The sequence below is a fragment of the Oreochromis niloticus genome, linkage group LG16, assembly GCF_001858045.2.
Source record: "Oreochromis niloticus isolate F11D_XX linkage group LG16, O_niloticus_UMD_NMBU, whole genome shotgun sequence".
In the NCBI taxonomy this organism is placed as follows: Eukaryota; Metazoa; Chordata; class Actinopteri; order Cichliformes; family Cichlidae; genus Oreochromis; species Oreochromis niloticus.
Genome location: NC_031987.2, coordinates 17917222 through 18167661, shown reverse-complemented (window position 1 = coordinate 18167661; position 250440 = coordinate 17917222). Strand labels below are relative to the sequence as shown.

At 39.3% G+C, this 250440-nt stretch overlaps 15 protein-coding genes and 2 long non-coding RNA genes across 45 annotated transcripts; 7 read left to right on the top strand and 10 right to left on the bottom strand.

Moving 5' to 3' along the window:
• The first annotated feature begins 10849 nt into the window (after window positions 1-10849).
• gpm6bb (glycoprotein M6Bb) lies at window positions 10850-41427 on the top strand. Of its 3 annotated transcripts, none has more exons than XM_003455469.5 (7): window positions 10850-11001; window positions 35422-35608; window positions 36297-36453; window positions 36546-36714; window positions 37027-37100; window positions 37214-37279; window positions 39526-41427. In XM_003455469.5, the coding sequence occupies exons 1-7, from the start codon at window positions 10998-11000 to the stop codon at window positions 39673-39675; spliced, it is 807 nt and encodes a 268-aa protein (XP_003455517.1). In that variant the 5' UTR covers window positions 10850-10997; the 3' UTR covers window positions 39676-41427. The 3 variants fall into 3 exon arrangements, with proteins under 3 accessions (XP_003455517.1, XP_003455519.1, XP_003455516.1); XM_003455471.5 differs by lacking the exon at window positions 10850-11001 and adding an exon at window positions 27752-27893; XM_003455468.5 differs by lacking the exons at window positions 10850-11001; window positions 39526-41427 and adding exons at window positions 27756-27893; window positions 37693-39139.
• A 266-nt stretch (window positions 41428-41693) lies between these two features.
• On the bottom strand, window positions 41694-51430 carry ofd1 (OFD1 centriole and centriolar satellite protein). Of its 3 annotated transcripts, none has more exons than XM_025903946.1 (24): window positions 51279-51430; window positions 50930-51040; window positions 50653-50768; window positions 49433-49636; window positions 49278-49346; window positions 49153-49180; window positions 48958-49065; window positions 48729-48865; window positions 48455-48628; window positions 47964-48070; window positions 47741-47860; window positions 47138-47211; window positions 46962-47053; window positions 46602-46791; window positions 45745-45875; window positions 45492-45603; window positions 44385-45095; window positions 44034-44190; window positions 43847-43938; window positions 42991-43110; window positions 42643-42797; window positions 42354-42521; window positions 42190-42260; window positions 41694-41940 (listed from the first exon to the last, which is right to left on the bottom strand). In XM_025903946.1, exons 3-24 carry the CDS (start codon window positions 50746-50748, stop codon window positions 41895-41897), a joined length of 3162 nt encoding a protein of 1053 aa, XP_025759731.1. In that variant the 5' UTR covers window positions 50749-50768; window positions 50930-51040; window positions 51279-51430; the 3' UTR covers window positions 41694-41894. The 3 variants fall into 3 exon arrangements, with proteins under 3 accessions (XP_025759731.1, XP_019208378.1, XP_019208377.1); XM_019352833.2 differs by having other exon boundaries at window positions 41783-41940; window positions 48958-49062; XM_019352832.2 differs by lacking the exon at window positions 51279-51430 and having other exon boundaries at window positions 41783-41940; window positions 50930-51070.
• On the top strand, window positions 51090-53933 carry trappc2 (trafficking protein particle complex subunit 2). 2 transcript variants are annotated; one of them, XM_003455474.4, is made up of 5 exons: window positions 51090-51230; window positions 51457-51593; window positions 51876-52020; window positions 52527-52612; window positions 52710-53933. In XM_003455474.4, exons 2-5 carry the CDS (start codon window positions 51501-51503, stop codon window positions 52806-52808), a joined length of 423 nt encoding a protein of 140 aa, XP_003455522.1. In that variant the 5' UTR covers window positions 51090-51230; window positions 51457-51500; the 3' UTR covers window positions 52809-53933. The 2 variants fall into 2 exon arrangements, with proteins under 2 accessions (XP_003455522.1, XP_025759733.1); XM_025903948.1 differs by having other exon boundaries at window positions 51099-51230; window positions 51452-51593.
• On the bottom strand, window positions 53139-55518 carry rab9a (RAB9A, member RAS oncogene family). Its single transcript, XM_003455472.5, has 3 exons — window positions 55345-55518; window positions 54885-55005; window positions 53139-54758 (listed from the first exon to the last, which is right to left on the bottom strand). The coding sequence occupies exon 3, from the start codon at window positions 54715-54717 to the stop codon at window positions 54109-54111; it is 609 nt and encodes a 202-aa protein (XP_003455520.1). The 5' UTR covers window positions 54718-54758; window positions 54885-55005; window positions 55345-55518; the 3' UTR covers window positions 53139-54108.
• On the top strand, window positions 55447-87344 carry LOC102076810 (uncharacterized). 5 transcript variants are annotated; one of them, XR_002058638.2, is made up of 7 exons: window positions 55447-55571; window positions 57065-57310; window positions 63417-63519; window positions 64598-64626; window positions 64704-64828; window positions 65122-65182; window positions 66150-66701. It is a non-coding gene; the product is annotated as an uncharacterized LOC102076810 (long non-coding RNA). The 5 variants fall into 5 exon arrangements; XR_003216811.1 differs by lacking the exons at window positions 64598-64626; window positions 66150-66701 and adding an exon at window positions 87220-87344; XR_002058635.2 differs by lacking the exons at window positions 64598-64626; window positions 66150-66701 and adding an exon at window positions 72867-74466.
• On the bottom strand, window positions 56253-65164 carry egfl6 (EGF-like-domain, multiple 6). Of its 4 annotated transcripts, XM_005460033.3 has the most exons (14): window positions 65052-65161; window positions 64769-64946; window positions 63385-63491; window positions 62948-63040; window positions 62683-62802; window positions 62441-62560; window positions 60615-60749; window positions 60411-60533; window positions 59894-59956; window positions 59168-59416; window positions 57746-57820; window positions 57397-57492; window positions 57040-57302; window positions 56253-56852 (listed from the first exon to the last, which is right to left on the bottom strand). In XM_005460033.3, the coding sequence occupies exons 2-14, from the start codon at window positions 64840-64842 to the stop codon at window positions 56751-56753; spliced, it is 1620 nt and encodes a 539-aa protein (XP_005460090.1). In that variant the 5' UTR covers window positions 64843-64946; window positions 65052-65161; the 3' UTR covers window positions 56253-56750. The 4 variants fall into 4 exon arrangements, with proteins under 4 accessions (XP_005460090.1, XP_013119685.1, XP_005460091.1 ...); XM_013264231.3 differs by having other exon boundaries at window positions 64769-65164; XM_005460034.4 differs by lacking the exon at window positions 59894-59956 and having other exon boundaries at window positions 64769-65164.
• Window positions 78332-88552, bottom strand: LOC100710704 (toll-like receptor 8). Of its 2 annotated transcripts, none has more exons than XM_013264230.3 (2): window positions 88206-88552; window positions 78332-81819 (listed from the first exon to the last, which is right to left on the bottom strand). In XM_013264230.3, exons 1-2 carry the CDS (start codon window positions 88206-88208, stop codon window positions 78715-78717), a joined length of 3108 nt encoding a protein of 1035 aa, XP_013119684.2. In that variant the 5' UTR covers window positions 88209-88552; the 3' UTR covers window positions 78332-78714. The 2 variants fall into 2 exon arrangements, with proteins under 2 accessions (XP_013119684.2, XP_019208376.1); XM_019352831.2 differs by lacking the exon at window positions 78332-81819 and adding an exon at window positions 83858-87372 and having other exon boundaries at window positions 88206-88530.
• Window positions 88553-89145: 593 nt separating this feature from the next.
• On the bottom strand, window positions 89146-94607 carry LOC100696480 (toll-like receptor 8). The gene is made up of 2 exons (XM_019352835.2): window positions 94149-94607; window positions 89146-92449 (listed from the first exon to the last, which is right to left on the bottom strand). Exons 1-2 carry the CDS (start codon window positions 94149-94151, stop codon window positions 89342-89344), a joined length of 3111 nt encoding a protein of 1036 aa, XP_019208380.1. The 5' UTR covers window positions 94152-94607; the 3' UTR covers window positions 89146-89341.
• Window positions 93910-99440, bottom strand: LOC109194414 (toll-like receptor 7). Its single transcript, XM_019352834.2, has 2 exons — window positions 98131-99440; window positions 93910-97855 (listed from the first exon to the last, which is right to left on the bottom strand). Exons 1-2 carry the CDS (start codon window positions 98143-98145, stop codon window positions 94709-94711), a joined length of 3162 nt encoding a protein of 1053 aa, XP_019208379.1. The 5' UTR covers window positions 98146-99440; the 3' UTR covers window positions 93910-94708.
• A 107-nt stretch (window positions 99441-99547) lies between these two features.
• On the bottom strand, window positions 99548-133776 carry frmpd4 (FERM and PDZ domain containing 4). Of its 5 annotated transcripts, none has more exons than XM_025903944.1 (17): window positions 133647-133776; window positions 117872-117988; window positions 113175-113335; window positions 112780-112882; window positions 112073-112118; window positions 111079-111183; window positions 110012-110119; window positions 109515-109646; window positions 108548-108667; window positions 108265-108401; window positions 107816-107942; window positions 107488-107577; window positions 107197-107379; window positions 106892-107024; window positions 105843-106805; window positions 102776-103981; window positions 99548-101323 (listed from the first exon to the last, which is right to left on the bottom strand). In XM_025903944.1, exons 2-17 carry the CDS (start codon window positions 117907-117909, stop codon window positions 100068-100070), a joined length of 4908 nt encoding a protein of 1635 aa, XP_025759729.1. In that variant the 5' UTR covers window positions 117910-117988; window positions 133647-133776; the 3' UTR covers window positions 99548-100067. The 5 variants fall into 5 exon arrangements, with proteins under 5 accessions (XP_025759729.1, XP_005460093.1, XP_013119700.1 ...); XM_005460036.4 differs by lacking the exon at window positions 133647-133776 and adding an exon at window positions 130163-130386; XM_013264246.3 differs by lacking the exon at window positions 133647-133776 and adding an exon at window positions 124835-125303.
• Window positions 133777-136527: 2751 nt separating this feature from the next.
• LOC100711237 (rho GTPase-activating protein 6) lies at window positions 136528-156409 on the top strand. 2 transcript variants are annotated; one of them, XM_005460038.4, is made up of 13 exons: window positions 136528-136854; window positions 147927-148086; window positions 148668-148739; window positions 149534-149796; window positions 149995-150190; window positions 150700-150755; window positions 150845-150995; window positions 151102-151250; window positions 153378-153557; window positions 154051-154148; window positions 154318-154568; window positions 155073-155141; window positions 155226-156409. In XM_005460038.4, the coding sequence occupies exons 1-13, from the start codon at window positions 136708-136710 to the stop codon at window positions 155789-155791; spliced, it is 2358 nt and encodes a 785-aa protein (XP_005460095.1). In that variant the 5' UTR covers window positions 136528-136707; the 3' UTR covers window positions 155792-156409. The 2 variants fall into 2 exon arrangements, with proteins under 2 accessions (XP_005460095.1, XP_005460096.1); XM_005460039.3 differs by lacking the exon at window positions 136528-136854 and adding an exon at window positions 142850-143160.
• An 8791-nt stretch (window positions 156410-165200) lies between these two features.
• mid1 (midline 1) lies at window positions 165201-191683 on the top strand. Of its 9 annotated transcripts, none has more exons than XM_005460040.4 (11): window positions 165201-165299; window positions 179372-180093; window positions 181307-181366; window positions 185311-185406; window positions 185852-185959; window positions 188244-188392; window positions 188489-188616; window positions 189242-189385; window positions 189946-190107; window positions 190198-190405; window positions 190652-191683. In XM_005460040.4, the coding sequence occupies exons 2-11, from the start codon at window positions 179428-179430 to the stop codon at window positions 190998-191000; spliced, it is 2070 nt and encodes a 689-aa protein (XP_005460097.1). In that variant the 5' UTR covers window positions 165201-165299; window positions 179372-179427; the 3' UTR covers window positions 191001-191683. The 9 variants fall into 9 exon arrangements, with proteins under 9 accessions (XP_005460097.1, XP_005460102.1, XP_005460099.1 ...); XM_005460045.3 differs by lacking the exon at window positions 165201-165299 and adding an exon at window positions 168954-169103; XM_005460042.4 differs by lacking the exon at window positions 165201-165299 and adding an exon at window positions 171765-172055.
• Window positions 182016-194352, bottom strand: LOC102077958 (uncharacterized). Its single transcript, XR_267204.4, has 3 exons — window positions 194293-194352; window positions 190233-190385; window positions 182016-183100 (listed from the first exon to the last, which is right to left on the bottom strand). It is a non-coding gene; the product is annotated as an uncharacterized LOC102077958 (long non-coding RNA).
• Window positions 194353-210311, top strand: cog3 (component of oligomeric golgi complex 3). Its single transcript, XM_003455446.5, has 23 exons — window positions 194353-194572; window positions 194816-194962; window positions 195063-195124; window positions 197292-197457; window positions 198486-198560; window positions 198887-198979; window positions 199988-200113; window positions 200215-200295; window positions 200382-200425; window positions 200549-200675; window positions 201308-201399; window positions 201671-201810; window positions 204144-204304; window positions 206192-206300; window positions 206393-206511; window positions 206628-206717; window positions 207328-207448; window positions 207745-207833; window positions 207959-208093; window positions 208532-208607; window positions 208718-208845; window positions 209330-209428; window positions 209595-210311. The coding sequence occupies exons 1-23, from the start codon at window positions 194405-194407 to the stop codon at window positions 209622-209624; spliced, it is 2478 nt and encodes an 825-aa protein (XP_003455494.2). The 5' UTR covers window positions 194353-194404; the 3' UTR covers window positions 209625-210311.
• A 2558-nt stretch (window positions 210312-212869) lies between these two features.
• On the top strand, window positions 212870-229198 carry LOC100712046 (endothelin receptor type B). Of its 2 annotated transcripts, XM_025903782.1 has the most exons (9): window positions 212870-212967; window positions 224572-224654; window positions 225454-225905; window positions 226037-226149; window positions 226336-226540; window positions 226748-226888; window positions 226977-227110; window positions 227230-227338; window positions 228055-229198. In XM_025903782.1, the coding sequence occupies exons 1-9, from the start codon at window positions 212915-212917 to the stop codon at window positions 228220-228222; spliced, it is 1458 nt and encodes a 485-aa protein (XP_025759567.1). In that variant the 5' UTR covers window positions 212870-212914; the 3' UTR covers window positions 228223-229198. The 2 variants fall into 2 exon arrangements, with proteins under 2 accessions (XP_025759567.1, XP_003455495.2); XM_003455447.5 differs by lacking the exons at window positions 212870-212967; window positions 224572-224654 and adding an exon at window positions 225132-225301.
• A 7805-nt stretch (window positions 229199-237003) lies between these two features.
• On the bottom strand, window positions 237004-241358 carry LOC100712314 (leukocyte cell-derived chemotaxin 1-like). Of its 2 annotated transcripts, none has more exons than XM_025903975.1 (5): window positions 241246-241358; window positions 241019-241132; window positions 240734-240887; window positions 240132-240322; window positions 237004-239573 (listed from the first exon to the last, which is right to left on the bottom strand). In XM_025903975.1, the coding sequence occupies exons 2-5, from the start codon at window positions 241055-241057 to the stop codon at window positions 239346-239348; spliced, it is 612 nt and encodes a 203-aa protein (XP_025759760.1). In that variant the 5' UTR covers window positions 241058-241132; window positions 241246-241358; the 3' UTR covers window positions 237004-239345. The 2 variants fall into 2 exon arrangements, with proteins under 2 accessions (XP_025759760.1, XP_025759759.1); XM_025903974.1 differs by having other exon boundaries at window positions 241250-241355.
• A 2604-nt stretch (window positions 241359-243962) lies between these two features.
• Window positions 243963-247949, bottom strand: LOC100689962 (protocadherin 8). Its single transcript, XM_005460047.3, has 3 exons — window positions 245315-247949; window positions 245010-245208; window positions 243963-244686 (listed from the first exon to the last, which is right to left on the bottom strand). The coding sequence occupies exons 1-3, from the start codon at window positions 247778-247780 to the stop codon at window positions 244373-244375; spliced, it is 2979 nt and encodes a 992-aa protein (XP_005460104.1). The 5' UTR covers window positions 247781-247949; the 3' UTR covers window positions 243963-244372.
• Between the last annotated feature and the right edge of the window lie 2491 nt (window positions 247950-250440).

Below are 250440 nucleotides of genomic sequence, written 5' to 3'. Positions count from 1 at the left end.
CATCAGCCGGTGAGAGAAGATGCATAATATGGTCTGAAATTTATCAGTGCCATCTTTACCTACACTTTAATTCATTCCCAACCATTAATCATATGTGACACATAAACCCAGAGTTAAATTCTTCCAGATTCTGCTTTAAATAACAAATTAAATGTTATCAGTTCTGTTCATGGTTTAAAAAAATGAAAAGTGAAAATGGATCTTATGAAGCAGAAGTTTGATGATAACCAGTGCGATGGAAATCAGAAGAAATATGAAAGGGAACAGACAAATTTTAAGAAAAAAATGAAATCATAAAGCTTTGCAGAAAGTCAGCTTCTCTCCAGTTTTTCAGAAAAAAAAGAAAAAAAATACTTTAAACTTGATGAATGCAAAGTTATTTCCTCTAAACCCATTGCCATGGGAACAGTGCTCCAACTGTCTCTTCTATCTACAACACATGACTATTGTCTTCTTCAAAAGCAATCTTACAGCATTCACAGTGTTTGTGCGTGCATGTGGGGGAAACCGCTACGGTGATGTTTTATAGAAAATTAGATTCAAACGATTACGAGGTCGTTTGTTTGATTTTCTTTTTTTATATATTTACATTGCACTACATTTTGAAAAGGCAAAAGCTTGGAAAATTGTAGTCATGTCAGTCACTGGTGGAGAATAATCATTAGGCTGATATGAGAGCCACAGCTGCAGAAACCAAAGCATAATCTAGCTCACAAAAGATCAGGTTTTTGGTAACGTGCCAGAAAAAAATCCATATTATTATTAGAAGAAAGGGAAAATAATGACATTAGTTAGGCTCTTTAATTCCCCTATTTGGACTTCACACTCGGTTTGGACTGCCACAAGGTCAAACTCAATTTCAACTTGTAATTTGTATGTCTAAATTGTACTCATTGGCTGAGATATTTAGCACCTCCACAGAGCTGCCAGTGAGATTTGTGGAGAGAAAAAGGGAGACATAGTGGTGAAGAGGAAGAAAGGAAGAAAGATATTTTTGCATTTTCCCATTTTATCAAATCTTCAAATAATCAGTAGGATTAAAATTGGCAGACGAGACATTTTTGAAATTCAGAACACGATAGAAGAGGATTTTTCCGTAATCGTGTTTAAACAATAAACAATGGCTTACACGTATACATTTATAATGCCACAACGTCTATGACTGTCATTGTTCATAACGTCTTTACACCGCTTTCACTACTCTGGCACCGTTATCACTTTGGAACCATTTTTAGCACACTGTGAGGCAGTAAACACAGTTTCCATGGAAACATCAGTGAGACACACATTGATAAGCGGATTGGAGCAGCTGTATTTCTCTGATGACGAATGAAACCTCAAAAGCTGAGAGGGTTTCAGCTGGCAAACACAATTAAACAGTAGCCCGTATACTGGGGAAGAGGGAACCACATAAGCAGAGGAATCTGTTTGATTTCTCGTTATGAGGAAGATAACAAATGACTCTTATCTGGTTTTGCCAAAAGCACCCTCTGGCTCTTCCTGCCTCATCTCGCCAAAATCCAGCCAGTGGGTCTGTTTTCTGTGTCTCGGAGCAAATGGGCAACAATTTCCAATTAGATTTTACTTTACAAATGATATATTGATCTGCTGTAGCCGCACTCATTAAGCTGGGGAGAGACAATGAAGCACAGTTTAATTTGGCATCAGTCAATGGTCTTTACCAGATGGAGGAGAAGACGGAAAGGTCAGGCATGTTTTTAAAATAATAACCTCCCCAGAAATCACATTATGAATTGTTTTAAGCGAGTACTGAGTACAATGATCGTGCAAATGTTAGCAGGAATAATTTGACTATATTGCCCACTTTGTGGGAGGATGAGCCACAGAATTAAACATACATATTGTTTACTGTCACCCTACAATGTTTGACCTTCACTTTGCAAAATGAGAGTTTAATCTTTATCTTGAAGACATCTTGTGCTGAGTTGAACAGTATTTGAATATTGTACTTTTTTTCCCAGGAGAAAACTTTTCAACCCTTTTTAATAATGTATAAATATATAATTTTAATGAAACAATAAAGAGTATTTTACATTTTAGGAGAAGCTCTATGGAGGATCAAAACTGCCCATCAAAAATAACTAATATCTTGTAGTGAATACATAAATATGCCATAAAAACCTAAAAAATTATTCTAAATATCATGTTTAGGCACTTATGACATTGATATTTATGTTTTCATTTGCACATTTATTTATTTATATGTCATTTATTTTATCTGAGTGATTACTTTGTTAACAATCTCTTGACTGGAGGCAGTCGATTTCAATTCATGTTATAAAATTTTAAAAGTTGACCTCATGAGAGCCTCCTCATTTGCATACTAGAATAAAAGTCTATAAACATTAAAATAAAATATAAAAATAAATACATTTAATGAAGTGAGTAGGGTGAAAATGCGATAAATAAATACATACTTTGGGTTATTTGACAAAGTAAAATAAACACAGGCAATTAATGATAGATATTTAAAAAAATATATTCATGCATAAATCTATATAAATATTAAAATGGTATTTATTAAATTATTTGTTTTACTTATATATTTTTTGTAATTATTGACCATATTTATATTTTGACCAGTACTCTTCTCCATATATTTAATATTGTACACACATAAAATTTTATATGAAGAATTTACAATTACATTCTGTGTTATGTCTTCTAAGGTAATAACCTGAGTCTCAGCTGTTAAGAGGACATATGGAGAGAACCTCCTGATAACAGTGCGACTGATGGTGTCACGAGAGCCGCTTTGCCTGACAGCAGCACATCTTCCCCTCTGTGGCTGTTGTCCTAAAAGTGTTGCACAGAAAGTACAAGAGCACTGACCCCAAAACATCTTTTTTTTTTTCGTCCTACAAAGCTCGGAGAATGCCACAGCTTCATCAACAGCATGCAGATTAAGGTGTACAGATGTAGAGGTGAGCCGGATGGTGAAATGAAACAGAAACAACGACAAACTGTTCTGAATGTTCATCAGTGAAATAAAATAAATTAGAGCACAGATAAAGTATGACACTTTTTCCCCAACACGTTGTCTAAAAAGGTTTGACACATCTTAGAAGCGTACATTTCTCATTCTGTGGCCGTATTGAGTGTGGATCAATGTGGGAGAGGCTCAGTGATGAACTCGTTCCCCGCTGGCAGTCTGATGGGTCTGTTTTCTAATGAAACAGGGCCTCCAGGGAAAGTAATGACACTCTACTGGCCTCTGTCACTGAGCAGAGGCTCGCTATGTTCCCTCTCTAGAGTAGTTATATAATATTTAATGATTCAGGGGCGCAAACATCCTGAAAAAAAGCCCTTTAGGCAGCAAAACAAATGCATGTATTAGGCGTGATAAGTAAGATTAGATCATTTACTCTTTACACTTCCTATAATAAATTACCATATTTAAATAAAAGGAATTTGGGTCAAAATGCTCAAGCATGCCAGATAGCTACATTTAAAAGCTTCAGTTCCTTACTAATAATAAGTCAGATACACAATCTTCTGTGTTATTGTGTCCAGTATATAAAGCCTGAAGTTTCCATGGTAAAGACAAGCTGCTGGAAAGAATACAAAAAAACAGAAACACCAACATAAACAACAACTGTGGCAAATTTGCAGAGTATGCAAATCAAATTCATGCAAACACTGACATATTGATTTACTGTAATAATAAAGGAGAAGAAGTATTTTCTAATGTAATAGATTATTGATTGATTTCCCCAACCAGACCAAAGAATAAGCGCTGTGGTAACGTCACGGAAACCTTTCAGATGAAAATCTGTTCGGCAAAGAAGTAATCACAGCACTAATGGCTTTTCTGAGAATCGTGTCCCGTTTGTTGAGGTAAATACAAAACCACAGTGACACATTGCCATTTGAAGGTCACCAAACCTGCAGATGAATAACATATGAGAAAATGTAGGCCTATTTATCTCTAATTAGGAGTGGCATTGTGATTGGGAAAAACAGCAGGGTGTTGTGTCTGGAGGGTAATATGAGGCATTATTTTAATATAAATCTCGAAAGACGCTGCAATTGAGTTCTGGCGTGATTGCCTTTGGGAACAGCAATAGTTTCAAAGATAACAAATGTTTACAGAACAAGTGTTGAAGGTTATAAATTCAATATATTGATTTGGTAATGCACTGTATTGTACACCAAGAACACCGCGGGCCGTTTATTCGAATGGGGAAGGAGGAAAGTTGTATAGAAATAATCTGCAGTGATCATAAAAGATGCAAATGTAATCACAAAAGCTATCAATTATTTAAAAAGAAAGAAGTTGAAACAATTTGGCAGCAGATGGGCTTTGATCAAATGTAGCAGCTGACACTGTTTGAATCATCCAAGTGTGGGAAAAATGATCACATCCAATACCCATTTTTTATTCTTCCTTTATTTATTGATTACATTTTACACATTTGGTTAGCTATAACTTTCTTTTGAATATTCTATCACCTGTTATTTTCCTGTGTATTTTTGTATCTTTGGGTATTTTCTTTACATATAAATTAATATTTAAAGTCAAACTAAAAGCTGGCATTTCACACTCCAGTTTCATCTTCTTGTTCCATGGATTTGTATTATTATTGCTATTATTATTCTTAATCTATTTTGGAAGAGTTCAAGAACAGGACAGAGATGTGAAGCACGCACTCTTGCCCGCACAAAACTACATGCTTTCATTCCAGACTCAGGGGAGTCAACAGGAGAGCGGCTGCTTGGAGGTGATACAATTCAAGTAGCATAAGGCGCCTGTTATCCAATGAGTTGATAATTTCCCTCAGGTAAACCCGAGCACTCAACTTAATCTGTCAAGTAACATAACAGGAGTCCTCTGGAGAAATTTCACTTTCAATATTTGTGATGGGAAAAAGAAATCTTATTAATGTAATGTGTTAATTGAAAATGCCTCATAAACGGATGATAAATGGCTAGTAGGGCTGTATGTGTGTGATTTCTAAAGGCAGCTGTCTGCTTCTATTATACAATCAAACTAATGAGGAACACTGTTGGAGTTAAACACTGAAATTAATGAGGTTTAACTCTTATTAACTCTTATTTGTCTGTGCTTTATTATTTTTTTTAATAAGTGACATCTAACGCCACGTTGTTATCAAGATAAAGTCCTGCTTGTCAAGCAGCCTTGACTTCGGTGTATAAAACATGCACTCCAACAACATCAGCTCAGACACTGAGCACTGACACAGTTAAACGGTGAACCAGACTATTTATTTACTTATCCCGGTGGGAAACTGCAGCATAAAATTCACCAGACATTTTTGACCGTGTAACAGAAATAAAAGCACTTTCCTCTCTGCAGGAAATCAGTGTGACAGCGACAAGCACGCACAGTACCAGGACCCCGAAACTCAAGCTCACTGTGAGAGACTTTCACAGTAAATGAGTCAGCAGAGAGGGGACAGATTTGCTGTCAAGTGTGACATTTTTGTAAACAACAGACTTTAATGTGAAACTTAAGAAATCGTATGTCTTCTCTGTGGTTCTTGCCTTTTTTGAAGCAGTTATAATAAATAAATAAAAGGGGCAGCCGTAAACTGCTGAGTTTATACAAGTGAGGATTTTTATCACAACAAGGAGACATGGACATGTCAAGATTTAGGAGAAATTTTACATTATGTTTGGCTGATTCTTCTGTACTTTGTGTCTTTGAGTCACCATAAAATAACCCACTAGATGGCAGCATTGTATAGTCTTGGGTTAAGCTGTGGCCATCAACTCAGCTACCAAGAAATCCAAAGGTTTACCCATACAAATCTTCTTTTTTTAAAGAGCTTCATATAGCATGTAACATGTGGTCTAATGCTCACTTTTGCTAGAACAAAAATATGCTGTGACATTGCTCCTGCCCATGGCCGTTACTCACAACAAAGGATGGGAGTGGTGGAGGAATTCAGCAACAGTTTTCATTAGTATTAAGGTTCTGTTTGCAGGTCAGAATAAATAGGTCTGATATTTTATGCTTGTCTGTGCTTCTTACCTGCCGTAATTATGCAATCTGTATTTTATATGTGCAGCAATCTTTTTTTAAAAAAAAAAAAAAAAAGAAGAAGCTTTGAACATCAGAAAATACAGCTGGTAGTTTATTTATGAGGAATGCTGTTGAGTCACAGTGACCCAATTATCTCTGGAGGCAGAGCCACAAGGGTGTGTGTATTGCTTTGGTTTTTCCAGTCCCTGAGTTAAAGCTGTCTACTAAATCTAGCCACTCCTCTCACCCTCTAACACCACAACAAATCAAGGGCAGCAGATGCAACACAGTTTGTCCTGCCTGTTTCTTAATTCTCTCCTTCCACACACAGGCTTAGAGCGAAACTAGCCTGGGTTTAACTTCCTGCTCTACTCCCAGCTGTTTTTGTGGCTGCCCTCAGGCTTGGGGCCTCGGGAGCGATAAATTACATGAGCTCACTGCTGCTTACATGTTCTCCACTCCCGTCGGCCTGCTGGGGTCGGTCACCGCCATTGTCTACTTTGAGTCATAAGCACTGGTGATGCATTGTGTTTGCAGAGCCTCCTGCAGAGACTGATATGCTTAGAAAACACTCCCAAGACAAGACCTTTATTTTGTTAAACTAGATCAAGATATAATCAGAAAGTGTGGTTTAAAATAAAAACACTGGATAAAAATCCATCAAACATTCACCCCTCAGGGCCCATGTGGGATCACTGTGGGCTCCATTGAAGCTACTTCTGGCTGCCCTCTTATTCTCAAGGGGTCACCACAGCAGGTAGCTCAGCATATTTCATATGGCAGATTTTTTATATTGGATGTCCATCTTGAAAAGGATTTGTAACTCCTCCCACAATTGAACTAGGGATGTTTTCGTTGTTAGCCAAATGTGTAAACCAATACACCAAGTGAGCCCAAATACTGGCATAAAATGTCAGCAACCTCGAGGCGTAGGCTGCCCTACTTGATCTGACGGATTTTTATAACACATACTCTTCCTGACAACCCAAGAGATTTGTGTCTCCTCCCAGGCCTAAAACAGGGATATGTTTTTGTCAGGGAAATGTGAAAACCAATAGACTATGGAATCACTTGCTCAAAACAAACAAACAAACAAAAAAAGTTAAAAACCTGTCAAGCAAGTTAATCTCGGGAGATATAATATAGCTTGATAACTTAGTTCTTGAGTACTTTTGTAGTGTATCAATAACTGTGGGGCTGTGTGGACAGGGAAAACCCAGGCTGATCACCCATACAAGGCCCACAGACATTTGCCTTTTAGGTCCCTTATATGGCTTTTTTGTGGGCAAGCCTATAATGAAAACACTCATGAGGACCCAAAAGAGCAAAATTCTTATGGGTCCCACATGGGCTAGCCTACATGAGTACCAAACTGCTCCACCTGCAGGCCCCACAGTAGTTTTACCCACTGGGACACTTGAAAAGCAAAACAAACAAACCTGATTGTCCCCACTGTGGGCCCGCATGGGCATATTTGCTGGAACCATGCTTTCTCTCTAAGTGCACATGCTTCCAACTTGCAAGTGGGATTTAGTTTTATAGGCAAGCTGAATAGATTAGATTCTCTTGAAAGCATTTTGCGAGTAGAGGTAAACAACATTCTTCCTCCGTATTTTCCCTCAGATGGCAATGGAACATTATTTTCCACTGCTTTCCAAATACTAAACCAGATGTTGACTCCACACTAAAACCTCATGTTGTTCACTACAGTTCCAGGTTAAAGTCTGAGGAACAGCACTAGGGTTTGTGAGTATCTACTTTCTAAAATGAACAGAGCTTTAACATCATTCACACAGCTGGAGGGAGAATCTTTGGATTTCTCACCAGAGCAACAAATCCTTCAGTTTATTTCCAAGTGCACAGCTACATAGAGTACACAAGAGAGAGACAGTTCAGTCGATATTATCAACAGTTGAAACAGTCTTTATTTTAAGGCTCAAAGACACTTTGTGTCAAGTGCCAAGTCTCCGCTTCAGTCTGTGTCAGCACTGAAAGGACTGTGTATGACACACAGCAGCACAGTGCCCAAATTTCAAAGGTTACAAAGTAACAGGACAACAATGCTGTTGGTCTCTGTGTCCAGTTTAGTCTTCAGCATGTGATATCCAAACCCTTCACTGTCTTTTATACATGAACTAACAGTAAAACATTTAGTGTGTTAAACAGATTATGTCCCACACACAGTTCTTTCAGCACTGACATAAACCAATTCAAATTGGAGTTGATACTTTGCACTTTAATGGTGCAGACATTAAAACCATTTTAAAGTGAACATGCTGAAAAACAGATCCTGTGTAACTTTCAAAATACTTAAATTTCATCTGCTCGCTGAAGCGTGACTATTCTGGGAAAAGACTCAGGTGTGTCCATATACTGCAGATTAGTCCACAAAACTCTGCAGCTGGAACAGGTTTTTGTGCACTAATGTTATTGAACCTTCTTTTTTTTTTAAGTGTGTGCAGGAATTGAATGTTTAAAGCTTACTCACCAGCTGAATAACTTCAGAAAAGAATTTGGAAAAACTGACGTAATCAATTAAACTGTCTTAAGCAAACATTCATTACTGGACTGTCTTTCTCCACAGAGGGGAAACTTTGTAATCCTTTGAAAATTTGAGCAGGGAGTTTTGCCATTCAAGTTGTGCTATTCAGCACATTAAGGAAGGCCTTGCAGACCCAGATTGTTCAATCAAGTCATGTAACCGGCGATCTGATGCCAGCTTCACTCTCGGAGCACTTTAAACCGCCTCTCATTTTGAGCTCATTCACAGTGTCTGCCATTTTATCTGTGGTTTGTAACCATGGTGGCTGTTGTGTTTGGTACAGCGCTTCAGCAGCTTTTCTTTATTTGCAATTAGACGCTCAAGGATTACCTCAATTTGCCTCTGCTGACTGCTATCAGCCCTGTTTCACTGTGCTTATCCTTAATTTGGAACATAACATAAATTAGAGCAGAGAAAATTGCTTCAAGATTTAAGAAATGTTTGGGTTTTGCGCTGTAATTCCTTACATTGCCTTGCTGGTTAGAAAAACCTCAATGTTTTGTCTGTAACATATATCTGAGGTATTGTTGCACCAGTCACACATCCAGGTCATTGGTGCTGAACAGCAAAACCTACTTCATGTCCAAATTACCTTTTAAAGTATTTTCAGAATGTAACTTAAATTAACATGTGCTTAGCCCAAGTCAGTATTCACGAAACAACCCCCCAGAAATAGGAGATGTTAAACAACCCAATAAACAGTAAGGGTTTCTGAAGATTACAGCATCCACCTACAAAGTCAAATTTCATATGGTGTGTGGATCACTTTGTTAGTGGCTCGGCTGTATGTGCTGTAATGTCAAATAAAAGGGCATTGTCTGTGTGCTTTGTTTTTATACAGTCAGCCCTAATAACAGTTGCAGGCATGCTGTCTGCCAGCTGCTGTGCCTGCTGTAACAGCCAGCACAGTGCTGGAAGTTTCCCATGCAGATCACCTATTCACTGACGTGCAGCCCATGTACACACAGATAAACACACACACACCACCCATACACACACAAAGTGATCGGGGCACTTTAGGTGTATATGATGATGCAGATTTATGACAATAAACTCATGTCATATCAGCCAAAACATGTTTTGTGTAGAGCTGAAGAACTACTCACCATAAATGTGCACGCATAAAGAAAAAAGATTTAAAGGTTAGTGGAGCTTTTCGGTAAATGTGCACTTTAGAAAAGAAAGTGGATGGTGGATTGAATATAAATTATATTAAGTGAGAAAAGGAGGATGATATTTTCTTTGTAGATGTGAAGCTGACCAGTTAAATATTTGCCTTTCGGCTACTCTTGTGTTTGCCATGTTGGGAAGATGCCCTGTTTGACCATGAAACAAACCATTGAGAATTGCCCACTTGGCCACCAATGAAAAGACTGGATTGGATTAGGGGCTGCTCAGACCTCCTTGGAAACCGGATGCCAGTCCGCTGGAGTGATGGTGATGGTTTTGTTTCTTTTAAAGGCCCTGTCTTTTTGAGAGGCCACCGTTTATCTCCATCCACCGAATTGATGTTGAGCCGACCCTGTGTCTTTAAAAGCAGAAGTCTCACGCACGACGCACCCAAGCGTGGTTGCAAAATAAATACAAAGTTTAATTCTTCATGTAGGCTTTTTATCCATTTGGCCATGGATGAACTAAATTAGGGTGTTTCTTATCTTTTAGTAGAGGTGTTGGGGTAAGCCGGAAATGTTTTTGTGTCACAGGGCTGGATTGAAGGATGCACAAAACATTCATTTAGAACAATATTATTTACGTCAGTGAGGTAAAAATCTTTTTTATCTTCTCCCCGAAATAAAGAAATAAATAACTCCCCCGTTAGCTTTAAAGACACCATAAGTTCTCTAAATTTCGGGGGGGGGCATACTTCAACAACATTACAAGTGCCCTTGTCTGTAAAGCAAGCGATTAGCCGTGTAACAGGGTACGTGAGACGCAGAAAGTAGTTTAAAAATCACTCCCCTCTGGTGTGACCTCTGGCCTCTCAGTTTGACTCATCCGACCTAATAGCTCGTTATTCTGTATTTTGTGGCTCAAGAGTTAATTTTGCGCTTGAGTTTTTAGGTTGTTATCATGATTGAATGATTTATTTCATCAGTTAATCGACAGCGTTCGCGTTAACCCATCCACATCCACTATATGCGCAATATGGGGATTTGTGCGCACAAATACATCAAGATAAAATAGCTCACCATGAGTAAAAAGCTAACTTTTTTAAATGCTCTGCACTGAGGAGAGATGAGGGTGGGGGCAGGCTGAGCGAACTCCGTCCTCCCATCAGTAATCCCCTCTGTGGTGACGTAAGCCGGGCTGTCTCCAGAGAGACTCAGCGTTGCGTTTTGGAGCAGCCAGGCGGTCAGTGTGTGCATCCCAGGACGCAACATCAGTGTAGCTGGGGCTCAACTTTCAGCTAATAGCGAAACTTCGGACAACTAAGGAAAACTTGGAAAAATGGGTAAGTTTTCCCAACAGATGTTCCGGTGTCGCGACGGATGTAATGAACGCCTGTTTTTTGGGGGGTTTTTCTGTGATGACAGCATAGATCATACTTGGCTCTAATTTTCGAGGTGCACGGATTGTTTAAAAGTACGCATAAGTGAACTTTTACTATTGCTACTAGTGCCACAGAAGGACGTTGTTTACCTGACCCGGTTGCATGAGAATCGGCATTAGAGCAGCCTGCTGAAGCAACTTGTGGAAAGCGATTAGAGAGATTAGGACTGTCAGGATTCCTGCAGTCAACTCTGAGCGAGTCTGCGGAGGTGTTAAGTCCAGTTCAGTTTGCTGCCTTCACTGTCTCTTTTTTAACTTTAAAAAAGGGCCACAGAGGCAGAACTATTTGGGAAAACGTTTGATTAAAAGTTTTCACTTCGCCACGCCCTTCATTATCAGTCCTCGATGATCATATTGGTCAGCAGTGATTGATCATGTGGCGCTGGTTGAGGTGAAAGGTTGTCATTGTTGTCCCGTCTCCCATCCAAACAGCTCAGCGTGTTTTACTGGCAAAGCTTGATTAAAATGTACTGGAAGCACCATATTGCATTTGTCAGACGCTCCATGATCGGCTGTTGTGTTGTGCCAGCGCTTGTAATTGCTATCTGAAGGGCTGAGCTGAGACAGTACCAAGTGTTTGCCATCTGTGCTCGCAACCTGGGGGTGCGGGGCTCCTGGGAGGAATGAGGGGCTCATGCCATGGCTGTTTAGTAACGTTAAAACTGTGATAAATTGGCAACACATCCAAAACAATTAAGTGTTAGTTATGAAATGTTCTCACCTTGCACTGCGCTGGATATTAAACAGCTAAATAACTGTGGCCATTAATGCCATTTTGAGCCCCTGGATTGGGTCTGTGCAACATTTAATACCATGTGTTGTTTGCCACAGTGCAGCTGAGGCCAGGGAAGGACACTGTGTGAGAATGTGTATCAGTGCTCATTAATTTGCTCTGAAGCTATCACAGAAGCGCCTTTGTGCTCCTAATTTGGAGCTGCTCCTTTGTGCGACTTCAGTGGCTCTTAATGTAGAGAGAGAAGTTCACTGAATTGCAAGTTGCCTAGCGGATGCCCTGTGAACTAATTCCCCACAGACCCTTATTCAGTGTCTCACAGAGGATATTACTCTGCATGGCAATCAACCTTTATGCATTGTCCACTAGCTAAAGCTCTCATTTTATATTCAAATATGCTCTGTGGCCCTTTCAGAAAATACACGACAGCCTGTTGTGCGCATGAGGAGATTGATTTGGAGACTTGTTAGATGCTGTAAAAAGTCCCCTTTGGTTGAATCAGAGAAGTGCTTTGTGCTCCTCTGCAGTGATTTGCTTTGTTTCGTGTCAAGAAGAATTGCAAACACAGAAAGGATCACCTGTAAAAAGCCTCGAATAGATATCATGAACCGAATATGTGCAAGACTACGGAGTGTAGCGGTCATACAGTGGTTGTGTAACTAAATGTCTTAATTTGATTTTGATGGTGACCTCCACCTGACATGTTTTTCAGAGAGATCCTCCTCTGTCCTTGCCCCCGAATGATTTTAACAGTGAACTGGGTTGTGTGAAGTCTGTGGGAGGATGACTTGGCTTTCCTCCAGCTCTATTCAGAGGAAGACAGGAAGACATTTTCCGCAAATAACTTGTTAAGTTCTTGGTGTTAGTTCTGTGACTATTACCCCAGCGAGCAGTATTTGGCTGCTATTAGCTCCCTTGATAACTAAACAGGAAGAAACTGTAGTGTTGGCTCTGCTGATTATTTATCATTGAGCCAAACATCTGAAAGAAGAGTGCTGGCATGAAGATGATAGACTTCTATCACGCATGTGATGAACACGCACTTGTTTTTAGCAAGAAAAGCATGTCGTGCATAAATGTCTGGTAATCTTTCTTTAATGCAGATTGTAATGAGCTATTGTGAACAAGTATGTCAAGCAAAGATTATTTTTACTTTTCACTAAACTTACTGGCCGGATTTAAGACATGTTTGGAAAAACATTTTCGCTTTTGCAGTTTATTTGATTAACATAACACAGTGTCTGTTCTTCTTGGAGCCTGACCGCGATAGCAAAAAAGAAAGAAAGAAGAAAGCAACTTTTTTTTTTTCTTCTTGTGGAAACTTATGAAGCTTCTAGTCCCCGTGTCCTGTTTTCACTGTGGAGGCCTTGTGGAAAAGTTCATCAAGGCTGGTCGCTAAACAGATCCAAATGTTACGTCATTGTTATTGAGAAATTCAAGAAAAGAAGAGATAATCATAGCAGACAGTTTTAAATGTGTCTTTAGTTAAATTCTTTGCTGTACTTTCATTGCTCAGTTTGCACTGACTCACATGAACAGTTAACACTTTCAGGTAGTTTTCAGGCTTAAACAGAATCGATCCTGTGTTTTGATGACCCAAAAACACGGGAGCTGGGTGTGACTTGTGTGTGCTCTGTCTACATCAGACCTAGGATGCTGTCTGGAAAGTGTCTAATTACACATCAGCAGTGTCACACATCACTGTCACGAACCCATGTGGTGAACTGTGTGCGCTGTGACCTTGCATCCGGAGTCTGAGGAGGGGAAAGACCCTTAAACTACTAATCCTGTGCCAGCGAAGATGTTTTTTTGCACTTTCTGAACCAAAAACTTGTCAGCTGATGGTTGAGCAATAACAGAAAGTCAGATTTCTATTTTTTTCCCCCCCTAATTTTAGTTGAGTCACGGTCGTTGTGGTGGTCATATACACATCCTTCTGTTCCCAAGATATGCAGAGAGAAAACAACAAAAAAACAGAGGACTGTGAGAATGAGTCACCGCAAAGATGCTCAAAGGGTGCTGAGAGCAAATTTGAACTTTGCTGTTTTGTGTTTGCTTGTATAAGCCAAAGCATTCTGCTGTTAATTCCCATAGATTTTCACAGTCTGAAGTGCAGCTCAGTCTATATAAAGTTTGTTGCTCAAACATTCCAACTAATCCCACATTTTATATCACCATCGGAAATTAAATATCCCTTTGTCTTCAGCTTTCAATCTTTAATTACTGTGAATACCCTCCATAATGAGGCAGTTGCTGTCATAGATGATTTCTGGGCTGCTTTCCATTTGGCAACGCATGTGACTGAGCATCTTTGGTAATTGTACAGCGGTTGAGGCCCATGAAGCTCACAAAAGATGCCTCTTTAGTACAACCAAGACTCCATCTGTTGTCCCCTTTTCCTGGTTTAATTTGTGCCCTCTGATATCTCCAGTTCTTCTCATCTTCAACCCATTTATGTCCCTTTTTAGTTGCTTTTAGTTTGCTTCCAGCCAGGTTAGCCCAAGCACTCATGTTAATTTGTTGCGCTAATAACTCCTTCGACTACAAAGAGAGCCATTGACTATTGTGACACTAGATGTTAAGAATAGACGTTCATGAGTGGGGATCCTTGTTCAAGCATGTCCCTCGCCACTTTTTACTAAAAGCCTATTCACAGTAAAACAGAAGGGGAAGGCAAGTGTATGTGTGTGTCATCCTGCCATATGCTTAAAAACTCTATGACATTGAAAATACTCTCTATGTGCGGGGGGGGGGGGGGGGGCAGCTTTTAAGATATGCACAAGCAACAGTGTTGGAAACAAAATATGCCAAGGATACAATCTGGCCTTTATCTTGTCTGCTAGACTTCAGAAAGACACCCATGATTAACAAAGTTAAACTGGAAATGCATTATGCTGGCATTAGCGCATGTATGCAGAGTGCAGAGGACATATTTGCCAGTGGAGTAGCAATCTGTATCAGTGTTTTGTTCAGAGTCAGATGACTGTTCCAGAAGGCCTTTGGGAGATAATGGGTCGGGGAAAGCAAAGAGATGCTGCAGCTGATGAACATTTACTCGTTGATCCAATAGGCATTTTGCCCCAGTGCAGCATTTTCTGCTATCTACAGTAAACCATACCATACTGCTCTAGATGGCCACATTTTCCACAGCACATTAAAAACAAAAACACTCACTGCATGTGCTTTGATACGATTTCTATGTGTCACATGAGCAGGGAATTGAAATAGTCAACCATGCTTTCCCAGAATAATCAATTATCAATGCGAGTTATGGGTAAAGAAGTGAATTGATTGTAATGCAAGTGAGGTGGAATGGTGACTGATTACTTTACACAGAATAGTATGAATAAGCCTAGATATCTATGCTACCTCTGAACGGTGACTAATGAGCTCGGTGTTTGGAGCCATGGGTTGATCACTAAAGTTAAATGCTTGAGCAGGACATGAACTCAAAGGATGAATTCAGTCTGTGCTTTAGAAGCTGTATCGACAGTTAAATATGGAGCTCATGCGCGCAAAACACGGTTGTGTCTTGAGTTGTTTTGACAGAGAGCTATTTTTTTTGTCTTAACTAATGTTTCAGGCATGAACATTTTCCAAACAGCATGTGAAACCCATACTTCTTGTCTTGTCTCTAAAGTGTGACTTCTCACCCAAACATTGCTCGTGGAAATTTGGAACGGCTAGAAACAATTTGCTTTCAGGTGCCGTAGCTACTTTGAGCACTCCACCTTTGAGAAATGTTGGATTTTTCCAGGCTCACTGAGTTTGTGGTTTAAACAAATTTATCTTGTTTAATAAGATATTTGGACTATGTAGACATGTTTGGTTGAGCACAAGTGTCTTAACCTGCTGTAGCTTTGGAATACTATTTCCATTGCTTGCCTTAGCGTTTCTTTACACCCATTTGTCCAAATCAGTACAATTAACTGAAAGGTGGAAGTGGGGTGGGGGTGAACTTCAGATCTATAGAAATTTTTATACACTCAAGAGCTATATATGATTTGATTTAGCAAGTGTACCAGTTAAGGACACTTAAGTGCAAGTTCTTTTTCTATGTTTGAGAACTTCTCTCCAAGGAGCGATCGCTATAAAACATGTTTGTAGCCACCCATTAGTTAGTGATTCTGCAATTAAAACCCTCACAGTTACTGTCTTGGAGCCAGAAGTTACCATATTTGAATGAGTGGGTGAAGTTATCATCTAGCTAGTGAGCTTGGTTGGTGAGCTGTTTCCATAAACCATATGGGTGCAATGCACAGGCACATGTACCTGATAATTTTAGTCCTAAATAACAACTAATAAAATACTAGAAATTAACTGCTTTTATATTCGTTAACTTTGGCCATTTTAACATTTGAAGTCTGCATTTGTTGACTTTTTGAGCCAGTGTTGTGGTCGTTAGAGGAACTGTGTTTAGTTTGATTTTCTACCTACAGAGGTTATCACTTGGGTAAGAGCCAAGTTATGGTTTTAGTGCCATTTGCTTGCCTAGATTATGCCAAAATTAGCAAACCAAATTTTGTGGAACTTAGTGAAGAGGTATGACATTGGTTACATTTTTCAGTGATTTTACTTCTCTTAAACTTGGAAAACAATTGGGAATAGGCTTTTGTGGCAAGAGTTTGATGTGGCCACGGTTTAAATGCAAAACTACTTAGATGAATCGAAAAGAAATAAAGGTGCCTCCAGCTAATTTCACCGTAAGATCATCTGTCAGGAGTGAGAGTTGAATATATTAGTCCGCTTTTCAACTGTGGGAGCCTATAGGGTTGAGCTGTTGGCTGTGTGCCCACTGAGTGTATTCAACCCTCCACAGATAGGCCTTTGTCCTCAGTGCTTTTATGCAGCTGCTAAACAACCATAAGACAAAAGCATCTGGGGTACCCCAGCACACCAATGAGAAATGCTCACCATATGAAGAGCCTTGCCAGACAGCCTGGGACCACTGGGATGCAGCCAAGTGCTGCGCTTGGGATGAATTAAGCAGGAATTTAAATGAATACTCATGCAATCCTTTATGACTTTTTATTGGCCTTTTAGAATTATGTTTAAAGTCATATTTAATATATTAAGATTTTTCCATCATGCTGCTGTCACAGAAGAAAATCTTGTTCAAGCTGATTATCAAAGCTTGTTGCTTTCATGTAAGATGCAGGAGATGCACATGACTCCTCTTTGCTAATGTTGTTTTGATTAGGTGCCACATGTGATAAAAGAGGAGTCATTCTCTACTGCCAGGAATCATTTTCCTGACCAAGTGAAAGATTTCCAAGTGAGAGTTTACATTGTCTGCTTATTATCCTCCAGAGAAAGGCATGATAGACGGGAAGAGGCACTTCTGCCAAGCAGATGAAAATCAGCTATGGCTGATCTTTTATGAAGCGACAGCTGCAGGAAACCCAATAGCTCGGGGAGAATGTCGGGGAAGGCTTTTTCTTTGCAGACTCAGACTGATTGAAGGTTTAAAAAGATGGATTTCAATTTGACTAAATTACTGAAGTTTAGATTTGACATTAATTTAACTTGAACTACACAACTTGAGTTGCTGAGTGTGTGAGTCTTTTACCATGTGCACATTTCATTGTTTTTCAAGAAGCCAGTCGTAGCTTTACTATATGTGTAAAAACAATAGAGAACAGCAGCTTCGGGGTAGAGGAAATCCCAGATGTTTCTGTCTGAAAAACAGCTTGACCTTATAACCACACGCAGACCAGAGGAGAGATCAGTTCGCTGTATGAATATTATAGCTACACCACTGAGAGGTCTCATAAGTCATCTTAGCTCTTGGCCTCTACCGTATGGGAAAACAGTAGCGTAACCATAGAGCGACAGCAGCAGAAAATGGAAAGTAATGTTGGAAAAAAATCATATGTAATGTACAGAGTAAACTTTAAGCAACTGAACCTATGAGATATCATGTGTTTATGTGTGAAAAGTGTAGGAAATACTTGATGTATGCTTAACGTGCCTCATATTTGGAATTAGACCCCCTGGTCACATGGATCACATTTATATGCTTTGCATTTTCATAGCCAATATTTCTGCTTTTATTGTTGGTAATTTGACGTGAATGTGTTTATAACATGTGAGTAACTCATCTGGTTTCCTGCTGCACTAAAAGCTCTCATATCTCCAAAAACAAGGTGCCGAAAAAGTACAAGCAAAGCACTTTAGACAGCCAGTTATTAATCTCTAAAATAATGCAAAGCTATAGAAATGAAAAGCGCAGTATGTTTAATGATCAATTACCAAAGCATTATGCATTAATGGTTTGCATAGAGCAAAACATAATATCATGGAAAAAAAAAAAACAGTTGGAAATGGTTAGTGCTGACACACAGATAACAAGACTGCGTCACAAATGGTGCCATAAATAATACACTGAGACACGTTGTAATGTCCAGTTGGATCAACAGGATGTTGCAGTATCTCCTGTTGGAAAACTGCTTATTAGTGCTTAAAGCAATAAAGTAATGGACTGACCCTTCCTCACAGAGGTCAGCAAGAGTGGAGTATATACAATTACTAGAGAGATTAGCTTCTCTTCCTTTCCTGTGATACTCTGTATTTATCGCTTATTGTTAAGCACTTAGCCCACATAAGGAAGAACACATCTCTGCGGGGTTGGAAGTATCAGGTTCAGGTTGCAACCAATTTTCACATCCTTCCAGGATTCAGCCTAGGATGTGGGACTTTGAGACCGTGGAGGAGCCTCATGTAACAATGGTATTAAAGTAGTATGTGTTCTGGCTTCTCTGTTGTCATAGTGCTCACAGTGAATCCTGACATGAAGGGGTCTGAATGAGCTGAAAGAAGAAGGCTCCATCTAATAAGGGTTGGAGGGGGCGAAGCAAGAGAGTTTGAAAAGGGTAAAGTCTTGGGTCAGGGGTTGGAGGTTGGCAGCATGAGGTGGAGGACAATGGGATCGGTGGGAGTGATGCAAAGGAAGAGGTCCCAGCCGCCGGGGGAGACACAGAGGAGGGTAGGACCTGTGCACGGGAGCCAACCCCAGAATTAGCTGGAGAGTCTCGTCTGCTGTCTTCGTGTTTCTTTATGTCTCTATTGTGTCCATGTGTGTGCACGCATGTGCGTGTGTTCATATGCGTATGCTCTGTGCAACAAGTAGGAAAACGAAAGTCTCCAACCACGGTGCTATTTGCATCACAGCAGCTGGAGTGTGAGAACGTTTGTGTTGTCAGGTCCTCACCAGTTTAAGGGGGACATATGGACCGTGAAACATCAAAAGGGAAAATCTGTTGCTGCTTCTGGACATCCTTACAAGATGGGCTCGATTTTCCTGACAAATATCCTTTGAAGTAATACTCTGAATTTTGTGTGCATCGGCATTTTCCATTAGTCTCAAAAGATATGCCTTTGTCAATTAGTTTAGTCATGCATCTTTCTGATTGTCAATAACTGAAATAACTGTAGCTGCTTGTTCATTTTCAGGAGGAAAAAGTAATTTCATTTATTTTAATGTAATTCCTATAATTCAATTAGATTACTTGTAATCATATTACATTACATACTACAATTAAAATGATATTTGCCAATGTCTGCCTAATATTTATGTCTTGCATGTTTTGTGTACTGACTAAATGTTCAGAGATGAAGTTATTTTTATAACGGGGATTTCATAATTTCCTGGTACAAGGACGCATGCAGATGACAGCAAATACAAAATAAACAAACAGAAGAAATATCATCAGTCATCAGCAGTATTGTTCCAGAATTTCATGACCATATTAATTTCTTTATAATGAAGCTTAATTGTTGTCTAGTTACTTAAGTAACAAAGAAAGCATCTCAGTAGTCTTTGTTCTAGGCTAAATATAAACATGCTTACAGTGATAGGCATTGTATTTAAAGGATTAACACCCCTAAGAGAAGTCCTGTCGGATTTATTTTTAATCTTAGTGCAGTTTAATGGACCTTTCAACTAGCTTGGTTCGATCACATTAGTAGTATACGCCTTTGGATACATAACTGATTTAGGAGAATCCTAAAGAAGCTGTTCATGCCATACGATAAGTGCTGCTCAAGCCTAAAGAGTGTTTAAGCTCAGTGATTTTGGTTGTGGCGTTCTGCCCCAGCATACTGACATTTTCAGCAATTGGCTGCAGAACATGGCCTGGAAGACTTGATCAGGATTAGCTAATGACTAAACATGTAGATATTTTTACTTTTGGCAGAAATTTTTGGCAGAAATCAAAATTAGTTTTAAAAGTAGATCAAATATTGTGATTAGAATCATTGTTTTATTTTTTACTGGGGCAACTTGAACTACTACTATTAACTGCTCTTGGTCCTCAGCTAACTTTTTCTATTTGTTTTATTTTGTCTTGATTTCTATGCTAATTTCCTCTTGTAATTTTTGTTACTGAATAGTTCAGATTTTTGCGTATATAAAGCACAGCCTGACAGATATATTTGTTTGCTAATCTGTTAACACCGACATTTAGAGTGGCCAATAAATTTCAATTAAAAAAAAGTAAAGAAGAACTGGGAAAAACACCCTTCAACCATGTTATTACAGTTCATGTTGCACAGTTTGTCCACCAGAGAACACTCTTCAACTTCCTTGTTTGCAACACGTTTGGAGCCACAAACACAAACAGCTGATTGGAGGAGGATTGGGCAGAGTGTAATTAAGCAAATAAATAACTACATATCGGCCCATATATTGAAATATTAGATATTTAAAAATCGCCAAATATCGGCTTTTGTATCGGTCTTAAAAATCCTGTAATAGTTGGATTCTACTTTGAATTAACTCCATGTTTGGAATGAGATTTATAACCAAAGCTGCTACATCTTGCTTTTGCTTTTGAACAATGCAAATCTGCTAATGCTAACATCACTTCATGTCATTGAGATTAAATTGAGTTGAATTTAACTATTAAAATGCTTATTTCTTATATCGCAACAGCTTGTTTCACCTCCTCCCGAGGAGTCAGGGAATGAGAGGCATTCACTAAACAAAATGTTACTTTAGTGTCAGAGCAAATTGCTTAATGGTGTTGTTATTGTATCATTTGAAAACATGGAAAACCTCAGCTGCTTTTTACATTTTTTTTTGCCATATAAAAATGTTCTGGGGAATGCTTGGTGTTCTCATTACTCCCTGGAATATCCGTCTAGGAAACTAGATAATGGAGGTTGGAGTGGAGACTGAGACATACCTCTTGTTGGTTGACTGGGTTCATAACTTGATTGAGGCAGAACACAAAGATAGCAAAGCCTCTTCCAGACCACAGATATCATTAAAAGTTTTAGTGCACGCTGAAAGAAGAACAAACAGCACATATCTTCAAAATATGATGTGTATGTGTGTCTGTATCATTTTCTCATTGGTTTAAGTTTCCTGGCACTGATTTACTGTTTTGACTCCAGACTGAAATTATAAAATTCTTAAGGATTTGATACTGTATGGAAATTGTTGTGTGTGCGGCCAAGCCAAGATAACGGTAGCCAAAGTACTGTACGCTAGAAAGCCTGGATAATACAAAGAATCTGTCTTTTACTCTACCTCCAACACTTAGGCCAAAACCACACAGGCTACAGAGGTGCCAGAGAGTCAGGGTTGTGTAGTCACTTTTAGAGGAAAAACATGGTCGCCAGGCATCTCTGAGTGAGTGCTGCTCCATATCCAGCCCTGACACGATAGTAACACAAACATGCAATTAGAGAAGTGCTGAGTCAAACACCAATGGACGTTGTTTGCTTGCAATAAATACAGAGAGAGAAAAAATAAGTCTGGAATCTGTACGATGGCATTTATACCAAGATATTAAGTATGTCTCTGACAGTGGTATAAATTGAATGACATGGTTGAGTTTTTGCTACCATGCTGCACAAAATATGAACAGCTGTATTCTTGTGGTGGAATTCCTGCATGAGGAACAATGCATTGGTCCATGGGATGGTATTTTTACACCACCAACGAATTCAGGGTTTGGTTTTAAGACCTTATTTTTGAGGTTGGGTAATGGTCGGTTACAGAAACGAAGTCTTGTGTGTTCATAAGGTCAACAAATTAAGGCTCAACTTCAACAACATCTGGTAAGAATATCATCTTAAACGCTGTTTAAATGAGATTGCAGGGTATCTTTGTTTTCCAGTCATTGTGTTTAAAGGAACATTTGGATTGGTGCCATTTCTGAAATTTAAAAACCCCAGGATTTGGATTATTATCAAAGGATTAATTGATACAAAGCCCTAAACACAAGATGTCTTTGAATATTACTAATTACTACAGACATTTGGAATGACAGAAAACATCCAAGATCAAGATGTTATTTAAGTATTGCACCATTAAAGAATTTGATACCCTTCAAATTTGACCCTGCTCAAACACTGAATTTATTAGGGGAAAAAAATAGATTTTCATTTGTTTAAAAAAGCCAATAGGAAGTCAACACACTGTGGTTTCCCTGTTATGTGGAGAGCATGTCTTTCTATAATGAGTTTTGGTTAAAATCATTTTTTCCACTGAGTGAGGTTTTTTGTAGTAGTAGTAAAGCAACTCAGAGCCTTATATACAGGGTGGGCCATTTATATGGATACACCATAATAAAATGGGAATGGTTGGTGATATTAAAGTCCTGTTTGTGGCACATTAGTATATGTGAGGGGGCAAACTCCTCAAGATGGGTGGTGACCATGGTGGCCATTTAGAAGTCGGCCATCTTGGATACAACTTTTGTTTTTTCAATAGGAAGAGGGCCATGTGACACATCAAACTTATTGGTAATGTCACAAGAAAAACAATGGTGTGCTTGGTTTCAACGTAACTTTATTCTTTCATGAGTTATTTACAAGTTTCTGACCACTTATAAAATATGTTCAATGTGCTGCCCATTGTGTTGAATTGTCAATGCAACCCTCTTCTCCCACTCTTCACACACTGATAGCAACACCGCAGGAGAAATGCCAGCACAGGCAGCCAGTATCCGTAGTTTCAGGTGCTGCACATCTCGTATCTTCACACCATAGACAATTGCCTTCAGATGACCCCAAAGATAAAAGTCTAAGGGGGTCAGATCAGGAGACCTTTGGGGCCATTCAACTGGCCCACAACGACCAATCCACTTTCCAGGAAACTGTTCATCTAGGAATGCTCGGACCTCCACCCATAATGTGGTGGTCCACCATCTTGCTGGAAAAACTCAGGGAACGTTCCAGCTTCAGTGCATAAAGAGGGAAACACATCATCATGTAGCAATTTCAAATATCCAGTGGCCTTGAGGTTTCCATTGATGAAGAATGGACCCACTATCGTTGTACCCCATATACCACACCAAACCATCACTTTTGTTGTTCCAACAGTCTTGGAGGGATCCATCCAATGTGGGTTAGTGTCAGACCAATAGCGGTGGTTTGGTTTGTTAACTTCACCATTCACATAAAAGTTTGCCTCATCACTGAACAAAATCTTCTGCGTGAACTGAGGGTCCTGTTCCAACTTTTGTTTTCCCCATTCTGCAAATTCTGTGCGCCGATCTGGGTCATCCTCGTTGAGATGCTGCAGTAGCTGGAGTTTGTAAGGGTGCCATTTGTGAGTAGCTAATATCCGCCGAAGGGATGTTCGACTAATGCCCCTCTCCAGTGACATGCGGTGAGTGCTACGCTGTGGGCTCTTGCTGAATGAAGCTAGGGCAGCCACTGATATTTCTTCATTAGTGACAGTTTTCTTGCGTCCACATTTTGGCAAATCCAACACTGAACCAGTTTCACGAAACTTAGCAAGCAGTTTGCTAACTGTAGCATGGGAGATGGGTGGTCTCGCAGGGTGTCTTGCATTGAAATCTGCTGCAATGACCCGGTTACTGCGTTCACCAGATATCAACACAATTTCAATCCGCTCCTCACGTGTTAACCTCTTCGACATGTCAATGGCTGTGAACAAAGAGAAACTTGTAAATAACTTATGAAAGAATAAAGTTATGTTGAAACCAAGCACACCATTGTTTTTCGTGTGACATTACCAATAAGTTTGATGTGTCACATGGCCCTCTTCCTATTGAAAAAACAAAAGTTGTATCCAAGATGGCCGACTTCTAAATGGCCCCCATGGTCACCACCCATCTTGAGGAGTTTGCCCCCTCAGATATACTAACGTGCCACAAACAGGACTTTAATATCGCCAACCATTCCCATTTTATTATTGTGTATCCATATAAATGGCCCACCCTGCAGATTGAATTGTCTCATTTAATCATAATATGGCAGGAGCAGATGTACTTTTAGATTGAGTTAGGGCCAAAACTTTGGATTTTCAAATAAATCATATGTTTGATTGTTCAGTAAATGTCAGAGAATTTGTCCATGGGATGGCTTTTGTTTCTCTGTAGACTCCCAGAGCAGATGAAAATGGGTCAGTAAACAAATGAATGGATCTGCATAATGGGTTTGTTGTGCCATGCTTCTGCACCAATCAATAACCTGGATTCATGCCATGCATAAAGCAGATACATACAAAGCAGATCGAGATACGAAGAGGGACTGCGGTTAAAACTAGGTCAGTAATGCCACTACAAAAGAGAAACTCAGTGACTACAGCAAATGACCAAAACAAAGTTCACAAGAATCTCAAGCTTAAAGATGTGGATTGTTGAAGTTTTTTCCATGAGCACGGCAAAATACCAGCTCGCCATTTGGTTTTGCTTTTTTTTACCTTTACAACAGATGTTAACCTTCACAGTTAGTTATTCCTGACATAGTTGATGCCACATGCCCATTTGGTTTAAACTGTCTTCCTCTGTTCTTGTGTGGTGGGCCTGCTTTCTCAGGCCTTTGATGGGTGTAAGTAGTGCTTGAGCCTGGGCACAGACCTGGTTCCATGAGAACTCCTTCCACAGTGTGAGCCAAGCAGGGGTGCAGGTCTTCATGGGTGACTGAACGCTGGCGAGCATTCAGGACCTGAGTCTCACACCGTGAAAGGTTGACCCACAATGAAGCCTCCCACATTTGTATGAGCTTCATCATCATTCAGATTGTGTCCTCAAGTAGGGGCGTGGCGCTGTGTCCACACTGAATCTGAGCACTCAGGCTTTCACATGATTATTCCCACAGCCTGTTAGTATTTTAGGTAAAGCTGAGTGCAGCCTTTCTTCTGGGCTTTATTCATTTGGTTCAGCTCATATACTGAGTTCTACTTTGCATGACATTTTTTAAAATTTAATTGCTGTAAAAGCACCACCAGGCAACATTCAAAGGAGTGACACTATATCGTTTCTGATGATAACTGCAGTATTTAAGTAATACTAATAGTATCTCACTCACTTGGTAACGTCATAATTCCAGTGCCAGTATCTGGTGGACTCTAACAAACTAAATGATCTTATGGCACCTTAACACTGGTCATCGCCCAGTTCTCCCGGCTTCTTTAAGGACATTCAAATGTCTTCCTGGGATGTTGATTGTCATTTATTCTGTTCTCTGTCAACATTCATCTGAAAATGCTCAGGTACAAGTAGTGGACTGAAAATTAGTGAAAAAAGTATAGATGATGTCCAAAGAAAAACCTTCAGAAGGCCTGAAGAACTATGGTTCAAGACCGCTTTAAAAAATACAACAAAGTCTGGCTCCTTGGAAGCAGAATGTAAAAGTATGAGGTGGACCTCAATACCTTTGCACACCACTGTATTACAGATAGACTCATATCGTATTTGGTCATCTCAGTCTGCTCATTATTGTATATGAGGCAAAGAACTTAGTTAACCACTTAGGTTACAGCTATAAAGAGATTACTGTTAGATATCGTGGAGTGAAATGAGACTCGATAGTGAACGCAGCCCACATTTAACTGAATGAACTGAACTAAATATTCAGAACTGAATGTTCACTACAAGCTACCAGTGCTATAGATTGCCTAAACAGGTAACCATAGCATTGGTGACATCTCTGTATTTCAAGCCTCTATTTTAACATCGAGGCTCCATTTCGGACTTTGGAGCCACAAGTGACCAAATTTGATAAGTTATCAGCTAAGCTTGGTTAGCATGCTTCCTTAGATTTCACATGTACTGTCTGTTTTGGTATCCTCCTATTGAAGAGGCCATGTCCCCAATAGTGCATAACTTTAAGCCGTAATTAAATTTAAATGAGTGAGTACAGTTTTCAAAAAGGTGGAATTTAGATATGTTCATTTCTGCTGGAGTTTTTAGCACTTTGCTTCATTTTTTTTCGTCCTGCTTTAGATAAAAAAAAAAAACAAAAAACAAACATTACAAAAGACATCTGTCAATACTATTTATACTACTTCTATTTTTTGCCCTATAGCACTTTTTCACCCAATTAATGAATGCATTTGCTGTGATAACTATGATCTTTATGCCAAAGCAAAAGTTTATTCACAGTGAGAGTTTTTAATGAAAGGCACATGTTTTTGGTACTAAAATCGCGAATTTATTAAAATATGTCCTAAAGCACATTTTGACCTGTTCTGATCACATGTTTTAAATTTCCTTTCACACAAATGATATAAACATTTGTTGTGCAAACACTCTTAAAGGTTTGCAGATGGATCACTGGATTGATCTTGACTTTTTAAATTTTTTTTTTCTGTCTTTTCTCAGTAACATGAAGCATCCAGTGTTGACCACTCCAGTACATTTAGTCCTGCACATAATCAGGCTCACTGGATGCTTCACTTGAGCTCCTGTTATACCTAATGTGAATCACAAGTGTGGAATCCACTGAATCAGCTGTTAACACACGTATGCAGAGATCAAACACTTCAAACACAAGGAACATGTTGGTTCTTCTTGCTTTAATGGGGCTGATGGTAAAAACGCTTGAAGATTAGTGCAGCATTTGTTGTTGTGGGATCCCTGCTAAGTTCACTTCCCTGACCCCCGAGGCTCCCCTCCCCTGTTGTTCCCCCTCATCTCTGAGGTCTGGTATCCGTGAGAAGACCCCACTCCAACTCTACTCCACCAGCCCCCCCTTCCTCAGCTGAAAGGCCTTTCTCTCATTAACATGCCCCTGGGGCTTCTCGGCCTGCTGTTGCCAAACAAACACAGCCTTCCTCACTGTCTCCTCCTCTGGTCATCTCTCATCATTCATTTTGGCCTGGCCCTGTTATTTTCACGAGTTGTTTCTCATAGGGTCATCGTCTTGGCTTTAATTTCTCCCTCCTTAAGTTTTTACAGGTCTTTTTTTTTCTTTGTGATTTTCTGTTTCTTCAGTTTTCACATGCTGTTTCCTCTGTTGTCTCTATCAGCCCAGAGGATGCTCTGTGTCCCCGTGTAGGAAATGTAGATGTGCCTTCCTTTCATGTGTCCTCTTTATGATTTAGAAACCACCAGATGGAGGGAAGAGACCGGTCAGAGGTTGCTAATGTATGCTGCAGGAGCAGAGGGCATATGGTGCAAATCAGAAGATGAAGGGTTTACCCTTGACCACAACACAACCACACAGCATGCACTCTCGCCCTCTCTTGGAGTCTGGTCACATGGGAGATAGACAAAGATGACTGTGTGCATATATGCTTTCAGCCTAAGCTATAGTTTTGACCCACAGCTAAAGTAGTGGCTTCCACTTTCTTGTTGCCACCAGACAGATTTCCTCCCATTACTTTTCTTTCTGAGACAGGGATGCCCAAGAGGAGGAGAATGAGAAGTGTGTTCATGGCATGGGCAAAGATTTGTGTGTCATTAGGAGGAAACTTTAATTTAACTGTCAGTTAAGAAATTGTTGATTTATTCAAAGAGAATATATAAAAGTTTTGGTCAAGGAAGGCATGCAGTAAGCTCAAGAAAGCGCTTACCTGACAAAATCTAGAACAAAAGCTGTGATTTACTGTGGAGAGTTGCCTTCACAAGGCAGGACACAATTAAACGATGGAACATAGCAGCAAGGCAAGTGAGAGACGGCGAAGGCAGAGTCGTGCAGGAAGGAAAGAGAACGAGAAACGAGAGTGTCAGGGGGAGAAAGGAAGAGAGAATTTGCTGAAAAAAGAAGAAGAAGAAAAAAAACATTTTTGCTGGGTAGAAGAAAAACAACCATGGAAACTCAATCAGACGAAAACCAAGACCAGAGGCAGGACAAAAGAGGTACCAATGAGCACTTACAAAGAGCCAGTTCAGTTCTTTTCATTGCTGTGTTTGCTGGGACTTTAACCTTCTCCAGCATGCTTGGTTTCGTTTCAGCTTTTGCTCTTTGGGGGATTTTTAAATATCAGACCAACATCCATGCTTCACTGTTTTGTTTGCACCAAAGTTTTCAGTTCATTTGCAAAATTGCCGTTGTCATGCTTCGGCTGTGTTCTGCCTGGAGTAGATTACTTGCGCTTGTTGTATGATCTAATTAGTTTAAATCTGCGGGCTGCTTTCAGCAGACTCTACTCCTGCAGCAGGAGGGACATTGTGTTGCCGCAGGTCATCATCATGCTAGCGTCACAGGGTGCGTTTGAGTTGTGTTTTCGGGGAGGACTGATGATTAATGAGGCGGATGAGGGGCAAGGACAAAGATAAATGAACCTGACATTACCAGTGTTACATCAATAGCCTTGAGGAGTTTGTACACTAAAGGGGGAGAGAGAGCGGGTCATTAACTTGCTCATCACCTTCTTGTAGGAATCAACAGGAATCCTTGAATTTTCTGTTGCGCTTTGTGAAATAAGATAAGCAATTTTTTTTAATACCGTCATATGTCTATGTTGCTGACTATGTGAGGAGGTCGGTAACTTTGCAAGCAGATTCAAATTATCATGGTTTTTTTAGAAACAAGAACTAGCCTTTGCATTTTTTTTAAGTATTTTTGGTTGATGCATAGCTTAGCTACTTTAACCCAATTAAAGAATGAAGAAAAAGAGACTCAAACTGACGACACTACAAATGACATTATAATCAGATGACAGAGCTTCCCAGAATTCCTTATTTCCCTTATCCCCACATGCACATAAAAAATGATGAGCCTTTACAGTCAGAACTGCCTGTTAGTGTTAATGAATGCATCCTACATGTTTGTAAGTCTCCCCTAGCATGTGCAGTCAGGGGAATTGCAATCAGTCTTTAGGTTTCTCTTCTGAGAGAAGCACAGTGAGACCACCTCTAATGAATTTCCATGCTGAGGTCTCCCTCATCTCTTGAGAATTACCATTATAGCCATTAGAGCAATTTTAACTATCGCTCCACTCAGCAGAGAGTGTGGAAAAATAAGACTCTTTTTCATAAGTGGTGTTTTGGCAGTTTGCCCCAATGGAGCAACAAACAACAATACTTAGCATTAGCTGTAAACAAACACATCTGTTAGCAATGAGCCTAGACTTTTTTTTTCTTTTTTAAATTGAAACTGGATGGTGTTTTTAATGGAGCTGGAAGCCAGCTTGTTGTTCAGGGAACTGGGAAGAAACTGAGGGTTTGCAAACTGTTCACTATAAATTGTGTGTATCCAAGTATGTTTATATCTGCGTGGGGGTTTTGCTTGTATATCATATGCATACTTTTCTATGTGCATATGATTATGCAGTGCTTGTTTATGCTTGTGCTGCGTGTTATTCTTTGTTTGGATAGGTGCAACTGTGTTTGTGTCTGGTATGTACCCAAAAAAAGAAAAGTCTTCCAAAACACCGCTCACATGTGGCACACATTTCTCTGTTCAGCTAAAGCAGAAAATAGACATTATTCCACATTTACCAAGCATCCCAGCTAAAGATTTTGATTATGGTTATGTTGGCTTGATGACTGTGGCTGAGGGATTGAGGGTGGCAGTGATGCAGCAGGGTGAGGTGAAGGGTTAGTGATGACTCAGATCTCACTGTGCAGTGTGTGGTAACTTCACTGGACAGATAAACCAAGAAATGACTGGTAATGATATTACTCCCTGTATGCCTACTGGTATGTGGTAATTTGATGAAACTAGATTTTGCCCTTTATAATCCCTTAACAAAATTTGCAAGTGATCAAATTGTTTGCCTTCTCCGTCTCGAGAAAAACAAAAACAAACATACAAAATAAGAAAAAATATATTAAAAAAAAATAAAGAATCAACCTGAAGGGTAATCTGTGAATCTGCCAGAGTCCAGTGAGACACTCAAGTTTTCTTTCTCTACTCATTTATTGTCTCGAGCTACTGCTGGCTATCAAACAAAGGAATGAAATGCTCAATAAATGAAGTAAAAAACGACCAAGCAAAAAGACAAAATAACAAAACTGACACCTAGTAAATTGTGGTGCTTTTGGACCCCTATAGGTCTTGGACCCAGAAGCAGTTCCACACTTTACTCTCATTAGCTGTATGTCTCTGTCTGTCTTCATCTCTGTGTGTTATAACTTCAGATTCCAGCTTGGTTTGCAACTCATGTTGGTCTTAATAAGCTATCTCATTCACACGCTGACAATCTGAGATGCTTTGACAAACAGGATCCTCCTGGAGTGTGAAGAGGCTGCTGTGGCCCATTGTGGCTAAGCTGTGTACAGTGCTGGAGGGGCACACAGGATGGAGCTCAGTGGTGAGCTTGTCCTGGGCCTGCAGCCTGTGGGCCGGAAGAGCAAGGCCGTGGTTCAGTGCTATTCTGAATGGCCCCTGATAGTCCAGTGTGATGGACAGTCTGGGGCTGCACACACTGGCTCTTTGTATCCAGGCTTCTTGGACTCTCGCTTTCTTTTTTCTTTCTTTTCATGTTTTTTTTTTCTGTCTCTCTCATACAATGTCACCCACACAGACACTTTAAAAAAAAAAATCACACAAACATCTTTTTCTCCCTGTATCCTCGTGATACAAATGTGTCAAATATGGCTTCTGTTGTAAGGCCAGACTACTACTGCTGTAGCAAAGAGATGGACAATGGAGTGAGAGGAAGTGGTTGGATGCCTAACTAGGAGTATTAGTCAGGGAGTGGGAGCATGTGAAAGTCATCAGAGGAAAAGGGTCCAATGTGATTTTCATTTAAAGTGCTCCACCCAGAGTAAGCCAGTGGGATCCCTTCATTACAAGCTTGTTGTTTAGAGAGTCACCAGCTCCTACTGTTATCCCCCCGTGGAGGAGGAGGACTTTAGCTAACACAGGGATTTGCAACATCCTGTATTCAATGTAATCCCACACTGTACTCTCAGATAACAATCTATTTTACAATAAGATACATAGATTACAGAACTCTGCAAAGTTTTGTGTCATTCGTTTGTTGGCCTTTGGACTTCTTGCATGGAGTTAGATGCAATGATCCTCTAAAGGAGTTGTTGCTATCATGAAGTACCAGTTCTTGCTCCCAGCCAAGAAATATGCCAGCGTGTAAACCTAACAATAAATCCACAAACTATTGTTTGTACAGTTGACCAAAACCTCCGAACACAACAAGCATCTCCGTCATAATCTTGGTTACTAACCAGCGACAGTAAACAAAAGGAAAACAAGTACTTGCTTAACATCTAAAAATAGTGAGACTCTTGTTTACTTTGCCAGACTTAATGGAAGTTACTTCTTGAGAAAGCTCGTAATTGATTTTCCAGTATCATTGTTTCCTTAGAGATATTTTAGAAATGCTGTTAACATTAACCACTGTGAAATGCCTTCTTAATAGACTGTGGTTACGTTTTAAAATGCATTTTACTATATATTTAGCATAAAGGCCCTTTTAGAAGACTCAGTTTCGAGCCTTTAACCGAGATATTTTGTTTTCCACAGCAGTTCTGCAAAGTTCTCTCAAAATAAAACAATATGAATTCACATTTCCATAGCACATTTTTCCCCACGCTGCAGGATGAATTAGGTGTATAATAACAAGTGATTACATAAATCTCCAGTGATGACGAACAGGGATGCTAGCTTGCATGCCATTGTCTTGCATTTTTCAGATAAAAGAAATATCACCAACAATATTTCAACACTAAAACCAGCCTGAACCTTTGACAAAAGGCAGGATAGAGCCATGCTTTCCTGTTATGCATTTAGAGATGATCTTTTGCATATCTTGGTTTTAAAGAGTGTTTATCTAAGTTACTATTACCTTATCAGCTCAAAGCAGTCTGACCATTCCCCTCTGACCTCTGACATCAAAAAGACACTTTTGCCAAGAGAGCTGCTGCTCACTGGATATTTTTTTTTTTTTTCAAACAATTCTCTGTAACACTAGAGATGGTTTTGGGAAAACCCAGCAGTTTTGGAAATACTCAGACCAGTATACTAACCATGTGACATTCAAAGCCATATAAATCACCTTTTCCCCCTATTCTGATGCTCAGTTTGAAGTTCTGCAGGTCATCTAGACCATGACCACATGGTGCTGCCTTGTGATTGACTGATTAGATGTTTGCATCAATGTGCATTGGTATACCTAACAAAGTGGCCGGCGAGTGTATGTACATTATTGAACTGATGCTGTGCTACTGTGTCAACAATGCTAACAGGCTGTTATACAGTTTGACCAGGAATGACTATCTCAGGACACTGTCTAATAGAAACAGAGAAATAGAGCACTATAACAGTCAGCCAGAACATAAATGAGAACCTAAGTAGTTTAGCTGTGTAAATACCACCCATGATTCATTGTGTTGTTAAGCATAACTTAAGTGATAGCTAAGAGACATCAACATTGTCAGTTCTGTTGGATAGCTGCTTAAAGACTGTGATTAAACAGACGGTATATTGAGTAGATTTTCTCTCTTTAATTGCACTTATTTGGATAAGCAGATTCCTGCCTTGGCCATGTCAGGTTAATATTAACCTTTTGCATATATTAATTTGACTGTAGATTGCCATGATATGCCAATATGATTTTTTGCATCTTATATTTTCCGACTTCCTTATGTGTTTGGACTTTCTTCTCATTTTCAGATCTAGTGAGGCAATTAATAAAACTATCGTACCATGGCATCTGGTGGTATGTTGCCAGACTCTTGATCTAATATGGGAAAAAACAAAAGGTTCACAATATGGCGTTTATTGCTACTTTTGTCAATTTGTTTCTGGTATTTAGTTGGTTTTGCACTTGGAAACACCTGCATGCCACAGAACTGTAAACATTACAAAAGAAAGGGTGGTGCGTAGTTGTGAATAGCGTCTTACGTAGTCTTGATGGGGGCTCGGGAAGTTGATTTTTAGCCAACATTTCCCAGTGTGTCAGAGCAACCTGACAGTACGCTCTCCTTCTTTATTTAAGTGGACTGTATTTACTTTGCAGCTGGGTTCAATATCCTGTCGAGCTTTGTGATCTGACTCCCAGCAACCCACTCTCCCTGCCTGACATTTTCATTACAGAAATGTGGGCTATGGTGGAAGCTAGCGACTCTGCTGTGGGGTATGCTCATTGAGTTGTGGTTAACATGCTGCCATGGCAACTCCTATTCATTCACAGTGGGATAGAAATGTTTTTAATCGCCCTGTACTACACAAACAGTCTGACTGCAAAAGTATTGACCTAGCAGCCATATATCTGTAAATTTCTTTTGTTAAGGAAGGCAAAGCGCATGGACACAAATCAGCTTTCAGTGTCCCAATAGACATTTGGTCTCTTACCTCAAGAAAAAGATAAAATATATAGCACCTATTTACTCAAGTTGAGAACTCAAAGTGCTTCTTACTTTTCTCTCTTATATTCTCACACACGCCAATGCATCAGGGGAAACTCGAGGTTCAGAATCTTGACCTATGGAATGGAGGAGCCAGGGATTGCTCCAGTGACCTTCCCACTGGCAGATGACCCATTCTGCCACCTCATCAACTGCTGCCCTTCTGTTGTTGGATGGTTACAGTTAACAGATACTCATAGGCTGGCATAAATCCCTATTCTAATGAATGCACATATAAGAGCGTTCTTATAGTGTGTAAGTATTAGCTTAAATACGATAGCCAAAGTGGTGAAAACCAGCCCAAAGAACACTTCACAGAAAAACGTGACGATTGCAATTCTACTGCAGAAATGAGTACGAGCAGAAATGGAGACTACAGTGCTACAAGCATGACTGCTTAATCACTGTGTTTTTTGGCTGGGGTCACCATGTGCTAATCTTTAACATCATTCTGGGTGTGAGGTTATAACTTTATGCTAGCTTGTTTTTTGTAGATCCTTGTAGAGCTGGTGCTGTGTTAGCAGCAGTGGATAGATTTGTCTGCCTGGGCACAATAGACATTTTACCGTCATGCCATTATCCTGTTCATATCTATCTCCCTATGCAAATACTGAAATCTGATGATTGTAGTGCAGAGGGCATATTTGTTTTTGTTTTTCCTTCTGACTAGCCAGTATAATTGATGAACTTGATCGAAATGTTAATATTGAAACAGGAAAAAAAAAAATAGATCTGCAAACAGTGCTTAAAGAAATCAGAGCAACCATGTACCACAAACTATATGGTGACACTATACCCAGTTTCCCCGAAGCATGTGTTGCATATATTGATACTGATACATTCTAGGCAACATATGGTCTAAGACTGATGTATTTTTTGGAAGTTTATTTATCCGCCAATCCAATACTACTGGTCAACTGATTTATTGGTATTATTTAATGGAAATTGTTGTGAAGATGATTAATCATCTAAATGCAGACAGTGTTAATACAGTTTATACAGAATTGTTGTTTTGTGACGCATAGCAAGATGGACATGTGTCTGTGGTTACCTGACATATAAATCGAATATTCTCCATCTGGTTTGATGTCCAGAAACATTTGACTGGTTAGCTGCTAAATATTTTACTGGTTTCATCAGCAAGTCACTAACCTGGTTAGTTGCTGCTGCTTGATGCCCAATGAGTGATTGGTACTGTAAAAACATTCTTTCTAACGGCGTTAAATGTATTAAATAAAGATGGGAAACCGGGCATAGGCCCAGGTGTGGGATTCAAAACATGAACAGACAGTGACCTGGATGTCCTGTGGCTGTACAACATCCTGTCATACACATGTGGATCTGATTGTAAAAAGGCTGCGGCTTGTTTGCGTTTTTCCACAGTGTGTTGTGATGACTGGGCTCCATTTCACAAGGCACATAGGATCAAACAGACCCATCTAGGTCACTTCATTTCCCTCATGTTTAGCTGCCATTGATTTCCTTTAAAGCTTGATACACGCGCATCGCCCTGACCTGCTGGATAGCCATTAGTGGCCTGTGAGTGAAGTGATGAATTGTCAACTGAAACGTTACAGCAGTGCAGATTTAAAAACAACCCTCAGTGGCACCGAGCAAACTATTCCTTTTCCTCATGTTGCTTTGCATTGCAGTTGTTTTTGAAGGAAGTGCATTAACCACAAGAAAATGTTTTGAAAGTTGTTTTGAACAGATGTGCTGGGACTGCCTGCACATTTCCTTTCGTAGCAATGACGATGAAACATCGTTATTTAGAAAATTTAAGTTGTAATCAGTTACAAAATGATTGTGGCAGACCAGTAATAAGTTCAGAGTATATGCTGCCTCTTGGGTAATGTGCCCTGGGATAGGCTTCATGGATGAATGGATGATTTATGTAACGAATCATCGCATAATTAATATTTCTTTGATTCGTATTCCACAAGCGAAACACGCTCCCTTTTATGGAAGTGGGGTCTGATGCTGACATTAATTCATTTCATTGCCTTTCAAAGTCAAATGATTTGGAATAAAACATGATACTTGATGACACCTGCTTTTTTTTTTTTTAACACAGGTTGCTTCGAGTGTTGCATCAAATGTTTAGGCGGCGTGCCCTATGCATCTCTGGTGGCTACGATCCTCTGCTTCTCTGGTGTCGCCCTATTCTGTGGATGTGGCCATGTGGCCCTCACTGGCACTGTGACCATCCTGGAAAACCACTTCTCCAAGGTCACCAGCGATAATGTCATGCTCACTGACATGTAAGTGGCCTCATACTCTGTGTGATCTAAATAGCTGCATCAAATGTTTGCCTTGCCATTGCCATTTGAGTCTGACAAGTGGATTTTTTTTTTTTCTCTTTTAATACTATTTCCCCTTTAATGTCAGATGTATTGTACGTTATGCTCACTGGAAAAAGTGTCTCTGCATAAGCATTGCAGTAAAGACAAGTCCAAACCAAAAGACGGATAGCTCTTTTAATGAGGTTGACTTTATGTAGGCTATTTTTAGATGACGTTGTCTCCCACATTTACCTTATCCTTGAGAGCAGTCCTAATATGGACCCTTTTTACAATGCAGTCCATTAGTCCTGACAATAAAAGACGAATAACATAAAACAGGACTGCACATATGTTTTGTGTTTGGGTGGATTAAGAGTGCACTGTTTAATTTAAGACGTCCTCAGTCTGTCTCTTGGTAGATGATTTGCAGAGACACACATCACCTGTTGTCTCCACATTTGGGCTCATTGTCTGTCTACACTGAGAAACTGTCTTAGTCACAACAATAAAGATGAACCTTTTCTGTAGAGAATGCATGCATATGCATTGTATGGAGCTATTTTTAGCTTTTTTCTTTTTTTGTAAAGGCCAGTTTTGGCCAACGTCTTGAAACGTATCGCAGCTTTACTGGCACAACCAAACTCATACGTAATATTCCCTTTAACAGAATACAGCTGATGCAGTATATCATCTACGGCATTGCTTCATTTTTCTTCCTCTATGGGATCATTCTGCTTGCTGAGGGTTTCTATACAACTAGCGCAGTCAAGGAACTGCACAGCGAGTTCAAGACCACCATCTGTGGACGATGCATCAGTGGAATGGTATGTAAATACCACCACACTTTTTTTTTTTTTTTAAATAGAGCACGCTTCAAAAAAGGTTTAATGACACTGTGACATTCCTGTGTCTTTAGTTTGTGTTCCTCACATACATCCTGGGTGTGGCCTGGCTCGGTGTGTTTGGCTTCTCTGCTGTGCCCGTCTTCCTCTTCTACAACATGTGGTCTACCTGTGCTGCCATGAAGTCTCCGATGGCCAACTTCACAAACATTGAGTCCATCTGCGTGGATGCCCGTCAGTATGGTGAGAGAACAGCACTGTTTTTCTTCATTGAGAATACACTCAGTGAATGGCTTCCTGTTAGTATACAGACCAATACCGTATTATACACACCACTGTTACTCCTTATAAGCAAATCAGGTCTGTGTGGGGCCTCATTATCATTAAAGAGGTCCTGAAAGGTTCATTTATCCGATTATTTACAAGAAAAAGGTAACAGGATATTTGTAACATTTGCAGCTCGGTGCTGTGTTTCTTAGGTTTGATCATGATTTGCATGAGACAAGGATACTACGGTTGCAGGTATAAAGGTGCTTTTTAATTTTATGACAACAGGAATTATCCCGTGGAATGCCACACCAGGCAAGGCCTGTGGATCAACGCTAGGTGACATCTGCAACACCAGTGAGGTAAGGCGTGTTTGTGCAAACATCATTCATCCCAGAAGTGGCATGCAGAGCAGGGTGACATAGGGTTGTTTATTGAAGACTAATCACTGTTAACGCTGCCTGTCTTTTTTCAGTTCTACCTGTCTTATCACCTGTACATCGTAGCGTGCGCCGGGGCAGGAGCCACTGTCATCGCTCTGGTAAGCTTCCATCCGCTCTCTCCATCCTCACGTTTTAGTCCATCTTCACATGGTTTGTATTAGCAGGTCATGTGTTCGGTGCTTTTCTTCTCATTCCCATATGGTTAATGTAGCCAAACCAATGATGATAACATAGTCTTTTCCAAAGCTCCAACTTCATTTTGCCGTTTACCATCAGCTTAGATGGACATGACCCTATTTTGAACAGTTGCTTTTTTGTGCCATGATTAGGATTCTTTTTTTAGAAATGACACTTTAAAAAAAACTGTTAGAATTCTATAAAATTATACTTCATGATCTTTAACATTTTACTGCTGCAAACTTACTGGCCACTTTACTAACTTGTCACAATATTAGTGACGAGGAGGTCACTGGCATGTACTCTTACCACCTTTTCTGTTCTCTTCCACCAGCTGATCTACATGATGGCTACCACTTATAACTTTGCTGTTTTGAAGTTTAAGAGTCGAGAAGACTGCTGCACTAAGTTTTAAACCGTTTTAGGAACACAGTGCACCATTCAAGGCTGTGCTGAGTAGACACCGTTGCCACTGACAACAGTTGAACTAAAAAAACAACAAAATCTGAGAATAGAAAAAAATCAACATCTCTCCATTAGTAATCACAAGACATGTAAATAGCTGACTGTATACTTCTCTTAGCATTTGATATCCAGGGATAATGCTCGTCTGAGGACACCTGATGAGAGTTGTCTTCAGAGTGGGATGATGGTGTTTAGTTGACTGGTTTGTTCTGCTTTCCTTTACACTTACTTATTGAAATATGTCACCACCAGAATTTTTTTTAATAGAAATGTGCACAGCTAGAAATCCACAATAGTGTTATTTATATTTGTAATTTGTGAAGCTGGTTTTGGCCTGCACAAACCACATGAGTAAGTTAGATTAAAAAGAAAAAAAAAAAAAGACACACACGCAGTATTAAGAATGCAGTTATTCACCTTCAATAAGCTGGCGAGCTTCAACTCCTGAGACACTTGTAAAACAAGTGTGCAGGTTTTGAAAAAGCTGACATTCTGACATCTGATAAATACGCTAGAGTGCACGCGGCTCATATCGACGTACAACACGAAGTTAAGGCACGTGGGCATCTGATGACAAATATTGAAGGTGTTCTCAGGCTTAATATTTTTTGATTGCCAGATTAGCATTTTGGTGTGGATGGATTTTAGTACAAACATCTGTAAAATGAGCTGTGACGGCGGCAAAAGTGCCTTGTCCTTGTGTTTCTTTGGTTTATTTGCTTAGCCTTAAAATCTTTCAGAACCAATGTGTGAAACACAGAAAACCTTCAGTATTATTAATTTTTTTGGTCATGAGTTAGATTCTAAACTGAACTAAAATGTTTTATTCAATGTGTTATGCTGATGAGTATTACCACAACCAGCTGTGTATTGTAGATTTCGAAGTAACTGCACATATCGAAAGTAGCACAAATGAAGGGTTAGGCCAGTACCGTGCGTATAATTCTGCATGAGGCCCTACGACTCGGATTAATTCCATGTATTTTATAAAAAGGAAAAAAAAGAGAAATGATCCTATTTTAGAGTACAGTAATTGTATTTTTTTTTTTCTATGAGAGCTGATCCTGATATTGCCTCAGCTACGAAGTTGGTGTTTTGTTTCATACATTTTCCTTTATTCTTTCTCAAAGTGCCATTAAAGAGCCATTTGTTTTTATCTTAACACTGAGCCTGCATGCTTACAATTTTCAGATACTTTGATCTGTTTATAGTTACTTATACTCCATATTTCATATATTTAAATTTCTCCTAAGTTTTTCCAAGACTGTAGCTTTTACTTTCTTTATAAAATAAACAATCTTTGTTTACAAAAAGAATCCCCACCTGGTCTATTTATTATATATCCTACAGCTCAGATTTGCAAATTTCAGAATCTTGTGCTTTGCACTAACCTAAGCTTTTACAGCTCTGCTCATTTTGCATGTGCAACCTCTCGCTATCTTCCTCCACTCATCACCTCATCTTTTAAGTGTCATTTCTGTAGTACTGTGTGTAGTGAGGTAATAACGCCGAGTATTAGTAATGATTGTAACAGCACTGTTACAATACCCGTAACATTTCTTTTTCCGCAGTGTCCTTTTTTTTTTTAAAAGCACAACTTTACGTTCGTGTCCGTAATGTACGTACTGTAGCTCTGACTCCTGTAGCTTGCTTTGCATCTTTGACATGCTCACCGGCCATCCACCTCACCCTTCTCTTCCAGATCCACTTCCTCATGATTCTCTCAGCAAACTGGGCCTACCTTAAGGATGCCAGTCATATGCATGCCTACCAAGACATCAAAATGAAGGAAGAGCGGGAGCTGCAGGACATCACTTCACGCTCAAAGGAATGCCTCAATTCCTACACATAAGGATATTTCAAGCTTACAATCCACACGCACGCACACATAAGCACATATACTTACATTAACAGACACTGTGGCCAACCACTGTGGGCCCTCTGGACCAAGGCAACTCTCAGCTAAAATAACATGCCAACTGACACTGTGCAGTACTAACCAGGCTCCTAACAGACTAATGCATCAGTGTTGCTTTCTGCACTAATTGTTTCACAACTGCTCTGTGAAGTTTCATTCATGCTGATTTTTATTTTTCATTTTCTGTAGGGAAGAGTCATCTGAGTTCTGATGTTCGTGTGTTTTTATAACCTTTGTTGTTGTTTTTTCTTTTTGCTGGTGAAGCTTGTGACATTGCACTATTCCTACACAGCACACCACAGTATTTCACAGTCTTGCTCGATCCTTCTTTAGTTTTCAGCTAAGGAAGATGAAACATTTTGGTTTTTGTTCTGTTTTGCAGATGTATTATACAAATGAACGGCCTTACATCCAGTCTGAGTTGTGTGTCACACTATACTGACCTTTTTAGGGAAAGTAAAATGTTGCACCAGATTCTTTTATAAAATAGTTATGCACTATAAATCTATAATCCTTGATGATTATGAATTTACTTGCATTTCCATCTCAGTTGATGATTGTCTGAATGTTGTTCATTAGTTATAGATTTTTCTTGTACAGCTACTTAAGTCATGGCCTACATTACCTCTACCTCAGGTGAGCACTAGAGCCTATGGACAAACAATTCCCCATTGCAAGGCTTAAAAGAAACCAACTGCAGTTGTAAAAAGATGTCTCAAAGACATAGTAGACAGATTTGTGTAGCTACACCCCCATAAATGCACAACAGTTCAACTGATTCACAGTACTATAGATTTTGGATAATGCTACAAGAAAAACTGACCTGTATGTATTCATTTAGGCACATGGGAGGAAAAAACAAAAACGTCAGTACTTGCCAGTGAAGAGTTCTGATGGCTAATAATATAGCAGTGATTATTTGCAACATGTAAAATATGATCAAAAATGACTGGATTTAAAGGAAATCCTATTAATAAGCATAATTATGTCCCACGTGTTTGTTACCATTTGAAAACAGAACTGAAGAAGTTCAGTTAAATTTATTACAGGTCACAATTTTTCATTTCTTCTTACCTTTTTTCATAATTTTCTGTAATTGTATATTAATGTGCAATTTTCATAATGTTAAAATAACAACTTGTAATCTTTATTAGCTGAGTTACAGGGATAATTTGAGATGTTACTTTGTTGTATAAAGACGACCACTTCTGTGGTGACCTGTGATGTACAGTTATGCATACTGACATCAGTAGTAGGCAGTGTTTGCCCATTTCTTGTTTTTCTAACAGAATATAAAGCTATGTAGCACATTAGTTATAGATCTTTTTTAGGTTCTTTTAATCACTTGATAAGTATACTTTATTGTTTTGTCGCCTGATAGTATGCCTGTATTTTCTATGAATGTCAAGGGCTTCCTTATTATTAACTGATACTTAACTTTCCAGCTGTCAAGTAACATTAAGCCACAACAACAGTCCTTTAAACAGTTGTATAAAATTATAAATGGTAAATTCAGCCAAAGTATGAATGCCAGTGTTAAAAGGTATCTGTTTGATACAGTGGTACAGGCGACTGGCAATAGGCGTGCAGTGGTCGAGCGGATAGATGACAGATGTACATGAAGCTAATGTACGTCACATCTTGTCTTTGTATGTTGTGTTTCCTGTTGAATGAACCAAAAAAAAAGTAAATAGAAGGCTATCTATCAATCCCCCAGGAGGACAATAATCGGGTAAAAGAAAAAAAAACCAAAACAAAACAAAAAAAAAAAAACACACACACACACACACACACACACACACACACACACACACACACACACACACACACACACACACACACACACACACACACAAAAAAACCCAAAACCATCCTGTCTGACTGGAAACCCCTTTATGAAACAACTTCACCGGCCTGTTGACTGTTTTTATGAAAATAAATAAAAATGTTTTTAAAAAAAAGTTCTTCCAATTGTGGTGCTTTTGTTCTTTGCATGATAGAATTTATTGGTATACAGATTTTAATAAAAAAATGCATTTATCTGAATTTCATACAAAAAAGAAAACACGTAGAACTGATAAGCAAGTTCTTGAAATATCAACAAGAAGAGGTTTATACACTTCAGATTATGATGCCACATACTGATGGTCAGCTCACCAAAAATCATCATCTTCATCCTTGTGTGAATATGCTGCAATGCTGAGACAAAATTGAGTTTATTAGTGAAAGCCTCGAGGGACAGGGGGGAAAAAAAAAGAAGTAAAACAGTTTAAAATTAACAACATGAATCCAGAACAACCAAAAGCAAACCAAGTTTAAAGTAGGAACATGATAAACCACAAAAGCAATTAAATGTTATTGAAAGAGGCTTATGTATGTATTAAAGTCCTGGACAGCTTTTGAATTAGAAAGCGGAAATAGTTTGTCTAGTCAACAGTTTTAATTTACCTGTCTTCTTTATCCTCAGACAAACTCTTGGCCTCTGGGCTTAAATATTCTGCCTCATCTCTCTGAGAGCTCTGTAGAAAAAACAATCCCAAAGAACTCCAGTCTGCAACACGTCTCCTGTTTAATTTGTACAGAAGCCTCAGACAAACATGCATGCAACTCACCTGTGCATGTTGCTTCTCTCTCGCTTCCAAGACCATCTTCATGTATTTGTCCAGTGGATTTTCACTTTTAGACTCATCTTTCTCTCCACTGATTTCTTCATTTACTCCTTTCTTAACCCCAGTTTCTTCTTCTTCTTCCTGTTTTGGATTTTCCACCTCTTGCAAAAGCTGATTAGAATGGGATGTTATCACATTAAACATTCATTTAAGTTTGCCTTTTATGAGAAGTTTAGATAGTTTAGCTTATAAAGAGGATTTCTGCAGGGACTGGGTCTAAGATAATCATTACCATCTCTTTCTCTAGTCGCTCAAGTTCTTGGAGCTCTCTCTCTCTGGCTTCTTCTTGCTCCCTTTGTCTTTTTTCTTCTCTTTCTTTCCGCTCTCTTTCCCACCTTTGTTCTTCATTTTCTTCCTTTTCAGATTCACCCAAACTTTGTGGGACTTCTAGAAATGACATGAGTCATCCTTTGTCAATTTGACCCTTTTGGGTTTAAAAAGCAATTTACTGAAAATTGGCGGCAAAATGAGCCAACTGATTTTTACAGTTTGACTTATGATGTACAGTAGAAAAAAGGCTTGTGTTGTCATTTGAAGTCAAGCAAGATTATGAATCGTTGATGGGAGTACTAAGACTCACCCGTTTGGCCCTGTGAGTCTATTAGGTCTTTTGGGAGGTCTTGTGGGTGGGGGGCAGCAGGGGCCTCCTCGGAGAGAGGGACAGCAGTGTCCAGGAGAAGCTCTGGAATGTGGCCGGGCTCTGGAGGGAGACATGCACAAAGAGATCTTTTATGCTCCACCATAATGCAACAGGGCCAGAGGACCAGCACAGAATACATAATCAGCGGTCCTTCATCTTCACCATTGTGCAGGGCCACTGAAAGGCCAGTCACACACTCATTAAAAAACAGCCATCCAAAAATTCTAGGCCTCCATACTGGATACATTACACATTTTGTTACATTAGTGATTAAACGCTATCAACATATAGTTAATCATTTTCTAGAAATATATTCTAGTGACAGATGGAGCAAACACAAATTAATCACACAGCACACTTTTCAGCACTCGCATCGTGCACAGCAGTCATGGAATTAAAATAAACAGCATATAAACTATGAGTGTTTATCCTGGGATCCAGTGAAGATTTTCCAGTTTAAGAGGAGAGCTGTACTTCTACAATAGATCCCCAGGGAACTTGTCATCTCCACTCAACGTCTTGTAGATAGTCAAACAGCATGAAGCAGTACTATAAAAGAACTTTATGTTCTAACAGTTTAAAAGTTCCCCTTTGATCACAATTTATGGCCCAGAACCTCTTTCTCAACAGCAATGAAGCGACCAGACTGCTGAAGCTCAGAGTCTGTTGTATGAGTCACGTACACTGCAAACAATGGCTTCAGAAATACATGACCACATTCTATTTGATTATGCTTTACTTTAAACAATAAGGGGAAAATACTAAACAACAAACAACAGTGAACAACACTGAGTACCTGATAATCCTCCAGTGAGATCTTCGAGGCTTATCTTCTCAGGCTGTGGGGAAGACTCTGAGCTAGAGAAGACTTGCTGTAGCTTTGGTGGACTGAAGGACACAGTGGCAACATAAGCATTGGTATTCACTGTCTCATTATAAAATGTATACGAAACACTGTCCTTGAAAGTGATGCCAGATGGTACCTGTAGTGGTCGCGTGCTGTGCTCCTGAGCTGAGGACTGCGAGGTGGACTGAGCTCGGAGGACAAGTCCTCTGAGGTCACCACCTCATTGCGGAGGGCAGGAGAGAGCTGTCTGTCACACGACAGCTGTGGAAGCGTGACTACAGACGCGACTGGCCCTAACAGGAGGAAGGACTTAATATTAAAAAACACAGCTGAGGTAGAAACATGTGCTCAGAGACTGATGTGTAAAGATCTGGACAGACTGATCTGAATTTTCAAATACTTCATAGAAAATATACAGTTTACATGCATGTGTGCAGCATACAAACACTGAGAACATAAATCATTTTTCAATTTTTTGATATGTTACCTTCTATAACTTCTCTTTGACGATTATTCTTGAAGGAAGATTGTGTTGTAGAGGATGGGTGCTTGGATAGAGTCAAGCTTTCATCTGGAGCGTTTCCATTTTTTAGGAACAAAGGCTCAGTCAGTGAATAGAGACTGTGGTCAACAAAACATGTGGCCTGTTGCTGGTTATGATCTTCTGAGAAGGTAACTCTTGATTGTGCAGCTGGTAAAGTCTTTCTGGTGCCATTGGAGGGGGATTGGACAGACTGAGGAGACAGTGGTCTGTGTGAGATCTTTGGTTTGTTGGCTAAGTGAGTGTGTGAACGGAGAGGGTCATGTTTTCTAAGAGGAGAGTCAGGGGAATGAGAAGGATGTGGTTGTTGTGGGGAAAGAGGTCTTGGGGGAAGCATGTGTGAGATGGTGGAGCGCACTGCCCTCTGCTGGTAGTTCCTGTAAGCTTCCTCTAAAGTCTCAGCCTCCTTCTGCAGCTCCTTGATCCGAGCCTTGGCTTCAGCTACCAACTCCAAGTCAGAATCTGGTACATCACTCCAAGGCGATTTGCGTCCTCCCAGATTGCCATCTATTTCACAAACATCATATCCCACCCTGGCCCTCAGCAGAGTTCTGTCCACATAGATGTCAGGAGGAACCAGCTTGTCAGCGCCGAGCTCTAGTACAGAGCGATCAACAAGAGATGGTTTGGGATTACGCAGCACTTCATTTTCAAGAGCTGCCAGGATTACATGAGTCACACAAAAGGAAGAGAAAGGGGAAAAGCAAACAAGATGAAGGTTGAGTAGTACTACAGAATACCATCCACCATGAAAGATCAGAGAAAAAAAAAAAAAGCTAATTAGAAATAATTACATGGGGCTACACCAAAAATCCAGCTGTTAATACTGTAGTGTTGATTTCTTTCTTGCTTTTACTCAAGTTTCTATAAGAACATCAAAAATACAAATAAAACGATGAATCAATATGTGCAATGTGTAACTGTGTACAGAACTGTATGAGCCAGATAAGAAAGAAAACCTGCTTTTGAAAAGCAAAAATAAAGCCAACTGTACATTTCAAGTCCATCTGATGTGACTAGCCACATTAACATGCATGCCACATCAAAGTGTACCTTGCTGAGTTTGGTGAAGCTGCATTTTAATGTCCTCAACATGGTTAGCCATCCACTGGGATTTCTCTTTACACTCTATCAGCTGAGCTTTGAACTGGGCACATTGCTCCATCTGCAGAAAAAAAATGGACACAAAAGTGAATGACATGTATATTTTTTGATAACCAGAGATTTGAGGGCATACTGCGAACACAAATTCTGCAAGGTGAAGAAAAAATTGTTTCCCACAGCAAGGAGCTGTGATGTAGCTGACCTCACTCTGGAGCTGTGCCTGCAGCACCTGTTTCTGGTTGTCAAATTCTTCCGCATCCAATCTGCGAGCACTCTGTAGCCTCTGAAGCTCCAACTGCAAGGCCAGTTGCTCTTTGGATGGTTTGCTCAAATCTGAGACAGGATATATAAGACTTAAAACATAACATAAAGTACAGCTCATTTTCCCCAATGCATTCGTCTTCAGTGGGAAAACTGTCGGATGAAAAAGCATCTGGTTTTGTACAGAGCAGTTCTTGACCAGCATGACCTTACAGCACATGGGGCCCATTATCATGTCACTGCCTTTTGTTAGCATTGAGGAGAGAGGCCCACTGCTCCTTTGCCCCATCTTTAGACAAGATGAATACTATAAGCCTCAGAGAGAGGTAAGATTTTCTTTGCCATGGGTAAAAGGACCTCTGTCTCTGCTCCCATTCACTCATCCCCCTTTCCTCATTGGCTGTCTGCAAAGCTACAAACAAGACACAGAGGCCCCATTTTGGCAGGCAAGACACATTCAAGAAGACAGCTCAGCCAGAGGCAGTGGGATAAGACTACCAAAAACGCTTCACAGTACACTGCACCTTACACAGTTCACAATGAGCCTATATTCAAGCACTCTGAATGCAACACAGGAACTTCAAGAACCTTGCTTATGGCAAAGACTGCAAATATTCAGACTTAACAAAACTAGGATTGCATTTTAGACATAATAAATCTGGTTATATAGTCCCAGGCTATAAGATAATCAGATGTGCATTATTATAAATGGAGTATGCCTGATTGTGTTTTTCATGTTTTTAAACTGAATAGGGACACTCTGCTGGTAGACACTCGAGAGCAACCGCCACTGTCTACCTGCATGAAGAAGCCGTTTCTCCTCTTGGGCCTCCTCCAGCTGTTTCTTTAGCAGCTGCAGCTGCCCCTGCAGCTCTGCTTTCTCTTTTGTTAAGTGGGGGTAGTCACTCATGCTCTCCATTCTTTCCCTTAACAGCTTCTTCTGTTGAGTCAGCAGAGAAATCTGCTGCTGTGCTGTGTCTAACTCGATCTGGAAAAACAAGCCCGCGAGGGATATTAAAAGCACGGGAACCGAATCGCACTGGATGGCATGCATTTATCACAGAATTAAACTGAATGCTAATATAATTATTTATCATTTTGCCTCACGTCCACTGAAAAGGGTGAAGTTAACAAGGATGGATGGATTTGGGTCTTTACCTGCAGCCGCTTCAGCTCTGAGCACGTTCTACTGTGGTCCTCCAATTTGGCATTAATTGCAGCTGACTCCTTTTGGATACGGACAGTTTCCACTGAAAAATACAAAGATGTAAAATTTGAAAAAACACAGGCAACAGAAAATTGGTCATAAATCCTGCACTGACTGACATACTTGCCTTTGTTTCTGTTCTCACTTTCTGTGAGCTTTTCTGTTCTCTTGATGTAGTCCTCCTTTAGCTCAAGCTGATACCTGATTTTAAGACAAGATGAGCCATTTAAAAACAGGTCTAAAACTAAAACAGTACAAGACAAAGTGACTCGTTTTTCTTTCTACATTACACAAAGCAAATACTTGACCCAGTGATCAACTAGAGATTTGCAACAGCAATGTTGTCCTCTGTCAAATACATGATAAAGTCCTCTTTTGTATGTTACTCTATTAATTGATGTTACTGCTGATAGCTATATTCTTTTGATAAAAAGAAAATCACTTAAGTTAAATAAAGGTTGGTACATTAATTAACTCATCAGTGTCATTGGAGATATATTTACTGCTATTTATTTAGCAGGAAAATATTTGAAATTCACCAACAGCATTACTGTATTGATTTTTATGTCACAGATAATGATGATAATGTATACTGTATAGTATACATACAGTACTGACATAGAGTGATATAGATAGATAGATCAATATATACTTTCATTGTGAATGCTCAGTGACAATAAAGGGACATTCTATTCTATTTACAAGCAAGCCATTCAACAAAAATAAGTACCTGGAAAGTTCATTCTTCAGCCTCTGGTCATATGTGTCCTCCATGGTTTTCACAGCCAGTTCTCTCCTCCTCAGCAGCTCTTCAGCTGTCTTGATCTTCGCCTCATGAATTTGACAAGTCCTATTACCATACAAAAAACCCCAGCAATAACTGTGAACCTGTGGCCACAATGGAAGAGTGCAGCATCATTTCACTCAGATAAATAGTCATAAAAAATTCTTACTTTTCAAAGGCGTCTGTTCTCATCCTCAGCTCATTTTCTCTGCTACGTAGTGTTTCAATTTCCTTCAGCACTGACTGTCTCTCAATGTATAAGTTCTTTTCTTCAATCTATAGAGAAGCAAAGTGGAAATAGACTAATTATCTCTTATTCTCCTATCTTAAATTTAAGGGGAAATAATTTGAATGTAAACTGTAATGCTCAGAACCACCCACAATCAAACTGCAGTGGGATACAAAAGCATGATGCCAAATCATACATACAGCTCAGGAAATGAGCAGCAAGGTTTGAGGACTGAGAACAATTTAAAAAGATCAAGTGATAGCCAGTAAAAGAAAGTTAGGTAAGAAGGCGAGACTCTTCAAACTGACACCAGAACTTTAAGGTGATATTGTTAGTAAAATATTAATCTGGGTGTCAGACTTTTGAAATCTTACATTACATGTTCAAGGTTTATATTAGAAAAAGAGCGGCTCATTGTAACAGCCATTTACCTCTTGCTGTTTTTGCAACCGATCAATGGCATTTTTCTCTCGCTCCATCAGCGCCTTTGTCTTCATTTCATAAGTCCTCTCCAGCTCCTGCTTCAGCCTTTCAAATTCTTTATGAAATTTGGATTTTTCTTCCAACCTCACCTTGGCAATTTCAACTTCTTTAAAATGTTGTATCTACAAAAGAAGATGAAGCAAAAAAAAGACAACATTGAGGCGACTCAACCTGGAGGAAAACTGTGTGACCAAATAAACCATGTTTGTTACGAGTCTGTACCTTTAAGTTCATTTCTGTTTCCATCTGCACTTCAATGTCTTTTCTATACGCAGACAGTTTTGACTGTAATGGAAACACTTTGTCCTCATTGTACCCCAAACCCTCGTATTCCCGATCTATTGTTTTCATCTTCTCTACTGTGAATGGAAAGAGAGGGAGAACACGTTAAAACTCTTTGTTGGAGGGCATGAATATAAAAGGCCAGTCACCGTCAGACATCAGTTCATACCAAGAGACTCCCCATAACTCGATAAACTTGTCTGAGTGTCGGCATCATGGCACAGGTTCCGAGTATAATGATCTGTTAGCTGTGTTAGAAGGCTGATCAGGAACCCTGCTAAATAAAGACATAATAAATCACAGGAGAGACTCTGGAACAAAAGCAGTTTTATTAGAAGTAAAAGGAACAGGACACTGTACATACCCCTATCATGTTTTTCTTTATTTGAAGACTGTAAGAAAATAATAATAGTGTTGTTATTAGTAATTACACTATGTCTTAATACTTATATCAAAAAGATGATCTAGGTTCAAAATAATTATAATTACCAATGACTTGTAAAGGTTTGATTCAGGGCGTATTTTAAGAAGCTGAAGGAGGTCTTCTTTTGTAAAAACCTGTAAAAGTGGATCAGAGACCAGAGATCTTCATCTCCATCTTGTTGACACCTCAAGCTACATGTACATAAAAAAGTCATACACACCTTGTCTTTAGATAATCCGCTTTCAGGATAGAACACAGAAAGTGTGTATTCATACCCTGAGTTCTGGAGATGATCTGCCACTATGCTGTTACAGGCTGAAACTAATATGGGTTCATGTTTCACATGTGCTGGCCTGGGAACTGGTTCTTGGCCTGTCAAAGCTGGGTATTTTAACTCCTGGATGAGCTGATTTCGCAGCTGTGCCTAAATAAGATCCGAATAGTCAAAGAGAAGGATGAAGACCAAACACTGGGCATTGCTACAGTGCTGTGAAAAAGTATTTGGCCCCTTTGATTAACTGTGATTTACCACCTTTTTTTGTAAAGTTGAGCTCAATTTCACTATCCACACCCTGGCTGATTACTGGCAGACCTGTTGAATCAAGTAATCACTCAAACAGAAACTGTCTCACAAAGTGATGTAAGCTAAAAGATCTCAAGAAGCAACACATCATACAACAGGCTATCAGTGTGGAAAGAGTTACATCCCCACTACTAAAACCAGTCTCACTATCCATTTGTTAGAGCTATAAAAAGTGTATAAAATGCCCAGCCTACCAGAATTACTGTAAAAGCAAAAAACTGTAGGCAACTTGTCTCAGTTTAGGGTCAGCGTTTATGATTCAGAAATAAAAAAGCGACTGGGCAAAAATGTAATCCGTGGGAGAGTTCCAAGGAGAAAACCACTGCTGAGCAAAAAGAACACAAAGGCTCAGCTCACATTTGCCAAAAAACATATTGATGATCCCCAAGACTTTTGGAGAAAGTGGACTAATGAGACGAAAGTTTCACTTTTTGGAAGGTTTGAGTCCCATTACATCTGGCTTAAAACTTACACACGATTTCATAAAAAGAACATCATACCAACAGACATGGTGGTAGTGTAATGGTCTAGAAAGTCCTGAAGGAAAATGTCTGGCCATCAGTTTATGCCCTGAAGTTCAAGCACACCTGGGTTATGCAGCAGGACGATGATGAGAAACATGCCAGGAAGTCCACCTCTGGATGCCTCAAAATGCCAGATGAATGTTAAATTCTAATTGCTTTGACATGACAGTCCATAAATGCTCAAAAACCTTCCAATGTGGATGAATTTAAACAATTGTGCAAAGAAGAGTGCACTATAAGTCCTCCATGGTGATGTGAAAGAAATAGAGAAGGGGCAAATACTTTTTCACAGCAATCTATAATAATAACAGCAACGTTATTAACATTGCTTACCTTGAGTGTATCAAGAACTCCTTTACTTTTAAAAGTCTGATAGAGTCTTTTCCTCAGCTCATCAGGGGATAACGCATCTTCCTTAGAGGAGGACATAGTTGGGATCTTTGCGAGACCTGACATAAGACAAACAGAAGCAGACAATTGGACGACGAGCGCGAGAATAAAAACCTTCGCTTTCAAAAACTTTCCCAAGTATTATTGGCTGTTATCAGAATTTTATTCCTCTCTCTTCGCAACATGTGCACCATGTGTATCTTAAGAAGAAACTACTCACCTGCCTGACGACCACAAACCGTCTTCGCGTCTCTTTTCTTGTTCTTGAAACATTTAAATCCACCGTCAACGGAATAGCTTGGTTTCGTGCATGCGCACAATTATGACGTCACTACGAAAAACCAAAAACGTATTTATTATAATTGAATTATATGCATTCAGTGTTTCATATAGCGTTGTTTCTAAAAGTGCAGTAGAAAATAATTATCATTTAAAAGATTTAGTACAAAAAAGTTTCGCTACTTTATTATGTCATCATTTTGCGACTGCTGTTCTTGCGATCCAGGAAACGCAACTAACAGGTAAACAAACGCCGGTTTTATTCCTTTAAAAACAGATATATGACATACCTTTCTATTGTTTCCATTTATATAATGCTTATCTTGGTCTTACAATAGGCATGTAGTTTCTTTAAGCATCCGTGGAGCTCCGCGGTTAGTGCTAGCTTGCTATACAGAGGGTTTACAGTCATTTTAGGTTACGCTGTCACTATTTGCTACTTATAAGTTTGCTTATTTCGTTGTGGAGGGATTAATTTCAGATCAGTTTATCTTTGCTAAGAGGAGAAGACGATGTCTGGAAGCTTTTACTTTGTCATGGTTGGTCATCATGACAATCCTGTGTTTGAGATGGAGTTCCTGCCAGCTGGGAAGCCCGAATCAAAGGTAACCTCGCTTAATTTAATCACTCAATTACTGAGCTACAGCGCAGTATTTGTCTCTATTTGTGTATTTGACACACTTACATATTTCAAATAATCAAACAGGTTTCAATGTTAGACAAAGGTAATCTGAGTAAATTCAAAATGCAGTTTTTAAACGATTAATTTGTTTATTAAAGGGAAAAAAGAGAGTTAATCAAACCCACCTGGCCCTGTGTGGAAAAAATAATTGCTCCCCTTTTATTAAATCATGAAACAACTGTTCTTACTTACATCATACTTACAGGATGATCATCGTCACCTAAATCAGTTCATTGCACATGCAGCCCTGGATTTGGTGGATGAAAATATGTGGCTGTCCAACAATATGTACTTGAAAACTGTGGACAAATTCAACGAGTGGTTTGTTTCTGCATTTGTCACTGCAGGACATATCCTTTTGTTCTGTTTCATGTGATAATTATTTCCTGATGCTGTGAGTGTTGCCCGATGAAAACACATTTTTTCTTTGCTCAGCATTAATTAAGATATTACTGTTTTTAGACTGATAGCAAGCAAGCAAGCAATTTACTTATATAGCACCTTCAGACAACTCCCAGCTGAAAACAAAGTGCTGTACACTTATGAAAGGGTTAAGTTTGTTAAATAATCTAATTTCAATGGTGTAGTTTATACACAGTATTTGTAATTGAAACAGCAAGCTGAATAACCAAAATCAAACACAAGTTTTGAATCTTCTATTAATCTACATCTTAAAAAACATGTTCATTATCATTTAAATCATTGAGATTTAAAGCTATGATCTAACATGTGATATAAAGATGGAAATGAGGGCCACCAGTGTGATTATTTTGGGACTTAGTGAGTTTGTTATCATTATTTTCGGACAGATTCAGTGTATGGGCATGTCTTTATTTTCTTTAACTATTTGCAACACATATAAGATTCATCATGCTGCACGACGTGCGACAAGAAGATGGAATCAAAAACTTTTTTAACGACGTCTATGATTTATACATCAAGGTAAGTCGTTATCCAGGTGATAAGAGTATCTTAGCATGATGTGACATTTGGTATATTTTGCTTTTAGCATTTAATCTTATCCTGATCTGTCTTTCAGTTTGCAATGAATCCATTCTATGAAATCAACGCGCCCATCCGCTCAACTGCTTTTGAGAGGAAAGTCCAGTTCCTTGGGAAGAAGCATCTCCTGAGTTAATCACTTCACACAAAAATTTCAAGTGTCTTTATGTTGTATATAGTTGTTTCTGTTCTTCTTTAAAAATCTTCAATGTGTTCAGAACAAAAGTGTATTTGTATAAACAGTGTTTTGCTTTGTGGGTGTGTGTTTTGTTTTTTTAATAGAGTGGATGTGGCTGCTTTGTGTGACATTATGGCTTCAAATTTCATGTGCATTGCAAAAATATCCAGAAAGAAAATATCTATAAATTAGTGTTGCCTCACTGCAGAGCATAGTCAGTTACGTTCATAGGAAATATTAAAACTGATTTATCAGCTGGATTCCAGTTTACAAAACATGCATAACAGGCAAATTTCAGGGGGTTTATTCATCATTTGGCATGCCAGTAGTACAACTTTGAAAGAAGAAAAAATGACACTTAAACATATGGTTCACATTTTTAAATAACTATGGGGAGACTTTCAACTTGAAAATATATTTTAAAAATAAGTGCATTAATTAGCTAAATAATCCCATCAATGAAAAAAATGTCACTACTCCATTATTTATTCTGCTTATAGTTAGATTCATCTTTTTTTCCAATGATAAAAAAAACTTACAAAATACAAAAGTTTCCAGAAACATAAATATTCCAAATGCCATGCATGTTAAATTTATTTTAATATTTCAGGGAATTAATTCATCCCTCATTGCTTTCAACACACAGCCATAATCTATCCACAATGCAGAATGTGCACAAACAAGACCTAAATGTGCATTAATAACAAGCTTCAATTTGTTAGTCATACAAAGTAGTTCCTTAGGTACCTCATAATTTTCAGAAATAAGTTTATTGGTAAATACGTTATTTCAATTCTGCAGTTATTTCATTACTATCGTGTCACCATTCTGCATTACAATATTAGGGAGTGGAGTGTAGAGACCCTACAGTAATTGCACTCTCCAGGTTGCACATATCTAAACAAATATTTAAAAAAAATAATGGAATCATTTAACCTTTTGAAAAATACTCTAATTTATAACTATAAGTTGTCTTGGGTCAACACAAAATGTTTTTTTTCCCGTAAGCCTGACTTAATGGCCTTTGGCAGTGTTGAGTCAAGTGCTTTTAATTGTATTTGTAATGACACTAGCATTAATTTAGTGTTTTTTCATTGTTTTTCTCCCCCAAACAAATCCAACAGTTTGCATTATCAAACCATCAACAGTATAACAGTAGCGTAATTTGTTTAAATAAGATGTTACTACAGAACTGTACACCTACATCCTCATATAATGGGCCTAATAGTGAATTCATGTTGGTGATAACTCCTGGGTGTTATGAACAGCAAGTGGCAGTGGAGCGAGGCTTTCTGTGAAGCTTGACTGTGTCCGTAGGGATGAGGTGGTCCGTTCTTTCATCCACTGCCAACACTCTACGCACTGCCTCCTCAAAGGCCACTGCTACATTGATGGCATCCTTGGCACTGGTCTCATAATAGGGGTAGTCACCATTCTCCTTGCACCACTGCTGCGCCTCCTCGGTAGACACCTGCCTCTCCGTCACATCCACTTTGTTGCCCAGTACTACGAACGGGAACTTCTCCGGCTCCTTGACATCCGCATAGTAGATGAACTCCTTCTTCCAGTTGCCCAAGTTCAGAAAACTCTGGTTATCATCAACACTGAAGGTGAGCAGGCAGCAATCAGAGCCACGATAGAAAGGAGTCCTCAGGCTGCGGAAGCGCTCCTGGCCAGCTGTGTCCCAGATCTGGAGGGTAACTTGGTGGCCATCTACCTCCAGGTCCTTGTTGAGGAACTCAACCCCGATGGTGTGGAAAAGGTGTGCATCAAACTTGTTGGTCACGTAGCGATTCATGATGGAACTCTTTCCTACACCACCGTCACCCAGCAGAATGACTTTCAACAAGGATGTCTTTGTTGTCATGGCTATTTACTCCCAAATCCACCACTTTTGAAATAGTTTACCTAGTAGAAAGAGGGAGTGTGTGATGGATACTGTTAGTATTTGTACACTACTATGAACTATGGTTCATTACAAAAAAAAAAGTTGCAGCAAGAAGAAGTGTGGCATTGAAAACATATTGTTCTCACCCTAGGTTGATTTTGAGCTCCTCCACTGGTCCGGATCATGTGCTGTTAAACCCCAGTCCCTGATCACATGCTCATTTCTTTAATGTTGAAGAGTCAGGCCATTCAGGTAGCGTTCAGCTAGCTGTAATACAGAGATAAGAGCTCAGTTTTTCTGTTGGCCCAGGACAGCAGGTACACTGCAATAACGTATTCTCTGCCACCAAACATACGATAACGTTACATTAAAATGCAAAAAAGGTATTCAAATTTAGCTTGTAGTTACATGGTACACAATACGAAACATATTTTAACGTGCTGTAACATAAAAGAGTCACCAAGTTGGATCTACCGGCCAGTTAGCTAGTTAGCTGAGCTGACTATCGTGAAGAAGGAAAACAAGATAACAGCTGGAGTTAGGTTAATGTAGGGTACCAGATCAGCTAGCCTGGTTTTCATGCAGATAAGAGTGCAAGTCACGTACCTCACAGTTAGATTCGGGCAGCTGTTGAATAAAAATAATAAGCCACCAGATAACTTAAATGTTCTTAATACATCTGTTTGGCAGCTCCTTCCCTTGGCGTGTCTGGAGGTAACGTCAGGGCTCTCCGTTTCCTGGTAAACTCTGGCGCTAACGTAGCTAGCTGCTAACAAGCTGGTAACGTCGGGTCATGTGATCTGGTCAGGAAGAAACAACCAACGAGCGCCGAGGTACGCTCTCAGGCCACCACTACTTATACAACATGTACATTAGTATTTTTTCACAGCGTACACATGACTCAGTTTTAATGTTCAAAATATCACAGACTTCAAAGGCATTCGTGTTTTTGCTTTATTTGAGTGAGATTAGTAAACCGTAACATCGCTTTATTTTACGCTAGTTAACCAGAACATCTTTGCAGTAGTTAAGCTACACCAACAGAGGGCCACATGTAGCTGTCATCTGTTACCACACAATACTTCTACCCAGTTTGTAGAAACCTGCAGTAGATAATAGGTGTTTGGGGCTCTCGTTTCTTTATAGTTTACCAGGAAAATGTGCATTTTTTAAGGACACTGCACCCGCTGCTAGGATATGCCGGATTTTTGATAATAGTTCTTTGGGAATAACTTTGTTGGTGCAAAAATTATATTGTATGCTCGTTAATCTGTGTTAGCGTTGTCATTTTCATAGATTTAACTAAATATTTGGGAGTAGATGATGTGTTTTTGTAACTGATTAAAAATGGTCAGGTACAAGGACTGGACTAAAAATTTGTTTTAAAAAAGTAGCCAAAGTCTGAAGCAAACTGTAAAGAAATTAGTTGCAGCTCAAAACCTTTTGAACATTTGGTACTGTAAAATAATAATCATTATGGAATCTGTACATAGAAAAAAATAAATGATCGGGAGTTAGAAAAAAACATTTAATGTAATAACATGGTATAATAATACAGCAAATCTTACACAATTGTATGCACTGATAGTTTTTTTTAAATTGTTTAAACTAAACAGCCTTCAAAAACGTTGATCATTTAAGATTGCAGATATAATTAACCTAACAATTCACATTACATATTGTGGACTATTAACTTTTCAACTATTAACTTCAGAAATGCACTGTTGCAAACATAACAAAGGTTTAAGCACAATACTGTTGGACCAGACTAACAAAGTTAGCATTTTCACCTTTTCCTGAGATCTGAGTTATCTGTACCATGAAAGATGATTTTGAAAATCACAAAAAACTATAGCAGGGTGCTTCTATGTAGCAGCTTTGTGATGACATGAATTTCTCTGCACTGAGTTTATGTATTGTTCCCTGTACTGTGTGTCTGCACTGAGGGAATAATGGGAAAAAAATCCACAAGAAACACACCATAACATGGATAAATGTCAAGGCATATGTTCTTAAAAGACTGGATCCTCTTGACACATTCCTGATGTCAGCACAACAGTGTCCAGCCCAATCTCACCTCCAAGACCTTTCCCACGCTGACCTTCAAAGATAACCTGAAACACAACCAACATACAGTCCTTTGTTAAGATTGTAGATCTGAGTAGTAGTTAGTAATGTGATGGCTGCCTTTTCAGAACATCAAAGGAATGTACTTTTTAGGCCAAGATCCCATCATAGCTAGCCACAAGTATTGAAGAAGACTTTAAATAATATGTTTTATAATGTGTGTGAATGACTTACAGACTCTGGGGCCTTCTCCTTCCAGGCTACTGTGAGAAACTCAGTCTGCCAGCCCTGCTCTCTGCTCTGACTCTGCTCCCATACTGGGTAAACATTGTTGTCCAGCAGTACCCTGAGCGTGCCCACATCAGGGCCAACCACACGGTAGTCAAAGGTAAGACAGAAGCTGCCGTACTGGGACCGGTCACCAAGAAGCAGTTTCAACCTGGCCACATCGTCTTGCTCCCCCACAAGCCCACTCAAAGCCATGTAGTACTCACCACCTGAGAAGGTTTGTAGCTGATGTAAGTTACAGTATCTGAATGCACAAAAATGAATACCTCTCCTTTGAAAAAGTAACATTCATCAGGTCGTTACCATTGTCATGGTATGCTACACTCCAGTCCATGTCATCAGACTTGTCTTGGATCCATTCACACGCCCCTTTGTCAAAGTTGCAATCCATGAAATACTCTAGAAAGTAAATGTTAGGAACACATTTTTAAATTAGCTGCATGAGTAGCGATTATACAACAATAACACATGTCTTAATATATGCTCAATCATCCAGGTAAGGAAATCCCAGAAAATTAATTCTGTTCATCTGGACGACTTTGGTCTTGAGACTGAAGAAGTCACTTGAATGAGTGACAAAACTTTTCTCTCAACGTGATGAACCGAATCAACTTTCTGGGAACAATGAAACATGAACACACTTTTTGATTACCTTCTTGACCTGGCGCTATGTGGATCTCTTTGACTTCTGTGGCTGGTCCGAACACTGACTCAAAGTCCTCTGATACTGTGTTTAGAGATTAAATGAAAAAAAAAAAATGGAGTGAATTCATCTTAATATACACCCGCATTTAAGCTTTCAGCTATTAGGCATGCCAAAGTTAAACTGTTATTCATTGGTTCAAAAGTTTTGCTCTAAATCCTAACTTCATTAAGATTATACCTTTCAACTTTAGCTGATCGCATGATTTCCTGATGGCTTTTGTATTAGACTGCAACTGGACTAAGATAATGAGTGCAAAAACCGACACAACTCTGATACTACTCTTAAAAAATATGCAATGGAAAGAACTTAATGCATAAATAATACAGCAAAGAGATTTTTCAAGATGACAGGTAGAAAGGGGTTTTTAACCAACAGGTAAAGACCTGCCCTGCTGTCACTCATACCATAAAATGGAGCTACAACTTTAGCATATATCCCCTCCAAGCAATTTAAAACTCTAGCAGCAAATCGCCCCCATGAAATGCAGCCACAGACAGTCTGATGAGTGACAGCTGGGATTATTGAAGCTGCTCAGTCAGAGTAGGCCTGTTTTAGAGAAGTCTAGAGTGCTGATGACAGACCTTCCTACAAGGAGTCAAGTCTGTTTGCACAACAGCTGTTTTGGGGAAAACATAATAAAAGGTTTAGGGGCTTTGTAAATTCCCATCCCGCCTCCCCCTCCACCTGAGGGATGGGGAAGCAGGCCCAGGATGAGTTGTATCCTTGGGCTCTCACATGCCAGCAGACTAACATTCCTCCCTGGAGGTGATGGATGTCTTGGGGCCTGTCTCCTCTTGCTCTCTGAGTTCTTACACAGCCTCTGATCTTTCCATAAAATTCAAGATTATCAGTGAAAGACAACATCATTTATGGGGTTTTGAAAGTTTTAAAGGTAAGCTGGTAAGTCTTGATTTTACAGTGCTGGGTTATTATTGGGAATTTACATTCAGTCTGTTGTGACCAATAGTTTAATATAGCAGAGTAAGTAAGAATTCAAGGATTTTGAGAAAAAAAATCAGGTTGACATTTTATTTTATTTATACCAGTATAATCATCATAGTGTCTTTGATCCTTTATAGAATAAGTCAGTGAGACTGGGATAACTCTGGGCTTGAGGTTAACAGCAGATCTGAAGCAACACCCCCTTTTCTTCTTTGGTCAAGGCCTTAATCCAGAGCTGCCCTTTCAGACAGTTATTTCAGCTGAAAATCCATAATTACATTCAGATGTCATGTAAACATGAGAGGACAGTCTCTTTTGAATCACACTGAGTTTGTTTAGTCTGTTTATGGTTACTACTTACTTTGCAGACCACCCAGAATAGTGGAACTCATTTATCATAACGCTGCCAAACAATATGCCCCTTACTGAAAACGTCTCCTCTTGGATTGAGCTGGTTGTCTTCCTCTTCCACCTTTTCCTCTTCTTCCTCAGGAAATCCCTCCTCTTGCGTTCCTTTAGTCGTAGTGCCGGCATAGACCTCCCCATCATAGTCAAAAGGTTGCAGGGGGATGTTGGGAGGTGGCGTTGCGACTGGTTCGAGGATTACATTTTTGATGTCCTCGTCGGTCAGTTTACCTCCCAGAATCCTAGGCTTCACCTGGGAGTCTGGGATGGCTGCAGGCAGGAAGAGGAATCAGAATAGACATATGGCTCTGCAATCATGACTGACAAACATAGTATTTGACTTCAGATGTCTTTCTTGTTTGTCATGTATTTTGCAGATGCAGTTCTTATTTATTATTTCCCTGCGGTGACTTACCAGGCCATTGATAAAATGCTTTCCACAGGAGCAGAGCTATAACAAATTAACATGCTAAGACAACAGATTCTCCTACTGCATGCAGATAAGACATAAGCGGGCACGGCTTAAATTAGTTTCTTAAATGCTCAAGCAATTTATTGTATAAGGCCATGCTGAGGATTTGAGGGCTCAGACTGCGGGTGCTATGGACATACATTTTCAGCCATGAGCAGGGGAGAGAGGTGGGGGAGGTGCTTTTATATATAGACAAGAGGAAGGGATGAGTGAATGGGGTTGCAGGGCAGGGAGTGAATAGCAGAAGCAGAGTCTTGGATTCCATACAATCTCACCATTCAGGGAATCATCTGCACTGCCTTTTTCTCCATCCCACGAACTCTGATAAAACGGCTTAACTACAGAAAATAAAGGCATTTTCATTTACGCAGGAAGCCCTGACCTCTTTTTTTGTTATTTGGCTGCATGAGACTTCACCTGTTATTATCTGGGTCTGGTTCAAAGAGTACAGCACTATCTTTATTTCTCCTTTTTCAGTTGGCTGGCTACAATGCAGTGTCGTATTTACACAGGTGTGTTTTCAATCTGTGCCTCTCTGGTGTTAACATCTGTGAAGAGGAGGGGAGTCTGAAAGCAGGAAACTAGCCTTGGCAGGACTGCTGTTTGCAGATGTTTAAAGAGTCCAAATGAAATATGTGGCTGTAAAACTTCTCCTGACCTATCTGACTGATTACCCTCGTCTGTTTTTGAAATCAAGCGTGAATGCCTTAATTTGGCAAATCTCAGTAGAAATGAAAGGCTTTGCTAAAATTATTTTATTCGTAATTCTCTGCAGCAAATCTCGGATCTCACCAGAGCATTCAAAGCCATTGCCTCTGAAGCCAGACTTGCACCTGCACCTGTAGGATCCTTGAGTGTTCACACAGACAGCGTGGTGGCTGCACTTGTGGGTGCCGGCTGCACACTCATCAAGGTCTGGAATTGGAAGAAGCCTATTTGTACCTTTAGGAATCGAAGTGAGGAGATGCCTCCCCTTAATAATCATGTATACCTTACCTACACAGTCATATTTGCCGTTGACATATTTCAGATCGTAGCCTTCCTGACACTTGCAGTAGTAGCTGCCAAAGGTGTTCACACATTGTCTGTTGTATGGGCAGAGGTTCTTCCCAGTTACACACTCATCAATATCTAAAGGGAAACAAAGCAGGAGAAAAAATAAAGAGCCCATGTTTTTTATAATTATCAAGAGTTCTGTAGTCTTGTGAAAAAACTAAGTACATCCTTACCGATTCCATAAAAATCAAGAGGGTAGCTAGCAGCCAAGTGCTGCTAATCAAATGCACTTAATTAATTGTTCATCACTAAATGTGACCACTGATATAAAAGCAGATGGTTTAGCAATTTGCTGATCTGGACCATTCAGGTGTGTGTTAACAGAATGCCCCAGTTTTTCTAAGAGTGGATGTTCAAGCAAATTTACTCCAAGATCAGATGGTGCAATGATAGGAGAAACTGCAAAAAACCCAAGAGCTACAGTTCTCACTGAGCATGTTAAATGTTAAAGTTCATAACATTAAAATTAGAAAAAGACTGAATAGATATGGCTTGTTTGGGATGGCTGCCAAGAAAAAACACCTTCTCTCTAAAAAGAACATGGCAGCACAGTTTAGGTTTAAAACAAACCACAAGACATCTGAATAATCTTATTTGGACAGATCAGACAAAAGTGAACATAATTGGTTATAATGCATAGTGCCATTTTTGGTGAAACCTAACCATAGCATACAAGCACAAAGACTTCATACCAACTGTTAAGCACAGTGGTGGAGGGGTGATGATTTGGGATGTTTTGCAATCATTTGACCTGGGCAACATGAAGTCATTGAGTTGACCATGAACTCCACTGTATACCAAAGTATTCTAGAGTCAAAGGTGAGGGCATCTGCCTGACAGCTAAAGGTTGGCTAAAACTGGGTCATGCAACGGGAAAGTGATCCTACATGAAATTTTGAATGATCTTAAGAGATCTGTGCAAAAACAGAAGCAACATTGCAAAGAAGAGTAGCACATTTCTCTACAATGATGTGAGAGATTGCTAAAATCATACGAAAAAATTTAATATTATTTCTGCTAAAGGTGGCTCTACAAGCCACTGAATAACGGGACATACCTAGTTTTTCAAAGCTGCATAGAGTCCTTCGAAAACCTTTTCACATGCAGTCATATCCAGTACTTTCTGGTCAATAACACTTCCTCTTCGCTATTTGCTTTGTCAGGGGTGTGTTACCAGTTATTCCTTTCTGCTTTTGCTTACATTTGACAAACTATTGTCTTTTACTGCTCTGGCTTAAAATGTTTCTACTATATTTGTGGTTAGCAACTGAAAGTGTGGACCTAAAGCCAGTTGGGGTCTATAAAGTCTATGAAATGTCACATTGAATACAATTGGGATAAATGTGTCTCATCAGAATTCATTTTTTGTACAGTACATGTGGTGAAAACAGAATTTGGCTGCTTTTTGGAAGAAAAGTATGTTTTTGTTGTAAATCTGTTTCTGAATGTGTTGCATTTGTGGCAGTCGTGAAATTTAATGCTGCTGAACTTCTATATGACCTCCCCTGTGTGATCATGACAGGCTGGTGCAGCCACAGCTCAAGCAGTTTGTTGGAAGAAATATAACTAAATTGCATTCAGTTGATTTACAAGCAAAACATGCCAAAACCATGTAATATAATCCTCACACAATGTTTCCAGCATGCAGTTACCTTCAATCTGTGTGACATAGAAAGAGTTTCTTTTCACTGTGTTTCTTATTTCATATAAAGGCTGCTGCTGTTGCCCCGTATAACACATTGTTTGCATGATCTGTTACCGCTCACCTACACAAGTTCTTCCATCCTGCCCCAGTTGCAGCCCTGCAGATGGGCAGAGGCAATGAATCTCTCCTTGTACTTCCTCACAGCCATACTGACAGTGAGCAAGTGCACAGGTCCTGGAATCTACATGTCCAAACACAAATAACACAAATGATCAGATATGCATCCTGGTTCTAAAGTTAGTGTTGCTCCCACAGCTGTTCTCTGTGTTTCCACTCAGTGTATGTATCCACACTGGGACTCACTGGCACAGGATCCGTCGGCCATTAAGGTGTATCCGTTGAGACAGTAGCATTTGTAACTCCCATAGGTGTTCATGCAGCGATGCTCACATGGACGAGGTTTCAGGCCGCACTCATTCAGGTCTAAGAATAAGAATGATCCTTACTTTTTGTATTCATTCAATTGAGCAGATAAAAATTTTCTTTCTGGAAAAGTGAATCCATCTATAAATTAGTCTGTGTACCCGGTTTGCTTTCCAGACATTATTTAATGACCTCAAATACCCACCTTGATTACATGTCTTTCCGGAGTATCCTGGAAAACACTTGCATTTGTTGGGGCCAACGCACTCTCCGTGCTTGCACCCGTGCTCACACTGGGCTGGTAAAACATTTAAGATGAAGAAAATACCACCAGAAATATCAGTGGTGGAAAATGATGGATTGCAGTCAAAACCACAAATTTCTATTATACAGGCAAGGTTTTTAAATCTAGAATGTAATTTCCTCCACATTTTTGGGGGTTAGAAAAATATCCTTCATGAAAAGACTAACAATAGTCAGAATACAGTTTTTTGGCAGTAAAGCTCGTTCTCTCTAACTTTTTGTTTATTGAGAAAGCTTTTCGTGTTAGTTTAAATGTCTCAGCCTGCTTGCTTTTTAAGTGCCTTAATGATTTTTATCTTACTGATTATAAACTGGCCTTTGAATGCATAGTGTTCTTACCCTCACACTGCCCTTTACTGTTTTTCTTCCAGCCATAGCAACACTCCAGTCTCCTACCATAGCGACACACACCTGGTTGGTTTCCAGTAAGGACTTGCCTGTAGTGCCTTTGCAGAGGAAAAAGAGGAGTCAAAGGTAAGATATATATATATGTGTATTATTTACAACCCACCCTGGTGAGTGCACAGAACATCCAAGAGCAAATTAAGCCTTTAAACAAAATCTCATGTCAGAAAGCAAAAAAAATAAAATGAAAAATAAAACCCCCACTGATTATAAATTTAGGTTATTATAGAATCATGTTTAATTAGGCCCACACACACTAACTGAGATGTCTCAATTGCAGGCATTCTGGCATCCACTTTTAATTATGGTCCAAACAACAAGCAACCTAAATAAAGTGTCTCCTCACAAGGCTTGCTTAGCACTAGAAGCTGGGCTCCCCATGGTGCAACAGCCAGCTGACAGGATGTAGGCTACAGATGGAGAAAAACATACTAATCAGACACTGGCACCCTCACACTATATTTCCTCCTTTTAAAAATCGGCTTTGATCTTTGTCTTGTTTCTGGAGGCTGATGCATATCAACTGGAAGCTTATTCTGACCTGTGGTTAAAGAGTCAGCGGTGCGCTCAAAATAACCTGCGGTACATATAGATTACATTGCATGTGTACATTTTAACTTGTAAATTCAATTAACATTTTTACCATAACTTAGTTGAGCAAGTGATTCCAAAAATAGCAGAATCTTGCATTCAAATCTGACTGCACCTTTCAGCATCGTTAGCTTTGCTTTTAGGCTGAGAGCCAAACACTAAAATCCCAGGCAGGACAGGAGGAATCCGTGTCTTTATAGAAATCAACCAGAATAGCCCACAGGAGACGGTCTCCTAAGAGAGACAGGTGCTCTTCAGTTATTAACAGTTGCTGTGCCATATTTAGAAGATTCACTCTCTTAGTCTTCTGTTAGCAGGGGCAATGTTGTGTGTGCATATTTTCAAAATAACAGTTTCCCCTTTTAAAAGTTTATGCATATTTACACTGCAAAACAGAGGGCTTTGTGTTATTCCTTAAGCCCCACTTAAAATAACAGTGTGTGGAGAAACTAACATTTCAAGTGTTAGAGATTCCACCTTTTTTAAGAGAAAGCGGGTTGAATTGTATATTATCTGATACTATAATTAACATTGCTGTGTTATTTTTGGCATTCAGACTTCCTGAAATGTGATTGGAATTCTTTGGTACGTAAACATCTGTCTGACATCCTACTTGAACTTATTTTTGACTCTTGACTTAGCAAAGTTTTCACCTGCTGCAGGTTTTTCAGAGTAGAAGCACACCATACAACATCACACGCTCTGTTGCTCGACTTGATTGACTTACCTATAGGCGTCTGTGCTACCAGCAGTGATGTGGAGCAGGAGAAAAAGAGCACCGACCAAAGTAAGTGGCTGCATGTCTGTCACAGTGAGCAGCCTTAATGCCTTGTTTCCCACGGGGCTGACTTTGGTTGCTCTGCGTTCTGACTATTCCTCCCAGGGGATTACGCTCATTAAATTGCCTAGACAGAAACAAGTCTCAGTTTTTCACAAGGCACACCGGAATTCATGTATTTCCAGAGCACAAAGTCAAAATCTCCTCTAGGGAAAAAATATCTCTGTCATACTCTTTTCAATGCTGTTGCTACACTCTGTGCTCCATGATTTGCTTCTCTTTCTTCTACACTGAAATTCCAGAGGTTGGCTGTCACTGTGAAATGACACTGGACTGAGACGGATGAGGTGGTGACTTCTGGAGGTAGGAGTGGGTTTGTAAGGGGGGTGGGGAAAATGTTAAGGGGTAATCCTTTCTTTACTCAAACCCTGCAGAAGCTCAAATGAAAAAAAAAGAAAATCAAATGAACTTTATTTTTCTTTTCCTTGATGAATTTTACATGCATTAGCTGCTTTTTATGATTCTGTTTTATTTAATAATCAGCTGTATCAAATAACTGTCAAACTCAGACATGCACAGGCTTGTCCTTAGCAACTCTGTACCCTTTGGTGTCTTGCTCTCAGGTAGCACATAAAGCTTTGCTCTCTCACACACGTTTATTTCAAGTTCAGCCATAAAAGTGTTTAATGAGTTTGCACACTCTCAGGGCAGACTCTAACATCTGGTCCTGCTCGTCTGCTTGCTTGGAAATGAAAAGGTCTTGTTCCTTTTGGAGCTTCAGGCTTTAGTTTACATTTGTTGTTGAAATTCATTTGAGGGGGTTTGTTTTTCTTGTAAATCAAAATCAGTTTTATTTACACTTTAGATTTTTGCTCAGAGTCACGTCGGGGAAAGAGGTTTAACATGATTTGAAAATTGCAATGGAAATAGCTTTCAGATGAGAAGGAAGTGTGCAGTTAAATACTGTGGTCGAACAATAGAAGCCTGTGATTATTTTTCCAGACATTTGGTACTCATGTCAGGAGGGAGAAACGTTTCAACCTACTAAATAGATGTTGTAGCTCGTTTAGCTTGCATAGAGAGAAGGGTAAAATAAATTCAGTCTGGACTCTCCAATTGTTGCATAGATTTATTGTGAAAATAATAAACATTCGAGGTAAGCGTGGCTGTTTAACATAGACATATCTATGTTAAACAACAATCCATTACAGAGTAGAGGATACGCAAGATTAACTAGAGGCCAAGTAGCAATTCTGGATAGGAACCAGTACAGTTTTTCATACATCTTCTTCATCATTCCTCATCATTTGTCATTCTTCTTCTTCAACAGTCTTCTTCTTTATTGCTGTATAGGAAAAAAAGGCTTGAAATTTGGCACACTGATGGCGTCCCCTGATTGTGATCAATTCCACAAAGTTCAGTCCAAGTATGATGAATAAGCTTGATGGATGCCTTCCTTAAGAAGTTGAAATTAAAAATGCATTTAGGTGAAAATCTCAAAAGATTTTGTTTTTAAGTGAAAGGGTTTCCTTTAGGCAAAACACTGGATGATCAGTTACAATCTGTAACTGACTGCTTAGAGTAGAAGACCTGGCAGTTTGCTCCAATGGATACAGTAGTTAATCATTAGACCTTGTCCAGTAACACACACTCTCTCACACACACTGCCTTTCATTTCTAGTGTGAAATGTGACTCTAAATGTGACTCATATGTCAGGCATGTAGGTCATGCATGCTATACAGGACATTAGTGCTATTTCCTTGGTGCTGTTCTGTTGACTCTGTGTTGAATTTGATAAAGCCGGCATTTCCGTGACAACAGCGCCCTCACCTGTCTTGGCAAAAACTCTGGGGTTTAGCCACCAAATGAATCTAGTGTGAGGTTAGGGTCTGAAATTTTAAACACTTCTCTGAAAAGCTGTATGTGAATATATTTATCATGAAAAACACAGGAGAGAGAGAAAAAACAAAAACACATAAAACGCTTCATTTGTGTTCGGTAAATAAAACACACCACGCTGTTACATGATAACAGCGCATTTATGCAATTGAAATTATACTAAACTACTCTAAGGCCTGCAAACACTGGCTAATTTTTTTTTTCCTTTTTAAAAAAAATTACAAGTATAGCCAATATTATTTATAGGATATAAAACTGAAACCTTACTTCAGGTAAACAGGTTTTACCAGAAGGTGGAGCCAGTTACTAATATAAAGAAGCAGGAACTGAAAAAAAGATGACAAGTTCCTATGTCCACTGTTGTAATCAGGGAGTTAAAATGCATAATCTGTGTTGCTTTGTTTTTTAACCATTACCTAAATGGTTAACACATGGACAAGGTCTCTGTTTATATGTGATTTGGAATGAAGTAAGATGCATTATACAAAGCTAAGACAGTTAGAAAAAAGGGACAGTTATCGGTTGATCGGGAGTTTCCTCTTTCTTTCTTACTAATAACAGGACCATCTTTGCAGCATGTCATTAATTTTATCATTTCAAATGCATGTGTTAGATCATGCACAGAAAATAAAGACCGGAATTATTTTTACATATTGTCTTTGTTTATGTGTTTGTCTCTTAGTGTTTTAAAAGTGGTTCTGTAATCTTGCTGCATGCAATGCAGAACCTTGTTTCAGCATCGGTGATTTTCAGGAAGTGCACCTCCCCACTTCCTAAAAACCTCTCAGGCCAGCACTCCCCTCTCATTAGAAGTTTTTAGTGCTGTTAGCACAGGGCATAACAAACCCCTGTTTGACCCTCTGCCTGTAAGATAAATGCCACTTTTAGAGAAAATCAGCTGCTTCTATGTGGGCACACACATTTCATCCAGTGAGTCCCTCACTGTGGGCTATGGTGCAATAAGCACGGCCTTTACTATAAAAGGAGAGACAAGGCTGTTGAAGAGTTATTTTGAAAGTGATGTGTGTACACAACCACATCCTGCCTTGAGTGGAAGATGCCATGAGCAATGAATGCACTGCAGACAATACTAACTGCTGTAGAAATGGGCCACTGCCACAGTGCTAATGTAGTCTAGCGTTTGAGGTAATGCATCTTTGAGCACTGTTGTCCAGATTTGACCGGAGTCTATATATGAGTCATGTTTAAAAACAGACATTTGCTTCCTTTTAAAATAGCTTAATTAGCTGCTTACTTTTAAGTGTGGTCTCTCTAAAACTCATCAAATCTGATAACTTGTGAAGTTCTGCCACGGTTCAGGAAGGGAACTGTTACTTCCCCTGCAGTAAACGAAGCGATCTTGAGAAATAATTTGACAGGCTGTGTAGAGTTCTGATTAGAGAACCTATTATTCGCAGGGCTAGTGTGCTAAATTTGAAAGTTAATACTGAGCTTGTGCATAAAGTATCACCTTGCATGAGTAGAAACCTAATACAGCAAATCTAGGAGGCATTGCCAATGGTCACATTCCACCTAGTAGCTTAAAAAACTCAAACATTTATTCAAAGAAACTTCCACCTCTGATGTTTTGTTGCTGCAGCTGTAATTTAATGGCACTGTTTGTTTTGCGACCTGACAGAAATCTCCTTTCACTTGCAGACAGAAGATCTTAGGTGCAGGTGCTCCCCCTAAAATGATGGCTGCATATAGAATAAACAATGAACTGATGTTAAATGAGGTTGAACCCAGTACAACTAGACAGACAGACCCTGGGGAATTCAAGCTGTCTGGGAGACACTTTCACTCATGCACCTCAATTTGATTAGCATGATGAGGTAAATGCAAGTATTGACCTCAGCTGGACACCTCCTGTTCTCCTTTTAGCGATAATGCAGGAGCAGACGCAGCTGTGCCATGCTCTCAGGCTGGCTTGATGGGGTAGCACCAGATGTCTCAAGAGGGTCAGTGTGTGCGACTTACCATAATTTATTAATGGGCTTGCCTGTCCAGAGACATTACAGTGGAATAGTAAGTCTGCTACAGTCTTTTGCAGACCTGATGGATGTGCTTTGCATATTGCCAGACATGTAGGAAATTCATTTCTCAGCGTTTCTCACTCCTTGGCAGATGCTGACTCCACATACAACATTAGAATGAAAACTGTATGTACCTGTACTGTGCCTGCAGAAGCTGCATTATGTTCTTTTGAGTCGTTCTTCAAAATCTGTGTTTACTTAATGGGGAACTTTCCTCTTGCACTTCCTGCCATGTGACTATATTTTAACACATATCTGTTTTAAACTGCCCTTTTTAGCCTTCTATAATGATAATTCGATACTTTAAAAGAACTCAGGCATTTGCTGTGTTTATTTATTTATTTTTTGTGATACTCCTGACAACAGATTTTTCTAAGCAAAAATCCCCAAACATTACTCCTTTGATAAAACTAGGTCATACTTGCTATGTTTTCTCTTTGTAATACGAGACATATGGAGTCAAAGGCACATGTTAATATGATAGTAAAACCTCTTGTCAAGATAATACGGATTTGTACTATATCCACTTTTTGCATTATTCTTTGAAGCTAGTAGGAAGTTAATTTACTGTTAAATCATTTGACCCTAAAGGTCAGAGTGTAAAGCTCTCCTTTATTCCTTTTAACTGTGGAGGTTTGTGCAGGATATAATTACACAACTATGTACCCTAGGAAGACAACTGCCTCACCGTAGTGTAGTGATTATGTAAACTTGCATGCCTAACATGATAGGACATGCTGCAGTATCACTTTTACCTCCTACTATGTCTTTGTACAAAAGCTGTAATGTTCCTGCACTATGGTAGGGCTTAACGGACACTGATAATACCTTAAAAAATGGCTGTGCTGTTATTAGAGACTTTTGTTGCTATCAGCAAAAGTCTATGAAAATGAAAACAACCAGATTTCATTTCCTGTTTCTGGTTAGAATGAGCTCTAAAGCTGTTGCTGTAGGTATGCAGAAAAGACAGGGATAATAAAAATCCAGTCATGGATCTTTTCTTTTTTTTAAACACAATTATAATTATAGTTTTGGGGGCTTGTATAAAATATAAATGTTACGCACATTCTTTTGATGCAGACTTCATTCATTCCCTTTTTTAGCCATTTAAGCATTTAAGTGGTAAATCTTTTAATAGTGCTCGATGTATGTGCAGAAAGAGGTGAGGCTTGTATTTTACTCTATGTAAATGCAGATTCCTCTGCAGTTGTGCACAGCGTGACGTGGAAACAGCTCACTAGAAACAGAGAAAAAAGGAAGAGAGACATTGTCATAAATAGCAGAGGTCGGAAATTACAGCACAAAAACTTAAACCCTGCTTTGTCTTGACGGCTTCCTCAGACCCGCTTTGAGCTGTACACTCAAAAACACACACACACAAACAAACACACAACCAGAGCTTATCCATATTAATTAAGGGGAGATTAAACTAGACCAAATCTGAATGCCATGGCCTCAGATGCCTTGTTTCTCAACAAACTTCTACATAGCTGCGGAATATATTAAACTTCCTGAGAGTTTGTGTGTGTATATGACATGGTCACAAATGTTAAAACAGCTGTAAGGCTTTTTGAAAAAATCAATATATCGATCCAGGCATTTAGCCACTTTACTGTGCATCCGCTATAGGAACACTATGCACATTCCTCAGAGATGCTGTCTGAATTTCCAAACGTTTGTGTTTTTGCTAAGGAGTTATCAACTTTGACTTTACTTTTCACAGATCATTGTACTTCCTGGTATGGTCCACTGACCTGGACATAATAGTTTTATGACTGTCTGACATTTGGGGCAGTTTGTGACATGGTAGAGAGTATAAAATAGAAGTGCACACAGTAAACATCCACTTTAAATGGCTTTAAGTCACTACACATGCCTCTGTCTTAAACCTCGTGTGAACAGAGAACAGAAGTGTTCACAGCCTATGTCGAAGTTGCAAACAAGCACATTTTAAAAAATTATAATACTTTATAGCTACTGACCTGTTTTACAAACAATAATTACAAAGTTCAGCAAAGAGGAATCAGGTCAGTTGAAGCTTATGTTTTATTCCAACACTATATCAGTGTATTTATGCTTTAAGCCCATCAGCTCAGTTAACTCAACTGTGGAGTTTTGCTTCTTCAGTTTGGTGCTGCAGCTCTTTAACCACATCCTGTCACACACCTTTGAAACTCAGACAAATTCACAATTAAGCTACTTTAACAAGGCTGTAAATTGCCCAACGTGGGATGCGAAGGAGATTTAACAGTTTGGGTATGGTAACACGTTTCTGTCTTCAATGGTGATCTTTCTTTGCCACCTAAAGTGCGATTGCTTGGCCAGTATCAAATGTCACCACAGACACAAAATAACAGGTGCCTTACAGGTTTCCAGAAGCATACTTTGAACCATTTCAGAGAAATGCTAATCTCACGCAAACCGTGTAATCACCAGTTAAGAAAGCTACAATGTAAGTTACAGAAGCTTCATTTACTGTGTAAGACGTAGAAGTTGACATGTGGAGCTCAGGGGACTCACTCTGCTTTTTTATGTGTTAACAAGTAGCTGGTCCATGAAAGGCCACACATCTGCAGACATCTGGACTACAACTTGTCCAGGACCTGCTTTTTGTTGTTTTTTGCCCCTTGAACAAAAACACTCACTTCCTCTGCTTACATCCCACTATTGGTACTGCAAAACTTCTGTCTCCCTCTTTAAAAACATGCAAACTGGCATCTCACTCTATACTTAGTCCTCTCACTTCCTGTCTCAGATGTTGCACATGATTTTGTAACCACAAGTTAGCATGATTACAGTTATCATAGTAGCCTAAACCCTTCACCTTGTTCATTTATTCTGCTTATGTCACATAGGGCTGGTGGGGCTAAAGTCACAACTGGCACCACAGTGAAATCTTTCTGTTTATGAGCATTTACCACAAGGATAGTGCTGCTGAACGCGGGGACATTTGAAGTGACAGACTCACATCTGGTGAGCTACTACGCACAAGAGGCTGACTCTCCTACAGCTGCAGGGTTGCATGCACATGTCACATTGAATCACTTCTACACTCCCTACATCTCTGCACCAAATCTGTTTGCAGACACCGTTCTGCAAGCTAACGTAGTCAATAGTTAGTTAGAGCTGGTTTTATGTTTTCTTTGTGCAGCTCAGCCTAAAACATTTGCATTTATCTTTAAATGTTCTGAAATAACAAATGAGTATGTTGTGGTCAGTTTAGTGTTGATGCTTTACATCTGTTTTAGAAGTTACTTATCCATCAGAAGTCACTTTAAACATGTCTATATGAGCAGCATTTAAAATACAGTTGCGGGGAAGAGGGTTGAAACCACTTATACAATTAAATTAAATGTCAAGTGTTTTGAAGGGGTTTTTGTTTGTTTGTTCACCAGTTGGATTGACAGCTTTTGATCTGTCATTGGTTTGACAGCTCTTGACCTCAATACTTTAAAATAGGCTGCTGGATGTATTAACTGCCAGCAGGTTCGTTTCAACTTCCTGTTCCTTATTTTGAGTGTACATTTCTCATATTATGTTGTTGCTTTGTAAGCTGTTGGTTGGCATCTGTACACAGTACTGTTGAACTAGTAGAGAAATGAGTTGAGCTCAGGGGTCAGCGGATGGGTAAGGGGGGTTGGAATAGTGATACTATTGTTAGTTTGTTCTTGTTGATAAAGGCGAAACCTCTAAGTTTTCCTCTGATGATTTTTAATTTTGTTGTGTCATACAATTACTCATTCGCGCTGTCAAAAAGTGTTCCTTTCCATTCCTCCCACTTGTATTTTTTTATTGTTTGTAGAATCTTTAAATATAATATCAGTTAATATTTTAGCAACATTTGAACTACTTGCACTTAGTTATGGAGTCTGTGTGCTTCACTAATCATGTACACACACTCAAACTAATGATAGAAAGCCTATAAGAAATTGTAAACTACTCCAATAACCCTTTTTAACTCTTTGCCATTTTATGTGCTCTATTTCAAAATGTCTTTCTTTTTCCAGACCTTCCTCTAAAAATCTGCACCAAGATATTTTAGCTATTTCCACAACATTGTTAATCAATTATTTTGTTCAATACGCAGACAGATATCTTTTCTTGATTACAGCTATAGCACAAGACTGCTCCTGTGGGTGTCTTTGTCACGCACAAGAACCATTATTGTGTGTCACTGCCTCGGTCAGCTCACACCCTCAGCTTTTGTGTCTACCTTCCACGCAACTGCTTTTTCCCACCACGGGTATAAAAAAGAAGACAAAGAAGAATTGTCCCCTCTTTTATGCGTTCTGAATTGACAACACAACGAGGCAGATGACCAAACTCTTTTGTCCCAGCTTCGGCTTTATATAGTCACTGGTAAAAATGAAATAAAAATGTCTTCTGTCAGTTATACCGGTAGATTTTCTGATATTAAATAACAGTATAAGAAAATGAATCAAAGATTTCAGATACTTTGACGCTATCTGCTGTGTTTGCCAGTATCTGTATTCTGCCAGAAGAGAAAGACATCCAAGATAATTCAAAAAACAATACTAAGTTGATGCTACTGTGGGACTATCTAGATTACTTTAAATAACGGCTAACTCATAATATGCCTATCACATCATAGTGGATTTTTCCAAACCTTTCTTTTTACATTGTGCCACACTGACAATAATAAGCAGGTTTATTGCCTGTAAGCTTGTCTTCCTGACTGGTAATAGGTTTTTATCATTATTCTGAAATAAATCATGTTTGTTTCTTCATCTGGTGGAATACAACGCAAATATATGTTTACAGCAGTAGTTAATGTATTACATAAGAGTGCAACGGTAAACTGTGCTAAACAGTGTTTACGCTTTGCTTTATACCTGAAGCCCTAAAAAAATGCAAGGCTGTGTCTTAACATGAAAGACATGCTGTGGCATGTAGACACATTTTTTACATTATCGCCTGAAGGAAGGTAGCCGAGCGTTTGCTGTGAACACAACAGAAAATATTTCACTGTGGAGTTGAGTTTGTCTTGTTTTATGTCTGCTGTCCGTAGCAGCTGTTCCCAACAGAGTCGACTCATTATATTCCTAGCTGGGCATTCACTTCCTACAGGAATATCCTTTATTACCTATTGGCACACCACAATAAAAACCTCCAGGTGTGGTCATTTATTTTGAGTTCTGATATTAATGCAAAAAACAGAAATGTAAAATAAAGCCTGGGTAGTGGGAAAAACAACACATGGAGCAAAACCATCATATATGAACAAGATAATTCCTGAAATCACAACGCAATCACAAGCAATACTATTCAAAAATTAGTTCCTCTTGAGAATTGAATAGATTTAGAGCTTTGAACAACACTGTTTGATCCACAGTGGAAAATCTCATCTGCTGCCATGGAAACACAGAGAAAAGTAGAAGTTCAGCCTTAAACCTGACTGGGTTGTTTTTTTTAGCAGCAGAAGCACAGAAACAACTCTCACCATAGAGCTGAAATTCTGTCACTTCCTCTTGCATGTAAAAATAAAACTTATAGGAACAGGCTTGTTTCACTATTTTAGCATTTCCTTTTAAAAAGACAATGGGTCCTAGGTGATAATTCCCTAACTGATACAAATAAGGGGTGTTCATTATTTGTGTTGTTTTTGTGTGTTACATTGGTTTAAATATTATATATTCACTGAAAATATTTTTTTAAAAATAAAAGCTAAGTGCTTTGCCAAATTGCTTGCTTTATTTCCTTTTGTGATGACTCATTGTTTAGTAACTGTCTGAGGTGTGATTATTCCCATGTCATTGCTTCCAGGTTCATCAGCCTATATAGACTTACAAAGGACAGCAACATACATCGTGGCTCAAAATGTATTAAAGGAATCATTTGAGACAAACGTGTGCATCAGTTACACACAAAAATAAAGTAATTCAACTCCGACTGCACTGATAATGGAATTGACTGCTTAGCTGTTTTTAAGTAATCTGACCAAAATAAGCATAAATACAACATATTTGTCTGAAAGTAGACTTCACAGTTCATAATACAATAGGCAAAAAACTGATCTTTCTAAAACTTTGATTTTTTTTTTTAACTTTTATGATAGTGTTTTCTAGCTAGGAAGCGGTCATTTATGAGACAACGGCAAGGTGTGCTTATTTTTTGTGTGCATTCTGTGCAATCCTGCATATCTTTTGTCGAGTTATTCATATCCACTCAGTCCAACAGCACAATACAGTTGTTGGGACTGTACAATACAGCTACTGGAGCAGGAACAGAGTGGTCCCATCCTCATAGCACATTGCGTACAGTATGCAGCTATAAGCAGTCTCAGGGATATCTGTGTTCTTTGTCAGTTACCCCTGAGTCACAGCCATTTCAGAGGGTGCCCATCACAACAGTGGCAGATGGCGGTTTGGTCTCTTACGCCAAGTTCAACTCAGTCAGCCATTTCATGTCATTTGCATTCCTTTTCACAGACTTCGTCAGGTCTCAACTTGTCAGACACCGTCATGGAAACCAGAATCATAAAGGCAGCATTAGTAAAAATATAGAAAGACTTAGATTTTTATCGTATTAATATGGTGCTTTCGTTATTAAAGGGACAAGTTCTGTATTTTTCCAACATCTGATCTAGTGCTAAACCCTTACAATTTATCGCTGTAAAGTACTTTTGTACTCTGACAATACTCTGCCAGTCCAGTGACAGAGGATGTCTTGTAATCCATAAATTCTATATGGTCTATCTAAAAGTACACACTATTATAGGACACAGAGTTCTTGTCAGACCAGACTGCACATACAGATGGTAGATGGTGAAGAGGAGGGCCTGGCATGACAAATGTCTACATGAGCTCCTTAAAAACAGCAAATACAAAATAAACTAACATGTCCTGTTCCCTTACTAAAAACTAGCCTGAATACAGCCTTATGGGAAAGAGGATGAACTTGTGCCAATCCCCCAGCAAAGCCTATTGTTGTTTCAACACAGCTGTTAAGGTCTGTAGACACATTGCATTATGTAACCACTTTCCAAACATAAGATACAACTGACGTGTGTAAACATAATTAGTTCCTTTTTGTTTTGGTTCTTCAGATAATAAAATAAAAAGCCTTTACACTTTTTCGGAGGTGACTATCTCCAAATACGTCCGCCACACCAGTACTGTGGTTTACACATTAAACAAAGTCACCAAGATTAAGGCTTCTTGAATATGGTTTCCAGCTAAATGTATAATTTCAGTTAGATCCTAAAGCGGACTTTTTCGTGTGGGAGAAGGATCACCTCAAGCCACAGCAGATTCATTTCAAACACCCTTTTGGCACAAAGGAATTACTCCTCCTGCAAGGTAGAGGTTCCCAACTGGACCTGCAAGTTTAGAGTTTTGCATCTGCAGGTGTAAATAACTGGACGAAGTATCAATTGTATTTCACAAAATCGAGCCACTGCCCTTGTTCTAAACTGGCATTTTAAAGGAGTGGTAATCCATCAGCTAGTGGCTTTGGATGTGTTACGGCATACTTCAACATAGGGGCCTAGTGCAGCTGCAAGGTAGAAAAATTGAGTTAACTATGCAGGACTGTTCTGGAGTACAATTGTTGCAGATAGGGCAGCAATGTTTTGCACAACACCTTTACAGACCACAAGCTGTGCTTTAAGCACAAGGTTGAATAACTGGCTGTTTTGGGGTGTTGACGAAGGCTTCCGAACAGTTCTGCATTGTAAAGTTTTGTTTCTGAAGCCCACTGGAACGACAACACAAATTCTACAGTTCAATAGACACAAATTAGGATGACATTTTTAGACGGAGCCAATATATTACCAGCCTTTTCTGTTGGACCAGAGTTTAAAAGGAACCGGCTGATCAAGCTTTCGTACCAACAAGTTGGTACAGCAGATTCAATTTAGCTAGCAGACAAGCTGTAACACCTATAGAGAGCTTCCATCCAGTCAAACCTGCTCAAGATAAAAGGCCATTCAATGTTACGTTCCCCCCCCAAAAACCCACCAAACCAACAACCACATGCATGTTAAATTTACAATTTTTTTTATTGTGCATATTAAACAAATCTTGCGCATTTCAGGTTTTACAACAGCTTGCTTGTGAGCATTACAGGTGACTGGAGTAGGGCTACAAATTGCTAAGTGCAGATTTGTCAGTTGTTTCCCCCCCACTCATTGATGCCACACAGGATGCAAACAGATGACCAGGTCCCAAAGGTAACAGAGCCACACTACCATACTGTACAGAGGGTCATCAAGCCAAGTGAATAGTGTGAGTTGTACAGCCATTTCTCAAGTAGGTTATGAAACTTGAAATGCATCTTGATAGAGACAGAGCTTGTCAAATGTACAGCACGTAGGAGGCCTGGTCTTCATGATGACTCTGCCTTCTCCTGTTCGATGACTGCAAAAGGAGGTTAAAGGTTAGGTTAGATTCTCAGAGTTACTGACCATAGCAGACATGCTCTGGATTAAAGTCATAAGGTGTAGTACTTACCTTCTTTGGTTGGCAGTGGGTTTTTCTCTTGAGTCTCGGTCTTCTTCAGCTTGGTCTTGTCAAAGGTTGTAACCTCAGTGACGTCAGGCTTGTCAGACATGTTTGCAGAAGGGTCTAAAACAAAGAGACCCTTCTAATTAGACTAATCAGCACAACCGAGCACGTGCAGTCAGACAGTTACATTTCAAGGCGTTGAAAATTTGAATACCCCCCCATATGTAGTAGCAATTAAGCGATCTCGATGCACACAACACTTTCAAGTACAGACGCTGCTGCGCCAAATGCACTCCACAATACACTTTAGTTTTAACAGGCTTTCTACCAATTAGTGTTTAAAGTTAAGAGAAGAAAAAAAAAAAACAAAACCCTACAACGCAATAAAGTTCTGCCCATAAATTCCGCAACTTCGGTCATTTACACTTTTACTTTGTTAAACGTCGTGATGTAGTCATCGAACTAAGAAACAAATCAGAGGAAACAATTGAACATCAAAGCTAAATTTAACTTCAAAAAGGAGAAAAGGAACTTACACGAGCACGACTCACAGAAATCACAGGATGCGCGTCCGGTTGTTGCAGGAGTAGAGTGCTATCGTCAGCCTCAATCACACAATAAATACAAAGCCGTATGCAAATGAGCCTCTGACGTCACGTCAAGGCTGCTTCGATACAAAAGATAAAGAAGAAAAAGTAAACATTTTTTTTTTATCTTATATATAGTCTTGAAAACAAACGCTGATATCCCGAAACCATAGCGCAAGTAAAAAAACAAACACCTCAGAACATTAATTATTACAGCAAAATTCACATCTAGTGGCCATTAGCAACAGCTGTGTGCCATTAGCTTAATTAACGTCGTTTGTTGATTTTCTCCGAACTCTACAAAAGGTGTCTGCATCACTACAGCGCCTCGAGTTGTTTGCTCTAGTAAGGAAAAATAAATGTAGCTGACAGTTAGTGGAACAATGACTTGAGGGTTTATTTGCAAACAGCACTCACTTTAAAACTGAATCAGTGGTGACACCGTATGGACAAAGTAGGTAATAACCAAACGTGGTGTAGCAGATTCTCTGGATTCGAGAATTTGTATTTTTTTTTTTTTTTTTCCTATACAGTAATTACTAAAACCTAAAATGTCAGTAAAAACCCAAATGAAAGAGTAGGCTGTGCATAATGTTCTCAATTCAATTTTTAAAACTTCAACTTGCAACCCATAAAATATTTTTTTACTTATACAAAAACCAGATGGTAGCCTGTCAAAATTTACATCCACAAAATGAAACACATTTTGAAAAGGCTTTATTTGATAATATACAGCACATAACAGTTTCACATTTACAAATATTCGGCAGGCTGTGCTCGCTTAGCAATTATTAGCAAATCAGTTTTGTAGTTTTTTTGTTTATAAGTCTCAGGCAAACGCAAGAAGGTTTAAAAGAACCAAGGAAGCAATGATGCATAAATCAATAGTTTTAAAACAAGACCTTCTTCACTTGGTGGTGAAGTATTTTGAATAAGTCTTGTTGTACATCACTTGATTATCTACTCTTATGACACTTCGCAGGTTTTGCCAAAACCAGGGCTCTGCTGCTGCTGTTCGTGGCCACTCTACAACACTGCTTTCACACAGTCGCTTCCTCAAGCGCAGAAAGTGAGAATGCTGCAGGACAGGCTCCAGCATTAGCAGTACTATCACATCCACATTTTCATCCAGCAGTCTTTGGTGGGCCATATACATTGCCAGCTTGAAAGCACCGGTCTTAACGTAGCCCTTTGTTAAGACAAACAGAGTCTTGCGACTGTACTGGATGCTCTGGGTGAGGTTGTCCACCAGTGGGACTCCTGGGGGCCAGTCCCTCTCTTCCAGACACAATGGATGATACTTGTCTCCCTCTTCCTCCAGTTGTACCCGCAGATTGCTCATCACCCACTCAGAGACCTGTGGGTCTTTTGTGTCATATGTCACAAAGACATCATAAATAGTATCTGGCGAGTTAAAGGATGTGTACCCTTTCAGCTTAGCTTTTATATAGTGTAGGACATAGGAAGCATCCCAGTAAAATAAGTGAGCAACTGTTGAAACAATCATGAAAAGAATAATGATAGAAGTTGTTAGAGTGTAGATCTGGAATGCCTGACTGGGATTTACACACTGATGAATGCTAAAATGTATCAATCCTTCTCCCTTTAAGTTCACTGGTGTGTTACATGTCACCTGAGTGGTCAGTCTTGGGATCTTTACATCACTCTGTTCAATCCATAAAACGAAGTCTAACAAATCACAAGTACACTCAAATGGATTTCCTTGTAGGAACAGAGTCAGGTTTGCAGGTCCTGATTTGAAGGTAGTTTCATTGACAATAGTCAATTTGTTGTTACTCAGGCTGAGAGTCATGAGGCTTTTTAGACTCTTTAAAAAACAATTGTCTGCATGGAAAATGTGATTATGACTCAGGTCAAGGAAAGTCAAAGTTTGGGCCATGTTTGAGTTAATAGTTGTTAAAGTAGACAGAGAATTGTAACTTAGGTCCATAATTTGAAGTTGATGGAAAGGCAGTTTGTCCCAATTAACATCACTGAGTAAGTTATGACTTATGCGCAGTGTGGTGAGGTTATGTGGCAAATATTCATAAACATCATCTGGAATCTTTGCAATGCCATTAGAGGATATATCTAAAACTGTCAAATTAGAAAGATTAGTGAAAAGTTTCTTGTATGAGCCATCTCTGTCTTTCCAAAGTTTCCCTAGATGATTTTGTGCAAATATAAGTTCTGCTAATGATTTGCTATACATTTCTTTAGTTGTCAGTGTGGAAATCTCATTATGACTCATATTAAGCACTCTTAGCACAGGTAGATTTTGTGTAAAATTTAAATTAAGCGTTACCCCAAATGCTTCAAAGTAGTGTGAATTGTAACTGAGGTCTAGTACTTGTAATTTCTTTAGTTCTTTGAAGGCGTTGTTATAGGCCAGATCAACCCTATTGAAGGATAAGTCCAGATATGTCAGATTAGGCAACATCTTGAACTCTGTGCCATTAAGTGCCTGTGAAAATCCATTTCTGGAGAGGTTTAGACATGAAATATTTCCATATCCCTCAAACTGCTTTGGCGAAATGAAGAACAGATTATTTGAGCTGAGGATGAGCACTCGTCCAGAGTTAGCGCATTCTTGCTTTGTATTCCTGTGTAGTACTTCATAAACTGAGTCTTTTGGAGTGAGTTTTACGAATGGTGACATAGAAACTTCTGAATTCTCGTTATTTCTGTCCCTTAGAGTTGGTAGACTTTCTACTGTAGTGGGATACAACCTGTTTTCTCCGAGATATATCATTCTTAAGTGGGAAAGCTTGCTAAACACGGTAGGGTCAGAGTGAATAATGAAGTTAGTGCTTAAGTACAAATGAGACAGATTTTTCAGATTGTACAGAGGTCTGAGTGTGTCTGGTCCAATACTCTGGAATACCAAAGCATTCAAATGCAAAGTTTTCAGTGACCTGAGCTGTGAAAAGTCTTTTGAAAGAGTTAATTTTTCTGGGTACAATCCAAGAGCATAATTGAAAGACAGGTCAAGTTTTTCTAGCCTGTGAAGATAACTGAAAGCTTTAACTGGTGTGTCCTCACCAGTTACAGCTTTTTGTAAAAAGTTAAATTCCAGAAACAATTGTGTAAGATTTGTTAGACTTTGAAACCAAGAGGGATCAAGGTAATTTAGTGAGTTTCCTCCCAGGTTCAGTGTCTCAAGCTGTGTCAGTCTTTGAAATGCATCAGGATGTATGTCAATAGAACCGTTAGGGCAAGGAACACAAGGGTACCGAGCATTGTGACATCTTGGACAGTTGCCTTGTATATCCAGGAATTTTACATTTTCTAACCCTTGAAAATCATCTTTAGATATGAACTCTATTTTGTTGGCATCCAGACGTAAGATTGTAATTGACTGGGGTAGTCCTTTAGGAACCTGTGTTAAGTTGTTATAAGACAAGTCCAGATACTTCAGTTTTTTGAGTAGTGCAAAAGTGTTTTCGTTGATAGCGACAGACTTCCCACAAGGGTTGCGGAAGTAGCAATTTTTAGATAACAACAGCATTCTCATGTTTTTCAAGCCAATAAAGCTATTGTTCAGTTTATCCATACTAACTTTGTTAATGTTTAGCTCAAGTCTTTCCACACTGTGGGGGAGATTGCGTGGAATTTCAGTCAGACAGTTGCCGCTCAGTCGTAGTTGCTTCAGTTTTGTCAGATTTTTGAAAGCATTTTCAGCGATCTTCAATGCTCCGCATCCATAATCAGTCTTGGTGTTGTTTGCCCAGTTGAGATTCAGATGTGCCAGATTCAACAGATGAGAAAGTGAATCAGCTTTAATACTCCTAATGACGTTTTCTGACAAGTCAAGATCAGTGGCATTAGTAGTTATACCTTTTGGTACTTTCTCTAGATGCCGGCCTTTACAGTCAAATTTGACTGTATTTGAAGCATTGTTGGATATGACATCACAAGGAAACTGCCGTGTCATCCAGAAGGGTTTATGTGCAGCCAGCTGGACCCCATGACGGCAACACAGACAGAACAACAGCATCCAGCATTTGGTAATCTGTGGAAAATTGATGAAATCAGTTAACTGAAATAATTTAAAGCTTTTGTTTTTGGTCATATTATTTGGACTGACCCTGAATCAGTTAAGCTACTCCAGGACCCGTCGTATAGCGCTTCTCCTTGATTACATTGTTTTCACTTCTTATCCATTTATAAGCCTTGCATTTCTACATGCATAAAGTTTGTCTCTTCTCTCTCAGTATTTTCTCTTGTCCTGTTTGTTGTTTTGTGGCCTCTCCATATTTCTCCCTTCCATTCACCCCTCAAGCAGTACAGTAGCAGCAAATTGCTGCCGCTTCCTTAGCCTAGTTTACCCTCCCTCCTTTACCAAGTCCTTGGTCATAGAGTCTCCTCTGCTTATTTGGGTTTTCTCTCTAATTTTGTTGAGTTTGTGCCTTTCTAAATTACATCAAGGTTCAGACTAATATTTCGATCTGTGAGCCCCAGATAATACACTCACTGCAGCAAAAGATGTTCTTGGCCCAATTAGACTGTAAGTTATGACATCCAAGAACTACAGAGATGTTTTGAAAGAAAACATATTAATAAGATAAAATAAGATGCCTATCATATATTATAGTATTTGTTTGAAATAAAATATTAGGCCGACTCGCATTCCACATTCATTATATGCAATTTATTTTTAACTGTCATTTATTTAACTGTGATAAATGACATTTCTTTTTTGGCTCATGGTGATTTGGGGATCTGGATAGCCAAAAGAAAACCACAACTCATTTGTTTAAACGCTTGCTGTTGGGCAGTTTTAAAGCCGTTAAAGTGCAAACAGGTTCAATCACAAAAAATACTGTGGAATCAAAGATTTGTGGATATATACTGTAAGTGAATGAAGCCCATTGATGTTACAAAGTAAGCTTGAAAAAAATTGTGTCACTATCGTTTACCAAGTATGGCATCACTTCTACCCAGCAGGTGCCAGTAAATTGTAAATCAAATTGTAGCTGGAAAGACTGTTCCTGTTTTTTGTCGCACTTAGGAAAAATATTAAATATCAAAATTACTGAACAGTTTGTGCAATTTTTGACTAATTTTTAATGTACATTTTAATGTAATTGTCCAACATATTTCCAAAAACCCCCCCCAAAAATACCAAAGGCCATTTCCAAAGTAAATTAAGTCAACTGTACAGGTTTTTAGAATCAAATAAATCTATGAAACATTTTGTCACCAAAATCCTGAAACTAGAAAAATAATCAAAAATAATACAGATAAATGAAATTAAAAGATATAAAGATAATCAGAAGTTTAATAAAATGTAAAAATATAAGTAAATATAAAGAACAAAAACAAAATATAACTCACCATTTTTTCCCCACCATATTGATCCCTGAATGACAATTTGGAAAATTATGCTAGTGTGCTTCAATTTTTTTTTCAATTGTTAGACCTGAAAGTTTCTTGTCTTTTATTAATGATTTTGTTACACATGACCCCGTTTGTTCCCTTAAAGACAAATAAAAAAGAAACACACTGTTAAAACTACATGATAAGCTGTGGGAGGGAAGTAGCACGTTAATTGAAGAACTGCATCTTTTTCATTTCCCTCTTTCAAAAATGCCAGTTTATTTATCAGCCAAGATGAACACTGGAATGCCCAGTGAACACAGCAATAGTGGATAGTGCCAGTCAGTTCTTCAGATTATGTGAAGTAATATGGAGTTTAAAAATGACATATTTCTTAGACATTAATATGACTGTTTATTTCTGAATGGGACACTGACTTTAGGGTTAATTTGCAAAATGCACTGTATTAAAACTGTGTCACTGGCACCAGCTTGCGGACAATCTCAAAAATTTCCAAATGTGAAATAGCAGATGAAAGCATGCAAGTTATATTACGCATACTGTGTCGATTTGGATTTTTAATAATGGACTGCAATTTAGGCTCTATCCATTTTGTACTAAATTTCTCTTTTGCTGAACTGTTAAACCTGGTACTGGTGTCCCTCAGCACAGATCTTTTCTAACATGCAAACCAGAGAGTAGAGTGTAAAATCTACATCCACAAAATGCCACACATTTTAATTTTTTTTTATTAATGCACTGCAGACAGATTACAAAAGATTTATTATACTTTCTCAGCAAATATAAGAAAATTTGTTTTTTAATTGTTTTCTTATTAGCCTCAGACAAAGAAGAAATCATTTAAAAGAACCAAATAAGCATTGCTGTAAAGAACTGTGATTTTAAAGCAGGATCATGTTATTGTCTGCAGACTAGCATTACAAATCACTCCCAGGCACATAAGTGATGATTATCCTTCTTCACTTGGTGGTGAAGTATTTTGAATAAGTCAATAACTCAATGGCTATAAGGAAATTAATTCTTAAAAACAGTTCAGACAAAGAAGAGACTCTTTCAAAACACCAAACAAGAAATGATATATATAAACACAGGTTATATAACAAGCTCGTGTTATTATCCTTCTTCACTTGGTGGTGAAGTATTTTGAATAGGTTTTGTTGTACATCACTTGATTATCTACTCTTATGACACTTCGCAGGTTTTGCCAAAACCAGGGCTCTGCTGCTGCTGTTCGTGGCCACTCTACAACACTGCTTTCACACAGTCGCTTCCTCAAGCGCAGAAAGTGAGAATGCTGCAGGACAGGCTCCAGCATTAGCAGTACTATCACATCCACATTTTCATCCAGCAGTCTTTGGTGGGCCAGATACATTGCCAGCTTGAAAGCACCGGTCTTAACGTAGCCCTTTGTTAAGACAAACAGAGTCTTGCGACTGTACTGGATGCTCTGGGTGAGGTTGTCCACCAGTGGGACTCCTAGGGGCCAGTCCCTCTCTTCCAGACACAGTGGATGATACTTGTCTCCCTTTTCCTCCAGTTGCACCCGCAGATTGCTCATCACCCACTCAGAGACCTGTGGGTCTTTTATGTCATATGTCACAAAGACATCATATATAGTATCTGGCGAGTTCAAGGATCTGTACCCTTTCAGCTTAGCTTTCATATAGTGTAGGACATAGGAAGCATCCCAGTAAAATAAGTGAGCAACTGTTGAAACAATCATGAAAAGAATAATGATAGAAGTTGTTAGAGCGTAGATCTGCTTTGCCTGTTCCGCATTTACACACTGATTAATGTTAAAATTTATCAGTATGTTGTTCCTCTGGTTCACTGGTGTGTTACATGTCACCTGAGTGGTCAGTCTTGGGATCTTTACATCACTCTGTTCAATCCATAAAATAAAGTCTATGGAATCACAAGTACACTCAAATGGATTTCTCTGTAGGAACAAAGTCTGAAATTCAGGTCCTGATTTGAAGGTAGTTCGATTGACAATAGTAAGTTTGTTGTTTCTAAGGCTGAGAGTCGTGAGGCTTTTCAAACTCTGTAAAAATCCATCGTGCACTTGGGAAATGTGATTATGACTCAGGTCAAGGAAAATCAAAGTTTGGGTGATGTTTGACTTAATAGTTGTTAAAGTAGACAGATGATTGTAGCTCAGGTCTAAACTCTGCAGTTGGTGGAAAGGCAGTTTGTCCCAGCTAAAATCGCTGAGGCAGTTATGACTTATGCGCAGTGTGGTGAGGTTATGTGGCAAATATTCATAAACATCATCTGGAATCTTTGCAATGCCATTAGAGGATATATCTAAAACTGTCAAATTAGATAGATTAGTGAAAAGTTTCTTGTATGTGCGATCCCTGTCTTTCCAAAGTTTCCCTAAATTATTGTGTGCAAACCTTAGATCTGCTAATGATTTGCTATACATTTCTTTAGTTGTCAGTGTGGAAATCTCATTATGACTCATATTAAGGACTCTTAGCACAGGTAGATTTTGTGTAAAATTTAAATTAAGCGTTACCCCAAATGCTTTAAAGTAGTGTGGATTGTAACTGAGGTCTAGTACTTGTAATTTCTTTAGTTCTTTGAAGGCGTTGTTATAGGCCAGATCAACCTTATTGAAGGATAAGTCGAGATATGTCAGATTAGGCAACATCTTGAACTCTGTGCCATTAAGTGCCTGTGAAAATCCATTTCCTGAGAGGTTGAGACATGAAATATTTCCATATCCCTCAAATAGCTTTGGAGAAATGAAGAACAGATTATTTGAGCTGAGGATGAGCACTCGTCCAGAGTCAAAGCACTCTTGCTTTATAAGGCTGTGTGATATCTCGTAGCTAAAATCTTTTGGAGTAGTTGTTATGGACGGTGAAAAAGAAAGGTCTGAATTCTGGTTGTATCTGTCTGTTAGAGTTGGTGGACTTTCTATTGTTGTGGGATATAACCTGTTTTCGGCTAGATATATCATCTTTAAGTGGGAGAAATGGCTGAATAAAGTAGAGTTGCTATAAATAATGAAATTAGTGCCTAAATTCAAAGCAGATAAATTTTTCAGATTGTGTAGAGGTCTGAGTGTGTCTGGTCCAATTCTCTGGAATACCAAAGCCTCCAAATGCAAAGTTTTCAGTGACCTGAGGTTTGAAAAGTCTTTTGAAAGTGTTATTTTTTCTGGGTACAATCTGAGAGCATAATTGAAAGACAGGTCAAGTTTTTCTAGCCTGTGAAGATAGCGGAAAGCTTTAACTGGTGTGTCCTCACCAGTTACAGCTTTTTGTAAAAAGTTAAATGCCACAAATAATTCTTTAAGATTCATTAGACTTTGAAACCAAGAGGGATCAAGGTAATTCAGTGAGTTTCCTCCCAGGTTCAGTGTCTCAAGCTGTGTCAGTCTTTTAAATGCATCAGGATGTATGTCAATAGAACCATTAGGGCAAGGAACACAAGGGTATGGAGCATTGTGACATCTTGGACAGTTGCCTTGTATATCAAGGACTTTTAAATTTAGCAACCCCTGGAAATCATCTTTAGATATGAACTCTATTTTGTTGGAATCCAGATGTAAAGATGTTAGTGATTGGGGTAGTCCTTTAGGAACCTGTGTTAAGTTGTTGTAAGACAAGTCGAGAACCTGCAGTTTGTCCAGTATTTGAAAGGGTTTTTCCATAATAGCAACAGACTTCCCACAAGGATTCCAGAAGTAGCAGTTTTTAGATAGAAACAGGTTTGTTATGTTTTTTAAATCAGTAAAGCAATTGTTCAATTTATCCAAACTAATCTTGTTAATGCTTAGGTCAAGTTTTTCCACACTATGGGGGAGATTGCGTGGGATTTCAGTCAGACAGTTGCCACTCATTTCCAGTTGCTTGATTTTTGTGAGATTTTTGAAAGCATTTGCAGAAATGTTCAATTTTCTGCAGCCATAACCATTCTTGGGCTTGTTTGCAAAGTTGAGATTGAGCTGAGTCAAATTCAGCAGATTAGAAAGTGAATCAGCTTTAATACTCTTAATAAAATTTTCAGATAAGTCTAGATCCGTAGCATTACTGGTTATTCCTTCTGGTACTTTCTCTAGATGACGCCCTTTACAGTCAAATTTGACCTCAGAGGTATTGGTGGATATGACATCACAAGGAAACTGCCTTGTCATCCAGGCGGGTTTACATGCAGCCGGCAGGATCTCATGATGGCAACAGAGACAGAACAACAGCATCCAGCATTTGGTAATCTGTGGAGAATTGATGAATTCCTTATATGAAATAACCTTATGCTTCTGTTTTTGGTAAAATTATTTGGACTGACCCTGAATCATCACTTAATTAAGCTACTATAGGCTCAGGCCGCTTCAGGACCTCCTGTCTTATGCTACCAACTCTCCAACACTCTGTTTTCATTAACATTACCTACTCAGTCATTATAAGGTACTGCCCACACTAGAACAACACATAGTCATAGAGCAAAACTGGGTGTATGTTGCCAAGTAATACATTTTTTTTTTCTTCTGCTAAATTTAACTTTGAAAACCAAAGTGAAACTTCTTCATCAATAAAGTACCTATTTTTACATTTGTATTCATTTTTCTTTAAGCAGTTTCAGGATTATTGTGAAAAGTATTTTAATTTCCAACATGTAAGGTACAGTATTGTGTACTTGTTTTACGTCAATTTGTCGCAGGTCTTCATTGCAGCTGCATTATCTTTAGCATTCCATCAAATGTAAACACCCTATTGAAAAGTTTAAGCTTATCTTTGAAAATTTGCAATAAATATGTGTCTTAGTTTTTACAAATGAAGGAAAATACTGATAGAGTAATCATGATGGAGCATTTTTTCTAAACAGTTCTGAGTCACTTTTAATGTACAATTTAATCCAATGGTCTAACACATTTTCAAAAAAGCAAAGGGCATTTCCAAAAATGAGTTAACTAAACTCTCCAGGATTTTGGAGTCAAATAAATCTATGAAACACAACAACTAGAAAATAATCAAAGATAAGACAGATCAAATTACGATTAGTAAAAATCTAAGTTACTAAACAGAGAAAATAAAAAAAACAACTTACCATTGTGTTCCTACTGTATTGATCCCTGAGTGACAGTCTGGAAAACCTTTGTCATGCTCCAGTACTTCAAAATCTCTCAGTTATTTGTTGAAAAAAATAAATAAATTAGAATTTATTTTCTTTAGATTTATTAAAGTTAAACACTGCTTGCCTTTTAAAGCATGAATTTATAAAAATTTAGTCTGTTTGAAGTTTTTGCTGTTTGTCTCTAGACAGTTAAAGAAAACTCTTTAACTAAAGTCAAATAAGGAAGTAACAAACTGTTAACAACATGATAGCCTTTGTGAAGGAAGTAACAAACTGTTAACAACATGATAGCCTTTGTGAAGGAAGTAGCATGTTGTTATGTCCCCAAGAAGAAAGCTGATGAACTGAAGAACTACATCTGTTTCGTTTCTCTCTTTCAAAATATGTCAGACTTTCATTGCCAACTGAGCTGCACGTTAAAATCCCCAGTGAGCATAGCAATGAGTGCCAGTCAAATCTCTAAAACAGTGTGAATGAAAATGGAGTTTAAAATTAACACTGTATTAGTCATTAATATTACATTAATAACCCATCTGCTCACAAACTGATGTATCCTTCAGTCGGACAATGACTTTATGGCTAAATTTGCAAACTCCGTGACTGCCAGCACCATTCAGGGATTGTTATGATGCAGTAAATGTGACTAAAATTCTCAGATTGATAAATTAACATTTTTAAAATTTGCAATAAATATGCGACTTCATAACTCATTTTCATGTAATGGATTACGAGACTTCCAAAAAAGCAAAGTGTATTAATGTTACATTGTTAATACATCTACTGACAAACTGATGTGTTTCTGTGTGGGACATTGACTTTAGGGTTAATTTGCAAGCTGGAAATGCATCACTGCTGCCACCATGTGGATAATTTAATAGCAGGCAAACACAGAACATGCTAGTTCATCCAGAAATTGCCTCACATTTTAAATGGTTCCGTTTATTAATGTACTTCACACACATTACAAAAGATTCATTATGCTGTCTTGGCAACTATAAGGAAACCAGTTCTTAAAAACAGTTCAGTCAAAGAAGACACACTTTAAAACCAAACAAGAAATGATATATAAAAACACTGGCTTTAAAATAAGCTCGTGTTATTATCCTTCTTCACTTGGTGGTGAAGTATTTTGAATAGGTTTTGTTGTACATCACTTGATTATCTACTCTTATGACACTTCGCAGGTTTTGCCAAAACCAGGGCTCTGCTGCTGCTGTTCGTGGCCACTCTACAACACTGCTTTCACACAGTCGCTTCCTCAAGCGCAGAAAGTGAGAATGCTGCAGGACAGGCTCCAGCATTAGCAGTACTATCACATCCACATTTTCATCCAGCAGTCTTTGGTGGGCCAGATACATTGCCAGCTTGAAAGCACCGGTCTTAACGTAGCCCTTTGTTAAGACAAACAGAGTCTTGCGACTGTACTGGATGCTCTGGGTGAGGTTGTCCACCAGTGGGACTCCTAGGGGCCAGTCCCTCTCTTCCAGACACAGTGGATGATACTTGTCTCCCTCTTCCTCCAGTTGCACCCGCAGATTGCTCATCACCCACTCAGAGACCTGTGGGTCTTTTGTGTCATATGTCACAAAGACATCATATATAGTATCTGGCGAGTTCAAGGATCTGTACCCTTTCAGCTTAGCTTTCATATAGTGTAGGACATAGGAAGCATCCCAGTAAAATAAGTGAGCAACTGTTGAAACAATCATGAAAAGAATAATGATAGAAGTTGTTAGAGCGTAGATCTGCTGTGCCTTTTCTGAATTTACACACTGGTTAGTTTCAAAGTTTACCAGTGGTTGGCCTTTTAAGTTCATTGGTGTGTGACAATTCACCTGAGTGGTCAGTCTTGGGATCTTTACTTTACTCCCATTTATCCATAAAATGAAGTTTAACAAATCACAAGTACACTCAAATGGATTCCTCTGTAGGAACAAAGTCTGAAAGTCAGGTCCTGATTCGAAGGCAGTTTCATTGACACTAGTAAGTTTGTTGTTTCTAAGGCTGAGAGTCCTGAGGCTTTTCAAACTCTTTAAAAAACACTTTTCCACACTGACAATGTGATTATGACTCAAGTCAAGGAAAGTAAGAGTTTGGGCGATGTTTGAGTCAATAGTTGTTAAAGTAGACAGACGATTGCTGCTCAGGTCTAAACTCTGCAGTTGGTGGAAAGGCAGTTTGTCCCAGCTAAATTCTCGGAGTAAGTTATGACTTATGCGCAGTGTGGTGAGGTTATGTGGCAAATATTCATAAACATCATCTGGAATCTTTGCAATGCCATTAGAGGATATATCTAAAACTGTCAAATTAGAAAGATTAGTGAAAAGTTTGTTATATGAGCCATCTCTGTCTTTCCAAAGTTTCCCTAAATTATTGTGTGTAAATATAAGTTCTGCTAATGATTTGCTATACATTTCTTTAGTTGTCAGTGTGGAAATCTCATTATGACTCATATTAAGGACTCTTAGCACAGGTAGATTTTGTGTAAAATTTAAATTAAGCGTTACCCCAAATGCTTTAAAGTAGTGTGGATTGTAACTGAGGTCTAGTACTTGTAATTTCTTTAGTTCTTTGAAGGCGTTGTTATAGGCCAGATCAACCTTATTGAAGGATAAGTCGAGATATGTCAGATTAGGCAACATCTTGAACTCTGTGCCATTAAGTGCCTGTGAAAATCCATTTCCTGAGAGGTTGAGACATGAAATATTTCCATATCCCTCAAATAGCTTTGAAGAAATGAAGAACAGATTATTTGAGCTGAGGATGAGCACTCGTCCAGAGTCAAAGCACTCTTGCTTTATTAGCCTTTGGGATATCTCGTAGCTAAAGTCTTTTGGAGGAGTTGTTATGGACGGTGAAATAGAAAGGTCTGAATTCTGGTTGTATCTGTCTGTTAGAGTTGGTGGACTTTCTATCGTTGTGGGATATAATCTGTTTTCTGAGAGATATATCATTTTTACGTGGGAGAAATGGCTGAATAAAGTAGAGTTGCTATAAATAATGAAGTTAGTGCCTAAATTCAAAGCAGATAGATTTTTCAGATTGTACAGAGGTCTGAGTGTGTCTGGTCCAATTCTCTGGAATACCAAAGCCTCCAAATGCAAAGTTTTCAGTGACCTGAGGTTTGAAAAGTTTTGTGAAAGAGTTATTTTTTCTGGGTACAATCCGAGAGCATAATTGAAAGACAGGTCAAGTTTTTCTAGCCTGTGAAGATAACTAAATGCCTTAAAAGATGGTTCCTCACCAGTTATAGATTTTAGTAAAAAATTAAATGCCAGATATAATACTTTAAGATTCGTTAGATTTTGAAACCAAGAGGGATCAAGGTAATTCAGTGAGTTTCCTCCCAGGTTCAGTATCTCCAGCTGTGTCAGTCTTTGAAATGCATCAGAATCTATGTCAATAGAACCATTAGGGCAAGGAACACAAGGGTACCGAGCATTGTGACATCTTGGACAGTTGCCTTTTATATCAAGGACCTTTAAATTTAGCAACCCCTGGAAATCATCTTTAGATATGTACTCTATTTTGTTGGAATCCAGATCTAAAATTGTAATTGACTGGGGTAGTCCTTTAGGAACGTGTGTTAAGTTGTTGAAAGACAAGTTCAGAGCATTCAGTTTGTCCAGTATTTGAAAGGGTTTTTCCATAATAGCAACAGACTTCCCACAAGGATTCCAGAAGTAGCAGTTTTTAGATAGAAACAGGTTTGTTATGTTTTTTAAACCAATAAAGCTGTTGTCATGTAATTTATCCAAGCTAATCTTGTTAATTTCTAGCTCAAGTGTTTCCACACTGTCGGGGAGATTGCGTGGAATTTCAGTCAGACAGTTGCCGCTCAGTCGTAGTTGCTTGAGTTTTGTGAGATTTTTGAAAGCATTTGCAGAACTGTTCAATAGTCTGCATCCATAACCGTCCTTGGATTTGTTTGCCCAGTTGAGATTGAGCTGAGTCAGATTTGTCAGTTTAGAAAATGATTCATCTTTAATACTCATAATAAAATTTTCTGATAAGTCGAGATCCGTAGCATTACTGGTTATCCCTGCTGGTATTTCCTCTAGATGGCGGCCTTTACAGTCAAATTTGACTGTATTTGATGTTTTGTTGGCTATGACATCACAAGGGAACTGCCGTGTCATCCAGGTAGGTGTAAATGCAGCTGGCATGAGCTCATGATGGTAACACAGATAGATCAACAGCATCCAGCATTTGGTAATCTGTGGAAAAATGATGGAATCAGTTGAATGAAATAACCTTAAGCTTATAAAAGGGCTTCTACAAAATCATGACATTTTTTCATGATTATTGTGGTAAAAAAAAATAGATATATATATAAGACAAAGAACATTATTTGTACTATATATTATATTATGTATTATATTGCTATAGCACTTTTGTCTCAATTATGTCAATTAGAGGTTCACAAAGTACAGTGATATTGGTCTGCAGATTAGGTTTGCTTTTAGAATTGGCTTAAAGCTGATATTTTAGGTAGTTATTTAAGGTTGACCCGAATTCATTCCCTCATCCCTACCAGGCTCGGACATCTGTGGGCCTTCCTGTGATGCAGTGAGCACATCTCATCGACTTAAATGTATTCACTCCTTATGTGACATATTAAATGATAAAAATCTATGTAATTTCTTCTGTGCATACCTGGATTCCAAGCTTTTTCTGAAACTTTTTTGTCTATCAGTCTACTGACTTGAACTGTATATACCTAAACCGAGTAGAGCCCTTATTAATGTTATTACAGTTATTTATTACACCACTGCTTTTCCTGTTTTGACATGTTAAAATATCAGCTATGGAAAAGACACTGATATTGTAAAGCAATCTTGAAAAAATTGTGAACTTGTCCTGTTTCCAGCAGGTGGCAGTAGGTTGGAAGTCTAGTAAGAAAAAAAAATCTTGTTCTTTCTTATACTTATCAAAGCAGCAAGAAGTAAGGGGGTATGAAATGTAAAATGATACATGTAAAATGTATCATTATTAGTATGTAATATTACAATAACCAGCCTAGAAATAATTTTAAAAATAGGAGATACATAAAATCTTTCAGGTTGTTGTTAAAGTACTTTTCATGGGAGCACGTCACCTACTTAGTGATAAGTGACATACAGTATCCCATACATTTTCTAAATCCATTTGTCCCATGTCTTCATTATAGCTGTGCAATGTATTGAATTGAAATACCTAAAAAAAAGGGCATCGCTTTAAAATAATGTCACTTATATAGCATTTATATAGCATCAGTTCTCCTATTATGCCATTTATAAATACAGCTATATTATCATGACTTTGATTATGATTACTATTAGCAGCTATGTAGTAGCAATTATAGCTGTACATGATTTCACCATGTCCAGCAGTGATAGCTCTACATGTAACAGTAACAGATGGATAAACATATCTGCATCGGCATACTAAGGAAGAGTAATGATGTATAAATGATGAATTAAGCACTTGCTAATACTTTACTAACACCATAATAATGCTTAATAGTGTGACATTATTATAAAGTGCTACAGAAAAGAAAGTCTTAGCCTGCTAAATGTATCTTTGCCAGTTTAAAATAAAATGTGTTCTCAAGATCGCCAAGTGCTGATTTCTAAAACAAGTTAAATAAAATGCCGATATAAGAATGAAACCATGATGTTTTTCTACACAACGGCTGGCAAGTTTTATTATACCTTTAATTTAATATGTCAACACATTTCCAAACAAGCAAAACAGATTTAAAAGCAAAACACAACAGAATGATCAGTCTGGGTTTTTGGAGTCAGATATATCTATACAAAGTTTTGGCACAAAATCATAAAATGACAAAATCATCAAAGATAACAGAATGCAGAAAATCAGATTGTTCTGATAAGTAAGTTAAAAGTAACTGTACACACAAACTCAGTAACTTACCATTGCGCCTGTACTGTATTAATCCCTGAATGACAATCTTGAATTCAGATTTTCTCCTCTACCACTTAAAAATAAGTGGTAGTGGTTAAAAGACAAAAAACAAAACAAAAACAAAAACAAAAAACCCCCCCAACAAGTTGCTAAAAATCTACAAGGTGCATGTCTTGTATATCATCAAGTCAAATTAGCCCGTTTAAACATCTCTGCATGCTCACATACACCCATCAAAATCAAGGAACGGGACTGTTTTACACAGCAGAATGAGCTGTGGGAGGCAGCAGCGTGTGAATTGAACAAGTACATCTGTTTCATTTCCTTCTTTCATCGTATGTTGCATTTCATTGCCAACTGAGCCTGAGAATCCCCCATTGGCATCGCAAAGAGTGCCAATGAATTCCCCAAATAATGTGAATACAGAGTTTAAAATTAGCACATCATTAATTATTAATATTTCATTAATAATAAAACAGTTCAGTATTCACATATAATAATTCATATAGAGGAGTACATTTAAAGCAATCTAGAGAGAAGAAACTGCATTTTCCAGCATATTGTTCTCTTTACAGTGTCTCTTTGAAGAGATTGTTGTATTGTTTGTGACCTTCGGTTGCTAATACACTCCTCAAGCTGAACCAAAAGTATGGCTGGGCTTGAGGATTTGTTGGCCACTCTAGCACAGACCTCTTATACAGCCTCTTTCGTAATCTCAAGTACTTTGAATTGCAAGGCACTTTCTCTAAGAAAATAAGCACGATAACATCATTTTTTTCATCCATTAGCCTTTGGTGAGCCATGTAGAACGCCGTCTTGAAGTTTCCCCCTTTAATGTATTTTTTGGTGAGAATAAACACAGTCCTCTTGCTCCTGTGGATGCTTTGAGAGAGGTTGTCAATCAAGGGGCATCCGGGCATCCAATCCCGGTCTTCAAGGCAAAGCGTCAGTCGACGGTCTCCACACTCCTCAAGATGAGCGCACATTTCCTTCGTCACCCACTCTGATACTGCAGGATCCTCCTTATCATAGATCACAAAGGCATCGTAAACAGCGCTCTGGGAATACAGGCGGCGGTAGCCTTTGAGCTTGGCCCTGCAGAAATGGTAGATGTACCAGACATCCCACAGGAAGAGATGGCTGGAGATGGACAGCGTGACCAAGATGAGGACGAGGGAAGTCATTAGGGTGGAGAGGATGATTGACAGGTAGTGGTGCTGGCAGGCCAAAAGGTCCACTGAGACGACTGGACGACCTCTTTGTGCCCCTGGGGCAACGCAGGTAACATCCGTGCCCAATTTAGGTATGGTTACTGTAGTCCTGTTGAGCCATGTGACAAACCAGGTGGCATTGCAAGTGCACAAGAATCTGTTTTTGTGCAGAAGTAACATGTCCATATGATTAAGAACATCATCTGGAAGGCTGGATTTTTCAATGTACTGGATGTGATTAAAACTCAGGTCTAGATATTTCAAGTGGTAGGCACCCTTAAGGAAATCTGGTGTAAGCTTTAGGATTTGGTTTTTGTGTAAAATTAGTTTCTCAAGAGATGTGGTGCAGTTTGATAACACATGTGGAACAGTAGTTAAGCTGTTTCCACTGAGATCCAAGACTCGCAATGAATGTAGAAGCTGCAGTTTATTCCAGTTAAAGGATTTTAGTTTGTTGTTTTTGATATACAGCTCAGATAGCTTCTCTGGTAGACCACTGAATACGTCCGATGGGATAAAAGGGAGGTTGTTATGGGAGATGTCAAGGACAGTCAGATTAACTAAATTCTTAAAATAGTTGACATATCTGGTGTTCCCATCTCGCCAGAGTACATCTAACCGGTTATCTCTGAACTCTAACCTTTCTAGGGATTGACTCTCCAGCTCTGTGTTAGTGGAAGTAGAGATCTTGTTGTGATTCATCAGGAGTACCTTGAGGTTTTTTAAATTCCTAGTGAAATTAAGCATGTGAGTCAGACCTTCTGATTCAAAATAGTGGTTGTTGTTACTTATATCCAAGATGACCAGATTTTTCAGCTCTTGGAATGCGGTAGAGTAGAGCAGGTCCAAACGGTTCCATGAGAAGTCCAGATATTGTAAATTAGCCAGGTAAGTAAATTCAGAACCATTCAGACTTTGACTCATTGCATTTCCAGACAGATTGAGGCATCTTAGCTCTGTAAGGTTTAAAAATCGTGAATGCAGGAAGAATATATTGTTTCTGCTGACGTCCAGGGTTTTGCCAAACTGACTGCATTCTTTTTTGACGAAGGATGTAATAACTCCAAGTTCCTTGTCCTTGTATTTGCAGCTTCGTGCATACTCATCATATCTGAAATAATGAATCTCTCTCACTTCTTTGTTTTGGTACTCAGCAGCGGAAGACATCGGAGACCAGTCCGAGGTTTCTCCTCCGGACAAACCAAGTGCATCTCGGCCATCAGAGGGAGACGATATTTTGTTGTCAGACAGGCTGATTATTTTAAAGCTTTTCAGTTCCATCAGAATACTAAGCTTTGTCATTTTAATGAAGTTTGTACCCAAATCTACAACCTCCAGGTTCGGTAGAGGTTTTAAATGAGCGATACTCTCTGTAGTTAACTGCTGAAACACAAAACCTTTCATTCTGAAAATTTTGAGAGACTTCAGAGAGGAGAAACTGCAACTCAGTCTCAGCGTTTGAGGGTACTTCTGAAGCTCGTAGTTGAATGAAAGGTCCAGTTCTTCTAGTTTACCCAGGAATTTGGGGAAAGCAGTGATTTCTAGCTCCCTTGCTAAAAAGTTTGATGAGAGATCCAGCACTCTGAGCTCAGTTGTGGTGTCAAACCATTCAGAAGGCACACTTGTAAGGGAGTTGCTATGCAGCCGTAATGTTTTTAGTTTGGTCAGCATTTTAAAAGCTGTTTTGCTGATTTTCAGTGGCGCATTATTTGGACATGGGCTACATGGAAAAGGAGCGTTGTAACACCGGGGGCAGTTTCCGCTAATGTCTAGAATCTCAAGATTAGTTAAATTTTTAAAGTCTTCATCAGTGACTTCTTGAATGTTATTGTTGTAGAGATATAGCTCCTTCAGAGTAGTGGGTAGCTGATGTGGAATGAAAGACAAGTTATTTGATTTAAGAGATAGCAATTTTAAATTGTTAAACTGTAAAAATGCATCGTCTTCTATATCATAGGAATCATTGCAGGGGTTACGAAAATAGCAGTTTTGACCAAGGTAAAGCACCTCAACATTTCTAAGCTCAGAGAGGTTTGCTTTAGAAAGATAATAAATATGATTCACTTCCAAGCTCAGCAGGATCAGATTTGAAGGCAGGCCTTTAGGTATACTATAGAGCTGATTGCCATCTAGATACAGCGCTCGCAGATTGCTCAGTCTGCTGAAAGTATTTTCCTCAATTGTCACACTCTTCAGGCACATCTTGTCCTTGGGTCCGATTTTGATGGGCACACAGTTGCACCTCATGTCAATCTCAGTCAAGTTCTCCAAACCATGAAAGGAGGTGGAGTTTAAACTCGGAATATGGTTGATGGTGAGCGTCAGGTTTGTAGTGTCTCTCGGGATTCCATGGGGGATTTTTTTGAGGTTTCTCTCAGTGCAGTCCACCCTCACTTCACTCCCATTGTTGATCTCATTAACATCACATGGCAGAGTTTTCGGGTAATAGATGCCAGTTGCCAAAATAGGGAGACAAGACCACAGGGTGAGCAGTGCCACACACATCTGCACGGAAAAATGAGAAAGGTTTGCTAGTGGAAATCTAATAATACTTAAACAGCACGTTATAAATGCAAATCATAACAAGGAACGCTAAAATCAGCAACTATAGTAAGCATGGCCAGCATATTATACTTTACTTTACTGTACAATTAGGAAATAGCATTCTCTCACATTTGATTTTCTGCTTCTCAACAGTTAACAGCACTTCTAAGCCAAACTACATTTGACAGCTTATGAATTCTGATACTATAGAGTATATATGGAAAAATCATACTCACCAGGTGGAGAAACATTATTTATGTGAGAAAACGAAAAAAAGGGTCCAGCTCTGACTTGTCTTGTCAGCTTTGATGGAGTACTGAAAGAAGTATAACACTGACAAACACTCCTGAGGTGGTCGATGAAAGTAACAGGTGTTTGTGTTAGCCTAGTGTGTGTAGAATTAGCCGGCATCACTTCCTACTTTCTTACAAACCACAAACATCCAAATATTTCATCTTTTACTACATCAGGAAAAGGCTTATTGGTGCATTTATGCTATTATTACTGTAAAGAGGTGCAGCAAGTTTAATACTCTGACTCTTGTTGTATGGCAGATATTCCATGGTATTATAAAACACAGCTGGATGAGTTACAAGTTATTATTCAACTGAAACCAGTGAAAGGAAGAGTTTCATTTCTCATTCAATTTTAGGGGAAAATGAAACCTGTGGTGTGGTTTGGGTTTTACCACTGTACATGGTGGTGAAGTTATTTTAACATCAAGCAGAATATTTTTTTGTTATCTGTGGCTATATGACTAACATTCAGTCTCACCAGCCCAAATTTAAGATAAATAAATATGTTCAGTAGTTTTACGTACAGTTCCTACCGATTTACAGTACCTAGACTGTTTAGCTGTCTTTACAGTGAAATGGTATGATTTACTGCACCTATTCTAGCAATACTATGTATTCCTGTTGGTCAGCATACCTCTTATTAAATTTGGGTTTATAGAAAAATGTCTTGATAACTACTACAGATGAACTGCTTTAAACATCTGAAGCAGAGATCAACTTCAATGATTATCCGTATTTTTCTTAAGCACAACTAACATTTTAAAATTTCCATGTATCCTGTGAAATATCCATATATTTCAAATGGTTTGGCGTAAACACTGAGCTGGATAAGTGGTTTAGAACATGGTTTGAGCAATTCATTACTCACTAGGTTGGCAATTTAGGTTCAGATGGTTGTTTGCCATGAAACAAGTATGAACATGCATGTCATCCTGAATCGAACTGATCAGTGAGCATCATCAGGTCAATTTTGACCAGGAGTTCACTATGTTGGCATTTAAGCACCTTTATGCTTATAGCCTCACTGAGCTGCTGGCTGTTGTCTTTTTCGTTTTACTCAGATGCATACACATAATGCACAGTGACTACACTCGTTCTCAAGCTGTGCAAAAACATTCTTTCCAGCCCTGTACTGTAAGTGAAATAGGCCATCATCATCTTTAATGCAAAAAGCACTTTCACCACTAAAGCTTGAGCGAAAAGTAAAAAAAATTAATTATTGAACACAGTTTCCAAACTAAATAAAGACGCTTTATTGAATGAAACTTCAGTAACAAACTTTTGTAGGCGAGAGATTGGTAATGACCGAAACTGTGAGCGAGCAGAGTGACACAGAAACAGACAACAAAACAGTTCATACTTTTTAAAAAGTTTTAATTTCTTTAATGACATTGACAAAAATAACAGGAAAGTACTCAGTGTTTATGAGTAAAGTATTCATTAAATTAAGTGACTCAAGCAAATGAAAATATTGTACGCGTTACTTCAGTTTTATCACCTCTTGTCCTGTGCAGCGATTTGTTTAGAGCTTTATATAGTGTATGCATTTCTTCAACGGTGTACTTTTTTACAAGTTATAAACAAGATACTAATAAGTTTGTGTCAATCTACATGTTAAGCTCTCAATAAAACCAATAAATCATGAAAATAATCCCTATGAAGTAATGTTAGATAATATATTTGAGAAGAGAGTCATATGCTTTTTAATATAGGCCTTAATATAATCTATTTAAAACTTTAATTATTCGTATAATCATATATTTTCTTTACATAATAAAATACTGTATACACAAGGCAAGTTTTTTTTAATTTTTTTCACAGCAGTTCACATTGGTTGTTAAACCCATGTCTCTTATGTATGGCTTTGAAATCAATAATCAAGACAAAATAACAGTTTTTTTGTTTAGCAGTGTGTTCAGTGAGTGAGTTAGTGTGTTTATAATAGCAGACATGGTGGCAGAATAATGTGACAATGCATTCACACTTTGGTCACCGGGGGAGCCTCCTGAAGCTGCCTCAGCAGCTTTCAGAAGACACACGTAGTTCATGACGACCTCATCCACCTTGGCTACCACCTCGCGCCGTTCACTGTCGGTGCTCAGGCCTTCTACTAGTGACATGCAGGCTTGCGTTAGGCAGCACAGCGTGTGGAAGCTGTGCGTCAGCGTGAGCAGCAGCTCTTCTGGGCTACTGTACTCCATCGCCATCTGACTGCAGGCGCCACTCAGCACTTTGGCCTGCATGAGAAGCAGCTGGGCGAACGTTTCCATGTCAGCCTCGCTGACCTCAGGCATGGCAATTCTGGAAGGGTGGCCTACACTTGAACGCAACACACCAATCATCTCTAAGGCATCCTTCCGTGCAAGTGCGAACCCCGTGTGAAGGCTGTAGGTTTTTCCTTTCATTGAGTTAATGTGAGCTAGCCGATCTTTGAGGCTCATGTTCTTCATATATGAGGCCATTTTGCTCCATTCAGCTTTGTAGTTTCTCAAGATAGTGTTTTCCTTGCCATAGAAAGAAACTGAGCTGTCAAAGTGCGGATCATGTGAGGTTATCTCTCCATCTTCATCACCGGCATGAGTGTTCGACTTTCTCCTGAGGAAGCAGTGACTGAACGGCCCACGACACTTCCATGCATCTGTATCCAGCCTCGGTGCTGTTTGCTCGGGCATCAACAGAGAAGCTCCTCTTAGCAGCTGTTCACCAGATGAATTACAGGCAACCGAACCTTGGGACAAGCTCGTGGGTAAGGTTTTGGCAGAAAATGTCATCTGCTCTTTTGGGGGATCTTGAGCCTGCATATTCTGACTATCATTCTTCCCTGTAAGTATGGCTTTGGTCTTTACAAACAGTACTTCTAAGCTCCTGGAACCTGGCATTAAGGTACTCCAGCTCCTCCTGAGCATCCGAACCCTGCGCAGCTTCCGGAGGCTGCCTGTTGTTGGGTCACATGAAGATCCGCTTGAGGGAAAAGCCAGGGTGTGTGGGTCAGGCTCAGGGCTGGCCTGTGTTAGCCCTTTGGGCTCTGTGCTACTTTGTAATGATGAAGGTGACATGATTGTGGTGGTGGTACTGGTCTCATTACAGAGAGCTAAAGATGACTCTTTCCCAGCCTTCTTCAGCTGTGTGCAAGCTACACTAGGGGTAGTAGGAAAACAAAGAGAACTGTTAAGCATCTACCTTAACATTAACACAATGTTCTTCAGTCTCACTGTATTATTGGTTCCAGTGATAGAAAAGACATAAAGTGCACAATTAAGAAGGAATCTCTTAATCCCGGTGTAACTGATGGAAAATGTTACAGAGACATTATCAATTTAGTCCATATAGGATTTCATAACAGCTAGTTAGCTTAGCATTGCAAAAGACTTTGGAGACAAGGAAACTGGCTCACCAAGCTCAGTCCAAAGGCAACAAAATGTACTTATGAGCAATCATGAAAAAGCTAGCTTACATTAACACTTTGTTTCTCATTTGATGAAGCTGTACAAAGTGCAGAAAGTCAAGAGGTAACATTTAGGACAATAACTTTTAGATGTATTCATACTTTCTCCTTGTCTCCGATCTTTACAGTAAGCTAAGCCAACAAAGTGATGTGAAGCTTCATATTGGATAAACAGATATAAGAGTAGTATCAGTTGCAAGCGGAAAGCGAATAAGATTAATTCCCAAATATGTCGAGTGGTTCATTGAAGAAAAAAGTGCAATGTGTATTGGCAAGTAATTTCAAACACGTAAAAACAACAACATGTTTATCTTTTAACCTCTGCTTATATGTAGCTATGCTCATTGATCTGATTCTCAAATTTCCTAAATTTTGAGACATCTTTATATGTTGCAGTCCAAAGTACAGGCAAAATAGATGAGATTATGCTTGTTCTCATAGCCATAATAAATGTCTAAAAGGAAAATTAAAATCAGCAAGCGCATATAACACCAAGCAGTTCACAGATATCAGTGTTTGTATTAGAAAATACCATAAAATCTCATATGTATTTCCATGGAAAGCCTTTAAAGGCCTGTGGACTACCCATTTTAGTTTTTAATAGAGCCTGCATGATCATCCTGACTGATATTTTGGGCTGTTATGGAATATCACAATTACATCATTGTCAGCATGTGTGCTGTCTAGTGGACTGACGTGAATACTGCCGAAAAGATGCCCACAGAAATTTGGTGTCAAGACACCCAAGTTTGTTCTGACTCCATAATTTCAGCAATGACTGCAGCACATGAAGCAGACTGTCATCACAGTTGAGCGGATATGCAGAGTCAAAGAGTGTCATCACAGTAAAAGGCGAACTATTTTGTCAAATATGTTTGGGGAAAGTTATTAAAAACCTGCAGTGAAAATTTGATTCCCTTGTGATTATACAGATGAGGGGTAGAAAAAGATATCACTGACACAAAAGCAAAATCTATCTACAGGCATCTGCCTTGAAAGTAAGTCAGATAAAGTTTTGTTTTGTTATTTTGGTAATTTGTGTAACTTCTCAACCTTATATTTGCCTGTTTTGATGAACTGTCTTAAATGTTGATCTTACCAGGTTACAGATTAGAGGTTCACCCTCCTGTTTAGGTTTACCTGTGGTTTCTTTTATCTTGGGCATTCTGTGACTGCTGTCCCGTGTAATTCCAAACCCAGGCTCAGCACTGGTAGCTGCATGGATCTTCCTCAGCAGGGTGGGGTCCATGGGGTGGCTGACCTTCCCTTGCCCGTGGGCCCCATAAGCCTTCTCCTCCGCAGTGACATAACTCAGCCCCTTGAGCGAAGATTCGGACAGTACATGCATATTGTCTGTGGCACAAAGGGGAGAGTCCATAGGGGTGACACAGCTGCTGCTCCCTGTGCTACAGCCTGCATCTATTGAGGAACACTGCGAGCTTTGGAGAGAATGAATGCCTTCGCTTTGAATTGATGACATGCGCTTGCTCACGTGGTATTCATATAACCGTGAGACATCTGGCTCTGACTGTGGAAGCTTCGTTTGCTGCTGCTCATTATCCTGTGAAGCAGCGTCACCCTCTGCAGGGACGGGCCCTTTGGATGGGGAGATGAGACGGGCATTTAACTGTTGGCTTCTTTCATCTAAGTCCTGCTTCTCTCCCTTTGCTGTCAACCTGTCTGCGTGGGAAGCCTGTGAGTCACTCACACATTCTGGAGCGAGATTCTCAGCCATTTTGTTTCCAGGCACTCTCTGCTGCCATTTTTGATGCCTATCTTTAAAATGAGTTCGCCCCAGATCAAGTTGGTTCATGTAATAGGAATCTCTCACAGTGAAAGCGTTATATTTCCCAACAAGATGAGGGAGCTCCTCCTTCGCTGAGTCTTGAGAAGCCGTGTTTGATTTGTCAGAATCGCAGGACTCTCCCTGGATTCTGCTCTCAGTCTCTCTCTGTTTTCCTCTCTGCCTGCTCATTAGGGAGCCAATGTGCATCTTAGTGAAGTATTCACTTACGGATTTTATTTCCATTGTCTCTGGCTCCATCTCGCCGCCATTCGAGTGAAATATCTGTGAGGAGGCGACAGCGGAGGATTTTGCCTCCTCCTCCTGTTGCTCCTGGGGTTTGTACTGCATAGCTCCTGCTCCACCGTCACTGGGCGCACTCACCTCTGTCTTTTCCTCACTCATGGCATGGTATCCTTCTGTCATGGCTACATGCATTCTCAGGTGGTTCTCTGAGTGTCTCTGAGCAGTGGCCAGCTCAGAGCTCTCTGTCATCTCTGAGGAGTTGGTCTCATTGCCAGAATCAGAAGAATCTGGACTAAATGCTCTCGATATTTCTACACCTGTGTACAAAAGAAAGACAAAAACCTCATTAAGAAATTCATTTGAAGCAAATGGAATATATCACAGATTGGCAAGAGAGTAACAAATAATTATATGGATGATAGTGTAAATTACCGTGTAAATGATAGCTAATGTTAACTCAGGAATAACACATTTAGTAATAAATATAAATCATTACATAATAACATTCCACTTAAGAGTCTTTAAAATATTCAAGTGTTGGTTATGCATCTAATTAAAAACTAAGTAAGAAAGTAAATTTAAAAATAAATAAATACATTCAGTCAATCACACATCAGTCAATCAATCAATCATTCAAACAATAAAGACATCAGTTAATCCCAAAACAGCACTGAAATTATAAACATATACACATCTGCATGTATGTTTTGTCATGTGAAAAATACTTTTTTAAAATTCGAAAAAATGTTTAAAAAATTGACAAAATTATTGATACCCCTTAAAAATTAAAATAGTTGGAATTTTGCAATATATTTATATTGTAAGCATATACTTGAGTTTTCAGAGTTTGATGCTTTATAGCACTTTTGAAAATGGTCAGATGAGACATGAATAACTGTGACAGTATAGGCAATGACTACCAGACTGTTTCCAAGCAGGTTAATGTCACGCTGGAATTATTATTAATAACTTTAAGATCTATGGGACTGTAGCCAACCACCCTGAACCAGGCAGCAGGTGGAAAACCGACGCAACAGAAGGAGTAGTCTGTATGGTGGGTGAGAAACCACAGAAAACTTAAAATACATACAAGCTGTCTTCCAGGTAAAATGGTATTGGGTCAAATGTTAGTGATTTTCTAAATGAAAGTGGGGGATCACGGAGGAATACCCAGGAAAGCCCCATTTCTGAAAGAGAAACTTAAATACATGGAACTTGCTAAAACGCTTCTAAGTGATGCTAAGTCATACTGTTTCCGAGGGGATTTCCTTTAGACAAATGGAAGTAAATTACAGCTTTCACAAAAGAAAAGATGAGGCTTTAAAAGAAAAAAAAAGCACCATCATCATTGTGAAGTATGGGAAAGGGTCCAGTACAGACATTTGATATGAGGCTGCTTTGTTACATCTAGCATGACAGGTTATGTTGACACTAATTTAAAAAAGCAGATTATTGAGGCTTTTAGGAGCAAAACATTAGCTGTAGCAGTATCAGAGAGCTCAGTCCCAGGTCATGGCTTTTCGAAGGCATAATGGCTCAAAAACATGCATCTAAAAGTAAAACATAAAAGAGAATGAAATATTAGGTTGTTCTAAAGCGGCCTGCTGAGAGTCCTGATGGTAAGCTGATTGAACATCCACAGATAAAATAAACAACTGAAGGAAAGCACCTGTGAAACCTAAGAGAACAGGAACAGAAATCGAAACTAACTGCTGAGAAGTGTTAAGGCCTTATTAAGAGCTGCAAAAAGTTCCTGCCAAAAAAAGAAACTGCTGACTTAAAAAAAATATATATATATATATATATATATTTGCCAGTCTCGACTGATTAAAAAAAATTGTCTTTACATTTGAGGGTACCAATAATTTTGGTGACATCTATAGACGGCTATGTAAGATGATCTATTTTCTGTTATTTCTAATAACCAACAAAGCTTTCACGCTGTGTACTTTGCAATTGTGAAAACAAATGGGTCCACAAAACAGGAATGAATCTCAAACTGACACGATAATGAACACAAATGTCTTTTCTCTCTCTCAAATGAATGAAGAAATACTCACAAATGGAAACATAGAACAAAATGGGCTTTATTGAAAAAAAAAAGACCAACAAATCAAAATGAATGGCTGGAACATGTGTAATGTTAATGGATGAATGTTACAATAGTATAAGGAGAACCTGTGCTACTCTCTGACTGTGCTGGACTCTGTTCCTCAGATGCAGCGAGGGCTTCGAGTGCCTGTAAGGTGGATACCACTGCATCATCCAGTGGCTTCCCGGGACCCTCTGCTCCATGGGTGGGCACTGAATCTATGAGGGACACTGGGATATCATTGCAGGCCCCCTGGGCCCTTATCCCAGCCCCCTGCTGCTCCTCCTCATCAGAGCTGTCCCTGAAACCAGGAGGAGGAGCAGCAATGGCCATGTTAAGAGAGTGCAGCAGTACGTCATTGTCCTCCTCGTCATTACCCTCCGGCGGGGGAGGGAGGGAGGTCAAGTCAATGATGTCATCGCTGGACCCTGAGAGCGAAAGCAACGTAGGCTTGTCAATGTCACTCATCACCATGTCTTCCTCACAGCTGATGTCATCCTCGTCCTCTGCGTCATCTGTTGTCTCAGCGTAGCAGATATCATGCAGCAGTGGCTCCTCGATGCACTCAGTAGGACCAAAGATTTTGGTAGAGTACTGATACCCATCCTCTATCATCCTATAGTCCTCATCGAGACGCCTGTACATGGGACTGTGATTGTCTAAAATCTCTGGGCCTTCATCCATCAGTCTCTGGTAGCCCAGATTTTGGGGGTTTACACTGTCCAAGGGTGGGTCTCCAAAAATGAAGGACACCTTTGCACTCCTGGAGGAGTCTTGGGGTTTGGGTCTCGGGACATTCATATATGTTTGGGAACATGAGACTCTGCAGCACTCCACTCTCTCTGCATGGTGAATTGAGTGCTGGGGTTGGTGGATCTCAGTTATGTAGACCGGCTGGCCTTCGCATCTGCCATGATCGAGGTAATCGCACTCTTGGTCAGAATATTCTTGGCTGCATCTCTGGTTGTTTCTGTCCTCGCCTCCTTTGTGGGGTGTGCTGTATGTACACTCAATGGGTTGGTAGTTCTGCTTTACTCTCGTGGCGTGACCTGCAAAGAGGAAGCAAGACTTGATACAAGTCTATATAAAAACACCCAATTCTGATGAGTCATCTTACGATCAGTTTTAGGCATACTTGTTTCCATGCTGTCAGTGTTTTTGGCCACGTTGAAGATGGAGCGCCGAGAGTCCACCAGTAATCTGTAGTAGCCGGCAGTCAAACAGGCCAAATTCATTGCGTCAACAGACTCCATTAGGAGAGTGATGGGCTGTGAAAGATGCACACAATCAGACAAAGGGAACAAGATAAATGGCACTAGTTGGTGGTAAAATGAGATTATAATGACTGCAGAGCAGGCTTGCTGTTGTTAGGGTTAAAGCAGAAAGTACTTGTGAAACAACATATTGTTCTCCTTTTAAAGAGGCAGAAATTTTGTTAACCTTTACATCCAGAACATGTAGTTCCACTCGAACCCTGTTTTCATCTTCTGTGTACATCTCAATGCGGTTGACATGACTAAAGTCTGCCAGAAGAGCCACCAAGTTGGTCTTGGTGTTAATCACATGGCTGATGCCATATTTCGGCCCCACCAGCAAAGTTACTTCTGTGTGCTTCTCGCCTTGCTGTAAAGAGGAAGAAGGAGGCACCGTAACTACCACTGCCGTTATGTAAATTAGCACAATGTGGAACAGGGTGAAACCAGTGAGAGGTGACAAGAAAGTTTTACTCACGACTAGTGTTGATTTAAAGACGCGTCCTCCATAAAGCCTCAAATCACTGAGATACTTTAGATAGTGGACCTTTGCTTGCAAAGCAGTTAGCTGAACGGAGTAAAAATAAATAGTATAAGGCACAAGCTGAAAATGCTTAAATTAGTTAGGTTAAAAAAAAGCGCAACACAGTCTGATCTACACAACAGCCCTGAATGATTTATTTCAAGTATTAATACTCCACTAGGTGGTAGCCAAGAGTCAGATCTGGCGCAAGGAAAAGAGGAAGATGAATAGCCATGCACTTGCAGAGAATAGACAAAAAGAGGAAAGCAGAAGCACATTCTACCTTTTTACCAGGCGGCACCAGGTTTTGGTTGGTCTTGAGGATGTGAGTGAGAGCTTTTTTGATGTTTTTCTCTTTCATGCTAGACAGCACTGCGGGAGGCAGGAACAGCGCCAGACCCCACTCCTTCCTGCAGATGCGCAAAAACAAAAACGAAAAAAAAGGTCACTCATTCACTACGACAAACAGTCAATTAATCATTCTTTTCCTGTGATTGATTTACCCAGAGGCAATGCGGGAGTTTATGGATAGGGTGCAGTCAAAATGATCATCTAACCAGAGATGTATCTTTTGATGTTGCAGCAGTGCTTGTGAGGTCATTATATCATTTTATTGTTTGAGTGGGCTTAAGTTTAAGTGTGCTTTACAGCTGGTAGAAGCAAAATAGGCTTTCAATTAGATGACATGTAGTTGATTCCAGTGAAGACATATGTAAAACCCAATCTACTTACTCAATATACTTCAGGGAAACTTTCTGGGACTGTTTGGTATTGATGGTTAGTATATACATCTGCAGAGCAGCCAGACGGAGAGCCATGTCGTATTTCAGCTCTGACCCAAATCTCTCTAATACCACATCATTACAGCTCTGGAGAAGACACAGACAAGAAGAGGTTACACTTCAGTCACACTTGTCGTCATGCTTAAAAAAGGCCCTAATATTGTCTAAAATAACATAAATAATGTTTAATTCAATCTAATTATTATGTATTATGTGTATCTCCTGATATTTACCTGAACATAGAGGTACTCAAATGCTACTGCATCTCTTCTAAGCAGGTCTACGGGATCCTTTGGGACAAAAGTGATCCGAAAAAAGCACTTCATTTTGTGGGACCCTGGCCTCTGCGTCACCTAGAGGACAAGTCAGAGATAAGGAAGGTCCTATTAGTCATTAAGTGTTTATGTCTCTTATTTCCCCAAGCACATTGTTGTACTTTCAGATAAGTACACGTGAAAAAATCCATTACATGCAAAAAAAAATAATAGGCTACTATGTAACATTTATAGTCATTTAATTAATAGTTTAACATTTTTGAAAAAGTTAAATATGTATTTCTCAAAGACTTTGGTCAAACGCATTCTTATATCTATACGTAAAATATTTAAGTGGAGCCAGGAGATGTTTAGCTTAGCTTAGCTTGGTGTAAAAATTATGAAGTTGACTAAATGAACACCATCCATCCATTCATTCATTCATTCACTTCCGCTTATGATTTCCAGGGTCGCGGGGGGCGCTGGAGCCTATCCAGCTGTCATAGGGCGAGAGGCGGGGTACACCCTGGACAGGTCACCAGTCTGTCGCAGGGCCAACACACAAGGACAGACAACCATTCACACTCAGTGGCAATTTGGATTATCCAATTAACCTATCCCCACAAATTGCATGTCTTTGGACAGTGGGAGGAAGCCGGAGTACCCGGAGGGAACCCATGCAAACACGGGGAGAACATGCAAACTCTACACAGAAAGAGCCCGGCCTGATGGCGGAATTGAACTCAGGACCTTCTTGCTGTGCGGCAACAGTGCTAACCACCGTGCCACCGTGCTGCCCCCAAATGAACACATTTTGTTAAATCAATACAAATATAAGTGTTGCAACTTTTTTTCTAGGATTGTTTTATCATCTTTATTTTTAACTTATAAAAGAGATACACTTTGGACTGTGTACTGACGCTTTGTTTAATGGCACCCGTCTCACCTGAGTTAGCATCTCCTGCTCATGCAGGAGCATGAGTTTGCTGGCAGATCCCTCAGCTCTCTGCTCGAGCATCAGAGAGAAGTGCTCGATGCTCTTAATAGATAGCTTTTCTTGCAGGGTCAAAATGACGTCCTATCATATAGACAATGTCACGGTTAATACAACAAGTAAACTGTGCAGATGTAGCAGCTTTCTCATGTGCAACTCAGTGTCATAACTATAGATCATTTTCACAGCTTAGCTCATGCAAAAAAACATGAGCATTATTGAACAATCAGAATTTTTAACTGCAGTAGAAGAAAAATAATTTGGGATAGCAAAAAAAGCTAATTAAAATTCATTTCTGCTTGGAATCATACTTTCACTTGAAAGGTTTTGAAGGCTGTGTTGAAGAGAGGATTTTGCACTTTATAATGTACATTCAATATTTAAAATGAACATCACTTAAGGTTACGCAACAGCATTTCATAGTGAAGGGGCGTTCTTCCACCACCTACCTTAATGGATGTGGTGCTGTCAAATTTAAATGATTTAGTTTGCCCGTTTTCCAGGTACACCTTCAGAACATTTGGCATGAAAAGAAGGGAGTTGTCCTTCACAGTTTCCTGAGGATATAATATAACATACGTGATTAACAGATTTGACTTTTTCTAAGTGAAAGTTAGCTAATTTGATAATCCGCTGTGGTGCATTAGTTGGGGTTGGGTGGGAAATTTTTAACTGGAAGACACACTCAAGAATTAAATGTCAAAATTAAAAGGAAATCAAAGAAAAGATAAAACATTTTGAGAAACATACTTTTATGAGGTGATAAAAAGAGATTCACACCACCGTATAGAATGAATGTACTGCCAGGAAACAGTTGACTTAGCTTTATGTAAAGACTAAATGAGGTAAAAGTAAACCTGGCTCTGTGCAAAGGTAACACAACTTCTTCCACCTACTTCTATAGCTCGCTAATAGCTGTTCATCTCACAATAGTACAAAGACTTCAGGAGATGAATATTTCCCAACAAAGAAATGAAGTGTAACATAACACTCTTTAAAAAACGTATCAGTTTTACATTGTAGTTTTTGAATATTTAAAGCAAAAAGGAGGTAACTTGTAAGTTGGCAAGATTGTTTTTTAAGGTAGAGCTTCTTATTTCCGGCTAAATGTCACTCATAAGCATATGCATGATAGTCACCCTAACGCTTTTTTGTTTTTTTATTTCAAAATGGTGTGCCAGCTGTTGTGACAAATATGTGACTAATGATGTTTTTTTTACATTTAATTTTCTCTTCTATAACATTTTTAAGCCAACAGAGTTTTGGCATTTAGAGTCAGAATAATACTGACATTTTACTCTGTAGTTTCTTTTTTCTCTATGTCACTTACCCAACAGTGTTTCCCCTTTTTTGTCAATGTTCTGTCTTTCAGTCATAAAGAATTTAATTTTACAGTTTGGGATTTATAATATCTCTAAAAAAAAACTTCCAGCCTTAAGAATTCAAGTCTGCTTCTGCCATCTTCTATTCAAAGCGTCAATGTGTAACAAATGAATTAGTGTTCAATGTGACTTACTGGGACCTGTCCATTGATGATGACCTCTTCAGCGAATCGGACTTTAACAGGATTAGTCTTTAACTTGGCCTTTTTGGCTGCACTGATGAATGCCGATTTCGGTGACTTTTAGAGGAAAAGAAGGGGAAAAAACAGGCATTAAAATGTGTGTGGTTTTTTTCCCTTCACAAAATTCAAGGGCATGCTTCCTTCTTGAAACATGACACCCTCCTATTACTCTCTCTTTGATGATGCAATTAAGGTGGCACTGTGCAAAGGGATAAGAGAGAGGACACCCTCATGTCATTGAGCCTGCAAAGAAACCCCTGGTAAACAGAAGTAATTACAGACAGGATTATAAGAGCTCGGTCCTCAAAGTATTGTACACTGTTTTTCTGCAGCCGCAATCCTTGCTGTTCCTAAAGACTTGTCGTGTTCAGGACTGAGCAAAGTGAATAAACAAAATGCATGATGACTGGATGAAATCTGAACGATAATAAACATTACGATTACTGTTTCATTGTATACGGTTTTCTACCACACAAGACATAGCACAGGTTATAGTTTATATTTTGATTTTTCCTTTCCCTTGTTGTGAACATGCAGTGACGGTTTGGTCTATTTTTGGAGGGAATTCAAGCATAAATCCATTCCCACTGAATTATTATGTGAACTGTAAACAAAGGCCGAATATATGCTCCTGGCACTGTGTGTTCACCGCCATCTGGTGCTCTGTGACTCTAGTAAATGCTGGAGTGGCAGGTTCACATGAGGTTCTGTGAGGATCTAACACTACAACATGAGAAAACTTGGAAAGATTGCAGCAATCAGACTCCCTGTGAGTTCACTGGGCTCTAACACTTAGCCCAGGCATTACTGATGCTGTGCCAGAACTAACATATGGCATGATTAATGGCTTGTTTGCACAGAGTCAACAAAATAATCACCTCCAAATGCACATATAGCCAAGTGGAATGTATCGGATTTCATTCATAAGGAGGACAGGGAAACTTACTGGGTACGGCTGAACAACAGTTAGCAATATGGACTCCTTGCAGCTCCTGCGGGATAAAAGCAACAAAAAAAATAATGACAGGTTAAGTTTCAATGAATGCAGTTTATGAACAACACAATTAACACAGTCAGAAAAGAGCAGAACAAACACAGTTTCAAAGTGGTGCACCTGGCAGTCCTGTCTTGGCACCATTGTGCTGAGCTTTGCTGCAGAGAAGAAGCCTATTCAAGGCCACAGGAGCTGTAGAGGAGTGGCCACATGGGCACTTTTCCCTGTACTAATGTACTGTTTACAGACTGCAGCACAGGTCACGCAAGGACCAAATGCTCACTGCCAGCTTCTCAGCTGTGTGAATGAAATTAATCTAATGAGACGCTTGAAGAAACAACAACGCCAGCATACAGCTAAATGAAGCAGGTGGCTAGAGTAATGTTATATTGCTTTATCTATCCAGCTATGATATGTGATTTTTGAGCATATCAGAATAAGATAAAGAAATACAGTGTTTGGTATGCTTAGAGTGCTTTCTTGTTATTTGCAGTTATATACAGTATCTCCATAGGCACTAAACTGTTTTATATATTTTAGAGCAGAAATTGTAAATAAAGACATTGCAATGAACTACAGTATGTCAGTTTGTACAAAAAGTAATCAATCCTTGGATGTTTGGGTGTTTTTATTAAAGTTAATTAAGAGTGCTGTCATACCTGACAAGGTCGATAACCCTCTCTCTGGGTGCTGAACTGACTGCCTCATCATTAATCATGATGATCTCGTCCCCTGGGATCAGTTTGCCTTCTGATGGACCCCCTGTCAAAACACACCAAAAAAGACTTAATGGTCCAAACTTTGCACGGTGCTACCATTGTTTTTTTTCCTTTGTTTTCCTGGATTCCTGTCTCGGGGCTCAAAGCTCTAATGAATGCTTTCTCATTGAGGACTGTTCAAATCAATGAATCATCGACGTAAACTACAGCCTCACTGGGTTTTCCTCTTAGCCACATTTTAGGAGGCTTTCATCTCGTGTTGATATAGTAACGGTCATGGATTGAATGAGTCACTGTGTTGTGGTAGAGTCCACTGTGTAGCTGGATTGTGCTACCTGGCGTGACTGAGCGAACCACCACAGGTTTCTCACTGCCTGCTACGAATCCAAAGCCAAGCACTGGGTCTCGCCTCATCTCCACCTTCCGGGGCGCTGGCGGTACAAACTTGTCTCCGTCCAGACGAACTTCCTCCAGGGAGTTGCTCTGGGAGACGTGGCTGTGGGGATAAAAAGGAGGTTAACTGTTTTTGTCAGGGCAGGTTGGTTTTGATTGATCATAAATAACTGTTGCTGGTTATTAGTAATCTTGACATTTTTGTAAAAAATAAATAAATGCAATTTACAGACCATAAAAATAAGCCAGCAGATTAATAGCAGCGTCTCTAATTGTTAAATGCTTAATATAACCACTAAAATGAATGTTCTCTGAGAAACAATGACAGCTCTTACAGGAGATAGCTATTGAAAAATTAAAATGGGAGGACAGACATCAACTTCACTGTATACAAAACTGTAATTTCTTCCAAGTACCCACAATGTTTAAAAACAAAATGCCACATATTGTTTCAGAATAAGGAACGTGTACAATGCTGCAGAAATAGAGCATGTGGGCGATGCTAATCAGGCTCCAATGTTTGTATTCTCACATTGCAATGCCTCACAAAGAATCTGTACTTCTCACACCGTTGTGTTAAATGTGTTAAATAATAGGCATGTGTTTCCTTGCCAGACTAATAAAGACCCAGGACAGTTATAATATAGAGTGCCATGTCAGTGAATTTTCCTCCAGACATTGCTTTTTTTTTTCTTACAGCAATGTTCCATCCTTTGTGATACAGTCGGACACTGTAAATACTGATGCATTGGAAGAACAAAATATTAGGTCTTACGTAGAGTCTCATTCTTTTGCATGAGTGGGGGCTTACTCGTCTGGCAGAATTATGTCGCATTACCTCTCTCGAGCATGAAATACTGTAGCAGCCAGTACGTTTATTACCTGCAAAGACTCATGCAAATTTAAAGGGTTTAGGCTTAAACATGAATTTATTCTTATGATGTCATGATGTTTAGATCTATAATGTTTAGATCTATACTGTATACTGTGGATGCACGTTGTGAATGCAGTTTTTATGGTTTGTCTGGCTGAGAACATTGTTAGAGTTTAGCTAATGGGCCACCATGATTGAGAGTGCTGGAGTGATTAATCTAGCCTGCTTTCATTATTCACAGGGGTTGTTACAGTAAAATATTATATGAAACAGTTTGCTGTAGCTCTGCAGTGCATCCAAAAAAAGCTTAATTCAGAATACATGTAGGCTGTGAACCTGCTCAGCATGAGAAATGGTGTTTGATTAGTTACATAGCTGCAGTAACGTACCATTTTAAAGCAATAAACTTTTGTCGTAGATGACAGGCGCACAGTAAAACAGTTTCATTTTTAAGATTTACTAATATTGCTACCATTGATAGCTGGCTGCGAATCAAGACTCTAACCTTATCAAACGTTTTGCTTCAGTTGCCATGGTAAAATGAATTTTCTCACTCTTCGTAAGAGAATCATCATTATATTAGCTTTTTGAACTCAAAAGATGTGAAAAGCCAGCGTGTACGATTCACATATTCTGTGATCAGATTTAAAAAAATTTTTTTACAGTGTTTCTCTGCTCTCCCTGGCTGCAAAAGCAGCAGCGGCAGCAACTCCATATGGTGCCAACAATGTTGGTTAATTAAAGCTGTGGGCAGACAGTGTGTAATTCACAGTTATTCTTGACACATGTACTGTTCACCAGTAAATACTAACAATTAATCTTTCACGGCACAAAGACACAGTGAGATCTGTCAGTTGCATTCCCAATGCAATGAAAAGGCAGCAACAGCAAGTTGCTGACAAGTTCAGAGATGTTAAATGACTGTCAACTGATATTTTGGAGGTGGAGGATTCAGCTGCTTCTTCCCAGGCTAATTAACATGTGATGTTCCATTAGGGTGAAATTCAGCTGCTGAACGGATAACAAAAGATAATCAAAATGGCTGTTGTGTTTTCTTTGTTTGTTTGTTTGTAGTAGTGTAGTCCTAAACTAGAATTGAATCCTTTCGCGTACCTTTACACAATATTTCAGATAGAGAATATTTTTCTACATGAATTTGTAATTCTAATATAAAAGTCTATAAACTGGTTCTATAAATCATTCTCAATGGCACACTGATTCACGGTTGGTCAAGATTTTTGTATGATTTTTGTTTGTATGCACTGTATACTAATTAAAATGAACTGTGTTAATATTATGCTGAGGCCATTATACATGTATTTGCAATTAGGAGACTATCCTGATTGTTTAAAAAAAATAAAAATAAATTACAGCTTTAAGTCTTCCACTGGCAATTAAAAGTTACAAAACCAACCAACATACAGTTATCCCACATTATACTCTCTCAGATGTTTTAATTACAAAATCAACAGACTGAATACCATTTTGCATCTACATTTTAAAAATAATTGATTAAATGACCAAACAAACACAGGGACCTCTTGTCCTGGTGGTGTGATACAGTAGTATTGGCAGGCAGAACGACTGTGGGCAGAATGTGCAAAGTCTGATGTAACAAGACTGAAAGCTGAAGCTTAGTTAAAAATAATGAGTCCCATTATGTCAACTACTTGTATCATGGACCTGGCCATTTTTTTCTAAAATCTATTTGCTTCTGCACAATCATTCCACGTTCACTTAAAATCATTAAAAGGGCAAAACTATTCCGTTATTTTATAGCTAATTAGGAAAATGTATCTGTCACATCTACTTCCCTAGATAGGTAGTCTTTTTAAACAGAGATATTAAATTTCTTTGTACAGCTTATTTAATACATTGTATTTCAGTTTGCAAGCATATAATCTTAAATTATTATACTACCTCCAGTGTACTCCCACGACTCAAGAGTATAGAATATTCCATAAATTATTAAGTGATGCATTTAAAAGAAATTCAAATAAGCTTTTTATAAACTGCAGCATTTACAAGACTTACGAATTAAGTGTATGCTGTCCTCCTTAGCTTCTTAACCTTGAAATTTCACACATTTTGTCCCTGCCTTTAATACCCCAAAGCATTGACTGAAACATTTTGTCTGTCATCATATGACAACTACAGTTATTACATACTGTATCGCAAAACCCTTTGGATTTTTAAAAAATGGCCAAGGAACATTTAGTTTGAATTTATGTGTCAGTTTTATCTCAGGAATGACAACCTCAGCAGATTGTGCACAAATCAAAACCATATGGACCTGTGCATTCAGGAAGAATGCTGCCGCCTCCTCTCCATGGCCACCTGCTAAACATGGCTAGAGTCCCATTGTGCGGACAGCCATGCATCCACTGGTCTGTAATCATACCCATTAGCTGCTAGTGTAGCTCTACCGCATAGTGCACAAGCTGCACTGTGAGCTTTACGGAGAAGAAGATAAACAAAAAGCGACAGCAAGAAATGCTGGGCCGATTCTCACTATTGCAGTCTCATTTTGGCCTAAAAGGTCATCAACAAAAATCCCAATAACACCCTCCCATCTCAGGTTCAGTTACATGAATGAGTTAATGTAACTCATTTAACTCTCTCAGTCCACTTGTGTCAAAACATATCCCTATATTGTTGCAGCTGCTTTAAATGACATGACATTAATAATTGTGTGTCAATCTGTTCATATTGTCTGGTAAATGCTTTATTCATGTGCTCATCCCACACAGACTAGACATGTATTCCACTGAGAAATACAACAGTTTAGCATAGGCATCTAAGAGGCTTGACAAACTAAGATAGGCACTTGATTATTTATGAATCTTCCTTAAATTTAGAAAGGAAAGGCTGGAGCCAAAACAGCCTCCACGATCTGCCTCTTGCAGACACACTCTGCATCCTGCACTTTCACTGCTCCTTACTTCTTATATAACTCCTCTGACATCACGCTTCTCATGCTATAACCCGTGTGTGACAAGCGCATACCTCCTATTCATATATTAAATAAACATTTGTTATTGTTTTTTCCACAACTGGAAGACGTATCTGTATTACAAAACCTGCTGTCCTAATAATGTACTTGTTACATTCCATAATATTCAATGAGAAGAATTAAAACTCCTATGAACAAATGAAAGCAGAGAATATTTTTCCAGAAACGGTTAGTATAGATTAGGTTAAAAGCATGTCTATTTTGTGTTTTGACGAAATAGTAAAAATCCCGACCAAATCAACATAACAGCAACACTTGTTACACCACTGCACACGCAAACACATGAAGAGCCAGTGAAGAGTTTCTTTTTACCTGTCAGTACAGATTTCCACAAGTGCCAGTTAAGAAGGATCAATTACGCTGATAACACTATAACCCTGCATCCTCTGAGGAATGTGAAGACTCTCAGATCAAAACAAGCTCCTGCACAGGTGAATTTCTTCATCATCATCATCATCAACAACAACAACAGCAGCATGCACACACTTGCGCTCTCAAAAGCCCTCTTCTGCATTTGGGAGACTGCATGAGGAGTATTGTGGGTGTGTGTGAGAGCGTGAGAGAGAGTGAGAGTAGGCAGGGGCAGAGTGTGCGCAGCAGCAGAGGGAGCACAAAATCAGTATTCTGAATGCACAGATGGAGACAGTGTGGAGGCAGTGACGTGGCTGGAATAATCACAGGTTGGCAAAGCGTCTGAAACATCTGGAACAGAGTGAGCTCCCCCTCACTTTCTTTAAACATAGGGCACTTACTTGATGTAGCAGTCACGCCCCTCTCTGTTGGTGCCCATGTCCCAGCCATTTGGGGGTCCCTGTGAAGCACTCCAGGTCCCTGAAGGGGGCGGCCAGCCTGAGGATTTGGTCCTGTGGCTGCAGAGGCAGAAAGAGGAGTCAAATCAAGCTTAGCGTGACTTTTTGTAAATCATTTGTGGTGTCATTAAAACCTGTGCAAAAATGGTCAGATCGGCTAGTCTAACGGCAAAGTAACTAAAAACAGTATTTGCCAAAGAGATTTTTGAATCTTAATAGAATAAATAAATTGCACAGATAACAAGCGATTCAGCCCAAGTGATAAGAGATTGTCCGATTCCGGCGTGATAAACAATGTTCCATAGTCACGGTTCACTCAGTGCATACAAATCAAATTAATTACGTAAGCTCGACACACAGGCGGAGTTGTCATGCCTCACTCTTGTGCTTTGAGAGGCATGAAATTGGTTTTATTTCTAGATGTCAGTGCATTCTTTATAAAAGAAGCCCAGGGGAATTCTGTCATGAAGTACTTATTTGATTTGCTCAACGCCAAGACGATTTGATAAAGTTTATCGGAGAATATAACCGGCCATAACCGCCATCCTCAAAACAGTTCATTTTAGCCTATTATCTGAAAGACAGCAGCAGTCTAAATCTCGGTTTCAGCTGATTTTCTGATTCTTACCAGCAAAACAAAGTTCTGCACAATTACAAGTTGGCAGAGTGAAGGTGTTCACGAGAACTGTAATTGGTCAAAATGCTTCCATCTGTCTTTTCCTCTGCATCGCATTTCTTTTGTTCCCTCTATCTCTGTCTTTGTGTCTGCACACTGGTGATGGTATGAAAGCAGTGGCAGTAAGTTATGTCACTTCAAAGGCTTGTCTGCCGTGTAACAGGGCTCTTCGCATTCATTATTCAAAGCCCCTCTTTCTTTCCCTCTAAATGTTTCCCCAGTTACTGTACCGATGATAATAAAATGCGTGCGAGGTGTGCTTGTGTCTGTATGAAAGAGTGCGTCCTAGTGGGTGTGTGTATGCACATGTCTATTACATGAGATCTTAATAAAGTATTACCATTTCATCAACACGTGTAAGCTGAAAGAAAGGCCACAAAACACTGCAAAGCTAGTTGGTGCAAACAGGTAGTCAACGACAAAGTAATGCAATAAAAGCTGAAGCACAGTTCTCAAGTCAGCTAGCCTAATAAAAACACACATCTGAGTGCTGCTGGATGCATTAAGTCATATTTAATTCATTTCAAAAATTGAATTCTGCAGTGAAAATGGTGTTTTTCCTTTGGGTACCGCATTTTACATCTGCCTGCGAACACTGGTAGCAATGTGATTTACTTTAACAATACAGTGGTGTGTTTTGGCGTTATTAGTGTTTCCACACAGATATGGATTTATTTGACCTACAGTACATTAGCTGGGAACAGGCCTCGATGGCGTATATTTAGAACATTTCCTGCAGCTCATATGATGTGTGTGGACACAACTAGATACTGTCTGACGCTGTTGGAGCCACCTCATTGACGAGTCCTCCTTGTACCCACCATTGTACTAGCAGCCATTTTAACACAGGCATTATCTGATGTTGAAGATTTATACATTTTTCTCAGGAGATGTTCAAAAAATCCAACAAGTGCATAATATTGTAAAACAATGATATTCTTTCCCAACACTACATCTTCAGCAGTGATCTGCTTGACATTTTTTCCAAAGGTCTACGCCACAATAAAGTGTATTACTTACAGTTCCAGATGCGGTGCCTTCAAAATATATGACTGAAGTAATGATTTGCTCCAAAAAATCCATTTCCTAACTCTATGCCGCAATGTATCAGCAGCATAGTGATAGATACTGTGATCTTTGATTTCTTTTGTCTGCAGACAGGAGGACCATTATGCCACTATGTCGCAGCGCTCCAGCTTAACAAAGCGTCTGAAAAGGTTCACCCACTGGTGGACAGTGAAACTGATCTTCCTCACTGAGCATCAATAAATAATGCCTGCACAGTCACATCGGACTAAGTAATCAAGCGCTAAGTAGGCAAGCCATGCTGCACAATTCATGAACAGGTTACCCAAGAGTCAGAGTGAGGACAATTAGAACAAGAATTTGGGAGGCAAAATGTAGTTCCTGAAGGCTTTCTCGGAGCATAAATTGCACTAAAACCACAAAATGCACAGAGGCCTTTTTTGTATTTTGTGCATGCTTTTGGATTGAGCTCATGTTATTGGATTGAGCTCATATAGCAGCCAAAAACATTTTTTAAAAGAGCGCCAAAGGAACACTTAAAAGGAATGGGGAAATTAGGCTCTCCTCATGAAAGTCTTTGCTAACACAGAAAATAACATCAGGGTTTTATAATCTAAACTAGATAAATGCAACAGAATGTTCCTCATTTGTGAATTTGTCTTGTTTTCAGAAATTAAAAGAACAGATGTTCCAGTCAGTAGTTGAATTGTTCTGTCCTGGTGATGGCAAAAAGATCACTTTTCAGTGCCTCATAAAAAAAGCATGAACAGCGTGACCCTTGCTTAATCACAGTAGTTCACTTTCACTTCATAGAAGCATTCCAGTGTTATATGAATGCTGAAGTCCTGTTTATTTATAGACAAGCCACAACTAAGAAGAGCATTCCAACACAGACATTCCAGTTAGTTTAAATAATTTACTTTGACAATCTTGATGAGGGTTGGCTATGTGAAACCACATTCTGGTGCCACACGTGGGCCATTACGCATACAGAGAAAAAAGAAAAGTAATTATTCATAAGGTATTATATATACATATATATATATATATATATATATATGGATGTGTTTTTGCTCTCACAAGTCTATTTTGCAACAAAGACTCCTATTTGGAAGCAGCAGCAAAATGTTACTGATGTTTATGTGCCGTTTCCCAGGGGGCCCGAACCTATTGCATTTCCTTTTTGTTTCCTACACATTTCCCAGCATGCACCAGGCAAGAGAAAGCGAATATCCCCAGGTTGAGAGAGCCATACTAATTTCCTTTGCATATGCCATCTTGAATAAATCATCACATTGTTCATCCAGTGCAGCCAGATTAGTGTGATACAGGGATTCTGTCTTACAGCATGTACTGTATTAAAAAAGCATTTTTCTCTCAGCACAGCGTTCAGCATTTTCTGTCAGATAAAGACTCTTAAAGACACAAGTTTCATATATTCCCACGATCAAAATGACCTTGCTAGCAGCATTAAAAAAATGTAAAGGTAGAGCAATTAAAATTTGACATCACCTTATTCTAAGGTCAACAGTCAATCTTACAATAAGTGGGTCTTTTTGTTCAACTCTTCCTGCTTGACAAAAAGGGGAGTGTTACAAATATGATTCGAGGCACACTGTGAAGAGGCACTGATTCTGCTTTCTCAGTGCTCTTGAATTAAACAGACAGTTATGCATAGATAGACCACTAATGTGATTCTGTTTGGATATGAAATCAGTGGAGAGACAGCAGACGAGATGACCATCTCCTGGGAGAGAGCCCAGGGAGTAGAGCAGAGTGGCTCAGACAGAGTGGAACCACTCTGATTAAAGGCCCTATTCCTCTGCTCCTCTTTTAGAGACTCCTTCCATCCTGCTGAGGGCACTGCCTCTTGTTTCAGTAAACATCTGCCCTCTGCTCGACTTGCCAAACCACCACCTTGGCTCTAATTCTTTGATCGATACGAGAGCACAAAAGAGCACGGTCCAGCCTGTGATTTATATTGTGTGCTGCTGTATATGCATCAAAATTAAAATGAAGGCTATTGTTATGTAACTACTAATCTTGGAGCAAACTGCTCGCTTTTATGTACAGAAATGTTTTCTTTGCTGCTCCACATTGCATCTATTTGACGTCAGAGAAGAAATCACTGTTTTTCTACTCTGCAAGAAATGACTTTCCCATGACCACATCGCATTAACGCAGCCAAAAATCAAACTGCCTGGGTGATTAAAATTTCTTCTCTGTCCCATATAATGCCATTATACAATAATATTGAAATTGTCTGCACAATAACACTCACTCCAGAATAAGAGTGTCTGTTTTCCCCATTACTCTAAATGAATATTGTATTTCTGTGTTTGTCTTCGTAAGCACTGATATTGTTGCCATGGGCAACCGCACTATCCTGAGCAGCTCTCTGGTGCCTCTATATAGAAACGTTTTTTGGTTAGTTAATCTCCTCTGGGTGGGTATAAAAAAGCATCTGGGAAACAGCCCACCCACTGTGATCCTCCTGCTATGTTACAGTGAGTAAGGGAACCTCGATGTCCCGCTGTTTACCTGTTAAATGGCAAAACACCATTATCTTACAGAAGAGCTACTATTTGAAAGCTGGATATAGTCTGCAGTAGCACTTAAAATATAGGAAACACAGAGCATATCACTAAATATCATATCAGAATCTTAATGTGCATGATTGCATACACACAATGCATTTCCCAGCCCAGCAGTAGACCTTACTACATTTGATTGAATCAGTTGAAATGATAAATCCAGCAGTAAAAGATATTCAAAGCTAAACAAAGAAATCTGTGTTTTTTTGTTATTACACTGCTTTTCCCCCAGCCATCCTTTGTGCTACAGCTCTCTATAGAAAACATTAACCAAATATAGTGATGAACTTACCCTGTGGGTGCTGAACTAGACATGAATGCTCCTGCACCTCTTTGTGCTACTCACTGCTTTTACGCTAAAAGCTCTAAAGCACGCAACATAATAAATAGTTGCCTAAGACCTCATCCACCAGCCAGCTGGCTACCATTTCTGACCCAGAGTCCTTTCTGCTCTACTCTTCCCTGAGAGCTTCTGATTTGAACGCTAAGTATGACAGATCTTTGGGTCTGTGTGTACGCTGATGAACATTTAGGCTAATCAATTTGTGTCCAGACCAGTGATTTCCTGTGGATAAAGTTTGCAGTCAAAACATGTTGAACAATGGCTCACATTATAGATTTTTTTTGGCAAACACAGCCAGAAAGGATCCAAGTGAGCAGCACAAGCATAAAGTCACACAGTCCAAGTAAATTAGCTTTAGCTGTTGTTCTGCATTACTTGGGTGCGGGAAAACATGCACATTTAATGAACATAGCCATCATTTATATAAGAGTGACTAAATATAGCTCCAACAAGATGCAGTGAACAATATTCTAGATGTTTTTTTCATATGTGAGCATGCTCAGCAAACAGCTAGATATTGCTGTACACCTTTTAGCAACCCAGTTGATTCAGGAAAGCCCTGCCTGCCTATCGCTGCTGCTTATATTTAGAGAAAATCAAAAGTGTAACTGTATTACAGGAAAATAAGTTCTTAATAGCTAAACAAAAGCAGCAATTTCAAAGAGGACATTATTGCTTTGTATCTTGTTACAAAACTTTAAACAAGTGGAAATGCTAGCTTGATTTTTAAAACAACAGAGAAAGAAGAAAATGAAAGCTATATCATCCTTTTGCTTCTGACAGCAGACACATCTGGGGGTGTTGCAAGGCAGGAGGAAGAGACAATGAGGGGACCGTTGCCTTTCTTGTAGCTCTCTGAATAAATATAGAGGGTTTCGCTGTGAAATATAGACTCGTGCTGACTTAAATTCCTAATGGTAGATGAGAAGGAGACAAACATCAGCAACAACAAAGGGAGGGGAATGCTTCTGTAGAAGTGGTAACTCATAGTCAGGGTTAGCATTGTGTGGCATTATTAACAGTGACAGGATGCAGTGATGGTGGTGGTCCACTGGGAGCCGCATCATTGCTGCCATGGAGGGATACTAAATAGAAAGCAGTGCTTCCGTACGACGATGGAAAATCACTGCTACCTGTTTGATTTCCAGCTGAAATGTTATGAAAAAGGGCCTCGTAAATAAACCGACTACTGAGGTGCAACGCTAGTATTTTTGATGCATGTCTTTTTCCATAAACAAAGAACTAATGAAAAATTGCCAGTGCAGTTCAGTGATGACTCATAAGTGAAATGATACGCTCCTAATATACATTCCTGTGACACACAGTATCTTGTTTAATGTATCTTGTTTGTGATCAGCTGTTCTTCTCATCAGTGGTCCGTGGTGCCTCTAATGGAGCCAAATCCCCTAGGAGGATTAATGTCCACTGGGGGAGATCAACTCAGTCTAGCAGACCCATGTGTGCGCAAGGTGAGGTGTAAGCCCCGTCGACGAATGAATTCCTCAGGAGTTATTTTAATCTATGCTTTGCGTTATCATTGCTTCCAATGACTTCTTCTAAAACAAAACCAATATGAAACTATGGATCTGTCACAAATGAAAATGACCCACATGAAGGAAGTAAACACGTAAACCGAAATGTGCTGTCTTTTAATTTTAATTGCAAAGTGTCATGATTGAAATGTTCTTCCTGTTCAGGCCATATGTATTTTGATTTCAAAGATAAAAACCACTCATATGTAATAACTCTAGGCAGAATTAAAACATTTGAGAAAGCTATGATCAGTACCCTAAACCGACTCAAAATGAAAATGACTTAAAACTCTGCTGAGAACTAGCAATCACTGCTATGACTCAATTTCCTGGAATATTCTGAAATTTTGCAACATCCTCTGCTGATTCTTCTCATGTTTCATAATATCTATGATTACCTTATATTACATAATACTCGAGCAGTAACCGTGTCCAGTGTCTACAATGTTTATGAACTTAGATACATACAGTTTAGACACATGAATCGCATCACCAATTGCATCCACCCCCACTGCCATCTCGCTCACTTGCTCATTCATTTCACATCATACGTGACTGCACAACTTGCTCTCTTGAACAAATCAATAACTCAGCATTTTTAATACCACTGTTCAACATGTGATCCCTGTGTCGCTCTCCGAATCATGCCTTTGAACATACAAAACGCCGGCTGCTACAGAACGAACAGGCAAATCCACAGACTGGCAAATTCATAGCAGCATTGGTTGGACTCACCCTGACAGCTTTGGTATCTTCACAAAGCTGAACACATCCATGTGTGCTGCAGACTGCAGTCAAGGCTACAGATTCACCATCTACTTCACTCCGGCCCCATTATCCCTCACACTCTTTGGCAATAGAGAATAAATAATTTAAGGGGGAAAAAGTGGAGCTTCCACAAGTCAGGAGGAGAGATTAGTCCTGTTTTCTGTGCTTCTGCATGGCTGAGTGATTGCTGTGTCCTCGCCTCAGCAACACAAATCCATAGCCCATGGAAAAGGATCTGGCAGCGCAGCTTCCCCTGGTTACATCCTTCAAAGCATGCCTCTGTTAGCTGCGTTAAGCCACCTTCATTTAATTTCCATCGCGCTGGAATGATGTGCGGGAGCCGCACAGTAACAACAGCTTTGGAGAGAGGCAGAGAGAGCCAGAGCGAGGGGCAGAGGGAGGGAGGGACATGGGTGGCGGTGGTTGTGGGTGATGAGAGTGAAAGAGAGAGGAAAGAGGAATGTGAGAGGATTTGTGATGTTTGTGTGTGTGCTTAGTAGCAAAGGCACAAGAATTTCTAGTTAAGGATGGATCTGGATTCTAAGAATTGCTCGAAAAACAGTCTGATCAAGCTATGTGTGGGTCTTTCCATAAAGCGAGAAAAGGTTGAAAAGATTAAATAAAAGCCGGCAACGCATCATGTGCACATTATATGCAACAGAGGAGTAGCAAAAGCAGCTGAAGAGACGGGAGGACCTCATGTGTCCCCTCCCCAGATGAGGTCTCTGCATCACAGCTGCACATTATAATTCCTATACTGTACAGTTCATTTGTTTTGACCTTTCAAACCAGTTCAGCAGCTAAATGCTCACTCTAATTGATGCAATTCATGTGAGGTCAAACATTTTAACATTATTGTCCAATACAAATAAATAAAGAGTTAATATATTGGTCTTAAAAGAAGAGCATGACTTTAACATGTCATGATAACAGGATCTGTCTTATGTTGTTAATAATGCCCAGAGTGCCGAAGCAGAAGGCTGTTGGAATTTCAAAGGGTTGAGATGTTTAAAAAATGCCTCAATGCCACATATCCATCGCATTTGCAGATCACCACAAGGTCTAGTAACCCAAGGAGGAAGAACTACTCTTCATAAATGAAATACCTCAGATCAAGCACCTCTATTGAAAACCACCAAGAGCCAATTAGCTTTCTCTCTGATCCAGAGAGGCCTCACACTTATTCATGCGGATCTGAAAGTTTGGATAAAAGAAAATAGCCGTGACAGCACAATTTGCTGTTATCGAGATCAGTAAAACATGCATTTTTGATGTTAGACAAGACCAACATCAAATATATTATATAAACACCTGCTAGCATTAAAAAGAAAAAAACCTCGACAAAAGTAAATAAACTAAAAATTGCCCAATTCTCTGATTTTCCATTTTGATCACAGTATAGTCAAAAGGATCCAGGAGTTAAAAGGAGAGAGTCTTCTATCTAGTTCACTGCTCCGAGCATGAACTAGAAAATCGGAGAATAAAAAACAGGTAATAAGAATGGCAGGTAGTAAAGGATAAATAAATGCATACACAGAATACAAATACTGTTTGATTCTAGTTGAGAAAATTCATTCAAGCTACAACTACCAAGTACCAAGGATCCTATATTAAAATGCCACAACTTATAAGGCTCTTCAGAGTGAGTCAGTGTGCCTTTGCTGAGAGTGATACATAAAATAAAGAATGTTGTCACTTCCACTCAGGGTCAGGCTTAGGCATGTTTGCTGCCACAGAAAAGATACAACTTAATGGATAGAAATGGGTGAGCCTCCCGGTGAGTGAGAGTGAGCCCAGGTGAACTGCTGTTGATCTGAATATCTACTTAAAAGTTTTAGATTTGAACATCCATATAGCTGTTTTTTTTTCCTTTTGGCATTTTTGTGCTACTTTGTCATAAACCATCCATCTAAACTCCACCTAAAGGAAAACAAAGAAAAGAAGAATGAAAACCAAAAAAAAGTGCTTTGCCTATGATTTTTTGATCTATCTATCTATCATTTCTAAAATGTTACTGTTACTCTGATTCTGAATTGTTATAAATAACGTGGACTGAAGCATCATGAGCAATCCAAACAACATTTGGCGGATGATACATGTCTGAAAAAATACAGCCAGTCCTTTTTTTTTTGGATAAGATGGTAAGGATGCACTGAAGAGCAGAACAGAGAGCGTGTCTGACAATTTGCTTCAAATTCAACTGCAGTGTCCTGTGGCACAAAGATTGAGAGACTCAGCATATTTTAGACAGTTATGTTTGTCCATTTGGGTTTGTGGCCCAGAGGCCAACACGAGTGGCAGAGGATATTAGGGTCAGACAGAAGCGTGATATAAGGCGACTATGGCTGAAGCTTTGACCGATAAAGCCCCGCTGCCCTACTGATCCCTTGCTCCCCCCCTCGCTGAGTCCCTTTTAAAACAGCTGATTTCAGCCTTTCTGGCACACTTGGCCATTTAAAACCTTCACTGCTTTAATTTTGTAAGTACTGCCTGTGGACGACTGCCTTAAAAAATAATAAAAGTAAAACCACTAAATGTTGCAAATTATGCTAGATAGCACAGGATTTCTTAAAAAACATTCAGAATACACTTTTTCTGGATACAAGGTAACGCCTGCTGTGACATCATGTTTTCATGTTTTCTCATTTTGTACAGTGCAGTGATGTGACTGTGTAGCCTCCGCTACCCTCTGAACTTCGCATTAGTGCCCTCTGGATCACAACATGTGTTTGAGCAGCCACTACAGCAAACTGCCCTTAGACCAAGCCCTCGTCTGCAGAGTTTGGTTTGTTTGTGAGTGTTTGCCTGTGAGCCACCTCAGAACCTCAACTTTCGCAGTCTCTTAGTGCGACACTAATTACGCCTTGGCTGCGGATGATTTATTCAGTGAATTAAACAGCTTTTAGGGGAGAGTTTAAAGATCTGAACGCCGTTTTGCTATGAATATTCAGTGGTGTGACTAATTGGGATAAGAAGTGAAGTGTTACCTGGCTGAGTTGTGCTACGCTTTGAAAAGATTACGGATTTGGTTTGCCAGTTTCACTACACCTGCTGATAAAGTTCAAAGTAATACTTGGAGGCTGTCGCCTATTTTGTGTGGAGTGAATAAAGCTGCATAATGGGGATACTGCCAGTAAGCTCATCACCATAGTTATCTGTGTGAGTGGTTAACCTGCAGGTTATTAAAACATGTCTTTGTGGGTCAAGGGTAGGTCATGTTTTGGTGCATCCATTTATTAAGAACCAGGTCTGAAATGTTTGCGGCAAACTTCAGGGACTAGATAACCACCTCCAGGCCTGCTATCATTAACACGAGAAGTGATATGTTAGATTAGCCTGAAAACAACTGCATATGAGGCCACTATGGTAAAACAAACTAAAGAAAAACAAGCTTAAATCAACCGTCCCCTTAAACTTTTAGGCTCAGAGGTTTTTAAGGAGCTAAATTATTTTCTTTACTCATACTGTATTTTTGAAAACTTCCAATCAGGCTTTTGGGCCCATCAGAGCACAGAAATGGCTTTAGTAGAGATAGAGATTGTAAATGGTGTTGGTATCGACTTGAATAGACATAAAAAAAATAAAAAAAAATCTGTCCTTGTTCTACCTGACCCCAGTGCAGGTCACAGTTGACTGTATTCTCATAGCCGGCCCACAGACAACAGGTCCTAATTCACAGCCAGATAGTATTTTGTATCTGCTCAAAAAAACATCCCTCAAAAAAAAAAATAAACCCATCAACTATGACATATGGAAGCTTGTTCTGTCGCTGTTTTTTTTCGGTTTTTTTTGTCTGTCCAAAGCCCAGATTTTGGGTTAGTATCTTGAAATTTCAACTTAATCAGTCAAAACGTCATGTCATATAACTGATAATTCAGAGTTACACAAAAGTAAGTCTACATTTCCAGAACCTTTTTTGATATAATAAATCAAAAATGACTTAGCTTGCAATTTCTTTCTTTTTTTCAGTGTTGGAAACAAACTTCCATAGTGACACGAGGCTCGATCCTAGGACCTTTTATTTTCACCGTTTTTCATGCTTGCTTTCTGGTGTTGTCATCAGAAGACGTGCAAATAGTTTTAGATTTACGCCGATGATTCCCAACTCTACATTGCTGTTTCTCATGACACTAGAAGCTTTACGGATTCCTTTCAGATGTTATTTTTTTCAACAATAATCAGAGCTTACTTCAGCTCAATGAGGATAATACAACAAGATATTTATCACTGGAGCACATTCAGAAACAACTGAAGTCCCAGGCAATCATTCACAGACACCAGGTGCTATCATAGGCTTCCAATTCCTAAGCAGTGTGACTAAATACCAAAAAAACAAAAAACACAGCAGGAAAAAGCACGCATCACACCTTATTGAAAATTATTACACTGAACACTTGTCTGTCTAAATAGCTCTTATTTGCAGTATCACTTAGTAGTTCCTAGGGTCCGGATGCCAATGACAAGGCTGCTTTCAGCCACTGTGGCTCTAATATCATCATTTTTACTGGAATAATGTGAACGTATCTGGAATACATGACACCGAACTTACAGAACATCCTCACCTGAACCTTCTGCAACTTCATGGAGCTTTGAAGTAAGTTTAAGCTCATTATTTGGACTTTTAGGCTCCAAATTTATCTTTAAAAAATGGTAATGTTGCTCTGTAAGTGCTGGATCACGTTAGTTATTAATTGCCATTTTAGCCAAAGTCACGATATTCTGATACTGCGTTCATGGCTTGCTTTCAATGACTGCCCTCAAGTAACCAAAAAATGCAGGTTTAAATTTTTCAGTAAACAAAGCCAGTGAGTAATTTCCATAATAACATGACCTCTCAACTGTGTGGACTGAATTCATCAAATATACTAAAGTTTGGCTATAAAGAAGCTCTATTAATCTATGAGGAAACTGCAATTACATAACTTTGTTTAGCACCTGTTATACACTGGCATTTGAGTGGATAACCACAACCAGCTACTGTCACCATTCTAACACAAAATACAAAGAAGTAAAATAAAACATTTTTATATAAGTTGTAAACACTGTTTGTTTTTCACACCCATAGAAATATGACTGAAATGTATTGGTAAAAAGTAAGTTGGCCAACCCATGACCTTAAATCAATACACAGCAACAAGCACAATCAATTCTTGAGTCAAGAAAAAAGCTAAAAGGCAATTAAAGAAATGCCTTCTAGAACATACAAATAGTCTTCATCTTTATGATCACACCAACCAGTTCTCACTGACATATAAAATACTAAAAAAACACACCAATCCACAGCACTGTACTCACTGAATAACAGTGAAGATGCCGAGTTCATTTTCATCTGGGTCCATTGCTGGTGACAACTCTAATCAAATTTAAAGCAGTACTTGTTTCTGTTTTTCCTGTCCAGGCCTTTTAAGCCTTCTTCACTGATGCGTGCTCCCGTCCTTCCTCCTGACTCCAGAGTTTCTCGCTGCTTGATTTGGATTTTTAATAGTCAACTGCACTCCGGCTGACTAAGCCATTCAGTTATTATTACATACAGTGCCCCTGTCCAAGTGAGTGGCCAGTGCCCTGGAGGCGGAGACCGAGCTTGTCGCTTCTGCCTCAGTAATGAAATAACATCACATTGCAGTCCAGTGCACCAGAAAACACAGAGAGATCAATGCTGAACAGCTGGGCTCCAGTGGGGTGCTGTGCTGGTTAAAGCTGCCTCGATGAGCAAGGCTCTCATGAAAAACATATTTCGTTTGGGTGATCACACCTGTGGTGTTTTCATATTTCATCCTTACTTGACTCGTCATGGCAAGTTAAGATTTTCCAGTTTTTCCCGTTCACACTGTTATAAACATCACTGCTTGCACTATAGTCTCAGTTTACTACGAAATTACATTATCTGAAATATTTATCTTATCCCTGTTTGAGGCATTTGGAAATGGCATGTGTTTTATCATCCATGAGAGCTTAAAAATTAAGCTTCAAGCATAATCCAAACTCTATCACTAGCTGCCTGCCAACCGTCACCCTTAACAGAGCCTAACCTAAATCCTATATAAACCAGTGAATTAGATCTTAACCTCAATATTATACAGTAGCACAGTACTGTATTATTTTCATCTAATATATCCATTATTTCATTATTCATACTAGTCTTTCCTTAAAAAAGTAAAATAATGTAGCCTGTTAAACTGTGCGGTGTTTTTGTTAACATTTTAGGCTTTTATAGCATTTTCTCATGAAGCCACTGCATTGTGCTGTCATGATAGTTCACGCTGGATTATACCATGTTGATTCTCTCATGCATGAATGGCATACACAGTCTTCCATTAGTTATGAACCGAGGCACGTGTCTTTGCCTCTGCAAGCAAATGGAGCTGCTTGCATAACACATCCCATGGCATGTACACACAGCGGTCTACTACAAGTGAAAGTTCAGCTTCCTAAATAACAACAAGAAAGTGCAACAGAAAGTCTGGGCCTGTTTTTTCATAAAAATATTTCTCTCTATATATATATCTATATATATTTATATATTGCACCAGATTATTGCTGTAGTTATGTGTGCACAATGCCAACTGTGGACACGGTTTCTGTTTATGTATATCAAGGATCTAGGCACGGCCATATGGCCAGGATGGAGTGCTGTGTCGAGTTAAAGCAGACAAAAGCAGACCTTTCTGTGAGATAAATACCACACATGAATCCATCCAATCATGTGGCCGAGTGCTCGCCCTTGGGCCACAGCGCCATGCATCAGTGGCCTGTTTTTCCATGACAAACAGGCCGCAGCACTTAGAGTGGGGACAGGGGATGTGCAAAGTGCAATGACCCTGCACAGTGTACATGACTAAGAATCACATTTAGCATGTTGTCTTGGGGTTATAATTGGGATGATTTAAGATGGTGATGATAGGCAGTGTGCTTTCTGTACTCATTTGATTTATTGTGCTGTTCACTGAGTGTGGGTGGCTAGCCCATCTGATTTCTTAGAACAATGTGAAATGCCATGCTCCTTTGCAAATTGAACTGGCATCTTATATGACTGCAACATTTAGTTTTTAACAGGCAAAAAGCAGCCTAATACATTTTTGCATTGACATTGGCCTTGGCAGAAGATTTGCTCTGCTAGTGTCCTTCTAGTTATTTAGTCCAACAGACTTAAGCGAAAAGCTCTAAAATAGGTAAGAAACAAAAAGTAAAATCATAAAATTCAAACTAAGCAAAAGGTGCAGTTACATCTACAAGCAAAAGACCCGAAAGTGGCACAAGTTGGTTTCCAGTCCATCAAAGCAGATTTTGCCTCACATAATAACAATGAAAGTGACTTTTTCATTACTTTGTGGAGCAGAACAAACAGTAGATGCATTCATTTGCATAAAATGATGAGAGTGGCTCCATGCAGAACAAAAATCATATTGATATAATAAAAACAACTGCTTGGCTCAACCTTTATGTTGCAAATCTATTTGAAAAAGTTGTCAAGCGCATTTTTTCGCGATAATGTGATTTACACTATTTGCCTGCAAATCTGATTTGTTATAATTATCTACATTGCCATATTGCCATGCCACAGGTAATTCATCACAATTAATTAAACAAATTGAAACGTTATTAAAGGGAGTTGGACAAAGCCCTTGTTCTCATTAGGTCTAAAAGACAGTCTTGTATTTATTTATTTATTTTAATTACACAATTTAACCAATGTGCCTTGTCAGTAATACAGAACATTTACAACACCAGCAGCTATAAAAACAAGTTGTTAAATATACTCATGCCATAGACAGGAAGTACACAGAAGTCAATCGCACTCAATAAGATCCCAGGATATCACGTTCCTCAAATCAGATAGCCACTCTTGTGTCAACACACAACAGAAGCTCCTCCCTGCTGCCCGGGGAGGATAGGATTCACAGCACCCAGCAATTATCTGTAATGTGGGAGAAAAATCAATGTGCCCATGGAAAGCTGCTAAGGTCACCAAGCTGACGCTGTCACTTGAATCAGGAGCTCAGTGTTGCTGCAGGCTGGGCTCCAAGCCTCTAGGCCAGAATTTGGGAGCGCACGCATCATTTCTAATGCCATGGATTAGGGTAATTATTAGCCTGACAATATGCAGCATAATTGGTTTTTGCATGTGATCATGGCTGAATGGAAATTTATCAAAAAAAATAAATTCAGCCATTAGTTACTACAGTTTGAAATATAACTCCCTACTCAACTTTTTCAATTAAGTTACCATTGTTCCAAATAAACAATATGTATAGTACTTTGAATGCTATGCATATTAGAGAATCACTAGTTTAGTTTTCATGCCTCAGTCCAAAAGAAGTTACACATTACTGCAGGCAAAGTTACACCTGACAAGATGTACTGTCAACTATTTATAGCAGAGTGGTTTGATTTGATTTGTCAGACAATTTTCTGTAAGAAACTTAAACCACAGTCAAGTAGGTGACATATTTCAACCCCAAATAATTTGCACATAAACTCATGTATCTTTTGTTAGTCACAAAAAAAGTGAAACAGCACTTGACTCACCTCTTCTGCTGCTGATATCTATCCAAACTGCCACCAAAACAAATTTCATGTCTGCCTGTTTTGCCAATTTCCATGTTTTCTCTCTCAGGTATGAACTCCCAACTGGAACAGTGTGAGTGTGCCCTGTTTGTGGGTGACAAGATCCTGATGGTATGCTAAGAGGAGGGAGGGGCAGGCCTCCTTGAAACATTGATAGTCTGGCGTAAATTCTATTAACAGCAACACGATATTGAGAAGAATGAAAAATCAATACCTTGTGGCCAGTAATGTTTGAAGGATCAGGCCGAGTGGAAAAGTGAGATGGCATGGTGTAGCTGTAATGCAGAGACTGCTTCTGTAAGTGGTTAATCAGGTGCTTGTCTGACATCTCGATTGCATTTTCCTCTCACCATTACGCCCATTTTCTCCCTTCGCTGTAGAGAAGATGTGCTATTAAATGTAAGAGATGGTAATCTGAGAAATAATAAAAGCCTCCAATCTGATATAGCTGCACTATTCTAAAGAGATTAAAAACGACGTGTTGTCTTCCCTTCTCGCGTTTCAGAAGACAAACGAATTTTGCTTCACTTCTGTGCCAAAGGCGTCAACACTGGGGCTGCATACCCATGAGCCATGTACACGTTTGAATCTTAAAGAGCACAGCACAAAAATGATGGGGCGTCCACGATGACTCGATGAAACTTTTGCATGCTGCAGCTTTAAAGTGAAACCTCCATTTTTGTGTTTTAACCTTAAACAAAGGAAACTGGATCTGCACAGCTGTAACATAATCACATAGTTTCTCCCCTCTGCGTCACAGGCTTAAAAAAAAAAAATCCTCCACACTATTAGAAATCTGTCTTCCCGTTTATGCTCACTGACAGCTAAACAATAGTTATCATAAACAGAAAGAGCAAACGCACCATTTCAAAAGGTGTGACTCTATTTTTGGTTTGTCCCTTTTGGACAGGCTGTCACTTTAATGTGGATTAATAAAGGTTCATAACACAGTGATGCCACTGGGTGCTTGAATTAAACATGTGCTTCACAGTCCACCAGCACAGACAAGTGACAGAAAAGAGTTACTGCAGTAAGCTGAATTAGACTTATTATGCAATGTTTATGTTTTTGTATGGTTCTTAGATACGAATGTGCAGAGTTTATCATGCAAGAATTTGCAGCAAAACTTATCCATTTCATGTTCTGCAGTGTATTTGATTCCATAATGGTTATATCATAAAGTAATTCCAGACAAAAAAAGAGACACATTTGCATTTTTTTCCAACAAAACGCAAAACTGTGCAAAATATAAATGCCAAAAATGCGCTGAACCCCTGCTTCTTAAGAATTAGATTGAACAGAATGTATTAGCCCTGTAAATGCATATTCATTTGCTATTGTGATGTATTGTGTTTTATAGCATCTGAATATACCCCCACTAAGTCAGAATACACTCTTGCATATTTAGGACCCTAAAAAGCAGCTATATTGATACATTTCTATCTTGAAAAGAGAATTAATTTAATTTAACTGCATATTAATATTTTCAGTTGTGTTTAATCAAATTGCCCTCAGCTAACCTGAGGGTATGTGATATCTCGGCATAAATATTCTATACAATCTGCACTTGTGGCTAAAAGGTTGCTAATAAGTAGTAGATAATTTGTGCAAGGAAGGCTAGTCTGTCCAAATACAGTAAAATCTCCATATTAACAATTAGAGCTGCGTACCATGCCTTTACTCATTTGACAAAGTGAGTAATTTAATGCCATCTAGTGGTCTGCTGTAAAGTTCTTGTTTGTTCAAACCAAATAAAGCATATAATCTCTCAGCTCTTGCCATGCTGACTCATACAATGTGGCACATTCTTGTACACATAATTCGAATGCTTCCCATTTAAAGTCTTTCTTAAACAACCAGTAAGCCTCAAAATACAAAACATATTATTATGTTTCTGGAGTTTAAAAAATTCTGCACTGTGTCCTTCAAATTTTCATCACAAATCTGAGAAGTCAGTACTACAGAATCTCAGTGACCAACGTGACTTAAGTAAAGAAGTAATATAACTTGCTCTTTTGTGCATGGATGTAAAAAACCTAAACCGAACTGTGTTTTGCCAGGTATTCCATAAGTCCACACAGCGTGTGTGACCTAAACACTTACACTTTACAAGGTTAGGGCAGTGTAAGCTGCATCTATCCCTCTGAGAAATGACAGAACGGGAAGTCTGATGAGAATCTGCAGGGAGTCTTACGCCAAACCACGCCACCACCAAATAAGTGGATCAAACGCAGGGCCGCTCTCTTATCACCACTTCCCCTGTCTGTTTGGTGGGCTCTGGTATCTGATCGGTCCTTATCGTGCCCATACAGTGCTGGTTCACATGTCATGTTATCACACAGGTCCCTTCCCCGGGGCTCCCACAGGAAGAGCCTGTTCCGAGGGCACTGCATGCCATGTATCTCAGCTGCTTTATGTTGAGCTCAGGGTGATGGAAGAGAGGATCATGAGGTGGGAAAAGATCCGTGTAATATTTCTGTCTTTATTGTTGCTAAGATGTAAGGTTTAACACGAGAGAGAGCCAAAACCATACTTTGGTCTTTGGTCATGGTGTGAATGTGTCCCACAGAAAATTCATCTACTGGCAGTTTCACTTTACATCAGTGTAATCAACACAGGCCCAATTAGTGTAAAATGGACTACATTACCAGATCACAGAAAGACATATACTGTACATTTGGAGTCCTACAAAGAAGATAAATTAAGCTTCTTTCTAACAACTCTTTCAGTTAAGCTAATGAGTTCATACTGTATGTAATATATATGCATGCAATATTTGGATAAGGTGTAAAATAGTCCAACATTCTCATTTTTATTCTACAATAATGATTGTTCACGCTTTCTAGGAGTCTCTTTAGTGATTCATTATTTTTGCATTGTGTTTTACACTTGTGTACACCATTAAAAAAAATAAAAATAAAAATAAAAATTCAGCTGAGCCGCAGGAGGAATTTAAATGCATGCTTTCTGAGTCACAGCCTACTCTAACTCCTGAGTGTATTGTCTGTTTTGGTGTTCGGGGGGAAATTAACATACTTCTTTAAATGGATGTTAAATGATGAAAGCAGGAAGCAGTGAGTCAGAGTGTTGGGAGGTGGAGGAGGCGACCTGGGACTCCAGGCGCGTATTTCATAATTCATAATACTGAACATGGTGACGCATTGGGGGACCTGCTGCTGCTGTGAAAAAGTCCTTCTTTCTCTCGTTTAGTTTGGACCTGATTATGAATCAGTTTTTCCACTTTTTTCTCCACAACCTGACAAAGTGAAGAAGATATGTCCGCTCAAGGACTGTTAAGCACTGTTTTCTCATGCTCGCTAAGCCCCAAAAGTATTGCCAAGCGGAGACTGAGGCAGACCAGGAGCTTGGACTCGGCGTTGATGCGACATTGCGGTACCGAAGCTGAGGAGACGTCGACTAAGGTCAGTTGACTCGCCAGGTTTGATTGACTGACACCACAAATATAGGCTAACAGGATTTTCGGCGTACTTCCTCTGGTGTTAAATGTATTAGAAGAGGTCGCAGACAGTGATAAAAAATGTTTGTAGGTGATTATTCTGTGAAATGTTTTTGATGCTGACATTTTTACTGAACTTTGGAGATGCACGCGTCCTAAAATTTAGGTTATAAAACAGAGAAATATTAAAAATGTTTTTACTGTCGAACTTTTGTACCTAAGCGTGCAAGAGAGAAGCACAAGAGAGAACTTGTTTATACTGTTGCAAAATTCCGGAAGTAGTTTAAATTCCCATATGGATGATATATCCATTTTATTATTTTCTCTTAATTTTGCCTTAGATTAAAACGCTGGGAACATGCTTTCCGCAAATTTATTATTGTTATTATTTTATATTATTTGACTTATTTTTGATTTTTCAGGTGGGCTAAATATCACAGGAAAATCCTCACTGTTGCAACATCACCAAGTCCGTGACTAACAGAGCTCTTAGTTTCATGACGAGATGTGCAGACTTTTGATGCAGTCTGTGTGTGTCACGGGACAATGAAAATGATTCAGCTGCTTGCTTTTGCTTTTGTCAAAGTGATGTCAGCACAAGTCTTTGTCTTAACCAGCTCGTTGAACTTTGACACATTTGGCGAATGTGAGGGAAATCGTATCGAAGCACATAAAAGGGCAGACGTTTCTTTAGTATTAGTATTTTTGCTATTATATTTTATTTAGCATCCTATATAAAAAATACAGCTGTTCTTACATAAGAACTCATGGTAACTGTTTGTATTTTATAATGGAAATGTATTACAGATGTGACATTCTAATAGGCTTCTAATAAATGCCAGATATCTGGTCTCTCTTGCAAGTCAGAGCCTCAGAGCCTTCAGAAATTCTTTTTTCAGGGAATCTGAATGAAGCTGATCTAAGCTGGAGACACACCCTTTGTCAGCGAAGACTTTAATGTGATTTATGACTTTTTGGAGTGTGTGCATGAGTTAGCACGCACTTTTTCTCTTTTTTTTACTGAACATTGTTGAATGTTCTTTGTGTTGCAATAACAAGCTTAGACGTGCAGGCAAATAGCAGAGTTACTTTTAGTAATATTAATTTAACTAAGAGTGTGGGGAAGTATTTACACATTTATAGAAAGTGCAGCTGTGCAATTCCAGCACAAAACAAGGAAGAACTTCAGTCCCTTGAGCTGAAATCTGAAGTCTGAGATCATTTCTAGAGACCCACGTGACTGGTCTTAGCTTACAGCGACAGCAAGTGCCTTACTGTATGCAAACTTTATTCAAGGTCACTAATCAAAGTCACATTTTCTGAGTTTGTCCGACAAGTGGTTCATTCGGAAAGAGTCGAAGTCTTCTGCAGAAATATTAGTAAAAACAGGCTGACAGTGTTTTCGCCTTTCCACAAAATACTGCTGCATCTCCACCCACTAAATTCCCCAATTTTGCTTTTACTAGTGTTTTTAATTACTTAAATGCCAACCGCTATTAATTTTGCATAAGAGAAGATCACACAGGCAAACAGAGGGCTTATAAAAAATATAACACTGCTTGACGCTGCTTTCTAATGATGACATGACTCAAATGATCGGGATGATTGGGAACTCATTGGTCCGTCAGTGTGATCCTGACATTAAAAAACACAATCTTTTCTTGTTTAAAGGGACGTGTCAGAACGGTATTTTTGATCTATGTTATTAAGCGGTTTGCTAGCTCCATAGGTTGAATATCATTGTGTTTTATTAGTGGTGTACTCACTCAGAATCTCAACAATCTGAGCGGAGATGGAAAGCAGAGACATCTGGTTTACATGAAGAAAGCCTCTCTTTCTCACAGTACAGCAGCATGACCTGATCCTTGGCTACAGTCCCTCAGGCACATATTTCTTCCCACTAGAGACTGTCCGACAAGAGACTGCATGGCATGGGGCTAAATCTGCTGGCTTGCAACTGCAGCACTATAGTGTCAAGTTTAGTGTCTGATAAATGGAAACCGCCCAGTGGGTTAGATGTAAACATTAGTGCAAAATCATTGTTTTATATCATTTTGTCTCACATTCATCCTTCCACTGGTTACATAATAGAAAAGTTACGATCTGCTTAGTGTAAGTTAAACTGTATTCTCAGCCAAAATTCCTGGATACTTACACTGAATAACTAAAATTCATTCACAATCTTGGCTTCTATGAGCTGTTAAAAGCTTATGGATCACTTCTTTTTGTTTGTTTGTTTGTTTGTTTGTTTGTTTGTTTGTTTGTTTATATTATAGTTTCAGGGGTTTTTTTCCCTCCCAGTTCCAATCTGTGTATCGTGCTCAAGAGTGCCAATAAGAACAACATGGTCACAGACAGACAGGACACTGAGCACTGAAAGTTTTATTAAATTAAATCATTTCAGGAAAATATAAAGTGTGCTGAGCGCTTCAATATCATGACAGTTAGTATGACTGCCCTACTCTAAGTCTGTAACTTTTTAATATGAGTGTGTTGGTTCTTTCTTATGTCCTTATAAGTACATAGACTCAGTTGCGGTCATGGTAAGCGTCCATTTAAGCTGTTTTTGATTTTGCCTTTTACTGGCTGCAATTGGACTGGAGATATTTGAAAAATGTTTCCTGACTTTTAAATCAGTGATGTGAAATGAAGTGAAATCATTAAGTATCTTTTTTGGCACTCAGTTTTAATATTGTTCACATGGAATTATAAGTCACAGAGCTTTTGAAAACTAGACTGAGACTCAATAAAGCCAGATTAGATATCCAGCTATAAATTAGATCTAACATGGTAAATGGCAGGGTTATAACTGGGTTATTGCTTATCAAGCCTTTAGAGGGAGCCATGCATCATTCTGCGGGAGTAATGTAGTGAAGAAATGAGGATATTAATCACTGGAATGATGATTAGGGCTTGTTAGGAGATAATCTCCAAATGATATCCACACTCATCTTGAATTAATTAGTTACTTATTAGTATATATTTTACAAAATGTATGCAATTATACTGTTATCAACTTTCATACTTGTGCTGTTCATACACAAGATCATTAGTCCGTCATTTGCTTAAGCAGCGTGGCCATTGGGTCACATTATTTATTAACATCATGCCAAGTAGGAGGAGGTTGAATATATAGGTTGATAGATTTTGTCAACAACATTAGAGCAAATTTTCTCTGATGACTAGAGAGCTTCTTAATCTATTCAGGCCTTTTGCATCATTATTTATGTATAGATACTGACATAGAGTCTCAATTCACAAGCCACCAAGCATGCAAGCAATCTTCAAGCTTTCTGAAACTGCAGTGTTTGCGGCATTAAAGTTGAAAATGAGAAATCACAATGAGCCTCAAAACACATCAGAATGCAGCCCTGTGCGCTGGGTATATTGTTTCATGTAGAAAATGAAACTGTGCAGCTTTGGCGTCATCTGCATTCCTCTAAGCATCACAGCACAGAGATGGCCTGAAGGGGAAAAAAAAGAAAAGAAAAAGAGCTTGCAGGAAACTCAAAACTGCGCTCTCGGATCTCACTAAAAGGCATTAGCTTTATTAAATGCTGGAGGAGACATATTTAAACTGAAATTGAGCTTGTTTTTAGAACACTGAAGTTAGAAAATGTAGAACTAACAATAGCGCTGAAAGCAAGACTGCAGTTAGAGCGCATAAAGGGACGATGGTGACACACTTGTTTTCGACTGTGACTCACGACTGAGTTCGAGGTGTCTCACCAAATTGTCGTCATCTTTCAGTGTGCACGTAAGTGTTGCGCTTTCAACAGGAACATGTGGTTTCTGTAAATTAGCTCTTAAACTTTGACTGTTGTTGCATTAACTTAATAGGAACCGTACTGAGCAGGGTAAAAATTCCAGCTGTTCCAGCTGTTGTGTTCCCAATGATATGACAATATGATTATCAGTCAAAATCTGTTCCAGTGGATATGAAAAAAAAAGCCTTTAAATGTATTATTATTGGTTATATCTGTTAAAAACAGTGTAACAAAATATCAGAAACTACCCCTTTTAATTGTGAATCCCTGTATTCACCTCTTTATCTGAAACTACCTAATGTGGCGTGCACAATAAACTTGCTTAACTAACACATGAGCGCGCACACACAGCTTTCGTCTATCCGTTTATTTTTTAGCACTTTAATGATTAATCTGCTACTATGATATTAGTTTTAGAGTAAATTCGATTGATCTCAGCTGTTTCTCAAGTTTTGTGGAAGAGCTTGCCGGTGATTCAGTTGTTACTGCTAAGTTTTCCAAAGAGCTCTCAAAGTGAAGGAGGATTTCTCCACCCAACGTTGCCATCAAAATGTTTTGTGTCTGTCTGGCGTGCTGCTTCCTGTTTATCATCCTCCTGCAAAGCATTAAGAAAACTCATTTCCAGAGAATAAGTCTCAGCGCACTTTACAAGATGATGTGGAAGAAAAATAAACAAGAAAAGAAATTTGAGGCATGACTCTAGTACAAAGAGATCTACAGGTTTTAAGCCTTGCTTTATTGTTCCTGTGGAAGAAGTAATTGAACTAAGCAAACCTGTAGATTGGAAAAAGTTTGGAATTGCAGAAGAGAACTAAACTTTGTCTAAAACACTCAAATATTTTGAGTTTGCTTCTCGCAAGAAGCCTCTGCTTTCCAGAAAGGAAAGCTTAGATTTGTTGACATGCGTAAAGCTGGGATTATAAAGTAATCTCAAAGTTAAATATTCATTAACTCACAATTGTCTGTAAGTAGAGACAGTTAAGTACTGTGGCTATTCTTGGTAGAAGTGAGCATTTAGTAAAGATTACTCCAAAGGCGCAAAGCAGAATGCTCAGTTAAGTAGATGTTGTTAACATCTGTATGGGTACTAAAAAGGTGTGGTACAGTGGAGGATTTGGGACTGCTTTGTTGCCTCTGGGCCATAACAGCTTGGCATCACCCACATGAAAGTTACATTAACTGTTTTACGGGATAAAATCACAGTGGCTGTTTATGAGTTGAAGCTCAGCATGTTAATTGTTTATGTGTAATAACATGAGAACATGATTCCGTATCTCATATCACACCTAATGACCGAAAACGTTTCACATGCATTTCGTCTCTATAGCTGCTAGCTCTTTATTCTGACTACCAAGTTCTGCAGACACAATTCAGAAGCTTTAATTTCAGCTCTGTGTCGACAGTAGACTGTGCCAGCTGCTGTCATGTCATGTCAGAATGGACGGGTTTCACCTAAGGCTACACCTCTGCTACAGTTTTGACTTATCATACAGTAGCAGGAAAAAGTGGAGACATCAGTTGCAACACTAATGATGACCCTGTTGTAGTGAAGTGAGCACCTTAACTCAGCTCCTGAGGACATGAGTCGAGTGACTGTAGGGTTTCAGTTTTGTCGATTTTGTCCATCCATAAATTCATTTTCTCAACTACTTGTGGGAGGGGTGGGGTTGATGCCTTTATAAAAGACTCATATTGAATGCAGATACAGATGAAGCCTATCTGCAGTGAGCATTTAACAGTCTAGCCCTTATTTTCGAGCTATTTAACTCTGCTAGCTTTAGTTTTATAACAAAGTGTTCAGCTACTGTAAAAGCTCACATTATATAGGAAACGTGAAGTCACCAAGCCGAAAGTTGCAGCTGTGTGCACCAAGCAAAATAGTATATTATTAATATACCAATCCATCCATCCAATCTCTTCAGCTTTATCCTTCAGCGGGGTCTAGAGCATATCCCAGCTACTGAGAACGCTCAGTAAAGTAAAAGAACGAAGTTTTAATATACTTTCTACAATTTTTTTTATTATTGATTTACTTTTAAAAAATATATAATTTGGTTCTCAAACTTCTCAGTAGCAACAGTGCCTGGCACGGCCTTTTGGGTAATGTAGTGCTAAGAATGATTGGCACCTTTGAAGTACCGCGCAAAGCGAGAAACCCTGCGTGCTTCTGATGTACCTGCAGGTATGCGCTTCTGTGCTTTGGGATTCGTTTGTTTACTTGACACAAAGAGGGCTGACTCTTCCTGTCGCCCCCTCCCTGTCAGGGCTAACTTTATTTATGAGGCTTGCAGCAATGTAAATCAAACCCAGAACTTGTGTCACTTTCCAGTAGACGTGAGCCCGGGCAGTGCTGGCTGTAAACATGTGGGTTGCTTGTATGAGGGACGATGGTGGGAAATCGGTTAATTTGGCACTAATCGGCTCTGAGCGCAGTTGAAGGGTCACTTCTCGTCCGCGGCGACTTTGTGATGGGGGATCTCCTGGAGCGAAGCATCACTTACGCTGTGAGTAACGTTTCAGAAAGGTAGCGATCTGAGCTGTTGACGCTCTGAATGTTTCCTAAACAGTTTGCAGAAGTGGACGGAACATTTGTGTAATGACATAAACTCAGGACGTGCGCTTATGCCCGACAGACTTTTGATCCGTGCGATTTTAATAGAGGTACCATTACAATATTTCCACTCACGCACCTGCACTTTTACTCAGCATACATCATGCGTCAGTATTATTAGCCTTATCTTATGATGGCTCAGTCCTCTAAATAAATAAATTCTTTTTGTTTGTTTGTTTCTTTTTTCAATAATGGAGGTTGAATAATTGTTGCAAAAAACTACAAACACAAAGGGAAGTAACAGCTGACATCCACCCTTGCGTGCAAAAATCTGTAGTGCAGTGTTGAATGTAGTTGTTTCATTGCTTATTCAAATCTAATGCAGAATTCACTGTACAACTCTCCAGCAAATAGTGTGTACAGAGTGTAAGGGCTCCATAGAAAGCACTTCCTGTAATGCCCCATTCAATGGCTTCCTGAGCACTAAAGAATATTCATCACCCCTCTGGATTTTGTTTAAGGGTGGTTGATTGGTGTAATCTGAGCTTTCAATCTAGCCATATTGTATGAACTACCTTGCACATTTCCTCTCATTGTATTCAAGGAAGCGCTATTGTGTTTCAGCAAGGCTTTGACTTAAAATTAGGTCCTGCACAACCGCGTACACCTGTCTTTGACAGCTGCGTATCAGTGAAGCTGGAGTGTTTCAAATTTAGATAGATATTCAGATCAACTGCTATAAGTGCATATAAATGGATTAACTTAATCACTTGATATTAACTTACCAGTAAATTGAGGATAATGCCCCATCAGGGACAAACATGAGCAAACTGTAAATCCACCCAGCCTTTATGATGACAGCCTCTGTAGCATCTTAAAGCAGCTGTTTAGTTCTGAGTTCACTGTAATCTGACTAATTTGAAAAATTACAAAAGACTGCTACAAAGGGCTGCCTGCATGCAACAAAACTGTAATTGTCACAACCTGTTAATGATATGAAAAAGCACTGAATGAAATGTGCAATCAAATGATATGTTAAAACTTGTCATGTTTGGACATGACAGAATTGAACCTATTGGCTAAGAGATATTGCATAAAAGAGAGCGGTGCTTGGAACTGCACAAAGCAAATAACTGGCTCTTTGTTTCTGAGTATTGTAACAACTGGGAGAGACTGTGGGAACCCAGCTCACCGTCACATCAGATACATGGAGAGCGTGTCCACTCCCATACACTCACAAAAGAGGAATGTGTGAACAAAGTGACATTACTGCAAATGTGACTTACTCATGGCATTTATGCAACTGCAATGCAAAGAAAACAGGTTTTTTTCTTTGCTGTTAATGGTTTTGCACATGGTTTTGTGACCTGGGCACTAAAGTATTAAGTGTGTAGTTTCTGTCCAATGACCAAAAAGGTCATGCCAAAAAGCTCTGTAAAATGCAGACAGCTAACATAATATTTATTTATTTCCTAACCAGTCATCCATCTTAGGATTGTGAGTGATCTGGAGTCTATCCCAGCTGCCACAGGGCAAGAGTATGTCCTACTCCTTGCCCCTTTGAAAGAAAAGCCCTTTATTTTTAAGTATATATTATATACAATTGATCAGAACTGTTGGAAATGGCAAGTAATGATTATAGGAATAGTTGTACACAAAAAAATACAGTTCAATTTTTTAATAAAAGAATTTTCAGTTTTGATTTAATACAGTTTATTTTGCCATATTTTTCATTTCTGAGCTTTATGTTGGTGTTGGCATGGGCGTAGGCACTTACCATTTTACAGAATGTAGTGGTATAACATTTCCAGAAATTACCTTGATTTTTTCCATTAAAATTTGTATTTTGTTACACTGTACAGAGATTTCAGCGACAGTCACTCACATGTTCAAATGAGATGTAATGCAACCTTATCACGTTAAAAGCGAGACTGAATGTGCATCTAGCATTAAAAGCTGGCAGCAGAAAGGAGTCGCAAATCTATTGCGATACATACTAAATACAGTTTATTGACTACTGCCTTTGCACAGTAAAGAAAATATGTTTGTCATAGAATATTATTTGGATTACAAAGTGATAAGATGCTAAAGAGCGGTTTCTTTCTATAGTCTTTCCATAAATTGATCTTCTTTATCAGTTAAAATTATGCAAGATTTTGTGCTGTAAAGAAGAGGATATCTAAAACTGTTCCAATTCTCGTTGGTACACTTAAGCACTCTTTTTTTTTAAAGTACTTGGCAAGCAGGTTGTTCCAGCATGCTGGGGAACTTCCCACACTTCTCCTGAGGTTTTAGGCCGTCTGCATTGCTTCTGTCTCTTGATATAATCCTAGACTGACTCTATGATGTTGGGATCAAGAGTCTGTGTGGCCCAGGCGATCAGTTGCAGGACTCGTTGTTCTTCTTGTCACTAAGGATAGATTATGACTGTGGCTAAAGGTTTGGGCTTGGTGTCATGCTGGTGAATGAATTAAGGCTTAGTCAGATGCCTCTCTGAAAAAATGCCTGCGTCTTAAACTTTTTCACCGCTTTTATACTGCACATTGTCATACTGTATGTGTGCTAGATAATGGTATGCTACTGTTACACAGCCCTAATTCTCATTTAATGGGAGTGAGCCACTTTAGTGTAAGCCTTATCCCGATAATGAGTTTCTAAGCTTCTTTGGAAAATGGCTCATATGACTGGCTTGACTGTACTGGATCAAAGCAGTGTAATCTCTGGGATGGAGATGCTCAGAGGTTGAGGATTTCAGATCAGATTATTTTCCTTGTCACTACTCCAGTATAAAACCTTTAGAATATCTGTAACAGTGTTTACTAATAAAGCATTTTTTGTGAAATGGCTTTTTAGACAATAGACAAGCACCTGCTAAAACTGTATGCACCATCACACACTATACTAAATTGGGCTAAAAGGAAATTAAGATGATACATTTCACATTTAAGGGGAGCTATTATTGCACAGTCAGTATTGATGTTCAGTATTGATGATACAACAGCTGATCTAGTTAAGCTTTTGCTTTTTGTTTGGTTTCCAGCAGCTGTGCCCTATGGCAACATTTTTTTTAGGTGTTGCACAAATCCATACATCAGTTTGTTTCATTCAGGTAAAAACAGTTATGTCATGAGGCTTTTATTCATTTTTTTATTTTTAATTTGGAAAAAACATTTACTTGGACTCAGATGACTGATTATTACATGGTAGTCAAAGGTCATAATGACATTAATGAGTGATTGTGAATGTATTTCAGTTTTAGTCCCACAATGAACTCGTGAGTCTAATCTTTGATGATTCTTTACTACATATATGGCAGTCATGTGAAAAAGAAAGGACTCTGTAGTTCTGTGAAAAACTGAGTGCTTCCATAAGAATTCAAATTGTAAGTAGGTGATGATAATCACATGCACTTGATTAATTTGTCATCACCAAGTGTGACCACCCCTATCAAAGCCTAAGTTTTAAAGGTTTTTGTGGGTCTTGTGCAATCGTGTGTGAGTTAGTGGAAGTCCCAGCAAATTTATCCAAAGGTCAGACTGTGCAATATCAGAGAGTCAAAGAAATTGGAGAAAAAAAAAAACAAGAAAAAAAAAAACAAGAACTACATGTCAGGCCTCAGTTAGCGTGCTAAATGTTATAATTCATGACAGTGCAATTAGGAAAAGACTGAACAAGCACGGCTTGTTTGGAAGGTGTTGCCAGGAGAAACCCTCTTCTCCCTAAAAAATACTTGGCAGCACACCTTATCTTTGCAAAGTTGCATCTGAACAGACCGCAGGAGTTCTGTAACAATCTCCTTTTGTCAGGCAAGACCTAAGTGAAGCTGTTTGACGAAAACCAAACACAGCATATCAGGACAAACACCTTGTACCAGCTGTTAAGCACAGTGATGGAGGGGTGCTCTGTCCTCAGTCTGTCCGACAGCACCTACCGACAGCTTGGCCAAAATTGAGTCATACAACAGGACAATGATTCAAAATCACAGCAGCAATTTGCAACAGAAAGATTGAAAAAGAAAAATTGGGCCAGGTATTGCATTGGCCCAGTCAAAGTTCAGACTTTGGAACAATGTCTGCAAACCTCAATGAACTGCACCGTTGTACAGAATAGTGGGCCAGAATTCCTCTAAAGTGATGTAAAAGACTATAAAGTCATATAGAAAATGAATAATTCAAGTTGTTGCTGCTAACGGTGGCTGCATGCTATTGAATGATGGGGTGTATTTTTTTTTTCTTTCACAGGAATGCATAGAGTCTTGTGAACACTTTCTTTTTCACATGACTGCATATGTGTCTGGACAGATATGGATGCAAACTGTAACTTCACTGTATGGTGGAGGCATACAATCAAAAGGCCTCACATTACTGGGGCACAAGTTCAGTCAGGCAGCATCACTAATGTCAACACCTCATAATTCTTGTTTCGACATGCAGAAAAAATATTTGTGATAGATTACATAAAGTGTTTAATACAATTGCAACAAGAAATTAATAACATTTGCACATTGCAACCTGTCTCTCCCGTGCGGTCTGTCAGTTTCCCTTGTGGGAAACAGTTTTGATGATTTTCAGCTGCCAAGTGAAGCAGAACTGCAAGTGTTTGGCAGTTGATGCACACTGCCATCTGCAGAGAGTGTGACAGGTCATGAACATATGACACAAATTATGGATGTAATTGTCTGATGTGCTTTAAAACCTGCATGTTTGTGTTTGCCCTCAGGGTGACTTCACTTGGAACAGCTTGTCAGGAGGCACTGTTGGCCTCAAGCCCGTCCCCCTGCAAAGCCTCTCAGAATTGGAGAGGGTTCGTCTCCAGGATGTGGCCTTCAAGCGATTGCTTCGGTGTCATGACCTGGGCTGCCACATCACCATCCCTAAATGTATTACCACACACAGACACACACACAATTACAGGCCTCTTCTTGTCTCCCAAGTTGTTATTCTGTGTCAGGCAAGAAACTTTCTGAAAAAACACATGCTGAGCAACAGATGGGAAATGTTCCTCTTTCCTTTTTCTCCTTTTTTTTGTGTAAGGGTGTCGTACTCATAAACTCATTGGTTTAATGATATGAGCTCATCTACCTTCGCCAGTAATAGGCTGAATCATTTCTGGAGTCCACTACTGCTGCCCTCTATAAAGAAAGCTTTTAAAAACTGTTTATTTTCTGGTGAGCTGTCTTGGTTTTCCTTGTTTCAAAATTGTCCCTGGAGTCTGTAGTGCTTCGAAAATGCCATAAATAGAGGACATGTGAAAAATGTGCTGTTTTCTGAAAGGGAACAGTCCTGTAAATTGACTGGGAATTAATATTTGCTTTGCATATCATTGTCTTGACACTTTTTATATAGTTTGTGTATGTTTCTTAGCTCTTTTGTATAGTGACCCTGAGAATATCAAGTGGAGCAGACATAAACAGAAACATATTTTCTAGAATTCTTTTTTTTACCTGTGACTCTTTTTCAGATGGCCACAAGCACAAGAAGACACTCAGGAGGAAGTTGGATTCATTATCTAAAGAGAAGAGTAAAGACAAAGGTAACATGATCCGGATATAGTCTTAATTCTGGTGCTTTAAAGGGTAGTTTTCTCCCAATTTTCTATTTACAACATGAAGTAATGGCAGCATAGCAGGAACTTTGGTGCTTTCAAGCACTTCTTAAACAGATAAAGATAAACACAGCTATCTTTTGGGTCTGTAGGAGAACCACTGAGTCTTGTAAGACTTTCATTCCCTTCCAGTTTCTAGTCTAGTCAGCCTGTGACATTTTAAAAGATACTCTTTTATCCTTTTTGGCTGAAGCTGTATCGACTCACTGAAGCCGACAATCTCAGCTTTTTATACCCACGGAGCACTGAGCGATCAAAATCAGTACAGAGAGGGCTGTGATCTCCAACCACCACGCTGCCCCGCCCGCTGCAACAATCCAACAGGAAAGTGATGTTCTCTGTCAGACAGGCAGTCGAGGGAAATAACTAAAACAATCTTAAGTGGTGGCTTGTTCGTTACAGCCTATCCTCAGGCATGCCCAGCCCCCTCTTTCCTCTTTTCCCTTTTTGTTTACAAAAGCACTTGGGAAAGTATGTGCTCCCTCACTCTGAATATTAAGTGTGGCTGTAGAACAGTGTTCTTGGCATTTATCTTGTCATATTTACTCTGAGCAGGATTTATTTAAAAATATATATTAAATGCTTTCTACGGAAACTAATCCAGAGGGTAAAATGGATAATACGCTGCCATGATTGACACATCTAAAGAGAAGCTTTCTGTTGACTTGGAGCTTATATGTGAACTTTAAGTCTCGCTGTCTTACTCTTCCCCCCTCACATAGACACCACGCCACAGGCGTTTGGCATACCACTGTCGCATGTCATATCCAACGACCGCATGCACAAGCTGCGGCAAGATCACCCACGGGAAGAGCACAGTGACCCCACTGAATTGATGCTATCCTTCCTTCATCTTACATCTAGCTACAAAAGGGCTAACAAAGAGCTCTCCAGCAGCAACTCGTCACTGAGCTCCACTTCTGAGACCCTTAATGAATCACCACTGCCCAGCACACCAGACATAGCCCCACGGACACGCAGACGGGTAGGCTTCCCTGTCAACAAACCATACATACACTGATGTAGAATAACAAGTTATTTGTCTGATTATGCTTGCACTTGAGATTTCTTTGAGAATTTGTGACCTTTTTAGATGTTCCCCCGGAGGCTGATGATGTGGCCATTCACAGCATATGATCAATTGCTTTTCCAGTCATTATACTGTCACCCATCTGCTTAACAGGGCGGAGTGTCTGTGGATTGCATCACTGACCTTGATGACAACCAGTCTCGGCTCTTGGAGGCACTCCAGCTGTCTCTGCCAGAAGAGGCAGCTGGCAACACGAAGAAACACCATGACGAAAAGCTCAGCCTTAACCCTATTTACAGACAGGTGCCCAAGATAGTGGACCAGTGCTGCCAGCACCTGGAAAAATATGGTACGTAGTGCACAAGTAAATTTACATAAACACAGTGCAGAATACTAAATTAAATCCTATAAAATGTACATGTACAATGTACAAAATGTTGCGCCTCACAGAAGAAGGTTCTGGGTTCTAATCCACCATGTGGCTGGGGCCTTTCTGTGTGGAGTTTGTGTGTTCCCCTCAATGTCTGTGTGGATTCTCTCTGGACAGTCTGGCTTCCTCACACACTTCAGAAACATGTAGTTAGTGGGGTTAGGTTAATTGGTCATTTGAAATTGGCCTTAGGTGTGAATGGCTGTCTGTCTCTTTGTGTTGGACCTACGAAAGATTGGGGGCCTGTCCGGGATGTACCCTAGCTCTCACCCTATGGCAGCTGGGACAGGCTCCAGCCCCAGCAGAGGAAAATGGATGGATGCAAAATGTACAGAATATCCCCTTAAACACTTGGTTAAATGTTCATTGTCTTGCGATGCAAATGCCTTGGAAGTTGGCTCTAAAGGAGCATCTTTGTCTTTGTTTAGCCCTACAGACAATTGGAATTTTTCGTGTTGGGAGTTCCAAGAAGAGAGTACGACAAGTAAGACGTCAGCTTAGCTTTTTAACACCTCTGGTCTTTATCCACGGGTAACATTTTAACCATATCGGTTGTCACAATATTTCACCCAGCTTCGTGAGGAGTTCGACCAGGGATGGGAGGTTTACATGGATGAAGAGCACAGCGTCCATGATGTAGCTGCATTGCTGAAAGAATTCTTGAGAGACATGCCTGAGTCACTGCTGACAAAAGAACTTTATACAGCCTTCATCAATACAATGTGTAAGAAAGACACACATACACAATAAACAATCCACTAACTTCAGATTACTTTGAAATTAATCTTAACTGTCTGTTTTGTTGTTGTTGTTGTTGTTTTCTTCTACAGTGCTGAATTTTTCAGAGCAAGACAGTGCCATCCAGCTCCTGGTGTTTATGCTTCCTCCCTGTAACAGTGACACGCTACAACGCCTCCTCGGCTTGTTGTCCACTGTGTCTGCACATGCTGAAGACAGCCTGGACAGTGAAGGACATAAGGTAGAGGCCAGTTTTTACGGCAGTCTAAAATGCTTCAGAGAAGCACAAGCTTTTGTTTGATGACGTTTATACAAGTGTGAGGTAGCACACAATGAGGTGATGATGATTTAGTTAATAATTTGGTCTTCTTTGCTGTGGAGTTTAACCCCTAGGGACTGCCTGTGTTGGCAAGAAAGCACACATTTTATAGCTTGTTGAGTCTATCGCTGAATAGGAAAAAATATGTTCAATCACAAAATAATCTCATTGACAAACTGGTGATACATCGTATCCCAACTGCCAACGGAGGGAAGTCAAAAAGATATGCAGTACATCTGAGGCCTCTTATTTTTAATTTGAAGGAAGGGACATACCATAACGCAACACCTTTATGCACAATATGGTTTCTTTAATAACCATTGAATGAGGACATAAACAATGCACGTTGGTATCATTCTCTTCTGTCTTAGGGCCAGATTTACTGTTGTTCTGTGCAAAACCCTCTCTTGGCTTTTTAAAAGCTACTCTTGGGATTTACTTAATATTCACAGTGTCAATTTTGTGGCTATAAAGCATGGATACATTTTGTGGATTAAATTTCCCTCTCATGGTTCAGAATTTAGAAGATGAACAAAACATAAGCATTAACCTCATAGGTTTTGAGGTGGAATAAGTATCATTCAATTAAATTTATTTCACAACAGTCAACAACAACAGTCGCTTCGAGGCAAGCGTCATTTAATGAAGTTTGGTAAATGCTCTTTTCACTGAGTGGCAAATAATAAACCTAACTGGAAGGGCCAATAAGTGTAAAAAATTAGGGAGGAGATTATTTAAATGAATCATACAAATGTGATTTACTAAGGACTGTTGCAGGCGAATTAGTGCAAATTACACCATTATTTAACTCAGGAAAAAGCATGTCTTATTTTGCGCCTGATGTGGCTGTGATAGTTGCCGCTAAGAACGTTAATTTATTTGAAATGCCAACAGGAGATGTTATCGGAATGAGTGCGTAATTGCTGTGGGTGGATTAGTCAAAGTTGTAAGTGCGGTGGCAGAACTTTGGCTCTGTCCTTTGGCTCTTCGCTGTTTCCTCCCACTGAATGTTTAGAAAAGCACTTCACATATTTCTTGTCCTCAATCACACTGGTATTTCAGTATAACAGGGCACAACTTTACATGGACACACAGAGGAAGGGGACAATAGTTTCCTAAAACAAGATGGATACAAACCATGGATGTATGAGAGGCAGCAAACTTACTTTTTACAGTGAGCAAGGTAGTTTCCAGTATTTTGTCCTTCAAGTCACATTTCTACATAGAGATCAGCTCATACAGTGATAACTGCAGAGAGTACAAAAGCCTCTGCATGTCTTTACTCAGCAGTGCATACACACAGTAGGGGTAACTCCATTAATATTCAGACAGGATTTGATGGCAAACAGTGTTTGGTGTTGTTATTCTGCACATCTCACAGGCCAGCTGTTACAGATTCCAGGCGTATACGTTTGATTGTATTAAAGCAGTTTTTCTCCACACCTGAGCTGTCAAAGCTAGCCAAAGAGCAGATGGCCCAGCATCCAAATTCCCACAAAGTTCTTACCAGTTTCTTACAGATATATAAAACATTCTCCTTAAGCTGTCTTCAGTAATTTGCTCTGCTCTTGGCAGCTTGTGTTGGTCATTACTGCAATGAACCGGCTATGTTTGCATGAATAACTTAGTGCCTTATTAGTAGATCACTTGCAAAAAGCTTTCAGGCCCACGGGTGTTTCCTTTTTCCTTCTTTTTTCAGTTGCAGCTAATTTTCCCTGCAATAAACCTGATATAGATGGATCTGCATATTTGATTTGACAGATTTTTCACAGTAGATCTCATCCTGACATAATCCTAATGGGAATTTGTGACTCCTCCTGGACTCGAACCAGCGATTGTTCATGTTTTTGCACCGTTATGTCATGTTATGCACCACTTTGTTTGAGAATGACGAGACAGTTAAAGTGATCTGCTTATCCCAATATGATTATTAATCACCAACTCAAATTGAAAATATGTGCAAATAAATTGATATAATGCAAGTTTAGTTGGAGGATGTGTTCAGTAGTTTAAACATGTTATGAGAACTCTGTGTTCTGTTTTGCTTAGGTTACAGGCAACAAGATGACATCGCTTAATTTAGCTACCGTCTTTGGACCCAACCTCTTACACAAGCAAAAAAACTCAGACAAAGAATTTGCAGTAGAGAGTTTTGCCCGTGCAGAGGAGAGTGCAGCCATCATCGGCGTGGTCCAAAAGATGATCGATACATATGATACGCTCTTTATGGTAAGGGCTCTAACTGCAAACTAAGATGTTAAACATTCTTAAGGTTTTCTTTGGTCAGTCAGTGTTTGCTGTTGTGTCTTGTGCAAGTTCAAATATAGGTTAATATAGGTTTTACGATGGTAAAATATGATTCCAGCCTCTGTTTTGTTGGTGTGATGATGCCAGGATGCTCATCTTCATTATCTACAGTCTCTGTTTTTCAACAGAAACCTCAGTCGAGTCACACTTTAGTTAAACTATCTGAAAATTATCTGTCAAGAAAATCAGCAGGGTAGAAGTCAATCAAACATGTATTTACATTAATTATTTTCTCAGCGCACCTTGCAAACATCTGGTAAATGAGTCACTATAAACGAACAGCGTAGGCTTTTTTTTTTTAAACCCTTCTGGGGGACATTATCTAATTAATATGGAGAAGAGTTTCGTTCTGCTTAATCACCAAATCACCGAGTGAGGATGAAGGAGAAACCAAATTTATGTTTTTTTTTTCAAGGTGCCCCCTGACCTGCAGAATGAGTTGCTGATGAGTTTGCAGGAAACAGATCCTGATGTGGTGGATTATTTACTGCGGAGAAAGGCCTCGCAATGCTCGTGAGTTTCTGCCTTTTGTCTCATTGTGCATTGAAGCGCGTGCACGACTACTCAAATGATCAGAATCAAGCACATATTATATCTCGTGGTCACAGGTTTTTCTAGAATTGAGTGCCTTTATCCAAACATACCCATCCATTAACATATTGCGTCTGCTTTGTCTTCACAGAGAGCCCAGCCTTAGGTCAGAAGAGTCGTTCTCTCTGACTGACAGACGCTTGTCCAGTGACTCACACAAGCCATCTAGTGGAGAGGTTTCTCCCTATGACAATAACTCCCCCGTCCTGTCCGATCGACCGCGGTTTAAATACACAGAGGACGGCAGTCTGCTCTCAGACAGAGTTCCCAGACAGGACAAACTCAGAGACCAATCAAAAGACAACTCTGGCAGTACCTCCCCTACACTTTCTACTGACAAAGGTGAACAAAATTCATTTCAACAATAGTTTTAGTGTATAAAGTGTAACTTAAAAGATCTGGGGAATTTCCTGAGAATTCACTCCCACATCTATGTTAGCCAACAGTGCCATAAAGTCTTCTTAAAGTCACCTTAAAGTTAAGATATTATGAAGACATTTGTAATATGAACATAAAACAGTAAACATGACAGTATATTTCCAATAATAAAACATAATAACTTCTATTTTTTTATGGTATCACTTTGATGTTTGAAATACTCCCAAAGAGGCATTTATTTCTCTCTTTAAAAGACAAGATGGTCACATGTTATTAATCATTTCCATAACTTCTAGTATCTAATATATCTAAGATAATTTCTTTGTAAACGTCATATTGCCAAGGCCAAAAGGAAACAGAAAGAGGCTTAAAAAAGGTGCCATAGCTTTAATCTTCTCATATTTTGCATTGAGATAGTATGCATTAAAGCAAAGAAAGTAATCCTCTTAGTTCTTTTGTTTCTGTTAGAGGCCTCAGCTGACAGTTTCTGGGACACCTGGCATGAGCTGTTCGGGAAGGATTTCACTGGCATCGCCGGTAACTGAATCCATTTTACATGTTGCTCCAGATGGTCTTTGGATATGGAATAAATGCTGGATGCTAATGAATGTTTTCTCCCAGGATACCTTGGAGACGTGTCGGAATGTGACTCATACGGCTCATCCGAGGGGCTGAGCAGTCACCAAGGTAACAACAAGCTGCCTGTCAGTGCAACACAAATGTCATTGGGCGTTTCGGAATGCAGACCACACCCCCCGGTGACTCGCTGCAGCAGTGGTCCTGATGACCAGAGAGAGCAGAGACACCCAGAATCGTTATTACATCAGGCAATGAGCAGCCAATCAGGAGCTGTTAGCTCGGACAACTTAGCACAAAGGACAGGATGCACTGAATGTCCATTACTCCAGGTCAGGACTGACAGTTTATCTCCCCTTAACTGCTCGCGACCTCTAAGAGAGACTCATATTTCTCACTCCACACCCTCCCTCTTAAAATCTCAGCATGACCCCCAAATCCCACAACAGTCCCAGCAGAGCGCTGACTTCAAGACTGTAGATACAGCAGATGCCACTGGGCCTAGAGAGGAAAAAGGCCCTGATTCTTCAAATTGGCAGAAAGAGAGGTGGCATATATGGAAGATGATGTCAAAAGAAAATCCAGAAGCCCTACCAGAAACATTGGTGTGACCCACTCTTAACTGATAAGCAGACTGTGGATGAATTTTTTTAAAAACATGTGCACGTCTCCTGTCACATCGTCAGGTTATCATTGTGTGCAGTTAACATTATCAGTTGATTTTAGTGTTTTATACTGAATATAAAATGCTAAATGATATATACTTGTTATTGTTATTTTGCACTAACTATATAGTTTAAGCATGATTTTGTATGTTTTTAAACAGAACCATCAAAAACTTGTATGTAGACTTGAATGTAATAATTGGACTTGAATATTGTTTTATATTAATGCTGAATGTAAATATTAAAAAGTCTTTTTTTAATATTTCTTTAAATTTATAGTAACCAAATCTTGACACATCTGTAAATGCTGCAATAATATGTGTGTGTCTTGAGTCCATGGCTCATTGGTTTTTTGTATTTTTTCTTTCAAGAAAATGCTTACATTTTAACAGAAGTTCGTCAGCTTACCAACACTCCTGCGTTTGTGTTTGCTACAAAAGAAATTATTGTTAAGCAGCATTATTTGCAGATATGAATATATTTAATATAAGTTTACAGTCATTTGTAATTTAATGAAAAACAACTTTCTCCAGGTGTCTCCTAATAAACAGACTAAGAGTTGTCTCTTTGTTGTCACATTTCCTGCCTCATCCACTTGGCTTCACTCGGTGTAGCACTCAGAGTAATGATTTCTTCAGATTCCGGATAATTATAGGAGTCCTATCTATCTAGCAAAGGTTGTGGGCTGTACCAGGAAGTGGCACGTATCAGCACAGAACAGTGAGATATAGTATTAAATTACATTATATGACTATAATAAATTGATTTATTCATTTATTTTAGGTTCAGGTTTTTAAAATGGCTACTGGTGGGTTCAGAGAACAGTGAAACAATTTCCTAAGCTGGCCACAAGAGGGAAGCATAAGACCAGGAAACTGTTTTGTATAGTTGGTTTCCTTGCTGTTTCGAAACCTTGAACATCAATATGGATCTGTCAGTGGCTATAACAATTCATTACATATTAAATAGAGTTTTATTAACTTTCATTCCTATTGCTTTTCTCCCACCACTATGATTGGTGGTGGGGATTTCATGTGTTGGAGCTGAGCTATGTTCATGTTGGAAAAGATGAGTGATCTCCTCGGGCCACGCATTTTGTTTTAACATTAATCTTACTCTGTGTTAATGGACATAAGATCTGAGATGAGCTCATATTTAACATTAAATGGATGTTTTGTTGGACGCTTTTTTGAAAAAAAAAAATCATCTGTCTATGAAATTTGGCACAGATTCCAGACAGCTGTGAATGCTTCATTATGATTAGTCAATGTAACATAGTGGAATGATTGTGATTGCCTGAACTGCCTATTTTAGTTTTCACGTATCAAGTGTAGTGGTAGGTAATTTCTCACCCACATAGCGCACTCTTCTTTTATTCATCAAAGACAGCAGATTTCCTCAATACAAAGATTTGTGGTTAAACTTTTAAGGCTCCACAGCTGTCGGACTCAAGCTGTATTGGCTGCCATGCAGTCCAATTCTGATGAGACCAAGAAAACAGAACAGGATGTCTGGATGTGTTTTACAGAGAATCCACTCTCACTGCCATTTGTCTTCACGACTTAAAAACAAAATCTGTGCTGCAAATTGAACCATTCATTGTTCTAAACACTACCAGGCCAAAACACTGAAGGGCAAAAACAAACAGACCGCAGCTACCTCCCGAAGCAAACGACTGAGATCAAATATTTAATTCCACGTCTTATCTTTGCAGTACTGGATGTAAATTGATCCTTTGCTTCTGTTCCCAACAGGAGGCCCATCCTGTCTGAGTCCACTCCTTAGCATCAGGAGCAGCTGCAGGGAGGACAGAAGAAGGTCACAACCAAAATGAGACTCAACAGTCAGAAACAAGAGAGCCCTGGTCCTGCAGTTTCAAGGTCGAGATTGATACACAGCTCTCTGCAGAGGAAAAATAGAGCTCAGTGGAGCTCATTAAGGTGTTAGTCATGCACAATCACTCAGTCCTCAGTCCTTTTTCTGTCATTTTAGGCACCAATTCTGGACCACTTAATATGCAGCTGCACTAACTGCTTTTCAGCTATTCGCCATATATCTGAAGCCATCTAAAGGAGATATTCCCTGGCTTGTTAAAGCAGCCATGAGCAGACGTAAATGTAAATGCTTCCTGTCTCCTTCTGAAATTTAACTTAAAATTAGAGGGTGTGCCTTTAAGTCAAATGTTGTGTTCAGTCACTTGTCAGTGCCAAGGTAATGTGCTGCATTTGCATTCCCAGGAAGGTGAGGCAAGAAGCTGTTTTGCGCTGACTTATGATTCAACTTTTTTTGTATTTCGGTAACTTTAGCAGATCTGTAAATAACTAACGATGCCCAGCATTTCAGCTAATGGAAAAATGGATAATACACTGGTAAGTAAATGCAAGAGTTATACACGGCCCTAATGTCAATAAAAAAGAGGCTTATGGGAGTCATAGTCCTGACTGGGTAATGAAGTTTATTTCAAAAGAAAAAGAAAAAAGTTCCAGATTAAAGGGATTAGCAGTGATTGCATTAAGCCTCTCAGCTTAGTCCACTTCCACACTTGATGACCAAAATGTGATGTTTTAGATACCAAGTGAGTCACTGATAAAACAAGCTTAAGCAATTTTGTGCAGTTCTTGACTTGCTTTGCATTCTGAGCAACTATCTTCTGCGGAGGGCGTGTTTGAAGTAATGCTTTAAAGTTACTTTTCTAAAATTTTAATTTAACATCAGTGCTTTCCAACTCAATTAATTTATATCTGTTTGCTATGATCAGGCCAGTATACTGAGAAAAAGTCTTCCCCTCTCCAGTTTGCCACAATCTCCGTGAAGCAATGCAAGAGCAGCCTGCAAAATCTCATTTCATTCTTGCCATCTGTTCTGCCTCATGCTCCAATTGGAAATAAATGTGATTAATATTTCCCCTTTTGAAACAGAGACCACACTGCACCTAGAGAAATGGATGAAATTTGTGTTTTGCTTTTTTTTTCATTCTGATGTTTGTGTTCAAGTCCTGTGTATACATGTTTGTCCCGAACAAATAAGGGCGTGGACCCGAATTTGTTTGTGATGTCCGAAACAAGACTTGGATTTTGGTTTGCGTATTACCAGGAAGTCCTCTTCACTCCCTGAGTCCACAGGACACAGCAGAGGGATGCAAGCTGTATACAGGGTGGGACAAAGGCTCGGGTTCAAGTCATATCTTTGGCTGCGTTAAGCTGTGAATGATTCAATGTCGAAGTTGCGGTTACAATACCTTTTGGGATAGCAAAAAAAATCCAGTTTTCACAGGCAGTTTTGTTCAGTCTTCAAAATTGCGCAACAAACAGAAAACTGCGTGGCTGGAAAAAAAAAACCCACTTCCATGCAACATCAGGCATCAGAGCAACCAGATGTTTTCCTCCATAGCTCATTGTTATCAAGCTTGTTTTATGGGACAACTACACACATACTGAATCTGTCTCCTTATTAGTATTACTGCCATCTCTGTCTCTCTTTTTTTTGTCTGACAGTCTACTTGAGACTGTCAGAATGCCATTTAGCGGTTAGCATATGCGCAGAGATATTTCACAACATATGTTCGGTGAAAATATGTGTGTGTGAGAGTGTGTGTGAAAGACATGTGACTGTTAAATTTAGATGGGGAACTATTTTAATAATGTTTATGCCCTCTTACTTCTGACTGGCTGCAGTTTGCAAAACAATATTTGCTTGAAGTCTGAGCTGTGTGTCTGAGATGACCATATTAAATATATTGTCTGTCTGTTATTTGAGCCAAGAGAAGAAAAAGCTGAACCGGAGAGTTTAGAGCACTTTGAAGCTGGAGCTTTGGGCTCATAGGGATTACTTGAAAATGTGACTCATGTTTAATATGAGTGTTCACCACTACATTTGACTGAAAAAAATATATAGCCTATATAACAGGTTCCATTTAATATGTTTATTTTTAATCATTGTCTTATATGTAATCCTTATTTAGGTGGCAAAAATGGGGGGAAAAAATCCAATTATTTTCTGGTAAAAGTGATCAGTACCAGAAAATGTCTTGAAGAGAAAGTGGTCATTATCAATACCCTGCAGGCCAATTTAAAGCTCTGTGTAATTCCCCTATGTACACAGGCTGCACGCAGGCAAAGCTAGTACACACAGAGATGTAGAAAACATGTTAAAACAAGCTTCAATTATATATAACCTTTCTTTGTTATGAATGAAAGAGCCTGCCAGCAGTTAATGATTAGGCAGAGAATGGACCATGATAATTACTTCAAAAATGGCAGTGTTAAAGTGCAAACATCCAAACACCTGGTAATATGTCTGTGTGCCAATAAAGAAGCCGAGCTTTTAATCAGCACCCTTTAAGGTTTCGCACTCTCGTCTCAGAGATGACAGGGAGCAGCAGCTCCGAGGTGAGTTTTCTCTGCAGCTTTTTTTATCGCTCTGTCCTCCTGTTTCCTTCTAGCCGATTTTTTTTTCTTTCTTGTCGTCTTGGTTGCATCCTTATTCCCTCGGGTCTTCATTTTCAGATATAGCAGATTCTAGTAATGTGCTATCTCATATGTTATTCAGTTTGGCAGTCATTTGATGTATAGGATTTGTGGAAACACTGTAGCAATCATCATGGGAAACTTAGCAGCCAGCTAATAACAGCCAATACCGCCAGCTACACTGAGCCAAAGCTACCAGCCACTTACAAACACAGCAACAAATAACAAACGCCAACACTGTCAGGCTGTAAAATTGATTTTTAAGCTCTTCCAGGTTTGATTGAGGTGCTCTGTTTGTAAACAGTCTCTATTCTGCTCTCTTCCTTAAATCTCAGGAAACATAGTGAAAATACAAACCAAACGAGTTTGAATGGGAAAACAAAGACAGCCAACATGTTTAAAAAATTCTATGTTAATACTTATTTTATTCCTAGACTACTGGATAAAAGCTTTTATCAACTGTAAGCTGCTAACAAGTGCCCATTGATGATAGTTGTCTTAAAAACATGAAAACAAACATCCATTTATTTTCTTAACTGCTTATCCAATTCAGGGTCGCAGGGGCACTGGAGCCTATCCCAGATGTCACAGCCCACAGGACAAGATTATTCACCTAAAGCCAGTCTAAGTCTAAAGCCAATTACCAATTATAAGAATTACCAATTAACCTAACAGGCATGTCTTTGGACTGTAGGAGGAACCCTGATTACCTGGAGAGAACCCATGTGGACACCAGGACTACACATAAACTCCACATAGAAAGACCCCAGCCAGTGAGAGGATTTAAACCCGAGGATCTTCTTACTGTAAGACATCAGTGCCAACCACTGAGTCACTGTGCTGTTAGTTATTTGTACAGTACTGTGAAAATGTCTTTAACCACCCCTCAATGGGAAATAGATGCAGGAGTGCAGTATGTGCAGTATGACCCTATTTATTCTTCAACACTCTCTGAACTATCTTAGGCAAGTTTTCATGTAAACTGTTTGAGTAGTCTTCAGTCTTTCGTTCCAGTGATCCCACACTGCTTCAGTAACACTGAGGGTTGGATTCCAGAGAGGCCAATCCTTGACTGATAGTATTCCACTGTGTGTGTGTCTATCCAGTATCGGCATTGTGTCTGCGGTCATTGCTTAAGATGGTATTGCATGCTGAATCAAAATCTGATGGTATTTTACTGTGTTCCCCAGTGGTGCACGCCAATGGCTGAAATACACCCCAAATGATGACAGAGCCTGCACCGTGGTTTACAGATGGCTGTACACACTCACTGTTTTACCTCTCGATTGACCTCCAAACATATATATGTATCAGTTCTGATGAAGCTTCAGAGAATAGTAGATGGATCGACTGCAATTGTTGGTGACGAGTACAATTTTATGCCTCTCAAAATGTGTTATTTTGGTCATTTTATTCATGGATTAAACTAAAGAAACGGGAAACAACTATTACTAACAATTACTAACAAAGTACATAAAGATTATTATCTCTTTGCTAACTTGCCTGTTATGTGCAAAACTGGTTGATTCATTCATTGGGTGCCTTTTTTTATGCTTGATTGAGATACAGGTCAGTGTTCAGTGGATTAACAAACAATCAAAAAATACTCTTCTTCTGAAAATGGTCAGGTATACCTGGACTGGACTGAAATACAAAGACTGGACTGAAAATGAGTGGAAAAGCAGCCAATGTCTAAAGAAAAACACTGAAATACCTTTAAAAAGCCTTTAAAAACTGTTGCTTAAGACCACTCAAAAAATGACCAGAAATTTTGGCTGCTGGGAACCGAAAAGGTCAGTACTTTTACACAGCGCTGTATGATAGTAAAATGGTCAAATTGTTTATTTATTTCACTAAAAATACAATTGTAGCATCTTTAATCTTGATCTGAAACTTTCTGGCATTTTATCCTCAAAAGGCAAGGCATTAGCTCCTCTTTAATCCTATACTGCCGGTAACCTTAAAACCAAATTTTCAGCAGTATGAAACACCATCTCACACCTCAGGTGCACAGTCTCATACTATGTCTGATGCTCCACAGTAAATGTTCTACAGCCCTGCCCACTCACTGCTATATTCTGGAAATTTGGTGAAGTCATCAAACTGTGTTCTGCTCAAAGGAATCATAAAGGTGTAATCATCCCACCTCAACAGGTGTGTGAAAAGTCCCTTGTAATTCCTATAACTTTTTCCTGGTTTCATCATATGTAGGCAGATCTAGGGAGTCAGCTGGCCTGTGAAAAATACTCTCTTATCATAAAAGTACACAAATAGTAGATGTTTTCAAAGTAGATTGAACCTTTCCCCCTTTACCAGCTTTATGATGATTCTAACTATTCAAATATTCCATCAGTCCACCAGGCACAGTTAGATCAATTCACTACACAGAGGCTAAACTTAGTTTTAAATATTTAGTTACGAAACTCCTGTTCAAAATTCCTGAACATCAACACAGGTTGGAACAAGAATCCGTCCCAGCAAAATTTTCCACCTCTAATAAGTGCTACTTTCGTACAGGAAGGGTAATTATAAGAGAATGAGGTGCTAATCAGAAGATGGAAGCAATGATAGATGGAAAGAGTGAGATTTAAATGTTGTGCCGGTTCGGGGAGCAACTCATTCATCAACTCTGTTAGATGCTGAGTTAGCTGATGAGCTGTCAGCTTGATCATTCTGTGTTCTCCATCGTGATCATGCCAGTTAACAAACTCTGATCATGTTCATCTCATCCTCGACTGAGCATCAACCTTTGCCTTGTAATCCGGCGCTTACAAAAGCTTCCTCTTGAAAGCACAAAGTCGCAGTGCATGTTACACAGACAATGAAATCAGTCTGATGTGCCACAGTCGTCACTGAAAACCTCATCAGAGGCGTCTCGATCAGATCCAAGATTTTCAAAAAAGGATCATTGCTGTTAAAATCACCAACAGGCAGATGCATCATGAAGTTGAAAACTCAGATGACTTAGTAAACATATTCAGAGCAAGAATTCAGTCTATGCTCTACACAGCAGAATATATATTACATTATTATACTATATAGTAGTAGCAGTAGGTAACAAGAGAGAGGGCAATAGAGGGCAAGGGCTACCCTAAAATTTTCATGCTTTATGATGTTTTTATCACAACATGCTGATGTCAGCCTGCTTTTATAACAACACGGTGATGTCTGACCTTTGACCTTGAAGCATTACATACTAAAATGATGTATTTTTATTATCTTTCATATTATCATATAATTGGAGCAGAATTGCCTGAAATCTTTGGCTTCTATAAGCTGTAAAAACTTTAGATTTTAAGATATAGTCATGCAGTGTGTGATTTTGTCAAGAACTTTGGCATGTTTGTGATGTTGTAGCGCATCATCCTGAAAAAGAAAAAGTGTGTTCTCTCCTTGCCCTTATATATGATATATTACACTCGATATGGATTCTTGACATTTGTTTTCAAGATCAACTTTGACCTTGGGCACTAACAATGAAGGTCATGGTCAAATTCTTTTAATTAACATAGCATGTCCCCTAAGGCCTAGTATATTGCTGTAAAGTTCGAAGGCAATAGATAAAAAATTGTTTTTACTGATTTTCACATATGGTGTGACCTTGACTTTGACCCATTTCACCAAAATTGAATCAGCTCGTGCTGTTATTGGTATCTACCAACACACAAAATTTTCAAAATGACATCTTCAAACTGTGGATGTTAACCTCACCTTCACACCATCAGCAGGTTAAAGTACAGGTGATGTGGTTGCGTAGACAGATATCAGTCCTTTGTCCCTGCCTTATTTTTAGGAGGTTTTCCCAAATCCTTTTCTATATGATACACAACCTAACCGAACACTTCCCCAACAACTTCAAAATATTTGCAGTAAAGTGACTCTGACTTTTTTTGAACTCCTACATGATTTGTAACTTTCCTTTCTCTGATCCAAAATAACCTGCGTAGGCTTGCAGTCTTAGGTTTCTAAGTTTCCTCTAAGTGGCAGCTTCCAGAACTTTCCAGTCCATTTTTCAGTTTTGTTTTGTGTGGCCTTTTTTTTATTACTTGACCAGATCCTAGCCACACAAGCTTTAAAATCTCTACCTCAGTAGAACTGGGTAAAGAAAAGCGAGGTTCTCGCTGTTTTTTTCTTCCTTCCTGTTATTCCTTTTTCTTACAGCACCTTGTTTGACATGTGCGCACTGTGAATGTTAATACTCAGTGATTTTATTATGAGTTGAAAAGTGAAAATTTCATAAGATAAGGTGAGGTCTAGCTCAAACCCTTGACTTTTTCTTCCTGCTTGAAAGCCGTACACCCAATTCCTCAAATATGATCTCATTATTGCAAGTATGGAATTGTGTTTTGAGACTGACTCATCTATCTCGCAGGATGAATTCTCATTAGGGTGGAGGAAACCAATTCTCTCTTGCTTAATAGCAAGAAAGATTTTTTTTTTTTTTTTTTTGCCTTTGCTGCTGGCTGCTGCAAATCCTTAAGCTTAAAACTTATTTTCTCTCCTTGCTAACACAAGCCACCCATGGTGAAGAAGGAGATCTCTCTATCAGTATTGTTATGATGCTGATTTACACTAGTCACCCTTTACACTCTGTTTTTGAAAGCTGGAATGCTACTCATTAACGGCCATTAATATCATTGCCACTACCTTGATGGACCAAGAATAGAATCCACAAGCTTTTGGTTGGGTTTCAAGATAATCAGCGTCTTTAATGCTAACTCATCAAAGGGTTAAGTTTCTTCTCAGGAGCTTTCCGTGCTCCTGTGCAAACCTGTACAGCAGATGAGAAGCAGAGTGTGTGTCAGTGAGGTATGTGTAGGTACACACCCCAACTGAAGGGGAGTATACATGCAGACAGAACACCTTCAGCCGTCTGTCTCCTGTTTTACCTCAGGGGAAGTACCAGCTGCCTGACAGTAACACTCAGTTTTAGCCTAATATTTATTCACCAGACAGAGACACATACCACTGCAGCCATGGGGAAGCAGGTAAGATCTGTTAAAGAAACATTTAGTGGGATTGGATTAAGTGACTTTAATTAGTGCAGAGTCTTGACTTAAGGTTTTGTTTTTTTTATTGCATGATCAGTGCTAATCACTTCAAACTGAACAGCAGGGAAACTGACTAGCACTGTGCTAAGTCACAAAGGTGAAAGTGGGGGCCTTTATCCTTTCATAAAAGGTTTCTTGCAATTTTTTCAACTTTTTTTTGGTTTTTTTGCACATCAATCATTGCACATTACTTGAAATCCTTGGAATCTGCTATAGTCTACATAAGAAACTGACACACTGCAGTCTGCACAGTGAAGGAGAATACACGCATGGATGCACAAGATCGCACAAACAGGTTTGCTTAAGAAGAACACGTAAGACACTAAAAGTGTGGGTTGTTTGTGCTTCTCAACAGAAAAGTTAATTTAAAAGGGAGGGAGGCCAGATATGTTGTCTTAATATGAAGTTCACTCATGCGTGCACATGCATCAAATCTGCTGACAACTGAACAAAACAACTGCTGGTAAATTATTCAGCTGGCAAAAAAATAAAAAATAAATAAATCTTTTGCTACGCACAGGAAGAAACGTGGTGCTAAGGTTTTGTGCAGTTTTGTGTATTTTTCCTGGATCGCTCATAAGTTTCAACGAGAGGCATTTCCCTCCCTCTAACTTTTATTTTGGTGGGAACTGAAGCAATGCCATGTTGTTTCAGACAGACCAGAATGTGCAATTGTGCCAAATAACTGCGGATAGGGAACTCTGGTGAATTCATTTAGGATTTTAGTACTTTCCTACATGCAAGCATCTGGATCTGTTTTTTCTCTGAAACACCCTGCTTGCTACAGTTTTAAGAGACCGAACTATTTCTTAACATTAATCTTTTGTGCCTGAGGTATTGAATAATAATCATATTATAAAGACACAGAAGAAGATAGCTTGAATGTATTATTATTCCCCTGAGTGCTTTGGATGTCTGCTGATTTTAATATATGTTTTAAAACTCCCTCTCGCCTTCATTACATAGCTCTATTTCGTCAGTCCTCACTCCAAATGATAAACAAAACAGTCTCCATCGGCTCAGCAGTGCCAACTCCATCAGCTGTGAATTCTCTGCGCCTCGTTGTTGTGACAGAGCGAGAGCTGATGCTAGGTCACTCTCATTGTCAGAGCCAATAACTGTAAATGGGAATGGGGTCTTGTGGGGAAATGGGGCCCGTGTGATTGTAATGTGTGCGCATGCATGTGTTTGGACTCACCGCGCTGTGCAGCTGAAGCATATCCCTCTATCAGTGATACCTCTGCAAATGTTTCATCCATTATAAAACCTTGAAGAATGTGCTTCACAGGCCATGGTTGAGTAATGTGTCCTAAACTGTCTCGAAGGAATGTTTTGTTGACATGTAGATGGAGTGCAAGTGAAGGTTTTTTGTAGGGCCGCACCAAGCCAACATATACAGCGAAGCAGTAACACCTCAGTGACAGACTGTTATGTGTACGTTCTCTACACGACGGCGGTTATCATGGTCAGTGCTAAATGAAACGGCGACGGTAGAGTCAAAATTTAATTTAACCCGCGAAGATAGTGTGTTGAAAACATCGCTCAGCTCAGACGCAGCTGACCCAGATCTCAACAGCTGCAGTTCTGCCTTTGGCTCCAACAGTCTCTATGAACGCATGAACACAGTGCACCAAAACAGATGTTCAGAGCTCCTCAAGCAAATCCTGGCGTAGGATGTTTGAGCACAGTGGCACTGTGTCTTTGTTTCTCTAACGGAGAACTGGAGAACAGATAAGTGTTAAACCTCTTCACTGGAGAGTAGACGGCACACTTTTATTCCTTCCTGTGTTGGATAAGTACTGTCTTTAATTGCTGCCGCTTGTGTTTGTGGGGGTATTTAGCTCAATGCTTCACTATCTTTGATAAGATAACTTCAGTGTTGTCAGTGAGAGTATAATGATAAAGACGTGACACTAGTTTTAGTGGGTCCCTCAGAAGCTGGAAGCAATTACAGACTCCTCCAAGCAGCAAGAATGTAGCAGGCGTTCACCACGCACTCTTTCAGAAAGATACATTTTTGTCAGGAAAAAGAGAAAATAAAATAAAATAAAAGCCACGACTTTCAGGCCTTGGGGCTGTGGTGTGGACTAAACATAAAACATGACCTTACTTTTGCAAAAAAAGGAAAAAAAAAAAATCCTGTGTTTCAATTCAGTGAGAAAGCACCAGACACACTAGGCTTTGAACCACACAGTATAACTAGTTTCCTCTGTAAATGATATATGAACGTTTCCTTTGTTCTTCCACTTTTTTCTTTTGATCCCTTGTCATAATTTTCAAAACTTCATGCTCATCATTTCAGGGTGGAGTGTAGTAAATAGCTTTATACGTGCCGAATAAGGCTATAACTATTCAAACATTAACAGAGTGTCTTAAAAGCATTGCTTTAAAAGCACTAAACAGACATACTCTGTAGGGAATCCCTTAAAACATGCCTGTTTATGTCAATATTTTATAATAAATTCAGTCCCACCACTTAGGATCACAGCATGTATTCGTCTGATACACTATAGTAGAGAGCAGAACAGGGCTGATAATTGATTCTGTTGCTGGCATAACTGAACGTAGCATCAGCGAAGCCGCAGAAAACTGAGAGGACAAGAATCATTTCTAGGTCACTGCCCACAGCGGCTCTATATGTTCTGCCAGTCTATCATAAAGCACAGTGAATGTGCGTACGTAGATGCTGGATCTTCTACAGTTTATATCCTTAACCCTCCTACACTCTAAAAATGAAGACGTGCAGATTTTCTTTGAGATACCAGCTTAAATTGCACCAAATAACACCTCCGTTGAAAGCTGAAGATAAATTGCAGTGAGTGTTAATTGGCCTGGTACTAACGGGCTCGTTCATTTGGTTGATGTTTGGATTGATTGTGTGTTGCTTAGTTGTGGGCATCATGCCTTGGGGATGAAAGCAATTAAAGTGTTGAACCTTTGCCATGGCGGGGGCAGTCTACGCTTTCATCTTATTGTTTATTGGCAAAATGAGAAGTGTTTTGGACTGTCCTAGTTAGGAAAATAATTATTGCTGCTTAGATCACTGTTTGCACTCAAAAGGACAATCTGGATGCCAAAGCACGCGCTAACTCAATTGGGCATGTACATTCAGACTTTAATTACCGTCATTTCTGAAGGCTTAATGGCAAACATAACATTGTAAAGATATTCTCCTTTGTGTTGCCTTTCGCTTGCATGTGCTCTATGAGGTGATGCATGCCATTTAGTGAGCAGACCTTAACAATTGCGCGGATGTATATAGCTGTGTATTAAAGCCAGCCATGCAGGATGGCCCTGGAGACTGATCCCATCTGTTCAAGGCCTGGCTGCTTAGTTAGAAACTCATCAAAATGTGGTCCCCCAAGGTTTGTGGACCCCCCTTTGTCTCTCCATTTGTTACCTCTTTGTCTCATTGCTGAGAGGGTGGGGTGCCAGGGGCAAGAGCTCAACCCCGGAATAGGGGGGGTTGATGGGCCCAGGCATTAATGGAGACAGTATCCATGAAATAGCCCAGTGGAAGTGACGCTTCCTGGACATGTTTTACGCTCGCATGAGCATACGGCTGGGGTTGGGGTAGGGTAGAGAGCTTTACCAATGAGGGAGGGAGTGTGGAAAGAGACTAGCCAGGATGCTACTGTATGTTTTGTTTAATTTCCCATGTGCTGCTGAAAAAGAGAGCTGAGCTGCCAGTGGGAGTTGCATCTTACTTCTGCGTTTTTGAAGATTATTCTGCTATACCATGTAAGTCAGATTTACTTGTTACTGTTTGGCTGCTAATGAAATACCCTGATTCTTTAATTAGTCCTGATGCTTTAGTGAGCATTTCTCATCATTGTCAGAGCACTGTTTGGAGTATATGGTGTCTGTCCTCTAGTTCAAAAATGTCACCTTAAATTTTATTCTCTGTTTAATGCATATTTAAGAATTTCTTTGTTAGGTATGAAAGAGGTTTGAACTTGGGAAAGACTAAACACCAAGGAGCATATGATGATGATGATGATGATGCAGTTTAAAAATGTCTGCTCATTTGTTCACTTGGATAGATCCTGTTTTTTTTTCCTCATCAAAGTTTATGTAACATTCAATTTCACAGCCTATTTTTTCTAACTTCTTATCTGCTTTTTCAGGAGGGTATTTCTAGCCCTTTTCAGGTCTTTTTTTCCCAATTTATAGAGCTTGATGTGCCAGCCATCATCAAGAGAACTGCCTCAGGCTGTAAATGGCCTTATTTAGTGAGGATGAATATTCATTTGTTTAAATAATTATTCCAACCATGCTGTTATTTATTGATAAGGAAATATATGTGCACTATAATATGACCCTTTTTTAATTCTAGTAGGATTACACTAAAAAAACAGTCCACAAAAGGTCACATATACAAATGCATTAACAAAGCATAAACAAAATTGCTTCTGTTACTCCTCAAACATCTGGAGTCCAATTTGATATCAGCTTGATAGAATGAAACTGCCAGTTTATATTTCAGTCATGTTGATGCATTATGACATAATCCGTGGTAAATATTTGGATTTATACAGTTTATCATATCTGCTTTTAGTGGGAAGCAGAGCTACTAAGTAACAAGAAGATACCAAAATAAATATGGATCAATTTGCTGGACTTGAAAGCCCCTGAGAATTTGTGTGTTAACAAGGATCAGATTGGGTTTCCAGTGGGTGAGGTGGGGACAGTTGTTAAAACCACAGCCCAGACAAGTTTTATATTTATGGGATGAGTAAAACAGAAACAGACATTTTTCCACTTCGTGTTTATTACAGTTCAGAATAGGGCGTGACTTTAGACTGACCCTGAAGTAGCAAGTCATTTTCATCTTTAAAAAGCTGGCTGCAAATGTCAGGATGACTTTAATGTCCTGAGTTTTATTGCCTTTTACTGCCCTAATATGATTCTCAATATGAGAGCAAGTAGTGAACTAATTATTCTGCAGACAATTTGTGGATATATATATATATATAGCACTCTATGGCCTTGGGCAGAGCAATAGCACTTTCCTGTTGATTTTCTTGCTGTTGGAAATTATTGAAAAGGTCGTGTGCATCTAAGGACTGATGTGAGGAATATCTACCTTTGCTGTGTTTTGCATCCAGACTTAACTTTAGCATTATTATTGTTTTCTGCTCCCAGAAAGAAGATAATTTAAGGAAGGAGTGCTAAAAGAGTGCTAAATTCTCAGGAAATAATAGCTAGCTTGTTTAGCAAGGTCCTTTTACAGACTTTCTGGTTGCACAGTCACATACAAATAAAATATTAGAATTATAATCACCAAAACTGGACAAATTATTTGTCCAACTACAACAAGAAGTCTATAAGAAGAAGTTCAGTGACTCAGCTAGCAGCCTAGCCTAGCTAGCATAGCTCGCTGTACCACCCAGAACAGCCCTGCCATTAATTTTAAGCCATACACTGTATTATTTAAAAATGATGCCATAAATGTGTTTATTTCTGCTCTTTGGGAGCCGGCCTTAAAATGCCACTAAACAAAGTTTTTTTGACAGTCATATTAGCTTATCTTTGTATGCCGCTTGGTTGTTTTTTATGTATTAAACTGATTTGTCCTGTGAAGTTTCACATCCATTAGTATGTTAGCTACGTGGCCATCGGAGTCACGCTGCTTAATTTGCCTTTTGTTTCTCAATTTAGTCATGGTCACCGGGAGGAGAGCGACCTCTCTCAGGTATTGTTGTCTCGCTAACAGCGTCTTTACACATTTTTGCTCCTTACAAAACGTTGCAGACTTTAGATTGGCATGGGTTGCTGGAAGGAACTGGACAGTGACAGACAGCAGTAGGCTTGACTGAGAAACAAACAAGCTGTGAAGAGAGAGCTGAAGGTTTGCCAGTGAAAAGATTAGAGTGGCATTTGGCTGGAGCGCCAAGATGCACCGTTGCTCTTGCCACACTGTCATGGCAACGGAAGCTTTATACTTGCCTCGCAGTCCCCCCGCTGAGTGTCCAGACTGTACCAAAGAGTCATTTAAAGATCCTGGGATTATTTGTGTTGACAGTAGTCAGCCGTTTACAACATAAATTACATTTTCCTGAATTCAGCTGCATTAAATAGACATTTGCTACTCTCTTTGATTATTCATTAACATGGCTTTACATTCTTTTGACAGGTGAATGAATAAGATGCAAAAGGGCTATTATAAAAGAGCATGTAAACTTTGCTGAGCATCTTCACAATTCAATCTATCCCAGAGCTCTCATTTGTCATGCAGAGCACCTCTGTTCCCTGGTGACCAATCAGGAGTTCTTCCCTGTTGGCTAAAAGCACCCCCTTCACTGCCTCATCATCATTTGTGATTGACAGCCTCCCACAGGAAGGAGGGGGGTTATTTACCTCCTTGTGTTCTCATGGGACTAAGTTAATGATCCCAGCCAACAAAATAATACAAAGAGGGAAAAGCCTGAGAAGTCGGCGCCTGGTTGAACCATTTGGAGCAGTTTCGGCTTCTTTTATAGAGGATTAGAGAAAAAGAGGCTGTGTGAAGAGAATTTCAGAGATAGCAGTGAGACAGATGAAGCAGCAGAACCCAGACAGAAAGTGGGAGCTGAAGGGAGGCTTCTGAGGAAAGCCGGTGTTTTGAGAAAAATCCCTTCCTGGGCTTTATTTCTGTATTCATCTGTCACCCTGGCTGTGAACTGTGTGGTTGACTGAGTAACAGACAGCGAGGTAAGGCGTGATCTGTATTTCCAGTGGATGACACTTTAAAAGCTGTTTAGGCTTCTTTTAGACTTTGGAGTTTGGCTTTGAGGGAGTTTTAGTGTGCTAAATTAAACACAGTATTCTGCATATTTTTTTTGTCTGCATGTTTGAAATGTAGATATAAAAATGTAAACAAACATCAATGGTGATTTTATGGCCCAGTGAATTTTTCTGTCGTGCTCAGTTAAATATTTTTACACTTTATTGCATGCTTCAACACTGCACATTGTGCTGACCTAACTGCAGCTGCAACCATATCCAAGATGTTAATGAGTTTATGATGCATTTCAAGTCATTATTTGAGTTAACCTATATAAGAATCTAAGTTATTTGGCATTCCCCTACATTTCTTTTGATCCTTTTTTATACTGAAAAATAAGGTCTCACTGCTCCTCCTCCAGGGTTTTGGCTTAAAGCTAATCCAAAACCAAGGCATGCCTTATATATTGTGGTTTAACCCCACAACATAAACGTCTGCTTTATACGGATGCCATTTAAAAAAAGAAGAAGAAAAACCACTCTGACCTTATGTTGTTGACAAGGTTGTTGCAGGTAATGTCCTGCCTAAAAAGTAAGCTCGAATTCAGTGCTAATAAACGGATCAAACTTGATGTTATCAGTCCCACTATTTGGATGCCAATCCTGTCAGCCAGCACATGTTTGTGTTGGAAGCGTTTCTGTGAGACTGGTGAACAGATGCCAACAATCTGAGAAAACTTTCAACAATATCTAAGTCAGCTGTCGCAGCCACACTACATTCCTGTGTGTTTCCATTTCAGTGAATGTGTTCACAAGAAAAAAAAGGAAGAAAGAAAGAAAAAAGGTGTTATTGCTTTAAGAAATAAGCTTTCTTCTGAGTGTTTTCCAAGGTAACGTAAAGTAACCTTCCTACCTTGAGCAATGTTATCCATCAGCACTGAGATAATGAAGATAGCAATTCTTAATAGTTATATGGCATAAATGACTGACAGTCTATTAATATACCTCTGCTTAGCCATGATAGCATTTGCAAAGTGTCGCTCTTGTACTTTCTGAACAGTTGATTAATAATTGATTACTGTGTTTCGTGAGGCACTATTTCATTTGGCTCCATTGAACCGTGACTTAGGCGTGAAGCATATTTCTAGCTGCATTATTCTCGACTAATTTTAGCGGGGTTAACTATAAAGCATTGCAAATTTTGGTTGATATTATATGCAAATCTCATCGTACGGAACATGCAATGAATCTGAAATGAATCTGTTTATTAATGCAGTGCATGTTGTTTTTGTGGCATGCAGCTCAGCTATTTGGGGGGAAAAATCCATTGGAGGATGACAGCAAACCTCTTTCCAGAGTTATGGTAACACCCTATGCTCTAATAGTTCCGAGAGACAGACCAAACCAGTGAAAGGCCTGCCCCTTTCTTATGATTGGCTATCTCAACAATTTGCAGCCCACTACTTGTAGATGGGATAGGTGCAGTTCTCAGTGAGGGAAGAGAAAAGGGTGGTAAGTTTTGATCTTCCTGCTGTTTTTTCAGTAGGCTAGGAGGAAAGAGTTAGTGTCAGAAACTCACAGAGATTCAGGGGGCGAGTGACTTTGCTTAAAGTTCAGACCACTGCAGTGGATCAGCTTGGTAGAGCCTAACTATCAACACTGACTGACTTTAAACGTGGCTCTTTCCTTCTGCTTGTTTATCGCTGTAATCATGTGGCAGGTAAGTCAGAGGGTCATTCTTAGCTCTGTTCACTGTGTTTCTGTGCCTCTGTATTTTTCTACCAAAACAATGAGTCATATGTTTCTAAGCCTGTAGGCAAGGATCTGTGCAAGAGCTGAGGTGGTTTGGCCTTGTGGTGCTCACAGATTCCTTCATGTTATGAAGTGTGGGTAGAACTTGTGGAATAAGATGACTAACTTGGAGGGCCAAGGGGGATTTTGTAATTAAAAAGCGTCAAAGAGAGTGGGAGCAGACAAAGTCGATTTCCAGCGTTAAAGCAGCAATTCAGTGTGGCATTTCCTAAAACACACACTTTTACATGGCCTCTGTCTGAAAGAATATATCTTTTAGCCATATTTTCATTTCTCCCTCCCTCCCTCTCTCTCCTCCCATTTCCCTGTTTTTTCAACCCTTGCTCAGACTTAGAGATCCACTGCAGCACTGAGGAAGATAAAGCCACTCTTTCAACCACAATCTTGTGGCCTCGTGACCTACAAAATACCATTTACTGAGCTGATAAGATAAAGGATACACACATTTTCCCTCTGCAACATCTATCTATCTATATATATATATATATTTATGTGTGTGTGTGTGTGTGTGTGTGTTTGTGCGTGCATGCGTGAGCCCGTTTGCATCAGCCCTGCATACATAAAAACAGAGCAGAGCTAATGAAGAGTGAAGCTGAGTTACCGCATCTGAGTCTGTGGTTGCCCCTGTTAATAAGTAACTTATCTCATTCACTTGAGGAGGAATGTTAGACATCTTCCCACCAGAGCACTGCCTCTGATCACTAGTGTGACAAATAGATATCAAGCTGTCACCATGGTAACTCACAAGGTCTTTTTATAATGTATAATAATTAGACTTTAGGAGAAGGAGCTGCAAGTGGTGGAAGCTTTGGGAACAGAAGTATTAAGTGACTATTAAATTTTTACACGTTTCTTAAGATTGCAGTTATTTTTTATTTTGGTGGGAATTTATAGGTCACCATTTAATTATAACGTCAGACCGGACACTGTGCTTGCTGTAGTTCACAAATCAGCCACACGATGTCGCTCTTTGAATGTTTTCCACAGCAGTTAGACTCATTCTTGTTGAATGACGTCTGCAAACTGCTTGTCCTCGCACAGGGGACAGAGGGTAAACAAGAGCAGGTCTAAACATTATTTATGATTTCAGCAAAAACGTGCAGATTGAGATAGATTCGAGGTGAAGGAGACATTTCTTGTGTGTGGACGTTTGAGTCACAGACCACAGCTGCGTACTTGGAAAGTCACATTTTCTAAAGTTCCTGTGGTGGTGGAAAAGATACAGTGTTTCCCCGCTGATGCCACCTGCCAAGCCGCGAAGAGGAAATGAGAGTTTGGTGCAACTTCTGATGTTGACCGGGATGACCTGTGTCAGTAAACATGCAGAGAAGTGACAGGCAGGAAGAATGAACATATTTCAGCTGACCTCTACACCTCCGTTTCCATTTCTTACGCTGTGAGAATGCCATTGCTAACATTAATTGGAGCTCGTTTCCAGCTAAAGCTTTGTTTGCACAGCCACAACACCAAAACTTATAACGCTGTTATTCTTCTCCGTGCAGTTGTGCTTGACAGATGCGTTTTAAATTCAGTTGCCGAAATATTTAGATTTGTAATTAACTTGTCCTCCGTAATCATTTAAATAACAGCATTTGTAGCCCTTGGTCAGGGCCAGGCCCCATTAAGCTAATCTCAGTAATGTGTGCAGCTGCACATCAGGTAGATTTGTCAGTCTAATCAGCTGATTTGTGCTGCTGCAGCTGTAAATCATATTAGGCCAGAGTGGGCCGCTGCTGAGCTGGCTGCTTCAGGGAGCAGCAACAGGCCACACATTGGTCACAGCTACGCTGTGAAGACAGGATTACAGATAAATATGTTAGGTGTGTGCCCCAGGAAGGAAGACAAAGAGCAATCACACTCTTTCAGACTCCGAATACAGGGTTCAGAGCTATCATTAAGGGCGATAAAAGACCATAACCAAAGGGATTAGGCAGTACTTGAACAGGAAATTGTCTTCATATCTGAGACTTTGTAATTGTTTCATCTCTTAGTGACCCATTAGGTGACTTCCTAATCAAATAAAATTACACATGTTCAGTTAGTACTCCAGTTTAAAGACAAGCACACATTTAAATTGTTATTTCCCATACCTGTGATTCTTTGGATACCATACCCTAAGCATCTTTCTCACTACAGACTATGAAGAGAAACTGTCAGCTGAAAATGCTGCACTTATCCAAAAGCAATCAGTTTGCCAAACGTAGCTGTTAAAGTAATGTATAGAGTCAGATGTTTTTGTACAAGGTTTTATGTAGTATTCTGGTTGTACCATCGTATTGCTCTCCAAAATTAAGGTCTTATCTTATTTAACCATTATTGTTGAGAGAATTGAACTTTGGATCTCATTTGTTTTCATATTTAATGCTTTATGGTCTCAAAGTATGTAACTTCATAACACCAGAATACTCCCATAGCAATATTATATCAATACAATGTCTGTCATTACTAATGCATGTTCCAATTGGTGTGGATATGTGATATAACCTAATACAGCCTGTCCCAAAAGGTAATGAAATTTTATGTAGGCAATATTACAATGCCCCATAGACAGACAGTAAGTACCAGCATTTGACTGTGCCCCTTTTTCTCATTAAATGGGAACAGAAGTCAGAATCTTGCCCTACACTTGTGAATACTTTGGCAAAGAACAAAAAAAGAGGTTATTTTTAAACTTAACTTTGAATCTTTTCGGTCATCGTCGTACATTTTTCTCCTGGTTTCCCTAAGAGCTGTTTATTCAAACTGATCAATTCTCTGTGTGATCTTATAATAGACACCAAATTCCCTGGGAATACCAGTGACATTCCAATATGTATCTCGCATGCAATGTACCTTCTACCCAGTCCTTTGTACGAACTGTAGCATGCCTTTAATAGTTACAGTGTACCTGTCTCTCAGAGAGAAAAGTCACCCTGGGGACTCTTTTGACTGACAGAAGAATTCAAATGGAGCGCAGCAGGGGTGTGTCTGGAAATAGAGGCACATGGTAAGCAGATGGTACCTCAGTGATTCCCACATGAGGGCCAGCTGGTACAGACTGGAATGTAGCAGATAATGTTAGAAAGTGCCAGTCTTTATTTGTAATTGTATGGCAGATTCTTGGTGCCTCAGCATTTTTTTGCTGAGTGACTTTACAGTTATTTTGCAGCCTGTAAAAATCCATCGCATCAGATTTGTTGCATATTAAATAACAACGGCCTCTGAGAGGAGGGATAACAGACTGCGATAGATGGTAAACCAGCGATTCCACATCGTTTTCTTGGTTGGATGCTGCGGGAATCCCAGACCTCTGTCCCACATCACAGATTAGTCCCGCTGCCTCTCGGGCTCCTTCTCATCTGTGTTTGTGTCTTCAGCCTTTCTTTTTGAATCTCTGGTGGAATTGCCAAGTACCTCAGCATTGTGCTGCTTGAAGCAGAGGTACAGTCACACAAGGGAACGTGAAACTGATCCCAACGCTTTGAATTTCTGAATGGGCAGGGCTGAGGGGGACACTGACCTGCCTGTGAGGATGTGAGCTAGGGCTCTACATGATACTGTGCCTCTGCTTATTTGCTGATTTTGACTCTCGCTCTCTTACACGCGCACTCTCTCTTTCTCCCTCTCTCTCTCGCTGTTGCCTGCTCTCTCTCTCTCTCTTCTTCCAGTACTGGCCTGAGCTCCAGCTGTAGGTGGAGCTGGCTTTCCTGGAATTGTCGGGCAACTTTTCCTGTTGTGCTTGCTACCTCTTGCTCAATCACTTGCTTAATGACAGCTCTGCTGCAGGACTTATGGGGCTCTGAAAACTTGTGCCATCTGGATGCATATCTCTACAAGCATGCTGGAGTTAATGACTGGTGCATTTTGTGGTATAAACATATTTTCATGATTCGAGTCAGAAGTTCTCCTTCAGCAAAAATGTCTCGGCAGTACAAAGTGGGGCGAAATCCATCGGTGGGTAAAGTAAACTGTGTATGAATGGGAGCACTTTCAGGAGTGCGTAATGTACTTGGGGCTGTAACGCAGTTTGCAAGGGCTCTTTGCCACAGTGTTGTTTTACAAGCTTTTTATAATGTCAGGATATTTTATACCATAAGCGATGACATCAGAGGATAAGTGTCTTTTTGCTTTGTGTTTATCATACAAAGCCCTTTATTTAGTTTGTATTTAGGGCATCCTATTGAAAATAACAACTTGCAAAAGCATTGTGTTTATCCAGTTGCTCTGCTAAAAAAATATAATGTGTGATTTTGTCTTTTCTCTTGCTGTGAAAAATCTAACAAGTGAATGAAAATTTGAACAAGTTTTTTTTATCATGTTTTACTACCATGTTGTTACCCCGTAGAGGTTTATGTGCTTTAGTACAATGCATAAATGACTTCATATCATCTGTAAAGTTAACATAATATGGTATTGTTTTTAAATAATATTTGTTCCTGAAAGCATATTTTGTTCACACCAGAGGGGTTTGGACAATGGAGCGGTATCCCTTGATTCTCAATTTCTAGGCACCTACATTTACTGCTTTGCCTTTAAAGAACAAAATAGCACTGAAACAAAGGCCCGCAGATGCATCAGAGTCACAAGAGACAAGTGCAACAATTGCTTCTTTTCTTGTGCAGTACAGTGGGATCACTGAATGTCTGCGAGGATTTGAATAGAATAGAAAGAACAAACCCAGGTTTGTAGCTCATAGGTAATTGCTGTATCCTCATAACTTCAAAAGGCTACTTGTGCCCGACTGTCCTGATAATGAGCTTTTGCCTTCTTCACACATAATGAGTGGAGGTAGAGAGTTCACATAGAAAGACGCTGTGAGCACAGTGTGTCCACTCGCAGCTGGGGTGTCTGACTGGCCGGGAACAAAGGCTTAGTGTCTGTGATGGTGTGTAGCCCCAGCCATCAGCAAGCAGGCCAATACACTTCTGCTTGGCTGAGTTGTCAGTCCTCACTGGCCCGCTGGCCTATGGGCTACAGTATAGACAGGCTAGACTATTCCTGTGCCAAATTAAAAGGAGCTGCTGCTGCATTCTTTAAGTTCTCAGTTGAGCCACACAGACCAAACTGAAAGCTGATACATGTTTATGTATTATGTGCAAACACGTGTTTTTGCCCGAGAATTCTCCTGCTTGCTTGTTTTATTTTTCCAGTATTCTTCATTTCCATAATCCGATATCTCTTACAAATATTTATGTAATAAAATATTAATGTTTTTTACATTCAGCATGCACCAGAAATCGACTGAAACTCAAGTAGAGATGAATAACTTTGTTTTTGTTATCATAAATACTGGTAATTAGATCGGGTATGCGTAATGTGTTTTTTATTGTTTCTTCCAAAGAATATTTTGGATTTGATTGTGGACATTAGGACTCCAGCTAACTATTGTTTCTCCATCAGTTAATCTCAGAAAAAATAACTTGATAGAAACTAATAAGCAACAGTCTATCATTTTTTTAACCTTTGTCGCTGCTGCTAGCATTTCCTGATTTATTTTTGTGTCATCTTTACAGATAGCTGATCAGCTTCCCTGGATTTCGCTGAACATCCCGCTTTGTTTTGCTTGAAAATGGAAACGCTGGAGTCGGAGCTGACCTGCCCAATCTGTCTGGAGCTTTTCGAGGACCCACTGCTGTTACCCTGCGCTCACAGTCTTTGTTTCAATTGCGCCCACCGAATCCTGATCTCCCACTGCACCCCCAGCGAGCCAATTCAGTCCATCAGCGCCTTTCAGTGCCCCACCTGTCGCTATGTCATCACCCTCAACCAGAGGGGCTTAGAGGGACTCAAACGCAACGTCACTCTGCAGAATATCATCGACCGCTACCAGAAAGCTTCTTTAAGTGGACCCAACTCTCCTAACGAGACTCGGCGTGAGCGAGCCGTCCCTGACAGCACAGCCATGACGTCCCCCTGCAACCGGGTCCAGTGTCAGTTCTGCGAGCAGGACCCTCCGCAGGATGCCGTGAAGACTTGCGTCACCTGCGAGGTGTCATACTGCGAGGAGTGTCTCAAGGCCACCCATCCAAACAAAAAGCCCTTCACGGGCCACCGTCTAATCGAGCCTTTGCTTGACTCCCATCTACGAGGGCTTATGTGTCTGGAGCACGAGGACGAGAAGGTCAACATGTACTGTGTGACGGATGAGCAGCTGATCTGCGCATTGTGTAAGCTAGTTGGCCGACACCGAGACCACCAAGTAGCAGCCCTCAGTGACCGATATGACAAACTCAAGGTAAGAAATAATTTTAGAGAAGCTCGGGGATTTAGGACACAGCGAGAACAGATTTCCCACTAATGTTACCCGCACATAATTGAGAGACGGTTTCTGAATTTTTCAAAAACCTCTTTCAGCTTCTCAGCATGACAGGTTGGCAAGCTGATAATGAAAATATTGAATTTCCACATTATGATAAACTTAAGTGGGCTTTTTGCACAGCTCGATTTTTTGCAACGCACAAACACACAGACATAAATTAAGAGTATTGATTACAGGCATGTGAAACTAAATCTCATCGATTTATTTTTTAAGTCGTTTATCTGAAACAGACAGTCAATAAGAAAGTACTCCATGAAGGATTTGCTACTTGAAAAATACAGATGATTTACAAGAATAAGTGCAATAATACTTCACAGTTCTAGTAAGAGAGATAGAGGGGTGTTTTTGTGAAGCAAGTTTAGAGTTGAGTTTTTCTGTAGCGAATTAGCAAACACTACAAAAGTTCCTTTATTCGGCATTGTGAAATAAATAATTGTACGAAATGACTTCCTCTCTAAATTACACTTAGCAATAATGTGTTTACTTTGAAGCCGTTTCCCACTTGGCCAGTAAGAGACTGCTTTCACACTTTTAGGTTGTACTGCTCATTGTCAGTAGATGGGCCGACGTGAATAAGACAGAAGATGTTGTTTGGTGGATTAAAAAAAATGGTGGTTCTGCTTTTCTTCACAAATAAGCTTCTATCATAAAAAACTAGTTTAGGTAGGTGTATAAAGTAACTCGCAAACACCACAGGATGATTTTATCGTCCACTATAAGCCAGTTGTTCCATGGAACTTTAACACAAAAAAGAAAGTTACCATACACAAGGGAACATCAAACATTTACTGTTTTAATTTGGGAAAGTCTTAAACTCGGCTGCAAAAAGCTTTTCAGTTCAGTTAAAGTTCACCTTAAAGTTTGTCCAGGGAACTGCATGGCATACGCTGCATGACAAAAAAAGAGCACCCTTCTTCTTTTCACAAAACACTCCCTTAATGCATGACTCACAAAAGGATAGTTTTATGTATCGCACGCAGCACTGAAACCCTTTTTTGTCCCCATTCCTTTCTTTCCCAACGCTTGGTCACAGTGGAACTGGGATATAAACAATCTTTTTGCAACATATTGGGAAGATAGGACCAGCCTTAACCTCTCTCCTTTGTTTGATCGTGCTGTCATTGTGCAGAAATCTCCCGGGCGCTTTCTCTGTGTGGGGCGTGATCATTCGTTCCAGGAGGCAGAGCAGGTGATCAGCATCATTTCTTTAATTACACATTCGGGGCAGATTTACTGCGTAGATCTGCCTGGACCTGAATGTAACTTTTGAAGGGATCGATTACCAAATCAAGACCAGTGAAATGAAAGTGAAACGCTAGTTGCAGCTGGTCTGCATAACATGAAGTAATGAGGCATGGCAATATGGCCTGGGTGGTTATTAATGCTAGAGTTAAAGCACTCAGCATTGTGAGCCTGGTGTGTTTTAATTATTTCACGAAGTAGTTAATGTGTGCTGTGACATTGTTACTTCCCTTTTAATGAGAATAAAATCCTGCAGATGTTTGCACACATTAGGATTGTGGGTGAATTAAGGCGAACCGAATCATTTTCATCCTCTTGCAGACTGTTATAAGCAAAGGTCTATTTTCTCTCTTGAAAAACATTAACCAATTACCTTTTTAAGTATCCTATCGCCGTATTTCATATTTTACAATTTGATGTGTTTACTCCTTTTTTTTTCCTCGATGCACATGCACATGCATTGTTAGTTGCATTGTTAGAAGCCCCAAGTGAAAGAGGAAATGACAATTTTCAACAAAGAGAGAAATAGTTTTTTTCTCATGGCATAGGACAGGACCCAGGTGGCATGCAGCTGAGCTTGTTGATAGTTGTTGGCTTTTTTCAAGCACATGTTTATAGCCACAGTGCCTCACATTTCTCGCAAATTCCCAGACAAAGGGATACTGTGACTTGTAAAGGCACACATGTGTGTCTTTGTGTGCGTGTCTGTGTTTCAGCCTCATTTATGTGACATGATCCCAGTTAAATAAATCTAAATATCTATCCATCTTATATTTTCTTATATTTCCTATTAAAGTCATAGGAAAGGCAGAAGCATTAAGGAAAACCCCCTTTTTTGCCAGATAATCACAGAGCTTATATGTAAACATACGAAACACTCATGCAGACGTTGTAAAGCTTGAGCTGATCAAACCAGCTAGATTAAAACCGTGGGAAGAAACCCATGTAAACACGTGGAAAACAAGAGAAGGAAATGAAATTAAGACCCAGGACTACTCTATAACGAGGTGACGGTGGGATACTCAACCACAGTGCTGAAATATTTATTTTCAGTGATAGTAGAAAACGGATATGTTTAATTTTCTTCATTTCACTGTTATGACCTTGTGTAAGCCTAATTAAAAAGAGATTGCACTCGTGTATTTGGCAGGTATTAGTTTCACCTCTTGACTTTGACGTACGCCTTGCATGTTCTCGTGATATAAATTTCCAAACATGGGCATTAGAGAACTTATACTAGAACAGCTCGGCGGCACACGGTATGTGGGTACTTTTAAAGTTTTATAAAAATCACAATCAGTGTTGTAAAAGTTCTTTTTGAAAGGTTATAGAATAAAGACTACTAGTTAACCTGTTCAAACATAAATATGACTGTATTAATTACTAACTTACTACATTTGATGTCTTCAGTAAAACTAGTTCAAGTCCACTGCATTTTGATTTAGAAAGCACTTTCACAGCTGGTGAAGAAGCTTTATTCTGTTTAGTGTCAAAGCCCGTTTCTCATTTTAGAAGGAAACCATTGTTGAATTTTTAGCAATATCCAGCACTGAGAGGCATTCTTCTTCGCCAGCGTGGTCACTCACTTTGGTGTGGTTGGCTGGTCGCAGGCATAGCAGACTCGGTTGCTTAGAGCAGTACGCATTGATTTGACATTTGGCAGAGAAGAGGTGGTTTAAAACTGAAACAAGAACAATCAAAAACAGCATTCAAGATTTCATATTGCCACATGAATGGAGCCTGTTAAGATGTAGAGGCAGCTGACCTGCTTTTTCTGGAAATATTCCAAGGCAGGACTAAAGTGAACAATGAAAAGCAAAAAATGTTTTCTACTTACAAGCTTTAAAATCATATAAGCTCATCAAAAGGTAATTAATAAATCTAAGTATAAGTTGATAATTTATTACAATTGCATCTATTTTTCATTCATTTACTTAAATACAGCACCGATTACACAGATATATGTATACACCAGAGTTACCACACACATACACTATGATACAAATACAGTTACGGTGTTCTCCAGGAAAGTAATGCAAAGCAGGGCCTGTGTTGCTCACAGGATGAAGAGTCACGCAGTGAATAAAATTTCTAATGTTGACACAGGATAAAAGTCTGAGTCCTGACGTTGACCTTTCAGGACTCTAAGAGGAAGGAAGAGAGGCCGGCCAATGAAAAGGTGTGGAACCAGAAGCTTTCCCATACAAAAGGAAGCCACTATTCTTTCCTCTCATCGGGTTTAAATGATTTTAGGAAAGAGACCTCCATTAGACAGAGCTGTCTAAACATGTGAAGAATATTCACGCTGCAAGAGAAGTTATTTTAGCTAAATTGAAAATGCCTGTACAGCACAAATTTTCGCTGAGGTGATTTTACTTCGTGGTTTTTAACGGTCATACGTTTGGCTGTATTCACCATCAGCTGAATGTCTTATGTTTCGTACACCAGTTAGGGGGTTTCAAAGCCGCCATACCTGGACCTGCAACGGAGCATCTGAAATGGCTTTCATCACATTTTCTTTTCCATATAAATAAATTATATTTGTAAGAGCAGTAAAACAGAGGCTCTGCTATTTTAGTACAGTGACTCACACACCTTATGAAATCACAATGTGAGACTTTGAACTAACATGACAGAGCCTCTCCCACCATCTGTTTGCTTTAAATCTTTGCAAGCTTCTTGTGCTTGTTTGGTCTCATCTCAAAGTATTTGTGGGTTTTTTTTTTCCTTTTAAATAAAGGGATGTTACTCAGAGTTATATTTTTGTGATTAGTGTTTATGGTTCTCTACAATAATTTCTTTTAAATCAATGTTTTAGGAACCAGTTGCTATAGTTCCAAACAGTGAAATTCAAAGGCAGTCAGTAACTCTTTGACTGTAAAATTTCAGATGCATTCATATGTATTGCTGAAGACTTAATAATAGACTGAAATATGTTGTTCTGCTTGTATTTGATTTAGCTGAAAATGTAGGTTTCAAAGAGAACCCAAAAATTCTGTTTTTTTTTGTGTGTTTTTTTTAACGTCTGTTTTTTTAAATGACGCTAGTATAGAAGTACTTTGCATTTTTTTCCTAATGGCCAGCAAGACACAGTTAGGCTGCATGGAAGTATATGAGGAAAATAACTTTTTACTTGATTTATGACCTCAGTAAACATTTCCCAGATGAGTTTATGGTTTTGAAGCACTAATTTCCAGTCATATCCATTACAGCATCATGGTAAATTTGTAAATTATGGTCCAATTTGGAATAAAATAGAGATCATGAACACACTGTAATTGACAAGTGGCTACAGCATGGGTGTGCAGTATCCTCAGTTTGCAGTCTAAATCTGTCATCCAAATTTGAAGTTACAACCTTCTCCACCCATCTGCTTTTGGTTTTGCAAGACTACGGTTTTGTTTGAATTGAAATCATTTTAATATAATCATGCATTAATCTTTTACTTCCTATGAATAATGCTTATAATATTAGAAGACATTCTGTAATGTCACAGGACACCATCACTATGCTGCCCGATTATAGTAAGAGCTTAAGTTCGAAACATCACCCTTTGATCTGACTCGGTGATTAGCACACCCTGGGTTCAGTTGTCCAAATTACTGGCAGATGCTCTGCTTAGCTTCATGGCCTTAGTGGGCAGTATGATGGGATCTTTGGCACAAAGCTAGGACTTGTGGGGGGGGGCTTCACACTGATCAGAGCCCAAATCTGGCCACTCATATCCAGGGGCAACCTTGTGTGTCCTCTCATGTGCTCATTACACTTGGGCCTGATATGGTCCTTATGTTCCTATTCACCTAACTCTCCTCCAGGATTTATTCAGCTGTTTACAGTTTGATTGGGGAGGCAGTGTATAATGAAATGTTCCCTTTCAATTTTGTTTTGCAGCAAGCCTTGGATTCCAACCTCAGCAATCTAATCAAGAGGACCAGTGAGTTGGAAAGTCTGATGGGCAAACTTATCCAAACCTGCCAACATGTGGAGGTGAGGTTATTTGTCTGTTTCTTTCAGGTTGGGGGTTTTAGCTTTCTCGGCAATCCGTGGGCAACAACTCATTAAATTATTAACACCGTGATGAATTACTGTATCCGAATGTGGAATTGTATCATGTCAACAAGACTGAGCGCTCATTACTCACAAGCTCAACAATTATTGTTAAATGACTGCAAATTTAGTATTTTAACAGCATGTGTAAGCTAAATATGAATTTATTTATGTCTAGATATAAATAAATAAATATGTGTAAAGTAAATAGCATGTGATTCATTGAAAAGCCTTTCAAATAAAGGATTAAGATACTGCATTATGTCAGTTATCTCAAAATGACTGTGCTTTAAATTAATATGTGTATGTGTGTGTGCGTGTAAACAAGGACAGCTGATTGCAGCTCTGCTCTAATGTATGTTACCTGTACCCCTGTTTTGTCTAGGTAAATGCATCGCGACAAGAAAACAAGCTGCAGGAAGAGTGTGACCTGCTGATTAATATCATACAGCAGCGAAGACAAATCATAGCTACCAAGATAAAGGAGGGCAAGGTACCGTTTATCACACTTTGCATCTCGATAGCTTTTGTTTGTTTGTTTATCACCTTGTCCGTGTTGATAACATTGCTTCTTCACCCGAGGTTGCTGTTCTTATTAGAATACAGCAATAACAAATCACAGATGATGGGTTAAAAAAAAAAGACTCTTCACACTTCTGCTGCTCAAAGGGAGAGTATGTAACGCATGAAGGACGCATAAGTGATGTAATGCAACTTCTACAAAGGAAGATAAAAAAAAAAGTTAAATATATACATATTGTCTAATACAAATCAGCAGTAGGAAAAGCATTGTAATTGAAAAGCACTGTACAGTAGTTTAGTATTAAAAACACTATGATTTACTGTATTAATGATGTCCCAGGGATCTTCCAGGAACGGTGATACTATTTTCCAGTGAACTGATTGGTCAGTAGGCAATGATTTCATGCCTGCTGATCTCTAATCTTCAATATAACCTGCTCCAGAGGCGAAAATGTGAACTGCTTTATCATAAAGCAAACCCATGATAACCCTGAAGTTACCTGGATAAGCCAAAATCAGGCTTTCACAGTGTAGGCTTCTGATTTGACTAGAAGATTATGGTGGCCAATGTTAGCTAATGTGGGCAGACACATACTTCTTTGTAATCTGTACTGATGTTAGTTCTCTAAATGTGTCATTTGGCTCCACCTGGACACACGTTACACTACGTAAAAGCAGGTCTTGATACATAGTTTGATTTCCAGGCAGCATAAACTTTTGTATAGTTCTAATAATTCATGGAGGAAGGATGTCATTTTTTCCGGTTTCTGGTGACCATGATAGTTCTCAGAAGTGTTTTCTTTGTTAGTTGCAGGGACCTTTCCTGCCAAGAGGAACCGTGGACATCAATAAAACAAATCTAACAAAAAAAAATGTGAACATTAGTTAAACGTCAGCTATGCAAGCAACAATTTTTTACAGTCTAAAACATTTGCAATGCATGCAGAAATGAGCAGTCTGTGAAGTGTGTGGCTTATTGAAACTCACACTGTTTTGCAATGTAGAGAAAAAAAAAAAGAAAACTCTGAAACAGGATTACGGGAAAGTGAAAGTAAAGGAACTCAGAAAGCGTGGATGGTGCTGCAGCCACCACTGGTCAGCTATTAAGTCCCTTCAGAGTTCCTATTAGCAGTGTAAATGCAAACAGAAGGCAGGCCTTGAAAATGTGTTGTTCTCAGCAGGTAGCTTCTCTCACCCACCCCCCAGGCAATCACCGCTGGCTTTTCAAAAGCAGCTTTTATCAAAAATATACAAATAGTAAAAAGTAGCACACATTACCGTGACGTTTACTGTTTCCTGCTTCACATCTTATTCAGTATTCAGTCAAGCTGCCTAACAGTGGGGGTTTTTTTAGCAACTGACTGAGAAGAATCTTCAGGGAAAGAAGAAAAAAACATATAAAATGTCACAAAACTAAGTAAATGGCATATATTTTGACTATTTTGACACTTGTGGCAAACAGACATATGCTTCACGAACTAAAATGTAATTGCTTGCTATCCTGTAAATATGAACAATTATAGGGCAACAAGCAAATATATTTTTGCCACAATTTGCTTGGCTGTGTTAAGGTTATAGAATAGTTAAAAGAAAAGCTGACTTTGGATTCTAAAGAGGAAAAAAATTGCAGTCCTCTTCTGCAGCCTGGACCTGTATTTCAACATATTGATGGCCACTTATACTGACGAGAGTTTATTGCTTTGTTTTGTCCTGGGTATCAGGAGCACTTCGGGAGCGGGTGTCCATACTTTTAATATGGATGTGTTATGCCTCTTGAATGGTTTCCCTTCCTTTTCCCCTGTTAGACGCCCTTAGAGAAGCGGGAGCATGCTGTGCCATGTTCAGTGTCAGACTAAGATCAGCCTTGCTTCCTGTGGTGGTCCTCTCTGGAGGGGGCCTCTTTCCTTCCACACCTCGTGCCTCATGCCACAGGTTGTGAGGTTGCTTTCAGCCACTAAGCCATTGAGCCACAGAGGGGGGGGGTTAGAAGGGTCTGGTTTCTATGACAATACTGTGTAGGATGTCTCATGAATACCCCTCTTATGCAAGTATTGCTTATAAAACAGGTTGTAGGACAGACTCTTGTGACTATGACACTACTGAAAAATCAGAGTTTTTTTTCTCCCCAGCAGGATTTCCTTATTGGCAAAGTGAAACCCAATTTTACATTGGATAAGTTGGCGTCTCATAGGTCATGCATTGGTTGGTAGTTTACTAAGCTATTTATCTGTCTGCATATCCTATTTTCTGCCCAGTCTGTGAGGCTGAGGAAGCTAGCCCAGCAGATAGCCGGCTGCAAGCAGTGCATTGAGAGGTCCTCCTCGCTCATCACTCAGGCTGACCAAACCCTCAAGGAGACAGACCACACTCGCTTTCTTCAGACAGCTAAAAGTATCTGTGAGAGGTGAGACACCAGCGAAAGGCAGACACAGGAACAAACAATAGAAGCTGTGTGTAAAACTGTCGCCACATATTAATGTTAATATTTTCTTTGTACCAGAGTGTCTATGGCAACAGCGTCCTCCCAAATCCTGTTACCAGAAATTAACCTGAATGACACATTTGATACTTTTGCTTTGGACTTCACAAGGGAGAAGAAAATGCTAGAAAGCTTAGATTACCTCACAGGTGAGTCGGGCCACGCATGTTAAGCACAGAGCATTTAATTGTTTGAAATGAAACCTCCGTGTAAATTACTATAATCTTTTTGCTTGTTTAGTACCGCCTGATCAGTTTCCCCAAAACTTTCTTTTTCATACGATTTGCCGGCTTCCTTTATTGAAAGATGCATTTAAAATTAACCACAGCTTATCCGTGAATTATGGATTTATAAAATTACAGGCTTTGGCAAGCATAACAGCGGTGAGTTTATATTTAAACTATGTGATTGTGAAGGAGTGGCAGAAAACTAAAAAGCTCATATAATTTACAGCAATAGTTTTTTGCTGCTGAATGAAACAGGTTTGATTGTTTATGCACGGCTCCTGTTGTGCACTGTGAATTTAACTCGGCATGGGGGCTGTAGCTGTAATAGCTGGAGGAACTCCAATATAGATTAATTACACTTGTCAGAATAAAGGACACACGCAGACACTCACACAAACACACACACACGTGCATACACACAAATGGCTGGTGCTGTTTATCCATCACTGGTCTCTGTTTGTTATTTTGATGTTGTGTGCAGAATGAAATCAACTCCGCTTTCATTATTTTCTCTGGGCAACATTTGCCTTTTGTTTTCTGTTTGCAGCGCCAAATCCACCAGTAATCCGCGAGGAACTCTGTACAGCTTCATATGACACGATCACGGTTCACTGGACATCAGATGATGAATTCTCTGTTGTATCATACGAGCTACAGTATGCCATCTTCACCAGCCAATCTAATGTTGTCAGTAAGTCCATATGTCGTTTTCTAATGGAACCACGGTCAAATGTTTGGGGTGGAAAACACGATAGTAGTGGTGGGATTTGAAAAGGATTTCTGGGAAAGATTTTCAAATAGTTCGAGGGGGTATGCTACAATATCCAAACATAATATTGTGTTTTAGCTGCAGGAGTGGAGAGCGTTGTCCTGGCTCTCGTGGGTAATGAGATGTTTCCAAAACGACTGTAATTTTTGCTGCATCTCAGAAGGGAAAGGAAAATAACAGTCAGACTGGATTTACATCCAGATGCACATCGTAAGCTGAATATTATCTCGGGGTTGAAATAAACAGCAGACTGCTCGAATTGATCGCCCTAATTAGCCACAACACGCTCGATCAAGCAATTTATTCTTATCTGCCTCAGCGCTCGAGCACACTTGAGTAGCAGTGCAACTATACTTGATGAATTAAAAATAGCAGCCTTAGATTGAAAGAGTTCATGTTGTTATACTGTGTTGTCTCACTCCTTAGTTTAAACTAACTTAGTAATAATTCTCATGGTGAATTGCTTTGTGCTTTGTCTATAGGTTTGTGTAAATCTGCTGATAGCTGGATGATAGTACCAAACATCAAGCAAAATCACTACACGGTGCATGGACTCCAGTGTGGCACTAAGTACATTTTCATAGTGAAGGCCATAAACCAGGCTGGGACCCGCAGCAGTGAACCAGGGAAACTCAAGACAAACAGTACGTCAGCAGCTGTTTAGAAATGCTTGTGTTACTAAATAATTATTAATACTTGACAATTGTAATTAATACTTTTTTTTTAATTGTAAGGTCAGCCATTCAAACTGGACCCAAAGTCTGCTCACCGGAAGCTGAGGGTGTCCCATGACAACCTGACAGTAGAGAGGGATGAGACATCGTCCAAGAAGAGCCATAGTCAGGACCGCTTCTCCAGCCACAGCAGCTACGGTGTCACGGGAAATGTCTACATCGACAGTGGGCGCCATTACTGGGAGGCTCTGATTGGGGGAAGCACATGGTAAAAACATTTAAGCTCGTAGAATGGCTCACAAGTAGTTCATTGTCAGACTCCTGGTTGGCTGGACTCAAGATCAAACAAAGAAAGGCTCGCTAGGTAGTGGTAGTTAGAATGTCTGCTCTCATTTCTGCTTGAGTCTGTAGATGTATCGTTTTTATGTAAGCGTGAATGATGTTTCAGATTTAGAATATTACTACTAAACCTGTATTTATGAAATGTAATTATTTCCTCTCATTGGTTACGCAGGTTTGCAGTAGGAATTGCGTACAAGTCAGCACCGAAACACGAGTGGGTCGGCAAAAACTCAGCCTCCTGGGTGATGTCTCGCTGCAACAACTCATGGGTGGTGCGTCACAACAGTAAAGAGATTCCCATCGAGCCCTCGCCCCACCTGCGGCGTCTTGGGGTGTTGTTGGACTATGATTCTGGATCTCTGTCTTTTTATGACGCTGTTGGTTCTCAGCACTTGTATACGTTTGACATTGACTTTGCTCAGCCAGTCTGCCCTGTGTTCAATGTTTGGAACAGATGCCTAACAATCCTGAGTGGACTGCCTATCCCAGATCACTTAGAGGGAACAGACTACAACAACTGATAAACCTGCCCCGTCTTTCCTGGATTTTCTTTTTTGTATCCAGAAAGGGACTTGATAGTGTGCACCTTTGAAAAAAAGAAAAAAGGATACAGTGATATTGGTGTAGATTTCTAAAACTAATCGGAGCTATTTAATAAATGTTTTCTTTGCTTTGCACATTTATGTACATTACTCTTTTGGGTGGTTTCGATGGTTGGTGACAATTCCAAATTCACTAGCTGGCTCCACATTTTTTTACCTTCATATTGCACACTTTTTATTAATATACTTTTAAGGAAAATGGCAAATTTTTAATGACATCTATTAAGGGGGCTCATATGTTTGTGGAAGGTTGATTTATAGGCCATTTGAAATTTTGTGTTTTTGAACTTTTTTAAGTCGTAGCACTTTGATAAAGTTGTCACTATAATATAAATGTTTACTTGTCAATGTTTCTAAGAAAAAAACATGTAAATGCAGGATCCAAGAATAATAGTTAAGAACGGTTTCACTTTTTAATTCTAATAAGAAATCAGTCAATTCAGGGGTTTTTATGTATTTATTTCTGAAAATGCTCTAGTAAAGTTTAGCATCTCGGGAATATTCATCTCCTCATTAAAGCCGTTTTAAAATGGATCTTCATCATAATTATGCCATTTTAAGTTTCTCTGACAAGATCTAATAAAAGTGACTTCGCATGATTATTTGCGTGACTATCCTCCTTGTGTTATGAATAATGCAATCCACAAATGTGTTTCAGTAGGGCTGTCACCAAAGCAGATTTGGACAGGATAATAGCATACTGACAAACAACTGACAACAATGGAATTACTGCAAGTTCTATAGAAATTTTGAAGAGAAGAACAATTCATTTTTTAAAAATCTGTGCATTGACTTTTCTCTCTTTTTCTGAAAAATTGATAAACAGATTGATAACCCCCCCACACACACACATATATAATATATATATATATATATATATATATATATGACCTTAAATGTAAAAAAAAGAAGTAAAAAGCAAACGCACCATTCTTTACAATTTTGTAAAATGTGTGCCTCCTATAATATATCTGCTTTTTTCCCCTCATTTAATCATCAGTAACAGTACATTGTAACTTAACACAATGCACCGCCATTTATTTTTTAGTTTTATTTTAACATTGGAATACTTCTTTTTATGAAAAGATAACACAGCCATCATAAAGAAAAGTGTCAACGTTGCTTTACAGGACTCACTTTGACCTGCATCGAGCCACAACACAATTTTTGACAAGATTTGCTCTGACATTTCGTTTTGTATTGGAGTAGCGTGGCTTGAATTCTGCAGCGTCTCCTTTCAACAAAGTAGACAAGAGCAAAAAAAAAAGAAGATCTGAACTCTCTGTGACCTCCCCATGAGACACCCTGCAGACAAAGCCATAATAAGTGAGCACTACCTCCTCCATGTAATACCACCACAGCTTGATTTTGTGATGTGTTCATTTTTGCGTGGGAAGAAATACTTGAAGCTATTTGTGAAGAGGATCTAGTCAACCAGAAGTATACTAAATGCTACACATTGCCAGTTGTCACCTCACTTCCTCAATTAAAAAATATATTGTTAAATTAAAATTAATTATTGAAATTTGTCAGTAGATTTGTCAGCTGTAAAATAAACAGTGGTATTATAGTTCCTTCCTGTAAGGTTGTGCACCTTAACTAGTAAGATTAAGGACAGTTTTTTTTTCTACTGATTAAAAAACAGTAGTAAAACATGCTAAGCTTATATACATCAACTTTAGTAAAGAAACGCTGTAGCATGACAAACACAAGTACATTATTGTTTTTTGCACTTTTACTTCTGTATGAATAAATGGACGTAGACCAAGAAGAGTTAACGGAGTGAAAATATCCCTGTGCCTGAATTTTTGTCTATTAAAATGTTTCCCAGGGCTCCACCTGCTGGATTTATTTATTTTTTTCTGTGATAGATTAACGTGTTGCTGGGTGCCATTTTTGTCCCACCCAGAAATTCAATCTGCCACGTTGATCTGTTTGTTTTGTGGTGTTTGTTTAGTAAAACCTAGAATGGGCCTTCACCATAACCTGGATGATAGCTGAAATTTCTGGTTAGGCATCTAACATTTATTTATTTATTTAACAATCAAAAGCAGCTATACACGAACAGTTACTTTCAAGTGGTTCTGTTATGACCAGTACACGCATACACACACTTTTCCCAGATAAACAAAATGCAATAAAAATGCAATAAAATACACAAACAAGAATGTTCCCAAGATTTTTTTGAAATGAGGTGGCACTGGGGGACCAACAATCTGCTGGCAGGGGGCATGAGAAAACAGAAAACTCTATCAGAAATAAATATCAAACCAGACCACTAGAAGTTGAAAATTCAGCACATTAGAATAACTTTAGTTGTTGCCTTAATAAATGTGCATTAGATGTGGGTGACCCTTGACCATGAAACTGAAACAAAACATTGAACACTGAGCCCCAAGATAATGGAGCTCACAAATTGCAGTCTGGTTGCAACCATGAATGATTATTGTTCTACTTAGTGGTAGAATTAAAGACTGATCTCCTATTATTCCTTTGTTTTATGTTAACCTGTGCAAGGTAAAAAAGTAATGTTAGGCAGTGGACCAAATCACTGTGAAGTATATGAGTCAGTTGTTTTTTCTAAATCTTAGCTTTGCATCTGTAATTAGTACTAGAGCCTTCAGCTCATATTCATTTATTATTCAGTTATATATCATTGTATAGTTGTATTACGATAACTCACTGAGGAGCACAGTACTGTTTTTCCTCAAAAACAGATGATGGTGTTGCAATGTTATGACAACACAGTTTTGGAGCGGTGACACAGGAGGCCAAAAATTTTAGCCACGTCCTTGAACATGAGTAGTTATAACTTCTATCCCTCCATCCATCCATCCATCCATTTACTTTCCTTTATACAATTCAAGGATGTGGAGGTGGGGGTCTGGAGCAGCTGATCCCCACCTGGCAGCAGGGGTGCATCCTTGGCAGGCTATCAGAATCCATTCCAGACAGAAAACCTCAAATTCACTGTCAAATCCACATCTAAACCAGTTCAGGAGAATGTCTTTGGACTGTGGGCGGAAACTCATACGATAATATCTCCCATTGTACCATGTTGCTTAATAACTCGTTTTTTTAATACTGAAAAAATGTCATTTTGTCATTTTTTTAAATGAAGACAGAGAAATTCTGTATATTACCCTTTTCATGCGTTTAGAATATATTTGCAATAGGGTGAGTATTTTTTAAGACACGGGGCGAAACTCACCATGGCAGTGGGATCACTGACTGGATCGACCTCTTTCCCAAGCCCCGCCCACACTCCCGGAACAGGAAGTAACAGCGCGTTGCTGCTGACGTTGGTGCTGTCTAATCTAACGATGGCGTCCACAGATCAGTCCCTCTTGGACTTAACAGATAAGGAAACCCGGGAGAAACTGTCGCTATGGGACCGCCGCACCGATGCCACGGCTCCCCTCACGGAGAAACAGATGGACTCCGTCCTGGAGATCCGAGCCGCGGCCGAAAAGCTCTCTGTGCCCTCTGAGGTGAGCTGGAGCTCTGGAGTCTGCTAGCTAGCTAGCAGTGCTGCTAACTTACTTTCTAAACGCAAGTGATGTCAAATAAAAGTCGAAGCTGCCACTGTATGACCATAATTCCCCCTTTCATTACGTTACAAGTTAATTTATCTGGCATGTATGTATTTGTGCTTCACCACCTCGTCAACTTGTCCAGGTAGTTAGCTTGAAATCAAGGAGCTTAGAAATAAGGAGCCTTGTTTTGTTTTGCAGCTACCCATTGAAGACTTGTGTAGCCTGTCGTCTAGATCCTTGCAGTCCCCTTTCACTGCGACTGTTCCCGATTCAACAGAAGACATCCTGCTCAAAGGATTTCAGATGCTCAACATGGAAAACAATAGAATAGAAACTGCACAACAGGTGTCTGACCCAGTCAGCTTTAAGCAGCTATACACCCAGTCAGATTTACTATACCCTAATAAGATGCATGGATGTAATATAAGTCCTCTTTTTTTTGTAGTTTTTTGCCTGGTTTGCCAAGCTGCAGGCAAACATGGACCAGGACGAGAATGCAAAATACAAGTATGTAAATCCTAAACTCCTCTGTAGTGTCATGCTGTGTGTAGGGCTGGATATTGATAAGATTATATACAAGTTATAGGCTGGATCCTTTACCAGCTGTCTAATTTATTCCTGATCAGTTTTCCAAAAAGGTAGGCCTTAATAGGTCATGAATCAAGTTATGTATTAGTCTCAAGTGTACAGTACAAATAAAAAGTCTTGCTTCTCACTGAGGTGCGCAGATGCTTCACTGCCATGAGTTTTTCATAAATTTTAATATTTGGTATTGGCCTGCTTCAGAAAACCAAGCATTTTTTTGTTTTCAAACCAGCTCTTCATCTAAATTGTCATTATTGCATGTCTAAAATCACAATTTTAGACATGCAATCCAATTGAAGTTTGTGCATTCCAGGTTTTTGAGATGCACATAATTGACATTTTGACGCTTTTAAATTTCAGTATATCAGCACAAAACCTTTTAATTAGTTTTTTAAAACTAATTATTAACAAATTTCTACCAAAATTGTCTGTGTGCTTATTTTATAAACAAACCAAAAGACGATACCAGAGATACATTACAGCATATTTCTGTCAGTTTAACTCAAAATAAAATGAGGTCAGCATGCTCAAAAATCTGAACTTTGAGGCACTTGTCATTTGTGCTTTAGTTAGGTATCTGTCTCTTGTTGCAAGAACCAACAGTAGTCACCCATCATGCTTGGATTGAATTTTCCCTGATATTGGTTTTCCATCACTTTTATATCAAGATAAAATCTTTTTGTTTGCTCATCACTGACATCACCTAAATTTGGTGGAAAAAATTATAGATGAAAATGTAAAACGTGCATCTTCAGTGAAATTCTGGCACCCATTCAGCATGTTGGCCTTAAGCTCAGCATTATTCTCTGCTCTGCGAAAAGTCTGCACAACGTGCACCAGTGCTTCCAAAGCTGCAGATTCATTTGGTGTCATTTTTCTTTTTGAACTCATCACCGAGCATCCGTTCAGTTTTCTATCCAGTCATTCTAGTTGTTGACTACTTGGAAAATCATAATTTAAAAAACAAGAACATATACATGAAACAGCAAGTGAAAGGTGTTGGTGAAAGTGCTCGTTGAACAGTGTAACAGATGTGTGCATTCTGAATCAGAGAAACACATCAGCTCTTATTAAAAAGACGTTATTAAACTTGCATAAATCTATTTGCAAGGTTTAAGCTTTCTGTTCGGTCAGACAGACAGACTTATGTTCACCAGTCATGTTTGAGAAGTCATTTGCATGCAGCTTAATAGTTGGTGAGGGCAGCAAAAGAAGGATCGATTTGCTGAAATGAGATCTGTAACCCATCGGATATTGTCCAACAGCAATTTCATTTTTAAAATCACTTTTTCTAAAAGAACTCATTGGCATTTTTAAACAATGACTGGCAGACTGAACAGGAAGGTTTGACCCGGATATCCACTAACTCTGCGAAGGCCAGCAGACAATAGCCAGAGGTTTTCCAGGTTGTGTGTGCGTTGACTGGGTGTTTGTTTAGAGGAGGACAAGGTTGAATTACATGTTTTTGAAAGAATAAATCAGAATCAAACATGATGCTCTGTGATGCATCCATCCTTCATCTGCTTAGCCAGTTGAGAGTCGTGGGGGGCTGGAGTCGATCCATCCTACTGTTAGAGGCAGGGTACACCATGGATAGGTCATTAATCAGTTGTAACACACAGAGACAGACCGCCATTTAAGCTCACATTCACATCTACTGTGAGTTTAGAATCACTGGTCTAACACCGTGCAGGAGGAAGCTGGAATATCTAGAGAGAACCCACGCAGACAGATGTGTGACAGTGCTAAACACTGAATCACCATTCTCTCCCACCTCTGTGCTTTATAAAATGCACCATCATACACTACTCACTCTGTTTTCAGATCTCTTAATTGCAGCAAAGTTGTTTCAAGATTAAAATGAATGAAGTAAGAAATGACAGCTCACACTGTACGCTGCTTTCACATATCATCAGGCATGCGCTGCTGTGTTAGTTTCACTCAGCCAAAAAAGTGCAACCAGCAAGTGTCACCTTACTGTTGCTGTTGTCAAATTTTCTAAAGCATGAAGCCAATATTTAGCTTCAGTGCACTATGCTGTGAAAGTTGAATGAAAGGAAGCAAAAGATAATGTCTGCTTTCCACTTAGGAAAACCAGAGATGATCTAAACTGCTACCAGGAACACTGTGATGTTATACTAAAAGATGTCAACACAGCTCTTGAGCACTTGGATTCCCTTCAGAAACAGTACCTGTTTGTGTCCAATAAGACTGGCGCCCTACATGAGGCCTGTGAACAGCTTCTTAAAGAACAGGTGAGATGCACACGGGCACATCAGTCTATGAGCACTTTTCTTTATTAAAATGATCAGCAGATCCCTGGTAATCAGAAATTGTATGTACTTTAATGCAATATAAAGCATATATAATTATTAAATAAAGCCATTTTAAGTGTTATTTTGTAAATATTATTCTGATTTTAAATTAATCAGTATGTGCTTGAAATGCAGATATTCTTTAATTCAAGTTGTTTTACAACAAAAATTGTATTAACTGTTTATGAATTCAAGTCAAATTTATATGAAGTCCCCAATTTTCTACATCAGTTGGTCAATTGGCAATTTCATGGCCAGGTGAAGCCTGTTCCCTCGTTATTTCATGACAAATTAAGAAGATAAAAAACTGTTTTAAATTTGTAATTAAAAGCTTTTCAAAGTAACATGAGGATGTCAGAGAGATGAGGAATCAAGTGAGGAAGATCATCATTAGGCTAAAAAAACAAAACAAATGAACCTTCCAGAAAAATAGCATAATCTTTAGAAGTGGTCAAATCAGCAAACTGGTGCATTCTTAAAATAATGGATTCACTGGCCAGCTCAGCTATGCCAAAGGCCCTGAAAGACTACAGAGAACTAAGTGCGTGATGACAGAATTATTTCCATGATTAAGAAAAACAACTTCAGAATATCTAACCAAGTCAAGAACATTCCTGAGGAGTTGGATGTACCATTGTCAAGGTCTACAAAGGAAAAAAAAAGAAATTATGGACTATACCAAACCAGGGAAGGTAATAATTGTTTCGCAGTTGTCTGAGGAATAAATTACTCCATTGTTCAGTCTGCTGTTAAATGTCTTATAAATGTGTTATAAACTCAACTGTTTTGCTTTTTGTTCTTTTTTTTTTCCCCCACAAGTGTTGGAGCAATGTGCTCAGGCTTGTAGAGACTAGACTGTTGTTAGAAGCTGAGCTGAAATTAAAGTCTTATAGAATGTGGGTTTTTTAATCTATTTTTGTTAGTTTTCTTTTTTTAACAATGGTGTTTTGTTTTCTCTCTGTTTGCAGGCAGAACTTGTTGACCTGGCAGAAAGCATACAGCAGAAACTGTCATATTTTAATGAGTTAGAAAACATAAACACGGTAGGCTGTGTCTGTTTGTTTGTTTGTTTTTTGTGTAATTGTTAAATGACTAAAACTATGCACTGAAATATGTTTAATTGGTTATTAGATATAGATTATGTTTTAGCACTTTTTTGCTGTCATTTTAAATAAGAAATTATTCTCAATTTTTCTTAAAAAATAAGACAAAGTAAAATCTGTAGTTTCTTGTTTTTTTTCTAGATATAGATTTAATCTTCCCTGATCTGAAATTATGAATAACACACATAGCAGTGTTTACCAAAAACATTTTTTTTAATTATATAAAAGTATTAATTAATTAAAATCGAATGTCTTTGCCTTTGCAGAAACTGAACTCACCAACCTTGTCTGTAAATAGTGAAGGTTTTATACCAATGCTGTCTAAGTTGGATGACTGCATTGAATACGTTTCATCACATGTAAGTACCTTGCGCTGTCAGTTTTGCTTTTGCAGATCTCATTTTACCTTTTTGTAGGAATATCAGGGATAGAGTAATCAGTAATCAGCAGGATGTGACATTTTTGTTGGAAGCAAATTTCCTTTTATGTAGCGAATGCACATTTACAGCGTGTGATGGAAAAGTTCTGCAAAAAGATCCATTAAAATCAAAAACCTTGCCCTATATTGTGTTAAAGGTGGTATTCTTTTACACCTCTAAAGCATTTTCAGTGCAGTTTTTTTGTTTTTTTTTTTTACATCTGTTGGTGAAAATCCTGTTATTGTCCCTTGTGCTTGTGATCTGGATCTCTCCCAGCGTGTCAAAACTGCAGACATTGTTGCTGGGAGACAAATGTCGTGAGTGGGTCTGGTGGTGAGGGAAAATTGTTTTGGTACACCTCCAAAAAAGTGCACTGTGAGCCATCCCGCCGTGCACAATACTTTAGATTGTTTCCTCAAAATGTTCTCCGTCAGACACCTCAGGATGTTACAGTAGAACTCAGCATTGATAAAATTTATGCTGAGCAACGAGCTGCCTTCAGGCTTGGAAACTCAGGAGTCTTCAACTTAAAAAAATGCTTGCTCATACCCAGAGATCCAGATGTCTTGATGAGCCTCCAGATGAAATCATGTTGAAACAGGATTTGTGCTTCCTCTCTGTGTGAGTTTGAGGTCCAAAGTGAAATTGCACAGTGCACAGTGCATCTGGTCGGAACAGGATTTACAGTCTAAAAATAGCACCATGGACATGACCAGCAAGGTGACCTTGAGCGTGTCAAATCTTCTGATTATTATGGAGGTGCTCTCAGAACACTTTAATCACACCTCATATGCTCAGTGTACATTTACAGTGAGTAATCGGGCACCAGTGAGTAATCAGGGATGTAGACAAGGGGGTGGGGATCAGGGAAACTCAGACCAAAATGATAACCTGTGATAACTCCAGAATTAGTGATGTTTAACGCTTGCTTATCTCTTTTCATTCCAGCCAAATTTCAAGGACTATCCTGTTTATTTGGCCAAATTTAAACAATGTCTCTCCAAAGCTATGCACTTCATGAAGATTCACATTGTAAACACTATGCAAAACCTCACAAGCCAGTTAACAAAAAGGGTAAGTAAGCATTCTGTTTTTCTTTAGTGCCATTGACCACTGGTACACACACTGCATGCGTTTAGTGGAGTTTAATTTTTATTTCTTTTTGACTCCCACAGGATCCAATGGGTTTAACTAATGCAGACAATGCCTTTACCCTTTACTATGTAAAGTTCAGAGCAGCTTCACCCAAAGTTCGGGTGAGTTTAACGTTCTGTTGCCTGCTATTTATGCAGATCATAATTTTCTACAGTAAAAATCTAATTTTCTTTTTTCCCCTCTTCAGTCATTGATTGAACAGATAGAGCAGCGAGCAGAGAAGATTCCAGAGTGAGTATTTCTTTAGCAAAAGCAGCAGTGACAGCGGTAGCATTAACCTTTTATAAATGTATATATTTTTTTTATAGTTAATGTGCTAAATGAAGTCTTCTGTATTTATATTTATGCAAACAGATACCATCAGCTTCTTGATGAAGTTCATCAGTGTTATCTTGATCAGAGACAGCAGCTCTTAAGTCCCTGCATTACATCCACCATTACTGACTTGACCAGCCAGAACAGCAAAGACCACTGTGCTTTGGTAAGTCTACTTAAAGGCTGGAATGGCTCTTTAGATATAGTAAGGTGACATTTGAGTTTGCTAAGAATGGACAGCTTGGGGCCCTCTGGGATATTTTCTGCACTGTGTTGAAGCACAAAGCTGTGCACATTATAAATGACCTTAACTTGAAATTGTGTACAGCAGGGGTCTAGAGATTTCTCCTGTTTTATTCAGAAGTGGATTGCTTTGGAGACTAGGTGTTGTCAGTGTACCCCTAGTCATCCATAATAGTGCTGATTATTACGCTTTGTGTTTGAAATTTTAATAGACCCCAAAATTGGCACAATAAAAGTAAAACTTTTTTCTTTTAGTCATCTCCAATTTCGGACTTCCAACAAACCCAGTCCAGCTTTGAAGCCTGCAAAGGCTCAGTATTTTGACACTATCGTGGCATTTTAAACACTTCTCTAATTGGCTTGATGGGGATGCTATAATTAAAGCATTTCATGCAACAGAACGTCATAACAGCCGCACCATCTGCTCAGGTTATGCATCTTGTTAATGACTGCTGTAATAGGTGGCTGTACCATTTACGTGTGTTTGCTTGTTTGAGGTGGAGCCAAAGTATTTGCAGGCAATGCAGCATGTGATCATTATGTGTATTTGTACAGGTTCGCAGTGGCTGTGCCTTTATGGTTCACGTGTGTCAGGATGAACACCAGCTGTACAATGAGTTCTTCTCCAAACCTACACCTAAACTAGAGTGAGTGGTATTCACATTAGTGTTTAGTAGCTCATGCAGGAAATGTGTGTTTGTTTAAGGTGTGGCATTTTAAACAGTACAATAAGCATTTCGAGTTTGCTTATTATGTGCAGTGTTATGACAGTTTGTATTGTAGGTTAAGGGCTTTTTTTGCATATTTGAATATCCAAATGCCATTACTTAAGTCTTTGATTCTGCCAATTGAAGCTTAGACAGAAAGTATCGTATGTGTTTCTTACAATGCAATGAAACAGTTTTTAATATCTGACAGTGAGCTGCTGGAGAAGCTGTGTTTGTCCCTGTATGATGTCCTCCGGCCTCTGATAATTCACATCATCCACCTGGAAACCCTGTCTGAGCTCTGTAGCATCCTCAAGAATGAGATGTTGGAAGATCATGTTCAAAATAATGGTATGTTGGAACTTTAGTCCTCTGCAACAAAAAGTTTGTCTTTGTAATTGCCAACATCTCTACATTGATTACCCATAAAATAAATTGCTGTCTGATTATATATTTAGTGACAAGTATATATAAACCACAATCTTACCAAACAGTATCACATAAACATCTGGTCTTTTCATCAAGGGAGAAAAAACCAGGTGAACCTCTTTTAGTAGCAACAGCCCTGATCAGATATTTAGTTTTGGGTTCTTTTTGGGTTTTTCTGTAGGCGATTATTTGACTTGCACAGTCATGAAGAGGAATTAAAAAATAAATTCTGCCAGCTCATCAATATTTCTGAGATGTTTTGATTAAACAGTCTTCTTCAGTGCCACATCTCATATCACGACATGTCAGTTGAGTTATTGTCAGGACTCTTTTTTTTCAGCCACTGTTCTGTGTTGATTGATAGACTTGTATCTTGTGGATCAATATTTTTGTTGCATCACCCAATGCTTCTTTAGCTAGAGTTCATGTACTGCTCGGCTGAAATTCTCCCATAAAATTTAAAATTTCTTTCAAATAATTGCAAAGCCTCTCGGCTCCTGCTCAATCTACCACACTCTACAGTTGGGATGAGGTTTTGATATTGGTGTGGAGTGCCTTTTTTCCATCCTAACACAGCAGAAATGTTGTGCAGCACCTAGGCAAACTTGAGGCCTGTCTCTTTTTTTTAAACTCTTGAGAGCAGTGGTATTTTTTGTAGTGTTCTTCCATTACCGTCATTTTCATTTACTGCTTTTCTTATTGTGGACATGTGATCAGAGACAAAGCGAGCTGTGAGTGAGGGTCCTTGGGTCCTTTTTCACATGTGCGCTTGGCTTGATTTTTGCTAGACGCCCACTCCTAGGGAGAGTAGCAACAGACCTGATTTTCTTCATTTTGTGGTGAGTTTGATAAACTCCCAGGTCTGCAAGCTTCTGGGATAATTCTGGCTGGATTTGTAGAGTTGATTGATATTGTTTCGTTTCCTAACACCAACCCAGCTTTTAAACATAGTCAGCAAGTTTTCAATAGGGTTGAATTCAGGGCTTTTGGAAGGCCAATCCAGAAGCTCAAGGCTAGGCTGGTCTATCCGTTCTAAATGCAGTTTTGATGTGTGTTTGGGATCATTTGGGAACACCCAACTTTGTCCAAGCTTCAGTCATCTAGCTTTTGATTTGAGTTGTGAAGTTAAGGGATTTGGAGGTAAACCTTGGCAAAGGGGTAACACATCCAGATAGTGTGTACTTGTATACAGTAGTTTGATGATCTTGGAATCTGCAGTTGTTTAGAAATGGCTCCAAGAAAACTCGTACAAATCTACAATTCTCTTTCTTAGATCTTCACTGGGTTTCTAGGACCTTTCCATTTTGTTTTGTGTATTGGTCAGCCCTGTGAGAAGTGTCAAACAAATCCTTTTTATAGTGTTAAAAAGAAACTTGACAGTTGTAGTCAGCCATGATCCCAAATAAGAAATTAACATCACTTGGCCTTGATAAGTTAAAAGATATTGTAGAACCTTCAGTACTACCTATTAAAATACTTAAGTGAATTCATCTATACATTTTATCCCATATGTTTAGTTTTGAACCTGTGTGAATTACAGAAAATCCAAATAAAGGTGTTTGCTGTAAAATCACTCCACCCTGGATAAAAGAACACTTCAAAGAAATCAATAAAAACCCCAAATTACCATGGAAACATCTGACCACAACTCTACATCCTGAACTTACTATATTAATATTTAAAACTTTTGAATATTTGAAATATTAAAACTATTTGAAGTTTTAATATGAGCGTCTGCATCATTCCAACTGCATACTGTGTATCTATCTTACAGACAATAATTAAAAGTATTAAAGATCCCCTTTAATGAAAACACCCATTGTCAAAAACGGCAATTTATTCTAAAGTTACAAATTAGGTACATTTATTAAATGAGATGTATTGTTCCTCACAGAGTTGGATTGTATTTGTTGCGCTATCGAGGCACTGCACATGGATGTGTCGGCGAACGGAGGCACAGCACACTTTCTCAAATGGATTAATAAATCATAGCAAATACATTTCAGAGCAATAATCAGCTATCGCTCCAATAAGTTTATCATCCCATGGAGGAACTGCAAGAGAAGATAGGATTTATTTGAAGCTTATAGGGCAAAGAACAACTGATTTCCCTTTGTGTGAGACCAACAAATTTTAAATCTCTTTACATAATATTCAGGTTTATAGTTCAGGCCCTAAAGGGACTTGTATTTGTTGAATCTTTTCACAGCAAAGTAGTGGTTGAACTGTAAACTGACCTGCGTGCTTTCATGCAGCTGCTCAGCTGGGGGCATTTGATGCCGTTGTGAAGCAGATGCTGGAGGACGTTCAGGAGAGGCTGGTCTATAGGACTCACATTTATATCCAGACCGATATCATAGGCTACAATCCAGCTCCAGGGGATCTGGCTTACCCTGAAAAACTGGAGATGATGGAGGTAAGGTTTTTATGCTGAAATATATGTTTCTTTTTAAGATCTCTGTTATATAGTTTTGCAGGCAAGCTTTAAGGGATGATTTGGTTTCTTTGAAGTCAGATTTTGGGAGGTTCTTATTCAAAGGCAGTGGTCCAATCCAAGTTTGTGCCCTAAGACCTAAACGGTTCACCTAGTATGTGATTGAGTGTTAAAAGATCCAATTGCTCAAAATATTACGAGCAGGAGTAAATAAGACTTTTGACATGTTTTATTACTTTTGTAGTGACCAAGCATGTTTTATACTGTTGTTGGTTTGGGACTTTATACTTTTTTTTTGTCTTAAGAGTAAAAAAATAACAATAACTTGAGGTTAAATTGGTTCTTCTGTGTTTGTTTACCTTTGTCTAAATCTTTTGGAGCTCACCTAGTTGGTGCTTTGATGTCTGGGTAACATGTTGCTGAGTGGGGACTTTTTTTTTTTTAAACAGTGCTAGCCTTTGGCATAAAGCTAAACTTATCTCTCCCTGTAATTTATGATATTTTTGCCACTTAATTTTCCATTAAATGTCTATTTTTAAAAAGTTTTTCGTGGAACTGAAGTCATTATTAGTCATTAACCATCTGTGCCCTCCTCAAAACCACCAGACAAAACAGTCATTTCACCTTGCAGAACACAGGAGTTACCCTTTAAAACATCACAGCTGAGGCAGCTGTTTTAGCTGCTGATTGGAAAGGCCTGTCTAACAAAAAGAGGTGTAGAGGTGAAAGTATTCCTGAATACGGCATAGGCTTTAACTGATACAATTTTTGGTTAGCTGGCTGAAGCACATTTTGCTGCTGATGTCTTTCACAGCAGTAAAGTGCTTTTGCTTCCTTTTTTTGTAGGGAATACGCTGTGAATGAGTTCCTCATACAACGTCCTTTCAAAGAACCAGAACTGTCATTTTAACTTATAAATTCTGTTATGTGCTATGGTGTCATAGTATATACTTGTCCCTCTACATATGCTTTTTTAAATAAATAAATACTGTTGTAATACTTTCAGCTTCTATGCAGCCTCGATGTAATTAGTGCTGCAAAAATAGTATTTTTATGTACTGTGTATGTATTTTATTTCTTTTTTTTTATTGTTGATACACTAGTTTAAATTATATGTCAGTAGAAAGGAAAAGTGGTGATCACAAGCTCCCACATAAGTTTTTTTTTCATACACACCATTAGCACTGTCTGCAGGTCCATGAAAAGATATTTTAAGTGTGAATTTAAGCCTTAGAAAACTTTAGTTTCATGAATGTCTGAACGTGTTGTTAAATATGCCTTTGAATTGTTACTAATGTCTTAAAATCTTCTAATGTCTTGCATACATACACTTTCTCAAAATCACACATTCTCTGATATTTCCTCTGATATTTACGAGTCTCTTTGTCTCGTTTCTTTGACTTTTTTAAGTTTTATTTTATGTTAAACTTTCAAAGACCCATAGATTTCTTCTGTAGAAGAGACATCTAACGCTTTCTGTCTGCAGCTTCATAATAAGTTTGAATGTTTTAAGCTGAATTATGCAAATTTATTACTGTGGAATTTCTTTGGTCTTGTGAATACTCAAATGCCGTTAGATATGCCTTTGAGTCCTAACTTTTATTTAACGACTTTTAAATGTTTTGCACCTACACTTTTTTTCCCCATTAACATCAGATCACCCTGATGTTCTTAGTATTTCTTTAGATGTTTATCTGACTTCCTGTTTGTATACAAACTTGTTTTGCAAGTAACATTTTATATTCATTTAGCCTTTTCGAAACCTGTGGGCCCTCCCGTTAAAGCAAAAGTGGAAGAACATGACTTTCCAGAATCTTAAAATGTTCCGGCCTACCAACTCTCACATTTTACTTTCCCTGTCTTTAATAGAAAATTGCTCAGAGCTTGAAGGAAGAGCAGATGAAGCAGATGTCACAGGAGTCCGTTTTTTCTGATGTACAGCTTGACGATTCTAGTGGAAGAAGAAACAGCAGCGCTGGTCTGTGTTTCCAGATTGTGACACTAGCTTCCTGACAGTGTTTGGTGTTGCTGTCATTTATTGCCCGATGGCTTCTCCTCTTTTGAATACAGGCAAAGTAGAAGCATCTCGCCTCCAGACATCCGTCTCTCCTGCAGATTTGCATGGCATGTGGTACCCTACTGTCAGACGAACACTGGTTTGTCTGTCCAAGCTCTACAGATGTATTGATGTGAGTTCTTTGTGTTTATTAGTTGCTATTTTTTTTATACGGAAACATGTACAGCATTTAGTTTACCGCTTTTAAATTTCTTATTCATGCATTTTCAACTCCTGGTCTTTTTCCAGAAAGCAGTCTTCCAGGGTTTATCTCAAGAAGCCTTATCTGCCTGCATCCAGTCCCTGCTTAAAGCTTCTGATATCATCCTTAAAAACAAGGTTGGCACGCAGCGTAGAGTTTGTATTTCTTCTGAGCTTTTCAAATTGTATTTTTATTTAAAAAAAAATAGTCGGGAAAGTGCCTTTCTTTTTACTTAGTAAATAAGATCTGGTCCCCCCAATGAAAAATTCCTTCAGGCTACAAGATCCTTAACTAAAGCAGCCGGGATGTCATTTAAAGTTTATTTTAATCGGTGCTTTATTATGCTCCACAGAGTGTTCAGCAGACCATCCTTTATTTATGGGCTTGTCTCACCTTCAAATTTGCTGTCAATATCTGTGCTAACTGGCCCATTTCAACCTAACGCTTTAATTTAAAGCAGCAGCATCAGTCTCAGAGGACACATTCCCACCCCTTGTTGATGTCTTTTTCCAATGTTTTAGTTGCTAGTTGAGCAATAAATGATTTCAGATGCCTTTTTTTCCCCCCTCACAGTAATATGTCCCTTTCTGGCTATGGTTAATCAGCAGTTATTAATTAGACATATTCCCTTATCGTCACTGAGCCCATGCTTTTTATGTTCTCTGTAGTTTGGATAGTCATCAGATGTCCTTTTGTTCTTGGCTGCCTGCAGTGTGGATTTTACCGTGTGCCTTTTACGTTCTGTAGACACAAATAGATGGGCAACTTTTCCTGATCAAGCACCTGCTGATAATGCGTGAACAGATTGCCCCATTTCACACCGATTTTGCCATCAAGGAAATCTCACTGGACCTGAAAAAAACGCGAGGTAAGATAATTAAAGGTGGAGGGAACATTGACGTTCAGCTCCATAAAGCCACTCATTACATTTTCATGCTCATTAAGCAACTTGTGCCTATCACATGCACCGGTGGCAACAATTAATGTGGAAATTGTAATCCAACACTATAATGTACATTAACCAGTGGCACACAGGGCAGATTTGCTCCCCCCATCACCCCCCTCATAGCCAGTAATGTATTACATGTGGCCACTAGAGGGCAATCTAATTCTACACCAGCACAGATTTAGCCTCTCTCCTTTTTTTTTTTTTTTTTGGTTAAGATGCTGCCTTCAAAATCCTGAACCCTAAGGCTGTTCCCAAATTCTTCCGACTTAACAGTCACAACGCCATACTTGAATTCCTGTTGGAGGTAGTGTTTTTTTTTTCTTCACCTTTTTGACTAAATATACCATACACTTTATGTACTTTGATAGCACCCTGCCTGAGGGAAATGCCACTTGATAGTGCTAAAGCCTTTTTCTCTGTGGCCCCCAGGGAACACCAGAGATAAAGGAGCACTACATTGACTCTAAGAAGGATGTGGACCGACACCTGAAGTTCAGCTGTGAGCAGTTTATTCAGCAGCAGACTCAGATCTTTGTGGGGAACCTTGAGGAGTTTCTCACCAAGGTAACTGTTAGAGCGAAGGCAGACTTAGCCTCAGGCAGCGAAGGCTCATCCTGACCTTCATTTTTTTCAGCTTTTACCTTTTACAAACATCATTTGCTTATTCAGTGATCACTGAAGGTCTCAGTACTTAACTGACAAGCGAAGATAAAATGGCAGGTTTTTTTTTCTTCATCGAGAAAATCTAATTCAGCGTGTGTATATGTATGTGTTCTCGTGCTTTGTGTTCTTTCAATGCAGTAATTCTACCAGGTAATACACTGCCTATGCCTTCTTTCTACCTACCAGACTCGGTTTTGTGCTATTTTTTATGTAAATACCGCTCTGATTGAATTAGTTTAACTGGCAGCAGACCTTCTTGTGCTTGTTTTCTTACCATAAATGACACAATTTAAGCCTTTTCAAATTTTCATGTTTTGCCTTGGCTGTGTCTGCTTTCAGGTTGCAGCTCTTAAAACTATGGCTATCCAAGGTGGTCCCACGTACAGTCTGTCTCAGCAACCTTGGGCACAGCCAGGTAAGATTTGTCTCAGGAAATGCCATAAGCATCGTACTGTAATTCATCAAAACCTGTATAGTAAATGCTAGAGGGCATGTCAATGTTTTTTTTTCTTTCTCTCTTTTCAGCAAAGATCAACGATATAGTGATGGCTACCTACCGCGTGATGAAGAGCAAGCTGCCAAGCACTTTACAGAGCATGTCCTTGTACTTGGCCAATAGAGACACAGAGTTCATCCTTTTCAAGCCTGTCCGGGTGGGTGGCAGCAAACCAAGGATATCGCATGTTACTACATGAGTCACTTTCTTTTTAAGCCATTGTTAAAGCTCAAGGAATCCAAGAATCCTTTAATACTGTCGTTACAAAGCAGGGATATTATGCTCCCCAAGGTCCAATCAGCAGTTTTTAATAATATAAATAACACAGTATTTGCATGTATCATTTTTGGAGCGCTATAGAAAACGGTCACGTTTGAAATCTACTCTTGGGATGACTCTTGTTTAAATTTTGGCTTTTAGATTGTGCCTTTAGCTATAAATTGTCAGTGAGATTGAACTCTAATAGAGAAATCTTTGTGCTGCCTGTGTACTGTTCGTCAAGGTGCCAGGTGAGGCTGAATGAGAAAGAAACAAAATTCAGCGGTTGACATGGAAACAAGATAGCGAGGGGACATAGGCCAGATGGAAATGTGGTTTTAATTTCCTTCCAGCACTCAGTAATAGGATGGCTTTTTCCACAGAATAACATCCAGCAGGTATTCCAAAGACTGCACGCTTTGCTTCAGGAGGAATACAGTGGAGAAGACCTTCAAATCATTGCATGTCCATCTATGGAGCAGGTACAGCACTGTGGGATTAACACTGCCTAAAGGCACCTGACTTAGTTTTAATAACACTGCTGCAGCATCCAAAACTGCTGAGAGCAACTTGAGTGAAGAAACATTAAATAAGGTATATCAGCTAAGGCACGGTGAGCACTCATCATTTTTCACGGCTCTCTTTCAGATTAACCTGCTGCTGTCTGTGAATAAGTAATGTGGGGTGTAAGGATGCTGATTTAACTGCCTCTGGATAGTGATGGGCTGCTCCAGCGCCGGCCATGACCAGGAGCTTTGAGGTTGAGTGGGCGAGATGACCAGAAGACTGCACCTGAGCTGCATGCTGGACCAGGAGAACTGAACCAACAGCAAAAAAAAGAAAAATCAGCACAGGGCCAAAGAATTTCCTATAGAAACTCAAGTAGCTACAAGTATGAAGGGGGTTCAGGTGAAGTCTACACACAAACTGGGAAGTGGAGATTATCCTCTGGGGTACTGAGTTGATCATTTTGTTTGACTAAAATTAAATGTGGTGTTGGGGGTTTTAAGGTTGCTTTGTTGTAGAACAAATCCATTTTGAAAAGGGTGGATTTGAGATTACAGTTGCATCTCTCTGTACACCAAATCGAATTTGCACACTCTGTGATGGTGGGGTGCAGGCAGCAGCGCTTCAGGTGCACAAATGGAGCCACTAAGCAGTCGCTCATCAGCGCAGGTAGCTAACAGCCAGTAAAAGGGGCTCACATTCAGAGCTCCCTTGAGTGGTTTGGAAGGGTAAGAGAAAAATGCTGCAAAATGTTTTATTCATCTATTTTAAACTGTAAGAGTCTTTGTAACACAGTTAAGAGAAATATGATGACCTGTAGTACGTGTGTCTCAGATCCAACAAAGTTTTCCCCTCTAATCCACGGAAAATCCAAGCAGCTGTTTTTTCACCTCCTTACAAATTGTTTTCTTATTTCTATTGCAAGTGTGTAAAGACAATGGAATGTTATGTTTTATACTTTTTCCTTTTATAACTAAGTTTATTAAAACAAATATACTTCTACTCTGTCATAATAATAGACTGTTGGGAGCTGTGCCCTGTACAAGACTTGTGGGTATGTTTCCTGCAAAGTAACAAAAGTAACAGGACGTTATACATGTAACTTTTGCTTTGCTCTGTCCCATGTAAAATGATGTGTACAGTTATTATATTTATGGACATTCTGATTTCAAAAAAAAAAAAAAAAAGTTGATGATCTTCGGCTCGTTCTATAAAGCTCTTTGTCACTGAATTCAAATTCGGAGCACACTGCAGCTTTAGTCACTTCAAACAAATGAGAAACTGCCATTCAAGGACATCATCGGCTTTAGGGGGTCTTCTTGGCAGACCGTTGCTGTTTCACTGGCAGCTGCCGTCTTTCCATCTGAGAGATGAAGCTTTGCTGGGGCTTGACCTTCCGTGGACTGACAGGCTTTTGATAGGTGATGAGGGACTGGATGTTCTGGAGCAGGACATTGATCTCTGCACTCTTCTGCTGCAGATACCTCTGAAGCATGTCAGGCTCTGGCAGCATTAGACCTTTGCCTTGATTCAGCTGCGACAGCAGGGCAGTAGAAAGGAGAATCAATGCTTTGGTCTAAAATTAGGTTTGCTCTTCATATCTTGTATTCCTGCAATTCTTATAAAACTATAGTAATAACACAAGCCACAGTAACTTACTTTCAGTTTTGTCCTAACTTTACACTGACTTTATCAGTGTTTTGGATTGAATGCAGTTGTGTTGGGCAGTGGTGCTGTCACTGTGAAACACTACATGATGCTTATTGTCAAGACAGCTCCGGTGTTTTGCTTTTGTTTTGTTTTCCTTAAATTTTTTTGAGTTACTACAGTACGTGCCTCCACATGAAGTCAGATTTACCCTTATAAAGAGAAGCAGCGGCTGAACAATAAACCCCTCAGGGGTCTTACTGTCTCTTCCAGATCGTTTGTCATTTCCTTCTGCTGCCAAGTTTGTCAATAATTGAACAGTGAAACTTGAAATTCTTCAACAGAAACATGCTGAGAACAAAACAGAATTTAATTATAAAGTAAAATGCTCATTTTATACCAATTTCATTTCCACTATGAAGAAAAATATGAAAAATCATTAAAGAACCAATCGTACCAATTATAGCCATCTCCTTGGTAACCAGTAACCTGTCCTAAGTTGCTTCAGTGTGAGGCTGCTAATTTTTGTCTTTAGAGGATCACACATAGAAGACCATTCAGCTGTCAGAATAGCTGATTTTATATATATTTATATAGTTAAGGCTGGTAATCAAAATGATGTTCGATTGTTTGGTTAATCTCTGATCTTCAATTAGATATACATTAAAGACTATCTCATGAATTTTCTATCTGAAAAAAAATGTTTGGTAAGTGGTGTCACCCCTGATGAGCCAAATTTATGTCCACTCATCAAAGAAAAACTAAATTAAGGGAACACACAGAAAACACATCAGATCTTAATGGGGAGAAAAAAACAATATTGACTGGGTAATGTGTTAGGAACAAAAGGATGCCACATCATCTGATGGGAATGAAAATGATTAATCTACAGAGAGCTGAAATCAAACACACCCAAAAAAATTCAAAGTGAAAAAATGATGCAGTAGTCTAGTCCATGTTACAAAATGGAAGGAACTCAGTAGTTTCTATGGCTCCACATTCATTGTATGTGTATTGTGTGCATACCTGGTGGCGCCGGGACATGCTCCTAATGAGAAAACGGATGGTGTCCTGGGAGATCTCCTCCCAGATCTGGACCAGGGGACCACTGAGCTCCTGGAGAGCCATTCCAGCTGCTGGATGGTAAAACAATGTCACAGAGGTGCTTTGTGTTCTTTAGATTTTGCAAGCATGGATGCCAGTCAACAGTATCTATTCCTTTATCCAACAGGAACTTTCTCCATACTCTCTTCACATAAGACTGGGCTTTGTTATGCACTTGGAGAAACCCAGGACATTCTGCACCAGGGTCTAAGCATAAGAGTTATATATGAAGAATTTTATACCTAATGGCAATCAGGGCATAGAGGTCTATGCATCCCTCCAGACCACCACACTGGTCATGCTGATCGATATTACAGACAGCATAATGTTCTCCATGGCTTCCTTGGAGCCTTTCACGTCTGTCACATGTTCAGGGTGAACCTGCTCTCATCTGTGAATAGCACAGGGCGCCAGTGGTGAACCTGCCAATTCTGGTATTCTATAGGAAATGCTAATTGGGCTCCACAGTGCTGGGCAGTGAGCACAGGAGCCACAAGAGGAGGTCAGGCCCTCAGGCCACCTTCATGAAGTCTGTTTCTCATTGTTTGGTCAGAGACATTTTGTGCCTCTGACAGTGCTCACTTTGTTCCTCCTTGCACCAAAGACTGCTGATGGGTTAAGGATCTAGAGTAAGTGTCTTGTGGAATCTCCTCCATGGTCTTGGGATCGCTGGAAGTCACAACACAACCTTCTGGCAATGGTTCATTTTGATGTGTGGTCTTGGAGGAGTTGGACCTGTGTGTGCTTCCTTTGCAGTGTCCAGGTAATCGCCTCATGCTGCCAATAGGGACACTGACCTTAGCCAAATGCAAAACTAGTGAAAACAGTCAGAAAAGATAAGGAGGGAAAAGGAGGAAAATTGTGGCCCCTCTGGTGCACCTGTTGGTAATTTCATTAACACCAAAGCAGCTGAAACTGATTAACAACCCGCTCTCCTGCTTAACTAACAATACTTGATGATATAGTTTGAGTAAAACATCCTTATTTTTTTTTTATTTACAGCTCCTCTACTTCTGTATTGAAGGTTAGTGTAGGGCAATGAATATTTGACAGTACTTTCAGTCCAGCATTATCTTGTTTTTACAGCCTATGATTTTTTTTTGTTTCAGGGAAAGCAGTTTCCTAGCAGTCAAAGCATCATCTGAAAGTCAGTTATGGAGAATGGCATAAAATTCTTTGTGCTCTGTCATATAGTTAATAGAGTATACAATAATATAGCTGTGACATGGATGAACAATGGGAAGGCAGATTTAATCTGCATGAGACGCCTTTCTGTAGTCGATGGTGTGTGTAACCTGCTTTAGGTGTCTGATGATCTAAACCACTTTCTGATTGTAAACCTGCAGCATGTTGCAAAAAATGCAGCATGCTTAAAAGCATAGAAAGGTAATACAAAAATGTAATGGTGGAAGCCACCAGAGTTGTTAGCAGTACTGACCTTTGATCTATCTGCACCACTGGGTCCCCATCAGCCACATTTCCTTCAGCAATAACTACTGCAGGCTTCAGGAAATCCGCTGATATCTCACAAGCTGCCTTCTTCACAGAAGCAGTCATTATTTATTCATTCACTCATTTTTATTATCATTTGTTTGTTAGAGAGGCAGAGAGAGGAGAGTTTTGGTAAAAATCTAAGCAGAAATGTTTTTATTTTGAAAGCCACGAATCTGGATTGATGTTTTTTGAGCTCTTCTCTTTTAAGACTAATTCCAAATGGTGCTTGATTTAAGATTTTATTTATCCAGGCAGAAAAATCCAAATTATTCCAAAAGATAAACAAATGGAGTTGATTTAATTCTTATGTAACAATCAAAATGATCCAAAGTATTCCTCAAATTTGTTTGGTTGAAGCAGACTCAAACAGAACTTATTGGGATACCTCATGTCTTTTAGTGAATTTGGATGGTTGGGTCACAGAGAATGACTGAGAGGACATGCTCACACCACGAAAGCACTAAAATTTGACTTATTCAGCCTTGATAGCATACCTCTGAACCTGAATCGCGGGCTACTGGCATTGTACATAAACTAAGAGTGTTCCAGTTGAAAGCTGCCAATACTCAATACTTGGAATAAACTCCAGATCTGCTTAATGTATCATATAATAATGAAGAACAGGCTTCACCTGGCTATGAAACTGTTTGTCAATTGTCCAATCATCAGGGAGGCTCTGAAATAGTGCACAGTGTATAAAAATGGTTGTCTTTTCTAAATGGCTAATGCATTTACTTTTGTTAAACCCGATGGATTAAAGCTGAAAGACTTATCCAACCTAGTTTACTGTGTGAAGCTCAACTGAGGCTCATTGTTAAGTCACAAATCCACTAGGTTCTAAACAAAGTAGTGCTCATATATCAGAATTAGATATTTTATGTTTTAAATTACCTTGGTTTGTTTGATTTTCCCCAGTAATTGTAACTCATGGCTGCGCACAGTGACTTGTGTGAGCAAAATCACTTATTTTCACTTCAGTCAGTTTTTATTTAACATGAGCTGCACACACACACACACACACACACACATTCTTACCTCTTTTGGGTCATTGCTGTTGCCTATCAGATCGTTGGTCACCGGGGGTTTCTTCAGCGGCTGGCAGCACTCACATCAAATGTTCAACACGGTCTGCGGCAACGCCTCTGATCCACTTGACGTTGGGGGTCTGAAAACATTATTGGAATAGATGCTTTTCATTCTCTTCTCTCTGTCTCTGTCTCTAACAGGTCAGAAGCACAGCATCTAAATATCCCAGCTAATGAGGTATTCAAAGACAGGGTCAGAGTCGGACACATTTTAAAACAAGCAAAAGCCCTGACAGGCAAGCTTTGATACAAAAAAAGAAAAAGAAAAGAAAAAGAAAGAAATGCACACTAATTGCATGGTCCATAAATGAATTCACATTTATAGCAGGGGATGAAAACCAGCAGTTTAAAAGTAGTACTTTCTTGCATACCTTGTCCAGACTAGTTAGCGGCTCATTCGTTTCTCCTTGGCAGGCTGGAGGAGCTGGGGGAGTTTCCGTGCTGAGCAAATCCAACACTTCATTATCTGGGGATATCTCCACCTCAGATTTCGTGTTTTTAGGAACACTCTGAGGAGAAAAAAAACAAAGACACTTCATAATTTATTAAATTCTTTGAGGTCTTTAACTTGTGCTTCATGAATAAATCAAAACTGTGAAACTCGGTCTCTGGATACCATGTCATATCATCTTTCACAAGATAAAACTTACACTGTGACAAGGATAGACAAGGCTCTGAAAACCCACATTCAGTATTTCTTTGGCAATAGGAAAAAGATCTCTGAAAAACACAAAAAAGGCTCCATGTATGCTAATTGTATCAATTCACCATTTATTTCTCGACTCTCCAGAAAAAAAAGGGTGTTTTTAAATGTTGGTTTAATAGCATAAAATACTCGAATCCAAAGAAACTTTGCTACACTATGCAAATTAGACAATTCCTTGTGAGTTTATTGTTGTAAACATTCTCCGTAGTATATATCCTGATTATAACCTTCCTTTTTGTACAAATGTTGATTTTTTTCTTCTTTCTTTTGTTGTCTCCATCTCACTTGATTTGCCTAGCGAGTCAGGTTTTTGCATCATTACTGTGATACTTTTAGAGATGTGCAGAGAAACCACAAAAAAGGAAGAAGCAGATACAGAATGGACGGATAAAAACAAGAATTTTCACTGCTACTGTAAGCAATTGTGTCTATAAGACACCACAACAGGGAAAAAACTTTACCTCAAGTTCTTTAAATCCTACCTCATCTTCTGTTTGATCTCTCCTGTTCTCGCCACAGCCATTAGTGTACAGGACTGTGCACAGTATATGCTGTGGATAAAAGCAAAATCAAAAGCTTTAGGGACTTTAGATGTTTAGAGTCTTATCCATCAAACGGTACCATTAGCTTGGTATATTTGATTGGTTCCGAATTCATCCTGCAGCATGACAACAAGGCAAACACGCAGCCAGAGACATAAAAGACTATCGTCAGTGACAAGCAAAACAACGAAGCCTGCAACAGATGGTATGACCCTCGCAGAAGTCTGATCTCAATATCTACTTAGTAGGAAAGAACACAAAGAAACTAAGCAACTGAGTCAGTCTGAGTGGGCCTACCATCTTCAAAAACCATGTGCATATACAACTAAAGCACAACAACTGCATTATTCTTAAATTAAGATAATAAGTAGCGTCTTATGTCTAATTAAAAGCTAACATTTTAGTTAGAATACATTGAAAAAATGAGCCCCACTGCCTGGCATTTCAGTGTGTAATATTTTTCTACAGTGAAACATTTTTCATTTACAATTTCAATGATTTGCACGGGATATGCCAGTTTCACTACATGCTGAACACGTTTCCAGTTATTTATATATATATTTAAATATAACATCTGATAGTATGGATCCAATTTGTTGTGCATTTACAATGACACTGAAAACCTTGTGAAATATACTTAACACTACTGTACGTAATCAAGCTCGTGTCAAGAAAGCAGAGGAGGGAAAAGCAAAAAGCGCTGTGTTTTCATGATCTGCAATTTCTGTACAACTTGGTTAAACACAGCGTTATGGTCATGGTTAGTAAATGCCATTTAAAGCTCTGGGAATGTCTTAATTGACAGTCTCCTTGTGGGCCATTTTTATTAACGGGAACAGGAGGCTGAGATGGAGGTGGCAGAATTGAAGATGCTGAGCTTTTCACTGGGAGTGACCTGGAGGGACAGGATTAGACGTGGGTAGACAGCTCAGGTTGAGTGGATTGGTGACAAAGTAAGAGTGGTAATGTTGAGATGGTTTGGACATATGCAGAGGAGGGATAGTGGATATATTGGGCAAAGGATGTTGAATATTCGTATAAATGGCGAGTAATTCATAGAGCTAGGAAGAATGAGGAAAGACAGAATGGACTGTGTTTACCATTTAATGTGTGTGTGTAGCTGCTGATCAAATCTTTTACAATCTGAATTCAACCATGAATGACTTCGCACCATATTATCCCAACAAATCTGAAATAATGCAGTGCTGTAAAACGCCATCGTTGCCATAAAAGAGGCGAGCTTTTTGCAGATTCTGTATTTCTCTCTTAATTTACATCGGCCTTTATCTTTCCGGGTCACTTCTCCTTCTCCATTTGTTTGTTAAACCACTGCATCTGGGGAAGGAAAATGTAATGTGGCTTAATGTGGTGCAGATTTGCAGAGTGGTGGAACATGCAGGTCTGCATCAGGCCAAGCAGAAAGTAAATCTCTGTGCTCGTGATTTTGAACGCTGTGCTCGGGCTTTTTATGATTCTATATAAAAGAAACAAAAAAATGCTTCATTAAAATCAAAATGACACATTATCCCTTTGCAAATTTATTTTTCTTTTCTTTACAGATTATGATTATCATGAATGACTGCTCTGATATACTGCGTGGTTTATAATGGAGGCTCCCGCTGTATATTTTTCATGTATAAGAGCGGCATATCAAATCACAGCAAGCACAGTTTGTAGTGCATAAATTTACCATTAACAACTTTAAGCTTTGACCTCAGAATGAAGCTTAATATTTCCATGATGTGCGAAGGTGAAATAGGTTACGTGCATTTTTAGGGGGATATGCACACACACAAACTGATGTGCAGCCCAAGAGTGAAGGTGAGAAGCTTGAAGGGAAGGTTGCATACTTGTGGATAAAAATACAGCCAATTCCTGCATCTCCTCAGATCTCCAGTCTCACCAAAGCAGAGACCTCTACCAGGGGTCAGATTCAACCTTTAAACACACCACAGAGATTAGTGAGGCAGCTGGTCCAAAGGTCTTTAAAGAAACCTACCAAAAAAACTGCAGGTTTGAACTGGTTTTCAACATTAAATTTATATTTGGTTAAAAGGAACAGTTTTACATTTTGGACATCATGCTTCTTCACTTTCAAGCTCATAAAATAATTGAGATGAAAGCTGAGGTAATGTTTTACAGAGGTTATGTGCCAGACTATTTATGTGGGAGGAAGTTTTGCTACCTATGGAGACAGGACAAGGCAAGTTGCAACTAGTATTTTACTGAGATGAGCTAAGAAGCTGCATATTTACTGTAAAGACAGGAGAGTGGTATCCATCTGCAAATCTTCTTCTAATTCTCCACCACAAAGCAAATATGTTTCTGAAAATGTCAAACCATTACCTCAAGGCCTTATTTTTAGAAAGGCCTCTGTTTAAATCCATTTCATAACCCTTATAGAGTAACAATTACCATATCATTCCACTGGGATGATAGCATGTGGAGCAGCTTTTATTTTGCAAAAATGTCTTTGATGCTGGGCGCTACGTCCTTTCTACCAGGATTATGTAAGTGAAGTCAGCAGCTTCTGCGGAAGATATTATAATGGCTGCTTTCCCAGAAGGACAGCTTTGTCTATTAAGGATCATTAACACTGTGCAAACCTTTTATCAAAGGGAACAAATGTAGTCTCCCATTTGTACTTTGACCTTGTCCTTGATCGTCCACTTTCAGCACTGCTTAAAAGGATGCAAAACATTATCCGTTCCATTCACGCATAAGGTCAGAAAACATTTCCCACTTTTGTGGAACTTCTTAATTAGCCTGCCTCCTTTAGCTGTGACTCAAAGCCAAATAAACACAATCGGCTCAACACTTTGGTCTGCCCTCCTTTTCCGAAGCGTACAAAGCTTTTTTGAATTCTGCAGTGATGTCCTTTTTTTTCCTTCTCGATTTTGCCACAGATGATCAAACACATATGTTTTAAGAGGGAACACAACAACAGCAATGTCATTACAAATGCATGAGCATACCTTTGGATCATCATCATCTCATCATCTGTCTGTTCTTGTAGACTCAATGTAAACATGCCAGTAGTAATTTTTGTTTTTAAATATTACCCCAGGGATGAGGTTCATCGATGATCTTTTTTGACATCCATTTGAAGAGTTTGTTTGATCTTAATACGACCTTAAGAAACAAAGGATACTATCTATGTATTCATATCGTCTCCATGGGAAGCATAAAAGACCACATGCTTAATATTGCTGTAATTTATCTTGAGAAGGCTCGAGGTTGCATACATAATTATACCTTTGTACAAGTCTTGGGTTTTCTATGGAGCTTCAAATGTTTCAGCCTACTTTTTAAAAAAAAGTATTTTCTGCAAAAAAGGGAAAATAGTGCTCTGGTGTTGCCAGAAAACTGTACCAATTAGAATTATTAAGGAACCTTTCAGGTCTAGTGTTGCTAAGTGCAGGGCCAAATGAGTAGGGTTTAATGTAGTCCAGCTAAATCTGTGTGGACCTGGCAAAGATCTGTTACATCATATCATATTGCGAGTTTGGAGCTATTAAGTGCCAATTTCTTTCTCAGATAGATTCTAATGGGAAGGAAATTGCAAGAACTACAATTAATTGTATAGATAATGCTTTCAAAGCTTCTTAAACAGTTTTACCTCTCCCTATGTCCTATTTTCCTATGGCCTATAATTTCATGATCAAATTAGTTGGTTCTGGTAGTTGGGTAAACACTGATGTCTTTTTTTTTAATTAAATGTTTTTAAATGACTGCTTCAGTATCCCAAAAGGACTTTGCATATGATTTTTACTTACAACAACTGAACACAAATAGTGGCGATAGCAATCCATACCAAAACAAAAAAATATGCGGAAGAAGACAATTTGCCAGCTACACAATTCAAGCTTCTCCCCTAAACAAATATTAGTAAACTAGACTAATAGAACCATAATAGGACTGCCAAAAACAGCACTGCCAGAAAATCCCAAATTAACTAATAATTAATAAACAACAATGAAAAAGCAACCGAGGGATAACACCGCTGATGGACTTAAGGGAGAAAGAGAAAGAGAGAGTGAGCCTTGCCCACCTTCATGCACCAGCTTCTCTGACTATATATACAAGAGTGCAGGTCAGCTTTCTGCTGCCAATCAGCACTCGGGATGACTCAAAGAGGAGAGAGCACCTTAATAAGGATGACAGAAAATCAATGATGATATCAATCTATCTATCAGTGATGATAGATGTGCTGGCGCGCTGAGGCATGTAACAGGCAATCACATCTTCTGCAAGAAAAACCTACAGTACTGTAGGCTTGGATAACTTGGACAAGTGCATTTTAAATTAACTCTGGTTATCTGGTTGTCTTATATTAAAATGTTGTTTTATGATCTGAAACATGTAAGCGTGACAAATATGCAAAATAAATACATAATTAATAATAAAAAACTTATGTTGTATCTGCTGCTACCTCTCCCATATGTTTGGACCCAGAGCTGAAGGGGGTGGCTGGACCAAGACAGCTGGAACCTATCGCTAGGTAGAGCTAGCTAGCCACAGATAACCCCGAACCCTGAATTGAATATGTGGAACTGGATGGATGGATGTCTCTCCATCTGTCTGTCACTCTGTCCGTTCGTCCTCGGTGGCACTAAAGGTTCAGGAAACTGCTGGGGTGCTTTTGTCTCATGGGACACTGTGTCCCTTTCTCTTTTGCCTTCTACCACCATCAGACTCGTCGTCACTGAAAGATACCAAATAGTCTTAGCACAGACAACGCAAGACAGTCAAAGCGGCTACTGATTTAACAACTGTCTATTTCATTATTTAACACACTGAAATGTACTGGACAGCTGAAACTTACTGACTAGATGCCAATTAATGTTGTTTTAATTTATATAGAGTTTTGTTTTCCTCTTAAAATATAAAGTAAACACCAAATGCTACTGAACATCTGGATTTTGTATAAAAACTTTATTTCTTATTGTCTATATTGGTATGCTGCCTGTCTTGTCTTCCTTTTGGCTAATTGCTTTGCCATCATCACTCTCAGCAGTGACAGAACCATTTAGTTAAAGAGGTCGTATGTCGCATTTTTTTAAGCTCTTGTTTTGTTTCTTTGTTCAAATTACTCTTTTAGACAAATGCTGTGTGATACTGGGCTGCGGAAATAAGGTTGTTTGACTTCACTGGGCGTTTTTCTGGTAACAGTTGGACAACATCATATTCAATAATAATTACAAGACTTGTCTTCATTGCTTGTTGCTGTGAGTTCATGTGTCCTCTGACAAAAATATCTGTAATGAAATGAGTTGGGGAGGGGCATCGAGCTCCCTCAGATTGTAGTCACATCCATTCTGTTAACATCCAGAGGCCGTAGTGGTGCAGCTATAGAACGAGGAATGTGCAGCTTACTTTTAGAGTAAAGCACTGTTAGAGTGGAATAACCACAACGTGGTGATTGTGAAATTAATTTAGCCTATTTTTGTGTAAGAACTGCAACCTGCCCCAACAATTGGGGAGGTTTTGGTTATGCTCTGTGAAAGCTCCCTATAGCCACTCGTACAGTGTGCATTACCCCTTTCTTACCAGGTAAGTCAGTTATTATGTAAATATTATCAGAAGAGAGTTCTTTCCAATTCATTGACTTTTAATTAACAAAAGTACATCCACACTCTAAGGATATGCTTCTTTTTCTAGCAGTTTCCAGTAGTTTTTTTTTTTATTTCTTCATGGCATAGATTCAACAGGGTATAGTACTGACATCATAGCATTGTACAGTTTCTGCAGACTTGTCGACAGCACATCAATGATGCAAACCTCCTGTCCCACAACATCCTAAAGATGCTATATTGTATTTAAGACTGGTGAGGTGCAGCTCACCATGATCAACTCACCTTCATGTTCAAGAAAGCAGTTTGAGATGATTTGTGCCATGGCGTTTTGTCTTGCTGGAAGCAGAAGACGGGTACACTGTTGTTATAAAGAGATGGACATGATCAGAAGCAGGAGTCAGACTGTTTTATTTAAATGATGCTCAGCTGGGGCCAAGGGACATAACAGTGTGCCCAGCAAAAGCCTGAAATGTTGATACAAGCCTGGTTTTTGTCTAATTCTGACCCTACCATCAGAATGTTGCAGCAGAAATTGAGGCTTGCCCCGCTTTGGTGAGTCTGTTTAAAATTGTAGCCTCACTTTCCTGTTCTTAGGAGGCAGGAGTGGTATCTGGTGTAGTCTTTTGCTTATGTAGTCAGTCTGCTTCATAGTTCAAGGTGTTGTGTATTCAGAGATAATCTTCCGTGTATCTTGGTTGTGTGGACGGTTTAATCGAGATACAGTTGAGTTACTTCCTACTAGCTCACAATCAGTCTGGCCAGTCTCCTCTGACATCACCCAGACATTTTCCTCCAGAGTATTGTCGCTCCCTGGATGTTTTCTCTCCCATTCTCTGTAAACCTTAGAGGTGATTGTGTAAGAAATTCCCAGTAGATCAACAGTTTCTGAAATATTTATACCAGCCTGTCTGGCACCAACAACCATGACACATTCAAAGTCCCCTAAATCAACTTTCTTCTCCATTCTGATGCTCAGTTTGATTTTCAGCAGGTCATCTTGATCCAGTCTACCTAAATGCACCGAGTTGCTGCCACGTGAATAGCAGATTACATATTTGTGTTAACGAGCAGTTGAACAGGTGTACCTAACAAAGTGGCTGGTGAGTGTATGTGAAGGGCTAATAGAAGTGCTGGCAATAGACAGACTGAGGGGAAAAAAGGGCCATCTTTTTTAGATTCAACACCTGGAACCAGCAGCAAAAAAACTGATTCATAATCACCTCTGCACCTCTGATATTATAGCCACCACATGCAGCTATTACTGTGGGAAAAAAGCCATCACTGTCATTACCAAGTTTGTTCTGGCCTGCATGCTAGGAAACAAGAATGACCCACACGGTTTTCATCATCTGCCTCCTAACTCTGCCCTTGCAGAGAAATCTGGCAGTGGTGACAGTGGTGATATCTGATGCATTAATATACAATGTAAGCAGTGCTTTAATGCTGGTGAGCACTTTTCCAAAAAGAAAAACAAGGCTTTATATATAGAGAGATTTGCAGTTTATAAATAAAATGCAATAATCTCATAATGTTTACAATGTCTTAAAGCAAACACGGAGAAAATTGTATAAGATATCATATCAAATGTCAACTTTAAAAAAAAAAGATTATTATTAGAAGAAAATTGTGCTGGTGGAAAAAAAGTGCTGGAAAAGAAAAGCTGGGTAATAACAAAAGGTGGAAAATGTACAACCGTCTTTGAAAGACTGTGTTGGCAATTAGTTCACTTTAACAACGTAATTTCTCAGTTTAAAATTGTCAGTAGTTATCATCTATGTACATAATTGTATTTAAAGATTTCAGGACTCCTTAGAAATCTCCATGCAGGGAACAAAAACACAATAATGAATGGCTTTGCTGTTAGAGCCATCAGCCAGAACTGCATTAAAAACGGGAGCTAATTGGGGACACTGTCCACGTTCACCTCTGCATGCATCAACCGGGACTCTTCAATTTCCTTTTGAACTACACAAGAGAGAAATAATTAGGATTTTGACAGCTGTCTAAGTCATGAGATCCAAGAGGGGGCTGGAACAGGTGACCCAATCTTAGCCATACTGATGACACAGCTTACCTTGACAGCTGAAAGAGGGGCTCTGCTCCACCCACTCCCAATCTGTGTGTGTTTGAGTGCTCATCAGAGTAATAAATCTTCCATCCAACAAACGAACCTTCATGAACTCTGGTGGAACTGAAGAAAACACCGATGGGAGGCAAAAAAATGCTTCACGAGAGCAATTTTATTCAGTATTTTTGGTGGATAAGCTACAAAAGAGCTTCTTGCTCACATGACTTACCTGCTGTGATAAGCCATGTAAGAGTGGACACATTTCACAGCTTAGACCATAATCACTGGAAATACCGAGGCTGCAAACTGTAATAAACCCAAGCATTTTGGTTTCCAAATTAAACTGTGTCCAGTGCAGATATGCAGCTGCGGTAATGGTGGGTTTGGCGAGTCATTACATCTGACAGCAGTGGTAGGGTTTGTCAGGTAAAAAGCTCTTTAGCCAAACCGACCAGCTAGATAACCGTCATATCCATTAAAGCACAACTGAGGCCAAAGACCAAAAAACAGCTGGTTTCAGATCAGTTTTACAAGCAATTTGACTCAAAATGTAGTTAATTAAAGTGACAAATAAGACAGAAATGCAAGGTGCTGTGTTTAGAAGTCTTTACATTTTACCATAATTACTTCTATGGGCCCTGCATGAAAAAGATACCAAAACAATGTTGCATTTATTTGGAATATACCGAGAACTTAGCTGCAAACAGTTGTCACAGTCTTTTATTCTCAACTCACTTCTCATAATCTGTACTTCTTGCAAAAAAACATGTCAGCATATAGTTTCCCAAGGTCATCTGTGAGTAGCGAGGCACAGATTTCAATGTTGAAATGAGTAGTTGTCAAGTATGTTATTAACAGTGGGATCTTTCTTGTCGTCACGTCTCCTGCTCCTCCAGGCTCTTCAGGTTGTCGTTAGACTGTCGAGGGGGAGAAGTCACCTTCACCGGGACCCTCAGGAGAGGCAGAAGCAGTAACTCTGGTAGGACTGAGACCGAGTCATGTTTTCAAATTGATACGTGTCAACTGAGGCAAAAAATGTCAGCTGAAATTCTCTAAATGTTGTAGTTAAAATTTGCATCAAGTGCATTTGCCTGTCAGTATTTGTGCATCAGGCTAATGTACATCCAAAATGTAATATAGCTGCAGAAGATATTTTTCCAGTTCCCGTTGCATTCATTAATGATGACTCGATAGAGTGTGACTTAGTGATAAAGGCTTTGTGGCTCTAAGCAAAGAAAATCTCTTGCTTCACTAAAATAGACATTTTGCTACATTTAGATTTTGTGAGGATATGTCAAATAAGATAATGGACAAATTTTAGTAAAAGAGGGAAAAACTGTAACACAATATCCCCACTGAAGCTTATAAAATGATCTCACTCTGTGATAGCAGACAATACACTTCAACACCATCCTTTCATTCAGGGTGATGCATCAAGGGAAGTAATTACAGTCACTACTGACAGATCGATGACTAATGCTGACAACAGTACCTTAGTCCATAAAACCCTGATTTTCCTCAGCCGAGTTATAGCAGGCAACAAAGAGCCGTCCTTTGTATTAAACATACAGCCTGTTTATTATTACAGAGACTATCTGCAGGCAGTGTGTGTGTGTTCATCTGAAGGTAAGCTAGCAATCATAATCAATGCTATTATTAATATTTTTTCCCTTTTAAATAAATAAAAATAAGTTAAATGAATCATTTACATTACACTAAATCGCAGGGCTAATTAGCTGTGCTGATTATAACAGCTTTCATTTTTTTCCATTCCACAGTTGGCAAAAAGGCATTTTTGAGGAATTTTTCAACAATGTGGATTTTGACTCTCGTTCTGTTTTTGGGAAATCTTCTCGTCGGTGAAACGGCCAACAACCAGGACTCAGAACCATCTCCTGTAATTGAGCTCTCTGCAACAACCTCCCCTGGTTTTTTAATACTGGAAAAGGAGAAATCCAACAGCTCAATTCATCCACCTCAAGTAGCAGGACCAAAAACATCACACCCTCCTATGTGTTCAGAGTCAGCTGGAATCAGAGTCACCTTCAAATATGTCAATATTATAGTTTCCCTGCTTGTTTTCATTGTTGGAATAGTGGGGAATTCAGCCTTACTTCGAATTATCTACGTAAACAAACGCATGAGAAGTGGCCCTAACATTCTCATTGCGAGCCTCGCTTTGGGAGATCTAATCCACATTGTGATAGACATTCCAATCAACGCTTACAGGGTGAGTTATTTACCACATGGTGTGCAATTATTGTTTTCTTTTCTGCACTTAATTTCAGCTGGAATTGATTGTGGGTGTGGGTATTTTTCTTTTTTAAAATTGCCAAAAATGCCCTTTTGTTTTTGTTGCAGCTCATGGCAGAAAATTGGCCCTTCGGTTTAGTACTTTGCAAACTCATTCCCTTCATACAAAAAACCTCTGTTGGAATTACTGTGTTGAGCTTATGTGCCTTGAGTGTTGACAGGTAAGGAGATAAACAGCACTGTCCTGTGCCCTCCAAGAAAATAGTGTTCCGTGCCTCCTATCTGTATTTCATCAAGCCGACAGATTTATTTAGCATTAGCCCTTGAAATGTTCTTTAGCTGAAAATGCATCATTGTTACAGACAAAAAGTTCCTCAAGCCATAACATTTTCTCATTGATTTTACAGATACAGAGCTGTTGTGTCCTGGAATCAAATCAAAGGCATCTGGGTTTCAGTGCGGACAGCAATTGAAATAGGCCTGATATGGGTTATTTCTATCCTGCTGGCTCTCCCTGAAGTTGTGGGCTTTGATATGATAACAATGGACTATAAAGAAAAGCGTCTCACGATATGTCTACTTCACCCAATGCAAACCACGGGGTTCATGCAGGTAATGTAATTGTCTCCATAACTTTTAAGTTTTCATACCAATTGTCCAAGATAACTAAAAAATGTAATAATTATCATAGTATTTCTTCTGTCTTCAGCCAGCAGATGCAAAGTACGTTTGTTTTCAACCTACACGTGTGTCAAATATTGTTTCTTGAATGCTGCTCTCACATCCACGACTGATAGTCTTGTCGTGTTCAACCAACAGATCTATAAAGCAGTGAAAGACTGGTGGCTCTTTGGCTTCTACTTTTGCATGCCACTGGTTTGGACTGCAGTGTTCTACACACTGATGACCAGGAAAATGCTGAGAAAAACGGAGACTACATTATGCGAACACATCAAGCAGGTAGCATTGTGGTTTTTGGCAGATTTTGCATCATTCTGGCAATGTTTCCTTTTTAAAGCTTATTTTGATCATGTCCTTTGTTTTGAAGAGAAGAGAAGTTGCAAGAACTGTCTTCTGCCTGGTGATTGTGTTTGCACTCTGCTGGTTGCCTCTGTACCTCAGCAGAATCTTGAAATTAACAATTTATGATGAAAAAGATCCTAATAGGTGTCAGCTGCTGAGGTGAGCACAAAGTACCGAGAACTTTTTATTTAAAGTTTATTTATTTATATACATTTTTTTCCGCTGTTCACTGGCCAGCCTATGAGCTTTCCTGACATTTTCTGACAACTCTTTTTCAGTGTCTTTCTTGTCCTTGACTATTTTGGCATAAATATGGCGTCCCTGAACTCATGCATCAACCCTATTGCATTGTACATTGTCAGCAAAAGATTCAAGAGATGCTTTAAGGTAAGCGTCATGCTCTTATTGTTATTCTTATAGATGGCACTATTTAGTTTAAATAAATCGGGTATATCTTGAAAACATATTGGTCCACATTGTATGAGCTATCAGGGGTGTCATTAAGGACATATGGAGTCATGTCTGTAAAATAGCCAGACTGCAGCGAGTAATAACCTGAGGGGGTAATAAGTGAAAATGGTCTGAGAAAAAAAACACATCATCAGACACTTGGCAATCTACCAGACAGTTGGTCACTGAATCAAAGTGACGTGCTATAAAAGAAGAAGAAAACATCGCTTCGAGGCAATTTTTAAGGGAAAAAAAAAAAGAGCCTTTATTGTACCACAAGTTCAGAAGAAGATACCTAAAACATTCTTTCATTTATTTTATCTATAGTTACATTTTTTGCACTGCGCAATACATGGATTTTTTTTCTTTGTAGCAACATACTTTTTATGTAATATTTATGAAACACCCAAAGCTGAAGCTTGCTTTAAACAACTGTCTTTCCAGACTACATATCTATTCCCGATAAGGTCTCCTATAGTTAGCACTTTCTGAATTAATGAAAGCTCAATCTGTGGCTCATTAGCGATTGCTTTACTGTAGATTTGGACAGGATATACTCCACATACAAACTTCATAATAGTTAGTTTTCGCCAGGTGAAGCTGATGGGAAGTGTTTGTTGTCCTCTGACCAAATTTTCTGGGTGGTCCTTCAGGCATGTCTGTGCAGGTGTCTACCTCTTCAAGCTGTTGCCCATGACGAGGTGCAGTCTGTTTTGAAGTCCAGAATGCAGGATCAAGCCTCAGAGCAGAGCTGCAACATCAAAGCTCACAAGCAGACTCCTGTACCTGAACCTGAGCAGGAGAACACCTTACTGTGCTAACAAAACTCGCTGTGAAAACACTTTGTGAGATTGTCGATATTTCTTTATTAAATATACATGGCCATCAAAACAGCTACAAAGGCAGCTCTATCGGCAGCTCGGCAACCTTGACATGCCATCCTAATAATATAAAATACCTTCTGAATAACATGGAGCCCTGTCTTTTGTAATGCTGTCGTCAGTTGAACATCTGCTTTGGCATGAGCAACCTGGAGTCAGACTGTTCAGACTATTTGCCCTCGAGGCTTGACTCACTCCCTAACATTACATCAGATTTTACCTAGTACCTATCCTGTATCATGCATCACAGTTCTCAAATCACTGTTTTGGGCACGATGTTAACCTGGCACCCATCAACAGAAATCTTGTCACGGCTTAGCGCTTGCATATATATATTATCTTAATTCTGTTTCTGGGTTCTGGAAAGACACTATGCCAGAGGAAATTAAGCGAAGGGGAATTCAGAATTATTATGGTGGATTTTATGAGGTAGGGTGTATTATTATCTCATACTATTTACATATCTGTTAACTTTCATATGCTGCATATCATTTCAAGAGTTTATGGCATTCTTTTCCTGCATGAACCTTGAGAAATATATCAAATTGGTGCCACAAGTAGATTTCGTCTCCACTACTGAATGACTGATTGATGGTGGCCTATTTTTAATGCATTGTTAAATGTGTAATGCATGGAGACACTTTATGAAAGACCTGTGAGTGGGGGAGAAGAAAAACGAAGATGACAGAATGAGGTCAGGAAGAGAGAGGGATTGGGGGGAGTCTGAGGGGGGCACCTGATAGGTCTTCCTGTCACAGGACAAGGCAAGCACAAATAGAGTGCTGCTCTCCCAGCTAACGCTGTATCAGTCTGCAGAAGTGTCTCGATGCTGTGTGCTGGAATGCCTATTAAAAGTTTATCTTGTGTAAGTAAACTTGACTGTTTGCAAAAATGGAGTCGTTTGTTTGAATAAAAGCTTCTGACTTCTTGTTATGCTTTGTGTTGCTTATACAAAAGAGAGGTGCATACTGATCAAAGAAAGCCTTTATTTGAATGCTTTTTATTTTTTTGAACTGTTGTATACACCAGTCAGCCAAAATAATAAAAACACTGACAGGTGAAATGAATAACAGTGATTACCTTGTTATAATCATAAGCAATATTTTTTTTAAATGTCCATAACTGCAGTTATGAAGCTACAGGCTGAGTGTTTTTTGCAGTTGGCATGTTGGTGTTTTGAACAGGACGTGACAAGTGACGGGTAAAAATCAGTGTTAAACCGAGGACACGACGTGCTTATTGGTTAAGGACTTGTCAATCACAATCACAAGTGACTGACAAGTCCTCTTTGGCTAAGGGCTTGTCAATCACAAGTCCTTAGCGAAAGAGCGTTTCCTGGATTATCCTCCTGTCTGATTCTAACAATGGCATTACAAAATGAACTTCATGTTTTATTCAATATGACCTGAAACTAGTGACTGAGCCAATAAAGTCATCGGAAAGTGTTCACTGAGGTCATGAGCTGTGAGCTGTTTTCCAATATCTATCCAGCTTGTCTTGTTTTTTAAACCAAAGGAGTCGCCCCCTGCTGGACATGAAGAAGAATGCTGGCTTAAGTCAGATCTCCTTGCAGACCTTTGCTAGTATGGGGCGCCGTTTGTAAACTGAAACATGCCGAAATTAACGGCAACATTTTTCCACATTTAGCTCTAAATCTTACAAAAACATGTTTTTTCGAGTCATTTTTTACAACATTTAGTAAAATATTTGTAACTTTTTATATTTAAAGCAGAATTTTAAATGTTAAATCTAAATGCTAAATGTTAAATCTAAATGCTAAATGTTAAATCTAAATATTATATATAAATCTAAATATTAAATGATAAATCTAAATGTTAAATGATAAATCTAAATGTTAAATGTTAAATCTAAATATTAAATGATAAATCTAAATGTTAAATGATAAATCTAAATGTTAAATGTTAAATCTAAATATTATATATAAATCTAAATGTTAAATGTTAAATCTAAATGTTACGGGAAACTAAATATTTAGCTAATATGCAAATTTATTGTACGGGTCAACGGAAATACCAAAATAAAAGCTTCAAGAAAACCTCCCGCGCTAAAGTGTGCCGGTCGTGGTCAGGTTGTGTGTCTGCGCTCCTCTCACGGTCACTTTTGACTGCCATGAGCTGCTTCACCTATTCCCTACCAGCATGTCCAGCGATTTAGCTGAAAACATTGGAAGAGCCGTTTTGTCGGCCATCCAACGATTCAGCGGTAGTGCACCCTCAACCTCACAAACGCCGCAGCACTTGGTAAGTTCATTGTATAGCATTTTGGACGGGTTGATAGCAGTGTTAGCAAAACTAGCAAAGCTAAATTACTTAGCTAGTCCTCAATTATTTCATTTGGTAGGCAGCAGACAGAGATAAAATAAAAATATTGCCAGGAAAAAAAATGCATCACAAATAATTGCAAAAATATAACTTGCAATACAAATAAGTACATTTTGCTCATATAACATGTGGTTGCCTTCATGTGTCTGCCAGAATCGATTTTGTACTCAAACTTCACTACGTTATGTGTTATGAATAATATGATTATGTATCGACTTCCTTGTACAGACAGTGGTCAAAAAGGACAGACTGAAAGTTTTTCAGTAAGAAGGGTCTGAGGGTGAGTTTTAATTGAAGCTTGGAGTTCACCTGTCAGGGCGCAATTTTGTGCATCCGTGACCAATTGGCATTTATGGATTTCCTTGTTTATTGCCTTGTTTGAGAATTTGATTGGACAACTCAACATCATCGAGAAATCCACACATCCTGACAGCACAGGCACTCTTGTCTTGAAGAGGAAGAAGAGGCACTCACTCGCTAGCTAGCTCTTGACTAAGGATGGCAACTTCGAGCGCTGCTGAAACAGTAAAATTGTTCTTGTGTTGAAGTGTTCATGTTTATTCAAGATTTGTGTATATATTTGTGTTTTTAAAGTTTTTTTATTGCAAAGGTTTAAAAAATATTACTGTTGTTTTTAGATTTGTGTATTTTTCCCTTATCTGTAAGATGCTTTACATTGTTTGACCTGTCTGACCCAACTGCACCCCCACCAATATTTTTACCTCCAGTTATCACTGGGGTTAACCACTGGAAGCTACATCTGTTTTAATTTTTGTTTTAAATTCTGTTGTTATAATGCAGAGCTCTGCTTGAAAACTGTGGGTCCTTGCATGTCAGAACCAATGGTGATAGCAATTATTGTGGACTGAAGCAAGACCCCAAACTCTCAGTGTGCAGTTTAAAAGGTTTATTTGACAGGAATTCAAATATAGCAACAAAGATTTGCAGCTGGGGAATTATGGTTCTCCACACAGGAAGTGACTCCTGTCAGAAAGAAGAAGGAGGTTAATCCGTGTTGCTGGTAAGTTCTGAAGCCTTTAATGTTTGAACTGAATTGGATTCTTACTTGAGTATTCTAAGCAAAGAGGCAGTGAGGGAAGTGACCGGCCAGGAGGCAGGTGTTGGTGGAGGGCTGAGAGGCAGGTGAGTAATTCCACAATTCCTTTGTGCAGGAACGGACAAGTTCAGAATATCAGGTATTTTCCACAGGGGGAGAGCTCTCTAGCCAACAGGGTGGATCACCTGGAACATAGAGATGGATGATGTTAGCTCAGGCAACTTTTAGTTTTTTCTCTCAGTTTTTCTTTTAATTATTTGACTTTTTCTATTTGTTTATTATTTATATCCTATGTGTTTTTATTATTTAGTTTCAGTGTACAGCACTTTGTGTCAGCTGTGGTTGTTTTAAAGTGCTTTATAAATAAAGATGGGTGGATGGGGTGGAACTTGGACATCAGAAAGCCGGATTTTAACAATCAAACAATGACAGTCTGGCAAAGAATCGAATCCTGAGGTGGTCCTTAAATACTGTTGAGTGATGATCAGATAAGAAGCAAGCACATCGGCTGAAGAGCAGGAAACCAGTAGGCACTGCCAGCAGGAGCCCAGAGTTTACTCTGCCCCCCTCCACCTGAGAGAAGAGGAAAGAGCGTGACAAGAGAGAGAGAGCAACAAAGGACAACAACCCTGACCAGTCTTGGACAGTGACAAGACATTCACACGGCCCTTACTATGATATGTGTCACCCACCTGAACTTTGTTGCATACTTACCAGTTAATCCACTGAACTGGTCTCAAAAGTCCCCAGATCACAGTCCTTTTAAGCATCCTTGGAATGTGAATGGAGCATCTACCCAAAGGACCCAAAGGATAAGTTGCCAATGCCCTGATTTCAGACACTACAAGACACCACCAGAGGTCACCTGTCCACACCACAATGGCTCAAAACTGGGTTTAATGTTGATCATCGAGCATCCTATATATTTTCCATTTTGTGAATGCCTGCAGTTTAAAGATTTGTGTTTGTTTTGTAGTCAGTCAGAAGACAGATAAAAAGTTTCGGCATTTACTGTAAAATTTCTGTTTAAAATTCTGAAAACTTAATTATATTGGCACTGGTACCAATTAACCGAGGTCAGCATCCTCCTGTTTGTGCTAATTTCTTTGCCAGCTAAGCGAAGCCAGATTTGTGCACCGTAGAACAACTGCTCCCCAACGTTTATTCTGAGCAAAATGCTGTCTGACTATTTTTTTCTCTATTTACTTTCTCTTTATCTATCTGAGGAAATCAGTCCACAGGCTGTCATAAAAAGCAATGTAAGTCGGGAAAGGACTTCTTTTTTTTAAATCCATTAGCACAATATAAAAGTTAAAACATAAAAGTTTCACATCCTTACACACAGAACTTTGAAAATCGAAAAAAAAATTTTTTTTTAACTGTGTGTTTCTTTAGTATTTCTTGGTAAATCAAATACACAACACAAGCAACTATTTATTCCCACATCACATACATTCAAACCAGCAGGCTGTCATCATTATGTGTCTAATCAAATAACTATGAATACTAGAATAAAGCAATCAAAAGTTAGAATCAGGTTTCAATTTTAAAGCCGATTAATTTCTATAATATTTTCTGTTTTCTATGCGCAAAAACATAGAGCATCAGAAAAATGCTTATTTAGACTTATATCTTGTAATCTTTGAAGATCACCTCATTTTTAAATTGCACTTTATTAGAACCATCTGACTCAAAATGTGTTTGTTTGTGATTAGAGATGCCAAAAATATGTTTCAAGAGAACAGAGAAAGTAACGTACACGCTTTTCAGCCCACACAGTCACAGTGCCTGCTGTGCTCATACACTCATGCACCTCTTTCTGTTCTGACATAAGAGAGACCGTGTCTCTGAGGCTTTGACTGTTGGATACAACAGCATTGGACAGGACACAGGAGTTCAATATGCTCATTTATACTGAAGCCAATTTGTGCAGTTTTTGATCTATGGCCCACATTTTTAAATCACTCCTGTCTGGGTCTCCTGTTTCTTCTTACTTTATGTTTTATGACTCTTTTTTCCCCCCCAATTCCACATACCTTTCTATAGCAATGGATTTGCCATTATCATTCATCATTATTTGTACTGGTAGCTAACTTTAGGGCGATAAGGTTTGCATATATGCAGTAGCACACTTAATCAGATGCTCCTGTCAAACACTAATTTGTGTCCAACGCTGTCAAATGCTCGACTCTCTTTTGTTAATGTAAATTCCAGCAGATAATTAACAAATGGGCCATTACTATCATTTCCCCAGCAGTAAACGCTCACAACTGCCAGATGACACTGATACAATCAGGCTCCGGTATCCAGAGGAGGGTGACGTCAGTGTCAACATCAACCGGAGAGCACGAGTCTCAGACCTTCTTTAGTAATCTTTCTGCACACACGGCTCAAATATGGCTCCCCACAGTGCTTCCCAGACTCCCCAGACTGTGGATTTAATTAAACAGTGTGAAATTAATTAATCAGTGGGGTGGCAGGTAAAAGGACTTCTCACTGGAACTGCTCACGCAACCAAGACAGGCATTTCATGTGTGCTGACAGTTATTAATTTGCTGTATGTTTGATTATAGTGTTTCTATATAGAGATGCTGAAATTCGGAGAGATTAAAAGAGCTTGGCATGGGAAAAAAAGTCATGCAAATTATCAAAATAACAGCTCCCGAAAATCAAAGTGTAAACCTGTGTTTGATCTGTTCTATCAATTAATTAAAAATTTCAGTTCTGTATAATAATGTGGTGCAAATTAGATGGAAATGAGATAAAATATTCATTTAGTTATCTGGGGAATCTGCCTGGAGGGCTTTTTAGTCTTCAGTCTGGCTCAAAATGCTGTCCATATGGCAATTATGTACAGTAGTGTTGCAGGAGGATTGGTCTGATGCCTACTGGCAGAGAGGAGCCTGCCTGTGACAAACTGCTGCTAGGATCTGATGTGAGTTGAGGGAGATAATGAGGCTGTTGTAAGCCTTAAGTATAGAGCCTGCCCCCGGGGTGGCATATCTAAGTGCTCAGGCTTCTTCATTGTTGCACGTGCTGCTGAGGATTAGAAACACATTTACTTTTTTCTTCATAAACTTTGTCAGTACTTCCTGCAACTCTTTAGACAACTTCTGCTTTCATGTGGAAAGCCTCTTGACATTGCTTTGTGGAGGAGCTTTTTTTTTCTTTTTCTTTTTCTTTTTTCTTGTGGGTTGTAGATGTGAAGTCTTGATTTGATTCTGCTTTGAGCTATCTATAGCTCTTTTTAAGCACCCCACCAGAGAATGTGAATGTTCTGGGGTACATCCTACGGTGACTGAAGTTGAGACAAACGGCATATTTCGATTGAGAATCTTTTTAATATTTATTACATTGGTATGGCATTTCAAATTAAAATTTACTGACAAGGTAAAAAATGTTATATGGGTGAGGTGGTTTAATTTATATTGTTGATTATACAGGATCCTCTCAGGGAGCCCTTGCCTGCTGTGATTTAAGGATACCTGCCCACCTCTTGTGAGAAACATCCACTGCAGGTTGGATGCCTCCACCACCGCACTAACTGTCACATATATACAGCGTGTCCCCAGGAAACCATTGGTGCAAACTCCAGCACTGTGTCCAATTTAGACCTACAGCACACTACAGGTTTTCTATTTGAGTGTAACAGGGACACCATGCAACCAAGTGCAATACACAGAAAAAAAAAATCCCTGCAATGTGTGCAGAGTACTCGAGTGACCCAGGAGAATTGCCGTAATGTTTCATTACATAGAAAGCAATTTGTGGAATGCAGGCAAGTCTGCAGACATTATTTACAGACATTAACTTACTGAAATAAGCAAGACAGACTTCTTTAGACAATATTAGCAGGCATTTAATTAATAGCCATTCGGGAGTTGCATAGGAGAGTGTCTTGAAAGAGAGGGAGAGAGGCAAGCAGACAGTGTAGCCAATGGCAAGGAAACTTCAGAGAGACCTACTGGGCAGAACTGCAAGTGGTCACTCAACCATGGGATTAAAAAGCATTTAAGCCTTGTACCAGGACACCCCAACCCCCACTTCATCCAGCCGTGTATATTTGACCATTCAGGAAAAAAGAAAAGACAAATGTTAGGAGCCTGGTGCAAAACTGTGGGTTACAGGTTTTTCACAACGCCAGCATCTATAAATGTATTGCGGTGCCTTCTTGCAGAAAAAACATAATGAGCCAGCCTAAAAGGGTTTCTGTGTTCTGGTTAAGGTGCAAAATGGACTGTCACTACTGTTTATTTCATTCATGTCTGCATGTAATGAAAAAACATGCAATCAAATGTAGGACACGTTGACTAGAGTGGTTCACTTCACACTCCTGTTCACACTTCTAATGCCTCTTGGGTAACAACTGGCAATTTATGACAGGCTATTGACATATTTATAGGGGGCTCTAGTGAGCGCATGGGCTTGATTAGTACAAATCCATGCAGCAAACTAAATTACTACCTGGGTTTCCCAAAGTGATTTTTTTTTTTCAGTTCAATTTTGGTGCCAAGAGGATGTTGGAGAAAAAAGCTTTTGATTCGGTGATCACCAGCGCACCACAGCACCCCACCTGCCTATACTTGTTTTGATGGGCAATGATGAAAGCGCAGGTGGACGCGAGAAAACTCCCCTCCCTCGTCAGCTCCCCTTCCTCGTCAGCTACCGACTCCTCATCTGTGGTTTCCTATTAGCACAGGAGTGGAGGTTTGCAGTCTGGCTGCTGGGCACAGTGGGTCAGTGCTCACAAAGCTCTGTTTGTTCCCTGGCCTGCAGGGCTCCCAGGGTAAGCTTGGCTCCAGAGGGGAGACAAACAAAAAGGCACCACTGTCTCGCACACTGAAGTGATCTCCAACACGTTTGTCTTTTCTTCACAACAGGGGTACATTTCTCTTCTTAGGAGAGGAATGGCAAAAGGAAACAAGTTCTTTAGAAACAGGGCCTGAGGATAACAAAACTGCTGTTGTTCTGAGCTATGTATTTTTCTCAGTTTAAATGGCATTTTGAGTTGTTGCTTGTAATATATATATATATATGTGTATGATATATATATATACATTTTCTTTGGTTGTCATTTCTATTTGTCTAGCTTTTTATTGAGCTACAGTATCAACACATTCTGAGTGAAACCAGTGGAAACACAAAAAAACCATGCACATCGCCTGCTGTACCTCTGTCTGTAGAAAGCATATACGTATTATCTATTGCCGTATTGAACTATAGCAGGTGGAAACAGTACACAAAAAGGTTCCTCCTTTGATTAATAATTCCAAGGTGTCTTTTACACCCATATGTGCTGTCTGCCTGTGATTTCGAAGGATGAAATAATGTGCAGGATAGTCTTACAGCTGCCGTCAGGTCAGACATTACTGTTGTGCAGCAATCTGCAGTCCAAGTATAACTCCATTATTGAGGGGACTTTAAAATGGGAGCTGTGTGACACACAGCGGGATGATTTAGTTTAATGACCATGGCAGTGACAGCACTGTGATGGAAATTGGACTCCCCCTGCAAATTTACATCACTTGAGGGTACTTGGGGCTCTTTTAGCGGCTGCACTCCAGAGCACGAGCCATCAGGAGGTCCTGGATATGTCATGCTTGTCACCTTCCTTTAAGTGTATCTGTAGACGTGGGAGAGGGATTAATATTATATTGCCTACGGAAGCACAGAGGCCGTCTTATCAGCACTGCAGATGTGATAAGCACCTCTACCCCCATGAAAACCAAAAAGAAGAAAAAAAATCTCCAAGCAAAAAGACAAGCATCTCTTTGTGTTGTTTCCGCGCACCGCTTCTAAGTTTCAATGCAGCTTTAGTGGCAGATATGGTGTAATTTCACATCTGTTGTAATTTGATGTGCCTGGATCAACCTCTGTGAAATCGTCTTGATCACAACATGGCTCCTCTCAATTATTTAGAAAGTGGGCATATGGCTTTAGAGATACTAATCTCATTTCTTTTGATTTTTGAGGTATTCGGAATAGGATACTACACCACAAGTCCCAGAAAGAGGTACTAAAAAAACAGTTTCTCTGATCATGTTTTCTGGAAGCTTTGCATTCAGCCTCTTTTTATAGAAAAAAAAAATTAATAAAAAAAAATGTCACTTTTATGGAAACATTTCCCATCATTGCCATGACACTCATCTCACATTAGTTCACATCAATGCAGATGTCAGTGTGCACAAATTGTATTGCCCTCAAACTGATTCTGAGCTGTGAATGGAAGTTATGGCAACCATTGCTGTCACTTTAGTTTTATCAGAAAAACATGCAGTGGAACCATGGTAACAACATGTGACACAAAAAGCATCTACATCAAAGCCAGCATATACTGTAATTAGAATTTATTGAAGCCTGTCAGAAAAGGTACTGGATCTGCTGAGCCTTTGGATTCAGTCCAGTGCCTTCCATTAAACACAGTACAGTGCATTAAGCCTGTCTATGACACGATACAAAAACGAATGCACTCATTTCTGAATCTGCAGCTGCAAATAAGAACATTACATGTATGCATTTCCGAATAATTGTATCTAAAAAAAAATGTAGCATTCCTATCAAGATGAAAAACTTGTCATGTATAGTATATGATCATTGGCCACTTTATTAGGTACACGCATTCAGCTGCTTTGTGTTAATGAAAATTTCTAATCAGCCAATAGTATGGCAACAATTCAGTGTGTTTACGCTTGGAGACATGGTCAAGATGACCTGATGAAGTTTAAACTGAGCAGTGACTTTGAATGTGGTATGATTGCTGGTTACAGGTTGGCTGGAACTGTTGATCTACTGGGAATTTCCTACGCAATCATCTCTAGGGTTTACAGAGAAGGTTTTTCTTTTTAAAAAAAGCGAAAATATCCAGTGAGCGTCAGTTCTCTGGGTGAAAATGCACAACCTGAGTCTCTGTTTCTGCTGATACATTCGGATCATAGGGTCAGGTGTAAACACACATGAAAGCATGGATCTATATTGCCTTGAATCAATGGTTCAGGCTGTTGCTGCTGGTGATGTAATAGTGTGGGGGATGTTTTTTTCGCACACTTTGGGCCCTATAGTATCAACTGAGCTGAACTGATCTTTTAGAGACCAGAGCCTACCTGGTCTTTAAATGCCAATCTCTTTATCTTTATCTTTCGTTATCTTCTGATAGCTGCTTCCAATAGTATAACACCCAATGTCGCAAGGTTAAAATCATCTCAAGATATGTTTTCTTTTTTTTTGAACAGAACAATACGTTTACTTACATGATCTCCACAGTCACCAAATCTCAATGCAATAGAGCACCTTTGGGATGTGGTTTAACAGAAGGGATCACGGATGTGCAGCCAACAAATCTGCACCAACTGTATGATGTTGTCATGTCAATATGGCCAAAAATATTTTATGAATCTATGCCATGAAGAATTAAGGCACGTTTGAGGGCAAAAGAAGGGTCAACCATGTACTAGTAAGGTGTACCTAATAAAGTGGCTGGTGATGGTCTATATGCTACAATAAAAATGGTTACATTTCACACTTGGCATATCATGCTAGCAGGCATAGCTTTCTGGTAGATGCTAATAAAAAGAGAAATCTGATATTTGTGTGCAGATCTGAAAAAGAAGCTGAGCTGCAAAGCACACATGCGCACACACATTTGCTCACATATGTTGTGTGTTCTTTTACACAACTCCAAAAATGCGTGCCACCCACCAGCGACAAGGCATGATGACTCGACAAGCTACCTGGCACCCTCTGTAGTTGTAAGGCCAAGGCCAGTAGCCCCGCAGAGGCTCACACACTTTCTGGCAGTGAGTGTAGCTGCGTTGGCATTCGGAGCAGCAGATCCCCTGGTGGTCTAACATGGTGTCAAAGGTCAGGGCGCTTTCCTCTCCGGCCCCTCTGCTGCGCTGCATTTAAAGCAACCAATGTTGATTTTGAATAGCAATCGTGTTTAAGAAAAAAAAAAAAAAAGAATATCTTTTTTTCATATTCATTTGCAATTCAAATGTTTTGAAGAACTTCTCATCCTCTCAAGCATGTGACTGCAGTTCTTGAAGGCAGCATGAATTTTTATAACCGGTGGGAGTTTTCACTTCAGTTCATAAGTTCATCAAGTTGGAACGGCAGATATTACCCAAGTGACCTGTAATTACAGCTGCCAGTATGACACCTTAACAACAGCAGGGGTAAGTATGTACCTCCTACAGCTAGCAGAAATACAGGAACCACTTAAACACATTTCCTCGCCATGAACTTCTATCAGTGTGAAAATACATTTTAACAAGGCTGCCATCTTAAGAGTCCTGATGCAGTCGTCTATTAAAGTGTTGACAAAACAGAGAAACGTCAATTCATAATGAGCCTTAAAGGGTTGCTTCAAGGCTCTATATAAGCTTCTTGATCAAAAATTCACCAACTCTTGAGACTTGTTTACCATAAACAGCACTGTTGATGAAGAGACTCACTTGATAGGGGTTTTCGGGGTTGTCTGCTGACCCCACAGCTGACTGCGCCCCCTCCTCCTCTTCTTCCACAACTCTGGAGATGTCATTCTCTGCGTGACTCACCAGGTCCCCCTCCTCGGCAGCTGCCTCAACCTCCTCCATGTTAAACTGCCGTTTGGCTCGATGCGTGTCTCTCTTTTTCCTCTCCCCATCTGTTAGAGCAGTCGCAAGAGGCAAGAGTATTGGGTCAACATCCACAAGATGCCATACATGTCCTCAGAGCTCAATCCTACATAGCTGGAGCTGTCTCAGATGTCCTGAATAATTAAATTAGCAGCAGTGATATCAAGCAGTCTTGCATATTTCAAGATCATTCTTTTTTAATACAAGACTCTGCGAGTGTTTTTTCGGTGTTGGGCTCTAAATGTGGTGTATGTTCAAGATGTTCGAGTGCTTCTCCAACTTCTAAGACAAGGCTGTAAATTTTACAAGTGTGTCAGCAGATAAGCAGGGCAAACATAACTAAGGTTTTAATAAGCAATGAACAACATGCAGACTGATCGAAGACCAGTCTTCCTAGATTATGATGCTACACACAGCAACTAAACAGAACAGAAGGAAACCTTTATGATATGTCGGTCTGAGCCAGTAAATGGGAAGTTCCCCGCAAAGATCCAGAATTTTCTTGCTCAGAAACCTGGTGTCCTTCAGCGGCTGCTCTGCTGCAACCCATATAAGGAACTCCTCATCAAACCTCACTGGCATTAATTCATCTGTCTGACGGAGGGAGAAAAAAAGAGAGACAATGTCCTTGAATTACTTAGAAGGAAAAAGAAATTTAAGCTGTAATCTCTCTCCTTTTTTCCTTTTCAATTTACAACGGTCTGTATCAAGTAGTTTGCACGTACCAGGTCAAACATCACCATCTCTTTGTTGTGAGCTCCCATGGGAGGAAGTTTGGCTTTGATTTGGGATTTTATATAGCACTTGTCTCCTCCAAAGAAGCGGATTCCAGTCACTCCCTGCACCAAATCACAGAGATGCCATGTTTACACTCAAGGCTTTGCGACTTTGCTAAGCACACAGAAGGTCTCAGCTGAGCTACCTCGGGAAGCGAGAACAAGGACAAACTTACTCACAATTTGAAAGTCATGAATTTCCACGGCTTCCTCAGCTCCACTCCCGGTTTTAAATCTCTCAAGATTGTTGTCAGAATCAATTTCCATGGAGCCCTCCCTCACCTCCCCGTTGATGTTCATACTGTAATGAACATTATAAACCTGGCAGCATTCAAAGTGGGATGTTAAAATGACTGATTAGTCGAGTTATGTAAATGACACAGTAGCGAACACGAGAGAAGAGAGATAGAAAACAAGCTTCACGTTGCTTGTGTTATTCCCCAGCACAGTCATCAGTCACAAAATCCTCTGTAGTTTTACCACACTGAGAATTTGAGTAAAGCACCACAGGAGATGCTGTTACAGACCTTGATGGGGATGTTTGCCCTACAGGTGAGCTCATTAGTACACAAATAAACATTACACTATTTCTTATAAGATGGAAATGAATTCCAGGATCAATCTATGTAGTTTCTATGTGTTGCAAACAAAATTAAAGATGCATTTTTACAGTCCGAATTGTGATGGTTGTTGACGGCGCTTCCAAGAGATTAATATACATATCACAGAGCTGAAAACAACCATGCCCATTTAAATTTCCATCATTAAAGGATTCTGAAATGTACTCGCGGCGTGCTTCTCACCAAAAGCATCCCTGTCACGTTCACTCACAGATATTTGTTATTGAAGGGGCAATGCAATAACTACAGCGGTCCTTTTTTCAACGCTTACATTTTTATCGCTCCCCTTCTGCAGATAGAGAGTAGCCACGGATGCACACAACATTAAAACTGCACCAACAATGACAACCACGGCTCCAAATCTCAGGGGACGGCTGAGTCTAGCAGAGGCTGGTGTGCTGCAGGTGCTTTGTCCCTGAAAGTTCAGAGTAAGCAAAGTAAGAAGTGACACACACACTGAGCCAGGACAAGAGAAACATCCCTGGAAAGCTTTAGGTTTTCCTGAGTCGACAGCTTTATTAACATGTCACAGATGTCAGTTCTATTTCTAATAAAAAGCTAATAAGGTTTCCTTACCGGAGGCCTGCAATGCTCAAAACACCAAGATCCACAAGTTGTATTTTGCACTTTTTCCATAATCTCTCTTATTGTGTCTTGTATGAACCGTTCTCTGCTTGCTTCTCCTCCGAGAATCGGTTTGTCCACCAGAAGAGTTTTTTCTAGCCCTTAGGTGTGAATGACGTAGAGTTGATTTACTTCACTTGAGCAAAATTCTTCATCTGAATGTTACCTGTATTTCCATATTGCTCAAAGCAAGGTGGCCACCCTGTGGTATCAAGCTAAAACAAGGCTTAAGCAGCTCTGAGTTCACGGCAGACTGACTGGTGCCATGTTTTATGGACAGGGATGCAATTGTTGGTCAAAGGCATGTTATGTGACCTTTGAGTCAGTGATTGTTTGGAAAAGAATATATAACCTGTCACGACAGCTACAGATGAGGGACAGATTAAAGGGGGGAAAATGCCTTAAAGTCACTCAATCGGGTGTTGGTACACTATGTGACACCACAGTTGCATCAGAATTCCTTTGTGTGCTCATTTGAGTTGAAATCTGGTGATTACACTGGCCATAACAAGAACACATTGATGTTTTATTGTTTCCTAAATAGCAGAATTATTTTTATATGCTGTGAATATATTATAATCATCAAACGATTCACTGACATATTGCCATTTTGGAAGAGACCACCCAGGATGGAAATGATGAAATTTATATCATAGCAGGGATTACTCCGAACAATGTCTTAGCTTTAATTTCTCCCCTTTTCTCACCGTTCTGTGTTCTTCTATGTGTTTGCTGTGGATTTTCTGCATTTGCTTGACTGTTAGAGACTCCAGATTAAAGTAATGCACTATAATTCTAGTAAAACTTGAATAGAGAAGCTTTCATGCTCTTTGTAAGTCTTTATATTATGAGATGATACAAGAGCGCACAGGCTGGAAGTAATGTACACATTCATACACACACACACACACACACACACATAGACATAACCTTTGCTGAATTATGAATTTTTTCATCTGACTAGAGGAGAAAGGACATTTTGCGGTGATGTAGTCTTTATCACAGCTTAAAGAAAATTGCATGAAAAGAGATTTAAATGTAAAGTGCTGCTGTTTCTTAGAAAAAGATAAAATCACAGTTTTAAAACCACATAAGCTGAGGGGCAATCACAAAAGGTGAGGGGAATCTTTGACCATTAAAATAATGTGCTCACGGAATATAAAAAATACTCTTATTACTTTGGAAACAATGATAAATCACTGTGTTCTTTACAATAGTTGACAATATCTACACAAAAACAAATATTGTTTGTTATATAACACTTTAATTTTTAAAAAACAACCTGAATAATGGGGGTGTTGCTTTTTTAATTCCCCGAGTAACTGTAAGTACATTTGACTGGCAATGCATTATTTGCATGCAAATTGAGGCAGCACAGTAAGTATATTGTGTACAATGACAAGACAGTGACATTGGCTTATGCTCGTCATCAATTTTGCTGTGATGGTTGGAGAACCTCATTTTATTTATTGCAGCCTATAAGCCTTTAAGGGAAATTAAATGCATTCAGTTGGCTAATTGAGGTTATTCTGTATGCTTTGTGAATAGGACAATAGGTTGTACTCTGCCTGTAAGATTACAGTTAGGTCCTACAAGCCCAGGACTTTTTTAATAGTACTGAACAAATAAACAAAACAAAAAACAACTTCTCTTTATTAAATTTAAACTGTTTATTTGTGCAACAATGTGATAAAATCTACCACAAACATGGTAATCTTTCATGTTGATTGTTTTCCACAGCAGAAAGGCCCTTCTCAGCCTAAATTTCCACAGGTCATGCCCCTTAAATATCAACACATGCTTTTAAAAATTCATAATAAAATTCCTTTTTACATTGAATCATTATGAAAAATATATTATTAATAATGTAAAAAATCTTGCATATTACACATGATACAATGAACAGTCTTATATGAGTCAAAAGACACATGACTTACTACAAAACACTGCAACAATCCAACATAGAGTCAATTAAGATAGAAGTATTATACAGTATAGAGACAGCACAGAGGAAAGAAAATCTCCCTTAGTGACTGTTTGATCTGTCATTTGAGCTTACTTAAGTTTTTGTATACTCTGGGATGGAAATTTCGTCTGTTTCCTGTATTCTGGCTGGTGTCGGTGGACCAACAAGAATGTAATCAAATTCCTGGTGTTGAACTTTTTCATACACACTCTGAAGACCGCTGGTTTTGGGCATGTGAGGTGGGTAGTAGTTTTCCCTTCTGGTGTCCCTGGGAAGTGAAGCTGTCTTGGAAAATGTTGACAGATGGGGACCGCAGGCCAGGCTCGTGTTTGGTCTTGTAGCTGAAGGGCTCCAGCATCGGTCCGAGTGTCCCAGCACTTTGCACTCACTCGTACATGCCCAGAGACCTGTGGAAAACAGCGGTGCTGTCAGGATGTGATATGAATACAGTTGCTGGCTCACCTGGTTGAGCGTGTTTGATAAATGAAAGAGCTCAGTTAGCTCAAGTCCAAATGATTCGTCACAATGCATCCAGTGTACAGTTAAATCAGTCAAAATGTTACCAGTGCAGTGGAAAATACATTGTTATATAATCTATTTTATATAAGTTGTGTTTTTATTATAGCCATTTATAAACCACATAATCTCCTTTTTTTCTTTTTACCTCAAGAAACTGCTCACATATGCTGTTATTTGACTTATTTTCTCTCTAAATATGTGTTTCACTTACTGTTCGTTGGGGGTGACTCTTTTTTGTGCACATCTCCACTTATATCAGAATCGCTGTCATTGAAGTCACTGTCTCCTTTTCCACTGTCCTTGCCACTGATGTGGGGATCTCTTGCTGAGATTGTTGTGAATGAATTGCCCTTCCATATTGTTATCGGCCTGACAGTTTCTTTCCCGTATCCTGGTAGTGTAGAATAACCCTACAAAGATTTAAACACATTCATGGACATTTTGAGTCTAAATACAAAGAAAACAAAAGAAAACAAAACAAGAAAACAAATTTGATTACCTTTTAAAGGCACATACCTTTAATTTACCCTCCATAACCCTGCTGTTTGAATCAAACATTCCTGCTGTCTGTCTGCCATCCTCACAGCCTGTCTCCATTGTGTTGCTGCTGGCCAATGGAGGATTCTCTGGAAATGGATGGGCATCAAACACTTTGCCTTTGTGGTTTTGATTTAATGAATCAATGTGTCCACTTTCAACTTTCTCCACATTTGGAATTTCTTCTTTATCATCACTTCCCCCATCCCCTGTCTCCTTTTTCCGGCGGCTGCAAATGGTTGTGATAAGAATGATAGCCAACAGGAGAACAGAGCAACTGCCTGCCAGGACGATGATTATGGCTACGGACATGTCCCATTCAAAGGGCTCCTCATTGCCATTTTGAGCTAAGGAAGGTAAACTTGGTAGAGCACCTTCTACAAAACTGAAATGTATTGTAGCTGTGGAGGTAAGTGCAGGGGATCCATTGTCAGCGACTGACACTGTGACTTTGACATTGTCTGCGATATCATACGTCAGCTGTCGACTCACGTGCACCTTGCCTGTGTCTTTGTTGATAGAGAAACCCAGGTGTCCCCCCTCGGTGATTTTATAGGACAGCTGTGCATTTATGCCTTCATCAGCATCTGTTGCCTTTATCTGGGTTACCACATAACCTGCAGGTGCATCTTTAGGCAGGAAAACTTCAGCAGATCCTTTGTAAAGGGGGGGCTCTATGATAGAAGGCTGGTTGTCATTCTGATCAACTATTTTTAATCTGATGACAGCTCTGCTCTGAAGCTGTGGTGACCCCCCATCACTTGCTTGAATGTGTACATCTAGCTGTTTCATAACTTCGTAATTAAAGCTTCTGAGTGCATATATAGAGCCAGACACTGAGTTAAGAGACACAAAGGTGTTCACTGGGGATCCCATGATAACGCTCTCCACAAGCCTGTAAGTAATTTTCCCATTGTTGCCCAGATCCGCGTCGGTGGCCTCAACTGTGGTGATATAAGCACCCGGAGCGTTGTTTTCTACCACTGAAACTTCATAGACAGCTTTAGCGAAGTGAGGGGCGTTGTCATTCTCGTCCGTGAGTCTTATGGTGTACTGAGTGATTTTTCTCAGTGGGGGTGACCCGAAATCCTCAGCCATGACTGTCAAGTTATACTCACTAATCCGCTCTCTGTCTAGGGCTGCTGCTGTAACTATCATGTAGCTGTCCTCGTACGCCTGTCGGAGTTTGAAATGGTCGTGGCCGTATAACGTGCAGTAGACTTGGCTGTTAACTCCAGAGTCTCTGTCCATGGTGCTGATGAGCGCCACCAGACTGTCCTTGTCTGCCGCCTCGCTGATGTATGCAATACCAGTTGTAATGGAGGTCATAGGGGTGATGCTGATTTCTGGGGCATTGTCATTAACGTCGGTGACGTGAATTATGATTTTGCACACGGAGGGGGTGGGGTTGGGTCCCAGATCAGTCGCCTGCACGTCTAGCTCATAGGTGCTTTTGTCCTCAAAATCCACGGGGCCCCTGAGAGTGAGGCGACCTGATTTGTTATCCACTTGGAAAAGTTGTCGGATCTCATGAGAAACCTGTTTTCCGAACCCGTAAACGACCTCTCCGTTTAAGCCCTCATCAGCATCAACTGCGTTTAAGTCCAGTATAACAGTGCCGACCGGCGCGTCCTCTGGCAAACTGACTGAGAAACTATTTTGGTCGAAAACTGGACTGTTGTCATTAAAGTCGGTCACTTTTATAGTTATCTTTGATGACCCCGATCTGTACGGATTTCCTCCGTCTGTGGCGACCAGCTCTACAGTGTATGATGACTGAGTCTCCCTGTCTAGCTCTTTCATTAGTACCAATTCCGCATATTTAACCCCATCCGCTCTCAGGAGCACATCAATGGTAAAATGACTGTTTACGGAAATTTGATAGCTTTGGATGTAGTTTGACCCGACATCAGCGTCCACAGCCGGGTCTAAAGGGATGCGGGACCCAACTGCTGCATTCTCTGAGATTTCCACTATAGACTCCTTGTTTGGAAACTCCGGAGAGTTGTCATTGATGTCCTTTATTTCCACCTCAACGTGAATCAATTTGTAGCGATCTTTTGAGAAATTAACCACGTCAAAAGTAATCAGACACTGTAGAGAATGTCTGCAGATTCTCTCCCTGTCAACTCGTTCTCCGACAGTGAGTTCCCCGTCGCTTTCTCTCACCCTGATGAATGAATCGTTGAATTGTTTCATCATCCTGAAATTGCTCTTGGAGGAATGAGACAGACTCAAGGACATGTCCTTGGCAAGGTTTCCGATGACCGTACCTGGTGCGTTCTCCTCATTGGTCTGATATCTGATAGTATTTCCCTCGGACCGAGCCCACGAGGCAAATAAAAATTGATGGATTGAGAATATTAAAATCCACCGGTGCCAATAAGTTTTAAATTTGCCTCCTATCATCTTCGTAGTAATCTTCCTCTCGGTAAGCAGCCTCATTGTGTGCAGGAGAGAGCAGTTCACCTCTGGAGCGAGCTCTCCATACAGCTCCCGCTTTTATGAACTGAAGTGTGCTGAAAGTGAAAGTTGCCTGCTCCTTGCGCGCAGCCAGTCAGATACGCTTGTTGCCTCGCCTTCAACAGCTCAAAATTCTGCAGTGGCGGGGTTTATACAGCTGCTGATGCTAATGAGACGAAGTGTGACCAATCCCTCGCTTTAGAATTAAAAATACCCCCTTATGAAAAAGGGAAAAAAAAGCTCTGAGCCTTTTCTTTTTTTTTCTTCAGAGTGCACACTGAAGGAAGTTGCAAAACAGAAAAAAGGGCAGAGAGATATGGCACTCCTTGAAGATAGTTCCTGTAGTGTTTATCGTCTTATTACAGCCATTACCGAGTGATGGTTTTATTTAGCGAAAGCCTATTTCTTTTTCTTTTGATGTCTAGTGTATTTCTGTTTAGCGTGCCTGTGCGCGAGCAGATATGTGCAAGTGTGCGCGCTCTTATACAAATGTCTGCATACACTCAAAAGACCAGCTCAATTGTTTTTGGTGAACTGAGCAGGGTTTTTCTTCGGGGCTCAGTTAACACGAGAACAGTTTAATTATCTAGAGACAAATCCGCATTAAATTATCTACGTCTCCCCTCTGAGGGAGGGGTGGCGCTATATTGATCTCTTGGTGTGGCAGGAGCTGAAATATTTTTTTCTTATACCCTACTTGTATAAAGGAAAATAAGAAAAAGAGAAATATACAACAGCCTGCAGCTCTCAAATGTGTCAAATCAAGCAATAAATAGATACAAGTATACATTTTAGGGGTCTTTAGTCCTCTTTCTGTTGCTTCAGAGAGACATCTTAGAAAAAAAAAAACATTTTAAATTGTATCTACAGGCACTTTGTTGCTAGCAGAAAACATATAATTTGTTCCCATTTCTTTAATTGGATCTACAAAAAATGCCAAAGATAGCACAGTTTGACAGGGATAAAATTGTATTTTTGCACCAACATTGTGACTACCAAGGATCTGCTAGGTCAAAACGTAGCATATCTTGGGCATATATCAACATGGTGTACACTGTGTATTTAAAAAGAAACAGAGGAAACTGGACAAATGGAAAATAAAAGCATATCTGCATCGCATCTAAAAATATCTACAGAGATGAGAAATATTTAAAGTCATGTCCTTAAAAAACCCCGACATAATTCCTGAGAGATGCATCTGCCCCTTTAGTTGACCCATCTATTGTTCCCTGAAAGCTCATCAGAAATGTTCTCAGTGGAAAGGCGGCTGTCAAGAAGCCATTTTCAAGCAAGGGAACTAGGGAGAAAAACTTTAGATATGCCAAATTATACAATAATTGGGCTGAAAATCAGTGTTAACAAGTTTTATTGAGTGATGGATTCAAGTTTGAAAGTCGTGGTTTGAAACATCATCAATATGTACAGAGGAGGTCAGAAAAGAGGTACAATAATGAGTTTCTACAGCTATCTGTAAAACATAGTGGAGGCTCTGTCATGGCTTGGAGTTGAATTTCTGCCAGTGCTTTCAGGGATCTGTTGAAACTGAATATTACAGTAATCCCATGCAATATTAGAAGCAATAACGCCAAACATAACTGTTAAGTTGTTTGGAATGGGAACACTGTTTAGTTATACAGACCAATTTTTACTTTACACTATGATGCTAAAAGCAGCAATGGCCCAGATGAGCATCTATTCTGCATCTAGTTAGCTAGCTATTTTCATTTATTTTTGTGATTAGTGAGATTATATAAAATTGCAAGATTGCATCACTTCCAGTAAGTGCTGAACAACAAAGCATAATGTTAATACTGCTGATTTCTGCTTGTCTATAATTAATTAAAAAAAATAATTTTGGAGGGAATATTTAGTTTGCTATTTGTCTCCCCTGCAGGCAGCCGGCAGCTACAGTCAGGTACTTGCATCACATTACCTCTGCAGACGTTCCTTAAAATGGCAACTAAAGCATTTCAGCCTCATGCGCTTCCAGTTGGATGCTTTTAGAAGAGTGGCTGTCATTTTCAGCTGGTACACAACATTTTAGTGGACATAACCACAAAGTCATAAACAAAGCAGAGAAAACAATTTAGATAGGGCTTCAATTTTCCTCTTTTTTTTTTACTGCTTCTATAATCGTCTGAAATTCATTTCTTTCCCTCTAATAACACAAAGACAGAGTTAACTGTAGACAGTACTTTCTGTGCAATTTTGGTTTGTGGCTCTTCATGGCACGGGCTGGAGCTCCTTAGTTCTACTTAATGGAAATTTTATTGCTATAGCATACACTGGTATTTTAGACCACAAGGCACTTCAAACATTATGGCCACAATTTGGGAAAAGGACTTCCATTTTTCAACATGACTGCACAAATTTCTGACCATTAAGCAAGTGTTTCGCTATGTCTGAAATGGAAGAACTTGAGTGGACTGCACAGAGCCCTTATCTCAAACCCTTCCAGCATCTTCGGGGTGAATGTGGAATGCCGAGTGTGAGACAGACCTTATCACTCACTATCTGTGTCGGATCTCAGCGATAACTTTGTGGCTGAATGAGAACAAATCCATAAGCCTTGTGAATAGCCTTTCCAGATGAGCAGAGGGAGATAAAGGCATGATATTAAAATTAATGTGCCCCTCCCCACC

Bases quoted from the DNA above. Each gene is read 5' to 3' on its own strand.
- gpm6bb (XM_003455471.5), top strand. From the start codon at position 27,845: ATGGAAACTCAATCAGACGAAAACCAAGACCAGAGGCAGGACAAAAGA. The intron at 35,609-36,296 runs GTAAGTGGCCTC...TCCCTTTAACAG, and splicing joins AATGTCATGCTCACTGACAT to AATACAGCTGATGCAGTATA. The intron at 36,715-37,026 runs GTGAGAGAACAG...TTATGACAACAG, and splicing joins CGTGGATGCCCGTCAGTATG to GAATTATCCCGTGGAATGCC.
- ofd1 (XM_025903946.1), bottom strand. From the start codon at position 50,748: ATGTCCTCCTCTAAGGAAGATGCGTTATCCCCTGATGAGCTGAGGAAA. The intron at 48,071-48,454 runs GTAAATGGCTGT...GCTTCTCTATAG, and splicing joins GGTTGCAAAAACAGCAAGAG to ATTGAAGAAAAGAACTTATA. The intron at 44,191-44,384 runs GTAACATATCAA...TCCTCCTGTTAG, and splicing joins TCAAAGAGAAGTTATAGAAG to GGCCAGTCGCGTCTGTAGTC.
- trappc2 (XM_003455474.4), top strand. From the start codon at position 51,501: ATGTCTGGAAGCTTTTACTTTGTCATGGTTGGTCATCATGACAATCCT. The intron at 51,594-51,875 runs GTAACCTCGCTT...TCATACTTACAG, and splicing joins CTGGGAAGCCCGAATCAAAG to GATGATCATCGTCACCTAAA. The intron at 52,021-52,526 runs ATATCCTTTTGT...TATTTGCAACAC, and splicing joins TGCATTTGTCACTGCAGGAC to ATATAAGATTCATCATGCTG.
- rab9a (XM_003455472.5), bottom strand. From the start codon at position 54,717: ATGACAACAAAGACATCCTTGTTGAAAGTCATTCTGCTGGGTGACGGT.
- egfl6 (XM_013264231.3), bottom strand. From the start codon at position 64,842: ATGCAGCCACTTACTTTGGTCGGTGCTCTTTTTCTCCTGCTCCACATC. The intron at 62,561-62,682 runs GTGAGTCCCAGT...TTGGACATGTAG, and splicing joins GGCCGACGGATCCTGTGCCA to ATTCCAGGACCTGTGCACTT. The intron at 57,821-59,167 runs GTAAGGGGCATA...CTCTAAACACAG, and splicing joins TCCAAGAGGAGACGTTTTCA to TATCAGAGGACTTTGAGTCA.
- frmpd4 (XM_005460036.4), bottom strand. From the start codon at position 130,206: ATGGACCCAGATGAAAATGAACTCGGCATCTTCACTGTTATTCA. The intron at 113,336-117,871 runs GTAAGTGCCCTA...TTATCCCCACAG, and splicing joins GGGCGTGACTGCTACATCAA to CCACGTCTCCCAGAGCAACT. The intron at 107,578-107,815 runs GTAGAATGTGCT...TACTCCGTTCAG, and splicing joins TGGTGCCGCCTGGTAAAAAG to CTAACTGCTTTGCAAGCAAA.
- LOC100711237 (XM_005460038.4), top strand. From the start codon at position 136,708: ATGTCCGCTCAAGGACTGTTAAGCACTGTTTTCTCATGCTCGCTAAGC. The intron at 149,797-149,994 runs GTAGGCTTCCCT...TCTGCTTAACAG, and splicing joins CCCCACGGACACGCAGACGG to GGCGGAGTGTCTGTGGATTG. The intron at 150,756-150,844 runs GTAAGACGTCAG...TATTTCACCCAG, and splicing joins CCAAGAAGAGAGTACGACAA to CTTCGTGAGGAGTTCGACCA.
- mid1 (XM_005460040.4), top strand. From the start codon at position 179,428: ATGGAAACGCTGGAGTCGGAGCTGACCTGCCCAATCTGTCTGGAGCTT. The intron at 188,393-188,488 runs GTGAGACACCAG...TCTTTGTACCAG, and splicing joins GCTAAAAGTATCTGTGAGAG to AGTGTCTATGGCAACAGCGT. The intron at 188,617-189,241 runs GTGAGTCGGGCC...TTCTGTTTGCAG, and splicing joins AAGCTTAGATTACCTCACAG to CGCCAAATCCACCAGTAATC.
- cog3 (XM_003455446.5), top strand. From the start codon at position 194,405: ATGGCGTCCACAGATCAGTCCCTCTTGGACTTAACAGATAAGGAAACC. The intron at 206,301-206,392 runs GTCTGTGTTTCC...TTTTGAATACAG, and splicing joins AAGAAGAAACAGCAGCGCTG to GCAAAGTAGAAGCATCTCGC. The intron at 207,449-207,744 runs GTAAGATAATTA...TTTTTGGTTAAG, and splicing joins GGACCTGAAAAAAACGCGAG to ATGCTGCCTTCAAAATCCTG.
- LOC100712046 (XM_003455447.5), top strand. From the start codon at position 225,145: ATGACTAATGCTGACAACAGTACCTTAGTCCATAAAACCCTGATTTTC. The intron at 225,302-225,453 runs GTAAGCTAGCAA...TCCATTCCACAG, and splicing joins GTGTGTGTGTTCATCTGAAG to TTGGCAAAAAGGCATTTTTG. The intron at 225,906-226,036 runs GTGAGTTATTTA...TTTTTGTTGCAG, and splicing joins TTCCAATCAACGCTTACAGG to CTCATGGCAGAAAATTGGCC.
- LOC100712314 (XM_025903974.1), bottom strand. From the start codon at position 241,336: ATGGAAATTGATTCTGACAACAATCTTGAGAGATTTAAAACCGGGAGT. The intron at 241,133-241,249 runs GTGAGTAAGTTT...GATTTGGTGCAG, and splicing joins AAATTCATGACTTTCAAATT to GGAGTGACTGGAATCCGCTT. The intron at 240,888-241,018 runs GTACGTGCAAAC...TCCCTCCGTCAG, and splicing joins AGATGGTGATGTTTGACCTG to ACAGATGAATTAATGCCAGT.
- LOC100689962 (XM_005460047.3), bottom strand. From the start codon at position 247,780: ATGAGGCTGCTTACCGAGAGGAAGATTACTACGAAGATGATAGGAGGC. The intron at 245,209-245,314 runs GTATGTGCCTTT...AAATCTTTGTAG, and splicing joins TTATGGAGGGTAAATTAAAG to GGTTATTCTACACTACCAGG. The intron at 244,687-245,009 runs GTAAGTGAAACA...TGTTTTCCACAG, and splicing joins AGAGTCACCCCCAACGAACA to GTCTCTGGGCATGTACGAGT.